Source organism: Lygodium microphyllum, chromosome 23 (genome assembly GCF_053477565.2).
Source record: "Lygodium microphyllum isolate KBCC chromosome 23, Lygodium_microphyllum_v1.1.10, whole genome shotgun sequence".
In the NCBI taxonomy this organism is placed as follows: domain Eukaryota; kingdom Viridiplantae; phylum Streptophyta; class Polypodiopsida; order Schizaeales; family Lygodiaceae; genus Lygodium; species Lygodium microphyllum.
This window is the reverse complement of record NC_141157.1, coordinates 127,999,142-128,287,499: the sequence shown is the minus strand read 5'-3', so window position 1 is coordinate 128,287,499 and position 288,358 is coordinate 127,999,142. Positions and strand designations below refer to the sequence as shown.

The 288,358-nt window shown below is 42.5% G+C and overlaps 3 protein-coding genes and 1 pseudogene across 8 annotated transcripts; 1 reads left to right on the top strand and 3 right to left on the bottom strand.

Moving 5' to 3' along the window:
* Window positions 1-37,348: 37,348 nt before the first annotated feature.
* On the bottom strand, window positions 37,349-38,945 carry LOC148016735 (uncharacterized). Its single transcript, XM_087664533.1, has one exon. It carries the CDS (start codon window positions 38,585-38,587, stop codon window positions 37,973-37,975), a length of 615 nt encoding a protein of 204 aa, XP_087520659.1. The 5' UTR covers window positions 38,588-38,945; the 3' UTR covers window positions 37,349-37,972.
* A 37,178-nt stretch (window positions 38,946-76,123) lies between these two features.
* LOC148016733 (uncharacterized) lies at window positions 76,124-220,642 on the bottom strand. 6 transcript variants are annotated; one of them, XM_087663702.1, is made up of 8 exons: window positions 220,032-220,626; window positions 158,739-158,794; window positions 158,568-158,629; window positions 158,226-158,285; window positions 157,050-157,115; window positions 94,541-94,659; window positions 83,589-83,704; window positions 76,124-76,841 (listed from the first exon to the last, which is right to left on the bottom strand). In XM_087663702.1, the coding sequence occupies exons 1-8, from the start codon at window positions 220,535-220,537 to the stop codon at window positions 76,687-76,689; spliced, it is 1,140 nt and encodes a 379-aa protein (XP_087519828.1). In that variant the 5' UTR covers window positions 220,538-220,626; the 3' UTR covers window positions 76,124-76,686. The 6 variants fall into 6 exon arrangements, 4 of the variants coding, with proteins under 4 accessions (XP_087519828.1, XP_087519830.1, XP_087519829.1 ...); XR_015688037.1 differs by lacking the exon at window positions 94,541-94,659 and adding an exon at window positions 148,882-148,987 and having other exon boundaries at window positions 76,706-76,841; window positions 220,032-220,642; XR_015688036.1 differs by having other exon boundaries at window positions 76,706-76,841; window positions 94,545-94,659; window positions 220,032-220,633.
* LOC148016734 (uncharacterized) lies at window positions 209,415-211,218 on the top strand (annotated as a pseudogene).
* A 47,385-nt stretch (window positions 220,643-268,027) lies between the features above and the next one.
* On the bottom strand, window positions 268,028-288,068 carry LOC148016732 (uncharacterized). Its single transcript, XM_087664354.1, has 5 exons — window positions 287,233-288,068; window positions 286,556-286,759; window positions 270,053-270,238; window positions 269,200-269,496; window positions 268,028-268,906 (listed from the first exon to the last, which is right to left on the bottom strand). The coding sequence occupies exons 1-5, from the start codon at window positions 288,010-288,012 to the stop codon at window positions 268,061-268,063; spliced, it is 2,313 nt and encodes a 770-aa protein (XP_087520480.1). The 5' UTR covers window positions 288,013-288,068; the 3' UTR covers window positions 268,028-268,060.
* Between the last annotated feature and the right edge of the window lie 290 nt (window positions 288,069-288,358).

Sequence of the window (288,358 nt, the reverse complement as noted above, 5' to 3'; positions counted from 1 at the left end):
CTCTGGGCATGGGACATACCTGGTCCAGGGCCCGTAGGGCTTCTTGGCCTGAGTATTGCCCTTGAGCATAGTAGAGATGGCATCTAAGTCAACAGATGAGGTCTTCCAGGTGTCCATCTCTACTCTCACGGAGTCCGTCCTATTGCCAAGGAAGATTAAGCCGTTCCCCCAATCTTCGACCCTAGCATTGCGCATCCAGGGGCGGCCTAATAGGATGTCATAGTCCACTCCCTTCATGACTATAAAGTCAATGGAGAACTAGACACCTGCGATCTTCACTGGCCAATTCTTAAGCACCCCAAATGGCTTAACTCTCGTACCATTTGCTACTGTGACATTAAACCTAGCAGTCTCAACAGGTGGGTTTCCCCAAGTCTGAAGCACTGCATAGCTAACCACGCTAACCTCGATCCCCGTGTCTACGATTCCCTTCCTCGTTGTGTTTCCTAGGGCTAAAACTAGCAAGACTGCAAGCATCTCCGAGCCTTTCCAAAAGGCATTGATATGCAAGGACTTAGGTGCAGTGTGCAATGTCAAACTTGGTATTTGTGTTTCTGCCTCATGGTCCTGAGGGTCTGTTGTGACCTGCTCTTGTGTCCCTTCAACCCACTGCTTAAGGTCCTGCCATAGGGTGGGGTACTGGCTAAGCAGATCTCCCAGACTGAGTGTTACCGGGGTAGTCACTAGTGTGGTTAGGAGATCATTGGGTGTTCGTCTCTCTCTTAACCTGGATTGTCTTGACCACTAGCCGTGACTGGACCACGGCCTTGTAGCAGCGTCGAGGCTTGGCCTTAACGGCACCTCTTGTGGTGCACTTACTTCCATTGACTTGGGCTGTGGGAGTGAGGTCAGCGTACTTATACTGGAGAGGTCATCGATCCCATCCTCCATGATGGGCTCAGTGTCCTTTAGGTGTTCTTGGGCTTCCTTCACCCATTCCCTCACCTTCTCTATGGCCTCTAATTGTCGCTTCGGTTGCGGGTACTCCCCTACCTTAGCGCTCCCCTTTTCGGCTGTCTTAGGGGCTGACGTCTCTGCTTCTGCGTCAGAGACCTTTTTTCCAGTGGGCAGAGTTGTAACACTCTCAGTCTTTAGTGCGATTTTAGCTTCCGACTTCCTCTTCCGCCGTCTACGGCTTTTCTTTCCTATCGAGGCTGCATCCAGATTGCTAGGTCCTGGTAGAAAGATGCCAGCCTACTTCATTTCGGCATGGGTCATGACCCGCAATGGGATAGACGTGGCCTCCCCGTCGTGATTCTTGACATCAAACAGCCCCAATGGGACAAACGGCTCATTGGCTAACCCAGGTGATGGCTTCCTCCTTGGGCAATCGACGAAAAGATGAGTGATTCCACACTCACCGCACCTTTGGTTGGCCTTATCTCTGTTTTGTTGCTCCCTCTCAAGGCAGCGCAATGAGACATGACCTGGGTGGCCACAGGTCCAACAGGTAATTGGGTCATGTGCCTGCCCTCCTAGGCCCTTACCTCGTCCTCTTCCCAGCGCCATCACCGGGGCTAGTTGATAGTCCATGAGGACAGCGTTGCCCTCGTCGTCCTGCGAAACATAAGGGCATATGTAAGCTTCCTCCTCGTTTGGTTCTTCCACATAGTGGACAGGAGCGTCACTCGGTGGGTGGGACCAGGCGGCCTAGGAATGCATGTAGGATTTATTTCCATCCTTGGAACGGCCGGCTTAATGTCATTGGGCACGGGAAGGGCCAATGGGGCTCCCCTTCCGAAGAATGGATGCGGCCTGCTCATGAGGTAAGGTTGGCCGTATGGTTGTGAGTACGGAAGTCTCCTTGGTAGCCTACAATGCACGACATCATGTCCGAACCTATCGCAGTTAGTGCAAGGTCGTGACCTAGGGTCTTGACACTCGGCTCTAGTAAGTGGTTTTCACCACAGTACAAGCATTGGATGTGTGGACGCGTTGGTCGTCTCAACATTTCTTGCAACTTGGCTAGTTCCATTCTAACATCAGCCAAGTCTTGATTTGTTTTGATGGCTTTTCCCTTATCGTGGGCTAGTGGTGCTGATCGCTCATTCGAGGCTGACAACCTCTCCGAGCTTCGCAAAACAGTCTCTTCTACGTTCGTGCTCCTGGAGCTGATCGCGTCCACTCGGATGGCCTCCTCAAAGACCCTGGCTAGCAAATCCCATTGCAAGCTCAAGTTGCCTGCCAAAGCCTTGTATAGCTCCTCGTTCTAAATCCCACTGATGAATACAATCGATACTGCTCTTTCAGTCGGTTGCTCTCCAATAGGGATTCTCTTAAAGAGACTCCGTACGTGGGTCACGTAGTCACGAATGTCCTCCTTCTCTTTCTGTTTGACGTTCATCAAGCGTACGAGTAGGTTATTGGAGTATCCGGGCTTGGCAAATCTCTTGACGAAGAGATCCTTGAGGCCATCGAAGTTGGCTCGCTCCGCGTTATCTAAGCTCGTATACCACGTCCTACCCTTGTCGCCCAAGCAAATCCCAGATGCTTGCGAGCGTTGAGTTAGGTCATGGAGGCCATTGGCTTCGTAGACTTGCTCGAACTATTTGACAAAGCTGTAGGGATCATCATGAGGCTGGTACTTATCGAGTTGCTTGGCAACAATAGGGATTTTAGCCTGGCTCTTTGAGCCTTGGTTTGCTTCTAGCCCTGCGAGCAGCGATGTCGATAGAGCTGTAGCACTTTGCTCTGCAGAGCTGTGTTATCGAGCAGTCGCTTCATTAGAAGCTCACTCAGCGTTAAGTCTCCCTCTAGTGCCCTCTCGTGGTCCATTCGATTCCTGCCAGCCAAGTTCAGTACCCGTTGCACCTCTAACAACTCCATGCTTTGCCTGTGGTTCCTAGCCTGCTGATCCCTATTGTACTCAGCCATGCTTTGTAATGCCTTGTGGGCCATCTTTCTCTCCTCTTCTAGATCTGCAATGATAGCCTCCACCATTCTATCGCAGTGCTCGTACTGCGCATGAGCGTCGTAACTACTGACCAGGTGCTGAACTGCATCTGGAAAGGCTCCCAAGTAGAATTCCTCGTTGTATCTTTGGTCTGAACTTTCCTCTGCCATTGTCAAGTTGTCATGCTCCACCAAGCTATCGATTAGGTTCAGTAGGCTCAGCAGATCCACTTCGTCGGCATCCCTTGCTTGGTCCTACCTCTGATCGTTGATGGTTTGTCTCTGTATTGGGTTTTCTCCTATTGGTGGGTTCCTTGAGTGGTGTATATGGGTGAGTTCCTTCAGTTTTTTTAATACAATCCTCAATTTATGGCCACTCAATGTGTCTTTCCTCGTGCACTCGTGCTCAGTCAGGCTTTCAACTTTCTTATGTATACTTCAAGTGCGAAAATTCAGGATGAGTGCAGCAACTACTTCCTAGTCTTCTTACACACTCTCACATTGTTTTGGGCCGAATAGGCTTGTTGGTCACTTCCTAGCTGTCTTGTTAGGGTTTAGGGTTTCCCTGAAATGCTGCCTTGTCTGGTTCTGGTCAGATCAGGCCTTACAGCTCAGCGGGTCCCGTCTAGCCTCTAGGTCTCGCAACTGCCTACTCCTAGCTGCTAAGCAATAGCGCCCTCCTACTTTGCCTATTCCGCATGCCAAAATCAAGTTCTGAGTGCCCTACGGGCTTCCGACAGCCTGAGCTGCCGAGTCCTAGCCGGGTCAGGCCAATTTTCTGAAGATCTGGCAAAAATCTACACTCGGCCCAACTGGTTTGAATTGCAGGGTCCAAATGGGTTACTAGGACGGGGCCGAGGCACATGGGCCGAGGGTCGAACTCAGGGACTGGGACGGGGTCACTCAGACAGAGTCACTCAGACGGGCCAAGCGGTTGACTCGAACAATGTTATTCAGACGGGCCGAGGCAAGTGGGCCGAGGATCGAGTTTGTTCACGGTCCGAATTATAGACTTGGACGGGCCGATTAGGGTTTTTGTCGGATGGGCCAAATTCAACACGTGGCCGAGGGCCGATTCTGGGACTCGGCTCAAGAGTGGTCACTCAGACGGGCCGAGCGCGGCACACGTAAACAACGAAAAATCGATTTCAATCGTCTCTTGTGCTTCACTCAATCATACCAGGCATAACCTTCCAGATCCGACCTAGGGGAGCAAGAGAAGGGATTCATATACTTGGATGGAGTGACAGGCTTGTCGTTGGTGCGATCGAGTCGAATCGGTCGGTAGCTCTCTCTCTCTCTAGAGGATACTCAGCATTGGCTCTTATGGAGCGACAGTGTCATCATGCACATTTCCAAGAGCCCCGCACCAAGGGGATCTCTCTAGAGGATACTCAGCATTGGCTCTTATGGAGCGACAGTGTCATCAGGCACATTTCTAAGAGCCCCGCACCAAGGGGTGGCTCTTTGATACTCTACTACTCCAGCACTGATGTATGGAGCAGCTATATGGGGGCCCAGGCCTTGCCGATTATGTATGGACATTGATGGAGAGACCTCAGGTGATCATGATATCTAGATTGATTCGCAGCAAGGCCTCAGTCCCACATGACATTGTGCGAGCAGAGCTTGCCACACCGCCCATGCTAGTCGAGGCATTATTTCAGACAGTCTGCTTCCTACACAGATTTCAGGATATGGACAGAGATCGCATTGCATACAGAGCATATATGGCATCTCAGGAGATGGCTCGAGCGGGGGATACCACATCATGGTATGCACAGACTAGAGCTTGGTTTGACAGACATGGGCTGGACATTGATAGACTCCCACCTCTTCTATATGATACTCAGGCTCCCACTTACACCCTCTCTCTCTCTGAGAGGAATAGGGTCATCAGGCAGGAAATATGGCATATTTATATACAGAGGACATGGGTCAGCCCTGCATAGCCATTGCCATCGAAGATGGCACATTATTATACACAGTTCTTGAGCATATCAGAGCAGGGATTCATAGAGATCCCAAGATATATGCAGATCTATATGCCACATTGATTGAGAGTTCTTATTGGACAACTCAGGGTATCATCACATCAGCTTATGATTGAGAGTGGTAGACCCAGTGGCATCCCACGGGAGGAGAAGATATGCCCCCTTTGCAGATCAGAGGTGGAGAGTGAGGAGCATTTTGTTCTCAGATGCCCGGCATACTCAGAGTTGAGATCTAGATACACATTGAGCAGCTCACTTCAGGGATGTATGACTGATATGGATCAGAGATCATTTGGCCATTTTCTGGGAGAGGCATGGCACATCAGAGAGCAAAGCACACAGCGGGTCCCAGTCAGAGAGGGGCCCACCTAGACGACTATTACACAGTTCTTTCAGACAGACAGAGTGAGAGCTACTGTACCAGCCTCCAGCCAGACCTCCAGGCTCACACTACAGCAGGCTGAGGACCAACGTACCCGACGCCGCACGAGGATCCGTGGGTTTCGGACCCCACAGCCATACCAACACGAGATCCGGAGGATTCTTGATCTACATCAACAGCAGACTGAGATCCGACGACACTCGACACATTGGATCTCAGATCTCCAGTTTGCTCTTTCTCCACCGCCGATGTACCACATCCTGCATCCAAGAGGGATCACCTGCTATTAGCGACTTCGACGACTGCTACTACATCCCATGATAGTATATCTCCCTACATCTGTTACATATACACATCGCACCACTTTATCACAGCCGACAGTTGTTCCCCTATCACAGCCGACATTTGTTCCCCTTTTGTAGCCATTATCTAGAGTACCAAAGCTACATACGCACATACACATACACGACACTTATCACACTCACAGCACCCTATTTTTAGTTTTCAGTTTTTAGCTTTTCATTCAACACTTTTATTTTGGATAGTTGGACCTCATCAGTTGTATCACAGTTTGTCTCATAGGCCAGTTTTGGTCTTTAGAAGACGATAATATAACTTTATTTCTCTCTCTCTCTCTCTCTCTCTCTCTCTCTCTTTCACTGAACTATTGCAAATGAATATTTCCTTGGCCTTTTAGCTCTTATACCCCTTCCTAGGTATGGTGTTGACACCCCCAATCACTCACTTACCATTCTTAAGCATCACAAGCAAGATTTTTTCTCTTTTTGCATGATTTTTTGCCATGTTTGCCCTGTTTTGCAACAGGGAACCCTACCCTTCCCCAGTGCAATTTCCTAATCCTATCCTACTCTAAATGAAACATGAATCGAAGGCAAAATACTGAACTGATTTCTCCATGTTTCCTAATCATCAAACAACCAAATAACCCAAAATACTTACTTGTTTTGAAGATCAAAAATACCCAAACTTCCTACCTATCTCAAGCTCCGGTTCGAGGATGAATCCCTTACTTCGATGCTCGATATAAGGTGCGCAAGTGCTCAAGCTTGAATCCATTTGTCCCGGCAACGGAACCAAAATATGGGAGCATTTGCTCAACCGCCAAGACCCACGGACCGCTTATTGTTTCAAGCGTTCCAAGCGAGCTCTAATGGATATCTCTCACCTAGCCGATGCGCCGTTGATCCTATGAGTGTAGTGAGCTTACCTTAGTGCCGATATGAGTTGCCTCCTCTCTTCTACACACTGGTAGCTCCACGATCCTAGATGCTAGCTCAAGCATCCTCAAGCCTTCTCCACCTCCAAGCTCCATCCTCCATAGCCGCGCGCGCAAGAAGAGAGAAGGGAAGAGAAGAAGAAGAAGAGGAGATGGTGAAGAGCTTCACCCTCTTGATCCCTCACTCTCACACACACTCACTCCCTCACACTCTCACACTCCCTCTCTCAAGAGCACACTCAAGCAAGAAGGTGAGAAGGAGAGAAGAGGAAGAAGACTCCTTTTGCCACACACCAAAGAATGATCTCTTATTCACTTTTTGAACTTTATATATACAAACCCTAAAATCCCATGGGCACCTACCCCTTTTTTACATGACCGGCCATTGTGGCAAGGTCCTTTTTCCATTTTCATCTTTTAGCCCCGTGCCTCTAGCCTACACCCGTCTAATATTTTACAATGGGCACAGGAGGAAGCCTAGCGCTCTTTTACAAATATTTTTCAAGTTTTTGAGGCGCCTTTTCTTTTATGGTTGCTCTTTTTGCCCCGGTCCATCTTTAGGGGCCGCTTGCGTGTCTTCGCTCTTTTTCTTCATGCTCCTTTGCTTTTTCTCCATTTTTTGCCATCTTGGCTTCGTCATCTTAACTTGAGTTAACACCTAATTGGGCTTTGATACCATGTGAAAACATGGATCTAGGACATGGCTATGATAGAAGCTATGGAGGTTGAAAGAGGAAGAATGAACTCATGAAGACATTGATACTAACAAGACAAATTTTCACACAAGTGAATTAGGTTCCAAGATTGAGACTTGGACTCATAAATCCAATCTTGTGTGTGGACAATGACACAGACACTTTACTAGAAATAAAAGAGTACTATCATTGTATTAGAAAAGAGAGCAAGTACAATGCTTTATAGGAAACTGGATGATAGCACTTCTCCTACTGTGTATATGGAATTCTAGTCCTGAGCTCTCACTGCTCCTTACAAAGAGATTGAAGTAGGTGTGATTGCAAACATCTCAACATGAGCTAGCCAAGATTTGCCAAAGGAAATTACAGGCCCAAGACTATAACAAATATAATGTTGTTACCTTAAAACTTGTGCCACATGTCACTGACCTTTCCAGACGTTATGGCACTTTTATGGCATTATGGTTCGGGTGAAATGAAAGATTATTGGGTCTTTCTTTTTTAGTTTAAATATAGCCTTTTTGAATTAGTGTATGGTACCTTTTGAGCAAGGTGACCATTGATAAATAAATACATATTTCCAAGTCAGGCTAGTGTTTTCACAAACTTTTCTTCTATGCATTTGTTTCTCTCTCCCACAACCACATACTTTGCACATCACAAGCTGAGAATATGTGTGCTCTTGACCAAACCCATTCATGCTCAGAAAGCAATACATTTCTAAGGTAACAAACTTCTATTTGTCATTTTTTTGTGCACATACATTAATAAATTACTGAATCAACTATTTTAAGGCTTTGAGAAATTATTGAATCTGTTATTTTTATTGTGCATAAGCATTGAGAATCAATTGAATTAGTCAATTTTTTTCAGATGAAATGCAATAATGCTCCACAAAGCTCCTCTGACCTCCATTATCACATTTCATAAGTTAAGTCATGAATCACAAATGCCCGATGAAACACAAATGATGATGCCACTATTCACTGCCTGAAGACTCAACTCACATTTCATAAGTCATTTTGAAGTCATTTTGAAGGCAATCTCTTTTGATTCCTTATTCTAACTAATTTTACTGAGTTTCTTTTTCTTTTATTGCATTCAAAGAGCACAATAGTATATACCATTGGAATAAATTTATAGGTATAAAGTTAAGGAATTTTTTATGAGTGGTCATGAGGGGCCTTATCCTAATAACAATCCACCAAGGGTTGTGGCTGTCAAAGTGTAAATTGTTAGTGATAAAATATTTAGAAAAAGACAATTAGTTTTTCTTCCCAAAATAATAGTACCCTTCATCCATGAGGGTTCCATGCTCTTTCTTCTTCTCTTTGATCCAACAATCTCTTTTCTAATATGCCTTTATATGATAGTAATTGGATCTACATTTGGCATAGAGGATCCATTTCCTCTAACATGAATATGTCCATCTCTTGTGTTAACCCTTTTGCCACGAAGTTCAAAGAAAAAATCAAAAGCAGCTATCAAAAGTACACTAGTCACATCAAAATGGTAAACTTCAAAACCAAGAGTGAGTGCTTCACAAAATACCAAAAAGAAAAAAATTGGAATGCAGGCATTGATGGGATTTTTCTAGCAATCTTTCTTTGATCTTTTACATATGTAAAATGATGTGGTTATGATGTTCTATGTGCACCGACTTACACAAATTTAAATTGCTTATTTGGATGTAAGAAAACGTGAATTGGTACTTTGTATTCCTAAACTTGTCTTGTTGTTTCAAAATTTAGTTCTGTGAGTAATCATGATGACTAAAAGAAAGATTTCTCTAGAGGATACGTATGATGAGAAGCTCTTTGATTTCCTCTATGCAACTAGAAATTCATCCCAGATTCAAAGATATGCTCAATGTTTTCTTTGATTTGCAAGAGCTCTTAAAGGATCTTGAAGACAAACTGAAGGATTATATGGAATGTTGTGATAGATGTGTGCATGGCCTAGAGATTGAGGGATTTTTTTATTACAATGATGTAGTGGAAGCTACCAAACTTTGCAAACAAGGTTTAGCCTCTTTGATGAGGAACTCAACAAGTGGGAAGCATATTGCCATTTTCATCAGAATCAACATCAATGTCTTCTTGTCCACAAGGATGTTGGATTTATTGTATATCTTCTAGTATAGTGCAGGGATTTGATGTTGCTTTATTTAAAAGTGAGAACATTACAAAAGTGAAAAAAAAGGAGATAGAGTTGAGTGAAAAGATTGACAAAGGTCCTCTTGATTGTGTCCCAACATTTTCCAATTACCCCATCAACAAAAAGAGATATGTATTGATAAATGATATTCAGTACCTTTTTTATCTCAAAGAATATTATTGCTTAGCAATCCTTGCATGACGGGGTCAAAATGATAGAAATTTTATAGGTTATGAATAGGAATTGCTAGCAAGTCTTGATGTTAAGGGATAGAATTTTCAAGAAAAATTTATGGCCTTGCATTCATGTATTCATCAAATCATGGAATATGAAAAGGAGGGGCTATCTACAGAGGAAGAGTTCTCACAAGTTCATCAGAGACTTGGTATCGATGACATGGGGCATGAAGAGAAAGTGACGTCTCCATCACAAGAGAAATCAAAAAGTTCAATATATATTTATAATGATAGTCTTCTTGAAGATGAAAACCTTAAGGTATGGAAGATAATTTTAAGATATCCATTGAGGTTTATATTAAAGTTTGTTATGCATTATAAACAAATATTATAGGATATTTATATATTGACATCTTACACTATTGTGGTTTATTGTGCAGATAGAAATTGAAGATCCAAACAACTTTCTTGGAAGAGCCAAGGGCTCAAAGCCATTAAAGCTTGCCAAAAGTCAAGGCCTTGTTCATTATATTAGAAGCTTAAATAATCAAACAATTGCAATTTATCATAGTAGGTTATCAAGCTCTCCAAGCCTACCAATGATAGATTTGAGAGTTATCTCCAAGGTGATTGGATCCCAAGTTTTCAATAGAGGATCATATAAGATCATTTTGGCAGAAAATGAATAAACTGTAAGAGTTTTTGGCTTTATGCCTAGATATAGTGTTCTAGGCTATAGGAAACAAGAGTTCTTGAAATGTAGAGGTCTTATTGAGTGGGATGAAATAAAAGATTCATCTAGAGGTCCTAGTAAGTTCCTTGAAACTAGAGACTCTTTTGCAAATAGAGTCAGACTAAAAGATATCAAGGGTCTCTTGAAACCCATCTTTTTCCCTTGTTCTGCCTAGAGGGATCTCTATTCCAATTACTTAGGTTCAACTCTATGGTCTTTAAGTCACCAGCTATATGCCACTCAATCTTATAGTTCCCAAATCCTTAAACAAATAGCTCTTTTTCTACATGTTTTCTCTTAATAACATTAGGTATTTGTGTTTGATGAAAAACCCAATACAATATATCAAAATCCTTGTGTATAGATTGAATACTAAATGACATTGAGTGATTGCAATGACCTGATAAAAGTGCTCTATTCATCAAGTTAATAGAGACTCTCTCTAATTTTGTGCATTTCAAAGTCTCAGTTTCATCAAGTTTAGCCACAAATCTAGCCACTCCTTATGCCTCTTCTAGTAACAAGTCATAGAACCTAATCATTGAACATTGTAGGGTGGGCAAGTCAAGGAAAATATTGTTAAATTCATTGAATACAACTTCATTTTCTTACCCTTGAAGCTATCCTTGATATAAAAAGGCACACCTAGAATCTCCATCACTTTATTATTCACTCTGTGTCATCTAATAGTTCTAATCACAGATGGCCTTGCAAGTATACAATTGCGCACATGTCCTTACTTCATATTTGATTGTAAAAGCTTAAAATTTTACATATAAGCATCTTGATTGATACCAATACTATATAATGTCTTCTGCACTAACTCAGTATCCAAAGAATAATCCTTTATAAATGACTCCAAGCATTGTTTCTTTACCTTTTTAAATGTCTTCTTCTCTAAAATATCTTTTGAAACTACTGAAGGAAGAATATGATAATAAAATTGATATTCTTTTAAAGAATCTCTTTCACTTGCATTCGATTGAAAAAGAGACCTAAAGAAAATTAACATCACAAATCAATATAATTAATTATAAAAAAGCTATATTTAATATTTTTAATGTAAAAATAATGTACTTTGATACTTGGATTCTTTTACTACAACCACCTCCTCCTTGTTTGAGACTCTCAATATTTTTAAGAGCCCTTTGTCAATTTTGAAGGCCTAAAATAGTTTGCTTTCATTGACAAGATTTAATGTATTTCTCCAATGAATGAATCCTTTGTTGACAGCCCTCTAGCTTCTCCAATAACTCATTATTATGTTTTGGTAAAAGATGGTTCTCCAATATGAGGATATCATTTTTTGACTAAGTTAAGTATATAACATAAAAACCCATTATAACCATCACCAATGAACCTCATCAAAATGAAGAGCTATTATAGAAAGGCATATTGCTATTTTTGCTAGGATCTTTGGGATATAGCGTGCCATCTAACAAAGATCAGGATTCTTTTTTCCTTCAAACCTGAGTATATGTTTCATAAACTCTGTAATAGTAATGGGTTTTGTTCTCTTCCTTATTGGTTCATACTCACTATCCAACTCAATATGAAGATAATAGAGAGGTCTTTTACTAGAGCTACAAAGATAATTGAATGACTAATCCTTTGCTAAGGATATGATTAGAATATTGGATCGAAAAACTTTGTGAATTAGAAATAAGAAGAAAAATGAAGAAAAAACTAGTAAGGAGGGGAAAGAAAAAAGAGAGTGAGAATGGAGGGAAATAATAAAATGTTAAATAAAATTTAAATTGAATATTAGTTTCCATTTTAATGAGAATGAGTAAGATCCTCATTATGATAACCTTTGTCACCTTTACAACGGCCTAGACCTCTAAGTTTGATGTGACCACACGAGAATATCATGACAATGACTTATTGATTATTTTTTAGATATTTACTTATCAAAATATTAAAAAAATTTAAAATTTAAAAAAATTATTTCTTAAAATATTTTCTCTCTAAGATCACTTACAAGGCATTTTCAAGACCTCAAAACTCCCCTAATGGCACATTAACCAAGATTTTATTTGTAGCTTATGCTTGACCATTGACTTGAGGATAGTATGGTGATGATTTTCTATGGATGACCAAAAAGGTGGACAACAGGTACTCAATTTCTTCATTGATGAAATGGGTGCCTTGGTTGCTAACCAACTCAATGGGGCAACCAAACCTAGAGATGACCTTATCTCAAAGGAACTTGGTAGTGGTTCTTGCATTGTTTTTTCTTGTTTTCCTAGCCTCTACCCACTTCGTAAGGTAATTTTTGTGCTACTATGATGTATTTTGCTTGTGAGTACTAAGCAGTAAGACTGACTGTTCCAATGAAGTCGAGGCTCCACTTTTTAAATGGTTGGCATGCTATCACTAGCATCAGCTCCATCTTGTCCTTACATTCCATCTTCTTTCTGTTTTTTCATTCGTCCTTCCGCCTTCTCGGCTTGGGATTAACATTACCCCCCTCCGAGCATGTGCATCCAATCTCGATGATCCTCTGGATAGGGTATATACTTGGTTAATGGACCATGGTTGGGGTTGCTTTGTGATCCTCATGGAGCATGGTTGAGATGGCATCAAGGTCAATGGGTGAGGTCTTCCAAGTGTCCATCTTCACTTGCACTGCTTCCTTTCTATTTCCAAAGAATATTAGTCGATTACCCTAGTCCTCTACTAAATGAGCAATTTCTCATCCAAGGTCTTTCCAACAAGATATTGTAGTCCATGCCCATCATCACAATGAAATTCACAAAAAATTGCACTTCGACTATCTTGATTTCCCAATCCTTAAAAGCACTTCAAATGGGTGAACTTTCGTATTGTTATCCAAGGTCACATTGAATCTAGAGATTTCCAATTAACTTCCCCAAGCTTATAGTACATTGTGGCTTTGCTATGAATGATCACTCCTGCTCCTATGTCTACTATGCATTTTCATGTTATATCCCACAATGCCATCACAGGTAGGACAACATGCATCTCGGTTCCTTCCCAAAAGGCATTTATTTGTAGTGATTATGCCACTAGAGATAGTGTCACACTAGGTATGTGGGTGTTGCTATCGGCTCCATTTGGTGGCATGGTTTTCTCTAGTCTCTCAACCCACACCTTAAAGGCATTCCACAACCCCCAAATTTTGCCGCATTAGTTGCCCCAAGGTCAACAACACTTTTGTCGACACAAGGGATAATAATAGTTTTGCATCAATCTCGTTGGTTGTTCATCATCTAGAAGGTTGAGTTCCCATCCCTAGGTTGGAGGTAGTTTTCTCGAGTTTAGGGTGAGGTTCTTGCCCATGGCTAATCACTCCTCTCAAGTAGGTTGGCAAGGAGGGTAGCTCTATGCTAGATATATCGTGGTCCTCATGATTTGGTAAGAAATCTCCCATATGAGCATAAGCCTCTTCTACACATCCTCTCACTTTCTCTATAATTTGCATCTGATGCTTAGAGTCGGGATACTTTCTTACTTTAGCACTCCCCTTCTTCTCAATCTTTAGTGTAGATGTCTTAGATTCTGCATCAGACACTTGCCTTCATGATGTCAACGTCGTTACACTATCTCTTTTTAAATTGATTTTTCCTTTTGCTCTCTTATTCTTCTCATTATTATTCTTGTCGATGGAAGATACATCTATGTTAGTTCCAGCACAATCACGCCAGTTTGCTTCACTTGTGCCCGAGTCATCACATTAAGTGGTATGGGCGTTGCATCATCATCAAGAGTCTCTATATCCCAAAAGTCCCAAGGGAAATGATGGAATGCTAGAGCCACTTGTTGATGTCTTTCTTCTTGGGCAATCAATTTTCTAAATGGGTTGTGTTGTACTCAAGGCATCGCAACTCAACCTTTCCTTTGTTCATTTGTTTCTTTTTCAAGTATCAAAAGGAAATGTATCTAGGGTGACCACAATTCTAGCATGTCATGGTTCCTATGTGACTGTATTCCTATGGATCCACATCCTCTTCCTCTACCCAATGTCATCAACGAGATGGATTTGTAGTCCATAAGGACCGAGTTTTCCTCTTCATCATATGAGATATAGGGGTTGACATATGGCTCCTCATCGAGGGGTTCTTTTATATAATGCACAAGAGAGTTTCTTTGAGGCAAGGTGATGATTGGTGCTAGGGGTCTAGGTATTCTTGTTGGATTGATGTCTGCCCCTAGTGTAGCTAGTGTTTGCTCATTGGGAGCTAGTAGAGCTAATGGAGCTCCTTGACCAAACTAGAAGGGGTGATTCATTGGATATTGTGGCTGATAGGGTTGCTGGTATGGCAAGCATGGAGGCAATCTTTAGTGTATAGCTTCATGCTTGTACCTGTCACAATTGGCACAAGTCCTAGGTCTCAACTCTGGACATTTTGCTAGCAAATGATTACCACCGCAGTAATGCACACATTGAATGTTTGTCCTTGTAGGTCTTTGTAGAGCATCTTAAAGCTTCATCACTTAAGAGCTTGAGATTAGACATCTCATGGGAGAAATCCACAGTCTTGCCTTTCTCTTGAGCTTTAGAGGTCATCTTCTTACTACTATGAATGGTGGATCTTTTGCTATGGATAGTAATGAGTCATGTCATTGTGAGGTTTTGATGCTTCTTTCCTTTAGTAGATTGTCCATCCTTATGGCCTCATCAAACACATTAGCCAAGACATCTCACCACAAACTTGAATTGCTTACCAAGGCCTTATACAACCCTTTGTTCTTTATCCTGATGATAAATACTATTGACATTGGCTTGGCCGTAGGTCTCTCAAGTTCAAGGATTCTTTTATAGAGTCTCCTCACATGGTAACGTAGTCTTGAATCTCCTCCTTGTCTTTCTGGCTCACATTCATGAACTTGATAATCAAGTTATCAAAGTACCCTAACTCTGAGAAGCACTTGATGAACAAGTTCTTGAGCGTATCTAAGTTGTTTTTCTCAATGTCATCGAGGCTTGTGAACCAAGTCTGGCCTTTTTCCCCAAGGGACAACCCGAAAGCTTGCACCTCTTATCTGCATCCATGAGGTTGTTTGCATCATACTTGTTCAAACTACTCAACAAAGCTATAAGGGCCATCTCTTGCCCTGTACTTGTCCATTTTTTTTGTGACTATCGGGTTTTTTTTTGTCACTCCTATTCTCGAGTGCTGCCCCTAAGCTGGTCAGAAGTGTAGCAACTAGTGCACAACACTACCCTTTTCTATTGACATGCAACCTCGCAATCTCTTGACCAAGAGCTCGAATGGGCTAAGGTCTGCCTCAGGTGTTCCTACTTCTCATGCCTCTTCTCCAGCGATGGTTCCTTCCACTAGATCCAAGATGTGCTGGATTTATCCTAGTTCAGCCTCCTTCCTTCACTTGTCTACATGTTGGTTGCGTGTGAATCTTGCAACTCACCTAATGAGGTCCTTCCAATTTTCCTTTCCGCCTCTATGTCTACTATGATTTCTTCTACATCTCTTTCTCTATGTTTGACACAAGTATGTTGGTCAAAGTGATGCTAATTGTGCTGAATATCGACTAGAAACTCCATTGCAATGAACTCCAAGGAGTCATTGTTTGAGCTTGTTCCTGCCATGGTTTCTAGGTGTTCTTGTGTGCCATGCATTTCAATGACGCTAATGAGCCCAGATAAGGTGCTAGGAGTTCCTACAAGGATTCTTTGCAAGCTCAAAATAATATCTGCTTTCGATCAATGACATGTAGCATTAGCACATGCAAGTGCTTTCACCTTGTTGCCTTGCAGCCCTCAATGGCTAGGATGGCACTCTTAGCCTCTCTTTTTTTTTGGTAGTCCGCTTCAAGGTTTGGATGTGTACACTGACCTTCTCTCTTTCAACACTCCCATCACTCAAGTCCCTTGTTTCTGTTACACTTTGTTACCCATGTTAGTTGCAAGGTCCAAGTCAAGGACATGCACCCTCTCAATAGCTTTATGATCTTTTAAGCCCTAGGAAGTCCTTGGTGCCTCTTCTAGTGTTTTTTCCTGTGAAGGTAAACTTTCCTATCCCCTTCTCACTTCTCAAGTTGTGGATTCTTTAGTTTCTTGACCTAATCAATATTCTTTTCTTCCGCATGACTGTACTTCCTTTCTTTTCTCAAGGTCACAAGATTTTAGACTGTCCCCATTGCTTACTCCGATGTGTGTGGGTATCATTGATTCAATGTTGTTCAAAGTTTTGTTTAGCTCGCAACTTCCTTACTACTCACTCAAGTTGGTCTCACACTCTAACCTCTCTCTATGGTGTCCTTTGCAAGATTCCCATGGTTGCAATGAATGTGAATCTTTCAACCAAACTTACTCCAAGGTGGTTATGATAGTGATACCGATATCCTTCTCACAATGTCAGTATTGGGCTCCAATGAAATGTGTTCAATTTCTCCCTTCCAAGCAACAAAAGTATCCTCAAATTGATGTTACACTACCCGAGCACAATGAATGAGGCTCTACTTTTATGGTTCTTTCCCTATCCAAGCTACTTCTAATACTCCTGAAGGTGTAAACTAGTCTCTAGGGTGTTGTGGTAGTTATTTTCAATTGCCAAGCCCCTCTAAACACAACTGCCCTTTGTTCAGAAAGTCACCTGTCGCATGGCTCTGAATCAATCCTAGACTTTACTTATGGATTAGTCCTTAGTGGTGTGTGAAGTCCTATCAAACTTCAAATCAATTTGACCTAATCCCTAGCTTAGCACTTAAGTGGTTTTAACATTCCAGTAGTGTGGTTTGCAAATCTTGAGGTGTTGGCAATGTCAGTTGAATGGTTTGAGTTGCCGCCACGCACACTGATGTTGCAGGTCCCAACTAAGTTCAATGATGATCAATGTGGTGTCGATGTCCTTGTCCTTCCTAAGACTTCTTAGAAGTCGCACTTGTGAGGCACCATAAGAGGTGTTCAAGGTAAGAAACCAAGGTCTAAATTACAACTTGAGTCACTTCTCACACCTAAGAGACTCACAATGAGATGTTTTAATGTTTATTCCCCAACACGGTTAACTTGTTTTGAAAAAAAGAAAATCTCTCTAATTAAGTGGAGAGGGAGATATTTTAGAAATGTAAGTGTGATTACCTTAGCCCTGAGTCACGACTCTTGATTCACCCCACCAATTTTGCAGTTGCGGTTGCTTCTCTCGACACTCACAATTTCCTCCCCAACATTGCAATTTGATTCAAGCACTTGGTCTTATAAGGTGTTGTTCCCAAATTTTGCATTTGCATTCCAATGCCTTTGGGGTAAATGTGAAAGCTCCCTTAGTGTGCTTTTACAAAGCACAAGCCTTTAATTTTGGCTCTAAAAGTGCATGAACTTGCTTTTGGTCACAACCTTCTAGAAACTTCCTTGCAAAGAAGTACTTTTGTGTGACACTGCTTGAACCAATGGATTAAATCTAGGCACACTCTCGAGCCATTGAGTCAATGCTACACTCGGATCATTGCATGATTACTCAAGGCACTGAGCGCTATCAATTGGAGCATTGGATGGTTGGCTCATCGTGTTATTACTAAAAGCATTGGCTTATCATTCCCACTTACTCAGATGATTTGGATCATTGCACTCTCATATCAACTCACTCAGATCATGACTCGGAGTGATGGACAATTGTGCTTTTAGTCAGAGTGTTGGATGATTACATTATTACTCCGAGTGATGATTACGATCATGACTTGGAGCAATGATTTATTTAGATCAATGATTACTCGAAGCATTGGCTATCATTACTCTTATGACTTGGAGTGATGGATAATGAATCTTTTGGCTCAATCCTTGATGATTGCAGGTCAACGAGTTGATGTGTTGAAGAAATATCATTTGATGGCACTCGGAGTGATACAGATTACTAATCGTTCGAGCTTAATGATCATGCTAAGATCATAACTATTGTACATACGGAGAGATGATATTCCCGCTCTTCGGGGTAATTAGCCGATGTTGACCTTAGACCAATGAATTGATCTCCAAGCTTGGATCATTGAGTTGATGTGTTCACACGACACTTGGAGCAATATAATTTGACTGTGTGGGATATTAGTGCTCAAACCAATGAATTGATCTTGTAGACTTGGAACAATAGTGGTATTACACTCGGATCACAAGTTGATGCAAGTTTAGATCACCAGTCGATGTGCTTAGATCAACCCGTCGACATGCTATGTGACACTTGACTCGATGTTAATGATTGTGCCCTCACTGCTCTTGAAACATTAATTAGACGATGTTTTTTCCTACACTTGGGTAATAAATTGATGTCTTTACCCACCCTCAAATCTATGAGCTATCCTTTAGGTCGACTCATCACACCAAGGTGGGCCACGACATTCGTGCACTCAAAAGAGTTACTTTTTTCCTACACTAGGCTTCTTGTTGGGTCATCATGACATTGGAACTTGGGACAATGCGTGATTTGTATGGCTAGGGTTAATCTCAAGGTTAGATATAGTGTTTGAGGTACCTCTACTAGGGGCGGTAGTTCCTTTCCACTAGAGGCTATGATATGTGCATCAAGAATTCCACTCATTCTTGGCTTACAATGGGCTTCTCAATGTTGATATGAGATTGCAAGGATCTCAAGGTGGGATGGGCTTGCTCCACAAGCATTGAGGGTCGAAGTTGGATCTATGAGATTTTGATTCTCTTTGAGAGGATGACATGCATTAATCTTCTTGGAAGAAGCATTGCGGTGATGTACCATCCATTGCACTTGAGTCAACTCTTGTTCATACTTGGAGCAATTCATGGTGCTCCAATTCAAATCATTGTGCTCATTAGGAACATGTGATGGCTTGGTAGCTCAAGTTAGTGTAATGATGATTTCTTAGGTCACTAGGGGTATTTGCCACATGCACTCTACTCTTGTTTAGGCCTTGATGGATCTTAAGGGTCCAACCAAGATGCTTATGTCATAGGGACTCCCTATGTTGGCTGAGCATATAGTTATGAAGCTCTTGAGTTAATGGGGTTTCAAATATTATTTCACCATGACGATGGTATTGGTAGTGGCTTTAGGCCATTGCTAGTGCCTATGGTGTCCCTACACAAGTCAAATATACACTTTCACTAAGGATGGCAGTGTCAAGGGCAACGATGGTAGTATCAATGGTAATTGGATCAAGCTTTCTAGCCGAGGTTCTTTGGCAACACTTTGTGCCACTAAGTCCAACTTGGCATGTATTGGGTTTTCAAGGTTCTCTGCATGGAAGCGCTTAATGTTGAACCCTAGACTCCCCCACACACCTCAAGTGGATGTCTCTTGGACAACATGAGCTTCAAATCCTAAGTCTCAAGGTGTTGGAAGTCATGAGTTGAGTGATAGCCTCTCCAAGCTTCAATTTTAATTAGAAGGTCACAACTCGTATGTGACTCGAGAAGATGGGATAAGTGGATGTCGAAGGCACTTGGATCTTGCTCTCAAGTTTCTTAACCTATTTCATGCAGTTGGTCGGTCCTCAAGGAGGTCTCCCAATTACCCATAATGGTCCACAATGTGTTGTCATTAGAGGTCGCAGTCCCGCATATGATTCCGCAAGGTCATAAGCTACCCCCTTTGACTTTAGAGCGGATTCCTTGCCAATGACCTGGTAATCTTCAACACAAGAAGGTAGACCACCAAACCATGAGTAAGTCGTCCCCTTAATCCCAAAAAGGCAAGCTCACTATTAGGGAATGACTAATTGACCACTTTCCATCAATCAACCTATCCACAATGAATGACCAAGTGTGTAAGGCTCTTGCTGGTGGAAAACCCATAATTCAACCCATAACCCTACAATTCCATAATGGGGAATGGTACAAAAGCCCACGATTACAGTTTGGTTGAAAGTATGTCCCCGAGAGTCCCCAAACTAGCTGTCCTGTTAAACTCTAATAATAGCCTTTTCTACTACAGCCAACTCAATGCACCTCTTGGGTTGGTAATAGCAATAAAATTCTTGAACTAAACATGGGTGTGAAGAACTTTCTTACCTCGTTTTATACCTCTCCAAATTGTGCACCCTCGAGTCCTATTAAGAGGAGTTAGTCGATACTACAGAAAACTAACTCACTGCAATAGGGTAGTGTCTATGATACCCATGGTCAATGCTCAATGATTATCAAAGAAATTGCAATTTTTTTGCCTACTTTGGCTGAATACCATGAGAGTTTTGATGGCTTCCATAGTTTGGCTTAAACTTTCACTATGGCATCACCACAACTTCTTTACTCCCTTATTGGGTCAAGTGGTTTGCCTAACCTATGCCTCAAGTTCCAATCAAATATCAATGATTTTTTTTGCTTCTCTCACACATTAAATAATAGCAATGCCCTATTTGATCATTCAATCAACAATATGACCAAGAACAAGTTCCTTGCAAGCCCCATAAACTAGTTAGTCAAACCTTATCTAGCTCATGCACTTATACTTCTTTCTAGGAGTTCAAATAGTAATTTTCAATAATCAACTCATCTAGTTGCTTGGGCAAAACACTTTCAATCACAATCTTGATAACGGCACTGTGTCCACAACAATCAAGCATTGACAAGTGTTTGATAAAACACCAAGCAGCAAGTCATAGATTGTTGATTGTTCATTATGATACGACACTCGGTGGGATGTATAGGATTGGAGCGTGATGATATCGATGCCCCACAACTCAGCCTTTGCAACAAGCTGTAAACCGATATGGTTGCCGTGACCATCCAAGACCAATCAATGATACACTATTTAGCACTACTTGCCTAGAATGATCCATCCATGCCGAGAACAATTGCATTGTCATCCATGCCTTGCTTTACAAGGACATTGTGGCCCGCTCCTCACATTGGTTGAGATAGTTGTGCAACATGGGTCTCTTCCCCTTGAATATGTAGTATCCTAGCAATGAGAGGCCTTCAGCATTCACACAGCTAAGAATGGTCAATCATTCTTGAGAGTTTGGTATCATACCATACACTACCCGAGTGCCCTTCATGGCTAAAACCTTCATGCCCCCATCCCTGAACCCTTAGCAACCAATTTCATCCACATTCCAAATCTTGAAAGAGGACACTTGTGATGGCTATAGAAGCTCCAAATTGTCATACAATGACTTGACTACATCATGCCTCAAATTTGCAGCATGTTACCACTCCAAAGGTTCAATAAACTTGAGCCTTAGCTCAAGATACCGCTTCTTAAACCCATCCAACAAATTGCGGTCAGAAGTGCCATCAGTGAAAGGGTTCATTCATGTTTGGCAAATTTCAACCACATTCAAACTAAGATCCTAAGTTGTGGCTAGATGAGCAGTATCTTGCTTCTTGAAGCGCCACGGCTTCCTTCTCCTCTCCTGACATAAATTGGCTCATTCCATAGTGACAAGTAGTAGCTCTTTGAGACATGCCACTCTCCATGGCCTTGATTGCAGCACCCATGTTTGTCTCCATCCAAGGCCTAACTCTCCTCTTGGGTCTTTGGACAACAATGGCCACCTCAGGTTGCCCATTTTGTTGTGAAGGAGCATGCACCTCTTTCGCAACCTCAGTTGTGACCACAATGTTTATTGCCTCTGACTGCCGAATCCTTGACCCTACAACTTGCAATGGCAATGGGCTTGGTATAGTGCATCACTGAGTTGGGATGAAGTTGTCTTTGGGCACCTCTCCTAGATATACTTGTTGTTCTAAGGTTCATAGTTGGGAATATGAATCAATGTTAAGAAACACAATCAGAAATAAGAATTTTGTGTTGAGACACACAACTAAATGATGTAGAGGGGAAATGTCGGAATCGCAAGGATGAAGTGTGCACAACCTTGAACCACAAGGAATCCAATGTGGCAAGGTTAATAGTTGAAGCTAAAAGAGAACACAGACTATTATATACAGCTATAGTAACTCACCTTAGAGCTTTGACTAACATTTGAAAACTCAGAAATCCTTCAATAGTTCTGGTAATCTTTGACTCAAAACTTTGGTTTCTTTGGTTTAGACTAATCATTTGTTATAAGGGGAGAGACAATTGGGTGTGTTGGAAAGGGGATACAACATTGGTTGGTTGGCTCCTTTGCTTTTGTCTATTGGTTGCGGTAATGCCTGAGGAGGCCCTAGTCAAGCAACAGGCTTGAGGGTGCAAAGACTGTCGTGCTTCGCATGCACACCTCCACAATTGCACACTCTATACCCGTGCTTGTATAGTAGGAGATCATTGCACAATATGTTTTTTAGTTAGGGATGTCACAATAGCAAGTAGGCTACATAGTCATAGTACTTAGAAGTGGGGAGTGTAGACATGGTGATAGACTGACGCAAGGGCAAGTTGCATGGACAACCTGAGGGGAGAGAAGGCAAGAAATAGAAAGAGGTTGAGCCCAACTTGCAAGGGCTTGAGAGAGAGAGAGAGAGAAAGAGAGAGAGAGAGAGGGAGAGAGAGAGAGAGAGAGAGAGAGAGAGAGTGTGTGTGTGTGTGTGTGTGTGTAAATTTAAATGTGGAGAAGCTAAGCATTGGGTTGATTCTAGCCTTCCAGCTCTAGGGTAGAACGATCATCCTCCTTGATTTCCTATCCAAAGCCTATGATTGGTTAGGGCATGATAAACAAATCAACGAATGATGTTAACAATGGCAAGGCATATGCTTAAAGAGCACATCAAGGGATTGGTAGAGAACACTGTTTGATTTGATTTGATTTGTGATGATGTTGCGATTAGTTAGACAGATCGTAGAGGTGGAGCTCTGACATGCATTTTGTTTGATACTATATAAGTGATAGATAAGTATGAGATCATGACGTTCGAGGGCAAAGAGAGAACTTGGGTAAAGTGGTCACAATAGAGACAGACCAATCTCTTTTCTGGTACTCCATATTTGTGTTTAATACTCACATGTTTTTTTCCAAATGCCAACCGTGACCTTCGAAAATGACTCTTTTTTGGGCCCTACCCGCTTACTAACACTTTCACCCTATGCCATAATAGCCACTCATCCTAACATAGCATTTGCAGTGGGAGTTATGGCACACTATATAGCTACACTTGGCAAGTGACATTGGAATGCCACAAAGGGTATCATGAGGTATCTTAAGTGCATTATAAATATAAGGTGGTATAGTTTCTCTATTCCCTTGTCTCTAGCACCTGCCACTATTCCACTGTCCCTCCCTTCAATCTTGCAAAGGTGGTATAGTTGGCTTTGACAAATGGTGTTGATGCTAGCTCTAATAGATCTGCAACAAGTCTCTAATTTTAGCATTGCAGGTTACGACTCATTATGAGGCTTTGGGAAAAAGCCTTCCACTTTTGCATCTTTGGGTGCAATGCTTATGTCCATGTGGATAAGAAAAAACAAGATAACACACTTCACTCAAAGTCAAAGAAGCTTATCTTCATGGGCTACAACATGGTTACTGCACATACTAGTAATGGAATTGAAACGGGAACAAGAGGTCCTAAGGGAATGGAAATGAGGCCCCAAGGGAAATGGGAACATAAGGGGAATGACGTATACTATACACATGATTTATATATTTCAAACTATTCGCGTATATGTTCTATAAAAGCTCTTTGAAAAATGCATGTACAATTCGCAAAACACAATAATTCTTTTCATAGATGAAAGGTTGCTTAAATTGTACGTAAGATTCAAAATAGATGAAAATCTAAGATTACACTACATAAAAGTGTCAACAAGCATCAAGTAACAACTATAGTGGATAATATATAGCAACTTGGAATTTAAAAGTCTCTCAAAGCAACCATTGGATCATACATGATTGCCACTAGTAGCAAGACTATTTGGAAGACTATCATCCATATTATGAAAGGCATATCATCATCAAAACCAAATTTTGCAAGTCCCAAATCATCTTGATCATTAGCCATATTTGTAGGCATAGGTGCCTCCCCATTCTCCATGGGATACACTCTCATTATGTAGGACATATAAACAAAAAAAAAATCCACCTCTACCTGTGTCTTCACCTTTGCTAAAAGTATTGTTTCTTGGATGTCCAAGGTGCAGAAATGCATGGCCCTATCTACTTCAAAGGCAAAGTATATTGTAACCATCATTGAAACTTGCAAGGAGGCTCTCTAGTTAGGCCATCTAGTTGTAGAACTTGGTATTACTATTGATGCAATCACTACACTACATTCAGATTCTATGAGTGCCATTCAATTGGCCAAGACTTTAAGCTTCTATGCAAAGATAAAGCACATTGAGGTGCGCTATCACTTCATTTGGGAGATTGTAGAGGACAACTGTATTGAGTTTGTGTCAAGATATTGACTAACAAGAATCCTATAAATCTACTTACTAAAAGTCTCCTAGTGGAATGTTTTGCCTTTCTTAGAAAGATGATGGCCATAGGATGAGATAACATCTACTCCTCATCCTATTGTGCTTTATGTACATTTATACTTTGACACTTTTTTCTTGTTCTCTCCTCATTAGGGACACATTTAGCTTTAAGTGGGAGGTTGTTAGGGGTAAAGGCACCTCTATATAACCGCACATGTATTCATTACATTGACAATACCTGCACACCTGTACAGTACAAGTGATGGGTACCCATCATTGTCACTTCATTTTTTATTCTTGTAGTGTCATTTGAATAATAAAAGGTCGATCACACATTGTGACTGTTGGAGTTCCCACATATGGTGTCTCTCTCTCTTGCTCTCTTGCTCCATTCACCATAGCTCTTACTTTGCTCTTTTGATTGTGTGCTTTCACTTGAGCTCTACCTTTCAATTCCATGGTACATAAACTTCACTATTGAGAGCTTTAAGCTCCACAACAAACTCCCTTGCTACCTAGTCACCTTGCTTTTTCTCAGACTACTAATAGTTGGTAGAGGATTTTAGGCATCTCTTCAACATGGTCCTCCCCCCCTTCTTTTCCCAATGCAATAGCAAGTGTAGGGGTTCCAAAATTATGAGTAGTAATTGAAGATACAATTATAGAATATCAAAGTTCTAGAGATTGAGATGGATTGCCACACCTTTAGACAACAATTCATTATAACAAGGCAACCTAGTCAGTGCCTACAATGTCATGGCTTTGGACACCAATCTATAGAGTATACTCTCTTATGTGCAAGGGAAACTCACCAAGCGGCTCGAGTGGATAATGAGGGATTCATGAGGATCCAACAACATCATAGGGGAAGGAGACAAGATGGGCCATAGCCAATAGCACAACCCTTGCCACACCATACTAGCAGATCATGGTCAATACCACAACCCTAGCCTCACCATACTAGAGAACCATGGCTATGAGTCAGATCCTTGCCAAGGTCCCCACCAAAGGATCCCCCTCAATAGCCACCACGTCCCTCCCATAAGAGAGCAAGGCTCCCCCTACCTCCCTACTCAAGTGACACAGCCCATGGTACCACCCACAACAAAGTCCTCTCCACCCCTCCCCCACCCCCTCTGAATGACTCTCCACCCTTCTCCCCCTCCTACACAAGTTGACCACCTCCCCCTCCCCCACCCTCACCACAATATGCTTCCCATCCCCCTCAATCCTTGGCACCCCTCCCCCCCCCCACACACACACCTCCTTCACCTAGGCCCTCACCAGCCTCACTACCCCCTAACCACGCACAACCTCCCCCCATAGGGGGCAATGACCCTTCCCTGCTAGCTCGCCTCATCCACAATCTACCTTCCCTCCATACACTACCACTAGTTCTATAGCAATGTGGGTTCCTCGTACTTTTCCCTACCAAGCACAGCTTAGGACACATGAATTTTTCCGTTGTAGGCTATGATCATACATGAGAATGGCAAGACAAACAAATTTTCAACTTCCCTTAGATGTGGGGATCTCTGTGGTCCATAAATTAAGGGGTAAATTGAGGGGTGGCAAAGCCCACCCACTTAGACCACCAAATGGACCAAACTAGGCCTTCTTCCTTCATTCTTCTCACTCACGAGCCTAGTCAACAACTTCAATGGATGAGGTCATAAGGGACCAAGTAGCAAACTATGTGTCTCAATGGTGGTTGGGATGTTGAGAAATGACAAATGATGTGTGCTCCAAGAAGAGATGTCCTGAATCTCACATGCATAGTAAGAAGAGTGGAGAAAGGTCAGAGACTATATAATGATGTCCTGAATCTCACATGCATAGTAAGAAGAGTGGAGAAAGGTCAGAGACTATATAATGATGTACTTGGTTTACTTTTCAATGCAATGTCACAATACTTTTGTCCTTCAATAGGACTTCCACTTCTAACACAACAATGACCAAGATGTCGCATGGGCATCGACTTGTGGTGCAGGGCTAAAGTGGCCAAGATGTTGGGTGGACATCAGCTAGTGACACAAGATTGAAGTCCCACACCTTAGCATTATCTTTCAAGTACTCCTACCCCCCCAAGTGGATCTTACTAATGGATATTGAGTGGCCATTTGCCCAAGCTACACAATCCTATCAAATGGCAGTCTCATCTCTCAACCTGGCTCATGGATGCCTAGTTGTGCAACCGAGAGTATCTATTACTCCCCTCATACATCATAGGTCTACCAAGGAAATGGAGTTCATCCTGTAGACCTACAATAAAGAAAATACACAAGCCCCGCAATTCCTCTTCCTTAATTTTATCCATGCCAAATAGGAGCTTATTTAGCAACTATTAGCCCTATCCACGAGTCTACGTCTTACATTCGAGAACACAAACAACCTCTACTATAGTGGGATGCATGGTCCCAAGAAGTTGATTGTTCGACGAGCTACAACCTCCCTCAATAGACAAATTAATATCTTACTTCTTCAAGAGCACAATTTTTCCCCCATCCAAGTCAATAGGGTGAAGAAGGTACTACTAAGGAGATCACACACCTATTGGGAGCACATCGGTACCCATGGTAGAAGTGGAGTCATTTGCAATTCTATTAGTTTAAGTTTGTTAGTCTATGTGCAAGACCATGGGATGATTGTGGCAAGAAGGGTTCTATGGGTTTGGGCTTGATGTGGGGGACTCGTGTCTTGGGGTCCTCAATATCTATGCTCCCACAAAGATTCACACACTACTTTTGGATGGAGGTTTGTAACAAGGCTTCTCATGGTCAACTCTTGGATTGTTGAAGGTGATGTCAACAACCTAGAGACCCCATAGGATCAACATAGCTATGAGAGAGAGTTATAGGGCAAAATTAACCACAAGAGGCATGAGAAGTCCTATACAAGGTGCGCAAGATGCTTTAAGGGACCTCACCTTCCACAAGTGAGACGAATTATTTGAGTTTTCATGGGGTTACAAGCAACTAGGTGACACCCTTTTGGAGTGGCTAGACAAGTTTTATGTTGGGGAGCAAGGGTGCTCCAAAGGAGGGTAGGTCAAGGGGCAGCAGTTGGGACCACCCTCTTGGATCATATCTAATGCTACTCACACTGGAGGCACCTGCCTCTACACTGGACACTCGCTCATGCCACATCCTAGATTTGACCTATGGAATGCAAGGTGAGGAGGTGAATTGAGCAGTTCTAGACTAGGAATTGGGCAAAGGATAACTAGATCACAGAGACAGAAGGAGAGGCTCTAAGGGAGTCCAGCAAGATTTGCCAAGAGGTATCTCTCTAAGCTCAATAACAATGCTAGGAGGAGAGTGCACTTAGGTGAGACCTTGCAGCCATCCAAAGATTACTCCAACAAGCACCTTGAGATCCCACTGGGCACACATAGGAGCTTAAAGCACGAGTGGCCCTCACAAGCCTAGAGAATAGACACCCAAAGTTCTCATTTTATACCTTGGCAACATTTTGGGTGCGAAAGAGGAACACAATGTGCAAAGAATTCTTCCAAGCCCATTAGTCATGCACCTCAAGAGATTAGATCCGACACCTCCTTACCGAGAGGAGGTGATGGAGATTGCTATGATTTTCTATAGAGAACTTTTCAATAGGAGATAGAATCAAACAAGTACTCTAATGTAGACAGCAAGAGTGGGAGTGTGTCCTACCCCTTGTGACCGAGGTAAGCATTCCACACAAAGGATGGGCAAAAATTCCTTGGAGAGGATGGGCTATCTAGAGCCTTCTTCTCCGCTTTTTGGAAGGTGGTGAAGGGCCCCATGCTTTAGACTTTTCAAGAGATATTCAAATCAAGGCAAATGCTAGGTAGCCCAATAGCAAGACTAGTCAATCTCCTCCCTGAAGGGAAAGACCGCTCAAAGTTGTCCCAATGGTGGCCAATCACCTTGTTGTCAATGGCTTATAAGGCATTGGCCAAGATGATTGGCAATAGGCTTCGTACCATACCTTAGACATTATCTATGACACACAGATAGGGTTTCATCTACGATTAGAGCATCCTCAAAAAGGTTTCTTAACTTTTTCGAAGCCACTAAGTGGATGCAACATAATGACTAGAGGATGGCAATGCTTCTATTGGAATTCGAGAAGGCCTATGAAAAGCTCAATTGGGACTTCTTAAACGAAATCATGGCACAATTTGGCTTTCCTCATGAGTGGATTGCAAGAGTTTCTACCATGTACAAGTCAATCATCAATAGGGTACTCATAAGAGGTAGGAGGAAGAAGTTCTACTTGGAGAGGTCAATCCAACAAGGCTACCCTCTAACCCCCTACCTCTTTCTACTCTTGGCAAAGGCAATGCACTACTTTCTTCACTCGAGGGTGAGCATCCTTCATGGCCTTGAGCTTCTAGTGAGAGAGGATAGAGCTAGTGGACTCTAAGCATGCAAATGACTCGACCCTCTATGTGGAGGACGATGGGGTGACGCAGATCTATTGCCTTGATTTCCAAGTGGGCTTCAACATTACCCCAACCCAATAATTTCTCCCAATACTTGATTCCATTAAAAGGAAGCTCACCTATTAAAGCACAACCCAAATCTTCCTAGCAAGCAAGGCCCTAGTGTCCTCTTAGTGACAACCTAGCACACTGCTTCCTACTGGTGTTTCTCATCATCTTGTGTGGCCTAACTTCGACACCACACAATTGTGCAAAAATTTCTTTGGGCTAGCTTAGATGGGTCCAAGGACTTGGGCCAAGGTGACCTAAGTGACTATTATCTGGCGTCACTCAAAGGGGGGATTGGAGATCATCAAACGGATTGATGTCACCCTTGGATACCACCAACTCCTTGCTCATTTGTTAGAGGAGCACAACCCAACACCTTCATCAATGCCATCAATGGCTAAATCCACAATAAGACTAGGATTCCAAAATTAGTCTCTAATCATGTGACCTAAGGTTTTATGCTCCTACCTTCCATCTAAATATGGAATTTCTCTTCCTTATGCTTGCTTTTTAGACATACAAACTTTAGCCTTGATTTATATTTCAAACCTCCCATGGTGATGCTTTTCACCTCATGAAACTTTCAAAATTTTAAAGTTCAAATTTAAATATGCGCAACATGCTACCCCTTTCTTCAAGCTCAACTTGATCGTGTGGAGGATTCTATTGTGTGAGAGAAGAATATTTATTGTGTGTTTTACTCACCTCCCAACCAAATATACCCTCTTCCCACCTTCTAATTGGGTCTCTAGGGCATGTTTTCATGGTGCACCCGACCGATGTTCCCAAATAGACAAGTCCTACCAATTTAGTAAGAAATCTGAGGGTATCCCTCGAGCTTCGAACCTTGGCACTTCTTGCCCTTGTGCGAGACACACTAATTAATGGCCGTCTTGGGCTACTTGCCGGGCCAAAGGTTATTATGTCTGACATTCTCTCCCCCTTTCAAAAATCATTGTCCTCAATGATTAGTGATGGAAAGTGTCGTCGAATCAGAGCTTCTGATTCCCATGTAGCATCAGTAACTGTTAGACCCTTCGAGGCAACTAGATACTCATGGAGAGTACGATTACACAATCGTTTCTCTCTCTGATCTAGTATCTTGTCTGGTCCATGGTCAACAGTTGAATCATGTTCCTGCAAAGGTACCATACCATCAATTAGATTATCATCACATGAGATATACTTTCTTAATTTGCTAGCATGAAACACTGGATGAACACGGCATCCAAGAGGAAGTTCCAATCGGTAAGCTACATCACTTAACTTCTAAATAATTTTCCACGGTCCACAATATCTTGGAGATAACTTTGGACATTTGCCAGTCGATAAACTAGACGACTTGGTTGGTACTTGGAGAAAAACTTTTTCTCCTAATTCAAAGATCCGACTTGACCTTTTCTTATTTGCAAAATGCTTAGCCCTATTAGCAACTTGTTGTAGCTTGGCTTGAGCAATTTTAATATTAGCTTATATGTCAGTAAGAAATTCTGCTGCAGCTGGGTATTTCTCATTTGACCTTACTGTACTAGGAAAACTTGGATTCATTCCATAATTTATCTCAAAAGGAGACAAACATGTCGCCTTATGAGGTCTGTTGTTATACGAAAATTCTAACAAGGACAAATGCGTATCCCAATCTATTTGTTTATCAAATGCATATGCTCTCAGCATGTCTTCTAGTATCTGATTGACTCTTTCTGTTTGACCATCTGTTTCTGGGTGATCACCACTTGGCATGTTTAAAGACACTTTTAAACGACCAAAGACATGATGCCAAAAATGACCAGTAAACCTGACATCCCTATCAGACAAAATGGACATAGGTAGACCATGCAACCTAAACACATGATCAATAAACAAATCTATGACTTGTGGAGCTTCCACACTTTCACGAGTGGCTATAAAATGAGCCATTTTACTGAAGCGATCCACTATCACTAGGATAGTGTCTTTTTGTCTCTGGGTTCTAGGTAAGCCGACAATGAAATCCATGGAAATACGTTTCCAATTAAATTCTGGAATTTGTAATGGCATTAGCAGAGCTGGTGGCTTCACCCTTTCCGCTTTATTAACTTGACATTGAAAACATTGTTAGACATATTGGCAGACACCCTTGGCCAACTTTGGCCACCAAAATGTCCTTCTAACAAGCTGTATGGTCTTATCAATACCAAGATGTCCTGCACAAGGCACATCATGGTTATCAAATAAAACTTTCTTTCGTAGTTCCCGTGCATTAGAAACACAGATCTTGCCTTTTCGTTTAAGAAACCCATTCTCAATTGAAAAGTTCTTAAATGAACTTGCCTTATCAAAAATAACAATAGGTAATGAAACAAAAGTATCCGGTCCATCCCTAATCAAAGAGTCTCGTTCTATGGCCTAATAGATTTTTGCCATATAAGAGTTCTCTAACTGTGCTTCCTTTATTTCTTGAAGCAATGAGCTTTCTAAAATTGTAAAACTCATTTGATACATTATACGAGATAATGCATCAGCAACATTATCCTTACCCTTCTTATATAGAATTTCCATATGAAATTCTTACATCATTTCAGCCCATCGAGCTTGGCGCCCCCAAAGATCTGGTTGACTACAAAAATACTTGAGGGTATGGTGATTTGCATAAACTTTAAAATCTACACCATATAAATAGTACCGCCAAACTTTAAGGCAATGAACAATAGCATAAAGCTCTTGTTCATGAACTGGCCAATTCTGTTGGCTTGGGGAAAGCTTCTTGCCTTCAAAAGCTACGGCATGCCTTCTTGGCTAAGGACTGCACCTATCGCAATGCTACTTGCATCTGTTTCTAAAACAAATGGTTTCTCAAGATCAACTATCTTGAGAATAGGAGCAGTAGAAACTACTTGTTTCATAACCTCAAAACTTTCTTGTTGCACTGATATCCACACATAGGGCACCATATCTTGCAATAAATCTGTCTTAAGAGCAGCTATATACGAGTATGCATATACAAATCTCCTATAGAAACCTGACAATCCCAAAAAGGAACGAAGAGCTATTTCATTTTGGGGTGTCAACCAGCTACGTATCACAACAACCTTCTTGGGGTCCATCTTGATCCCATCGACAAATACAATATGACCTAAATACTCTGTTTTTGCTAAACATAGAATCGTCTTGTTTGGGTTACATAGAGTTTTGCTTCTCGCAAAGTTTCAAAGATTGTCACCAAATGTGACTCATGTTCATGGATACTCTTACTATACACAAGAACATCGTCAATAAAATATACAACGAACTTGCCCATGTATGGTCTTAGTAAATCATTCATTAACATCATAAAAGTAGCATGAGCATTTGTTAAACCAAAAGGCATAATCAAATACTCATATTGAGCAAATCTTGTTCTAAAAGCAATTTTAGAAATATCTTCATCTCTTACTCTAATCTGGTGATAACCACTTTTTAAATCAATCTTACTAAAGATAGAAGCACCACCTAGAGCATCCAAGAGATCATCAATACGAGGCATAGGATATCTATGCTTGACAGCTATTTTATTTAAAGCCCTGTAATCTACACACATTCAAAAAGAACCATCTTTCTTTTTTACAAGTAAAACAGGGGCTACAAAGGGTGAAAAGCTACGTCTAATCGATCCTTTGCTTAAGTACTCATCCACCACCTTAAGAACTTCATTCTCCTCCTGTAGACTCATCCTAAACGGGGATCTAGCAATTGGATTAGCTCTTAGGACGAGCTCAATCCTATGCTCCACGTTCCTACGAGGAGTTAAACCAAGAGGTAGATCGGATTTAAATACATCAAAAAATTGGGCTCTTATTTTACTTGATAAGGCCGAAGGGATACTTGTGGAACTTCCACCTTTGTCCGTGTCATCCTTGGACACACATTTAGGAATATTTAAAATGTAACAAAAGTAAAGAGACTTACAATCAATCTTGAGCGCCTTGGTCATCGAGAGAATCTTCGCTTCTTGGAGATCTGGTTCTCCGCGAATCAACAATCATCAGCCCTCATGCTCAAATTGATAAATATGAGAAGAGAAGTCAATGATAGGTCTCTTCTTTGCATGCCACTGCTTCCTCAACACTAGGTCAAATCTTACAAGCCGTGTAATTTCAAAATCCAATCTGTCCTTATAGGACTAGATCTGTATAGGGAGACCAACAACTCGCTAATCCCATGTCTCTGTACCCATCCCGTCAGCTAGCTCTACCAAATAACTATATTCTGAAGGGGTAGTCTTGAGCTTCAGCTTCTTGACGAGATTAGAGAGCTAATAACATTATGTGAAGAGCCCATATCAAATAAAATACACACAGGGCATCTTGCCACTATGCCTTTCATTACAATGAGCTCAGTATCAGCAAACTGGTACCCCTTTTGTGCCTCAGGCAATAACACTGCATCTGGCACAGTTGGTACTTTCTTTATTACAGTGACGGCTAGGATCCGTTCATGATAACCAGATACATGTGGAGGTGACTCATCTAGGTCATCTCTCGCCTTATCCACATCTTGCATTGGATTAAGCACCATTTGAGCACTGACTCTTGCCTTCTTGGGAAAAGCCTTAAATTTATGCTGCCTTAGCATCCATAACAGAGTCCTCTCATTGCTTTCTCCCTTTACTCTGGAGTGAGCATGGATTTATTGTAGGCCCCCTCAGCCATAGCAAATACCTTCCTCTTAGTACCTGTCACAGTCTTGATCATATGCACTTCTCTAGTGTCCTTCGCACGAGAAGCACTAGGTGCAACTGCAAGAGTAAAGATAGGGTGTGCACCTCTAGTCTAAGAAAATCTCTAGGCCTTACCATCTTCAAGGACTAATGCAAGCTTCACAGCCTCATTCAAGGTTTTATATCTCTCCTTCCTGGCAAGTGGCCTTAAGGTTTCTTTTAAGCCCATGACAAATTTATGCACTTGCAAAAAGTCAAGAATATGTTCAAGGACCCACATCTAGAGCCCTTGTTCGCTCATCTGGAGGGACAAAATTATTATAAAACAATGTCTTAAATGCAATCCAAGTAGATGGCTCTGCATGATCCTGCTCAATTTTCCGCCACCAACAATGAGCAGCATCCATGAGATTATATATAGCTTTATCTTTAAAGCATCCTCATGAATATGGCATAACTTAAAACACTGCTCCCATTTAGAGAGCCACTGTTCCACCACATCTGCAGTCCTTAGTACTACCGTGCCATTGAACTTAGGCGGCTTAAGGTCTTTGAGCTGCCACTTAGCTTCTGGCAACGGAGGAATGACTACAGAAAAGTCATGTACAACTTGTGTGTCAGGCAAACATGCATCAGGTAAACTCTCATCTAAAGGTCTCTTGCCTTTATCCAAAGCATTTCGAGTTAGAATTTGCATTTGTTCAAGCAAAACTTGCATAGTACCTTCCAAACTAGAAAGATGATTACACATATCATTAGATGAAGAGGATAACTCATCATCATGCATAAGAGGTTCTTCCTCTACATCAATGTCATTCAAAGGCATATCTTCAATGCCTAACATGATTGATAAATTGAGTTTTTTTTTTTAAGATTGATAATTCAAACCAACAAAAGCAAGGCAAGCGTAAATACAATGTACTTTCAAAAAATTGCTATATTTACGCACAAGTACTATCCACAAGAAGCATACATGTCAAAAGCAAGCCTCTTTGTACATTTCAAACAAAAGTGCAAAGCTGAATAAGTCACCAAATCCTCTTTGAAACCATGCATAAACATCCAAATGTACAAAATCCTCTCTCCCATAGATGCACTCAAAGTATTGAATTTTAAGCCCCAAAAGGTAGAGATAATGCGTATCTAGCACCACGAAGGCAATTTGAAATGTCCTCGCCAATCAAAACCAGAAGTCAAATATGCTTATATTCAATATACATCGATGCAAAAAAGCCACAAGAACTAACAACACTTGAATCGGAGTCCGCTGGAGCCCAAAAATCCCAATTTTTGCCCGCCTTAAGAGATCACTTTGGCGCAAAATTAAAGAAGTGCTCCCAAGCTCAATTGGCTATGATAATACTTCAAAATCTTGTCTTCAAATCATTCTTGAAGCTTGTGAAATCAATTTGCAATTTGGGTGTCGTACCAAAAACTTATAAATCTCAAAAAATGTGCTCAAAAAGAGGAGAAAAACACCCTTTTTTTTCAAGGGGATGGAGGGCTCACAAGCTTGGTAAAAATGGGATTCTATCCCACATACAGAGTGCCAAAAGAAATTTACCAAGGATAAAAGGTAAAAGGGAGATAGTCATTCTTTCAAGTAAAAGAGAAAGAGCTCTCTTGTGTGATGAAGTGTGCCTTAGCCTTGGTGGTGCTATTGGCATGATTTTGGGCCGCCGCTCGGCCTTGTGGTGGGTACCGCCAAAAAGAAGTGTTGCGCTATCTTTTGTGGCGTGTTGCAAAGATGCCTTCATGTTGCCCACTCTTGTGCGCTCTCGCGACTGCCGCACGATCTCACCTGTGCCATAAAAAAACCCCAAATCTTTTTTTTTTTGAAACACGCATACTCTGATACCAAATGTGAGAGAGAAGATTTCTTGTCTTACTCACCTCCCAACCAAATATACCCTCTTCCCACCTTCTAATTGGGTCTCTAGGGCTTGTTTTCATGGTGCACCTAACCGATGTTCCCAAATGGACAAGTCCTACCAATTTAGTAAGAAATCTAAGGATACCCCTCGAGCTTCGAACCTTGGCACTTCTTGCCCTTTTCCAAGACACTAATTAATGGTCGTCTTGGGCTACTTGTCAAGCCAAAGATTATTATGTCTGACATCTATAATCTACCTAGTGGAGATAGAATGAAGATTTCAAACGCTTCTTCCTTATCTCCCCTTAAGGAGATGAGACAAAGCAACTATGTACAATTATTCAAGGGTGAGATGCTACAATGCTGGAAGGAAGCTTTTATTTCGAGACAAGCAACATGAATGGCGAATCTTCCAAAACTTGAACACTTATGATAGACCCTTCTCTAAACCTATCTCCACCAAGCCCAAGGTTCACAACCAATTTGAGCTTTGGTTCAAAGCCCACAACAACCAATCCACACATGCAAAACGTTTCTATGATTTTGAGAACACCAAATGCTTCAATGGCCAATAGAAAACTAGAAAACTCTACGTGCGAAGTTCGGACCGAACCTTTTCAAATAATGCCTTCATTGTTGGCTCACAAGGGTTCACAATTCGTAGTCTGATGGCAAACCCAAAGCATGCAAGCCTACAAATTCAACAAGGTGGCATCTTTATGGCAATCTCAAGTGGCCAATGTGACTTTGCAAGAATGTGGTTGGATTCAAATAGAGACAACAATGCAAATCTAACTAGCCTTCCAACACTTCAATGTGAATGGGAAAGCTAAATGCAAAGTGTGTTGTAAGAAGGAAAGAGTTTTTCCTAAATGTAAGGGCTCTTTCGAGGGACGAGGGGAGGGCTCTTTTGAGGGGGTAAGGGTCAATAGAAAGACAATGGGTCCAAAGGAAAGAGGAGGAGGTCTCAACCACTTGGGCATTCCCCATCAAAAGCACACCCCTATTGTGTATCTTTGCCACCCTTGGTTTCAACCCGAATTGAAGTACTTTATGAGATAAGAGAATAAGATGAGTGTATTTTCTAATGTCACACTTAAATGACATATGTTCTGTTCGTGGATTGATGAGAAAGAAGAGTACGTCCTTTGAAATAGTAAGAAAGCTACTTGTAAAGCTAAACTCATCTCTTTAGAGATGCCATACATGATACAATACCGCGTTATGGTTATTTCTTTATTTTAAGATAAGAAATAACTAGTACGGCTAATCTATGTCATCTCAGAAAAATAGTTCACAATTCACTTTTTCCTTTGTAATGCGGTCTACTCCACATCAGTAACCGGAGAACCCATCCACCTTCGAGTGACACCACAAAGCACGCTTTTTTATTCGTCATGTGACGGGAGTTCCTGTCCCATGTTGGAGCCCTTTGGTTGTATTGCTTTAGCTTTCTCCCGGATGCCTTCGCAGCTGGAATCCACATATGCACTGTAGTATGTATCATTACTCTGCCGCGGCCAGAGGACAATAATTCATTAAACATTCAGCCATCCATGGTGTTGCATACAGACAAAAGAATTCCGTCCACCTCGTCTGCAGAGTGCCTTTGAAAGTGCTCGTCTGCACAAGGCCCTGAAAAGGGCCCAGGGGCACACTCAGGCACAGATTAATGACATGATGATGATGATTACAACTAATACAAAGCCAACCATCCCAAGAAATCCCCTACTTTCCACAAAATGTTGCGAACATAACCAGTGAATCACTGCCTCAGCTCAGACTGCAAACAAAGCATTTAGCTTAGAAAACGCCCATTCTAATCACCACTGTTGTGCATTCCGTTTAGAGCGATAAACGTTCCTCTGCCTTACCTAGTATACAATTCAAGCTGCTCTTGCCATGACAGCAAAGCCAGGGTTCCTTTCATTAAGAGGCAAGGAAACAGGGCACCCTGCTGAGCCGCACAAACAAGGCAACTTGAAGAAGGCTGAGAAGAAACAGGGCAGGACTCAAAAGGGTGGGCAACACGCCTCCAAAACCTTGAGAAAACGATGACTGAGCGGTTGAGCCTAAAAGGAACAAGTAGCAGGCAAGGGAGAGGGAAGCTAGCATTCAGAATGCAATTGCACAGAGAGAGAGAGAGAGCAGTTCTCCCTGTTCCTAAGTTTAAATGCAAACGAAGTCTCCCTAGTCTTCACAGCAAACCCAGGCCTCCATCGATGAAAAGGTCAGGTAACAAGGTACCCTGCTAATCTACCGAAAGAAGGTTAACTCGCTGGAGGCTGAGCAGGAGGATGGGCAACAAGTCCAAAACCGAGAGAGAGAGAGAGAGAGAGATTCCACCTCCCCGTTCCCCTGAGGTTACACACATTGCTTAGGTGAGGATCGAGAAGAAAGCATCTGCTTGTAAGAGACTGGATACAGCAGTGCTGCTGCTCTTAAGGATCGAGAGGGAAGCTCCTCTGACACATGAAGGAGACGATGCCGCGGGAGGAGAGGGAGACATTGACGTTGCACTTGGAGATGACGAGGGAACGGTGGGAGAATATGCGGAGGGTGGTTACCTTGCCGACGACGGTGACGGAGGTGCTGACCTGGAGGATGCCGGAGGAGGCGTCGCCGGCGAGGGGGGGCCCCTGGAGCGGGGCGGATCCCTGGACGGACAGGCCGACCGACATGGTCGTGGAGGCCTGAGCCGGGATGGGCCCCACTCCAGGCAGCGGCGCGAACCCCACCTGCTGGCCGTAGTAGTACAGGCACGCGGTGCTGCCGTCCTCCACGTGGAACGCCGCCCGGTTGGGGTTGTACACCCACACCTGCAGGTTCAGCGACAGATTCGCCGACGTCGCCGTCGGCGGGTAGCCCGCCGGGTACAGCGACAGCAGCTGCATAGTGGGCACCTGCACCCTGGGGTCCTTGGGCTTGAACAGCGAGAAGTAGAGCACCGCCAGGACGATGATCACCGCCACCAATGCCACCGTGCACGCAATGCACGCCAACTTCCTCTGCTTGTCCCGCCCGGCGCGCGAGCCGCCCTTCTGGCCCTTACCCATCTTTCGGAAGGAGAGGCAGAGAGAAAGAGAGAGAGAGAGAGAGGAGTGTGTGATTGAAACACACAGAGACCGGGGAAGGCTGGAGGGAGGCTAGTATACCTGCAGAAATGACAATTTTGAGAGAGAGAGAGAGAGAAACACAGACGGGGGGAAGGCTAGTAGACACAAAGGCTGGTGTCGCTGTGTCAGGAAGCCAAGAAGGAAATGAGAGAGATTGAAATGGAAAGAGAGAGAGAGAGAGCGCGCGAGAGCGCTGGTGTCAGGAAGGCAATACTGAAATCAGACTCGCGCATACAACACCCCGGGACTTGAGCACAGAATCGGAGTAAGTAAAAGAACGGCGTGGTGCGTGCGAGCTCAAACCCACACATGAATGAGTGAAAACCTTGGGAGAAATTTAAAAAATTTTACTATTATTTATTTAAACATTGATTTGCACCAAAATTTATTATCTATCTGGTCATCATGCGTTGATGAGTATATCAGGGTCCTGTAGGATCTATAATAAATTTCATCCATCCATTGAATAAAAGAAAATAATAGATTTTCATACCTCCTTGACACAAAAATATGTAAAGAAAGTTACCAAACCAAGTGGTCCTCATGAGTCATAGACTTCACAGATGATTATGGATTGCGCAAGGGAATAGGGTCGGTCCTTGCACAAGAAGGGAACTTTTGAAACCCAAACTCAGCACACATGTCACCATAGCTATCATAAAGTGGACTAGCATTCCATGCTCATAAGGATTAATGTTCTACAAGCATATGAAATGCTAAGCCACTTTGCAGCAGCTTCACACAGCCTAGCTCAACAATCCATTTCTTCTCTTTCTATCTCCTCTTTTCCTTCTTTGTTTCTAATCTCTCTCTCTCTCTCTCTCTCTCTCTCTCTCTCTCTCTCTCTCTCTCATTTTATATTTCCACTCTATAATTCTCTCTTCTTCTTCTTCTCTCTCTGTCTCTTATTTTCTTCTCCCCCTTCTCTTCTATCTTTTTTTTCTCTCTCTCTCTCCTCTTTTTTCTCTTTTCATCTCTCTTTTAAATTTTATTTTTTCTCTCTATAATTCTCTATATTCCTCTCTCTCTCTCTCTCTCTCTCTCTCTCTCTCTCTCTCTCTCTCTCTCTCTCTCTCTCTCAATCTTTGATTATGGATCGCAAAGAGGAATTGCGATGACCAATCATGATGTTGCAGCTTCTCAAGGCAAATAGTGCTTCTTCCATGGCATTGGGGATCTTCCTCAACTTCTTTATTCTTCTTCCATACATTCTACAAGCTGCATTCAGTGCATATACATATCTTCCAGAGTAGTGGATATTCCCAACACACTTTTTGGATGGAGGTGCAGCCAAACATTCGGCTTCATGAGATCGATGCATGCAACAAGCTATTCCGTAGGTGTGGTAGGATGCAGCATGCAACATTTTAGCATCTACTTCAACTAATGGCGCCCTTTTGACCTAGAGAAGGTGATGGCAACCAAGTGCACCCCTCGATTGAACCTAAAAGAGTATTGAGTTGCACACTTCTACACCTTGCTCATAATGGCTCCATATATAATATAGCCAATATGCGATCGATGAGTCCACTGTATCAAAGTACTACCATGTGGTTGCAGAAATCCTTGCTAGAAAGATGTGCTCTAGCTTCATCTCTTTATTCCATCTAGTAAGTATCTTAGAAACATGATTGCCAACTTTTGGGCATTAACTCTCTTCCCTAATGTATGTGGGCCAATCAATGGTAGCCATATTTAGCTTGCAAGGAAGTCTCACATTGAGGATATACCTGCCCAATATTGGTGTAGATACCATTTTCACTCAGTTCTCCTTCAAGCAGTATGTAGTGTGCATAAATACATATGGGATGTATGTATCATGGTGCCATGAGGTGCCAATTGATGCAAGCCATTAGAAAGCTTCATCCATTTACAAACATTTCAAGGAGTAGTAGATCTTACATAAGCTTGTTCTTCATATTTGAGGAGTGTACACCACGGCTTACTTATTGCTTGCAGACTCATGATATGGAGCTTGCCTGCAGACACCTCATCACTTCGTCCTATAGATCTTCTCATTAAAAGTCTCCCCTTCCTTGGGAAGATGATGGGCATAGGATGTGATGACATCTTTTCTCATCATGTTGTAGTCTATATACATGTATTTTTTTCTTTTTTCTTTTACTCCTCACAAAGGTACATTCCCCTTTATTGGGGATTAAAGGCTACATGTGCATTGATGCTTACATTTACTTATATATAGACCCCCACACATGTACACTATAGAGGTGAGCACCAATCAGTGTCACTTTATTTTTTATTCTTTTAGTAACAAATAGAATAAGGGAAGGTGGGTCACACATTGTGACTGTTGAAGTTCCCACACATTGGTCTTTCTCTTCTTGCTTGAACCTCCATATCTCTTGCTCCCTTCTTGCTTCTGCTTGTGCTTCCACTTCCAACTCACCTTTCAAGAGTGAGGTCCTAATGGTCACATCATTTCTCTTCCCCTACATGCAAGCATGCACAAGGGGAGGACAACACACAACAATATAGGAAAAAGCTTTCTAACCAAATATTTAGTTTCATTATCTTTCCTAGAGTGATTCACTCACCCATTCATAAGCTACTACTTCTCTTTGATATCCTTCACACATGAATCACTTTTTTTGCCAAAATTGAAATGTGATAGACCCTTTCATGATGTGGCAAGTCTACCACAATTAAACCCCTCCTCCCCCCATTACCATATGAAGAAAGTGTGTTAATGGGTGAAACCTCCCAATTTCACTATGGAGGTTACCATGTGTTTGTTGGGGATAAAGATGCTTGTGTATTCACTATGCTTACAGTATCCCCACACCTATATATTGCAGGTGACGAGGACCCATTACTATCACTTCATTACTTGTTCTTTTAGTGACTAATGAATAAGGGAAGGCTAGTCACACATTGTGATCACTAGAGTTTCCACATCTTGAGTCTTTCTCTCTCTTGCTCTCTTACTCCATCCTCTATAGCTTGCACCTCCTTCTTTCCTTTTCTCTCTTCCTCTCCCTCTCTCATTTCCTCTCCCCCCTCTCCCTCTCTTTCTCCCTTTCCCTATTATGTTTAATGTTTTTTCCTTCTCTCTCTCATTCCTTCTTTCCTTTTCTCTCTTGCTCTCCCTCTCTCATTTCCTCTCCCTTCCTCTCCCTCTCCCTGTCTTTCTCTCTTTTCCTATTATGTTTAATGTTTCCCTCTCGTTCCTCTCCCTCTCTCTCCTCTCCCTCCCTCTCCCTCTCTCATTTCCTCTCCCTCCCTCACCCTCTCTCTCTCTTTCTCTCTTTTCCTATTATACTTAATGTTTTTTCTCTCTCCTCTCCCTCTCTCATTTCCTTTTCTCTCTTCCTCTCCCTCTCTCATTTCCTCTCCCTCCCTCTCCCTCTCCCTCTCTTTCTCCCTTTCTCTATTATATTTAATGTTTTTTCCCTCTCTCCCTCGTTCCTTCTTTCCTTTTCTCTCTTTCTCTTCCTCTCCCTCTCTCATTTCCTCTCCCTCTTTTTCTCTCTTTCCCTATTATGTTTAATGTTTTTTCTCTCTTCCTCTCCCTCTCTCATTTCCTCTCCCTCTCTCTCTCTTTCTCTCTTTCCCTACTATGTTTAATGTTTTTTCCCTCTCTCTCATTTCTTCTTTCCTTTTCTCTCTTCCTCTGCCTCTTTCATTTTCTCTCCCTCCTTCTCCCTCTCCCTCTCCCTCTCCCATTTCCTCTCCCTCCCTCTCCCTCTCCCTCTCCCTCTCCCTCTCCCTCTCTCAATACACATACCATAAAACTAATTGTGGAGATCTTGGTTTCTTTCTTTCAATTTCAAATAAAGTTCATGCACCCTGGCATCTACACTAGCCACTCATGGCCATGACTTATTCAACAAAGCCACATTCTTGAGTCGACCCCATTATCCTATCATTGTTTTCTAACTTTGTCTAGGTTGCTCAAGAGATGGAATTTTAAATCTCCCATGTTCCAAAGCTATAATTGGAGGTTCAAATCCTCTTGTTGTTTCTCAGTGAAGGCAATTTTATCTTAGTTCTTGGTATACTTGATGTATTTACTACTTGGGTTGGTGCTTTTCTAGCCATCTACACAAGGAAAAAATAATTCAAGGTGAAGAATTTCCTAATTGGGTGGCATTTTTTCAGATTAATAATGATATGTTAACAATCACAACTGGCATGTACAAGAAACTAGTCTTAAATGGTTGTATCAACATTTTGATTTCCCAAATTAACCCCCCCATGAACAATAATGCACAACTTCTTGTTGTAGACCAATGTTTGATGGAGCTTCAAGGGTGTATCAATGGAGAGAGAGAGAGAGAGAGAGAGAGAGAGTTTTCTTGGGTACTATCATATACCACTTATTCATTCAGATAGGTATATAGTACAATGACAGTAAAGGGACATTCACACCTAGTGTGGGTGCAGGCACATCAGCCCTTTATTCCCAACAACCTCCCACCTAAAGGCAATGTGATTGAAGATAGTGAAAGAATTAACTAAGTTTAAGTATGTACAAAGCTGAAAACCTATACCTATCCAACTCCCATAATGTGGTGGCAATGAGCAAACCGCTTTGCTAGAAGACCCTTCGAGAGAAGGTCTGCAAGGTTATCATATGTGTGTACCTTGACAAACTTAATGCTTTTGTTGTCAAGTATCTCTCTGATGAAATGACACTTCACTTGTATGTGTTTTGTCTTTGCGTGAAAGGCATGATTTTGTGCTAACATGATAGCACTTTGACTATCACAATGGAGGACAAGGACCTTTGTAATGCCAAGCTCTCCCACCAGCGTGAGAGCCATAAAGCCTCCTTGCATGCCTCAATGGCAACCACATACTCTGCCTCTAAAGTAGACAATGCAACACACTTCTATAGCATGGATATCCACGAGAGTGCTCCTCCTGTGAAGATGAATACATACCATGAAGTAGACTTCTTGTAGTCTAAATGACTAGTATAGTCTGCATCTATAAAGTTAACCATAAATGCCTTCTGCTTCCCAAAGTGGATGCACAAATCCTTTGTGCCCTTAAGGTATCTCATGATACCTTGTGCCTAGGTACCTCATGATACCCTTCACTGCTTCCCAATGCTTGTTGCTAGGGTGTGCCATGTAGTTGCTAACCACTCCTACTGCAAATGCAATGCTAGGACATGTAGTAACCTTATCACACATCAAGCTGCCAATAGTTGAAGCATATGGAATCTTGGCCATTTTAGTCTTTTCATCATCAAATGTAGGGTTGTTCTTTGCACCAAGTTTCACATATGGAGGCAATGGAACACCAATCACTTTTTCCCCCTCCATATTGAAATTGCAAAATCTTGGATACATAAACGCTGCAAAATCTTGGATACATACTCTTGTTGTGACAGATAGAGAAGACCCTTCCACCTGTCCCTAAGTATCTGCATCCCAATAATATGATTTGCCTCACCAAGATTCATCATGTCAAAACTGCTATGTAGGCTTTGCTTTAGGGTGTCCAAGGCATGAACACCCTTCCCTACAATTAGATGTCATCCATATACAAAACCAAGAGTTTAAGCAACAATTTCTTGCCTTCTTGATGTACAAGTAGTGATCCACTTGACTCCTATTGTAGCCTTTAGATTTCATGAATGTATCAAACTTATAATACCACTCTCTCGAGGTGCTTGTTTAAGCCCATACAAACTTTTTTTGAGTTTACATACCATTTGCTCTTTCCCCTTTGCCACAAAACCCCCTGGCTACTACATAATGTCCTAAAGAAATCTCTACAAGTCTTGCTAAATCTCTGAATCTAGAAGAGATCAAATCATACCTCATTGATGGGTTGCCATTGTTGTCAAGCTACAAGCCTTACCTATTGACTGCTTCTTAAGTGAAATGTTTGAAGCCCCTTCTCCAAAATGCTTGGCTTTGATACCAATTTGTTGTAGACCAATGCTTGATGGAGCTTCAAGGGTGTATCAATGGAGATCAATGGATATATATATATATATTCTTGGATACTACCATGTACCACTTATTCATTCAGATAGGCATATAATGCAATGATAGTAAAGGGACATTCACACCTAGTGTGGGTGCGAGCACAATGGCACTTTATTCCCAACACTTACTAGCTAGGAGTTATGGTGATGTGGCCCTTGAGGTGTATGGATTGCAATTGAGAAGAGATTTATTTAGATATAGAGAAAAGATGAGTGGTTCTATTTATGTACAAGATTATTTTTTGCTTTTTTGGGAAGCCAGCTAATGTAAAATTGTGGATTGTATTGTAACTTTACAAGAGCATCTAGATTGAACATTTGGCAGGCTAGCATGAAAAGATAGGTGACAATATCAATAGAGATCATCCTTCAAAACTACTAGCAACATGTAATTCTTCCTCTAAGAGAAGCTTATCTAAGATATGGTGATGCTTTAACTCTGGAGGGCTAGTCAAGTTCCATAAAAGAATGATGGACCAAAGTGAGACATTGTCACAATGTGTGGGATGTAGTGTTTTGATGGCACTTCGTTACTTTGTATTGGTCATGAGTTGACTATCATTGCAAGCAATGTTAGCTTGATGAGCATACCAATGCTTTAGGAACTAGTGCAAAGGGTTACACTTTTGTTTGAGCTCAATCACCTTTGATTAATCTTGAATTTTTGTGATTGAAGCCCAACTAAATGAACCTTAGTGCTTTGCCATTCTTTTTAGGCAATGTTCCAAGCAAGCCCTTTTGAATTGTCATGCTTTTATAGAAGACATATTGTGATTTTCCCATTTACTCGGCTAGTGGGAAACGATTTCAAGCATTTTCTCTTCTATGATTCCCAAGACAATCATCTCAGAAGCTCTTGTGAGCATTTCAAATGTGGTTTCTAAGTGGGAAAGAAGTTAGTAGTTGAAAGATTAGTATCTCTAGTTAAGGCTCTTGCCATTTGATAGATTGATCGACATATTGTCTTAGGCTTCAAGGTTGTTGGCAAACACAGCTTTCTTGCACTGGTTTTGCATTGGCTAAGTTTGTGGGCTTTATAGTTTTTGGTCCTGCATTAGTAGGTTGTTCCTCTCGCATTAGCTTAATAGACTTGTTAACGTTGTGGCTTCCATTAGAGTAAAGGTCATAGAACTAGTGCCAATTGTTTTGGAATTAGACCTATCAATTTCGTTCGAGGACTTAATAATAATGAATTGGGAATGCTTGGCTTATGCACTAGTGTTGTGGTGGGTGATTGACCCTTAAGAAGAGTTTTGTGTTTTTTGGTCAATATTCCCACAAAAGTCGTGGATAGTGAGATTTTTTTGTCAAGATCTTGGACCTTATAGATTTGATAGCACTTTTTGTCGACAATTGTATTGTTTCTTAGATTGATGCCCAGAGGGTTGACTTGAGTGTGAACATTTGGGAATCCATATTAGACAATCACCTTGTAATATCCCTATGCTGTAAGCAAGACTTAAGGCACCCATTGCAGTGAAGAAAACGTCCTTCTATGGTTCCTTCTATGTTTCTTAAGTTGTGGACATATTTTGGTTGGTTTAGTTGGTCTTTTAGTGGACACATTTTGTTTCTTTGGCCACCACTACAAGTGATATTGTCTCTTGGTGGGTTGCATATGTCTACATTTAAAAGAACCTAGATGGCATGATTTGCTTCTCATTGGTCAAATGCACGATGACTGAGCTTTGCATTGTCTCTTTGGGGAAACTGAATAGTAAGCACAACTTTCTTTCATTTGAAAGTGTTGGTCCAAAAACAAGTGTGGTCTCCTTCTTCTCCTTTCTTTCTATCTAGATCCTAAATAAGTTTTGACTTTGCATTTGCAATATATGCTTATTCATAGACAAGATGCTATAATATTTCCTTAATTAATACCATATTTTGCTTCTTGTCCATCCTTCCAATGGGTTGAAAGAAAAGTTAATCAAGAAGCCTCCATGACCATCCCATGGTGGTTCTAGTTGCACCTTAAGGACACTAATTCTATGTCTTTATTAGATTTGAATGCGATTCTCCATATCTCACAATAGCTAAAGTAAAATGTCAATACGAGGAGAAAGCACAAAAGCAAATAGAAAAATACCACCATCTTGAACCAATATCATCCCTCCCATAATTGTCTTACATATATGTGAAAATAGAGACATATTTAGTTAAAAATTGTTAATAGGGTTTAATTGAGTACTCTTTGCAGTATATTTCTTATTTTAGCTAATAACTTACAATCGTTTCAAAAGAAGACATTTTATTCAAAAGAGAAGGGGTCATGATATGACCTATTGGTAGCTATCAATCTAAGGAAAACAACATGGAGTGACATTAAAGCGCCATATACCTCCTATTTATTTGTGGTAGCCTTTTGTTTGTAGGAGCAAACAAATATCCAAAGGTTTAGTGTTACCTCGCCCTCTTATTTATTTGTAGTAGCCTTTTGTTTGACCTTCTCTTACCCAACTTAAAAATGGATACCTTCTAGAGGTGCCTTCATAACAACCTTAAACACATCAAGAACATTAGGAATTTAATTTTATCCTAACCCATGTGGGACAATTGTTTTTTTTTTTTGGGTACTTGACGACACCTTGAGATGAGGTGAAAACCTAAAATAGCCTCGCATGTGGCTTCATACGAGTCACAATTGAGGAAATGTACTACTTGATTGTACCTTGAGATGAAGCCATAATGCAAAACACCTTCCCATGTACCTTTATAGAAGTTCAATGTCTTCATCAAGTCAATCATCAAGGAGATCCAAGAATGTAACCCAAAGAGTGCATTCACATAGGACCATATCTATAAGAACCAAATCTCTAGACCAGATAAATATGTAAACATGATCTTGTTTGTACCCAACCAAATCCTCTCAAGAGAGGAGCTAACTGATGCAAAATAGAAGCCTTTACCAACAAATCTACATTGATGAAGGGGAGATTTTATATGGCACATATTGTAAAACCAACTCTCTAACTCCTCTCCTCTTGGAACCATATAGCACCTTAATAGGGAGAAGCTTGCATAACACTATTTGAACAAAAAAGTTGTAGGATAGTCCTTGAAGTTTATTTTTCCATTGTTTATAAGTCAAGCTCACTTCCCATAATTGTATATCCTAAGATCATCCCACACCGAATTTTCTAGTATCTTCATATCTTCAATACCAACCTTGACAACAACAACACAATGCATCTCCATAGCCTCATTAGAGGTGTGCTATGTTTGTTCATACCCCTCATTAGCCTATTAGACTCCCATGAAATCTCCTTAGAATGGTGCTTTCACAACGTAGGATCTTTGCATGCACCATAGGTTGATGGTGCTAATTAAATGAATTTAATTTTATGGGATAGCTACTTATACCATTTTCACCTTCCATATCTCTACACTAGTCTCCTATTTTTCTCACATCTAGACCACTTCTAAGCTTTCTTCTAAGTATAAATATAATCTTATCTTATTTTTTTCAATATTATAAAGAAGAGGTAGAAAAATTGTGCACAATTTTTAGCGAGCAAGAATTTTCTTCCCCACCCCCCAAAAATGCTAACAAATAAGGGATTTTAGAAAGGGCAATTGCCATCCTTACTATTGCACATTATTGGATTTTCTTTATCAACCATGCCATGTACAATGCTCAAGAACATGAGTTTGTAGTAATCAAGGTACTACCTCTTCTTAGACCAAGTTTTCAAGCCTCTCATTTGCATTAGTGTAAATATACCAACTAAAAATTTCTAAATACTACACCTGATTATCAATATTGTTCATTAATCAAACTAGTCTCATCCCTTTGTTATAGGTCCTATAATGATCGTGGTGGTGCAAACTTTTGAAGACTTTAACTGACAATAAAGTCAATGATTTACATGACTTTAGTGACAAGTATTGTGATAAAATAAGACTTATGACATGAAAAAATATGTTGACTCATTGTGTTGTGATTCACACACACAACATATAGGGCTTAGGATGGTGGACTCTTAATTTTTTTCAAGAGATTTCACTCACTATTGTCATATGCCTACCTCTCACATAACCACAAATAATTGTCCTCTCGAATGGATCTATAAGTTACTATCCCCATGCAAAAAAAAAAGATACAAACTAATATTTAAGTTGCATTAAACAAGAATTTACCTCTTTGTTGTAGTTGTCTTCCAAGGCTTGTTGCTTGCTCCATGATCCACATGATGCTACTTGGTTTAATCCACGTACTCACCATCCACTTCAAATGCAATATGGAGAGGAGAAGATGGAGAAGAAGGGGAGAAAAAGAGCAATCAGAGCTTCATAATCCATTCCCCACTCTCTCAACTCAAACTCATGCGCACACCTTCAACTTTATCTCTCACCATGAAGGGATACATAGGAAGAAAGTAGAATGGAAAGAGCTTCTCTCACCAAGTTCCTCACCCTCATGCTCACTCTCTCCCTTTCCTTCACTCTCACATAAGCATGCAAAAAGAGAGGCAAGAACAACCAGTCCCAAAGTCTACACACACCTAAAGGGCTTGCTCTATTATTCTTCATCCCTTTTAAACATGAGCTTTAAGGTTTCCACACCTCTTAGGAATCCAACCCACATTATGTCCTCATGACTAGTCTTCCTCCAATTGCATGGTTCCCTAAGGTTCAAGAGACATTCTAAGATGAATTAAATAGAGTACCTTGCTTCATCCTTGGGAGTCTAGTGATACTAATGCGATTTGCATGGGAATGAGCCGAGCCCCATTCAAGTCAAACTCTCATATATTGATTTGCTAATATATCTTCTTTTTGTAATAGACATATACGATGAAATGATTTGACAGGACTATAATTGTTTTTTAGTGAAGGTTTTGAATAATTATTCTTGAACATGGATGCTTTTGGGGAAGAGATGCTCATTATCATATGAAGATAGATGCCATTTTAAAGCATGTTGTATTATATCCTTGTTAGTAAGGCTCATACCAATCATTGCATATACCCTAGCAAATGTGCCAAAGCTTGAATCAAATTGGAGGAAGCAATCTTGTTCTCACTAACCTTTCTACTTAGCCATATCCTTGGCCATTTTACAAATACCACATCAATTGCACATAGATTTTTAGCTAGTAGGTGGCAATGGCTTTAGCATGCTAACTTGCTAATGAGTTTGAGCAACCCCATCAAGATTCTCCTATAGTTTAGCCTAACTAGCTTGGTTTAATAGTGGGTCGGTTGAGAAATATCTTCCACAGGTGAGCTTATGGTTATTTAGGCTTATTGCTATTTTCTCATTTATTCTTGCTAGAAGAGGTTTTAAGTGCATCTCTCCACTTTGTGTCATTGGGTGGGGATGCGAGTTGTCCAATAGTGGAAGCACAAGACAAATTAAGTTCTATGTCAACCAGTCAACTAGCTAGTCAACCATTTAAAGAAGTTAGAATTATTTTAGAATGATACATAGTCATCAATTACTTGTGGGACTTTGGTGAGATAAGAAACCTAGGAACGCATATCAAGTAGCATGCTTCCTTGTCCAAACCTACTAGCCACACATATCTCTTCTTCCATGAGGAGTTTGTCTAATAAGGGGTGGCATTCGACTAATTCATGTAGTTTGACATTTCACATGACTATGGGTACCCAAAGGGAACTAGGAGCTACATATATTGGATCATTGTTAGAATTCCATCCTCAAGGAGACTCATTAGTCGACCTCTAAGTCTTGCAACTAAAGCCCGCATGGTGTACCATTTCTGATCAAACTCACTTGGCCCTTCTACTTTTGGTTCCAATGCTTAGCCTTCCTTTAGGCATCTTTCATAGTGCTCAGTGTGGAAAGAGGGAATTAAACAAAGCTCCTCTAGGTTGTCTTTAGACATATGCTACAAGAGTATGGAAACCAATTTTGGATATTGCTAACCCTTGCTCTTCTCACTCAATCGCTAAACTGAGAAACTCTTCATATTTTGTGGGTAGACTCTCCAAATCCACATAAATAGCACACATACAAATATTTTCATATTTGTGAGTTCCTTATATTGGCACTTACTTACCAATTGATTCTCTTTAAGTGCCCTTTCCTCTTCCATTTCCATGATGGATCTTGTTGTTTGTTTAGGCTTTAAGTTTAATAGAGGTTTTGGTAGAGTAGAGCATGTCTTGTGAACCACTAAATAAATTGCTTACTCTCCTTGTTCTAGAGCTTGCATCCCTCTTGATTATTGAAACACTTGGGACTTGTTTCCTTGGTTGAGATGATAGATTTGGTCATAATTTGAGGATATGCTCCAAATCTGGAAATAGTAGCTATGAGATAAGTAAATTTGGTTATGGTGGTAGTTGAGGAAAACTACTTGATTGGATCCTCGAATAGTTTGGGAACTCTTGGGCTCACTAGCTTTGGATGTGCGTTTGTCAACACTTTTAGTTCCTTTCTATTTTACATCGCCCTATAGTTATTTTTCTTTAAAATCCATTTTAATGGCCTAAGAAATGGCACCATGCTATTGCTATTGTGTTTCTAGTCTATGTCAAGGTAGCAACAAAGGTGTCTTCAAGTTAAGAGACTTTGGACCCTTGTGAATCATCATACTACCTTGGGTTGTTGCCTATCTTCCTTGGATCTCTATCTTCTCCTACTTTTTAAAGCTTTTCTTCTTAGCTTCAGCACTATTAGGAGGATGTGGTTTCACCTCCTCCTTTGAGGTTGATGGCTCATCAGACAGTGTTAATTCTTTTAGATTGGCAATTGCCTCAAGTAGTTGCATCTCAATCATCACAAATGAGCTTGAATATGAGAGAGCTACTATCATATCCATTTTAGGTCTTAATTGATACTAGATTTTTTGGGAGTCCATTAGCATTTCCATTTGACCTAGAATATATTCTTGTGTGTATGCCTCTTTGCTCAAAATTGGAAAGAGTTTTACTTAGATAAGAGCAATACAAAAATTAGAGATCTCTCATATTTAGTGAGAGGAGAATGAGGAATGAAATTTAGACAACACTTATATTCAATGAGAGGAGCATGAATAACAAAAACTAGAGATATCTTATATTCACTGAGAGAAGCAATAATGAAAGCTAGAGATCTCTTGTACTTAGTGAGAGCAGCATGAAGAATGATTGAGGAGACAAGCGGAGATCTTTTGCAAGTACTTGCTTAATCATAATACTCCCATTTCACTTAAAGCTAAGGGTCTTACAAACCCTAGTGTTAAGAAAAGTCCGATTGCTTGTATAGTGGGAGTTTACTCCTCTCGTGAGTAGCAAGACATATTACACCTCCTAGGTCTAATCATAGTGGTAGATTACCTTGACCTACTAGCAACATTTTAGGTTCCATTCAATATAGTGTATCATGTATGGAAAAACTACCACTATTAATACCTACACAAGTAATTTAAATCCCAATAGGGATGCATGCTCTACCTTCTTTAGGATATCCACTTTCAATATTTAATGGTGAACCAAATGAGGATGCTGAATTGCATATCAAAGATTTCCAAAAGTTGATGTTTAGCTACCAAATAAATGAGGAAACACATCACACAATGTTTTTTAGCATGATACTTAAAGGGATGCACATTAGTGGTATTATTATCACCTTGCAATTAATTCAATTATCACTATGCAAGGGTTTTATGCCTCTATTCATGGGGAATTCTTCCCTGAAATCAACTTGCACTTAATTCAATTATCACTATGAAAGAGTTTTATACCTCTTTTCATAGGCAATTCTTTCGTGAAAAGGTAGGCAATACTTATAGTGAGACTCATCAAGATTCTAATGAAAGTGTAAAAGCCTATGCGTAAAAGCTACATGAGGTGTTTTGTTGTCTAGATATAACCATTTCATTAGCTCTTGCTACGAAATTACACTTTCTCTTAAGGGGATTAGACTATATAATCAAACTTTACTTGAGTAACACTATGTTTAATGACTTAGAAGTAGCTATAACTATAGCAAAGGGGGTGGAATTGAGGATCCAAGCAACTTACGTAGTGAGGGGGAAAACCTCTTGATCCCTAGTGTAATGCCAAATGTAGTGAGGGGCAACCCTCTCGATCCCTAGTGTAATTCCGAATGTAGTTAGGGGGAAACCCTATTGATCCCTAGTGTAATGCCAAATGTAGTGCTAATAGGTTATAACCTATTGGCCACATTACCTCGTAGTTCTATGGCTTAGACTCAAGGACCCTTAAATTGAGGATTTTTGTAATTTCCTAAATTTAGGATACCTAATGCAATTCAATCAATGCCTATGATGTCCATGAGTAGTGGATAGGCTCTCATGGTGAATCAAGGAATTGCATAGTCAACCAAACCTTTACAAATAGTGAAACCTAATGTATGGGCAATTGCTAAAGCTATTGGATATGAATCTTCTATATCTAATATCCTAGAAGAGGTGAAAGACATTATAAAACACTATACTAACATGATCATAGAGCAATACCATCATATCCTAGTGGACATAAACTTTCTTAAGGGGCAATAGAACTTGATGGGAACTAGAAAGCTTGATGAAGGGGGTCCTATCGAGATTCAATTATAAGTGGTGTGGTAGTCAACACCTTCCATGTAATTTCCCACATGTAAGATGTGATATATATGAAAAGTTAGGTCATATGATGATCACATGTTGGAGTTGAATAAGCTCGCTTCAACAAGGTAGTTGACAACCTATGTTGATTAATCATCATGCAAATGATGGAAACACTAGAGGGGAGGGCCCTAAACAAATTTGCAAAGGGGAAGAGCCACACTTGAGGAGATACCTAATGGGCTTAGTCTAGTTGAGATACTTTGCATAAATGGGAATGATGCCTCTAATGAAATTAGGGCAATTACTATGGGTCAAAAAGTGAAAAGAAGATCAAAAGGCTAATCCTAGTACAAGTAAACCTAACCCAAAATCAAGTATAATTGATAAGAAATTCATAGATGCAAACTTAGGTAGGTCCCCTAAAATCTAATGGTGATTTGGAGGAGCTTGTGGTTAAGAGTAAGAAAAGTTCAAAGCCAATGAGGGTACTAAGGCCCGTACGAGACCAAAGAAAAGAATGGTATGGAAGAAATAGAAGGTGGTAACTAACATTTGGAAGTTGGACTTAGAGAATGCCCTATGTGAAGTCAAACCGGATGTCAATTTACTTCAATTAATCTAGTTGTCACAAATGTTCATAAGAAATTCAAGAAAATACTACAAACTGGTTATATTGTGGAACCTATAGAGGTTAATTGAGTAGGTAGTGAATGGTGAGAAGATGTTGAGAAATGTTGCCCTAGGATTCAAGCTTATGTGGATGGCAACTTGATAGAAAGTGTAGTGGTAGATCTAGGCTCATCCCATGAATACGATAACCATGGACTTATTAGAGAGGTTAGCTTTGCCCATTTAGAAATATGTCACTACGATCTTGAAGATGGCAGATCAAAGTTTATGATAACTAGAGGAGATCGTGTCCCAAGTGCATGTGATGGTAGTTCATATTGACTATATTTTTGACTTCTACGCATTTCAATTCACTAGGAGGCCAAGCTATCAACTCTTGCTTGAATGATCATGGGTCTTACATTTCTATTGCTTGGTTAATATTCTAGCTGGTGGATTGATCTTTAGGCATGGTTTGAAGAGAATAATTCTAGATGCTTATCATAAGCACCCATTGAATGAGAGAGCTTTACCTCCCATTACAAAATGGGAGACATTTGAAGGGACTTCTACAACTAGAACTTCTAGTTCTAGCAAATTTGATCATGGTTCTACCATGGAGAAGTCTATTAGGTGCATCTAAATAAGACAATTAGGACAAAAGATCGCATTCACAATGTTGATGTGATAGAATTAGATCTTAGGATTCCCAATGACCCTCACCCAATTAAAGTTGCTACTATATTATTTGAAGTTGAGTGAAAGGATTATGTGAAACTCCTACTAGAGTTTAGGGACATTTTCGGCTTCCACTCATGCTTTCACTTCCACTCCACCTTTCAATTGGTATTAGAGTGGGCATTCAAGGAGCTTTTTCATCATTTGTTTTAGCTCAGGAAGAAGAGCTTGCTTCAAGCTTTCATGATAGCCCACCCTTCATTCTTCTAAAGCATGCATTGAGTCTACCCTTGTTCTCAACTTGTTGAAGCTTGTTCTAGGGACTCTTGAGGCTCCATTGTGGCCTATACAACCAATAGCCCTTCAAAACAACAACGAATGGTTTGCGCCATTTTTTTACAGTCCATGCATTTGACCTGCAACTCATCTTTAATCATTGCTTTAGCTACACTTGGCCACCATAACTTGGCATTTCTCCTAAGGTCTTTAGTTCGCATTTGGGCACTCTTTTGGAGAGTATACCTTCAAACATTTCTTTAGATTTGGAGTAGACTTGCTGGTTATTGAGTAGGATATCTTATACTGGGTTACATATTACTTCTCTGGTGCCTTTGGCATGCTCTTAATATACTTGAATGCTATGTGGATGCTTTGACTTACATTGTTGATTGATTTCAAATCAAATATCTTAGTTATTGCAGGATTCTTTGCTTTATATAGTTTGGACAACAAGCTTAGATGTTATTGAGCTTTATTATAACATGTCTAAGTGCTATTTGGGTCTTTCAAATGCTTATGTTGATGCTCAACATTGATATTTATATTTGGATATGTTGATGGTGACCTTTCAAGCTTGGATTTGAGCTTTGTTGGATGTATTTGGGTGGCACGTTGAAGACATTGGATGTATACATTCCCAAATGTACTTATCATGTATCTTGGCTGCCCGGATGTTATGAGCATTATATATTGATCTTTGTTTGGCTCTTGGACATCTCTAATTCTCTTCTAGATTGATATGAAATGCTCCAATAGAAGAAGAACCATTATCATCCCATAATATGTCTCACATGTCTATTCAACTTGGATAAGTTGAAGCATTGAGATACGGATGCTTGATGGCATGCCAATACTATTGTGGATTCTCTAGTGGTGCCTCAAGTGGGGATGCAAAATAGCAAACTGTGGGCATCATCATTTGCATCTCTCAATGGGTCTGTCTATAATGGCTCCATTGGTGGAACCAAATGTTGCTTTGGAGTGCTTTAAAGTGTCAAATTTAGCTGTAACTCTCAAAAACTAGCATGGATGTATTGCCATCTATCCCAAGGTACCTCCTCCATGACTATGAGAGATGATTTCCATGTCAATACAACTCCAAGAGAGAAAATACAAGTCACCATTGATTTGGAAACTCCACAAAGAGAGAAAGAAAGAAAGAAAGAAAGTTATATTAACGTCTTCTAAAGACCAAAACTGGCCTATGAGACAAACTGTGATACAATTGATGAGGTCCAGCTATCCAAAATGAAAGTGCTGAATGAAAAGCTAAAAACTGGAAACTGAAAATACGGTGCTGTGAGTGTGATAAGTGTCGTGTATGTGTATGTGCGTATGTAGCTCTGGTACTCCAGATAATGGCTACAAAAGGGGAACAAATGTCAGCTGTGATAGGGAAACAACTATCGACTGTGATAAAGTGGTGCGATGTGTATATGTAACAGATGCAGGGAGATATACTATCCTGGGATGTAGTAGCAGTCGTCGAAGTCGCTAATAGCAGGTGATCCCTCCTAGATGCAGGATGTGGTACATCGGCGGTGGAGAGAGAGAGAGAGAGAGAGAGAGAGAGAGAGAGAGAGAGAGAGAGAGAGAGAGAGAGAGAGAGAGAGAGAGAGAGAGATGTGTGTGTGTGTGTGTGAGTGAGAGAGAGAGAGTCTATGATCATGTGCCATTATAGATACAACACATGTCACAATCGAGCTAGTTGCTCACAGGCCATGCATAGCTTCATAGAGATACATTCTCCAATGGTCTACTTTGTTGTCAAATGTCAAAGAAAAACCTTGACTTTAACCAATCAAACAATTGAGCACTACAATCATACATCTTCAATAGAGTTCATACTCCATCATGGATCAAATAATGGAAATCAAGAAGCAACTCTTATATATCCAGCAATTAAGAATGGAAAGCCCTTATTTATATCTTAGGAGTGTGGAACATCAACAATAACTTCCAAAAAAAGATCAAGTATACACTGCACATAGAGTGAAAAACCAGGCTGCTCTCAGAAACCCTAATCCTTCCTCCATAGCCAAATATTCTTCAAGCTCAAAACCACCTCATTTTCTCTCTTTCACCACTCAAGCCAAGGCATTATCATTTAAATCCAATTGAAGATTCAAGCAAAGTTCACACATCAAATCATTGAGGAGGGGAGATCATGGTGACTTCTTGCAAGATTGAAGCATAGTATCATAGTGTCTCTTGACACTTATTCAGTGACTCTTGTCACTTGTATAATCTAGGTCTGGGATTTTTTGGGCTACTCCAGCATCAAATCAAGGAGGGAAATACAACATTGAAGATCCTAGAAGTTCTTTGAAGATATATTGAAGATTTTCCAAGCATCTGGCTCCACAAGTATATCTCGATACTAGTCACTTAGTGCTTTTTGGGCACTTGTGCTTGTTAGCATTTTCAAGATCTTCTCCTACTGAAATCTGAGAATTTTGGAGTTGATTTGTTGTTGTTTCTGCAACTCCAACATGGGCAAGGACTCTTTGACAGTTCACTTTAAGGAGGTTGGGTTTTACACTTGCTCCTAATGAAGAAGGGTCTTTGGGCCATCACAAGTGGCAAAGAAAAGAAGCCTCATGATGCAGACCTGGTAGTCACTTGGCAAAAGAATGATGATAAGGCTTAGGCCATTATCAAACTGGAGCTAGACCACAACTATATCCACCACCGTGGATAACTGTGATACTTCACATGATACATGGAAGAGACTTGACACTTTGGTGCATAGTCTAAGTCATCAAAGCATGGTCTCTTGATTGAATTTTTCAGGCTTGACATGAAGTCCAGCACATCACTTGCCACAAATCTAAATTACATGGAAGGACTTCTAACCCAACTTACAGGAATCAACATTAAAATGGAAGATGATGTTTGCATTGGTGTTCTGCTTAAAGTTTGCCTCTTGAATATAATAATGTATCAACAACCTTAATCAATATGCCAAACCCTAATCTTGTCGATATCCAGGCATCACTATTAGAGGAGGAAAAGAAGCTAAAAACTAAGGAAGAACCAAGCACCTCTAGAGATGAACAAGCGTTATATGTTGGCAACATGTACAAAGGAAAGAAGGACCATCTTTTCTACGATTTTTGCAAAAGGACTAGACACACCGAGAAGTTTTGCAACGCCAAAAAAAGGTCCCAAAAAGGCCTACCTTATTGCAATTAAAAAAGAAGAAGAACACGGAGCAAAGGAAGAAGAAGAAGACCACCAAGAGAAGGACAAGCCTCATCAATCCTTCTACGCTACTCAGATAGATTGTTTTAGCCTTGTAATGTCTAAAGGCCAAATGCTTCTATCATAAGCTTGTAAACTCCTCATGTAGCCTTGTTCTACAGCCTATGTATACTTTGTGAGGCCCCTGCTACAGCCTTTGGATGTCCACCATGTTTGTGGTACCCACACTTAGCCTTTTCTGCGATAGCCTCTAGTGTTTTGCCATGTTTATGGTGTGCCCACACTTTGCAGGTGTTGCTTTCACTAAAGCCTCTACACACTTTGTACTTCTGGTTGTGATTAAGGAGGGGTGTTGAGATTTGCAATCACATCCATGCTGCCTCTTTGTAAGAGCAGATGGGCTGAGGACATGTAGGGTGCAGGAATCCCATAGGCATAGAGAGAAAGACTGGCACCTACCCATCTCTATATAACATTGTATTTGGTTGTCACTTTCATAAGAGATGAATGCAATGTCATTGTCATTTTTCTTTTTAGTTTAGTGTACCTGCTGCTTTGTTTGTGTCTTTCAGTCAAGTCACTTTGTCTCTGTCATGTCCAAGTACATATGAGTTTGGCCTATGTCTATGAGCCTCCATAGTTGCTATGCTCTAGATCCTATGTTTTCACATAGAAAAGGCATGATTGAGGCGACTCATTCTCAAAATCCAACCCTATCAGTTAATAACAGGCTAACTCCATCGGCTAGGGCAATATGGATTGCTAGCGGAGATGCATGTGTGAACACGAAATGCACTAGTTGAGATGCACATCGGAATTGCAAGAGGACACTTTAGTAGAGATATGATAGCACGCAAGGTGCTGCAATCTCAATTGTGGTTGCCCACGCTTTTCCAAGATGTATCACAATTTGTGAAACACCGTGACGAGTGCCAACAGACTAAGGTGCTAGTTCACAAGGACCCCACCATTATAAGATAACTATTTGAGAAATGGGAGATTGACTTCATTGGGCCTATCAGTCGCACGGCTCAATATTTGCAAGTTTAGTACATCATCGTTGCCATCTATTATCTAATAAAGTGGATAGAAGCTCGAGCCACTAGGAAGAATGACAAACAAAACATTGCTAAGTTTTTATGGGAGCATGTAATCTCTCGATTTGGTTGCCCTATCAAACTTGTCAGTGATCAAGACATGCACTTCATCAATGAGGTAATTACTCATCTCATGTCCACCTTTCTGATCACCCATCGAAAATCCTCACCCTACTACCCTCAAGAAAATGGCTAGGTGAAATCAATAAATAAGATTTTGGGAAATGTCCTAACCAGGGTAGTCTCTACTTTTCGCAGTGATTGGGATAACAAGCTAATGGTAGCCTTATGGGCCTATTGGACAGCCTATAAAATAGCTGTGATACAAATTCCCTTTAGGTTGGCCTATGGAACTGAGGCAATTCTACATGTAGAAATCTTTTTCATAGCTTGAGAGTCACTATTCAAGATGGGAAGGAAAGGAAGCATGGACAGAACTCTAGTTGAGCTAGAATGCTTATTGGAAACTCAACTTCTAGCCATCCATGCAGCACTGATTTGTAAAAAGACACGATGCAAGAGTTGGTTTGACAAGCACGTTAAGCAACAAGATTTCAAACAGGGTGACTTAGTACTATTGTACTCGGTCAAGGGACAAGGGCAAAAAATGAAGTTTAGGAGGTTAGGACCTTTCAGAGTTTACACCATAAGACGAACCAGTAATGTACAACTCGAAGCCCTGGAGGGTGAGGGCACATGCTTCTTTAATGGCAGCTGTGTAAAGAAGTACTACCCTCCCACACATTCACTGCACCAACCCCTGATGCTAGAAGCCCCTATCAATGTACGAGTAGCCACCATTACAGAGATTGAAGATGAGGATGAGGAAGTCATAGCTCCAGCTTATCTCCACATGACCATTACAACCCAGCAGACACATGCCATTGATGCATTGATCAATGAGGGCACTGACTTTAATGTCTTGACTCATGATCATTGGAATCAAATTGGCAAATCATAGTTACAACCCACTAATGCCAAACTTAGCTCATTTGGGGGCCAATCATATGCACTTTTGGAAAAGTGCAAAGTTGCAATCTCTATTGAGTCTGAAATCTTGCCCATGATCTTTTATGTGTTGCCAAACATGAAAGATGCAGGCACGGAATCACTGTTAGGACAAACCTTTAAAAAGTAGGCCAAATGTAATGCTGACTACCACTCATAGTGTATTCACCTGACTATTGGCAATGTATAAATCATCACATCTTTTAGCAAGGGCTGCGCTACTCCATCACAACCCGCAAAGCCACCGGGGTAGAGAAACCCACCATTAAGCCTAAGGAGGGGGGTCGTGATTCGTCACGACCCGCCAAACCTTAGCATTAACAAAAAGCCGACCACAAAGCTAAAACCCTTGAAGACCAATTCAAATGGGTACCAAAACATCCAAGACCGCTGCCTAGGAGCACCCAACCACCACAAGCTCGTAAGGCTAGGAACCTTCTCTCGAAACCTAGGAGGCCTAGAAGAAACTATAGGCATCGACGAACGGTCAAGCTGCGATGGGTCCCCAATAACTTATTGCAAGTGCAAGGCTATTACGAGGGCAATACCTAGATTTGGATGCCTAAAGCCAAGATGGCCAAGGACACTACTCAAACATCACCCTCAAGCTTGACCACATGAAGCATCAAGACGAATTAAGCATCAATGCCACAAAAGCCTCTAAATATAGGGTCCATTGCCCTTCCAAAACCTAAACCCATCAACACTCAACAAGTCTATCGACCCAAATTGCATCCCGCTACTTCTAAACTGCCTCAACCTTGCCCTACTAGTACCCCAACCATCACCTAAGCATCTAGTAGTGTGCCACCCACCGCACTGGCTACACCTAGTGTACCAAGGCTACAACCCTATCCAAAACTGCAACCTGAGCTACACTCATCACATTTGCCGAACTGTCAAGCCCAAACCTTAGCCACCTACCAGCCTTAGATCCTCTTACCAGCAGAGATCCTTGGCCGCAGACTTAGCTCAGAATACAGGTGATGACTTAGTTTCTTACCTCAGACTCTTGGATGCTATGTTTACCATGATTGCTAAAAGCTACGATTGACTGGACTTAGGTCTTTTGGACGAGCCTTTAACAATGGAAGTGCGAACACTACCTTGCTCATGGGAGGAATCTGAAATTGTATTTGCCAAAGCTTCCAAGGCAGCCGAGGAACTCATTGCCATTGAGCTTTCCATTGGACAAGCACGCAAACGCCTTATCACATCTTATGACAAGAGCAAAGTCCTTGCCATAGACCAAGAAATTGAGGAATTGAAGCAACTCATTGACAACGACTCCTCTTTCTTACGCAAATGGTATGCTCTTCGACTTCAATGGGAACTAGAAGGATGCCAAGTCATGAAAAATGTTGAACAGAGATGCGCAATCAATACCTCCGAGTATGACCCAACATATGTAGCTCCAACTTTCTATAGGGTGTTGACCACCATTCATAATCGACACCTTGAGGACCACAATAGAAGGCATCCCTATTTAGATTGAATCCTCATAGAAGAGGAGCTCCATATTGCTAGCAAAGTCACCTCTGGTGATTTCTTGCTCGATGTCCTCACTTACATCACACATGTAGGCACATGAACCTGCAACATGGACCACTATGCTCAAATGGAATAAATACAACCCCAATTTTTATCCTTGGCTCATGCAAAAGTTTCATGACATGCACCCAGCATGGTAGGCCAAGAGAAAGCTAGCAAGTTGCCATTTTCAGAAGAAGAGCATGCAAAATATGGCCTTTTCGTGGAAACAAGGGCACTTAACCAGTTCAAGTTCATGCATGTCTTGAACTTGGAGGATGTTGCCATGGAGGAACAAGCAACGAAGTAGATTGTTGAACAATGCCATCTGCAAAAGTACATGGAGATAGTTGGTCAAGAACTGGACTATAGCCAGTGTCTGGAGTTCCTCCGGACCTTTGGTAGGAACCGCGGCACCATGACAGTGCGAGAAAGAGAAGAAACCTGCCAAGTCCAAATTAAGTTGACTCTAGAGTTGGTGGAGAAAGTATTGGGCCTAGCCAACAAGGTGGAAAGGTAGCCGAAGAGAGATGTGTATGCCATGTTAGGAATGGACAAGGTGATGGTCTACACAAATGATGGCATCTGCTTGGCAGATACCCCCGATCCTGAAATCCAGCTCCAGGCCAAAATGATGCATGCATTGTTCTCTAGCCAACGGTACAACTCAATAACGCATGGAATCAATGTGCCTATGCTGGAGAGCATTGTCACAAGATCTCTTGACAAAGTGAATCTAAATGGCTTTGTGCAGAAGACCATTGAGTCTTCAACAAAAGCATTGGCAACACGAGGAAGACCTGCAAGAGGAGAGTCCCCCACTACCAAGGCAAAAAGAAAAGCGTCATCATCAAAGGCCTCTACCATCGAACTCAATGGGATTTTGATAGCTGTAATAAGGGAAGCATTGGGGGAAGGATAGGGTGAAGGAGAAGGAGTCAAAGAAACACCAGAGAGGTCACATCCTCACCAAGAACAATAGCCATACTCTAGTGAAAGGATGGTGAGTGATGATGAGGAAGGAGAACAAGAAATGCCAAGTAGCCAACGAAAGCCCAAAAAGCTAAAGAAGAAGGATTCACAAGAGAAGGCCAAGGAGGAAAGCAAGAAAAAAGAAAAACAAGACTTACAAAAAGCTAAAAAAGAGACTAAGGAAGAGGAAGAGAGGAAGAAGAAAGAAAAGTAGGAGTTGAAGAGGTTGAAAGAACAATTAAGAAAATCTGAGGAGGAGAGAAAAAAGAAGGCAGCTGAAGAAGAGGAAGAGTTGAAAAGGAAGGAAGATGAAGACATGGCTTTGGCAACACATCTATTTATAGAGCAGTAGTGCAGATAGGACAAGTTGGGTGCCATGAGTCTACCTAGAGATGAAGGCCCAAGCTCAAGTGCACAGGCACCAATAGAGATTATGCCACCCGTAGTGAAAGAACTCAAGGGAAAGGCCCCAATTGATCCCATCACTACTCTCCTAGTGCCCACCACCCCCACAACCATATCCACACTAAGCTCCACGGCCAAAGTGGATGCTAGCAACCTCATGGCTTGGGTACAGTACTTTGTTAATAAGGAAATGGCCCAAGGAATGGGGGAAGGTACCCCCATATTAGGAACTAAAAGATCGATAGCAAAGCAGATACCAAGTCTAGGCAAGATTCCAAGAGATAGAAGGTGGAACCTCCACAACCTCCATTCCCATGACAAAGCTGCCACCTGCAAACTATGACAAATACGTCAAGGAGCTTCTCTTGCAGCTAGAGAAGGCAAAGAAGGATAAGAAGATAGCAGTGGATGAACTAGAGGCAGAAAAGGAGGCAATGGCTGAATTCGAATTAGAGAAAACTAGTCAAATAGCTATGGGCCAAAGGGAGATAAGTGAGATGAAGGAGTAGCTGCAAGCCGAGGACGAAGCAGAAACCGATTGGCACAAAAAGTTGGATGAAGAGACTCAAGCCCTAGTGAGCCTGCGATGCCATAATGACGACCTTGTAGAGCTCTACGAAGACCTGCAAGGGGAGATGAAAAAGGTCCATAAAGCCACAAAAGATTTAGAGGTGGTAACAGAGAAAAGGGCACATAGGTATCGAGAAGAGATAGAGAATTTGAAAAAAGAGGCAACCTCAGAGCATGAGGAGCAATAAAGACTAAAAAGAGAGATTGAAGATCAAGAGCAAAGGTGATCATACTGGCTCAAAGGCAAGGAGAAAGCCTTGAGGAAATGAAGAAGAGAGCACAAGACTGGACGAACCATAATGAGAGAAGAGTCAAAGCTTTGGTGCACCATCTGGCTTAGGTGGAAAGGGACAAAGTGCTAGCTGAGAGTAGGGGAGAGGTTGCATAAGTGAGTTTCAAAGCCTAGCAATGCACCTTCCTAAACACACTGTTGGATGTCACTCAAACGGAGGAAGGGGAGGCTGTTGAATCCATAACGAACAAGCTAGGGATTTCACACAGGGCCTTGAGAGCTTGTAGATGCCAACACAACTCGTGGGTCGGCCTTGGCCTTGAGGAGCAACGAAACTATCTATTGCAAGTAGGCTTGACCCCACAAGAAATTGATGCACTAGGGTTCGTTGAGGGGGCACAATAGGAAGACCAGCAAAGAGAAGAGACTAGGACAAGTTTTAACATGGGACCTCACGAAGAATAACTTGTCCCATAGTCTCCTTTCCCACGCCCAGAAGAACAGTAGTAGACAATAGGTGGACACCTTTGCTGAAAGAAAAGTGGAGCTTAAGAGAAAGAGACAACATATGGTGGAGCAAGCAAAGAGAAGATTGAATGCCTAGCCAGTAGTGGTGCCAACCGCGCCTATCCCATCAAGCCAAGATGACTTCCCAATAAGCTTTAATGCTAAACTTGTGATTTGGGAGCAATAGGAGACTACTAGGGAGCCCTTCGACTTTAATATCAGAATCCCCACCAACTTGCACAGAGTATTGCTAGTCAAGGTGATGGAAGAGGTGATTAATGTTGGAAACAGACTATGAGACAAATGGACCTTAGAGAGCATAATTCCACCTATGGGGGATCGAGGATACATATTTTTGGCAGGATAAAGTTTTTGAAGTGCCCAAGGCTGTGAAGGGCTATGAGTGCCAACCCACATGGAGGAGACACATTTTTAATGTAAATATGGATGCCTGGATGGCTTTTGTAACACCCTATCCTCCGAGAGGAATAACCCAACCTTCATGCCATATTTGAGAAGGGTAGGAGTGGATTTTAACCCAAGCATCCATGGCCGGTATGACTTTCCATGGATATGGCTTCTTGTGTTGGGGTAGTTGTGGCAGCCATGTCTAAGGGTATTGTGTTCATGGGGGTCTTCCCCTTGCTTTCCACCATTGGCCTTTGTTCGGCCTCCATGCTAGAGATAGGGATGCTGACACAACAAGAGGCCTTCTTGAACACAATGCTGCATGTCACTCAGGTTGAAGGAGAAGATACAATTGAAGGACTTAGATGAAAATTAAAACTCGCAAGGAGAGCGTTGAGATATGGCCTATATGAAAAGACATCCAAAGCCAGCACTAGCCTAAGCATAACAGAGCAAAGGGAATATTTGGTCAAGGTAAGGTTATCTAGGCAAGAGCTTGACTTGCTAGGTTTTGAAGAACAAGAGTAACAAGCACAACCCCCCATTGAGGAACCTATAAAGCCAAACCTAGAAGAAAGGCCCGATTGAGTAGCAAGATGATGAGGAAGAGTAGCCTAACGTGCCAAGCCCACCTCCATAACCTGAATCATAAGTAGAAGTGCATGACAAAGATCTCATTGCCTTATAGAGGATTGTGAAAATGAGGTACATGAGAAGGGAGTCGGCAAAACTGTCACAAAGGAAGCTTACTGCCTAAAGCCCTCTATCCCTCAACACGAAGACTGCTTACTTGTCACTTGGGCATGAGAATTGTCCCTATGGGAGCAGTATGAAAGCCGTTGCAATCGTTTCAAGTTTACCTTCTCCTACACCCGATCACTTGATCGAGTGTTATCACCAAGGGTGGTGGAGGAGGTGATCAAGCTCTTGATGCGGTTAGGAAAAAGGTGGTTGGAGTGTTATCACCAAGGGTGGTGGAGGAGGTGATCAAGCTCTTGATGCGGTTAGGAAAAAGGTGGTTGGAGAAAAGAGCAAGACACCCAATGCGCTGTGGTAGAGGGAGCCCACCAGATATTGGGAGGACAAAGTGATGGAAGGGCCTAGAACAATAAAGGGCAATGAATCTTAGCCAAAATGGAGAAGGAATATATGGGATGGTAGTATGGATACATGGATGGCCTTTTGCAATACTTTACCATATGAAAGGGATAATCGTACCTACATGCCCTATTCAAGAAGACATGAGATAGATTTTGATCCGAAGGTGCATGGGAGGTACGATTTTCCTTGAATCTACAATGTTAATGCCAGGACCCCTGAGGAGTGCATGATCTTCATAGAAAAAAACCTTCGACAATCTATCGCACACTTTCTCCAAGAACAAGGAAACTTAGAGTCCTCTCTAAAACCCAAGTGGTAGAATGTATCGAAGAAAATCGGTATTGTCAACATTGTTAGAAGGATGGCCACATCGATGATGAGTGTTGATCCAAGGCAAGAGACATAAAACCAAAATCTAGGACTAATCCCTTCACCTCTCAATTGGCCAACCCTCAATAGGGGAGGCAAGGAGGTGACAACCCTCAGCAAGGATAGTGGCAAGGCCAAAGACCCATGCTATCCACTGATTAGCCATCATAGTTGACACCGTTCTCAATGCCAGAGGGCTTGTTTGAGTGGTTTACTAAGGCTTGCATAATCTACACAGAGACATTTGAGGATATGAGTTTCATCCATATCTTTGAGTTGCCTCTTAATGAGGTGGTTGCAGAGGCCCACTTGTCAAGGTCGAGAACTTCAACTACTCCTTAGATTGTGGATAGTGGAGCTACCTACTATATGACCCCCATCAAGGAAATTTTAATTTTTTGATCCCCTGTAGTCGGGTACGTCCAAGTTGAAATGTCAAGAATCGCATGCTATGGGGACTTGCCTGAGATGCTATGCCAAATACACACATTATACACAAGAGGAAGCTCACTCAAAAACATATGAAGAGAGAAAAAGGCCAAAACATTTTCTTGCTAGTTTCTTCTTCTTCTTTTATACACAATACAATGTATACAAAGTATAGATAAGATACAACTTAAAGGAAAGTGGCCTACTAAGTCAAACAATGTAATGAATTGGCCTATGTAATGAATTGGCACTATAACTATGCCAGTGGTAGGTAGGTACAATAAACTAAATATAATAAGTGATAAGTCAGTGGCCATGTGAGGATCATAATGATCACCAACGTGCTAAGTGTAGACATGCAAACCCATCTAGCTAGGCGGTCCATTATCAATGTCCACATATGTTGAGCTTGCCATCTCAACACTTTCCCTCAAGCTCAATTGTATCTTTGCAACTCCACGTAAGCATCGAAACTTTCGAAGCTTCTCTGCATCTAATGCCTTTGTGAAAATGTCGTCTATTTAGTCATGTGTGTTGATATATACCATCTCTCTTGCAAGTACCTTCTCTCTCACAAAGTGGTAATGCACCTCAATGTGTTTTATCCTAGCATGGAACGATGGGTTCCTAGGTAGCTGTATACTACTCATGTTGTCACAGTGAATGACAATGGAGTGTCTTCGTGTACATCCAAATCACCCAATAACTTTTACAGCCATACCACCTTACATGTTGCTATAGCAACACCTCTATACTCAGCCTTTGTACTTGATAAAGCAAATGTGGGTTGCTTTTTGCTACTCCACGTAACTGTTGCACTACCAAGGAAAAGCATGAATCTGTTTGGTAGATCTTCTGTTATACATACTACCAACCCAATCTATATTTGTGTATCCAAACACTTGTATATCCTTAGGCATCTCATAAAAAAGTCCATAATACAAAGTGGACTTCAAATACCTCAATATGCGTATAATTGTATCTAGGTGAGGCTTTCTAGGCATCTGCATAAACTAATTGATAAGGCTAATATCATAGGAACATAGATTGTTGTAAAAAGAAGGAAAAAATTCTAGCCTTGTAATAGTTATGTAAATCAAACTTCCTACTATTCTCCTAAACACAGTAGAGATTCTATTTTATTCCCAACATCAGCAGTCAACTTTGTATTTTGCTCCAATGGCACTGGAAGAGGCTTACATACTATTATACCATACTTGGATAAGATATCCAAGCTATATTGTCTTTGTGATAGCCATATACTATCGTCACATTTGATCATCTTAATACCAAGAAAGTACGTTAGTTCACCCAAATCCTTCATCTCAAACTTCTTTTTTAAAAAGTCCTTAACTTTAGCAATCCCATTGTCACTGTCACCTATAATAATCAAGTCATCCACATAGATAACTATGATGACCAAGCATGCATATCCCTTTCTCATATAAAGTGAGTGGTTAGCATTGGAAACATAAAACCCAAGGTTGACAATATACTCTCCAATCTTGTTAGACCATGCTTCAGGTGCTTGCTTTAGTCCATAGAGCGCTTTCTTAGCACACATATGTGGAACACTCTAAATCCTCAAAACCTGATGGTTACTCCATATACACATCTTCTTGCAATTCATTATACAAAAAGACATTCTTGATATCCATTTTTTGTAGTCTTTAACCTTTGGCTACTACCAAAGCAATTACGCATCTAATAGTTGCCATCCTAGCAACTAGATTGAATATCTTTTCATAATCTGTGCCATATGTTTGAACATAGCCTTTTGCAATCAACCTAGCATTATACTTGCTAACAGAACCATTTACAGTATGCTTGATTTTGTAAATATGCTTACAACCATCTTCTCATTCATTGCTGCATTTGAATAAGCATGACCAATAGTATCTTCAAAGCTTTGTATCTCATCTAGCACATGAACATATGCAATACAACCAAACATTTTTAAGTGTGACATATCGAGCTTCTTATATGTAAAGCATTCTTCAAGGACCATTCTATGAACTGCAACCGTGGGAGTTCTACTCATAATATAAACAATAGTATAAAATACCTTAGATAAAAAATATTTTGGCATATTCTTTTCAACCATCAATGCCCGTGCAACTTTTGCAATATGTCTATTTTTTCTTTCTGCAATCCCATTTTACTATGGGATATACATGTAACTAAACTGTCTCTTTATTCCATGGGATCTAAAAAAGTCACTAAACTCATTACAGAAGTACTCTCTCTCTCCATTAGACCTTAAGTGTATAACTTTCAAGTATATTTTTGTTTCAACAATAGCCTTGAAAGTTTTGAAGTGCTCGAATACATCACTCTTTTTCTTCATAAAATATACAATCTTCAATAAACGTGACAAAATATTTATTACTACTAAGAGATATGTTTTGTGTAGAAGGTTGACAAACATTTGTATGCACAACATCAAGTATATTCCTGTTGACATCTTTGTCATGTAAAAAAATATTGTCTTGTTTGCTTACCAAACTGATGTGTTTCACATTTTATGAAATTTTAAAAGCAGGTAATCTTGTAACCAATCCTTTGGACTACATTAATTTTAACATTTGCACATTTGCGTATCCAATATGCTTATGCCATATCTCAATATCTTTAACCACTTCTTTTTCTTTAGCATACAAAGTAACATTCATAGCAAGAATTCTAACATCTAAAGTGAATATGCATCCAACTCTACTTTCTTTTATAACTAACTTGCACTTATTATTAAAGTCTTCTAGAAAATAACATTTTCCATTAAATCAAACCTACAATCTTTACTCTACCATTCGGTCAATAGGTAGTAAATTCTTTGTAATTAATGTCACATGTAATACATCTGATAGACTCTTTGTTTGGCCATCATACAAGGACAATGAAATCTTTCTAATGTGTAATATTTGATGACATGTCTGCACAATTTGGATTTCGTAAGTCTTATCCCTCTCCAAACCATTCAGCATGACTGGTCATATGATTAGATACATTTGAATCGATATACCATACATAATCATGTGTTCCCTTTTCTATAACAGCATAATATTATCATCATCTTTTCCAAACTAGTATTATCAATGACTATAGATAGTTAATATATCACATTTTTATCCTTTACATTTCATTTTTTTTACACCTTTAATTCATTTGCAATCGTAGGATTATTCAACTCTAGCTCATTTTTTTCACCTGAAACGAACTTATAAAGGTATTTTTCAATAAGGAAGTTTATCACACGGGACTTCCATGACATGTAATTCTTATCCAATTTCTCAATAGAGGAAATTTCACTATTCTCTGCCATTATTACAAAAATGATACAAAATAACAACCAAGTCTTCTACAACCTTTCATAATAAGTGCACGTCAATATACCAGGCATTCTTTTTCATTGATAGCTCAATAATACATGTTATTTGCAACCTGTTTGTAGATAAAACTTATGATTGCTTCTTGGCGAATATCCCAAAACTTACAGATTTCAAATTTATAATATGTGCATTCAATTTTGATTGACACAGTCGAAATTGCAGTATGCCTTGAAACTACTATCCGCAACCTTGTGTGTTTAAAATGAGGCCCAAAACGGTCTCAAATGCCCATGAAAGCAGCACAAAATTCCTTATGGACTCATTTGTAGAATATACAGTACTTTGTTTACACACCAAATTTTATATAATCTGAGATTTTTGTTCTACCCTGCTTTCGATGCCTCCATAGGCACTATCCAAGAGAACGAGTGAAAGAATCAAAGAGCTTATTACTAGTTGCTTGCTTGTTTGAATCCTTGTTTTTCCTTCACTTCAATCTTCAAAACCAACCTCTCTCAATGACGCTACTCTAATACCATGTCAAGAATCGCATGGTGGAGGGACTTGCTTGAGCTATTATATCAAACACACACCATACGCACAAGAGGAAGCTCACTCAAGAACACATGAAAAGAGATGGAAGCCAATACATTTTCTTGCTAGTTTTTTCTTCTTCCACATACAATAAAATATACACAAAGTATAGATAAGATACACCATAAAGGAAAGTGGCCTACTAAGTCAAACAATCATAATTGACTAGTACTATAACTGTGCCAGCTATAAGTAGGCGCAACAAACTACATGTAATAAGTCAGTGGCCATATGAGGATCATAATGACCACTGATGTACTAAGTGTAGACATGCAAACCTATCTAGCTAGGCAGTTTATCATCAATATTTACATGTGTTGAGCTTGCCATCTCAACAAAAAACAACTCCTTGGTCATGATTCAAGCTCATGGTTGCATTAATATTACCACTAACCTGTTGAGTGATAGACATGTGAATCCTATGTATGCAAGGGTGGATAAGGGTAGCTAGGTGTGAATGAATCAAAGGGCAAGGAGAAACCCTAACCCTAGCCATCCATAGGCTATTTAAATACCCTAGAGGTCACTCTCAATGTAGAGGAGAGTGCACCAGTTGTACTTGTAAACAACTCATTAAGCAAGATCTTCTTCTTGCACTTGAGCTCTCTCTCCCTCTTGTGCACAATTTCTCTTGCTCTCACTTTGATATTCCAACATGGTGTTAGAGTCATCTCTCATCCAAAAATCTTCCTTCAACTCCATTTCCCACTAAGTGCACATGAGCATGTCATCTTCTCACCATATCTCTTTACCTCCATAGCTACCTACCATACCCACCTTTGTGGGAGGGCCTGGGGAGAACAAAAGAGAGCATATTTTGCCTTGCTTTCTCCTCGAGATTGCTCTCTAACCTAGAGCGGTTCAAGACATCACATAAAATCTCAACGTTGGGCAATGAGGAGCATGATATAGCGGTTCTTCCCAAAACAAGTGTAGACTGGGCAGGGTGAAGTTTGGTAGCCTAGCACGATCTATAGACAGTGCAATGTTGGAGACTGTCCTAAGGCTTTGATAGATCCCCAAGTGGACCTTCTAACCCTAAAAGGGCTTGGACTAATTCTATCTCTATTGCTCGCAAAGAGCAAAACCCTAATTGTGTACCCTATTGGCAGCTATAGCCCAAGCTTGAAAGCTTGGTTTTTGAAAATTTTCACTCATTGAAATCATCGACAGTGATTTTAATAACCAATTTTAAGTCCTGTGGAGTCTGTTGTAGAACTGAGGTCCAAATATACCTTGTGGATATCAACAAAGCTCATAAGAAAGCCGGCTTGTGAACATATACTATGAGATGAGTGCTTGTAAGCACTAATGCTATAATTCCTAGTCATGATATTAAAACTGAGTCTTGAGAAATTGCATACTATGTCTCCCAACCAGAGATGAATTTATTATCCGTTAAACAACTTTGCTAGTTGGGTCAAGTAACCTTCTTCACAACAACCATAGTTAAGTTCCTTGACTCTGATTAGTTTAGTGAGTGCTTGTGGTGAAGCATAGCCTAGTAGTTTGTACCTTGACATAGTTCTTTTTGAGCCAACAACCAAGGGCTCTAAGTTCCACTACTTCCAGGCTTTAGCCACGATAGGGATTCTAGGAGCAATGAGCATCTTTGGCATTTTCGCTTTGGACATCTCGGATACTACTCTCTTTATGAGTTGTCATGTCGACACATGGTTGATGGTCATGTTGACAGATGGTTGATGTCCTTGGATCCCTGTAGCCGCTAAAGCCCAGAAGTAGTACTATAACCCATTCCCTCAACAATTTACACATAAAGTTGAGGTGCATCTTATATTAATTCATGTTGATCTTTGTGGGCCAATATCCATTGCCACCTTGAATGGCGCATTGTACTTTTTTAAACTATGGATGATCATTCTCATTACATGTGGGCATACTTTCTCAAGCATAAGTCCAATGCCTTCACATATTTTTCTTCTTCGGTGCTGTTGGAATAGTCATCATGTAGGATATATGAGGAGTAACAACGAGGGCGAGTTCATCTCCCACGAGTTTTTAAAGTTTCTACAAGAGCATGGTATTTCACGCTAGCTTACCTCTATCAACTCCCCTTCATAGAATGGAGTTGTAGAGCATATGAATTGGATCATCATGGACATGGAATGCTCTATGATGTTCGTAGAAAAGCTCCTTGAGAGGCTTTGGATCGAGGTTGTTAACACTTTTGTGTACATCCTCAACAGGTACCCCAACTATGGTTATCCCTTAGAGGACTTCGTAGGAGGTATTCTTTAGGTCTTGGCTTGTAGTTTTCCACTTTAGAGTCTTGGAGACTTGTGCTTACATGCATACCCCTAATGATAAGATAGACAACCTCACTTCTTGAGTTGATCTCCTGACCTTTGTAGGATACTCTACCGAAGCAAAAGTCTATAGTCTCTTTGATTCTCCGACAAACAAGGTGATTGTCAGGAGAGACGTAGTGCTCGATGAGAGGAACTTTGTATAGTCTTCTGTATCGGATTTCATGCCCTTTCCTCACATTGTTCCTTCATAGATAGTGCTGGTTGATCCATGTCTACTCTTCGCTCCTAACCCACACTTAAGTTCCCAGGTCCCCTTTGCAAAACCCATTACCTCACTGATACCAATCAACCATGTGGGATTCAAGGATCCTTCCACATTGGATTCCACTTTGTAGGGCGTTAGATATACCTAGCTTGCACCTAAGGCTTCATTTGCATTGTTGTTGACAGCTGATTACATAGTGCATTTGGAGTCAGATAGTTGACAGGAGGTTCTTTAGCACCCCCAATGGCGAGAGGCCATGGAAAAGGAGCTAGAGAGTATTGACCAAAATGAGACTTTAACCATGCTGGATCATGCGAGCCACAAGAAAGTCATTGGGATCAAGTGGAATTTTAAGACTAAGCTAAAGGCTGATGGAACTTTAGATAAGTACAAGGCTCCCCTTGTGGCACAAGGGTTTCGATAGAAGCAAGGTGTTGACTATGATGAGACTTTCGCTTCTACTACATGGTTGATTTCCTTACGTTTGTTGATTGCATTTATTGCTCACTATGATTGGCTAATCTAGATATGACGAATGTGAATTTTTGAATGGTTATTTGAAGGAGAAAGTCTATGTGGAGCAACCGCTCGGATTTACTTTTGTTGACCGAAAAGATAAGATCTTTTGCTTGTGGAAAGCTCTTTATGGATTGAAGTAAGCATCACAATAATGGTTCTAGAGGATGAATAAGCTTCTTAGAACTCATGGATACCATTCTATCCCTTGTGACAAACTTATATGTCCGTACTAATTCAGAAGGGGTTAGCTATATCCTGCTATACGTAGAAAATTTGCTTATTAGTGGCTTTGATTTTGCAACCATAGTAAAAATTAAGGTCCATCTTTGTTTAACTTTGAGATGACAGACCTTTGTTTGTTGTCTTAGTTTTTAGAGATCGGAGGTAGTTCGATCTGAAGATAGTATTTTTGTGACACAATAGAAATACACTCTTCAATGGACCAATATTACACGGATTAGACATGGCATGTGCCCATGCCTCTTGTTGCCATTGTCCATGTTTATAAGGATACCCTAGGTCAACACATGTATAGATTTGTGGTAGGAAAACTTCTTTGGTTGATTTATACTAGATTAGATTTAGCTTACTCACAGTTAGTTTGCTTAGTCAGTATTTCAATGCACCTAAGATGTCACATCGAATTGTATAACTTGGTGGTTTGAGATATTTGTAGTGTATTTATTCTTATGCCTTAACTTAGCGTTTTGGTTTATGTTTGGAGGGGTACATTGACTCTCACTGAGTATAAGATCTTGACACTCGATATTCCCATGGAGGCTATCTCTTATACCTTGGGCACAACATCTATCTCTTGGGCGAGTTGTAAACAAGAGACAGTGGCAACTTGGAAGTACCAAGCTCTTTTTGATGGTATCATGGAGGCTATCTATTTGAGAAGCTTACTGACGACACTTCAATTTTCATGCGACTCTTCTATTGTTGTCTACTACAACAATTAGTGTGCCATTATCCTTGTAGCTAATTGAATCATTATACCATGAACACACCTTGGATTAAAAACACATAAAAACAAAAACACTCAAAACTTTGGGTTGGCCTTCCTTTCTAACTCAAGTTTTGGGCTTAAGAGGGGTGTTGAGCTAAAATAAACATTACATGTTGAATTAGCTACTTAAACAACAAAAAAATGCGTAATTAATAAAACTCTAAAATTGTGCGTGATTTGAGCGAGTTTTAAAACAATGCATGATACGAGGTTTCAAAAACTTCTATAAATAGGTTATTCTCCATTCAACTCAATTTCATTTTTATAAGTTTTAGGCCCTCTAACTTCGTTGTCCACACCCTATTCGTAGAGGATGTCTTGAGGTTGTCCTCCATTCAGCTCAATCTCATTTTTATAAGTTTTAGGCCCTCTAACTGTCCATACCCTGTTCGTAGAGGATGTCTTAATCGCAGCTGCCTGTTGTAATTAGTCATCTATTTCCAACCTCCTATGCAAGTTTTCTACCCAGTTTGTTGCAACTAGCTATCATCTCTTTTCCAAACCAGGCCGTATTCAATTTGGTGGCCTGATCGCAAGCTACAGTTGCTATCTTCACCCCTAAGTACTTTGCGTTAGGATAGTCTGATTGCCGCCCTGCATGTTGATGTCATAATTATTGCTACATTTGGTCTTCTCAGCTACCACATGACAATCCACATTATCAACAAATTTGCAATTGTTTTCTCTCCTACTTGTTCAAACAATTGATGTGACATTGCTTATTATTGCATTTGTTGTTGTCTAATATTTGAAGACTATCTTGCTATGTTTCGAAACCTGCTAAATGTATGACACTCTCTTGCTTAGCAATTCTACATCGATCATTGAAACATGAGTTCGAGGTATATTTTTCATTCTTGCATAGTTTGTTCGCTAAATGGGCATTATATATTCAATATTCAATCATTCATTCAAATTTCATTGTATTTGTTGTCTCTTAGTTACCCTAACCCTATCTGTGTGCCCTTGAGTTTGTGCTTTATTGTATACTTTCATTTATGTTTCTATGTTAGGGTATTTCTTCACAATGTAGAGAACCCCTGATCGTTGGAAACTAGTTTGTCCTATTGCTTGTAATCTCCCTCTTCTTGTGCATGCACTGAGTTTTGCCTCTAACATTGCTCCATATATTTTTGCCAATGTGTGGCCAACCATCATGATTTTGTAGTTAGTTGGATCTAGGGGGTTTCCAAACTTGTGGATGGGCACGATGGTATACATGGTGGAATCCTCTAGAAGCCCTCTGCTAGAGCCCTACTAAACATAAATGCGAGAGAGAGAGAGAGAGAGAGAGAGAGAGAGAGAGAGAGAGAGAGAGTACAAAAACAAAGAGATCAAAATTTTCCCGCCTCTCCAATGGGTGAGTGATTAGGCAAAGGCCTCAAATGAACATTTTTTTGGGGAGGGGATGCCACATGGCACAACCAAGATGAATTGCAAGGGGCTTGTACGACCACCATGTGGCATGCCCCCCAAAAATTGTGTTCAACAATTAAGTAATAGATTTAAGGGCACATAGTAGACTTATAGCAAGGTATACAACAAGAAGATTATTCCTTAGGAAAGACCTTGTGATCACCATCATCTACAGTATGCGTTCCAACGAATCGGAAAAATATGCAAACATGAGAGCTTCTTAGTAAGTTTGCTTTGTCACGTTGCATCCTTAATGTTATAAATATATAACGCTGACAATAAAAGCCCACATGAGAAGGTTCTATCATCCTGGGAATTGTGTATCCTTGTCTACTGTCATTTCAGACATTTGTCCTTCCCCCTTAGATATAAGCATCCCAGTACGTAGCTTGTAGACAAGCCTTATCCTATTATGCTTGTAGACAAGCCTCGCCCAATATCACAGAAAAGAACGAGGTTAGAAAAAAGAGTCATGGGTGTGCAGGATACTCCACAAAAAGCAACACAGCAGTTGCAAGATTGTGCAGATACTGAGAGCTAACAAGAGCCTGCTATCAAGGCACAGATATCACAGAAAAGAACGAGGAAAGAAAAAAGAGCCATGGGCGTGCAGGATACTCCACAAAGCAACGCAGCAGTTGCAAGATTGTGCAGATACTGAGGGCTAACAAGAGCCTGCTATCAAGGCACAGTTTCCACACACCGTCGTATTGGAGGCATCTCTCAGCTGGCTTCAGTAACCAGTTTTATCCCACAATGATTTACTTCAGGACAACACCAATTGCTGTTAACTGTGCTTCAATTTTCTTTGACCAGTCTTTGTTTGCATGTGGGTTGGCTGGACTTGGGTGCATAATGTCACCTACTTTAATTCCCATTATGCTGCATTCATGAATCTTACTAGCCGCATATTTACCTGCAAAAGACCACAAAGTCATCACATCATTAGAGCAAATTGCAATGAAGCATCAAGTTGCTAAATCATCTCTCAGCTACCATGATTAAAAGTTCCATGATGTCTTGTTTGAATTGCCATGAGTGGACTGACTTGGGACCTTAATGCAATGGATTCAGTTCTCCAGAGAAAAAAAAGGCCTGCAACAGCAGACAAGTGCATCCCCGAACCAACATGTGATATTATACACACAACACTTACTGAGCATCACTTTTCCACAAATGACTCATAGGATGGAACTTGGTGAGAGATTAGCTATTCCCCAAGGGAGTTGTTTCCATCACATTGCTTTGTAATGCTGCCAAATTTATTTTGGACCATTTCTGTCGCATATACCATAAATATGGATGTGGCTACTTAGCATGCCAATGCATGAAGGTATTAAAAGAGTGGACTAAGCATGGGTTGGGTTCAGGGTGGGCCTCAGTGGGACAGGTCTTCTGGCAGGCAGCACTGCAGGCAGAAGATTAGCAAGCAGGATCCAAATATAGCATTGCTTTGGTCTAGGAAAAGCTATGGCCGGGTGGAAAAATCATTGCTCTGCATCATTGGTTGCCACACTAGGATCAGAGCAGTTGCACGTTTGAAGCTAGGCCATGATTGCATGCAAGCCATTTTGGGCAAAGATTTGGCTGAACGTAATAGGTGTAGATGCCATCAAAACTTTTATCTTACACTGGTTACACACCAGGCGAAGATCCCTGCCAGCAAAACAGTCTGTGATTTTGTTTACATATGCAAGGTGCATACTGTCTTTAAAAAATGAGTCTGGCCCACTGGTAAGAGCTTATGATTCTCTAACAATTGGTCTGCGGCTCAAACCCTGTCAGGCTCATGCTACTTTTAATAAAAATGGTGATTTTATTTTTCCCACTTGGGTGGGGGATTTCCCCCATCCACATGTGTCAGTCATGCACATTTTGCGGATCCAAGGAAATGTTGACACATCAGCTCAAGGCCCCTACATTTTGTATGCTCATTTGGCCGTCCAAGCCTGTGTGTAACTGGCCTTAAAATGGAAGGATTTGCATCATTTAAAAGGCCACACATCTCAATTGCATGTCACGGAAGTTAACATCTCATTTGATAGCAACACTTACAAGTGATGAATGTCTCATTACACAAGTCTGTTCTGCACACTTCGGTTAAGTTTCGATAGACCCAACTAACCCTAGACAACATCTCATTTGATAGCAACACTTACAAGTGGTGAATGTCTTCATTACACAGGTCTGTTCTGCACACTTTGGTTAAGTTTCGGTAGACCCAACTATCCCTAGACTTGGGTTGGGTCTATTATTTCACGACTGAAAGATTTCTTATCTTTAAATGAACGTTCGGCTGTACCCATAGTATACAAGATGTGGGCACATATATACATTCATAATATAGCATGCTCTAAACGAACAGAGCCATGAGAGAAATGATCAGATGAACATACTATTCATTTGCATGAACTAGGGGTGTCATTAAATAGGCATAGTCACAACTCATATGGCTCTTCACCTTTCCTATTAATGGGGATGCATCCTTATACTCTCTCCACCTCCTTTGAGTCACCATTGTATGTATCACTACTCACATCAGTCACTAGGAGTGCTAGTTTATATGTCTAACAACTACCCTTGCTTCTCAAGAACCCCGAAGCACACACATTTGCATGGATAGGAGTAGCAGCCCCCCGCCCCACCACCCCTTTTGATTTTACACACGACTCTGTAACTCTTGACTAGTGTTCGGGACTCAAAAATGAACCAGATGGCCCAGAAATAGGGATAGTGACCAAAGTAGTCAAAGCTCATAATGTCCCCACTGTCCAGTATAGGGCTAACAAGCAGGAGACGACCATGACCACTAACAAGGCCAAATGGCAAGCATTTCCAATTACTGGTTGACAATCATTGACTGCCTGAATTGGCTAACAAGAAACCTGCAGTTCCCCTTCACACCCATTTAAAGAGTCTCCACCCACCTACAATCTAACCTTCATTACGACTCCCTTCCTCCCCCCCAATTGGCTTATTCACATGGCTCCTTCCCACTTCTCGTCTCTCTTTAAATGACTTACAGATAGGCTCCCCACATTCTCTCATCACTCTTTAAATGAATGCATGTGTTGTGTCTTGTTAGACAGAATGGCAAACTCCTTACATTCCCTTCGCGCGCATTTAAGAGGTGTCCAACACATCAAAATCTATCCTCCGTTATAACCTTTGCCCCAACACTTATTCACATGGGCTCCTTCCCACACTTCTCTTGTCTTTTCTTAAGTGAACCCTTCTGTAGTCCCACGGTAGACTAAAGTAGCTAACTCCACACATTTTTCGAAGCCCATCGCCCTTGTATATGATTTTTCCTTTGATGCTGTCTTCTAGGCATTTTCTCTGGTGCACACTGCTATAATCTGCTGCATAATGTGAGTATGTTAAATCTATACTTTCAATATATTTTCAGACATTGATTACAGTTTTGTAAAAAGGAAGGGAGTTAGGACTACTGGAGGTATCAAAAGACAAAATACATATTCTTGTTAGCCGCCATAATGCCACCCAGCATTGGGCTGTGTAAACTTGAAATAGTGTGTGTTTTAAACCGTATGAACCATCTCTTAAATCAGTTTTTTTTAAAGAAATAATGTTTCCTCACAAACTCACAGAGGTACTTAGACTTTTGTACTCTATTCTTCCACTTTTTCGCTAGGGCAAACAAAAGGCCCCCACTAGAGAGAGAGAGAGAGAGACATGAGCTGAAACTCCATGAAAAGCCGAGTATTGAGCATAGGAAGTTATTTATCTTTCAAAGAAATAAAGCTTGGCTTGGACCAGTGGGGTTTCCCATAATCAGGCCGTTATTGTGGTGTGATACTGTTAAAAAATGGATTTTTCCTTCGTTCTATTTGCTAAGTTTTAGAGTCTCCATTGGTTATGATAACTAGCAAGATTGAATGCATCATCAGCAGCCAGAGGCCCAAACATTAGCATCACTGCTATCCTATTGTTTTGTAGCTGCTGTAAAGTTCAGTTGCAACGGCAGTAGAGGAGAATGATAAAACTCAAATAATTTCCAACTCATTTTTATGGGTCTCCTTAATTGAGTTATGAATGCTGAATAGCCACATATTGGAGAGGATAAGTTAACACATAGTTGTTAGGTACAATATGGTACGGTACGATAAAATACGATACTAAATGGTACCTTAAGATTTTATAAGGTACGGTACAATATTAGTACAACAAAAAAAATAACTTGATTATTTTGGACAAAAGATAATAGAATAGATATTTCAAGTCTAAATAGCAATGCTATTAGAGTATACAAGATGAGTACTTGAGGGTAACATGCCAAAACCTAATGCGGAATGCGCAACATGCGCTACTACTACCTACAACTTATAACTACATAGATGGGAGTGGATACATCATACATACATGATCATACAAATAAGAGAAGTGTGGGCTTGAGGGAGAGAAGGTTGAGAGAAATTGTTTGAATCTCAAATAACCTAATCTCATGGGAGAATCATATTAATATAAGGAGCATTTAGCTCATCCCAAAGTGCAGTTCAAATGGGATAGATGCATCCATTAAGTTGGTACCTTATGGTACTAATATATAAGGTACGGTACCTAAAGTATGGTATAGTATCAAACCTTTCGTATGTGGTACTAGTGCAATTAGAGAGAGGAAGAGGCTAGAGAGAGAGAGAGAGAGAGAGGCTTGAGAGAAAAAGAGGGTGTGAGAAGCGAGAGAGAGAGAGAGAGAGAGAGAGAGAGAGGCTTGGGGGAGAAATAAGAAAGAAAGAAGAAAAATAAAAGAAAGGAGAAAGAAAAAAAGAAAGTTGTAGACTTAAAGTAGAGTGGCCAAAAAGTACCCATTTTTTTTGTACTAAATCGTACGGACACGTACCGTACCGTACGGATAAGCCCGTACTACGTACGGAGACAACCCTGAGTTAACAAAAGAAGAGAATCGTTTAGAGCACTTATACACTATCTTAGCTGTCTACGAAAGAGATCACAAATGGCCCAATTGTGACTTCTTGTCCAAGCAAACTTTGTTTTCTAGGTTTTGATTCAATGGTGCTTGGATAGTGTATGATGGCTAGATGTTTCCAAGATTTCACGCTCTGCAGTACCTTTGGCAGCAACCTTGTGTCTTGTTCTTCCTCCACGAAAGTATCCCATCAAACTAAGAAACTCTTAAGAAAATCCTTTACACAAGCGGTTGAGTCACATCAAATGGAAAGGTCTAGTTGCATTTCCTCTGATGGTTTGAGCTCATGTGCTCCTCCATAATGATGTAGGCCCATTCAGTGGTAAGCCAGTCTTTTTATAGTCTTTGATGTGTAAGTTAAAGGCCCAAAAGGAGTTTGTGCTAATGGATCACCTGAGCTTTAGCATTGGTGATTGAAGTTCTATGGAGAGGGCATCATCCTGGTAATCTTGAATCTGCAGCAAGGATATTCTTTTTGAGTGCATTTGCTGTCCATTCAGCATCTTAGGCTTCCAATAGCCTAACATACTGAAAGTGTGCCTGGATGACAAGCTGTGGCTGACAATTTCGTCCTCGCGCATGTATATGGCCATACGCCATAACTTGTCTAGGTGATTCCTTGGGCTAAGAATCTACTGGACTGTATTTTCACAATCTGAGTGATGTACAAAAAGTTCAAAATAATAAATGCCTCTCGAAGATCCATGCATATGAGGGAAAGAATGCAATGTAAAGAGTCGATTGGTATGCTTCACAAGTGAGATGTGAATATGTTGAAAAAAATTGTCAAGCAAACACAGGTCTGCTTCTTTATTGGAGCTCAGCGAGACTCTCACTGGCAAGGACAGTAGTGGGTCAGCCAGGTCCTTGCGACTATGCAGTACATCACTACTTGTTGGGCATACTGCAAGTCATGCATTGGCAAGGTGAAGTGCCTTATCAAGAACTTCCATTGGTCTGGATCAGACAAGACTCTGGCCAGAGCAAAGGTTGCTAGGGACGTCATCATACAGCCTAGATCCAACGGAGGGTTAAGGATCATAGACCCAGACAGCAAGAGCAAAGCCTTGAGGGCTACACCCGTTGTTAGGGGTTTTCTTCCAAGCATCTGCTGGATTTTTCAAGAGATCAGGACCAAGGACTTAGGAAGGAGCTTCGAGGTCAGATTTGCAGTTCCATAGTTAGAGCATGGAGATCTGTATTATGAGGGCTTCACCAATCACCTATGACTTGTAGCTCACAGGAGCCTAGTAGTTGGCACATGGCTTGAATGCAGAGACCTAGTACGCAAGATGTGATGAGCTAGTGAAGACATAGAGACATTGCCTATGGGACTGCCCTAGAGCCCATGAGGTTGGAGGAGAGAGCCCTCAGGATGATAATTCATGGCACTACAGAGACCATAGTGGTGACTTGGGGTGCTGTAGCATGGGTCATAGATAGAGGCCCAATGTGTGGCTATGAGGATGTTCATGGGAACTATTCTTTTCTCATCATTGGACAGCATCTTAGTAGGGTCCCCAATCCAGATTACTTGCAGGCATGGTGGACCCAAGGACATTGCCACAGACTGGAGTTGATTGCCAGAATCATAGCCTGGTATATTTGAATTGCAAGATGCAGCCATGCTATTGACCTTCTGGATGTATCCAAAGTGGAGACTCTATCAAGGATCTGAATAGAGATCATTCATACTCTTCATGGGAGATGGGAGAGGATGCAGGGCAGCTCTGAGAGGATGAAGAAGAGAAGAGAGGCTTTTCTATGGACATGGAATTCAGGCACTTTCTTCCATACTACCCCTCCTATGGTTTGGCATTACAGCACATTGGATTGGTTGTTCACACAACCATTGTATTTGTGATGTACTTAGCTACTCTTCACAAAGTTCCTTGTACTTTGTATTTACCTCGGGCTTTTTGCCAATGTGTCATTAATAGAAATTTCTTTTCTTGGGAAAAAAAAGGGTTATCAGTTCAGTTGATTCTCAATAAAACAGTCAGATGCGACCCAGTGTTCCAGAATGAGTATGCCCACAATACAAGTAGTGGTTGGCAATAGCATCCTGGCACATTTGCCGTCTTTCCATAATCAGACATCCCTTTTCTCCTCACAAAGATGGTCTTACAGAAAGGGTCATTGCAGATGCATGGCATCAAGCACATTGGTGCAAAATAAGATAGGGAAGAGTAACAAAAAGTTAAGCTGTTTGTGTGGATGCAGAACATGAAAGTTTTCAAATCAAGATGACTTGGAGCTACAAGCAGAATGTAAGCAGTTAAAATTTTAGCCACTCAATCGATGAAAGCTTACAAGATGTTTGGCTCATTATTAATACTTTCAGGCACTATGCCATGCAAGTACAAAGAAATTGTCATTCTTGTGGAATAATCTTTCTTTCAAAGGTCCAAAAATCAAAAGCAGTTTCAACAAAGAGAAAAGACCTCAGATAAAGGCATATCAAAGAAACTTCCTTTTGTCTCAATGTTAATCAATAGATGTACGCTAACCTCTTAATACAGCTATGCTGTTGTTCCACAATAAGTGATGATTGGCACAGGAACAGACAGATCAAATACCACATCCTATTATTTTGATTTTCAATTTGGACAGGGAAAGAAAACTCTGACTAATCTCAATTGGACCTTTGTGAAAGTTGCTCAGGTGTAAACAAACATATGATCATTGACTCATCATAGAGATAGAAACCATTACCAATGCCCACAACAATGGATGGCTGCAAAATGGAGATTGTATTTTCCAAGGCCTTATTACAGATGACTTCTAATTCTCTGCGCTCTGCTGGATGAAGCTTATCTGGTGTGCGGTTTCTGAAAAAGCATGACAAACGTGATTAATCACTGTGTCCACTGAAGGAGTGGCATGTGCCAGAATAAGAACCCCTCTCTAGATATTTCCTGCCTGAGACATACTTCACAAATTTGTTGAACACAGAATTCTTTGCAACTAAGAAAACCTTTGATAATCTGAAAATGTCATGATCATCACCCATGATTTCAGCTTTCAAATTCATGATGGGTTGCCTGCGAGAAGTCTCTTAACTCAAATGCAACGAATATACCTTCACATGTACCATGAGGATTCAAAGATCATTTCAAAATGTACCATAAAGATCCAAAAAGAGCAGTCAAATCCAAAATCACCGCCACATTGTCTATCACATTAAACTGCATTGTATTGAACCACAATTTTGAGTATCACGTCTCATATGATTAAACTTACAACATCCCATGTTGTAAGATGAATTGCTCTTGCGACACATTTGCAACCTTGCCCTTAGGCCAATCGTAACATGTTTGGTATAAAGTGCGCACACGAACACCCCTTCCCACACATACACACACATATAAAAGATGGGTAGAAAGAAAGAAAGAAAGATATATTCATGTTTGGAAAAGGCCAATGTGGCAAACAAAGGATGTGTATGTGCATGTGTACACGTAGAGCTCGTAGAGCTCATGTGTGAGAGAGAGTGTGTGTATGTGTTGGGGGGGGGTGGGGTGGGGTGGGGTGTGTGGCAGGGTGGTGTGTACATGCATGTGTATACATCTGCATGTGAGAGAGATTCTGATTGACAATGTAAATGGAGCAACATTCCATGAAAAACATGTCTTTGTATGGGTTTTTTTTTTTCGAGTCGGAAGGGGGGGGGGGGGGGGGTGTTGTTGTACATGCATGTTACATCTGCTTGTAAGAGAGATTTTGATTGACAATGTAAATGGAGCAACATTCCATGAAAAACATGTATTTGTACATTAAAGAGAGATCTATATTAGTTAAATATAAGAATGTGAGAAGATGTAGAAGGGGAAAGAAAGTGGAGAGATAATGCACAAACAAAAGTGTGATCAGATATTCTTATATTGATAAAAATCTTGTTTTAGCAGAGTTTATGAATGGGCCAGGGAATGGGAATGGCCATTGCAGGGTGAAGGGTCCTGGAACATATTCCAGGCATTCCTAAGGGCTGGAATGGGCTTTCCCTATTTCTATGGTATAAAGACATGAAGCCAATTGGACTTGAGTCCCTTGAGCTGTTGTGATACTGATCCAGCTCCATTTTGGGCACATCCATATTTGTTCCAAGGAGCCCCACTGTTTTACACACTTTCCCATGTTTGACACACATTTTTTTTTCGTAATAGGTAATTCTATTAATTACGAAAAAAGTACAAGATTATATTATTACAAGATGCAGTATGGCTCTAGGCTGTCATGCATAAACTCGCTTTACGGAAGACCAAATAACTCAAAGAGTACAAAAGTCACAGCAAGAAGCAGCAGAGATTGCCATATGCCAAGGAGCTAAATCCTCCCTAGGCAGAAGACTTTGAGTGCTGTCCTATCATTGTCTTTTAGGTCACGTGTTATGGCCACATGATAGAGGATGATTTCATTTTAGCAAATGGTTATTGAGGAATTTCTTAGCCACATGCATGAGAATGTTGCTCAATTTGTGACAATGTTTCTTTCAGGAATGATTTGTTGAGCACAGATAGCACAAAATTTGTAGCTTCAGAGGGGGACAGAAAGGAGGATATTTTACAGGACACTTTAAGGGATCCTGCAAGTTTACAGAATTCTACAAAGGACCGTTTGAAGGAGGACACTTCACTCTCACAGGGAGACATTTCAGTTGTAAAGGAGGTCATTTCCTTTCCAAAGTATCCTCCTGTAGGTTCCAACATAGCTAAGGCAGACATTTCAGAGATACAGAGAACCACTAGTTCATCTTTCCAAAGGAGTTACCAGAGATTCAAGGACAGTTCCAGGCCCAAGCAATGAGTTGGCATTAACAATACCTACCACACCTTCTGACAGGGGACCCGCTTACCCTTTATGCTCCTTTTTCTGGAAACTTTTATGGTGGATCTCTCTGCAGTAATAGCCTTCACAATGGGCTACTTATTTCACCCCCTCATTTGTATTTGCCGATATGTCTTTCCTACTTCATTTGCTTTTCTGTGTATACATTTTGCTCTCAAAATGTTGCTAAGACAAAGTGCCTGATTACCCCTCATTCACATTCATATCTTCAGACATATCCCTCCTCCATTTGTGTTTCCCCTTAATCATTTTTCTCTGAAAATGTTGTTGAGACAAGGTGTTGCAGCTATTAAGCTAAAAAAGGTGAATTACACATTAAACCTTCCTTAGCTCATTAAACAACCTCAAAACTCAAGCACACTCAGTTCAGCGTGTTTTTTTTTTTTCGTAAAAGGTAATTGTATTAATTACGAAGAAGGTACAAGATAGTTCAGCGTGTTTCGATGTCCTACTGGAAAACTCTCCTGCTTTTGATTGGTTCTATCTCTATAAATAGAGAATATGCAAGGTCACTTGAATTCCTTGTCATCTCTTCTACCTCAGTTGCATCCCTTGACCAATCTTCATCATCACCACATGGCTGCCAGCTCCATAGCCTACTGCTACCCATTGTTCTCCAACTGCTGCTATGGACATCCTTCAGCTGCTCTTCTATCTCCAATGAACTGGATTTGTTCCCAGCCAGCTGTCACCAATTTCCAGCTCCTGCAGTGGCCATTCTCAGTTGTCACCTCCCATTCTGGAGGTGTCTATTGGCTGCATTTTGCCCCACCTACTATTGTCAAGAGTTCCAACATCATCATGACCACTTTCAGCCTACATTTCAGCTGTTCCAGCTGATGCATGACTGCTGGTTACCCTCTGCATCCATCAGACAGCCTTCTGGACATTTTCTGCACCTGATCTGATTATCATTCTTGAGTTTTGGGTTTTTGCATTAGGTGTTTGAATTCAGTGTTTCAGCCGTAGTTGTACACTCAATGTTTCCTTTTACAAACCCTAGCCTATCTACATAGCGACAATGTCCAGCTCCAGTTTGGACACTTCCGTATTTTCACACATGCACATTTGATGCACCTCAAGTGTTGTCCTATCACTGTCTACTTTTGTCACTTCATTGTGCACACTTCAGCTGCACAATTCGGTTAGAGACTAGTGACACCTCATTGTACATATTCATTTCTCCCTCCATCTTTGCAACAACCTATGTTGTATTTATATAAGCTCCATTTCAATCACATGGACACATTCACCAAAGTCTAACTCTGCTGAAGAATCCAAAACCCTCAGGTTATCTCCATGAAGCATTCCATCTTTGCAACAACCCATGTTGTATTTATATAAGCTCCACTTCAATCACATGGACACATTGGCCAAAGACTAACTCCATGACTGAAGAATCCAAAACCCTCAGGTTATCTCCATGAAGTAACACAGCATCAATAAAAACAACAATATTTACTTCACACACACACACACACACACTCACTCACTCATTCACTCTCTTTTTTTTTCATGAAGGGTAATTGTATTAATTACCAAAACAGTAAATCACAAAACTCGAGTGCAGCACAAGTACAAGTATAAAAGGTCTATATGACCGACAAGGGAACCGAAGAAATAGTAGCATGCCACGAAAGCAAATCCTATTGAGGAAGAACATCTGCTAGCTCAATGATGTCCAGCTGCCAATGAAGAAGGCCTCTGAAGTGGCTCAAGTGGCCATGGTAACCTGGCACTCTAGAAGCGGAATAAAAGATGAATGCATTCTGCATAGTCCAGATGTGCAAACTACCCCAGAAGTGCAAGAAATGGAAAAAGAAATTCATATCAGGCTGCATAGGATTTGAGAAGTTGGGCTGTCCAAAAAACCAAGCATTTGGAGACATTGATTGGCCTACCACTCAAGATCAGATAGCAAACAGTAGAGACCAAACATTCCTCGCTACTGGACAAGACAGAAACTGATGACAAGAAGTTCCTTTGCATGTTGTACAAAAGAAGCAGCATCCAATTGAAACACCACATCTTGAGAATGCAGATGGAAGGGATAAAGCACCAACCAACAGTCGCCAGAGAAAGGCTTTGCATTTAAAGGGAGTTTTGTCTTGCCAAGCCAACCCACCGTCACCGCAGATAACCACCAAGTGTTGCCTGTTTGAAGAGAGCAATTGCCCTTGCAAGCCAGCCAGTCCTCTCATATAAGCAAGTGGTATATCTAATTTACCAAGGTGCTGTCCAGATGCAGCCAACCATTAAGCATCCAATCTTCCAAAGGGGCATCCTGATTCAAAGGAGGAAAACATTGCAAATCCCATAGGGAGATTGAAATGGTATCCCATAAATGATGATAGCCTTTGGGAACATAATAGACCCATTGAATTGTCTAGAAAGGCATGACAATATCACTTGTAGGATGCATAGTGCATTGAGAATAGTAGTGCTTCTTGTAGAGTTCAAGAAAGCTTATGACAAGGGTTGATTGAGACTTCTTAGAGGATACCACTGCCAGACAGATGTAGAGCAATAGAAGCAAAGGAATGAATTTTTTGTATACACAAAGATCTGAATAAAAGAGTAAGAAACCATGAACTTAGTTAGAAGTAATGAACTTGCGGAACAGATACCCTATACCAAAACTCAAGAGGAGTGCACAACCACATTGGCTGTGAGCAATTGGCAAGGCTTTGAGACTCTTTTTCTTCGTAATTTCTTCGAAACTCTTGTTAAGAAGATTGCTAGGGTTTGCACTGAGGACACACAGAGTGTACGACCACGATAGAAACACAAAGACACAGACACAGACACAGAGGGCAAAACTCAAACCCTAAACACAACACTCAAAACTCAAACCCTAAACGCAAAACTCAAAACTCAAAACTCAAACACAAACAGAAGAAGGGAGAGAGAGAACACAACTCTGAAGTGAATGAATGTTGTAAATAAATGTAAGAGTGCATAGTGTGCTCAAGGGCAGAGCAATGTCGGAGTGTGACGTCCACCAAAGATGGATCCCAAGTCTGTGACCACCAGTTGGAGTGTAGGAGTGCTGAATAGTGAATGGCAGCAGGCTGGTCACCAAAACGCAGCAGTCTCAAGGCTGGAAACTGATAAACGCAGCAGTGTACCACCGATCGAGGGCTGGAAACCGTGCACAGTCTACTGTAAATAGTAGGCTGAAACAGTGTCTGAGAGTGTCACGGCCTGCAATGCTGAAAACGCAGGCTGGCTGACCCTGGAGATGATGGACAGCAGGCTGAACAGCAGCCTGGGACAGTCGCCAGCAGCTGAGAGTTGTCGCCTATTAGGTTGAAGATGATGTGGCTGCAGTCGATGATGGTTGGATAGCAGATGGAGGCGGTGGGCTGCAGGCTGGAAACTGGGTGCCAACAGCAGTAGAGGGTGTGTGGGCTGGTGTAACCTGCAAAACAAGGATGATGGCTGAATGGGGGCAGCCTGTCTATTTATAGATGTGAAAGGGCGCCCCAAAAATTAGGGTTTCCACTAAACTTTCTCGAACCACTTCCCGTTTTAGGGTTTCCACTGAACTCTCTCGAACCGCTCCACATTTTAGGGTTTTACTTTAAAAGAGCATTTTTAGTGTGTTTTGCGCCTGTTTAAGAGGCTAATCAGCAAGTAATGCATATTTTAGCTCAACACCCCCTCTCAGGCCCAAAACTGAGCCAAAAGGTTAGGCCAGCCATTGTGATGTTGATGTACCCCAAGGCGTCCCATCCCAAAGCAGCCAAGGCATCGGACAAAGAGTGTACGTCGGCTGCCCAGTGATCTACCAAGACTACAGAGGCGATGATTATCTTACCAAGGGAATCCAAGTAGTCACTCCAGAGAAGACAGGGCATGGAACAAAGGGTGCACATCGGCTACCTAGTGGCCTACCAAGCCCTACAAAGGCGGATGGAACTACATGGAACTTTTTTGTGTTTTTTTTTTTTGAATAAGTGTGGTAAATTTAATGGGATGCGGCCGATTGAGGAATAGTGACCCAGAAGACGGGAGTAGGGAGAATACACCCAACACATCACAAAATAGTACAAGCTAACCCATCCACTCAGGGTGTTGATGACGAGGAAAAGTAGGTGATGAGGTATCCATGTAATAAAGAAGGATGGTGGTGTGGTGACAACAACCGCCGGTGGAAATAGCTTAGGATTCGCTCAAGTGGTCCTCTGCACAATGAGATGCAAAGTATGCTACATGCTAAAGAATGCTCATGCAGCAAGTGCCACTTGGACAGTGTTCCTCATGGGAAAATTGTTCACTTGCCCAAGCGCCTTAGTACAAAGATGATGAAATTATGCAATGCAAAGGGTAAGGTACAACAGGGGGGAGAAGCCGATGTCGAAGACAAAGTGCTGAAGCCTGTAGAATACCAAGAAGAGTAGGAACCCCCTCTCAACTTGGATGTAGATGCCGAAGAAGGAAGGGGAGCCTGATGTCGGTCTTTTGTGGTGCCAAGAACCATAAGGAATGAAGAGGAGGAGAAAGCATCCCAGCTGGAAGAGCTAGATAGAAGTCACCACCATGATAGCATCAAGAGAGATGCTGCACGATCCGCCTCAGGAGGGGAAGCCTCTATGCTGGTAGAAGAGCAAAACTCCAAGGATGATGAAACCATGAAGGAACGTCGCGCATCCCAAGTCTCCAGCCCAGGTAGGACTGGGCAAACCTGCATGTTAGCCCTACACTGAAAACAAAATCTGCAAATGAGATCAATTTCTGCAATCACAGAGATCAGTAGTGAGATGCTCCAAAAACAAAATAAAACTAAAATGAAAAGCTAACTGAAGGAATAAGTGCAAAGATGCAAATGTGTATGTGTGTGTGAGTAAATGCAATGGAAGACTTAAAATGTAGAGACAAAAATCCTATGGGCCCGACTCTAAGAGTGCGAAAAATGAATGCTAGAGTGACCTAGGGTATCCGAAAGGACCTAGAGACATGCTAGTCTAAGAAGGTGGCCATCATCGCGTACGTCTAGTAGAGGGCTCTGCCAAGGGAACGCCTGACGAGGTGGGGAGGAAGGTGAGATAGATGCATGAAGTGCAACGGGATCGGAACTTGCAGACCAATAAACCAATCCTTCAGGAGTAGAGAACGATGGCCACTGAGGCTGTCCGGGTGCCACATGTCCAGCAGTCGCTGTGGGGGCTGAAGGAGTAGATGGGGCAGCAGCGGAAGGCGTAGCCCCACTAGACTGTGAAGTCTTAGTGGTCAACTGAGGCTTTTTAGGTGGAAGAACTTAGCCCTTGGAGCGACACTCCTCGTCCACATGGCCTGCTCTCTGGTAGTGTGTGCAAAACTGGTTTTTCTTAGGGAGTTGCTCCAGATAGGTCTTGATTCTTTGGTTCCATCGGAGGAAGAGGAGTCACCCCTTTGACAAAAAGATAGGGAAAACTGAGGCTAAACCTCATGCTCCACCACAACCATACATTCACAAACACTCATATTTTTCCTTATTTTTATGAAGCGTATTTCTATTTGCTTATTTTTTCTTATTTTTTAAGTATTTATCTGACAATAAACACTATGATTTTCTTATTTTTTCATGCCAACCATTCCAGCATACTAAAATTCAATTTTATTTTTCATTTTTTTCCATAGGAACATATTTCATCCACACGAAATGACAAAACCATTATTTTACCCTTATAAACCGCATTTCAAATTTGGGAGATTTAAATAGTATATGTAAATCATTATGAAATCAAAATTTTCTAATAGACAACAATTAAACATGATGCAACTAGCACTCAAACACTTTTTCATCACATGAGAACATCATTTTCATCATAAAATAAAATGTCAAAAAAACTTTATTTCCTTCATAAAAATAGTCATACAGTGTTTCTACGAAACCCGAGATGCACTGAATGACTGCATGACCAATGCACGGAGCCTCCATTGCTCTCAATTCCATGATGCATATCAAGCTTTAGCATCTCCATTAATCTCCATCATCATTTGCTTCAATCTTCTTCTCGATTCCTCCTTCAAGATAATGTGCATGAACAGCCCATAGAGGGGAGAGAGAGAGAGGAGAGAGAAAGACTAGATCTGGTTCTCTTCATCCAGGCAGCCATTGAACGCGCAAGAGGTGGTGATGGAGAGCGTGGGAAGACACAAGATTATGTATGCAACTGCCGGGGAGGTTGTTCTTCAGCCCCCATAGCCCCTGCTCCCTCAAACTTCGCATCTAGCGAGTTCTTGCCATTGGTGGTTTTCCCTCCCGAAGAAGAAGCAACCAACCCCCTCTGCTCTGAATAAGGCTGTGATGAGGATTTCTTGTGGACTTGATCATGCAGCCTTGCGTAACGCAAGAACTAGCACTCAAACTCGTAGAAGGTTGGCAATCGAGGTTGGGAGATGATGTGTTGAATGAAATTGAAGTATTTTGCGGGCAACTTATTCAAGAAGAATGTAATCTGATCGTCATCTGACTTTGGAGATCCAGTACTGGTGAACTCGGTAAGTAACTACCTATAGTCAGCCAGCTTGACTTTCAGATCATCCCCTTCTTTAAGAGAGAACTCTTGAAGCTCAAAGTTGACGCCTTTGGATCTAGGAGGGCAAACCCTTGATGAGCTAGAGTGGGATCCAAGAGAGTGGCTATGGACGGCCACTGCGGTCGCCAAGAAGCCATCCAAGTTTCTAGAGTACACTGCCAGGATTGGCAGACACGTACTGATGCAGGAGGATATGAATTGGGCGCCGTCACGTAGCAAGCACTGAGCGGAGCGCAGCATCACGGAGCCTTTTCGGCGGACCTTCTGGCATTGCCTATGGGATAGCTAGAGACCGAGGAGGGTGTTGTATTTCTTATGACTAGTGGCACATGGAGGCTTGGCAGTGGGAAGCTGGCTTGCCCAAATGTAGGAGGAAGGTTGTAAGAGCTGCATACAACAGTCTCTAAAAACCCCAAAGCACTGCCTTTGGTCATGGAGGAGGCGCAGCTCATGTGGAGAGGAGCATGCCGCATCCTTCGCCGTATAGCACCCAGCCTTGGATGTATCTCATGGGGAGCTTTCTGTTGGCAAGCAATCAGCCAGGGCCATCACCTTCTGTATGAGGCTGGGATGCAGGACACGATATTCATTATCGAGGTAGGATCGTGCACAGTGGTTGGTTTGGAGGCTCTACCCATCCGCCAAGTACTGGAGCCCACAACAGACCGCTCGAAGGTATGGGAGATCATAGGGAGTCTTACTAGATGGCATATCTGGAAGGCGCGGTGTCAAGAGGCTTTCGGCCAAGAGAGACTTTCAGTATAGGCGACCTTAGCAAAGCTCTGGACCTCCATCATCCACTCCCTCCGCGGCCGATGGGATCAGGTGCAGGGCGAGTCCAAGGCTCGTCAGAAGCTCTGTTGTCATTTCATGCGCACTTAGGGGGCCAAGATCTGTTTTTCGTGATGTAGGCAAGCAGCCCCAGTTGGCGATACAAATTTCAGTTGAAATGAAGATGATAAAGCTGAACGTCAAAGAGGATGCTGTCAATATGTGTTGAAAATACTCCCAGGCCCCAAAATGTCGCTTAGAATGCAGAATCAAGCCTCAATTTTGATGAATTCCAGCAAATTTTACAAAAGCACCAAAGTTTCATTGAAAAATTTCGGTCAAAATTGAAAAGCCCCAACTTTATTGAGGAAATCTCAAGAAATTTTGGTGCAGAATTGAAAAGAGCCATTTTGAGCTCACCAATGTATGTAACTGTTAATGTCTGCTATTTCTTGCCTGGGCAGGTGGTGGTGCAGCTAGTGGTAATATTGCTCAAGGCATGGTTGCTTGTTGTACAACAACAGGCTGCACTAGCACAACTTCCAGAGATGGAGGTAGCTTGACAGTGTTGGGTGTGCTAGAGTAGCAAAGGTGGCATGAGCTGGCAGAGGAGATGGGGTAAGCTAAGGAGCTGCTATTTATAGCTAGTGGTAGTTGGTAGCCATGGTTGAGAAGAGAGGGGCGAGCTATAGCTCAATGGCAAAGAGGGACAAGCTTGTAGCTCAATGGCAAAGAAGAGAGAGAAAATCTTGTAGCTCAATGGCAGCATCTGCCACTAACAGCTAGATAGCAGCCAACCAGTGGCTCTCATACTACTGCTAGGTCAATGCTCAGCTGCGCGCACATGCACACACACACACACAAGGAACAATGAATAGCAAGAGAGAGAGAGAGAAAGATTGCTTCACATCCACTAATGTGAGAATCATAATGAATTTACAATCATCAATTGGCCAAACTGATTGAAGTTGCCCCTCTGACAGAACAATGCACAAGGTTGTAGACTCGGTTCCAACAAAAGGTTACTCCAGCATTGGACCAAAGGTTTCCATTGCATGCACTGGAGATATAATCCCATTCTTAGAGCCAATGACTAAGAGGCTTGGGACAGGCCACTAGAAGGAAAGGGAGCAGTGAAGAAGGGACCACTATAAGGTAGGAGAGCTTGCATGAGAAGGCGAAAATGCTAATTTATGTTTGGATGGAATTGTATATGTGCAGTAAGGTGGTGTTTGCATTTGAGAAAATGGTATGTCAAGCTTGATTATCTCAATAACCATCATGAAATGTCATTTTTTACAGAAAATCCAGACAGGAAAATGTTCTCTCCTTCTCTCCATATAGTCCAATAACACAAAAAGAATTATGATTCAAGTAAGTATTTTGAACGGTTTGAGAAAAACTAGTTTGGATCCATCAAGCTTGAAATCACTTACATTAAGAATTAAAATATTACTCACGTGTTTCTTGATACTCAGCATTTGATTCTGTTTACTGTGAGCCTAAAAGGGGACGACTGCTTACTTGCCTGAGGCCTCCATAAAAACAAGTGGGCAATAGTTGTAAACCCAGAATTGTTTAAAAAATGCAGTGGCAGATCCAAAGCGTTCACGTGCCCATCCCCATAGACGTTGGCCACTTACCTAATCACAAAACAATGCAGAACTCAAAATCACCAAAGGACTCAATGAGGTGAGAATCCAAAAAGGTAAGGAGATTCCAAATCAACCAAAAAGTGGATGTAATGATACAGATCATAATAAAATGCAGCCCGACACAACTCACGGCCTGTGACTAGTAATAATAAAGGTTGCAAATGCCAAACATCTTATCGTAAACAATGCGTATCAATTTTGAAAACAAACAATGCATGCATTTCCTCACAATAAACATGTAAGCAAGCATTTACTTGATGTCATTTGGATGTGCGGGGACTGACAAATACTACACCAAGGACTGAATGTAAGCATTATGTAACCTTTGTTGATGATCAAATAAGGTATGGGTGTATTTCATGGAGAAAAGTGAGGTGTTTTCTCACTTTCACGATTTTAAAAATCTGGTTGAGAAACAAACACTTGTGCAAATTAAGTGATTGAGGTCAAATGGAGGGGGATAGTACCCCTCCAATAATTTCACTAATTTTTTGAAATAGCATGGATCTCAACGCAGTTTACCTACATTTTGCATGGTATCAATAAAGTGCCCAGCCCCTCCAATAGTGCCCCCCCCCCCAAGGGTACCCAAAATGAGAATGAACAATGAAAGTGGAAGAATCATAACTATTGAACATTGAGAAGAATAAACAATGAAAGAGATAACACAAGTTTGTTAACCCCAATGCAAAGAAAGCAAAAAGAAAATTAAAAAGACACGGAGCAAAGCGGAAAAAGACAGCCCGACTGAAAAAATAGGAGAAAAAAAGACCAAAACGTAAGGACAACCTTAAAAGTTTAGGGCAAGCATAAAAGAGGAAAGGCACATTTTAAATATAAAAGCACACTCTAAATCCTTATAAAAGAGTGTCAAGCTCCCTCTTGTGCAATTTGTAAATATAGACGGAGATGGGTAAAGGCACAATGCAAATAGGAAGGGGATAAGAAAAGAGGACCAAGGCTAAAATGGCCAGTCATGTAAAAAAAGGATGGGTGTCTAAGGGGGATTAGGGTTATGTATAAAAAGGCAAAAAGTGAATGAAGAAGCTCATTTTTGTGTGTGGCCAAAATTAACTCTCTTCTTTTCTTCTTCTTCTTGTTCTTGCTTGCTTGAGCTAGTCTTAAGAGAGGGAGTCTAAGGCAGTGAGGGATGAGTGTGTGAGGGTGAGGGACCGCGGTGGAGAAGCTCTCCATCTTCTCCTCCCTTCTTCTTATCTTCTCTTGTCTCATGCGCAGCAATGAAACATGGAGCTTGGAGCTTGAGGATTAAGCTTGCTTGAGCTTGCACCTTGGATCGTGGAACTATCGGAGTGCTTGTGGGAGGAGGCAACTCAATCGAGCATGGAGGTAAACTCACTGCACTCATAGGTGTGAGAGCGTATACGACTATGTGAGAGGTAGCCACTTCACTTGGCTTGAAATGCTTGAAACAATAAGCGGTTCATGGGTTTTAATAGTCCAATGAGAAGCTCCCACATTTTGGTTCCATCGCTCGGACCAATGGATTCAAGCTTTGAGTGCTTGTGCGCTCCGAATCAAGCATTGAAGTAAGGTTTGCCCCGAACCAGTGCTTGAGATAGGTAGAAAGTGAGGGAGTTGAAGAGGTATTCGATCTCCTTGGCAAGTAAGTTTTTCTAGTTTTTTGGATTCAAGTAAGTAGGTGGGATTAGTGTAAACGGTTGCTTGTGATTTGGATGCATTTAGGTAAGGAAAAATCAGGAAAAACAGAGAAACAAACAAGGAGTTGATTGCTCTTCTAATTTCTAAGGAGCAGAGAAATGGTGGTGCATCTTCTTCAAGTGCACCAGAAAAGCTAAAAGCCTGATTTCTCACTACGCACATTAAGGAGCACCCCACTAGCATCTGAGTGCACGTAACATTGAGAAATTTTTTAAATAACAAGAAATTCACGCAAAATAAGATAAGTTGAAAGAACTCACAAGTAGGAGGAGACCCCCAAACATTGAATAGTGGCCAAGAATTCCAATCACCGAATACTGAGAGACTTGAATCGTCGAGCCGCTTAGGGAGCAACAATAATAGGCACGATTAGGAACACAATTCTTACTCGGCTTGATCAATCTGATCGATGTCCTAGTTGCTCAAGAAGTCAACAATATGTTATGAGCCAACACCAACTCGGAAAATGATGAGCTTGACTTAGAAGAATTCCCAATCAACATCTAGCAATTGATAACCTAGTATGATCTGCAAACCAAAATGGAGCATCACAGTAGACCAACCAAGGACATCATAGAGCTGATCTAGAGAAAGAGAGAAGGTTGACAAGGAAAGCGCTCCTAAGCATAGCTGCCTATCACCAAGAGCAATGATGCGTGAAGTCCAACGTGTCTTAGCACTTGCCAATCGAGGACAAGACCAAACGCTGAGAGGAAGAGAGCCTCAAAGGCTGATCTTACGCTAAGCGAGTTTCTCACAAATCGACTCTTAGACACCATAGTTGTGGAGCATAGCAGAGTAGCTATTAGAAAGACAGATCTGGAGTATGGCAAGAGCTATGGGGGTTGGAAGATGAATACAAGACTCATGATGACATAGACAATGGACTGACTGTTACACAAGTGAATTAGGTTCCAAGATGGAAGCTTGGACTCATACACACAATCTTGTGTAAGAGATTGATAATGGCACTAAATGAAAGAAGAAAGCATCATGATATATTGCATTCAACTCCGTGAAAGTGATAGTCAAGTACAATGCTTTATAGTAGTTGGATAGTAGCATTCTGCCTCACTGTGCATATGGGATTTAGGATTGGTTATATGTCTCTTGCCTTATAACTTCATACAAAGAGGCATACAAACGGGTGTGCTTGCCAAACTCTCAACACCCCTTCTCAATCACAATCGTGAAAAGGTACTAAGTGTACAGAGGCTGTCATGAGTGGAAGCTTGCTAAGTGTAGGTACGCCATAAACATGGTAATCATCCAAAGGCTATCGTAGAAAAGGCTAAGTGTAGATACCAAAAACATGGCTGACATCCAGGGGTTGTTACAAGGCCTCACTAAGTGTGTAGAGGCTATTATGCATAGGTTACATGAGGAGTTTTTCATGGCTTATGAAAGGAGAATTAGAGGCAAGTATATACAACAAAAAAGTCTAGTAAAAATTTGGGTCAAGGACCGGCAAGCCCTTGTGGTTTTCAGCATTTTTAGATATGTCATTATGAGCATAACAAATCTTCTTTTCTTTGTCTGCTTCTTTAATGAAGTCCACTTTGCTTTCTTTGATGCTCTTTTTGTCCTCACTGTCTTCTTTTTCTTGGTTTTCTTCTCTATGGTCTTTCTAGTCTTCTTTTTCTTGGTCTTCTTCTTTATGATCTCTCTGGTCTTCTTCTTCATTGACTTTACTTGTGTTAGTCTTCATGTTCCCCTCAAGCAAAGATATCACCATCTTTGAGGTAGTAAAAATGTCTTCAAATAAAATCATTGATTGCATTTTAGTATGGACAGCTACATTTCTTCCTAGAAGTAGGTCAAACAAGTCTCCCATGTAGTTGAAATGAGCAACAATAATTATGTTATTTTTCATGAGAAGCATCCTCAAAAAAGACTTGATTTTGGTCATTCCCATGATGGAAATCAGCTTCAAATAACTGAGAATATCCAACAAAAAGAGTTATACTTCAATGTGTCAAGAGACAAGAAAAATAGTATCAAAAGATACTAGCTTGATTTCAAGCTTGATGTTGCCTGATTTCATGTGGTCTTCTTGATCTTCAGGTGGATTGCTTGAATTCAAGTGGGTTGCTCCAAATCTTCAACCTGAGGTTTGACTTGTTGGAAACTTAGTAATTCTCAATAGCAGAGACTTGAGTACACCAAGGTTGAGCACCACAAAATGAAAAATGAAGTATTGTGAAGAACTTTGTGCTGATGCTTGCGCTTGAGGTCTTCAAATCTTCACAAATCTTCTTCGTGCTAACTTGGAGGGCAAATTTTTACTGGAACCTTCACTGAATCAGTAAATCAGAGTGGCGGTAGGTCCAATGTGATGTAATTAGTGAGAAAATGAAGTGGAAAAAGAGCTTAGAGATAAAGAAGCTATGGTGGATTAGAGTTGCAGGAACATGGGCCTAGTTTTTTACTCTATGCAGCTACCACAATGAACCATTTGGCTTGAGATTTGAGCTAGGAGTAGGTTAAGTAATGTCCTTCCATTGCCCTATGGTTGTGAGGAGGATTGCGTTGCGTGGAGACTGCGGGAGTAGTACGATAGGAACAAACGCAAAATTGGCAGCGACTTCTGAAAACGCAATGTTGATCTAGGGAGGCACTAATGTCAGGGTTTTACATAACATAGAGAGAAGCGCCTTCGGCAAAGGAAGATATCTCCAGAAGGAATCATGACGAGATGTTGCGTGGTTGAGGAGATCCAGCTGCTCCAAGTGAGGTAGGTATGGTTGGTCCACTTTGGCTATGGCAAACAAGAAGGTAAAGTGGAGATGGAGTGGAGATGGAGGTGAGAAATGAAACCATGAGCTAACAATGAATTGACTAGAGGTAAAGAGAGACTGCAGGAGCGAATTAGAGCTAAGCCATGCTCAACTGAGCTCTGATACCATATTAGAAAGACGGTTCTTGAGCATGGCAGGAGCTATGGAGGTTGGAAAATGAATACAAGACTCATGATGACATAGACAATGGACTGACTGTTACACAAGTGAATTAGGTTCCAAGATGGAAGCTTGGACTTATAAACACAATCTTGTGTAAGAGACTAACAATAATACTAATTGAAAGAAGAAAGCATCATGATATATTGCATTCAACTCTATGAAAGTGATAGCCAAGTACAATGCTTTATAGTAGTTGGATAGTAGCATTCTACCTCACTGTGCATATGGAATTCAGGACTGATTACATGTCTCTTGCCTTATAGCTCCATACAAAGAGGCATACAAACGGGTGTGATTGTCAAACTCTCACCAGTAGCCCTAGCGACTACCTTGCTGGCAGGACTGCAAATCACCCCAAATTCTAAGAGCCACACCAAGATACCTGTGGTTGCTAAGAAACTTGACAAGTATCAGCCCAAAAATGACCCATATAGCTTTGTGGAGCAGTTTGAGCACATATGCGAGGCTAATGACCTCACGGACCTTGCTCAACATGCACAAGCTTTCGGACTTTGCCTAGAAGACAAAGGACGGACGTGGTACACTAGTCTAGATAGTGCCAAACACAATGACTTCAATAACCTCAAGAGTCTCTTTATCAAGAGATTCTCTAAGGAGAGATACTCTAACAACCCCATCGTTAGGTTGATGAACATTAGACAAAAGGACAAGGAGGATATCCGAGACTACATTACCCACGTGCAGGGTTTCTTTAAGAGAATCCCAACTGCAGAGTGACCAAGCGAACAAGTGGTCTCCAGTGTGTTCATAAGTGGGATCCGAAGTGAAGAAATTTACAAGGCCTTGGTGAGGAGAGAAGCCTAAGACCCACAACTCGAGATAGCACGATCTCTAGAAACTCAGATAAGGCTACGACCATTCGTGAAAGATCTAACCAAAGCACCCAAGACAAGGGAAAGAGTGTCAACCAGAGCCAAGAGTTGGCAAACGTGAAGCTAGAGTTGGCTAGGCTACAAGAGATGATGAGAAGACACCCACGACTTCACGTGCGATGCGTGCATTGCGGAGGAAACCATCTTCCAGCCAAGTGCATGGATCCTAGATCCAAACCTTATACCAATTGTAGTAGGTTTGGCCATAATGCAGTGCATTGCCGATTATGAGATGGTTGCCATACCCACAATCATACAATCAATCTTGCTAGCTACGGAATAGACTGCCATATTACGGAAGGGGAGCTTCACTAGCTCTCTCAACACCCAATGATTCAAAGCCAGCTATCTCCAAGATGGATATCAACCCCATAGGGATACCTAGACTACCTAGACCCATTGCGACCCATCTATCGAGTGACACTCCTATACATTACGTAGAGAATCTGAACAAGGACGAAGCATACATAAACCCTTATGTCTCGTATGACGAAGAGGGCGATCCCATCTTGATGGATTTCAAACCAGTATCAGTGATGGCATTGGGCAAGGGAAGGGATAGAGGTCTAGGAGGACAGAACCAAGAATCCATCACATGCTAGACTTGTGGTCACCCAAGACACATCTCATCATGATGCCCCAAAAGAGAGCAAGTCAATTGAGAGAAGGCCAACCAGAGATGCCGTGAGTGTGGGATCACACACTTGTACACTGAGTGCCCTAGACGGAAATCTTCCACTAGTTTAGCTATCGTGCCATCCATACCATTAGGACTATTTGGTGTTGAGACACTCGATGGTGAAGCCACACCAATCCTGCTGAATGTCATGACCCGAACATAGACCAAGCAAGCCGATATTTCATTACTCAAACCTAGCAACCTCGACACAGCTTCAATAGGAAAGAAAAGCCATAGAAGAAGGAAAAAGAGAACTAAGACGAAGATTACACTTAAGACAAATAGTGCCACCATGTTACCAAAGGGGAAGCAAGTCACGAACACACAAGCAGAGACATCTGCTCCTAAGACAACAGAAAAGGAAAGTGCCAAGGTTGGAGAATATCGCGATCCGAGGCACCAATTAGAAGTGGTTGACAAGGTCAAGGAGTAGGTGAGAGAAGCCCAAGAGCACCTAAAAGATATGGAACCTGTTACCGAAGACGAAGTTGGTGAGCTCTCTAGTGTAAGCACACCGGTCTCGCCTACTCAATTCAAATCAAGAGACGCATCTGCATCCCACGTAGCATTGCATAGACAGAGACTAGATGCCACAAGTAGGCAGATTGCCCAAGATCATTGGCACAAGAGTATAGAGCCTAACGAACAGCAAACAAGACAACTTACGCGCGACGTTGATATCAATCCATCCTTGTAACTCTGCCTTTGGAAAAACTGCTTAGGTAGAATCCAACCTTATAGCAAGGGTTGAAGCAGTGGGTAAAATGACATGACGAGCTTGGATAGACCGACTTGCCTAACCACAATATAGTGACACTCATACTAAGCTTAACCTTGAACTCAGTGCCTAAGTCTTTGTACGTAAATGCCTTTTGGGAAGGCACAGAGATACACGCAGTTTTGCCTATCAACACATTAGGAGATGCTACAAGGAAGGGAATTGTAGATATGGGAGCTAGAGTCAGTGTGCTCAACCATGCAGTTCTCCAGGCTTGGGATAACCCACCCACGGAGACCGCAAGGTTTAATGTCACACTAACTAACAGAATGAAGGTCAAACCGTTTGGAGTGCTGAAAGACTAGCCCTTGAAGATAGCGGGAGTCCTGAACTTCATAGTCATGAAGGGAGTGGACTACGACATCCTGCTAGGCCAACCTTGGATGCGAAACGTACAAGTGATAGAACATTGGGGCAATGGTCTCCTATTCTTAGGCAGCAGATTGGAGGCTGTAAGTATCGAGATGAATACCTAAAAGACCACTCCGGTCGATCTAGATGCCATCTTCGCTATTTTGAAAGAAGACTCACAAGTTAGGAATTCTTACGGGACACTAACAAAGTATATCCCTTGTCTTGAGGATGAGCGGGATTGGATACATGTGCTAGCCACCATCAACCTACCATTCTCAAATAATAAAGAGGACTATAAGCAAGCTGCAAGGACAGCTAGTGAGTTCCATGAAGCCACAACATCTTAGCTACCAAAGGGTAAGACCTCGCTATTAGTATAACTTTGCATGATGACCAAGAGCTCTAGTAGACAACCAACACATGTCTCTTTTCACATTCCGTCTGACAAACTTGAACTCTAGGGGACCCTTGAATACTTCATAAGAGAGCTAGCAGGTAACCTAGCTCTGCCAATCTCAAACCCCTCAAGGATCTCATGGATGAGCCGATGTGGCAGTGGACCAAAGTGCAGGACCTGAATCTGATGTACAATTGGGCACTGATCACGGATAAGAAAAATGTTGAGAATAGGAACCTAGGAGACGATGACCAGTCAAAAGATAATGATTTGGACGATGAGTATGAAGACTACTACTCTACAAATGAGGCAAGTGAGGAAGAGACTGAGACAATAGAGTATGACACGGACGGCCAAGTGATTAAATAGATATGAGTAGACTCCAAGCCACGAAAAGCCCATATTCTTAGGATCGAAAAGGAGTCTTCAGAACAGAATTCGACCGTACTTGGTTGAACCACCTAGGGGTAATAGACCATGAGCAAGCGGGATTAGTTCAACCCTAAACTGCATCACTCCTTAGAACAAAATTGACCTCAGAGCTGCAACAACCAGGGGAAATTCCTTCTACCAAAAGTACTGAGTTTGACTCCGAGTCAGAAGTGAGATCTGAAAGCAACCCGACCACCTAAGGCCAAATGCACCAAAGGGGACCTCCCAGTCCACTTAGGGCGCAAGCGGTTGAAGGAGGACAAGAGAAAGCAGCCAAGGTGACTAGTATACTAAGTAGTGACTGACCTCATGGCAAATATACTCTTAGCGCAATACCTTGGATGCATGTTGAATACATCCGAGATCCACTACATACGAGAGCTGTCCATAACTGAAGGAGTGGAAGTGCTACCTTTCCCTTAAGCATCAAGCAATACTCCGAACCCTTGCTCTACTGAACCTGACGGAGCCCGAACTAAAGTCGGCTCTAACTGAGGCAAAGCTGCAACAACTGAGGATGGTCTGCCAAGTCATCCTCTTCCATCCATTTGGCATCCATTAGTGCATAATTTTGAAATTTCATCAAGTATCTCCTAGAAACTTTGCCTTTGATTTTTTTTTCCTTATGTACCAAAATCTGCTCGGATACCAAAATCCCATCCAGCTCCTCAACCTCAAGTTGAATTTCACCAAACATATCCTCTAGGACATCACCATGAAAAGGCCTCAACAAACTGACATGAAAGGCATTGTGTATCTGTTAACCTCAAACACGACAAGAGCGAAAGAAAGCGGAGAAGACGCAGGGCAAAGGCGAAAAGAAGGTAGCCCGACGGAAGGAAAAGAAGGAGAAAAGCCCAAAAAGCGCAAGGACAACCGTCAAAGACCAAGGCAACCATAAAAAGAGAAAGGCGCATAAAAAGCGCACTCTAAAATCTTGTAAAAGAGTGCCGGGCTCTCACCCGTGCTATTTGTAAAGATAAAAGGGTAGTGAAAAGAAAGCAAGGAAGAGAAAAGAACAATGGGAAACACGGCCTGGGCTATGACCGGCCATGTAAAAAAGGGAAAAAGGGAATGATTGCCCAAAAGGGAAATAGGGTTTTGTATAAAAAGCTGAAAAGTGAATGAAGAGCTCATTCTTTGGTGTGGCAAACTAGTTTTCTCCTTCCTCTCTTCTTCTCTTCTTCTTCTTGCTTGTGTGTGTGCTCTTGAGAGAGGGAGTGTGAGAGATTGAGGGAGTGAGCACGTGAGAGAGTGAGGAATCAAGAGGGTGAAGCTCTCCACCATCTCCTCCCCCCTTCTCCTCTTCTCCTTCCTTCTCTTCTCTTGCGCGCGCGGCTATGGAGGATGAGGGTTGGAGAAGGAGGAGGCTTGAGGATGCTTGAGCTAGCATCAAGAATCGTGGAGCTACCTAAGTGTGAGAGAGAGGAGGGCACTCGATCGAGCATCAAGGTAAGTTCACTGCATTCATAGGATCGGCGGCGTGACGGCTAGGTGAGAGATAGCCATGAGAGCTCGCTTGGAACGCTTGAACAATAAGCGGTCCGTGGGTCTTGGCGGTTGAGTGAAAGCTCCCACATTTTGGTTCCGTTGCTGGGACAGACGGATTCAAGCTCGAGCACTCGCGCGCCCCATATCGAGCACCGAAGTAGGGCATTCACCCTGAAACGGAGCTTGAGATAGGTAGGAAGTCTGGTGTTTTTGATCTTCAGAACAAGTAAGTGTTTTTGAACAATCTGGTTGATAATGACTGGACAACATGGAGAAATTGGTTCAGTTTTTTGTTTTCGATTCAGGATGTGTTTAGGATAGATTAGCAGTAGGAAATCACACACGAAGAGGCAGAGGGCTGCTGCTGTGAAACCAGGGAGAGATCACTGGAACAAAAGGAAAAAATGGAGTAGATGCAAGGTAACGGCATAAGGAACACCAGGGACAGAACCTGGAGGGTGTAGGGCAGAACTAGCAGAGTATAAAACTCTGAGGGGGGGGGGCAGGAGGACCCCATTTTCAACCAACAGAGAGCGAAAGAGACAGAGAGGGAGAGAGTGAGCGAGCTGGGCAGCTGTCCGATCGTCTGGAGCTAGGAGGACATTGCATTCGGCGACTTCAGGTAATCGATCTTGTCCACCCCACTCCAACTCTGTCGCGGGGTAATCGCACGACCAATAGGATAATACACCTAGTGAAAATCAAGCAAGTCGGTGTGCGCGACCCATCGGACCGGCAGAATCGGACGGCCGGCCCAGTGTCCGATTCCTAGAATCGGACACTCGGACAATCGTCCGATCGGACCTCCCACTCAATCACTAGCTCGTACTAACTGGTCCGATCGGACGTGCCACGTGGCACTCGGACCGACCAGTCCCTTTTGTTAAAATCGGACGCTCGGACCACTCGGACGCCCCGACTCGGACCCACCGGTCCGATCGGACGGAGTTCTACACGCCTAGAATCGGACCGCCTAGAATCGGACCGATTCCTCGCACACCCGTCCGTCCGATTCTTGAGAATCGGACACGCGGACCCTAAGACCCCCACTTCGCCCTGACATACCTGGTCCGATCCCCACTGGTAAATCGGACCACTGGTAAATCGGACCACTGGTAAATCGGATGTCCGATTCCCAGAGTCAACCTAGAACAAAACCTGACCCATTTAGGAGCACACTAGGGCACTCCCCCAGTGGTCCCCCTCCCACGTGCGCAACAGGAAGCAGCATGGGGCCCTGCTACCCATGAGGCGGCCAGGAAGAGAGTAGTAAAGCCTGTTAGGCCCAAAACGAACAGGAGTGGGCAAGACACAGGGAGAGCACTCACAGCACTTGATCGAATTTCCGCACTTGAAGAACACTTAGGAAAGTCGAAAGCCTGTTTGAGCACGAGTGCACAAGGATAACACAATTACGAGTGGCCCTAAGTTGAGCGCTGCATTCAAAAAGTAAAAAAGAACTCACTCAGATAAATTGCCAAAATTTTACGAGTGGCCCTACGACAGACGCACAGAGCGCAGGGTAGGATCAAGCGAGGAGTAACAACGACAAGGAGTGGACGGACAGCCAGGCGTAAGGATTTCACCATGACAGAGGGAGTTCCAGATCATCGGTTTGCAGGGGAGCTAGATGTTAGCACGTTTTCGGAAGCCATACAGCAAATGGTGAGCAGTTACGATGCGCACGCCCAGTACGAACACCATGGCAGGACAGCGGAGGCAATTATTGCAGACCTAGAGGTGGAGAGGAGGCTAGCCCGCAAGGCATTGTAGGGCATAGCAGACTATAATAGGGACCAACAAGCCAGGAGCCTAAGGCAAAGCATGGAGCTGCATGAGGTGCAGCGAGTACTGAACCTGGCTGGCCGAACCCGAACAGACCAGGAGAGAGCACTCGAGGGAGACCTGACGCTAGGCGAGCTCCTCATGAAACGGCTGTTCGATAATACCGCGGCGGAGCAAAATGCCGCTGCGCTAGCAACCTCGCTACTTGCAGGACTAGGGGCAACCCAGGGCTCAAAGAGCCAGGCCAAAATACCTATTGTCGCTAAGCAACTCGACAAGTACCAACCACCGGACGACCCATACAGCTTCGTCGAGCAGTTCGAGCAGGTCTGCGAAGCAAATGGCCTCAATGACCAAACCCAGCGTTCGCAAGCGTTCGGACTTTACTTAAGCGATAAGGGTAGGACGTGGTATACAAGTCTAGATAATGTAGAACGGGCCAATTTCAATAACCTCAAGGATCTCTTCGTTAAGAGATTTGCCGAACCCGGGTACTCTGACAACCTGCTAGTGCGTCTGATGAACGTCAAGTAGAAGGAGAAGGAGGGCATCCGCGACTACGTCACCCACGTTAGAAGCCTCCTTAAGAGAATCCCCTTGGGCGAAAGACCGACCGACAGGGCGGTGTCAACCGTGTTCATCAGCGGGATTCGGGATGAAGAATTGTACAAAGCACTAGCGGGCAACTCGAGCTTGCAAAGGGACGTGGTGGCTAGAGTTTTCGAGGAGGCCATTAGGGTCGATGACCAGCTGAGGGAGCGGAGCTCCAGGAGCTCGAACCCGGAAGAACTCAACCCACGGAGTTTAGAACGAACTCCAACCTCTAGCGAACGACCCAACACGTCATCCCACGATAAAGGGAAGTCCGCCGAGGCAGACCATGGCTTGGCCGAGGTGAAGACAGAACTGGCCAAAATACAGGACATGTTACGGCGACCTGCGCGTCAGCATACCCAGTGCGTGTACTGTGGAGGAAACCACCTGCCAGCAGAATGTCAGGACCCTAAGTCGAGACCCTGCACTAACTGCGGAAGGTTCGGCCATGATGCCGCACACTGCAGATTACCACGACGACTGCCGTACACGCAGCCCTACGGCCAACTCTATCCGGCTAACAGGCCACAGCCATTCTACGGAAGGGGAGCTCCTCTTGCCCTACCAGCACCTAACGATGCGAAGCCAGCGGTCCCTAGGATGGACATCAACCCTACCGGTATCCCTAGGCCGCCTAGTCCCTATGTGACCCACCCGGCGAGTGATGCACCTGTGCATTACGTAGAGGAGCCCAGTGACGAAGAAACCTACATGTACCCGTACATCTCGCACGACGACGAGGGCAATGCAATCCTCATGGATTATCGACCAGTACCGGTGATGGCACTAGGACGAGGACGGGGTAGAGGCCTGGGAGGGCAGCCACTGGATCCAGTCACTTGTTGGACATGTGGGCATCCCGGCCACGTCTCGTCAAGGTGCCCAGAGAGAGAGCAGCAAAATAGGGACAAAGCCGACCAAAGGTGTGCGGAGTGCGGAATCACTCATCTTTTTATAGATTGCCCAAAGCGGAAGCCGCCTTCTGGGACGGCCAATTTGCCGTCCGTCCCTCTGGGACTGTTTGGGGTTGAAAACCCCGATGGGGAGGCCACACCTATCCCTCTACGAGTGATGACCCGAGCACAAACGAGGCAGGCCGGCGTCTCTCTGCCAGGACCTAGCAATCTCGACGCTGTCTCTGTAGGAAAGAAAAGCCGTAGGCGGAAAAAGAAGAGGTCAGAGGCTAAGGTCGCACTAAAAACCGACAGCATCACGACCTTGCCCCCCGGCAAGAAGGTCTCAGACGCAGAGGCAGAAACTTCAGCCCCTAGAACTGCGCAACCGGAGAGCGCTAAGGTGGGGGAATACCCACACCCCAGGCGGCAGTTGGAAGCCATAGAAAAGGTAAAGGAATGGGTGAGGGAGGCTCAACAGCACCTCAAGGACGTCGAGCCTATCACGGAGGATGAGATTGAGGACCTCTCCAGCATGAGTGCACCATCATCGCTACCCCACCCTAAGTCTGCCGAGACGGCTACGCCACTAGCAGTACCGACAAGGGCAAGGCTAGGCCTAGACGTAACAGAACCACAGGACAGCCCTGGCCGTTGGCCCGGACAGTCTGAACATAGACCAGGACAGGGGGTTAGCAATCTCCTAACCACATTAGTAACCGCCCCTGTAACGGTTGCGCTGGGAGAGCTGCTCAGGCAACACTCGACCCTATGGCAGGATCTCAAGCGGTGGATCGACAGACCGCACGAGCAAGCGCCAGGAAATGCTCAAGACCAGGATGCAGAAACGCATTTGCCAAGCTCGACGCTACACTCAAGCCCCAAGTCCTTGCACATCAACGCCTTCTGGGAGGGCTCAGAAATGCACGCAGTCCTGCCAATCCTAGCCCTAGGGGACACAACGAGAAGGGGGATCGTGGACACAGGCGCAGGGGTCAGTGTGCTCAACCATGCAGTGCTACAGAAGTGGGGAAACCCACCCGTCGAAACTGCCCGGTTTAATGTCACACTAGCAAATGGCATACAAGTGAGACCATTCGGGGTCTTGAAGAATTGGCCAGTGAAGATTGCAGGAATTCAGTTCTCTGTCGACTTCATCGTCATGAAGGGAGTAGACTATGACATCTTATTGGGTCGACCCTGGATGCGCAATGCCAGAGTTATCGAAGACTGGGGTAACAACCTGATCTTCTTGGGCAACCGAGCTGACGCTGTGAGAATAGAGATGGACACTTGGAAGACCTCACCAGTCGACCTAGATACCATCTCCACTCTACTCAAAGGAACCGACCAGAACAAGGAATCCCGCGGGTCCTTGACGAGGTATATCCCTTGCCCGGAGGACGAGCGGGATTGGATGCACGTTCTCGCTACGCTCGATTTGCCATTCTCGGATCAGGAAGCGTACGAGCAGGCTGTCCAAACAGTTGGCAAGCCAAGAGAAACACAGCCCGCGCCTGTCTACATGATGGCAGCAAGCCTCCATGACGGACCTAAACCTGTCGCCTTCCAAGTGCCAACCAATAGGAGACAACTTCAAGGGATACTGGGACACCTAACGAACCGACTGGAGCTCAACGCAGCCGCCAATCTCAAGCCGCTCCAAGACCTCTTGGAACAACCCGAATGGAAGTGGACCAGAGTGCACGAACTAAATCTCAGATACAACTGGGCATTGGTCTCCGACCAACAAAATGAGGCAAAACAGGCCCTGGAGATCGACGCGCAGTCCAGCGAGGCGGATTCCAACAACGAATACGAAGATTGCCAACCCTTCGATGAAGAAAGTGAGGGTGAGATGGACATGGTAGAATATGATACCGAAGGGCGAGAGATTGAACAAATCCGACCGGATGCAAAACCACAGCCGAGGCCGGCCATTTGGATGGACCAAGGGGTCATGTGTGCGAAATGCGATCGTGCGTGGTTGGAACAAATGGGAGCTGTGGATTTTAAGCAGGCCGGCCTGACCCAACCAAGAGCGGTAGCCCTGCTTAGAACCGAGTCGCCCTCCGAACTGAGGCCGCCAGGAGAGACCACCTCCCCTAGTGAAAATGAGGAATTCGACTCTGAATCTGAAGTTACTTCGGAGGATGACCCGGAAATCCCCAGGCCACCCAAGGCCAGACGCACCAGGGGAGATCTGCCCATCCACCTGAGGCGCCGACGACTCCGATAGAATAAAACAGAGCGCTCCAACGGCGTGCGATCGGAAGAACAACGAAAGCCGCGGGACCTCCCTAAGCGCTTTTCGAAATTCAAAAAAGGGGATAGGGTGGTGGTTCTGCTAAGCGCCAAACGCCAAGGGAAAATCCGCGAACCCATCGAAGGGCCAGCCAAGGTCAAGGAGATAAACCTTGCCCTGGAACGGGAAACACCCCGACCGGTGTTCATTGCCGAGGACCTGACCACGAAGGAGGAATCCAACCTCATCACTCTTTTGCGGGAGTATCGGGATGTGTTTGCTTGGTCCCTAGACGAGCTACGAGGAGTGGACCCGAGTGTTGTGACTCACAACATACCCATGACGACGGATGCAATGCCGGTCAAGCAGCGACCATATCCCATGAATCCCAAGCACGCCCATGCTGTCAAGGAGGAAATTGACAAGTTAATGCGAGCTGGGTTCATTTACGAAATTGAGCACACGGACTGGGTATGACCCATAGTCATTGTGATGAAGAAAAACGGCAAGATTCGAGTGTGCGTCAATTATAAGAAAGTAAACGCAGCGACAAAGAGAGACAACTACCCCTTACCATACACTGAGCACATGCTGGAGAGGGTGGCAGGTGAGGAAGCCTACAGTTTCCTGGATGGCTTCTCGGGATACAATCAGGTGCAAGTGCACCCTGCAGATAGGCACAAGACCGCCTTCGCCACTGAGTGGGGCGTCTTCGCCTATGTAGTCATGCCATTCGGGCTAACCAATGCCCCCGCCACCTTTCAGCGCCTCATGTGCACCATATTCAAGGATATGCTTCGCAAGGAGTTGGAGGTCTTCGTCGATGACCTGTGTGTCCATTCAGCTTGGAACCAGCATCTCGAAAAACTCCGCACGGTCTTTGAACGGTGCCGTTTATACCGTCTCTCCCTCAACCCCCTGAAATGTCAATTTTGGGTAAAGCACGGTTGCATCCTGGGACACGTGGTGTCCAAGAACGGCATTGCCACGGACTTCTCAAAGGTCAAGGTTATCGTGGACCTCCCACCCCCAAGCAATTATAGGGGGGTTCAATGCTTCTTAGGTCACACAGGATACTACAGGCGGTTTGTACTAAACTACGCGCTCATCGCTAGGCCATTGTACAAACTGCTAGTTGCCTTCGAGTGGACCGAGGCCTGCCAGCAAGCCTACGAGAAACTGAAAAAAGCCCTAACGACAGCACCTATCCTACGACCCCCAGATTGGACCATGCCATTCCATGTACACATCGACGCTTCTAAGTTCGCCGTGGGGGCGGTGCTGTGCCAACCAGGCGAGCATAACTTAGATTACCCAGTAAGTTTTGCAAGTAGACAGCTTACTGAAACAGAGATGAACTATTCAACAACGGAAAGAGAAGGACTAGCTATGGTGTTCGCCGTGAAGAAGTTCCGGCATTACCTGCTTGCCACCCCCTTCACCTTCTTTGTCGACCATCAAGCCCTGCTCTACCTAGTCAACAAACCTTGCGCTACCGGGCGTATAGCACGATGGCTTCTCCTGCTCCTAGAGTTCAACTTCTCAGTGGTAGTACAGAAGGGAAAACAACACTATATGGCTAACCATCTGTCCCGAATACCCACAGGAGAAGCTGCTGGACAAGGCATAGTGGACGAATTACCAGACAACCACTTATTCCGCATGTCCAGCGAAAAAGACCTATTCAGGACCGACCTAAAACCATATTGAGCGGACGACATAGTCCAAGTACTCGAGCATGGGCTGCCCGAACGACCAATGGAACGGGCACGACTCAGGCGATTAATCCTGAAGATCCAGCCTTATCAGTTGATTGCAGACCAGCTCTATAGGCTGGGGCAAGACGGTCTGCTACGTAGATGCGTATGTGAGCATGAGATGCACGATGTGCTCTCAGAGGCGCACAGCGGCATTGCAGGAGGATACTTTAGCGGGGATACGACAGCTCGGAAGGTGTTGCAGTCCCAGCTATGGTGGCACACGCTCTTCCGGGATGCCTCACAATTTGTCAAACACTGCGATGCGTGCCAACGAACGAGGGTCCCAATCCGTAAAGATCAGATGGAGTTAACCCCGGTCATCGCTCGCCAACCTTTCGAAAAGTGGGGTATTGACTTCATAGGACCCATCAGCCCTGCGGCACAATATTCACAGGCTAGATATATAGTGGTAGCCACCGACTACCTCACCAAATGGGCGGAGGCGAGAGCCACGCGGAAAAACGACGCTAGGACAACTGCCAAGTTTTTATGGGAACAAGTGATCTCACGTTTTGGGTGCCCCATCGAATTGGTCAGCGACCAGGGAACGCACTTCATCAACAAAGTGATAGCCCATCTCGTATCCACATTCCTCATCATCCATCGCAAATCCTCACCATACTACCCTCAAGCTAACGGCCACGCTGAGTCAACCAACAAAATTCTCATCACCGTCCTGACCAAAGTTGTCTCAACCTCACGAAGTGACTGGGATAACAAGTTGATGGCGGCCCTGTGGGCCTACCGAACAGCTTATAAGACGGCCGTCGGGCAAACGCCTTTCAGGCTAACCTATGGGACTGAAGCTATTCTCCCCCTAGAATTCTTTGTCCTCAACCTGCGGATAGCACTACAAGAACGATGGGAGGGGAGGGAGGCATGGACGCAACGCTTAGTCAAGCTAGAACGCCTGTCGGAGGTACGTCTGCTAGCCACCCATGCGCTTATTTGTGAGAAAGCTAGACGCAAAACCTGGTTTGACAGGCACGTCAAGCAACGAGAGTTTGAGCAGGGCGACCTAGTACTCCTCTATTCAGTTAAAGGACACAAACAAAAGATGAAATTCAGAGGTCTTGGGCCCTTTAAGGTCCGCGCAATCAGTCGTACTGGTAATGTCGAGCTGGAAACCCTGGATGGAGAGGGCATCGGCTTCTTTAACGGCAGTCGAATCAAAAAGTATTACCCGCCCACGCACCCACTGCATGAACAACCAATGGTGGAACCGCTTGTTAAAATACGAGTAGCCACACTTACAGAAATCGAAGAAGATGAGAACGAGCTTGTCGAACCCGCCTACCTCCGCATCACAATCACGGCCAAGCAAACGTGCTCCATCAACGCCCTGATCGACGAGGGGGCGGATTTTAACATCTTAGCACACGAGCATTGGACCCAACTGGGCGCTCCAACACTTCACCCCACAGCAGCCAGATTGAACCCATATGGGGCCCAATCCTACCCTCTCCTTGGCACGTGCAGGGTTGCAGTTTCTATCGAGACTGAAACTATCCCCATGTTGTTCTATGTCCTACCCGATGCCAGGGAGGCAAGCGCAGAGTCACTGCTCGGGCGAACTTTTAAAAAGCAGACCCGCTGCAATGTTATTATGCGTTACAACGCATCCACCTAACAATCGGGAATGTGACAATTACCACGACCTCCAACCAGCGCCTCGTAACGCCAACCATGCTCAACGAACCACCATTAGAAATAGTTGCACAAAGGACCAAGAAAGAAGGCCGTACATATCTACTACCCCCAGATCCCCATGCACCGCAACCCGCCAGACCTAAGGCAAAACCCCAACAGACTCGCTTGCACTGGGTGCCGAAAAAGCCGCGGGATCAGTCTACAACTAGACGTGCGGATCCGAGAAACACATACAAACCTAAACCTAGAAGACCAAGATGCCATCATCACAAGCGCCGCGTGGTCAAGAAAATATGGGTCCCTAAAACCCTGCTGCATGCACAAGGCTACTATGAAGGGAATGCCTTGCTATGGATCCCCAAGGTCCCCACTGACACAGGTCCAGCTCCTATGTCAATCGCAACGTCCGGTCCTCGGACACTTCAAGACCACGAACCGCGCAATCCATCCCAGTCATCCGACTTCCTTGATAGGCATTCCACAGGCATCATACACGCCCAACTGCCCAAGCACTGGCCACTACTGCCGGCGGTCTCACCCAACCACCCTGGCCCGCAACCCAGCAGCCCTACCGACCGCCCGAGCACGGTCCCTCAGACCAACCTCGACCCGTCCCTTCAACCGTTGGCCGAGCCGCTGACTCAAACAGGCCCCCACCGGCAGCCCTGTGCCGACCGAACTTCTAGCCCCAACAAATCTCAACCACCCGGCGGCCTTAAGCCTTCCTATGAACGGAAGTCATTCCTAACGCTGGCCGCGGACCTCGCTGAGGACACAGGGATTGACGTTGTGGACTGCATCAAACAACTCGACGCCACTTTTGTGGCACTGGCCCTTAGCTATGACCGCCTAGACTTGGGACTGTTAGCAGAACCCCTTGCAACGGACGTACGCACTATGCCTTGCTCTTGGGAGACTTTCGAATTCGCCTTCGCACAAGCTTCACGCTCTGCCGCTGAGCTACTCGCTCGCGAGGTCTCCGAAGAGCAAGCCATTAGGCAACGCCTCATCCCATCGTTTGACCCGCGCACGGTGTCCAGCCTCACCAACCAAGAAACAGCAAGGTTGTCCCACCTCGCGGACACCGAATCTCCCTTCTTGAAGCAATGGTACACTCTTCGATTAAAGTGGGCAACAGAAGGATGCCGCACAATGACCAACGCCGAACAACGCCGAGCCATCAAGATGGCCGAGTATGATCCCACATACGTCGCGCCCACCTCGTATCGAGTGTTAACCACTCTTCGAGGTCGAACCATGGACGATCATATCTTAGGACACCCCTATCTCGATCGTATCCTGACCGAGGAAGAGCTCCATATCGCAAGTCGGACCAACTCCGGAGATTTCCTTACCGATGTCCTCACATACATCACCCACGTAGGCATCCGACCCTGTGACCTGGACCACACTGCACACCTCGAATATAACCCCAACTTCTACGATTGGCTCCTCCTTAAAACAACCTGACCACCTGCAGCCCACACCCCAATCCTGGGACGGATTTTTCTTTTCCTCCAGGGAAAGGGCAGGAAATAGTGGGGCAGTAAATCAGTATAAATAGTGGGGCAGTAAATCAGTAAATCTAAACAGTGGGGCAGTAAATCTAAAAAACAAACCAAGCATGAAAGTTAAAAAAGTGAACCACGCATGAAAAAGCTCCAAATTAAAATGCCATGCAGGAACAGGTGATAGAAGTTGAAAAAATAATAATAATTTTTTATTATAAATGATGAAATCTGTTATGGTTGTCCCACAAATTGGTTGCCAAAATACTAAGGAGCGAGTTGACTGGATGTACAGGTAGTGACCATGGCAGGCCAAGACAAGGTGAGCAAACTCCCTTTTTCGGAGGAGGAACAGGCGCGGTACGGCCTCACGGTGGAAACCAGAGCATTCAATCAGCTGAAGTTCCGCCATATACTCAATTTGGAGGATGTAGTTATTGAGGAGCCAGCAGTGCGACGAATCATGGAGCAATGCCACTTGCAACGGTACCTGGAAGCAGTAGGCCGGAGAATAGACTATGCCCTGTGCGCAGAGTTCCTACGCACCTTCAACAAAAACAGAGGCACCATCACAGTACGGGACGCAGGAGCCACCGAACAGGTGCAGGTTGAGCTAACCCCGGAACTGGTAGAACGAGCTCTGGAACTTCCAAACAAGGTGGAGAAGAAGCCGAAAAGGGACGTCTACGCCATGTTGGGAATGGACAAGGTGAAAGTCCACACCAACGACGGAGTCAACTTGGCAGACATCCCTGATCCAGAGATCCAGCTGCAGGCAAAAATGATGCATGCCCTATTTTCTAGTCAACGGTACAATAGCATCATGTCCAGGATAAATGTACCTTTACTCGAAAGCATCGCGGCTCAGGCACTGGATGAGGTAAACCTCAATGGCTTCGTGAGAAGGACGATCGAGGCCTCAGCAAAGGCCCTGGCAACGGCAGGAAGGGCCGGGGCAGGAGAATCCCTCTCGCCTCGATCGACCCGCAAGGCCTCATCCTCCAAGGCCTCCACCGTAGGGTTTGGAGGTGTCCTCACTGCAATCCTCCACGAGGCAATAGGGCAGGGACGTGCTGAAGAGGACAAACAGGGAGGCGGCGGAAAAGCAGGCGAATCGCCGTCGCAGTCCCAGTCCCGGCCGGACGAACAGTCGGATGAAACAGAGACGAACACCGACAAGGAGGAGGAGCGCCAGGCGGCACCAGAAAGGGAAGCCGAGCAACGAACCAAAGCCCTGCATGGAAAGAGAGAGGAGGAGCGAAGGAGGAAAGAGCGGGAGGAGCTCGAATGGGCCCGAAGAGAGTTGGTGAGAGAAGAAGAGGAAAGAAGAAAAAGAGCTGAGGAAGAGCTGAGGAGGAGAGAAGAAGAAGAATTGGAGTTGGCAACGCGTCGCTCCATCGAGGAACAGCGTAGGAAAGAAATAGAGGGAGCGGGCAGGGCATACCAACCCGAATCTGAAGCGCCCGGCCCCAGCACTAGTGCACCAGAACCCGTGCCGCCGCCTCCTACAGAAGGGAAGGGAAAAGAACCGATCAGACCCTCCTCCCCTTCCCCCGCACCAGCCGCACAAGCCACTCCCCTCAAGATGACGCCCCCTGACACGGCCACCCTGGTGCACACCGCAAAGGTAGATGAAAGCAATATAGTTACCTGGCTACAATTCTTAGTGGAACGAGAATTGGCAAGGGACGCAGCCAAGGCCACCCCAGTCTCAGGGGCCAAAAGGGCAGCGACGACCGAGCTAGAGCAGGAGCCAGACGAGAAAAGACAAAAGGTGGAGGAGACCGCCACTACTACGATCCGGCCCCACTCTCCATCCCCAGCAGGCCACTATGATGACTATGTAAAGGAGCTGCTCGCGCAGTTGCAAACAGCCAGGCAGGAAAGGCGGGTGGCGGTGGAAGAGCTGGCAGCGGAGCATGAATCGCAAGTGGTCCTCCAACTAGACAGAGTAAGACAAATAACAGAATATCAAAAAGAAATAGCTGCGCTTAAGGAGGAAGCCGGCACCAAGGAGGTGGAGGAGCTGAAAGCCCTGAAGAAGCGCGATGCTACTTGGGAAGGACGAAGAAAAATTCTGATGGAGCGTCTCACCAGGGAAAGGGAGACAAATGCCCACCTTCAGCGCAGAAATGACCAGCTATCTGCAACTAACTTGGAAGCACAGAGCCAACTCGAAAAAATCAGAGAAGACGTTGCAGAGCTGGATCAATTGCGGGCAAAACAGGTGCGCCGGTTACAGGCGACGCGGGACCAACTCAACGAGCAGATTGCAGAACAACAACGAGAGCAGTCCCGTTTGCACCAGGAGCTCGAAGCCCAACAACAGCAACTCAGGGCAATGACCCTCCGACAAGGAGAGAGCCTGGAGGACATGGAGAAGCGGGCAAAGGAGTGGGCAATTCACAACGAGCAGAGAGTGCGAGACCTAGCGCGCCGGCTGGCCAAGGCTGAGGGTGACAAAGTGATGGCGGAAAACCAAGCAGAGGCAGCTCAACTTGCTATGATGGCTCAGCAACACACTTTCATCAACACGCTACTCCACACCACCCACTCAGAAACAAGAGAGACCAATGATCAGTTGCAGAAAAAGCTAACCACTGCGTGCCAGGCCCTTATGGCAGGCCTGCACGTACCACTGCAACTGGGAGGTCCTCCGCAGAGCCTGGAGGAACAAAGGAAATGTCTGGCACAAGCAGGACTCACAACACAGGAAATGGATGATCTGGGGTTCACTGAAGAAAAAACACAGGAGGAGGAGCAAGCGGAAGGGGGTGAGCACGAGCTTGAATTAGGGCCTCAGGACGAGGAATATGCCCCGCCACCCCCTCAACCCCCACAAACCGAAGTGCCACCCCATGATGCACCCGCCGAACGAAGAGCGGCCCACACCACTCGAAGGAAGGAACTAGTGGAGAAGGCAAGAAGAAAACTCACGGCCAGACCCGCCCTGAAACAGCCCGTCCCGTTCCCGCTGCGCACCCAAGACTCACCCGCTGAGTACCGTGCTGAGATGATCATCTGGGAGCAGCAGGAGTATAGCCGGGTCCCCTTCGACCTACGCTTCGAATTGCCCACCGCTCTGAATAGGGTGCTGCCCATTCAGTTGGTGGAGGATGTCATCGCCATGGGGGCCCGGCTCAAAGCTAGATGGTTAGAAGAGCGTGAGGCCCACCCAACTGCTTGGGGGACCGAGGACCGCGAATTTTGGCAGGACAAAGTCCTCCAGGTACCCCGCACCGTGGAAGGATATAGTTCCCAACCTACCTGGAGGCAGCGCATTTTTTACGTCAACCTGGAGGCGTGGATGGCGTTTTGCAACACCCTCCCTTCGGAAAGGAACGACCCCACCTATATGCCGTTTCCTCGAAGGGTAGGCGTGGATTTTAACCCATCCATCCACGGCAGGTTTGACTTTCCCATTATTTACAATGTCAACTCCACGTCCCATAGGAGCGCCCTTCTCTTCACCCTACCCGATTTGTACAGCTCCATAAATAAATTCCTTACTGAATTCTCTTCTTGTCCTGACCCAGCCTTCATCACCACCTGTAACTACCTCAGATTAATTAGAATACTAGTACACCACGAACCTGCGCCCCAAGAGCGCCATCTTCCGCCCCTTTATTTTGATCCCAACGCCATAGATAGCACCACTATGACCCGTTTCATGATGCGCGCTGCCCTTTTGCCATCCTTTTGTGTTGCACTACTGGAGGACATGAATGACAGCAAGTTCACACAGTGCAATCACCCCTTTCTCTCCACCACCACCCTTAAAACCCGCCTCCATACTAAAGGCTACTTGCTAAGCCGGAAGTTCCTCAACAAGGCCCCCCGGCCTCCACCCACACTCCCCCATAATTCGGATGATGAGGGGTAGAACTCCCATTATCCCTTGTATTGCTGCTCCCATGTAACCATGGCAAAAAAAAAAAAAAAAAAAAAAAAAAAAAAAAAAAACTGAGGTGTACTTTATCTCCCCATTACCACCCTCCTGCTCCACGCAGCCCCCGTCGCCCGGTCTCCTAACTACGTAATACTTAACTATGCACACGCACGACACTCCTATAATACCTACACAGAACTAATTCACAGTTTGGGTCCTCAAGTGCAGGACAACACTCTCAGCTTGCTCAGAGTTCGACCTGTCTCCCAAACTAAGTCTTGCGCACAATACAGAGACTAGCACCCCCCCTAGGGAGAGACCACCTGACAGGTTTTTCAATTGTAGGTATCGACAACCACGATCCAAGTGGCATGCATTCTTCATCAACCTCCCATGCTAATTGCCCACCCGGCATCCAGCGAGCTGACAAACTCAACCAACCCGGCACCCCCAACCAACCCCCGCATACCCAGTCGCCACTGCAAACCCCAAGCCCCGGTCACCCCGAAGTCCTCAACGCCTACCACCACTTGCTCCCTCCGCCAGTAAGTGCCATGGGACTGGCACTCGTCTAGGAGGGGGGCAATGTTAACCTCAAACACGACGAGCGAAAGAAGGCGGAGAAGACGCAGGGCAAAGGCGAAAAGAAGGTAGGCCGACGGAAGGAAAAGAAGGAGAAAAGCCCAAAAAGCGCAAGGACAACCGTCAAAGACCAAGGCAACCATAAAAAGGGAAAGGCGCATAAAAAGCGCACTCTAAAATCTTGTAAAAGAGTGCCGGGCTCTCACCCGTGCTATTTGTAAAGATAAAAGGGTAGTGAAAAGAAAGCAAGGAAGAGAAAAGAACAATGGGAAACACGGCCTGGGCTATGACCGGCCATGTAAAAAAGGGAAAAAGGGAATGACCGCCCAAAAGGGAAGTAGGGTTTTGTATAAAAAGCTGAAAAGTGAATGAAGAGCTCATTCTTTGGTGTGGCAAACTAGTTTTCTCCTTCCTCTCTTCTTCTCTTCTTCTTCTTGCTTGTGTGTGTGCTCTTGAGAGGAAGTGTGAGAGATTGAGGGAGTGAGCACGTGAGAGAGTGAGGAATCAAGAGGGTGAAGCTCTCCACCATCTCCTCCCCCCTTCTCCTCTTCTCCTTCCTTCTCTTCTCTTGCGCGCGCGGCTATGGAGGATGAGGCTTGGAGAAGGAGGAGGCTTGAGGATGCTTGAGCTAGCATCAAGAATCGTGGAGCTACCTAAGTGTGAGAGAGAGGAGGGCACTCGATCGAGCATCAAGGTAAGTTCACTGCATTCATAGGATCGGCGGCGTGACGGCTAGGTGAGAGATAGCCATGAGAGCTCGCTTGGAACGCTTGAACAATAAGCGGTCCGTGGGTCTTGGCGGTTGAGCGAAAGCTCCCACAGTATCCACAAATGTAGAGGTAATTTCAACCGATATGCCACATTGCTCATCTTCTCCAACACCTAGGCAGCAATACATAATCACCCTCTACAAACTACAATGCACATCTGTGGCAATCAACTGCCCTCTTTTGCTTTTCTTGCGATCTCTGAAGTGCATATTTTATCCTTGCATAGGCTACATCCAAGTTTTCCACATAATGATCAGCCTCAAAGATCTTATCCTTAGTTTGCAAAATAGGTGGTACCTTCTTGCCACCCTCAATCACCTCAAATGGAGCTTTGCCCGTAGAACTATGCATTGTGTTGTTATAAGAAAACTCAACCAAGGCCAAATATTACTCCCACTGTGTCTTGTGGTCTGAAACATAGCACCTCAAAAGATCTAACACTCTGAAATTTGCTTCTTCAGACTAACCATTTGTCTGCGGATGGAAGGATGATGAGAATTTTAGCATCGTATCCATATTCTCAAACAAGATCTTCCAAAATAAACTGATCATCCACGTGTCTCAATTACTAATGATTGACTCTGGCATACCATGATACCTAAAGATGTGTTGCAAAAACAATCGTGCCATATGATCAACCTTCATTTTCTTCCTCACCGAAATGAAATGGGCTTGTTTGCTAAACTTGCAAATGATAGTCCGTATCCCATCATTCCCTCTAGGTGTCTTAGGAAGCTAAAAAATAAATTCCATTGCAATGCTCTGCCAAGGCCTATCTGGAATAGGCAAGGGTTGCAACAAACCTGTATCTATTTCCTATCATACTTTACCTTCTACCATATGATGCATGTCTTAACAAACTGTTCAACATCATGCCACAAAGGTGGCCAATAAAAGAAATGCTCCACTGCCTTGACTGTGCCATCAATACCTCTGAGGAGCATGACTTTCAATGATAACTCTAGGCCTTAACTGCTTTGTGACACACAGTTGTCCATGCATCATCAGAAATCCATCTCTTAGCATAAAGTGTCCATGCCTTTGGCCATTGCAAAGCTGATCATAAACATTAGCGAAGTCCAAATCAACAACATATTGCTCTTTCATGGCATCCAACTCAGTGTGATAAACCATGCTGACAGCTGAAATTTGTGGCTTACGTGACCATGCATCAACCACAACATTCTTACATTCCTTAGCATCCAACTTATTCCAAGCTATCATGATGTCCACCACAAAGGTGCTTGTCAACCAATTCGATGCAAACATTTGCTTGAATTGTACCCACATTGACGGTGCTCTACCTTGCATCATTAGAGTGGACCACCACTGTAATGCATTTCCTTTCAAGAAAGTGACTACCTTTCGAATCTTTGAGAACTCCGTGAAGTTCCCCCCTAAATAGGCTGCATTAAACTGCTGAATGAAAGTCAAATCTTTCAACGTATCTTGTACACCGCTGAAGGATTCAAACTTCACTACTTTTCCACCCTCGCCATAGTCTTTTGCTGCCCCTTTGGGTGTCAAGTTGCCATACACTGGCTACTGCAAAAAGGGTGCATTTGCTGAATTTACATCAAAACCAATGCCAAACAGAGCATTTGCATGACCAACATTCATTCCTTGAGCCCCATAAGCATTCGAGGGTGCAAACGTAGTACCAAACATGCTACTTTGTGCCCCAAGCATCAAGCCAATGCTGCCATACATAGTGTTTTTCATATTTCCAGCCATACCCGAATACATTGGGCCTTGCACACCATGCATTGGTTGCTGCAAACCATAGGGATTTGTGCCATACATTCCCAACTCCCCTTGCTGTTCAAAATGACCAACAAGTCTTTAATCTGATTTGCCCCTTCATTCAGCAATCAATTGGCATCACCCGCTTTGATGGAGATGAAAAATGCCCCAAATTCAATTATTTGCCGGTCCCTCCACTTGAATAGGCTGAAAACAACTCCAGCCCTGTTGAATCCAAGAGTTGGAGCTTCCAAGTTCTGGCACGCTTTCCGAGGCTGCTGCTAAACCCTAATTTCTGCTACAAATTAGGGTTTACAGCAGAGAGATCTGAAATTTCTCAGCCTCTAGTGATCACAATGCTGCAATCTTTGGAGCAAGTCTATAGAAAGGCTAGGAGATGAGAAAGAATGCTAAGGAGAGAGACTATTCAGACTTTCTTTGCGAAGAACTAAAGAAAATCTGTCATTTACTGCTACTGCCCTGTCTCAACAACTTGTAGATACAAAGAGCTAAAGAAAATCAATCATTTACTGCTGTTGCCCTATCTCAACAACTTGCAGATGTTATCACCTGCTGTTGATCGATCTTGTCCTGCTCCTGGCTGCCTCGGAAGGTCCTCCAAGGGCTGCAAATCAGACCAGCAGCATCTCCTCCCTCTCTTGCAGGCTGAGTACATAAAAATGCCTCTCTCCAACCTCTAAAGACATTTTTTAGTCTTGCATGGGCATTTTTGGCAAGTGGCAACCTTTCCAAATGGTTTTCCCAACATTATCCATAATTAAATATTAATTTTCAGTCTTTAAATACCGAACATTAATCTAATAATTATTTTTGTGCCTTGAAAAAATATCTGACTGGCCAATAATTAAATTGGCTAGGCAACTTCCATTCTCGAGTGTCTCTGCACCATCTTTGACCATCAGGTTGGCATTAGGTATCATTAAACGCCACTTCTCTAGTGTCACCAACTAACACTTATGGCCAAATGAATGACCTAGGCCAACAATTGGCACCAAATACCACCAAGTACCTGTGCGGTATAACTTATAGCAACTTTTGCCTTGGACATCCCATGATTTCCTCGGGTCCCAGGCTCGTAAATTTACTTTAACCCCAGTTACATCTAACATATGCAATATTCACTTAACCATGTGATTAAAAATTAATCCACATGTTAAGCGAGGTTTCAAAAATACATGTCCTCATGATACTCCATTATTCATTGTGTTCACTGTCTTTGAGTTACTCTAACCCTAACCGTGTTTTGTGTTTATTTATTTGTGTTTTGTCATACAATTGATTTTGTGTTTTTTGCGTTTAGAGCATTTCTTCACATATCAGAGCTAAGTACTCTCTAAGAAACCTTGGCCTTTGATTGGGAAGCTCATCCGCAAAAGCAAGAACAACAAAGGGGTCAAATGAATTCAACGCATTCACACCATCGCTCTAGTCTCCACAACCAAACATGGATAGAAAAAATCAGGAGAGGCTTTCGAGCTTGCTACTACCTGATCTAACATGGATGGAGAACCATCACTACCACGGAGTCCACAGACTATATCAGATTTCTACCATTGTATGATCTCATCCTTATGCATAGGGCTTAGCAGAAGGTTAAAGAAAAACCTAAGTTATCTCCTTTAGATTCATTGCATAGAACTAATGATCTTGTAGGACCTTCGGAATCTCCACTACAAACTCACCATTTGCAAGTGGAACCTGGCTCTAGTTACACATCGCTTCCATAATACATCTTACAATCAAGTTACCTTGTTCCTTAATAAGCTGCCAAGAAAATATTTCCATTTTGTGTAGCAAGTGATTTCACAGGCTCAAATGCCACATTTTATGAGTTTGAGTGTAAGTTATTGCATTATGCACAGTTGTTCAATCAATTTCATAACATGTCCTCGATAGAGGGGGCTCTAGTTGCATCTTCTCAGAGAGGGTAACAGAGCAAGGGTAAACAAAACTCGAATCCCAATAAAAATCAAACCAAGGCTAGTGAATCCCAAGGAACCACTCAATCTCCTCTTAAAGGTGGATAGCAAAATATACCTAAGAAGAATAGGTATTGTCAACATTGTCAAAAGGTTGGCCATTATGACGACGAATGTTGATTTAAGGCATGAGACACACACGAAAAATCCACAAATTAGACCCCCACCACCCCATTCAAATAAACCCCAGCAAGGGAAGCAGGGTGGTAGAAACCCCTAGCAAGGGCACTAGGGAGGCCAAACCTACACTGCCACCAATAAGCCATCACAGTCGGTAAACTACTCAACTCCAAAGGGTTTATCTGACTAGTCTACAAAGGCCCACATCGTCTCCTTAGAGACATCGAATGTGAGTCTCGTTCACATATGTGAGTTGCCTCCTGATGAGGTGCTTGCGAAGGCCCACTCATCACAATGAAACATCTTGGCTTATGGATAGTGAAGCTACCCATCACACGACTCCTTTTGTGGACATTTTCATTTCCCGAGCCCTACGACCGAGAGTCTCCACATAGGAAATAACTCTTCTGTCAAGACTCAGGCCCAAGGTCATGTCAATTTTCCCATTGACCAGGGTCCGAATCTCGCTTCATTGAATGATGTCTATCTATCCCCTAGCTCGAGGTGAACTTGTTGTCCATTCAGCAACGTTTCCAATTGGGGCGAGCAGTTTTCTTCACTGCAACCACAGTCAAGGTCCTAGACTCTCACACTTGTTTAATGATTGCTCAAGGCAAGGCACAGCCTAACGGTCTTTACCGCATGACATATTCTCTTACCGAGTCGGCTGCCGATGATTCGTAGTTCCATCACTTCCAAGCCTTGGCCACCACACAGGAGGCCACAAACTCTAAGTATCTTTGGCCTTTTCGCTAGGACATCTGGGCTACGACTCTCTTTATGAGTTGTCACATCAAGGGATGATTGAGGACCTTTCATGCATGAAACTATCTTGAGAGGTCTCTAAAGCATGTCAGCTAGGCAAGCAGCATCGTACACTCTTTCCTCAGTAGTCTATTACTCATGCTAATGCACCCCTTAGACCCATTCATGTAGATCTTTGTAGTCCCATATCCATGGCCACCTTAAATGACGCATTGTACTTCTTTTTTGTGCATGATTTCTCTCGGTACATGTAGGTGTACTTCCTCAAGCATAAGTTAGATGCCTTCACTTATTTCACTGCTTGGGTGCTGGTGTAGCTATTATGAGGAGTGATCGTGGTGGCGAGTTGATCTTCCACAAGTTTTCTGAGTTCGTATAGGAGTAGAGCATTACACGCCAACTCACCTCTACCAACTCCTCCGTACAGAATGGAGTCGTAGAGCATAGGAACCGGACACAGTCATAAATACGGCACGCTCTATGATGATCGCAATAGAGCTCCCTGAGCACCTTTGGATTGCGGCTATTAACACTTCTATGTACATCATAAGCCGATGTCCAACTACGGTAGTCCCAAACAGTTGGACAAGCCCTAAAAGACTCCGTACAAGGGCTTTTTCTGGCTCTTGGCCTATTATTTCTCACTTCAAAGTTTTCGGTAGTTGTGCTTATACACACTCTTGATGATAAGATAGAAAAGCTCACCCCTCGAGCAAATCTCTTAATCTTTGTGAGCTATTCTTCCGAAGCAAAAGCCTACCATTTGTTTAATCCTCAAACAAACAAGATGATCATTAGCAGCGATGTCGTCTTCAATGAGGGACATAGTGCAGTCTTTTGCACCAGAGTCCATCCTCCCCTCCATTCACATCATTTGAGATCACGTCTATTGAGCCAAGTCTACTGCCTACTCCTAACCTTCCTGCAGATACTTCAACTCCTAGGCCTTCTCCACGAGACCCGTTACCTTGCCGATACCAGCAAAACATATGGGATTCAAGGATCCTTTCATCAAATTCCACTCCAGAGGCCCTAGAAGGTTTGCCTAGCTCGCCTCTTAGGCTTCATATGCATCGCTATTTACAATGATTACATTGCACATTCTGAGCCGAACAATTGGCAAAAGGCTCTCCAAAACTCGCTATGGTGTGAGGCCATAGAGAAGGAATTGGATAGTATTGATTGAAATGGGACTTGGACATTGGTAGACTATCCTAATCACAAGCTGGTCATCGAGAGAACGTGGATTTTTTGGAAAGGCTGATGGTACTTTAGACAAATACAAGACTCGCCTTGTAGTGCAAGGTTTCATGTAAAAGCATAGCATTGACTATGAGGAAACCTTTGCACCTACTAGTTGATTGACATCATTTCGTTTGTTGATTGCGCTCGCCGCTCGCCACAATTGGCCAATCACAAATACAAGGCTCTCCTTGTAGCGCAACGTATCAAGCAAAAGCACGGCATTGACTATGAGGAAACCTTTGCACCTACCACTTGCTTGATATCATTTTGTCTATTGGTTGTAAGTGTTGCTCACCACGGTTGACCGATCTATCAGATAAATGTGAAAAGTGCCTTTTGGAACAATTATTTGGAGAAGGTCTATATGGAGCAACCTCTCGGCTTTTCTTTTGCTAACCGGAATGACAAGGTATTTCGCTTATGGAAAGCTCTTTATGGGCTGAAGCAAGCACGGAGGTCTTGGTACCACAAGATGGATAAGCTCTTACAAACTCATGGATACCATTCTACCCCCTATGATCCAAATCTCTATGCACATATCACTAGCGCGGAGTCAGTTTTATCTTGTTGTGCATTGATGATATATTACTACTGGCTCAGATTCTACAACTATAGCAGATATCAAGGCAAAACTTTGCTCTACATTCAAGATAAAAAACTTAGGTTTTTTGTCCTGTCTTATTTCTTAGGGATGGAGATTCTTAGATCCGAGGGAAGTGTCTTTCCATCACAACAGAAGTACACCCTACAATTGGTGGAACAATATTGCACTTATCAGACAAGGCCAAAAGACACACCTCTTGATCCTACTGTCCATCTTTATAAGGATATCTCAATCAGCCTTTTGATGCTCATACCTATCATTCTATTGAAGGGAAATTACTTTGGTTTATTCATACTAGACTAGATTTTGCATACTCAGTTAGTCTGCTTAGTTTGTATTTTGATACACCTAGAATGTCTAGCTGGATTGCTTGTCTTCGTGTGTTAAGATATTTAAGGTGTACCTATAATTATGGACTAACTTATGGTCATGGTTTATGCTTGTAGGGGTACATTGATTCTGACTATGCAAGAGATCCTGATACCCAGCATTTCCATGGTGGCTACCTCTACATCTTGGACATGGTACCCAACTCTTGGGCTAGCCGTAAGCAGGAGACAGTGGTAGCTTCCACGGCCAAGGCGGCAGAGTATTAAGCTCTCTTCGATGTGGCCATTCATTTTCATTTCACTAGAGAGCAGGTTGAGCTAGCCACTATTGGCCTAGCGTTTGTGCCTTCCAATGACAATTTTGTAGATGTTTTAACCAAGGCAGTTAACAAGCCAGTTTTACAATACATTCTACCATGGATCAACTTGGATACACCCTCCTCTACTTCTTCCAAGAGATGGGGAGAGGGTGCTTCCCTCTTACTTCTTCTTCCAGTTTGAGAGGGAGCAATATTCTTCTCTTGATAGTGACAACGATGATACTTACAAGTTTTCACTTTGACATTTATTTTGTATTGTACCTTATGGACATTTGTAACTTCATCCATACTATCAAGATGACATGATTGTAAAAGGGCACTTGGACCAGTAAACAATTCCCCTGCAAGGGCACTGTCCAAGTGGAACGTTTATATCGTATTCTGCATGAGCATGCAAACCTACCTCTCTCTTTGCATCACCCATACATTGGCATTCTATTCATGTAAACATGCATTTGTGTGCATTTTTCCCTTTTCAATCATGCTTGGAGTGATTGACTCGAGATCCACTATACTCGTGGGCTCATCACAATCTCTAAAGGCAAATTTTCCTAAGCTTGCATGCTGGCTTTGCTCGTCTTACTTGCTCACTAAGTCGCCGTGCTTGTCTCTTCTTATATTCTCCATATGATTTGCACGCACACTCACTACCTTTAGTAGTGTGTAGAATTGCTTTCATAGTTACTTGGAACGGGAAACGGAAACGGGAGCGGGACCCCTTGAAACAGAAGGAACGTCCAAGGTGGGGGAACGAGAACGGGGAGGGAACGGCACATATCTTAAGTGCCCCAAATATGCCCTGCATGACCAAGTTGCCCCAAAGAATGTCCCTCTAATTGCCCCAATACCCCTCAATGCTCCAAATTGACCCGAATGTCCCAAAATTGACTCGATTACCCCCATAGCTCCAAATTGCTCATGAATTGCCCCAATTATTCTAGTTTCCCTTGAAATTAGACAATATAAATGGATGATTACCTTGGAATTGAGAATAGGCTGAAATTTGATTGTGATTTGCAAGAGTTCATAATGCATCAAATTTGAGCTTTGCATGGACTCCTAATTGGCTTGTGGGTTGTCTTGACACTTTGGATATTCAATAGAGAGAGAGAGAGAGAGAAAGAGAGAGAGAGAGAGAGAGAGAGAGAGAGAGAGAGAGAGAGAGAGATTAGTGTATGCACATTAGGCAATGGAGATAGGTGAACATGTGGTAGAAGGAGTGTGATACAAGCAAAAAGAAAAAACGTGGAAAAATGTAAATTTTTGGTCAACAGGCCTGGAACGGCTGTTCCAAACAGGGAGCGGCAGGGAACGGCAGGGAACGGTAGGGAACGGCCCAGGGAATGGCAGGGAACGTTCCCTGGCCGTTTCACCTCCTCCAAGGATCTGGAACGCGTTAAACCGTTCCTATAGGCCGGAACGGCCGTTCCCTGTTTCTATGATTGTTTTGCTTGTTTTTTGAAGCTAGTGGAGCTATCCATCATTATTTCCCGTGCTTCGGGGCACAAGGACTCAATGGGACGAACACTAATTTAAACCCTCAATGCTAAATCTTGTGAACAAATTAACACAAAGCCCTTTTTTAAATAACAAACAAAGTTCATTGTTCATTCCATCTGCCTTTACAGGACTTCGTAGGCCCTTGAACCGATAAGCACCTTGATCTGATGTCGTGGCCTCTCTGGGGTGATCACTTGGGCTCCCTTGGTAAGATAACCATCACCTATGTTGTCTTGGTAGGTCATTGAGCAGCCGACGTGCACCCTTTGCCCGATGCCCTGACTGCTTTGGGATGGGACGCCTTGGGATAAAAGAAAAATAAACACAATGGCTTATTTCTTATGGCTCAATTTTAAACTTGAGGGGGGATGTTGAGCTGAAAATGCATTAACCTAACTTAAATAGCCCCAAATCACACTTAATTAATAAAAAAGCCTTCTTATTTTAAGAAGAAATGTAATCCTAGAGAGTTATTGTGTCCCACATGCAAAACCCTAATTTGGGTGCCCCAACCTTTCTATAAATAAGCATGTAATCCACCACTCTCTCAATCTCATTTTTGCAAGTTTCAAGAGCCGCATCTCTACTGCCCATACCGCGTTCGCAGAGAACATCGCAGTCAGAGCCTTCCCTCACAATCAGCTATCATTTGGTGCCAAATTCCAACCTCTGTACCTATCGCCTACCTTCTGAGCTAGCACTATCATCAAGGAACGTGTATTTGTTGCTGCTAAGGCCAGTCACCATCATCTGCATCTAGTCATCATCAGTAGAAGCTATCACCGTCATTATCTAGCTTGTGTTGCAATCAATCTCTCTCCTCTGGCTATCGCCATCAACATTTGCACCATCGCCATCAGTTTCTACCTATCGCCCAATATAGTCTACTTGTGTTTACCTATTTTGCACAGTTGCCAGTTTTCTCTCTCCTTAGGTACCTGCGTTTTTTATTTTTCTCTCTCTTACATTGCTTGTCTGCATCAGATCCATCCTCTTTGGCTCATTTGTAGGTGTTTGACACACAAAGGCTGCCTTGCTACGTTTTCAAGATCCGTTTCGGAGTACGATACACTTTCCAGCTCATAACCTCTGGCTTGATCCCAGAGATATAAGAGTTCGAGGTTCAATATTCACTGCATAATGTGTTTGCTACATGAGCATTGTATATTCAGTAGTCATTCACTTCACTATTCATTGTGTTCACTATCTCTAAGTTATCCTAACCCTAACTATGTTTTGTGTTTATCAGTCTGCATTTTGGTGTTTTGTCATATGATTGGCTTTGTGTTTTCTACGTTTAGAAAATTCCTTCAAAAGTGGAACCTAGGTATTGGCAATCCCATGGAGTGATGACTCTACCAGTAGATCTACTGCCCTGCAGAAGGCAGGGGCGTATTTTGGTCCTTATCCATGGGCTGATTTGCAAAGGTAGTCTTTTTGTCTGGGCATTCTGTCAGAGTGTAGCAATGTGGAAGCGTAGGACAAAGACTTAAGAGAGAGTGAACACGAGGAGAGAGAGAGAGAGAGAGAGAGAGAGAGAAGGAGACAGTGAAACACAGAAAATCTGCAATGCAGTATGCTGTATAGGAGTGCAGAAATATACATGGGTGCAGAGAAAATATCTGTGTGTGTCTCTGCCTTGAGAACCTTGATCTCCGTCAGCCCGCGCGCTGTCAATCTCAGCAGGCCGTCTCTGTCAGATGTCAGATGAGGAGGTGTCCAACTGTTAGACCAGTCTCCTATAAATAGCAGAAAATATCACAAAAAATAGGCAGAAAACAGGTCGGCTGCGATTAATGCAGCCGACTGCCTAAAAAACAGTCCGACTGCTGTTGTGCCACGTGGCAACTGTCCGACTCTGCTGACGTGGCAACTGTCCGTCCGACTGTGCTGGCGTAGCTCCTTTGTGCTGTCCGTACCGCTGACGTGGTCTGGGAATGACTATCTAACACCCCCTCTCAAATCTTGGACAAGGCAGAAGACTAAGGGATCTGGCATGTTGCCGAAGAAGAGCCTGGGGAAGGGCCTTCGTGAACAAATCGGCAAGATTATCCTCCCTCTTGCAGTACTCCACATAAATGGTCCCATCCAAAAGCTTCTTCCGAATGAAGTGATATTGGATCTCAATGTGCTTCGTTCGGGCATGGAATACACGATTCTGAACCAAGGCAATGCAACTCTCATTGTCACACCACAGAAGATTAGGACAAGGCTAGGGGCAGCCAAGCGCCTCCAACAATCTCCGAAGCCAATAGGCCAATGTCATCCTGCTGTAGTCATCTACGATCAACATGAAGTACAAGCTCCCCTTCAGGGACTCGTTCCTCATCAGGCCACAAAGATCCGTAGATAGAAGCTCCATAGGTGAAGTAGACCACCTCGAGGCTTTGTTGGGAATCACATCCCGATACAGTTTCCCACGAATGCAAGAGACACATGGCTGATGGGTCACCACTATGTCCGCCCTCGAACAAACGATCCTCATGACACCTTCCAAAGATACTCATAGTTCAGGTGGCCAAACCGAGCATGCCATAGCTCGGACTGTGTCTGAGAGGCAAGAAGAAGAGAGGTAAGAGCTGTAGAAGACTTCAATTTGTAGATGCCATTCTCCTCATACCCTGCAGAGAGAACCTTCCTTGATCCACGATCAAGGACTCAAACAACATCACTATCAAACTTCATCAAGAGGCCAAGAGAACAAATCTTATGGACCGAAAGCAAATGATACCCTAAGTCTAGCACATGCAACACATTGGAAGTGTGGGTACCACGGTCCACCATGTCCATCTGGAATCAACTTCATCTCACCCTGCGTAGCAATGACACAGAAGACCTGTCTCCAATGAGAATCTACCCACGAGAAGGTCGCAAATGGGTAATACCAACAGGAGAAGGAGTCATGTGCCGTGAGGCACCACTGTCCACGATCCACTCTCAAGTCTAGGGAGCTGTCATCGCAGCATCATAAGTCTTCGGTGAAGAGTCCTAAATGATTGCTAAGTGTAGAAAAGCAATTGATGAGGGTGCAACCACTGCTCCAAAGTCCTTCATGTCCTTCTTCTTGGCGTCCTTTCTTGTCTTTGTCGAGGCAATCCTTCTTCCAATGACCGGTCTTACCACAAATATGGCAAGTCGATTCCTTCTCCTTGTCCTTCTTGGATTTGTTGTCCTCCTTCTTTTGATCCTTTCCCTTCTTCTAAGAGGCTTGACTAACCAAAGCCTCCGATTTGGAAGCATTCTATCCCTTCAACTGTTTCTCTCGGTCCAAGACTATAGGAACCAACTCTTCCCACCAAAGAGTCAACTCCCGCCTTGATGCAATAAGAGAAGAATAAAAGATACCGAATCGTGGCAGTAACGAGGACAACAAAGTGATCGCCATGTCTTTGGAGGAAATAGGCTTCCCCGCATTTTGAACCTGCATCTGAAGCTGCTGAAGCTTGTTGATGTGTTCCCGAACAGCGAAGAAGACTTATTCATGGGCAAGGTCCACATCTGCACCTCCAAAGAAACCCTCTTCATCAGGGTCATCTGGTTATACATCTGGTCGAGCTCCAGCTATATCTCTCGAGCCACCGTCAAGTGCTCGATGTGAGCTATCACGGCTATAGTACAAGATAGAAAAAGAAAAGAACGAATCCTGGCATTCAGTTTGTCCCAATGAGACTAGACCTTGGTCAACTCTGCATGAGCAATGGAAGAGAGTTTGGACTCCTCTCTTGCCGAGGGCCTGTTAATCTCCTCCATCACAAGCTCCGCCAAATCATAAGACTCCAGAATGGCCAACATCATCACCCGCAAGATGCGGTAATTGTCACCATCAAGCTTCTGATCCGATGGAAGAGCCGGTAGAACAGACACCTTCTTGTCCATGATTGCCTAGAACTCTAAATTAGTCTCTGTAGACATGTTTACCTGCAATGCCTGTACAAACGCAAAATCAGTCCTGTTAGAGATCATAGCCTGTTTAGGCAGCTGCACAGTCAGCAGCAGCAGTCGGACCAGCAGCTGCAGTCGGACTGTGCAGTCCGACTGCCACGTGGCAGTCCGACTGCCTGCAGCCGTTTTTACCAGGCTGCGCCCTATTTCTGGCGCCCCGTTCTAGGTGATTTTTCGCCTATTTATTGCTGACGTTTTCAGCAGTCTGGCCACTATTCTCTGTCGCAGATTACAGACTGGTGCCGTGCAGATCTCTGTCTCTGTTCACAGATTTCAGACGGCAGACAGTGCAGACTGCAGCAGACTTCGAGGTGGACAGCAAGTCGCATCGTCGAGGTGGAGACACACAGTCCAGCGCACTGCGCCCGTGTATATCTTTGTATTCAGCATTCTTTATACAGCAGATCTTCAGTGTACACTGTCTCTTTCTCTCCCTTCTCTCTCTGCGTTCTCTCTCTCTCAGTCCTACGCTTCCGCACCGCTGCACTCTGACATGGTATCAGAGCAGTGTTTGAGGGCTGACTGAGCGCAGAATCAACCTGAAGAGGAGTTTCCATCGCGACACAAATTTGCGTTTTTTGCGTTTAAGGGCAGACAGGAGGGCTGCGCCTTGGAACAAGGCTGAAACGAGTGTGGGCGCACAGGAAAGGAGTACAGGTGGTGGATTTGCTGCTGTTTACTGCTGTTTGTCGCGGAGAAAGTTTGAGTTTTCAACCTAAAAGTGCAGGTTTTGCTTTTTCATCGCCTCCGGCGGGTGAAGAAGCTTCGGGACGCGGAAGAGCCTTAGCAGGCTGAGTTTACTCAGTCAGAGGGGGCTGCTTTTGCGTTTGAGAAGGCATTGCAGGTGAAGATGTCTACAGAGATGGACTTGGAGTTCCAGGCGATTATGGACCGGAAGGTGCCTGTCCTACCGGCTCTTCCTACAGATCAGAAGCTCGACGGCGACAACTACCGCATTTGGCGCGTTATGATGTTGGCCATTCTGGAGTCCTATGATTTGGCGGAGTTGGTACAGGAAGATATTGACCGGCCTTCGGTAAGAGATGAGTCCAAACTCTCTTCCGATGCTCGTGCGGAGTTGTCCAGGGCCCAGTCTCATTGGGACAAACTGAATGCCAGGATTCGATCCTTTCTCTTTCTATCATGCACTACAGCCGTGATCGCTCACATCGAGCACTTGACGGTGGCTCGTGAGATATGGCTGGAGCTTGATCAAATGTACAATCGGATGACCCTGATGAAGAGGGTTTCTTTGGAGGTACAGATGCGGACCTTGTCCGTCAATAAGTCTTCTTCGCTAAGGGAACACATTAACAAGCTAAGGCAGCTACAGATGCAGGTTCAGAATGCGGGGAAGCCCATTTCCTCCGAAGACATGGCGATTACACTCTTGTCCCAGTTACCGCCACGATTCGGTACATTTTACTCTGCCCTTATTGCTTCGGGGCGAGAGTCTACTCTTCGGTGGGAAGAGTTGGTTCCTATGGTCTTGGACCAAGAGGAACAGTTAAAGGGACAGAATGCTTCCAAGACGGAGGCGTTGACAGGTCAAGCCTCTCAGAAGAAGGGGAAGGACCAAAAGAAGAAGAAGGGGGATAACAAGTCCAAGAAGGACAAGGAGAAGGACAAGGACAAAGACTCCACATGCCATATTTGTGGAAAGACTGGCCATTGGAAGAAGGATTGCCTTGACAAAGACTCGAAGGACACCAAGAAGAAGGAAACCAAGGATTCTGGAGCGGTGGCTGCACCCTCATCAGCTGCATTTCTACATTTAGTTGTCATTGAGGACGCTTCACCGAATGCTTCTGATGCTGCGATGGCGGCTTCCCAATCTCGAGAGTGGATTATTGATAGTGGTGCCTCACGGCACATGACTCCTTCATCAGATGGTGTTGCCCAGCTGCGACCTTCGCGTGGGCAGGTTCTCATTGGAGACAGCTCTTCAGTTTCTATTGCAGGTCGGGGTAAGATGCAGCTTATTCCGGATGGACGAGGTGGCACCCATACCTCAGAGGTTTTGCATGTACCAGGATTGGGGTACCATCTCCTTTCAGTCCATAAGATTTGCTCCCTTGGTCTTCTGGTGGAGTTTGACAGTTCTACAGTGCGAGTCCTTGATCGTGAATCAAGGAAGGTTCTATCATCTGGATATGAGGAGAACGGCATTTACAAACTGAAGTCTTCCACTGCCCTCTCTACTCTTCTTCTTACCTCACAGTCACAGTCTGAATTATGGCATGCTAGGTTTGGTCACCTGAACTATGACTATCTTCGGAAGGCGTCACGGGGACAGCTTGTTCAAGGGTTGCCGGATATAGTGGTGAGCCAGCAGCCATGTGTCTCCTGCATAAGGGGGAAGCAGCATAGGGATGCCATTCCCCACACCGCTTCGCGGCGGTCTACTTCACCGATGGAGTTAGTATCTACGGATCTATGTGGCCCTATGAGGAATGAGTCCCTACGTGGGAGCTCGTACTTCATGCTGATCGTGGATGACTACAGCAGGATGACATGGGCCTATTTTTTGGCACTAAAGTCAGAAGCTTTCTCGCACTTCAAGGATTGGCTTCTCTTTGAGGAGAACCGATCAGGCCGGAAGTTGAAGACCTTGCGATCCGACAAGGGAGGTGAATTTGTGTCTAATGAATTTGCTCGGTTTTGTGCAGATAGAGGCATTCACCAGGAGTTTGCCAATACCAATACTCCTCAAGAAAATGAGATTCTAGAACGGAAGAACCGCAGTGTGATCGAGATGGCGCGCACCATGATGGAGCACCGACAGACCCCTCAGGTTCTGTGGGCCGAGGCTGTGGCTACTGCAGTCCACATCCTTAATCGATCCCCTACTTCGGCCGTGGAAGGGATGACTCCATTTGAGGCTTATTTTGGGACGAAGCCAGATGTTTCTTACTTTCGGGTCTTTGGGTGTGATGCCTATGTTCACATTCCCAAAGCTCACCGTGACAAATTCGAAGCGGCTTCCCGCAAACAGGTATTTGTTGGCTACAGCTCCCAGTCCCAAGGCTACCGACTGTATGATCCCGTCAAGCGGGATGTATATACTAGCCGTGATGTGCGGTTTGTGGAGGTTCCGGCTTCTTCAACGGGTGAGGAGCATCCCGTTCTTGGAGATCCAGGGGAGAGTTTGGCTCCTTCTACAGTTCCACTGGAGCCTGTGCCGTTTGATTATGATTCTGTTTCTGACACAGAGTCTACTATTCCACCGGATCCTTCTGAGGAGTTACCATCGGTGGACATTCCAGAGTCTTCTACTGATGGAGAACGACGAGGGGAGGTTCGGCCTCCTCCTCGCTGGGCCCGTGACACACTCCGTGATTCAGGGATCGAGGGGTTTCCTGAGGAGTGGGGACCGCAGGATGGTCCGCGGCGGTCACGGAGACACCAGGCGCATTCTTCGGAGCTTGTTTGCTCCAATTATTGTTTGATGTCCCGAGTTATGCAGGATCGAGAGCCCACCTCCGTGCAGGAGGCTTTACAGTCCGCCCCATGGAAGAAAGCTATGGAAGCTGAGTTGGAGGCTATTGAGAGGAATGGCACTTGGTCACTTGTGCCACGCCCCCCGAAGAAGAAGGTGATTGGAGTCAAGTGGGTCTTCAAGACCAAATATCTCAGTGATGGTACTTTGGATAAGCACAAGGCTCGCCTTGTTGCTAAGGGTTTTGCCCAGCGCCCAGGGATTGACTGTCATGACACCTTTGCCCCTACAGCTCGTATGGCAACCATTAGAGCTGTTCTTGCTTTGGCTGGCCATAGGAGATGGCCTGTTTATCAGCTGGATGTGAAGTCGGCCTTCCTGAATGGTGATTTGAAGGAGGAGATCTACGTTGAGCAGCCTCCTGGCTTTGGTTCTTCGGACGGGAAAGTCTACAGGTTGAAGAAGGCCCTGTATGGTCTCAAGCAGGCCCCGCGAGCGTGGAACGAGAAGATTGATTCGTTCCTCCAGACTCAGTTGGGATATCGGCGGTCCAAGGCCGATCCGCAGCTGTATGTTCACACTTCCGAGGATGGTTGTGTGCTGTTTGTATTATATGTTGATGATTTGATTGTCACAGGTGATGATGCACAGCAGGTCCAGGAGACAAAGTCAGCTTTACATCGGACGTTCGAGATGACGGATTTGGGGCTACTCCATTTCTTTTTAGGACATGAGATTTTTCAGTCTCCGAGGGGGATCTTTCTCTCCCAACAGAGATATGTACAGGAGCTCTTGGTGTCTTTTGAGCTGGAAGATTGTCGGGCCCTCTCTACTCCTATGGATCCGAACTGGAAGGCCACTTCCCACTCAGCTTCTCCTTTGGCGGATGCTTCCCGCTATCGACAGTTGATAGGGTCTTTGATTTGGCTTCTCAACACCAGGGTTGATCTATGTTTTGCTGTTGGGCTCTTGGCAGGGTTCATGAGTGAACCTAAGACGGTACATTGGCAGGCTGCTCAGAGGATACTTCGGTATCTGAGGGGGACGTCTGATTTGGGGATTCATTACCCCGCAGGGACAGATGGGTCAGATCTTGTACTTGCAGGTTGGAGCGACTCGGATTGGGCCGGTGACGTGGACCACAGGCGGTCTACAACAGGTTACTGCTTTACTTTGGGTGCAGGTGTTATTTCATGGAGTAGCAAGAAGCAGCCCACGGTAGCCCTTTCGTCTACTGAGGCGGAGTATCGGGCCGCGTCTTCCACCACATGCGAGGTTGTGTGGCTTCGGAGACTGTTGGAGGAGCTTGGGTGCCCCCAGACTCGTCCTACATTGCTGCGATGTGACAATGAGAGTTGCATTGCCTTGGCAAGGAATCCTGTTTTTCATGCCCGGACGAAGCACATTGAGATCCAGTACCACTTCATCCGAGAAAAGCTTTTGGATGAGACCATCACTGTGGAGTATTGCAAGACGGAGGACAATCTTGCGGATTTGTTTACGAAGGCGCTTCCTCAGGCTCTACTTCGGCAACATTCCAGATCCCTCAGGCTTCTGCCCTGTCCAGGCTCTGAGAGGGGGTGTTAGAGATCATAGCCTGTTTAGGCAGCTGCACAGTCAGCAGCAGCAGTCGGACCAGCAGCTGCAGTCGGACTGTGCAGTCGGACTGCCACGTGGCAGTCCGACTGCCTGCAGCCGTTTTTACCAGGCTGCGCCCTATTTCTGGCGCCCCGTTCTAGGTGATTTTTCGCCTATTTATTGCTGACGTTTTCAGCAGTCTGGCCACTATTCTCTGTCGCAGATTACAGACTGGTGCCGTGCAGATCTCTGTCTCTGTTCACAGATTTCAGACAGCAGACAGTGCAGACTGCAGCAGACTTCGAGGTGGACAGCAGGTCGCATCGTCGAGGTGGAGACACACAGTCCAGCGCACTGCGCCCGTGTATATCTTTGTATTCAGCATTCTTTATACAGCAGATCTTCAGTGTACACTGTCTCTTTCTCTCCCTTCTCTCTCTGCGTTCTCTCTCTCTCAGTCCTACGCTTCCGCACCGCTGCACTCTGACAAGTCCCCCTCTGACTCTGTAAATGCAGCCGATTAGGGCTCTTTCCTCCGCTTCTCGAACCTTCTTCGACTCTGCTGAAGGCGATGAAAAGGTAAAGATCTGCAGTGGAAGGCCTAAAACACAACCTTCCTTCCCTTCAAACAGCAATAACCTGCAGCAAATTCACCAGCTGGACTCCTTTCCCACACGCCCACACTCGCTTCAGTCTTGTTCCGATGCGCAACCCTCCTACTCACCCTCGAATGCTGAAAACGCAGCCTTGTGTGGCGCTGAAATCTCCTCTTCATGTAGGTTCTTCAATCAATCGGTCCGATTTCACCACTCTAATACCATGTCAGAGTGCAGCGATGCGGAAGCATAGAACAAAGACTGAGAGAGAGTGAACACAGAGAGAGAGAGGAGGCAGAGAAACACAAAAAAAAAGAGAGAGGAGGTAGATTTTTTGTGTTTCTCTGCCTCGAGGAGGCAGAGAAACACAAAAAATCTATAGAGTAGTATGCTGTATAGGAGTGCAGAAATATACACGGGTGCAGAGAAAATATCTGCGTGTGTCTCCGCCTTGAGAACCTCGCCCGTGCACTGTCAGTCTCAGCAGGCCGTCTCTGTCAAATGTCAGATCAGAAGATGTCCAAGTGCTGGACCAGTCCGCTATAAATAGCAGAAAATATCACAAAAAATAGGCAAAAAACATGTGCAAAAACCTGTCTAACTGCTGTTGTGCCACGTGGCAACTGTCGGACTGTGCTGACATGGCACCTGCGCCTGCTGATGTGGCTCCTCTGCGCTGTCCGTACTGCTGACGTGGCCTAGGAATGACTCTCTAACACATTTGGCAATGAAGTGACTCAATTGGCCACAAGAGAAGCAGTGGCCCGCAAAGGTACCCAACTTGAGCCAAAACCAAAGAGATCGCATACTGGTGCAATGTAAGCATAACCAGTTGGGTCCCTTTTAGGCAATGCTCCAAAGCATACACAATCTATTCCAAATTTATGCCTGCAAACTTGGGGCCACCAACACGAGACCCATTGTGACCATTGCATTCTTTCCACCCATACTAGACAGGCGTGCTTGAGTGGACATTGGAAGTCCGCCATTGGACGCCATGTACAACATGTACCAACTATTAATCAAAGGCAAGAGGTTGCTGATGGAGAAGAAAATCCTGTGTAGAAGTAAAGAGAAGCACAACCTTATAGAAACCACGTGGGTCAACAAATATCTCCTCGATACAATCAACCTGAAGAAGAGATCTCAACCACTGATGGATGTGCTGTCTTCTCTCTCTCTCTCTCTCTCTCTCTCTCGCTCTTTTTTCGTAAAAGGTAATTGTATTAATTACGAAAAAAGGTACAAGTTTACATGATTACAAGATACACGATGGCTGTAAACCATCGTGTGTCAACTGTCAGTACAAAACCCGGACAACGGTACACAAGTCATGGCAAAGACACAGTGGAAATTGCCAAATGCCAAGGAAGTAAGTCTTCCCAAGGGAGCAAGTCAGAGTGCCGAAGGAGATCTATCTGCCAAAGCAAAAGGCCTTTAAGCCTGGCAATGTGTCTGGGAACATTAGATGCCGAATCAAAAAGAAAGGCATTCCGAGTGGTCCAGTTGTGCCAGCATCCCCAGTATCTAAGAAAATGGAACAAGATCTTCATATGAAATTGTGCCGGTGTGGGGTATTTTGGGCGTATAAAAACCCAATCGAAAGGGCTCATCGAGAAACCAACCACAACTCGCCAAACCGCTGACAAAAACGATCAGATTTTCTTCGCAATAGGGCAAGAGATAAATCGATGACGGGCCGATTCCACAGTAGTGGTGCAGAAGAAACAATTGCCATTAGAGATTCGACGCTTGGAAAGGGCCGAGGCAAGAGGAAGACCACCAATCATTATCCTCCAAAGAAAGACCTTGCATTTGAAAGGAGTCTTGTTCACCCAGCCCTCCATCACAGTTGCCTTCCACCATGATTGAGATTTCCGTAGCCCCCATACCGTATTGGCTTTAGTGACCAGCCATTGATGATCTTTAATCAGAAGATGGTACACCTGGTTAGCCGAGGCCTTTTCCAAATTCAACCGGCTTGCCAGGACCCACTCCTGCCAAGGGCAATCCACAGCAAGGGCAGGAAAGGGTTCCCTGCTCTGGAGGACTAACAAAAGCTGTTCCCACAGATTGTGGTATCCCCGAGGGATTCGGAAAAGTCGCCTGGCAGTACGAAAGGATATGAAGACATTACGACTGGCAAGGGTGGCATCTGCAACAGAAGTCAATCCCAAACGGGCCATGCGGTTAAATTTTGGCCGGAGCTCCTGTTTGCCTTCCCATGAAAGTAATCTCGAGGCTGCCAACAATTCCACTTGAAAAGAGTTAGTATGTAAGCGGGCCTCCGCTGGATGCCAACTAGCCTTCTGGAGAACCATTTGCCAGGAGCCAACCAAGTGAACAAGCAGGGATGAACAAGGACTCGAAAATCGAGAGTCTGCATTAAGAACATGCCACCAGGAGCTTCTAATCTGTGTATTACCATGCAGAAGCCCACGATCCTCAAGAAAATAACGGGCTATCACGGCCCACGGGTGATGCTCCACACACATGGCACGAAAAAGGGACCAACGAAGAGCCAGCATATGAGTTTCCGCATCCAAAATGGCCCCCCCGCCCAGACGCTTGGGAGTACATGTATGCGACCATGAAATCCACGAAATACCTGCCTGCAATGAATCCTTCTTCCATAACATGAAACGAATGGGCCACGTGAGAGCATTCAAAGTGGTAGGAGTCCAGGGCAGCAATGGCAAGAAATATGTAAGCATTGGCAGCATAATTATCTGAGCCACTTTGAGGCGAACATGGAAGGGCCAAGCTTGCGACTTCCAATAAAGAAACTTCGCTGCCAATTTCTGTGAAATCCACTGTAGCAGTTGTTTTGGCCGAACATCAACCCCCAAAGGATACCCAAGATGCCTGACAATGGAACCACGGGGAATAACCTGGCCCTGCCAGCCCAGTGACTGTAAATCGGGCTCCGTGCAACTGAGAATAGCTGATTTGGAAGTATTGATGCGCAGACCAGACGCCTGACCAAAGAGCGTCCAAACATCTAATGCTTTGCGAATATTGTCCTTGTCCGCATGTAGAATCATAAAGCTGTCATCAGCCAACGATTGACTAATGAAGTGCTGACCAAAAGGAAGAGACAATCCGGCCAATTGAGCAGAAGCTACCATGGAGGATAACATCGAAAGAACCGGATGAGTCGCCAAGGCAAAGAAGAGAGGGCTCAGAGGACAACCCTGTCTCACAGAGCGTGCAAGGACAAAGGGTGCTGTAACACCACCATTTAGCATAGCTCGCGAAGAAGCCGCAGCACTAATGGTGTAGATCAAGCGGGACATCCGAGTGCCAAAGCCCATGGTAGACATGAGTTCTGCAAACGAAGGACCAGTCTAAGTAGTCAAAAGCCTTTTCCAGGTCCAATTGGACCAATACCACTTCCTAATTAGAGTGCCTTGCATAGTCAATCGCCATTTGTACATTTAAGATATTATGCAGAATGTTACGACCCTTAATGAAACCATATTGGAGAGGATGCACAATGGCTGGAAGATGCTTGTGGAGCCGATTCGCCAGTACTTTGGAAAAGATTTTATACATCGAGCCCATCAACGAGATTGGTCTCCAATGTTGCAACAGTGACGGCCAAGGAACCTTTGGAAGCAATTTGATAAGCCCATTTTTCCATGAGGAAGGCATGAACCCTGTTTCCCAAACCTGCTGAAACATAGCCGTCAATGGCTTCACCAGTTGGGTAGCGGAACTCTCAAAGAATTCATTGGTGAGGCCATCCCAACCGGGACTCTTATCCTTAGGCAGGTGCAACAAAACATCCATAACCTCCTCCTCACAAATATCTGTCTCCAAAGTAGTTTGCAGCTCATGTGGAACCTGATCGCGGACCATATCATAGAAGACTGAACGTGCATGCGCAACCTGCTCAGAAGGCGGCTGAGAAGAACCAAGAAGACAATGGTCTGAGGGTCAGTGACCATTTGACCTTCTGAATTCTGGAGCCTAGTCATATTTTCTCGAGCAGGAGAGGCATGCAGGGCGCGAAAGAACTTATGAGTTTGACAAGCACTATCTTGTAAATTCTCAATCAAATTGTGCAACTTGGCCTTCTGATAGGATTTCAACTGAAACTCTTTAATCAGGTTAGTCAAACGCATTGCTAGTGACAGCAGAAATTCATCATCTGGAGTGTCCACCAGCAGCGAGCGAACCAAAGCCAGTAAGTCCTCCGCTGCATGTCGACGCCGCCGGCAAAGAAAGGCATGGTGGATCCCGTATTGTCGAGCAATTCGCTGCACATTTGAGAGCAATCGTTCAAAGGAAGCAGTGCCCTCCAAGGCGAAATCCAATAAGAATCTATCGATCACTTGCTGCATATAACCTTGAAAGAGTGGATGCTTCAAATAAGAGGAGTTAAAACGTAAAGGGAGTCTATCCAGCAATTTCATAAAAGGAGCAATGGGTTGTGCAAGCATCTCCAGCTGGAGAGGGAAATGGTCCGACAAGGCATATTGCTGCAAGACTGTCATTTCCAGCATCTCAAGAAGAAAATCATCATCCTGCATAATGTACATGCGATCCAATCGCGACCATGTAGTTGCATACTGCGCCGAGTGAAAGGTAAACCCCGTAGCAGAAGGGTGTAGCCAGGACCACAGGTCTTGCTTAAGTACAGCAAGAGCAAAGTCATGCCATACCCGACTTTCTGGAGCGTCCATCACCGAATGCCGTGAAGTGGACTGTGAAGAATCAACACACATATTAAAATCTCCCATCAAAAAACCTCGCCTGCCAAGTGACAAGGAGGTCTTCAAGGTATTCCAAAGATCCCGACGGGGTAAAGGGTCATTCGGAGCGTATAGGCCCAGCAACCAGAAGATCTCTCCTTCAAATAAAACTTCAACCACCACAAAGCGGCCATGTACATCATTTTTAATAAGAACCGGTTGATATTTCTCATGCACAATCATAAGCACACCAGAATAATGCCCGGCGTGTGTCCCCGCATAAAACAGACGAAAACCATGGCAATCCACCACTTTTCTAGCTTCACTATGACTCTTGTGCTCTACTGCACACAAGACATCCCGCTGATTCTCATGTAATATAGTCCACATGGCATGTTGTTTATGGCGAGAACAAATACCTCGCACATTCCACGTGGCTATCTTCATGTATATGCAAAGAGAAGATCAGGAACGAGGCACCACTTGCCTCGATTTAACCTTTTCTGTAAGAATATCAAGGACACCCTCATCCAAAAAATCTGCTAACACAGCAAAAGAGTTCTGACGGCCAGCTTTAGAGGTAGACGGAATATCCACTGTCTTGGGGATGGAACGGGGATAACGATGATCCCATGGTGTAATCACATTCCCTCGCGAATCAAAAGCCAACTTAGCAGGTGGACCCTTTGGCCCGGCGGTATAGACTGTCCTGGTAGACTGGTTACGGGGAGCAGAAGAAACCATAGTACGCGCAGCGTGCTCAGAATACGACATTTCTTTCCTGCGCATATACGTGCGCATGGAATCTTGTGAAACATTAGGCCTAGGAGCGGTCAGGCCAGCATCAACCTTTTTACCTTTTTTGGAACGTGCCTCTACCCAGTCAGTGCCATGGGAATCCAAACCCGAAACTGGATATTTACCTTTATCTAGAACTTTAGGAGGATGGGTTGCGTCCTGTGATGGAGCATCAAGGACCATGTCTTCCATAGGCAGCATAGCATGCTCAGCATCTGACGCCGGTTGCTTCTCTGGGCATTCAGCCATAAAATGCCCCAATTGTCTACATGAAAAACAGTGTCCTGCAAAGTTTGCCCATTTCAAACGAAAGTGCAAAGGATGCATACCAGAGCAATTAATACGAAGCCAAGCAGGCCTTTTCCTAGCAGTGTCCCATAACATACATAAACAGTTGCGATTCATGGTCCTTAAGCTTGGGGGCACTAGCACAGTTCCCACAGCGGCCATGGCATCCTTTAACAAAGGCCAATAGACAGCCGGGCAATTTTCCACTTCAACCCACACCGGGCATTCATGTTGGAGCAAGCGCTGAAAGTCTGCCATTGGGCGCCATGGCACAACATGGACCAAACGGCGATCAAAGAACAAAGGTAGTTTAGACAGCAGATCAGCTCGATGCGTTTCAGATTTCAACAGCACCTCATAGAAGCCTCGAGGCCCAACAAAAATTTCCTCAACACACTCTCCCTGTAGTAAATGGTGCAGCCACTGGCGAATATGGGAAAGCACTGGAATCCTGCCAGTGAAGAAGAGAATAACCGCCCGTTCATAAAACACCGAAAAAGAACGCAAAACAGTTTTCGGGTCCACCGTGGCTTCCAGAACAACTTCAGTTCCAGAATCCGAAAAAGCTTCATGATTATGCTGGACATACTCGCCAAGCAGAGTGTTGGCAAACTCCAGCAAATGTTCCCAGTCAATGTCCTGAGAATCCACAGAGTCAGAGGCAACCTGAGCATACGAACGTTCCTGATGACCCATTGTCTCTCCGGGCATATGCTTGGAAAGCTTGCCCGCAGGCTCAAAGTCAGGAGCCGGAGGCATCTCCTCTATACAAGGAACCATATCCTCCGGTTCCTCTGTATTCGAATCCGGACCAAGGGCTGCCACCGTTTGGTCGATAAAAGCCATATCCAGACCAGCCATGCTTCTCTCTTCTGTTACAAACCACTAATTCGCGCCGAGGCGAAGAAGAAATCTACGTACCTTGCTCTGTCACACTTGATCTGTTACCTGAGCTGAGACGGGATGACAACAAAGGTGAAGGGGCAGGTCACATAGCCACCATCAAGCAGGGCCCAGAGAGGACGGCAACTGCTCTGCAGATTCCGATGTCGGCTGATGGGAGTAGGCCAGGCCGTGGCGAAAGCGCGAACAGCAAGGCGCTACAGGCGCGGGCAGCGAGGCGAAATCTTGGGCACGGCAGACGGGCGTAGGTGGGCTGCAACCACGACGGGACAGACAACTGGGCGAAACCCTAGTCGCAGCAGGCGGCGTGGGCAGAGAAAGCACAGGGCGTCGAAGGCCCCAGCCGTAAGCGGGGAAGAACACGCAGAAGAACACGCAGCCTGTCCCGCACGCTCCTGTGGCGAGCGGAACGGCTAGTGGCGGACAGCGGGGCCCAGGTCAGGCGGCGTCTCTCTCTCTCTCTCTCTCTCTCTCTCTCTCTCTCTCTCTCTCTCTCTCTCTCTCTCTCTCTCCCCGTGATGGGCTGTTTATGTTAATTACAAAAAAAATTACAAGAAAACAAGATTACAAAGTGGCTCTAGGCCATCATATATAAACCAGTTACAATGGATTCAACAAATAGAAAAGGAGAGTGTACAAGAGGTAGCCCGGGACTGAACGACACACAAGATCAAGAGTGTGGACGAGATTTGGTGGCATGGATCTGGGCCATCGAGGATTAGCCTCTCAAGAGGAAGGCCCATCTACGGGATGAGAAGTAGAACTTGGGTACTTGCAATCCCATGGACTAATTCCTAACGTCAAAGAACGGCAGTACAGCTTTAGGGTGAACACGACAATAGAGAGTGTATGGTCATAGCTCGACACTTGGTAGATAGAAAAGTAAGATACCAAGAAGAAAGTAGAACCCTTAGGTTTTAGGGTTGTGTAAGTGACTTAAAGTGCATTTACACACAGATGTGTGTAATGTGCGGCAAGTGACCAAAATGTGTAACATAAATAAGTGCGTTCACACGCAGATATTTGTAATGTGTGGTAAGTGACCAAAATGAGAAACATAAAAACACAAATGAAAAATAATGTGACTGGGGAAAAAAACCTTTCTTATGGAGACTAAAAAGATCCCCAGTACCCTACGTGTGGATCATTGACACTCTTGTGTGAGTGTAGGCGTGACCAAAACCCAACAAACCCCCTTGGAGTGATAAGTGATCAGCATATAAAGATCATTCACCAAAGGAGAGAAAATTTAAAGCATTGCGAAATGCTTCAAATTTGTCACAAGCAAGAGCTTTGGTGAAGATGTCTACCACACTGTTGTTGGTAGGACAATAGATAAGGCTCATATCCCCTGCATATAGCCTCTCTCTGACAAAGTGATAATGTATCTCAATGTGTTTCATGCATGTATGAAACACTGGGTTCCGTGTCACTGCAATGGCACTCTGACTGTCAGTAAACAAAGGAGTAGGCTCCATGGCAGATACATCAAGATCAGCCAACAAACGTCTCAGCTATACACATTCAACAGTAGCAGTGAAAGCTGCCTTGTATTTAGTGACAAGAATCAAAATCTCCAACCCAATCAAAATCACTGTAAGCATGTAACTGCAACAAATCCCCCCTCCCCCCCCCCCCCGGCATAAAGCAATCCAAGAGACTAGTGCCTTGTAAGTAATGGAAAACGCACTTCACAACTTGCGACTATGACATGCATGGACTGTGCATATATTTGCTCAAGGCTGAAACTACAAATTGAATATCTGGCCTTGTGTTGCATAAATAAATAAGGCATCCAACTGCTAGAGCATATGTATGAATGTCAAACATATCACTATCATCATGCAAAGACACCTTAAGTTCATTCTCCATCAATGTGCTTACTAGCTTGCAATCTTGGAAGCCAAATCTCTCAAGAAGTTTACCAATATATCTGGACTGTGACAATCCAATCCCTCTAGTATCATGAATAAATTGAATGCCCAAATAGTAATACAAAGATCCCAAATCTGACATATCAAAATTTTGCTAAATTTTTTTCTTAAATGCTTATATTTGACCAGCATGTGGCCCTGTGAGCAGACAAACATCCACATACAGACAAATGACCAGCAAGGATCCCCCCTCTTTGCATACGTAAAGAGTAGACTCTGATGGGCTGTTAATGAGCCCTTGGTTGAGTAAGAAGGCATCAATTTTGGCATACCAAGCTCGTGGAGCTTGTTTCAAACCATACAAAGCCTTTATCAGCTTGCATACCAAGTGTTAAGATCTAACTGCAAACCCCATGGACTGCTGAACATACACTTGTTCCTCAAGTTCCCCATGTAAAAATGCAATTTTAATGTCAAGCTAGTGCACAATCCAACCATAATAGGCAGCCAATGCAACCATACACCTGATCATAGTCATGCAAGATGTAGGAGCAAATGTTTATTCCCATAATCAATACCTTTATTTTGTGCATAGCCTTTTGCCACAAGCCTGGTCTTGTACTTATCAATGGATCCATCTACTTTTTATTTCAGCTTATGAACCCATTTCGTACCAATGGCTTTCTTTCCAGCAACGATGTAACTAAATCCCATGTTTGATTCTTCATGATAGAATCATATTCAGCTTGCATTGTTGTCATCCAATGCACACTCTGTTGTGCATCCTCAAAAAAAAAACAGGCTCATCATCATCAAGTGTGTTTGCTGCCATAACAAATTCCATAGTATTAGCATGATCATGCAAACGTGTTTATCTTGGAGTACGACTAGCAAGAGGAGCATCCAAATGACTATCTTGTAGAGTCTGCAAGTACCATCTAGGTATACGTCTAGCCTCCTAATTATGTACATGCTCTTGATGAGCCAATTATTCAACATCTTCTTGAATATTCAGATCAGCCATAGGCTGAATTTCTGCATTGTTTAATGGAGCAATTGGCTGAACATTTTGTTCATTTAATGAAGCTCAAGCTATATCACCAAAAGTAGGCAACAACCCTTCAAACACATCTTTTGCAACCTGATATGTGCCATAACCAGCAAGAAATAATTCTGATTTTTTATCAAAAATCACATCTCTATTGTTGAAAACTTTCTTGGAAACAAGATCGTACAATCTGTACCCTTGGCTTTCACTACTGAACCCCACAAATATGCATTTGACAACCTTATTGTCCAACTTTTTCTCAATGCTTTGGGAATATGAGCACATGCAAGATACCCAAAAGTACAAAAGTGACCAATTGAAGGTTTACAGCTGTTCCAAGCCTCAAAAGGCGTTATATTTTTCAATGCTTTAGTAAGGCACCTATTCAAAATGTGACAAGCACACATAACTGCTTCCATCCAAAATACATGTGGCAATTTCTTAGCCTTCAACGTATATCTAGCCATCTCCATGAGTGACCGGATTTTCCTTTCTGAACCCCATTCTACTATGGAGTATATGCAGTAGAAAATTGATGTGCAATGCCTTTTTGCTTCAAAAAAGCATTCAGCAAGGAAGACGTATATTCCCCTCTCAGTCCAAATAGAGTGTCTTAATTTGACAGCAATATTGATTTTCCACAAGTGCAGTAAAGGCCAAAAATGCATCATACACTTCTGACTTTTTAAACAATGAATAAACCCAATAAAAACATGTAAAGTAATCAATGAAGGTGACAAAGTAATAACATCCATCCAATGACTTTGTCTGCATCGGTCCACATACATCTGAATGAACAATCTACAACCTGGCCATAGCTCTAAAAGCAACATCACAAGGTCACAAATGTGCTCAAGAGGTCTCTCCAAGAGAGGGAAGCCTTACAGCACCTGATTACACCGCATAAACATCAAACTGCTATAATTCACATGCCCCATACGAGAATGTCATAACTTTGCCTATGACATAGCAGGAGTAAGAGTAGATGCCAAATAAACTGACTAATCAACTGAGTGATCATCTAACTCATAAAGTCCATAACATAATGTGCTAGTGAGTACCAAAGTTAAGAATTCCTTACCCCTGACCATGCATTTATCATCATCAAAGTTGACTTGCATTCCACATTTTGCTAAAGAAAAAATGAACAGCAAATTCTTCTTTATCCCTGGCACATATAAAGCATCCTGCAAACAAAGAGTAGAGCCATCAAGGGCTTTCAAAATAATCTCTCCAACACCACCAATAGGATAAGATGCATTGTTGGCACATTGCACTAATTTGTCAACAAGAGCTGCAACAATAAAAGTAAACAAATCATTGCGGAATGTGCTTAGAAGCACCACTGTCAAAAAACCAAGTGCTAACATCCTCTATAGAGCTAAATACTCTATTTTCCCAAGAAGAATCATAATTGCAAATATAAAAACGATAGTCACGGTCACCGAACGATGCGGACTCTGTAGTAGTAGCAGTAGAAGGTGCATTTAAAACTGACATCCCAGACTCCTTTTTCTCCTTGGCAATGCATTTCTTGTATTCTGTGATATAATGACCTGGCTTTTTAAAGTAATGGCACTTGCCCTTCTTGGCTTATGTGTCCCCTTGCTTCTTATTATATTGTGGACTTCCAAAACTTCCAGAACTCTGCAGAGCATAGTTTTTATCAGGCGCATCTGATTGCCCAATTACGTTTACATCAATGAATCTCCAAGTTCTTCACCTCCAATGGTTGAAATGGCTGCGATTTTTTTAGAGAACTTGAGAGATTGCTGGAGAGAGAGAGAGAGAGAAAAAAAAAATCAATAACCAGCATTAATTTTGGGGTAGAATTTATTTTCGAAGGAGAAAAATTAAAGGCCAATCCCCAAGCAAACTAAGGGGAAAATTGCTTTGAAAGCTTGTTGGTTGCAATGGACAAGAAGATGCATTGAAGTTTCAAGGAGATCAAGTTGGATCTCCAAGTACTTCAATCTTTAGCAATACAAGTTAAAGAAATGTTGCAGGTGCCAATTTTGGTGCCAATAAGGTATCCATTGTCCAAGAGTAAATTGTAATATTTGCATTGGCATTTTTGTGAATTTTATGCATGCTATAATTAGTGCTTAGTTAGGTTATTAACCACCCTTTCAAAGAATGAAGGTTGGTTTCACATATAGCCCACATGGACCTCACCTTGACAGCCGCTCCCTACAAAGATATGCTTTTACAAAGACCATTATTTGAGGACTACAACACACAACTTCATTGCGAGACCAAAATATTTGGATATATACACATCACATGAGATGTGGGTAACCATTGGCCAGTTTAGGGTCATATCTCATGTGCTTGAGATCAAGACAAGGAGAGCAGCTCATATGCCCCATGCAGAGTAGATCTATAGATTGTGTCAAATGGAGATAGAGAGCAAGGAGCACTATGTATACAACTATAGGGCCTACAATATGGTTCCTCGCAAATACCCCCCACTTTTCATGAATGACATTTCTCTCAAATTTTTCATGGAGTCACCAAATCAACGTTGATTAGCCCAGTACTTCATCAAGATTCAAAGGCTTCGTACATCACTATTACACGATAGAACGACACATAGGGGAGACAAGCCATCATAGCTTACTAGCTTCTTCCAGACGATGACCACACACAGTATCGGCACAAAGGGGGGTGACAATCCAAAGAGCTGAGGAGATCAAAGCAACACGCCGACCACAAAAACTGAAGTTCTAGACACAGAGACTAACGTAGATAAAAATGAGAGAGATTCTGTCACGAGGATGTGAAAATTTGATGCTTTGCTTATGTTTAATTGACATTTGATTAAAGGATTAATCAAATGTGCAATTAAAAGATGCACATGTGAGGTGCAAGCTACTTTTTCACAGTTGAAGGCCGAAGGACCCTGTGAAAAAGATGGGTGCCAAAGGCAAAAGTTGTAACAAGTTACACTTGTTAGATTCTAGGTGAATTTTGGTGTCAATTTGCCCCTAGGACCATTAATTGGCTATTAAGTGCCAGTGGTAACACTAGGGACTAGGCATTAATGAATGGATTAATGCTTGTCCAAGGGTCAATTAATGCATGGGACTACTTTGGGTTGCAAATGGCCTAGCCAATTAATTTTTGGATGGGCAAGGTCAATTTTCTAGGCATGGATTAAGGGCTGAATTAATTAAATGACTGGAAATTGCTAAAAATGGATTAAGAAAGCTGCCACTTGGCAAAACTTTCCCATGCAAGTGGGGGAAAGGCTAAATAGGGCTGAAGGAAGAGGGAAATCTCGTTTTTTCATTTTGGAGCTGTTGCTGCCAGCTTTTGGGGCCATTTCCCAGCCATTGGAGACCATTTTGGTGATGGAGATTGCATATCCTTGACCTTGGGAAGCTGGCAATTGCTGTTGATGCACTTTCTCCTGAAGATCACAATCTCTGATGCTCCTATTGTTGTTGGAGCATCCGTTTGGGGCTGGTACAACAGAGCAGTAAGTGATTTTGATCAGTTCTTTGCGACAAATTTCAGAATTTTCTCTCTCTACAGCATTCTCTCATCTCCTTCAACCTATGCTTAGCCATTCTCAGCAATTCTCAGCCATTTGGAGGAGATTTCAGCCATTTTTGGTGGGCTGATCTGTAATTTCTGCAGTAAACCCTAATTTACAGCAGAAATTAGGGTTTAGCAGCCACCTTGGGATCTGTGCCAGAGATTGAAGGCTCAAAGGACTGAAATCAACAGGTGATAATTGAAGATTATCAAGGGAATTCAGGAGCCAGCCCATCCCGAATTGATTTGGGGCAGCATTTAGCCAGCCAAGGGTCAAATTGGAGAAAAAGTCCTGGGTGAATCAAGGGGCAAATGACCCAAAAGGCTTGCTGGTCATTTATGACAGCAAGAGCAATTGGTTAGCAAGAGGAGATTGAAGAATCTCGAGTTGTACTCCTTCCAATTGAATGAAAGCTAAAGAAATACCGCAAGGGCCGCCAATTTTGGGGCCAACAGGGTGTCTACTGTCCAAGAATGTTATGGTAAAGTGTGTATTTCATTTTATGTGCATTTATTTAATGCTGTAATTAACTCTTAAATCAGGTTATCACCACCCATTCCAAGAAGGAAGGCTGGTTTCAGATTCCCCTACACCATGGCCAGTACTTGGTAGAGTTGGGAGATCGCACCAGATACTACCACTACACCATCTCCTCAAGGATGTATGGCATACTCTACCCCCTTGATCCCCACTAGATGGAGTTAGCAAATTCATGGATTCCCCCACTATCTCTCCACTATATTAGCATTATGCTATATTGTATACCTTTGTAGTTTATCTAGACATTGTATATCAGCATCACAGATCACATCTTGCCATGCCAGATGATATATTGAAATGTCACACTTTGATACTCAATGATAATCATAATTGTACATGGTTATGTCTCATAGGCCGATTTTGGCCTCAATAGACGTTAATCTCTCTCTTTTTTTTGTAAAAGGCAATTGTATTAATTACAAAAAAAGTACAAGATTACAACTTACAAGATGGCTCTAGGCCATTGTGCATAAAATCAGAGACATCACGGTGAAGGTACAAGGGAAGTAGAGAGACTAAAGGGGGGCACAAGAAAAGTGCAGTATGCCAAGTAAGCAAATCCTATCTAGGGAGGATATTAATTAACTCAATCAAGTCTAGCTACCAATGAAGAAGCCCTTTCAAGCGGGCTACATGACTCTACAAGCCCAATGAAGCATCAAAGATGAATCCATTTATCATCATCCATATATGCCAACAACCCCAAAAGCGCAAGAAAGAAAAGAGCACTTTCATATCCAACTACACAAGGTCTGCAAACTTGGGATATCCAAAGACCCAGACCTTTGAGAGCATCAATAGACCAACCACTCATAACCAAATGACCGATAGTAGTAACCAAACCTTCCTCACGACCAAGCAAGTAAGAAACCGACGGTAGGAGGTTTCAACCAACATCTGACAAAAAAAACACCAACTATTTGAAATCCTTCGCTTGAAGAGTGTAGAGTCAAGGGGAAGTGCACCAATCAACATTCGCCAAATGAAAACCTTGGATCGAAAATGCATTTTGTTAAGTTATCTTGTCATCACCACAAATTTCCACCATGCTTGGTCACCGACTACTACAGGCGCCTTTTCCAGCAGGAGACAGCCTCAGCTAGAGGACAGCGATGTAGGCAGCTGGTTTGGGACCATATCCCGTCCCTAGTCATAGAGGAGATAGGATGCTCCCTCCTAGCTCTCTTCACAGAAAAGGAACTAGAGGAGGCTTTCCATACACAGGACGAGCAGAAATGCCCAGGAGAGGATGGCTTCTCTAAGGATTTCTTCACTACCTACTGGGAGGTGGTGAAGGACCCCCTATTGATGGCCTTCCAGGAGATTTTCACTTCAGGACAAATGCCAGGGAGTCTTTCAGCGGGCCTCATCAGTCTTCTCCCCGAAGGGGAAGACCGGCTAGAGCTTTCCCAATGGAGATCGATCACCTTATTGTCAGTGGCCTATAAGGCACTGGCCGCCTTGTACTTCCAGACATCATTCATGACACACAGACAAGCTTTGTCTAGGATAGGAGCATCCTAGACAATGTATTCACCTTCTTTAAGGCGACAAAGTGGGCTCAACACAGTGGACACGGACTGGCTATACTACTCTTGGATTTCGAGAAAACTGTGGTAGCCTTGGAGGACATGAAAGTAGCATCGACCAATCTAAAGGACATAACAGCCCACTAACAAATAGAAGAGCATCAGCAACAATGACAAGTCCCAAGCATGCTATCCTATTCAACATCGGAATTTGTTCCTCTTTGCCTTATCAAGAGAGCAATTTCGAAATTGCCAGCACTTCCCCTCTCAGGAGTTAGCCACCCCCCGATCCGAAGGTGGATGCCAAGAAGATTTAGCAAGGACCGATCCCCAAAATTGAACCAAATGATTCAACAATATAGAAGACTTTAGAGCCTAGAGTTTCCATACTTAATACCTTGACTCTCAAGGAAACAACTGGCAATCAAGGACCAAGGTTGCCTCCCCTCAGACAAGGTTTGGAACTGTGACCAAGGAAGCACAATCATACGTGTCGCCAAATCCAAAACACCCCCACCACACATTCTTTTGGGAGTGCAAACATGGTGCCAGGAGATCCTAGAGATACCCATCCAAGTAGTATCTTTCTTCCAAAGCAAAAACCGGATGGGTTTAATGATTTTTTGTAAATAAGACTTTGGCCAAGGAAGCAAGGGAAGGTAATATAAAATCATCGGTATCATGATATTAATGCTTTGGGCAAAACCTCCACTCCCAAAGGATAGCCCAAGTGCCTGAAAATAGAGTCTTTAAGCACCACCTCGTTTGCCAGCCCAAGGCCTAGAGATCACTCTTCGTGCAACTTATAAGGACTGCCATAGATGCATTAATGTGTAGTCTTGAGGCAAGGGTGAATAAGTCCCGTGTGGCCATCGATGTTTGTATGTTATCCACATCAGCCTTAAGAAACATGAAGGTGTCGTCCACCAAGGCCTGACCCACCAACTGTTCCTACGAAGGGAGAGAGAGTCCAACCACCTTACCATTGGTCTGTAGACAAGACAACATCATCAGAATGAGGTGAGTGGCGAAGGAAAAGAAGAAAGGACTCAACAGGCAACCCTACCTAACCGATCCATAAAGGGGGAAGGATGTCGTAGCACCACCATCGATTAGAACTCTTCATGAGGAATCCATGCTGATAGTATTGATAAGTGTAGACATTCTCAGACCAAAACCCATGCCTTGCATCAACTAACCCAAGAAAGACCATTCCAAATGATCAAAGGCTTTTTCCAAGTCTAACTGAATGAGCACCATTTCTTGCTTCATGTATCGAGCATAATCTATTCCCATCTGGACATTCAAGATGTTGTGCAGAATATTGCGCCCTTTGATAAATCCATATTGGGCAAGGTGAATAATATCCAAAAGATATTCATGCAGTCTGTTAGCCAGGACTTTGGTAAAGATCTTATATACAAAGCCCATCAAGGAAATTAGTCACCAATACTTCAAGACCAAGGGGGACAGGACTTTAGGAATCAATTTAATCAAACCCTCCTTCCAAGAGGGCAACATGTGTCCAATTGTCCAAATTTGCTGGTATAATGCTATCAAAAGTGCAGCCAAGTAAGTGGCATAGGTCTCAAAACACTCATTGGTGATACCATCCCACCCAGGGCTCTTGTCTTTAGGCGAATGCAAGAGGACATCCATGACCTCATCTTGTGTAATGTCCATATCCAAAGTGTTGGCAACCTCTGATGTAACTTGATCTTTAACCAAATCACAAAATAATGAATGGGCCGCACTAATTGCATGAGAAACAAAGTACTGCGAACCAAGCAATCTCATGCAATAGATTCTCCACATTTGCACAATTCCTCGCAGGTCTGTGATCACTTCACCATCAGAAGTGCTCAAACCGACCACATTCTCTCTAACATTGGAGGCATGAAGACCAGTATCAACAAGCTATGCCAACCTTGTGGAGAAGAAAAAGGGGACCTTGAGACGAATCCATCAAAACACAATGTGTCAAATCCAGAAGTTGCTTGGCAGCTTGCAACCTTTGCTTGCGTAAGGTAGCATGATGTATTCCATATTGCCTGGTGACCATTTGCACATTGCATATCAACTGATCGAGAGAAGCTACCCCTTGGGGTGGAAGGTCTAGTAAAAATTGATATAGCAAGTGTTGCATAATAGCCATCAAATATCTCATGGCGAAGGAAGGAGATTTTGAAAAATGGGAGCTTGCTCAGAAGGGCTCAAAAAGGACCCACTAGATGCATATGCATCTCAAATACCACGGGGAAGTGATCAGAGAGAACATAGCCCTGCAATACCCTCATTTCCAAAACCCCCAGTTCATCATGCATAATGCATGGCCGATCCAAGCAGCTCCAGGTTTCCAGGTGTTGAGCCGAATCGAAAGTGTAGTTGTGGTCTAGGGGAAATAGCCAGGACCAGAGATCCTGTTTCAAAACAACTGCAACAAAGGTATTCCAGTCTTGGCATTCCAAGCCATCCAGTCCATGTCTTGAAGTTGAATGCAATGGATCCACACAATTATTAAAATCTCCCATGATGAATCCAGGCCTTTCAAGGAAGAGGCATGCTGTCAACTGGTGCCATAAGTTACGATGACCAAGCACATCATTAAGAGTATAGAGACCCACCAGCCATAACACTTCCCCTTCATACATGATTTCAGTTTGCCACATCAGTTTGCAGGCCGTCTTCTCTTTTGTCACACCAATCTGCAGTGTAAAGGACGAAATGTCTCTGTCACGTCACTTTGCAGGTCCCCAGGTTGCAGGTCTCTCTTCCCCATTAGTTTGCAGGACATCCATTACAGAGGAAGTGTGCTGATACAGCAGCCTGGCAATGAAGCAGAAACCATAGTACAGTCATCAATGAAATGTACAAAACACACACATGATATGGTAAACCACAGTACAGTCATCAATGAAATGTACAAAACACACACATGATATATCAGTGTTGATATATCATGTGTGTGTTTTGTACATTTCATTGATGACTGTACTGTGGTTTACCATATCATGTGTGTGTTTTGTACATTTCATTGACAGCACATGATATATCATGTGTGTGTTTTGTACATTTCATTGATGACTGTACTGTGGTTTACCATATCATGTGTGTGTTTTGTACATTTCATTGATGACTGTACTATGGTTTACCACATGATATATATATATATATGTATGTCACACACACACCCTAACGCCTTACACAAGCACATCCTTTTTCCTGGTTAAAGCAATCTGAACTAGGTAAATTCCTAGTTCAGATTGATGCTACCAGGGATGGTCAGTAAAAAAGACCAAGAACATTAGGAAGACACCGAGTATGAAACCATCAACGTCACCAAGTGGAACATAATCATAGAATGATTGTTGTGAAGAACCATGAAAAAGAAAGAGAGGCTGAAAAGATGAAAACTCAAAGTTGGCATGGTTGCATCCTGCCCATATTTTCTGCACAGCAAAAAATCTGGTCCATGCAAACAAGTAATGCCCTGAACACAGGCACAAATGCATAGGGAGAGACACATGTACAAAAGTATGCAGGGATGTACACACACAGAGTAATGGCAAGACATAGACTTGTATTAAGAAAAAATCAAATGACAATGTTCAATACGGAAGTAGCAGTTGAAAGTATTACCTCAGGCCTTGGACACTTTAGCCCATATATGGGCCTCTTTGGATGAGAGGGAAAGGGTGAGTCCACCTGGAGTGACTCACATATTAGTGGATGTAATAATTATCAGTTTTAAACTAGCAAAACTTTAAATTGGCAATACATATTGGTCTGTTTACAAAAAGCTAAATGGCCATTGCCTGTATCACTAAGCCAGATGATTTCGACATCATATTCACAACCTTTCAGGCATAGTAGCTTAAGAATATAGATCAAACATAAACATAATGTGCATCATAAAACATATTTTTTCTATTATATGCATCATAAAGCATACACTTTTCATGTCTCCTTATTTGTCTAGGCTTCATTTTTACATGTAGACATCCAATATAAACATAATTACACACCAAAGTGATGGACCCCCAAGCCCTCCCCAAAGTGTGGCATGCACTTTTTGAAACTAGGCACAAACATGGGCTGCGGGCACAATACTTTTACATACCAAAAGGACACACTTTGGGAAAAAGTGAAGAACAATAAACATATAGTTTTTTGACTGCCTACACATGCAAAAAATGCACCCTTTGTCCATCACTTTATAAGGTGCACAGAAGAGACTCCTTGTCCAAAAATGTGGAGAGTTCACCAATTTAGCAGGTAAACAACAGGTCATGTCCTCTCTGGTGTTTAAAGAAGAGCGGATGTCCAACCCCAAAACAAATACTTTGATTGGTTAACAACTTGCAAAGTGGGTGTCCATCATTTGGTGTGTAACCGGCTAATTTAGCATGTGAATATAAAAGATTGTAGAAAACATCAAAAACCCATGGCATCTGATCATTAAGTTCAAATAGACACACATACAAGAGGACATCTACACTTGGGGATATACAACCCTTGCAAAAAAACATTGTTATGCTTTTTTGATGGATATGTTCACGTTTTCAAGGACCTGTATTTTGGACCAAGTTCTAGTACGCAATGATTAAAATAGAAAATCTTGAAACATCTTCCATGAATCTTCATTTCCCCCAAAATCCACATGGTTTAAGATCCACATTTTGCAAAATATAATTTACTCCCATATCATACACAATAATCAACATGCCTGTATGATTCAACGAACCATTACAAGTATGATTCCAGCTATGATCCAATAAGCTGGATAAGCATTGGAAATAGGATCAAAATGCTCACCTCTCCAAGGATACCATGAAAGTCGCAAACCATGCTTCTGTCACCAAAAGGCACTCCAGTCTGCCAGCAAGACCATCACAATTATGATATAAAAACATGATCAGCAATAAGTAAACATATTTTTTCGATGGAGGGCATTGCATTAATTACACGTATGAAAAGTGGCTCAATATGCAAAGTGAGTGCAGCCCCAAAACCCAAAACTATGGAATTATTGAGCATTGATCAACTTGGATAAAACGCAGCTATGGCCCACTTAATACACCTACTAAATGCTGTACAGCATTTAGGCAGCAAGTAGGTAGAACAGAAACATCCAGTTTTTTATGAGATAAATCACACCTGTGCCATCCCAAATGGCCCAGGATTCATTCCAACGAGTAAAACTTCAATCCTCCGTCCACCTGCAACATTATGGGAGCTGATTCTTTCATGCATTGCAGATAAATGCACACCAAAAATTACTTAGCATAGAAGCTCGTTTGGAATTTTAAAAAGCTAACGTTAACATACCATGCTTTCTTACGTACTGTTCATACAAGTTTATCGCATAGACTAGTGGATTGTACCTGTGTCATCAAAATAAAAAGATCAAGCAAAATATCCCTCTCTCTCTCTCTCTTTCATTGGGTCTTTCCTAGGCCCAAATACCCTACTCTGGCACAACCAGATATGAAGATTCTATTTCCAGTCCTCTGTTTTGGGGTTGTTGGCACAACTGGACAACTCAAAATGCTTTTGTTTTTTATTCCACACCTAGGGTGCAAAAACATCTTGCTAAGTTGAAAGGTCTCCTACATTGGTAGTTGGACGTTATTCAACACATTGATCTCCTTTCCAAGGAGGACTTGGTCACTTTGCATATGGCAATCTCTATTGCTTCTTTGCCCTGACTTTTGTACTCTTTTACTCATTTGCCCTTCTATCAAAGAAAGCTGGGTTTATGCATGAAGGCCTAGAGCCATCCTGCATCTTGTAATCTCATAATCTTGTACATCTTTTGTAATTAATACAATTATTGATTACAGAAAAAAAATACACTTAAGAGAGAGAGAGACCAAAGTCGGGAGAGAGAGAGAGAGAGAGGAACCTTTTACGAAAAAAAAAAGAGAGAGAAGATGTCGAACGTGACGAGGATTGCACATTTGCACCTGGCATTACTTACATGACCTGTGTGCCCTGCGTTCCTGTGGGCCTGGGGCCTCTGCACCACCCGCCTACTCTTTAACCTGCCTATGGCCTGTTCCTGCAGCATGTAGGGTAGGCTGTGTGAAACACACACACACAGAGTCCTTGCAACCTGATCTGCACCCCTTCGTTGAATTTTTCCTGCCCATCAGCTGGTCGCCCTGCCCTCGTGCATGCCTGGGCTGCCATAGTGACCAACAGTAACACAGAGCGAGAGAGACAAACAGACAAACAGAGCTGTTGTGATTTTCGCTTGCCTGTAGCCTGTTGCTGCAACGTGCAGATCAGATAGTGCCACAGCAGCCAAGCAACAAGGGACAAAAGCCTGCGTGCAGCCTCAGTGCTGCAGTCCTGACTGTCTGCAGCCCCACTGTGACCTGCAGCTTCTGTGCGCTGCTCCTCTGCTTGCCAAACTCTGCAAGAGCCAGGGGCATCTTCCTGTCATTATTTCTGAGCTCAATACGGCTTTCATGGACCAAGTGGTTGATTTTGGGCCAAGATTCAGAGGGCAAAGATGAAATGGTCCTGTGTACCGAGGAGTTGGCTAAGGAAATGGCTCCACGCACTGATGCACTGCCTATAGTGAAACACAGTCATGGTAACCATGAAACGCGTATCACTGGGGCTGAAACACGAAACACTTCAAACGGCTGAAATGTTTCACTAAAGTGTGAAACACCATGAGTGAAACAGTTGACTGAAACATGATTTTTAAATGGAAAAAAATGATTTTTTCTTACTTTCTTTAGGGTTTTTCCACTCTCTTAATAGGATACCATTCTTATTGATGTTCTGTACCCGAAAAAAGACATCATTCGTTGGCATAAGAGGATATGCATGGTATAAATGTGAGAGTGTGAGACAAAAGAAGAAACACGAGCACAGAGAGAGAAAGAGAGGGAGAGAGAGAAGGAAGTAGAAGATGAAGGAAGAAATACTGCACTGACTGAAGAAGAATGCTGAATACAAGGATGAGGACTAATCAATGCCTGCATGCAGCCTGGAGCATCAGTGAGGCACCAGATCAGGCTGAGATGATGAAGCCAGCACCAATGACAGAGAGTGTCGGAGAGGAGTGTGTTGAAGATAACCTGTAGAAGTGAGAGAGTGATCAATGAGATGGCTATAAATAGCCCCCACCCTCCAAATCTGGCCAACTCTAGTAAATACATGAAAATGACTGCATTAAATACAGTCCGACTGCTGAAAAAAATGGGAAAAATGATGACAAAAATAACCAGCAGTTGTGGAGCAGTCTGACAATGACCAGAGGTGGAAACCTCCTAATAGGCTAGGCAAAATGCACAACCTAACAGTGGGAGAAATGCACACTAAACTGCCATAGCTCCCATGTCTCCATCAGACTCTGACAAGAGCTCACAACCAGGAGATGACAGATTGACATGACTAAAGCAAGCAAGCTAACACCCCCTCTCAAATCCTAGGAGTGTTTGAAGACCCAACATCCTCTTATGATGAAGCAAGGAAGCCTACGGCAAAGGCTTCGTGAAGAGATCTGTAGCATTGTCCTCCATGGGACAATAGGCTACCGCTAACTTGGAATCCACGATCCACTCCCGAACATAATGATACTAAACCTCAATGTGCTTCATGTGAGCATGAAACACTGGGTTCTTCGCCAAGGCAAGGGTACTCTGGTTGTGCACGCACACCTCCGTAGGTCCTATCCGAGGAAAGCCAATCTCCGCCGTCATACAACGAAGCTCAACTACCTCCATGGCACTAGAACAAAGAGCACAATACTCAACCTCGGTAGAAGAAAGAGCCACAGTAGGCCGCTTCTTACTACAAGAGATAGATCCTGATCCAAGGGAGAAAGCATAACTTGTAGTGGCCCATCTTAAATCCACATCACCTGCCCAATTAGGGTCAACCCAACATCCAGAAAAGTTGCCGCCACCTCACCAAATGATGTCGCCTCCTCCTATATGGCTGTCAACTCCTCCTAGACAGCTGCATTTGCAGTAAAATGCAAATTTTTCCACCAAAAAATTTGACACCGCCTCCACAGAATGCTGCGTTTGCAGCAAACACAAGGGGTAAAGGTTGTGTTTGATGGTCTAGACTCCTCCTCTGCAAAAGATCTCATCTCTGTGCTCTCAATTAGGCTCTGATACCATGTGAGACTGCACGATGGAAGAAGAAACATGAGCATAGAAAGAAAAGAAAGAAAGAAAGATATATTAACGTCTACATAAGGCCAATGTGGCCTATGAGACAAAATCCAGAGTACATCCATGTGAAATGTCACCTCATCAGTAAGGTAAAGATAACATTACACATAAGTGGGTGGCCTATGAAACAATACTGAAAATAACTATACAATGGGACTATACTAGGGCTGAACCATATGTAGTGTTGTTCCATTGATAGAAAAGAAAAAGGAAAGGAAAGGAGAACCAGATCTGATAGAACCATGTGCAAAAGTGTGGTGGAGACTATGGGCTGTAGCCGATCTCAAGATCTGCACATGATCTCAACTATGATGCGGTCCCTAGCTACTTCACTGATATGCCTGGTGGTGAGTCTTCGGTGTCTCATGATAATGGCTCTAATCCAACTGTGGTGTGGCCTCCTCAGACGTGGTCCTAGTAGACGAAGTCGTTGTGCTCGACGAAGGGAAATGGCTCTATCCAATGTGACTCCACGGTGTGGCCTGTAAGGTGTCTAGCGGGGTGGCTCTGTCTTTGCTAGGCTAGTAGTGTTAATAGGATCGGCTCTATAGAAGAAGTCTGTCACTGCTCTCTGTGTGTATCCCTCTAAGTGAACTGGCCTCCTGTCTCGCAATAGTGCAGTTCGGTCTCTCGAGCTCTAGGAGGAAAATACCTAGATATCTCTAGTCCTCGTACTCCATGATGCGACGAAGGGGTCTAAATCCATCACGGAAGAGGCAATGGTACCGTCCTCATATGTCATAGTATATTGTGCATCTGCATATGTAGTGCTCCTCCATCTCAGGCTCTCGACCACAAAGCTGGCAAGTCCTATCCTCTGCCAGGGTACTTGTCCATCTGCCTGTCTCCATCTGAAGCCTATGTGAGGAGGTGTGAATCTGTCCGATAGCAAACCGTACGCTATGGGAGAGATGGATGTCCATATATGCTGGCCGAATAGTGAAACCATCATCAGAGAGACACAATAAATGACTCCTGTAGAACTCCATCCTCGATCCTAGGGGAAGTGGTGGATAAATCCATGTCCTTGCTGTCTCAGTCCTCAAGATATCAGCTCTGATCACCTGGTTCAACTCTAATCGGCTGAGAGAAAGTGTAGGGCAATCAAGGCTATAATCCAAAGGTGGAAGACGGTCAATATCCAAACCATGTAGGCTCATCCAAATAGCCATCTATGAAAACCAACAGTTCTTCTCGCCTCCTGCTGCTAGTTTTCTAGATGAGGTTAGTACCAATCTAGAGTATTTATGGCATGGAAGTTCCCATAGTCTGTGCCAAAAGGTCACTGCCCTAAAGAGTGCCTCCATAACTCTAGATGTTGCCCCTAGCTCTGCTCTGACAATGGGATGTGGGGTGGAGGGCTTACTCCTAATCATGTGTGCTATCATCATGATCAATGGCCTTTCCATGCTATCCCAACCATCATAATAATCCCTCTCTCCAATCTGATCAGTGAGTGGGCTAAGACGCCTGTGGTACAAGCTACAACCCCATAGCTCTACTCTATATAGTAATGTAGATGTGACTAGGGTGTCAAACAACCAAAGTTTGGTGCGCGGCTCCTGGAACTGTATGTGAGCACATTGACTCTCAAGTGCCCCTAGTGCTGCGTATCCACGTGTCAGATGTGCCTCTGATGCCCCTCTCAACGAAAAACGTGGGCCAAAGAAGGTGACTCCCAAATAGACATATTCCCTCACATGCTCCAGTATGTCTCCCCCAAATGTGAACTGATACATAGATCTAGTCACCCATGCTGCTGAAGTATTGAAAACCATGGTTTTGGTCTTCCCAAGGTTCACTATGAGGTCTTTATCTCTACAGAAGATATGTAAAGCATCTAGATGGCACTGCAATCCCTCCGGTGAATCTGAAATGAGAACAATATCATCTGTATACAGTAATATCGGTATCAGCACCCCTGCCAAGCTGGCTTCAACTCCTCCTCGGTCTATGTAATCAGACACTTCATCTATGTATAGACCAAACAATGTGGGTGAAAGTGGACATCCTTGTTTCACTCCTATGGTACTACCAATCCTCTCTGATATCCCCCCAGGAGCTCATACATGACCTGTCACTGCTTCATATAATGCATAGACACCCCATCATAAACCTTCTGGTACTCCAATGTCCTGCAATCTCTGCATGATGCGTGTACAAGGCACTACATCAAAAGCTTTGTGAAAGTCTACAAAGCAACAATCGATCCTCTTGTCTCGAGCTCGACCCTCCTCAATAATGGCTCTAAGTGTGAGAATATGGTCCAGCGTGGTATATCCTCGTCTGAAACATGCCTGTCCTTGTGCTCTCTTGCCTTGCATTTCAGCCTACTCACTAAGTTCATGCTCCAATATAGATCCATATATCTTGGCCAAAGTATGACCGATCATGATAGTCTTGTAGTTGCTAGGAATTAGGGGATCACCACTTTTAAATAGCGGAATTATAGTATTGTCTGACCAACTCATAGGGAAACCTTCACATACAGCTCTATTGAACATATGTGCTAATATGGGTGCCAATATGTCACAAGCATGTGAGAAATGTTCTGCTACAAGTCCATCCTCATCCTGTGCCCTCCCATTTTGTAATCTATAAATTGCATCCCTAACCATTTTCCATGTGAAGAAAGCCCACTGTATTGGCCTACAAGCTTGTGGGGGCTGCATAGGTGGTTGTCCTGGCAGGTCATACAGCTGTCTCCCATAGTCAAGCCAAGCATCTGGTGATGTAATCTATATGGGGGGCTATCTTTCATGAAACATCTTCCATGCGCTCTTGCTATCCCACCCCAAAAATAGCTTATATATCTCTGATCATGCTTTCGCTAAGTACTCTCGTTTCTTCTTCCACACAAGGCGTTTGAAGAACGCCTTTGCTTGGCGATGTCTCTGAGTGCCTAGCTCCACTCCTCTCTGTAAGAGAGCTCGGGTGACTACACACTCATCATCATACCAGCTATTTTGGGAAGAGCAGTAGATCGTGTGGGTCTACATTGGGGCAAGGTGTGTGGGAATGCATACATGGCTGATCCATGTATGGCCTCTGCTAAATCCCTTGTACATTCTTCCAACGATCTACTCAAGTCCAATGTATGTAAACCGGTCTGCAGAGAACCACTGTAGATGTGTGAGGTGTCTTCTGTAAAGTAATATTTGGGATGTTTAGGGAGGCATGGCGTTTCATGTTTCATATGTACACAAGAGAGCATGAATGTCAAAATAGTATGATCTGCTGCTATGCCAATTGGTCTCTTAGATATCTTAAAGTTTTGAATGTCTAGTATCAATGCTGATGAGCCTATCAAGTAGTCCACAATACTTGCCCCTTCTTTGTGATTCCAACATGTCAAATTATCAGATCCTGGCCATTGTGGCAAACCATTAAAGACGGCTAGTCTATGTGCACTTCCCAAAGTCAATAGGTGTGTCCCATACGTACCACTTCTTTATCCTGGTTTCTCCTACGTAGGCCTATTTCATCTATGTCGATCTCTTTGAACATGGCATTATCATGCATATAAAAGTCACTCTGTCTATCTCCAGTGCGTGCATTGAGATCTCCTACTAATAATATGTCCCCAATGCTAGCATATCTCATGATATCCTCATAAAGTACATCAAAGGGAGATCCATCTCGTGGGGCATAGGTAGAATTTGCAGGAGGAAAGTAGCATATTGCGATGAATATATCCCGTGGTCTTCCTGCATGTATCCTAATCCATAAATATTGTGCATCATCATCTCTTTTCATTACTTGCACTATCCCTTTGAGGTCTTCCCGGTATAGTATGGCCACACGTCTAAAACCCCTAGTACTTCTTGGTTTTCTATCTGCTGGACGAAATGCACTTTCCCACCTGTATCCCTCTACGTCTGGTAGTCGGCTACCTTTACATTGGTGTGTTTCTATGTACGTTGCTATATCTATGTTTCAGAAGCTATCTTCAAAGTAACCAACATCCAAGCGTAGGGCTCCATTACAATTCCATATTGACATCCAAAGTGTCTCATAGGCCTCGTACCATCATGAAGTCCTTTTGTCAGTGATGATGAATCGTCCATCCCTATAAACAGCCCACTTTCCCTCTTTGCGAGCCTCCAATACCTTGGGCATGTGTTCTCTGCGATGTGCTATTTGTGTTGGGGTAAGGTCCTCATCCAAATAAATCTTCTCACCCTTGAGGGCTCTCCTCTTGGAGAGGAAGGCCTTTTTTTTCTCTATGTCCCCAAAGCAAAGAATTAGAGCCTTGGACTTAGAGTCATCTTCCCCCACTCTCCAAGCACTGACAATAGGTACATCTGAAGCCCCAATTTTGTCAGCAAGTGTCTTAGCATCTTCCTGTGGGCTGCTCTTCTCCTCCCATCCTACTACTCGTATGTGTAAAACCCTAGCCCGTCTCCTAGCCTCTTCTCCCAAGGTAGCATTCGTTACTTCAGTCTTGTTCACTGATGTTCCCTTGTTCTTTTTTACTACCTCAATCCATGGGCTGGCTTCTTCTATCTGCTTTTGTGTTGTCTTTGCCACTTCTGCCCACTTCTTCTATCACAGAGAGAGAGAGAGAGAGAGAGAGAGAGAGAGAGAGAGAGAAGAAAATAGAAGATGAAGGAAGAAATACTACACTAACTAAAGAAGAATGCTGAATACAATGATGAGGATTGATCAATCCCTGCACACAGCCCAAAGCGTCAGTGAGGCACCAGATCAGGCTGAGATGATGAAGGCAGCACCAATGACAAAGAGTGCCAAAGAGGAGTGTGCTGAAGATAACCTGCAAAAGTGTGAGAGTGATCAATGAGATGGCTATAAATAGCCAATGACCTCCAAATCTGGCCAACTACTGCAAAAGTCCCTAAATCTGGCCAACTGTAGTAAATACATGAAAATGACTGAATTAAATGCAATCCGACTTCTCAAAAAAATGGGAAAAATGATGACAAAAATAACCAGCAGTCGTGGAGCAATCTGACACTAACCAAAGGTGGAAACCTCCTAACAGACTAGGGAAATGCACAAGAAATGTGCCTAACAATGGGAGAAATGCACACTAAACTGCCATACCTCCCATGTCTCCGTCAAACTTTGACAAGAGCTCACAACCAGGAAATGACAGACTGACATGACTAAAGCAGGCAGGCTAACAATAAATGCATAAGTTGGAGCTCATTGCTTATAAAGAAACCTATCTCACGTGTATTATTCAACCATTTCACTTGGAACTTACCCAAAGGTTAAACGTTTTGGGGTGAAATGTTTTGAGGGTGAAACATTTCGCAGTTACCTTGTAAACATGATGTGGATGCTTCTACGATGATTGCTGAGAGTCCTGCCCCTTTAGAATCCCAGTCGCGTTCGTATGCACAAGCTGCTTATCATTCCAATGATTCCCATGAATTGAATTGGGAGCCTTTGTTAGAATTTGCCAACTCTTTACTGGAGGAATATTTTCAACACAATCATAGCAACCATCCAAATTGCGATGAAGAAGACATTGTGGATGTGCATGTTAACACACAAAAATTACTTCGATTTTTCTTTGCTTTTTATGGATGTGGAGTCATAATTTTTTTCACAGGCAGCATCCCGATAATACTTTGGATCCATCATGGTTTTCTTCCACTTTATGGTATGATTGTATTGAAGAGGTTTTTGTGGGCCCCAAGGGTTTTATGGGGTCATGCTTACATTGGCCACGAATGGAGATGATCTTTTGGGTAGACTACCCCTCTTCTTTGATCAACAGTTGGTGCATGTGGCACCATGGAGACCCATGGCTGATTTTCAACATTTGCTTAAATGAGAATGTCTAGTGTGGATTGAAGGAGAAGGCTGCCCTACGGTTTATTAGCCTCTGCCAAGGGATGCAGTGGCAAGCACTGGTACTGTGTTGGTGCCTCCTTGTATGCGGGCAGGCAACAAGAATCGATTGTGCATGTTGTGAGACACCTCAAGAAAAAGGCCGAATTGGTTGTGCCTTACTTGCATTGGTATGCATCCACTATGGTTTAGGCTTAACTGGGCCACCAATACAAATAGGGGACAGCCGTCTCGAGCCCTCAGAATGCCGAAATGCCGTCCCAAAATGTGCTGCCACGTCGGAATGGGAAACGGAACGAGGGACGTCCCCAATAGGGGGAAGCCGTCCTACCCATCCCGAGGACACATTGGCTATAGGGGACGGACTGCAATGACGAAAGATTACCCATTTAGACCAGGTTGGGTCGGCACATCTCTCTCGCTTCTTCCTAACCCCTTTACTTGTCTATGCCCTGTGTCCTAGTCCCCCGTCTTGTCACACAATCCTATCCCTTGTTGCCTGACGTGATCCTGCCCCTAGGCCCTACCTGCTCTTCCGCCTCTTCCTCCTTCAACATTTCCCTCCTTCCACCTATTCCTTCCGTCTTCCTCCTTCTCTCTTACTCCATCCCTCTTCCTCCTTCCACCTCTTTCAACTCCAACTTTCACCTCTTTTGTCTACTCTCTCGCCTAGGCCTTGCAAGCTACAGCAACCTGCCCTACGCATATCCCTAGGCCTACTCAGCCACTTTGTCCATTCCAATTTCGACCCAATTGTCAGCACTTCAATGGCTTTTTCACAACCAGCTCATCATGTCGAAGGGAGAGGCAGAACACATGGTCATGGTGGGATGAAGTAAATGTTGAACGCCCATAAACCGGAGGCAAATCATGTACTTGGTCATGCAAGCTATGTCTATTGAGAAACCCACTTCTTCAATTCACACACTTCATTTAGGATTTCGCATTGATAGCCCCAAAAAGGACTTGTGTCCACATTTTGGCCACTTTTTCAGTGGGCGCCACACAGTGATGCACTACCCCGAATAGCTTATGCCTATAAATAGGCAGTCACTTCATTCATTCTTCACCACTCTCTCTTCAGTCATTCTTCACCACCAATTCCCTTCTCTCATCAACCCCTTCCACCACCCTCACACCCCTTCAAGAGGACATTGCAGTTCATGGCTCGTGGCTCGTGGTTGCCTTCACCCTTCTTCTGCTTCAAGCGCCTTGTTCCATCATCAAACCTTGTGTTTGGAGCATCTTCCACAAAGTGTCACCATCATCTGCTTGGCGTTAGCATCCTTCTCCTTCAAGATCCACCTTCACCCACATTTTTCAATCTAGAGGTCTTCTCCTTACCTAGCGTCGTCATCTCCAACATGGCATCAACATCCTAGCTTCTGATAGTAGTCTACACCACCTAGCGTCAATGATTTCATCATTCGTCTATCACAAGGGATGATAGGACCTGCGTTTTTGCAGATTGGCTTCTCCTCTATCACTTGGCATCACTCGTCTATCACAGAGATTGCTCAGACCTGCGTTTTTGCAGCCCGGCTCATCCACCATCATCTAGCATCATCATTATCCACTTGGCGTCAACATCTGGGCTGCTCTGCCTAGGTTACTCGCCGGCACTAGAGGATTGCAATTCACTCCCTCAACAGCTAGTGATCATCTTCCACATCTCCGACAACATCAGAGGATTGTAGTCCACTCCCTCAACACCTATCTTTCACCTTCCAGTGATTACTTTGATAGCCCACTGCCCAGAGGACTGCGTTTCGCTCCCTTCACTGTGTAGATTTTCCACACGTGCTACCACCTAATTCAGACAAGAAAATGCAATTATCTTTTGAGCTTCGGCTCCATTGTATCACCTTTTCTTCTCATAGCATGATTTAGTGCATCATCACCGTGTTCTTCTTGTGTTTCTAAGTTTCTCTTCTCTCTCAATGTTTACCGTAGACACTTTGTGTTGCTCCTCGCAAATCCTATTATCTCTCTGCACTCACTTATTTTGATATGGTATTAGAGCATACTTGTTATTTTGACAGTGTCCTCACCAGCATATGAACAGTGCAAATAAAGTAAGAGCTCTTTATTGCACAAGCCGAGATTGGAGGTGCAATTTTGCCCCACTGTCACACCGAAGAAGAGAATGAAGCTTCTAGAGCGTGTGGCTAGTCAAGAGGCTCTATTTGCATCGAGACATGCTCAAGTGGCAATAGATCCAACTATGCTTGCAGTGGCAGTAGTAGCAGCTGTTGTTGATGGGTCTAGACCTTCATCTATAGCAACGAGTGTGACATCCACACCACGTGGATTTAGTTCATCTATGCCATTAATGCCTTCGTTCTCCACCACCAAACGCCAAAGTACTCTTGAGGGAAGTTGAGACTCAACAAAAAAATAGAAGACATATTCAACCGTGGCTCGTTATTTCTACCACGACTACATTGCCTTTCATATAGCCAGGTTTTGAAAAATTGATAAATTGACATGCTCTCGAGTCTTTATTATTTACACTTTTCCCATTAAATAACTTAGACTTTTAACTTGGTTATTAGAACTTATAACTTAAAAGTTCATTTGATTCTTAAATCATAAGTTAATTTAATTCTTAAATCATAAGTTAATTTACATTCTAAAGTCATGTCCTCATGACACTTATCATCATATATTTCATTTTATGTGCATAAGTCCGAGAACTTTAGGGCAATGTTAAAAGGTTAGCGAGTATGGGCCTAACTACGTGTCACCCTCTTTTGAGAAATACCATCCCATGCTTATTAAGAATGATGTTCATGGATGCTTTCTAGTGATTGAAATTGTTTTTGAAGGGTAGTGGAGCCATCTTCAGAATTTTCAGAACCTTGGGAAGACCAAGTTTGTTTATGGGTGATTTTACATGTGTGTTGACCCATCCCAATCTACTTCGGAACATTCTCTAAGGGATACTCTAGAAAGCAAGGCTCGGAATGCTTTTGTGATAGATAATCTCAAGTAGGATCTTTGGTCTTGGCTTTCTCCATCAGCTTCATGATTTATGTTTCACTCAGACCAATATTTAGCCACGTGATCTCAATTAGACCATATCTGTACTATGTATGGGAATTCCTTTTTACCAAAAATTTTGAAAATGCGGGTCTTGCAACAATATGTTCATTTTGTTTTCATAGGATACATGGCCCAACTCTGCTAGATAGATTTTTATGTGACTTTTCACTAGTAGGTAGCGTTTGCATGTTGTGGAAGACACATTGGCCTTGGTTCGTCTACTCTTGCTTGATTTGCCACAAGAAGATTTTCTAGTCGCATTATTGGCACGACTAGGTGAACTTATTCAATGTTTTCAACTATGGTCCTGCCAACAAGCTAAGGTCAGGATTCTGACCAAAGGTCTTTGAGATAGTTCTGGTCACGCTCATAAATTCTTTCGAGCTTGCATGCATCCCAGCCACGGGAAAATATGGTGAGATTGCAAAACGAAGATAGTCACATGGTCACAGACCCCAAATCTATTGTATCTATGTGTCAAGACTACTTTACAAATCTTTTTGGTTCACGACAAGAATGTTCTTCTCAAGTTGTTGATATCATTTTGTTGGGCAAGCACTGGCTGATGATACTTTTATATTTCTAAAAGCAAATGCGTCTAATCCTCAAAAAGCCTTGGATATTTAGGAATTATTTGGGCATGAGTTAAAGCGCTGAATCAATGCTGCCAAATCTTCCCTTACTGCTTGCACGGGCTCCAAGTTGCCAAATTTAGGTTGGCAAGGTGTGCTTGTTCAAGAAGGCGACATTATAAGGCATCTTGGTTATCCTTTGGATGTTGATGTGTAGCTAAGACTTTTGTTGAAATGAATATTGTAGCCAGCCTTCCTTCCGTGGATGGGTGGTAATTCCCTAATTACAACTTAGTTATTGCAGTAAGATTTATTATAAAACTGAGAAATGCAAATTAACTTACAATCTTAGACAATGTACACCTTGTTGGCCCCAAAACTCGCGTCCCTTTTTGTATTTATTTAACTTAATTGAAGAAGAAGTTGATATACAATGAGCAAGGCTGTAGAAAGGCTAGGAGATAAGAGAAAATGTTGAGGAGAGAGAAAATTCGGACTTTCTTATTGAAGAACTAAAGAAAATCAATCATTTATTGTTGTAGCCCTATCTCAACAGCCTGTAGATGCTGTCACCTACTGTTGTTGATAGGTCTTCTCCTGCCCCTGGCTGCCTCAAAAGGTCCTTCAATGGCTGCAAATCAAACCAGCAGCATCTCCTCCCTCTCTCTTGCAAACTGAATACACTAAAATGCCTCTCTCTAGCATCTAAAGACGTTTTTTAGTCTTGCATGGGCATTTTTGACAAGTGGCAGTCTTCCCAAATGGTTTTTCCAACATTATCCATAATTAAATATTAATTTTCTGTCTTTAAATATCGAACATTAATCTAATAATTATTTTGATGCCTTGAAAAAATATCTAACTGGCCAATTGGCTAGGCAACTTCCATTCCCGAGTGTCTCTGCACCATCTTTGACCATCACATTGGCATTAGGTACCATTAAACGCCACTTTTCTAGTGTCACCAATTGACACATATGGCCAAATGAATGACCTAGGCCAACAACTAGCACCAGATACCACCAAGTATCTGTGCGGCCTTTGCCATCCCGTGATTTCCTCGAGTCTCGGGCTCGTAAATTTACTCTAACCCCAATTACACCTCACATATGTAACATTTACTTAACCATGTGATTAAAAATTAATCCACATGTTAAGTGAGGTTTCAAAAATACATGTCCTCATGACAGCCCTCCCCCTTAAAATCCTTGTAATAATCCTCATTTGCATTGCCAGTTTGCCAAATGCATCAAAAGCAAAATAGTGGATTAGAATTTCCACAAGGCATCATAGTTAACACAACATTGTGCATTATTGCTCAACCATTCCATATGCCCAACACATGCTGAAAATTACCAACCAATCATAGCATAACATAAGACTCACAAAGAATTTAAAAAACATTGTCAGATTATCATGTGACATGTGGCCATAAACAGTTCTCAAGCTGATCAAAAACTGAATTGAAACTGATCAGAATTTTGTCTCAAAATTTATGCAAATTTCATGCCAAACTGATCATCAGCTGATGCAGAAATATAGTTACAATGCCCAAGTGAAACTCATACTCATCTGCATACATCTCATAGTGACTAGTATACTAAGTAGTGACCTCATGGCAAACATACTGCCAACGCAGTATGTTGGATGCACGTTGAATACATCCGAGATCCACTACATACGAGAGTTTTCCATAGCTGGAGTGGAAGTGCTACCTTCCCCTTGAGCATCAAGCAATATTGCCGACCCTTGCTCTGCTGAACTTGAAGGAGCCCAAACTAAAGTTGGTTTTAACTGAAAGGCATCTAGGTAGAGCTGCAACAACTAAGGATGGTCTGCCAAGTCATCCTCTTCCATCCATTTGGCATCCATTGGTGAATAATTTTGAAATTTCACCAAGTATCTCCCGAAACCTTTACCTTTGACCTTTCTTTCCTTATGTGCCAAAATCTACTCGGGTACCAAAATCTCATCCAGCTCCTCAACCTCATGCTGAATTTCAACAAACATGTCTTCTAGCACATCACCATGGAAAGGCCTCAACAAACTAACACGAAATGCATTGTGTATCTGCCAATGTGGAGGTAATTTCAGCCAATATGCCACATCGTTGATCTTCTCCAACACCTAGATGGGCCCAAAGTATCTCATAACTTTGAATACAATCTTTCTCTTCCTTAGCATCGAGCTTATTTCAAGCTGTCATGATGTCCACCTCAAAGATTTGCTTGAATTGTACCCACATTGACGGCACTCTACCATGCATCAAAAGAGTGGACCACCACTATAATGCGTTCCCTTTCAAGAAAGTGGCTGCCTTTCGGATCTTTGAGGACTCAATGAAGTTCCCTCCTCTGAATGTGTTGTATCAAACTAATGAATGAAAGTTAAAGCTTTCAGCCTATCTTATGCACCACTCAAGGACTCAAACTTCACTGCTTTTCCACCCTCATCATAGTCTTTTTCTGCCCCTTTGGGTCAAGTTGTCATACACCGACTACTGCAAAAAGGGTACACTTGCTGAATTTACATCAAAACCAACGCCAAATGGAGCATTTACATGACCAGCATTCATTCCTTGAGCCCCACCATCATTCGGAGGTGCAGATGCAGTACCAAACATGCTACTTCGTGCTCCAAGCATCAAGCCAATCCTGCCATACATAGGATTTTGCATATTTCCAGCCATACCCGAATACATTGGGCCTTGCACACCATGCATTGGTTGCTGCATACCATAGGGATTTGTGCCATACATTCCTGTACACGGTCCTTGTCCAACCATAGTATGAAAATTTGTGCTTCCACCAAAATATCCGGGCTACCCCATCATAGCATGCATGCCCGGCTATCCAAAATCCATTGGATTGGCAATTCCGTGATGACCTTGCATTTACATTCCTTGCCTTGTAGGTACCAACTATTTTATTTCATTACCATCTTTGGAAGCTTCAAATCTTGTTGTCCCGAAGGTGTAAAAGACATCTTCTTCTTCTTGCCTTTGTTGTCCCTCTTTGAAGCATTCAAAAATCGTGTAAATTAAGAATCCTTTGCCAATTCAACAAAGAGATTTGCTGCTATCCTCATCCGATTCTTAAACTGGTCATCAAATTCCTCTTCACTTTGCTGGCCATCAACCTCCTTATGCTCTGAAGGCCGTGCATCTTGCCCAACATCAATATTTTCAGCTTGTTGTCCATGGTCTAAGCCTTGTCCAAGGTTAGACATTGCATTTCGTTTATTCCCATGCGAATGTTCATATTGAGAGGCATCATCGTTGCTTGAGTCCATCTCACTCTATGAAGACATATTGTTGTAATTTCTCAGTTGAGAGTAAAAATCAGCACTAGAACAAAGCTTTGGCTTGCAATCAGGTGCCTTGGGCCCACCAAATCAAGGGATTAAGTGGTAATCCCAACAATGGAACCATGAAACCAACCTTCCTTTCATGGATGGGTGGTAATTCCCTAATTACAACTTAGTTACCGCAGTAACATTTATTACAAAACTAAGAAATCCAAATTAACTTATAATCTTGGACAATAGACATCTTGTTGGCTCCAAAATTGGCGCACCCTTCAATATTTATTTAACTTAATTGAAGAAGAAGTTGATGTACAATGGGATTCTCCCAATCCCTTTCAGTATTCCAACTCCCCTTGCTTTCCAAAATGACCAACAAGTCTTCAATCTGATTTGCCTCTTGATTCGGCAGTCAATTGGCCTTCACCCACTTTGATGGAGTTGGAAAATGCCCCAATTTTATTGATTTGTTGGTCCCTCCACTTGAATTTGACTAAAAAAAGCTTCAGCCTTGTTGAATCCAAGTCTTGGAGCTTCCAATTTTTGGCATGCTTCTTGAGGCTACTACTAAATCCTAATTTCTCCTCTGCAAATTAGGATTTATAGCAAAGAAATCTGAAATTTCTCGGCCTCTGGTGATCTCAATGATGTGATCTTTGGAACAAGGTTGTAGAAAGGCTAGGAGATGAGAGAGAATGCTGAGGAGAGAGAAAATTCAGACTTTCCTCGCGAAGAACTAAAGAAAATCTATCATTTACTGCTCTGCCCTGTCTCAACAACTTGTAGATGCAAATAACTAAAGAAAATCGGTCATTTACTACTGCTGCCCTGTTTCAACAGCCTGTAGATGATATCACCTGTTGCTGTTGATTGGTCTTCTCTTGTTCTTGGCTGCCTCATAAGGTCCTCTAATGGCTGCAAATCAGACCAGCAGCATCTCCTCCCTCTCTCTTGCAAGATGAATACACTAAAATGCCTCTCTAGCCTCTAAAGACGTTTTTCAGTCTTGCATAGGTATTTTTGACAAGTGGCAGCCTTCCCAAATGGTTTTTTCAGCATTATTTAAATATGAATTTTCAGTCTTTCAATACTGAAAATTAATCTAATAATTATTTAGGTGCCATAAAAAATAATATGATTGGCCAATAATTAAATTGGCTATGTAACTTTCATTCTCGAGTGTCTCTGCACCATGTTCGAGTGTCTCTGCACCATGTTTGACCATCATATTTGTGTTAGGTAACATTAAACGCCACTTCTCTAGTGTCACCACAACTTACACTTATGGCCAAATAAATGACCTAGGCCAACAACTAACACCAGATACCACCAAATACCTGTGTGGCATAACTTATAGCAACTTTTATCTTTAATATCCCATGATTTCCTCGGGTTCCGAACTTGCCAATTTACTCTAATCCCAGTTACATCTCACATTTGCAACATTTACTTAACCATGTGATTAAAAATTAATCCACATTATAAGTGAGGTTTCAACAATACATTTTCTTGTGACAGATTCCACATAAATTGGCAGCCAAGTTTGTTTATTGAAAATCTCAAGCTTAGCCATTTCATATGCACCTGAAAGTGACACAAATTATCATGCTCCCCATGCTAACTTACTTCTTGACATTGCTGCCTTTGACCAATGTTGCTTTTAAGGAATCTCTCTTGCCACTTCTGTTTTATGATATAAAAGAAAAATTATGTGCAAAAAGACTCTTGGTGGCATGTGCTTAATGCTGAAGTGCATTTTTCTACATCTGCCTCTGTTCTTCTTAGTCACTTCGTGTGCTTGTGGAAAATGCTGCTTTCCAAGGTCCAATGGCATCCAGTAGAGGAGAGACACACGGCCAATTCATTATAGACGAAAATTCTAGCGGTATCTCATCTATTTTCTTGGGAGGGAAAATTGGAGGAGAGATCTAAGTTTAATTGACCTCAGTGTTGCTTGATGCCACTCTCTTGCCACAAGGCACATTGATGTCATTTTGCACTATCAAACGGATCTTTTGGGTCCCTTATGGCTATATTGATCTTGTTAGTAGTCATGTTTGTCATGCTTGGTGATCTCCTACCTATGAGCCTCAATCTAAGTCAAATGAGAACATTAGGAGTGTGGAGAAAATACCCGAACACAAAAACATAAATAACACCATACGACAAAGCACAAACTAATAGAATAATATGATTAGGGTTAGAGTAACTCAGAGACAATGAACACAGAGAATGAATGAAATTATATAACTATTGAATATACAATACTCATGTAACAAACACACTATGTAGTGAATGAATATTGTACCTCGAACTCCTGTATCTCAAGGATCAAGGCAGGGATAATGAGCTGGAAAGTGTGTCATACTCCGAACAGATCTTGAATTGCAACAAGGCAGCCTTCGGATGTCGAACACCAACAAACACACCCAAGAAAGGCTAGATAATGTAAATGGCAGTGCATAAGAGAGAAAGACAAAAAACACAAGTGAGGAGAGAGAAATAGAAAACGCAAGCGCAAGAGAGAAAACAATGAACGATAGGCTAAGAAAATATAGCAACAGCTAGAGAAGAGATAAAATCTACAAGGCGGCAACTGGGGCTTGCAAACACAACAGTATGCTATTGTGGCAGGCTGCATGACAACTGGATGACAGACAACAGCAGTTGCCTTGCTGGAACCAATAGCAAACTGATGACAAAGGGCTGGAAATAAACACCAAATGAGTGAAGACTGCAATGGATAGCCTTGGACTTCGATATCGGTGTGGGCAGCAAGCTGAAAACACTTGAGATCTACAAAAACGAGATTAGGGCTGAATAGAGGGCAGCATATCTATTTATAGAAAGTTTGGGCCCTCCCAAGTGGGTTTGTGCTTATGGGATACAAACACTCTCTAGGAACGCATTTCTTTTAAATAAACAAGGTTTCTTCCTTAATTAAGCATGTTTTTGAGATGTTTAAGTGAAGCTAATGCATTTTTAGCTCGACAAGCAGCTCTAACATGTCTATTATGTGTTAGGAGGCAACTCATTCTAAAGCATGCATTTCTTCTTCCAATCAAGTTTTGTGTGCATTTATTGCATTTCCAATCAGTTTCCAGCCCCTACCAGTGCCTACTGCTCCTAGGATGCCATATCATAATTTTCTGGATTTTTCTATGCAGTCGGACTGCATTTATTGCAGTCCCAATCTATTTTCAACAGGTCGGCAGCCAGATTTGGAGACATTCAACTATTTATAGCTGACCCTCCTCACTTGGAAGTTGGCACTATCGTCTTCTTATGTTCATTGGCAAGTGTTCCATCAGTTGTTGTAGTCTTCTCCATCTCCAATGTGAACAGCAGGCTGGATATTCTCCATCGCCATCTCCATCATAGTCACTGTCGATGCTATTGTCATCATTTCCACCTGGTATGCCTTGGGCTGCGTGCAAGGACTGATCAGTCGTCTCCTTTGTATCCAGCATTCTTTTCAATCAGTGCAGATCTCTCTCTCTCTCTCTCTCTCTCTCTCTCTCTCTCTCTCTCTCTCCATGTTCATGGTTCTCTTCCGTTGCACACTCTCACGTAGTATCATCGCCAAAGTGAGTACATAAAATTACTCCTTTGAGAGGAGACCCCTCAGGCTGAAAACACAGATTTTCAGCCATTTGACCCTTGCTAGAAACACAGATTTTCTCTATTCTGCTGCTCCATACGACATAGGTGCAGTCCTCCTATCATGAAAATGTAGCTGATTTCCACCATTCGGAACCATTTACAACAAAACGCAGATTCTTGTGGGCGTCTACAAGTGTTGAAGATGTCTTATCAGCGGTTCAATAGCTTTGACAACTCTGACAAGGAGATCTCTCATCACTCCACTAAAAGGGGTATGATAATCGCGAAGATCAAAGATCCTAGCCCCGTTCTAAACCGGAACCTTCTCCTAACATGTCACATGGATTGGAGCAGCCATCTCCTCCCCCCTCTCTCCATGTCTCCCACAGGGCCCGCCCTTCTAGCCCTAGGATGCCTATGGTCAGTGTAGGTGCTTGTTCTTCCTTCTCTTCCCAAAGAAGACCGTTTGGACAGATCAAATTATTCACTTTGATCATGTAAGGTGGAATGTATCCTTGAAACATTTGATCGTTGGGAGTTTGTTACCCACCCTATTCTCAATCCCGTGGAGGATCCTAGAGTGGGATCTATGATGGATCGTGCAGCCCTATGGGATCGGCTCAATTATAGAGCTCAATCTATCCTCTTTATGAGCTTACATGATTCTGTCCTAGTACATGTGTGCAGGTTGCTACTAGAAGCAAAAGTGTGGGCAAAACTTGCTTCTTTGTACCATCAAAAGACATTTGCCCACCAGATTACTCTTGAGAAGAAATTGTGGATGCTCGCTATTGATGACTCTCCTTCAATGAAGGATCGCTTCAACAGGTGGAAGGACATGAAGGACGAGTTTTCTTCCCTCAATAGGATCATCTCTTCGAAGGATATGGCCATGATTCTCTTGACTCAGCTGCCATCTCCAAAATGTGATTTCTACACCAACCTTCTTACATTGAGGACTCATGAGACTCTTCTATGGGAGGAGCTTGCCCTGCTTGTCTTGGATTATGATGAGCATTTGAAAGAGGTAGCCATGGATCCGGCTCCACAAAAGCTTTTGCTACAAGTAAGGGAGGGGGGAAGAAGAAAAATGAGAAAACTAAGGCCAAGCCCAAGAAGGAAACATTGGAGCATTCTTCATGCTCTGACACAAATATAGAGAAGCCTCGATGCCCACACTGTGTGAAGGGGACACATCCTGAGGAGAAGTGTTGGAAAAAGTACCCTCACCTTCGCTCTTGACTACATCATCTGGGTCTTCCTCTACCTCTACACCCATTGTTACCCATGAGTCTATATTCATTTATATCCATGTTTTGGAGAAGCCTTCTTCAGTGGTTGACTTGTCTCGGCAAAGCACCCTTGGCTCATTGACAGTGGTGCTTTGAGTTATACGACTCCATGATGGAATATGCTACAAGATCTTTGTCCATCTGAGAATCTTATCACTATTGGTGACATTTGTTCAGTGCCTATTAGTAGTGTTGGCACTTTGCGTTATTGCCAAATTGTTCCTCTGGCTCCATTACGAAAGTCCTACATGTTCCAAACTTGGGATTTCCACCCCTCTCAGTTTATGGCCTTATTAGACTTGGTACCCCAGTTATCTTTCCTGAGGAGGCCGTGCCTATTGAGGATTCTTCTTCAGGAGTGGTTTTAGTGACAAGTTGGCGAGAGAGTGGGCTCTATAAGTTCTATTCCCCTTCTCTTATGCAAGGTCCTCCACCGTAGTTGTCTATTGCTACACTTGTTCCTACTTGTGTACTATCTATTCCACACGTTCCTTCCTGTCCCCCACCCTCCCCTTCGACGGTTCTCTCTGTTGAGCAAAAAATGCATTAGCTTCACTTAAACAGCCCCAAAATATGATTAATTAAGGAAGAAACCTTGTTTATTTTAAAGAAATGTGTTCCTAGAAAGTGTCAGTATCCCATAAGCACAAACCCACTTGGGAGAGGCCAAACTTTCTATAAATAGGTATATTGCCCACACCCCGTTCGCGGATGACATCACACTCCAAGCTGTCCATTGCAATCTTCACTCATTTGGCACCTATTTCCAGCCTTCGTCATCAATTTGCTGTTGTTTCCAGCCAAGCGACTGTTGTTGTCCGTCATCCAGCTATCGTATAGCCTGCCATGTCAGCATACTGCTGCATTTGCAAGCCCCGGCTGCCACCTTGCAGATTTTCTCTCTCTTCCAGCTGTCACCGTCATCTCCTCAACCTGTCGCTATTGTTTTCTCTCTCTTGTAGCCTACGTTTGCTATTTTCTCTCTTACAACCTGCGTTTGCTGTTTTCTCTCTCCTCACCTACGTTTTTAGTCTCTCTCCTCACCTACATGTTGTAGTCTTTGTCTCTCCTACACTGCCATCTGCATTAGATTCAACCTTGGCTACTTTTGCTAGTGTTCAACATCCACAGAATACCTTGATGTGATTCAAGATCCGTTCGGAGTACAACACACTCTCCAACTCATTACCCCTGCCCTAATCCTTGAGATACAAGAGTTCAAGATACAGTATTCATTCACTGCATAGTGTGTTTGTTGCATGAGCATTGTATATTCAATAATCATATCATTTCATTCATTCTCTATGTTCACTGTCTCTGAGTTACCCTAACCCTATCCGTGTTCTTCTATCAGTCTATGCTTTTTCATATAGTGTTATTTGTGTTTTTGTGTTAGGGTATTTTCTTCACATGGTATGAGAGCTGAGTTCTCTGAAGAAACCTAGGCCTTGATCTGAAAGCTCTACACAAGCAGGAATAACAAAAGGGCAGATGACTTTGAACACTACTTCCGCACCACTTCTCATATCCAAACTAAATCCATCGAGAAACAAGTCGGAGTGGGCCTCACAGCTTCCTTCACAAGCTCCTAACATTTTGTTTTCAAATGTCAAAATGAAGTAGGTGCATCTTCATCATCATCATTTCAATTTAATGAATTTAATGGACAAAAGAAACCCACATTATTTCCCACATCTACACCTATCACAAATCCATTTAATCTCCCTTCCATCCCGCCCTCTTATTCCGCTACCACATACTTTCAGCCTCCATTAAGTGCAGCACATGTTGCATCTCATATAGGATCACATGTTTTTTCATTCACCACACTGAGGGGTCCTTCAAACTTAGGCACAGTCATAAGAACCTCATCTCTTCCTTAGTTGGGTGGTATTCCACCTTTTCCTCACACACTTTCAGGATCATTGCAACTTGGGTATTCCCCCCAATCTCTCCTGAGTGTGGATCAGCTGGTGCCACAATTTACCTCCATGGCATTATCTAGTGGACGCTCTAGTCATTATGTTGTGTCCCGACCGATATTCAAACAGGGCTTACGTGTCCTTGTGCCTCCACCTCCACCGGCACCTTATGGAAACATTCATGTTCTGGTGCCTTTGTATCAATCAATATTCATTGGATACTCACAGCCTATTTCTGCCTATCCACCTCTCCCCTCTCCTCCTTCTTATCAGACACCACCATCTTATCCTCCACATCCATCCTACCTCACATTGCGACACCTCATGGTTCTACCTCATATTTCGCCAAGCATGCATTCAATGATAAGAATTGTTTTAACGGGTCAAACTTTACAACTTGGTCGAACTTAATGAGACATGTCCTTGACCCACAAAACCTATGGGATCTTGTGCAGGAGTTGAAACCCTAACCCAATCGCACACTTGTTCCATACAAGGTCGTCCGCTCATGGAAGGCTAGGAATGCCTCCGGTATTGTCAAGCTGATGCAAGGCTTATTGCCTGAGTTTCATTCTCAACTTCAGCATTTTAACTTAGCGTCAAAGCGATGGGCACATTTAACTGACTGCTATGCGGCTCGAGATAGGACCCATCGAATAAATCTTAACCATGAGCATAGAAACAGGGAACGGCCGTTCCGGTACTTAGGAACGGATTAACGCGTTCTGGGAGGTCCAAGCCCAGGAAACGCTAGCGGAACGTTCCAGCCTGTTCCCTGTCCCGTTCCCGCCCGTTCCAAGCCGTTCCCTGACAATTCCCTGGCCGTTCCCTGTTTGGAACGTCCGTTCCAGCAACGGGGCATTAAATTTTTTTTAAAAAACATTGATCGTGTCCTGTCCCGCCTCGCACCAGTTGGCGTGACTCCCGCCTTTCGCCTACCTAACCTGCCTCCCGCCTCTCGTGCCTCTCTCGACTGCCTGGCCTCATTGCTTGGCGCCCGACTGCCAGGCCTACCTCTCGCGACTCCCATCTCTCTCACCTGCCTGGCACCTCTCCCGCCTGCACATGTGCATGATATATATCTCTAGATGAATCTAGGCTTAAGTGTTGAAACTTGACTCTCTCTCTCTCTCTCTCTCTCTCTCTCTCTCTCTCTCTCTCTCTCTCTCTCTCTCTCTCTCTCTCTCTATATATATATATATATATATATATATATATATATATATATATATATATATATATAATGCCGGTCCCTCCGTTCTCGTTCCCTAACTTTGCGCGTTCCCCCCGTTCCGGGGGGTCCCGTTCCCATTCCCATTCCCTGTTCCTCGTAACTATGACCATGAGCTTCAGAACTTCAAAATCTCTGACCGAGATGACTTGAAAGTCAAGTTAGCTGAGTATTGGAGTCTCTTCACGAATTCTCCACTATAGGGACTCTTAAGTCCTCTAACGATCAGGTCACATTGTTCCTTAACGAGCTAGTGCATAAATACTTCAATTTTAGGCAGCAAGTGGTTTCTCTGCCCAATTTACCCACATTCTATAAATTTAAGTGTCAGCTATTGCATTATGCACAGCTGTTCGATCAGTTTCATAATCCCTCGGAGGAAACTCTTGTTACTCGTTCTCAAAAGGAGTAGCAAGGAAAGGGTAAACAAAATCAAACTTCAAATCAACATCCAAATCAAAAACAAAAACAAAATCAAGTAGGGGAATCACAAGAAAACCCCCAGTCTCAATTCAAACATGGGAGGTAGAATGTATCTAAGAATAATAGATATTGTCAACATTGTCAAAAGGCTAGCCATTTTGACGATACGTGTCAATCAAAGATAAGAGACATAGCACGAAAACCCAAGTCATAGACCCCTGCCACTCAATCGAGCAACCCCTATCACGGAAGGTAGGGTAATGGCAAGGGATAGTAAAACGATCAGACTTACACTACCACCGGTCAACCATCTCAGTCTGATAACATTCTCAACTCTAGAGGGCTTATCTGTCTTGTCTACAGAGGCCCACATCGTCTCCATAGAGACATCTGATGCGACTCTCGTCAACATTTGTGAGTTACCTCACGAGGTTACCGCAAAGGCCCACTCGTCACAACTGAGCACATCAGCACCTATTTGGATTGTTGATAGCGGAGCCACACATCACATGACTCCTATAGAGGACATTTTCCATAACCGAGCCCCTGCAACCAGGAGGGTCCGTGTAGGAAACAACTCCTTGGTCAAGATCTAGGCTGAAGGTTGCGCCAGTTTTCCCATTGACAAGGGTCCAGATCCGGCTTCGTTGAACAATGTATATCATGTCCCTCAACTTGAGGTGAACTTATTATCTATTCTGCAGCTTTGCCAATTGAGACGAGCAGTTTTCTTTACAGCAACCATAGTCAAGGTCCTTGACTCTCAAACCGGTTTAGTGATTACTCGCGGTGAGGCACAGCCTAATGACCGATACCACATGACCCATTTTCTTACCGAGCAGACAACCAAGGGCTCCGTGTTCTATAGCTTTCAAGCATTAGCCACATCTCAAGAGCCTATGAACAATGAGCATCTTTGGTATTTCCGCCTAGGGCATCTTAGCTATGACTCTCTTTATGAGTTGTCTCGCCATGAGATGGTTGAGGGCCTTTCTCGCCTAAAGCTAGCTCGAGATGTCTATAAAGGATATCAGCTCGAGAAGCAGTATCGTATCCCATTCCCTCAGCAGTCTATTCATAAAGCTGAGGTGCCTCTTAGATTGATTCACGTTGATCTTTGCGGGCCCACATCCACCACTGCCGCCTTGAACGGCACGTTGTACTTCTTTTTTATAGTGGATGATCATTCGAGATACATGTGGGTGTACTTCCTCAAGCATAAGTTCAATGCTTTCACATATTTCTCTACTTGGGTGCTCCTGGTTCATAACTAAATGGGTTGTCCTTTTGGTAGCATGAGGAGTGATAGTGGTGGTGAGTTCATCTCCCACGAGTTTTTTCAGTTTCTACAAAAGCATGGCATCTCTCGCCAACTCATCTCTACCAACTCCCCCTCTCAAAATGGAGTCATAGAGCATAGCAACCGAACAATCATGGAAATGGCATGCTCTATGCTGTTCGAAGAAGAGTTTCCTAAGCGCCTTTGGGTTGAGACTGCTAATATTGCGGTGTACATCCTCAACCAGTGTTGGGAATAAAGGACCCTTGTGCCTTTTATATGTGCACGAGTGTGAACACACCCTTAGCACATTTGTACTTTTATATATATATATCTATCTAAAAACCTAAAGAGGTACACTCGTCATTGTACCCAAGAACATCGTGCTCACTCTTCTCTCTACTCTGCACTCTCTCTGTCTCTCTGCTATGAGAAAGCATTGCGTGTCTTGATCCTCGAGCTCTCTGTCTTAACAAACTAGTATCAAAGCTCACAGTTCTTGCACGCTTTCCGAAGTCATTAACAGTCGCCAGGCTGAGTGTCGCAAGCGAGCAGGAGTTCCAAGTCGCGAAGTGGAGACGTCACACCAGCAGGCGACGGTAGCAACTGGGCACGATAGGGCAGCATCGTGGCATAAGGACATAGCCGACTGAGTCGACCGGTTGTAGGCGTTAAACTGGACAGACGACACACGACGGGCTAGTGATGACAGTCAACAGGCGACAGCTTGTAGGCGCTGACGGGCACGTCGGGACCTGCACAGCGGGTCAACGGACGCCCCCCCCCCCCCCCAAGTCACTTTTTTTTCTCGAAAAAAAACAATTTTTACCCTTTCCTTTGCAGGGGTTCGTGTGCGTAAGCATAGTTCATCAAGATTTTGAGCAAATTTGTACTTGAAATTTGGGGATTTATCCAGATTTGATGCAAGCAAGACAAGCAGTGATATTTGTCTCAAAAATTGCAGGAATTTGTGACATTTTGCCTCTGACATTTAGGGCTTTTCATGTATATGCAAGAATTGGGCTGAAATCTATCCAATTTCTTGACATTGATGTGTCAGAGTGCAGCGGTGCGGAAGCGTAGGACTGAGAGAGAGAGAACGCAGAGAGAGAGAAGAGAGAGAGAGACAGTGGAAGATGAAGATCTGCTGTATAAAGTGTGCTGTATACAAGGATATGCAAATATATACACGGGCGCATTGTAAAGTCCGACTGGACTATGCAGTCTAACCAGGCAATGATCTCTAACACCCCCTCTCAGAGCCTGGGCGGGGCAGAAGCTTGAGGGATCTGGAATGTCTCCGAAGTAGAGCCTGGGGAAGTGCCTTCGTAAACAAATCTGCAAGATTATCCTCCGTCTTGCAGTACTCCACGGTGATGGTCTCATCCAGAAGCTTCTCTCTGATGAAGTGGTACTGGATCTCTATGTGCTTCGTCCGGGCATGAAAAACAGGATTCGGTGCCAAGGCAATGCAACTCTCATTGTCACATTGCAGCAAAGTAGGACGAGTCTGGGGGCAGCCAAGCTCCTCCAACAATCTCCGAAGCCACACAGCCTCACATGTGGTGGAAGACGCGGCCAGATACTCGGCCTCAGTAGACGAAAGGGCTACCGTGGGCTGCTTCTTGCTACTCCATGAGATAACACCTGCATCCAAGGTAAAACAGTAACCTAAGTTAGACCGCCTGTGGTCCACATCATCGGCCCAATCGGAGTCGCTCCAACCTGCAAGAACAAGATCTGAACCACCTTTGCCTGCGGGATAATGAATCCCTAAATCAGACGTCCCCCTCAAATACCGAAGTATCCTCTGAGCAGCCTGCCAATGCACCGTCTGAGGTTCACTCATAAACCCTGCCAAGAGCCCAACAGCAAAACAAAGATCAACACGAGTGTTGAGGAGCCAAATCAATGATCCAATCAACTGACGATAGCGGGAAGCATCTGCCATGGGAGAAGCTGAATGGGAAGTGGCCTTCCAGTTCGGATCCATAGGAGTAGAAAGGATCCGACAATCCTCCATCGCAAAAGAAACCAAGAGCTCCTATACATATCTCTGCTGAGAGATGAAGATCCCCCTCTTAGACTGATAAATCTCATGGCCCAAAAAGAAATGGAGTAGACACAAGTCCGTCATCTCGAACGTCCGATGTAAAGCTGCCTTCATCTCTTGGACCTTCTGTGCATGATCACCTGTGACAATCAAATCATCAACATACAACACAAAAAGCACACACCCAGCCTCCGAAGTGTGTACATAAAGCTGCGGATCGGCCTTAGAGCACCGATATCCCAACTGTGACTGAAGGAACGAATCAATCTTCTCGTTCCATGCATGCGGAGCCTGCTTGAGGCCATACAAGGCCTTCTTCAACCTGTAAACTTTCCCATCTAAAGATCCAAAGCCAGGAGGCTATTCGACATAGATCTCCTCCTTCAAATCACCATTGAGGAAGGCCGACTTCACATCCAACTGGTAGACAGGCCATCTCCTATGGCCAGCCAAGGCAAGAACAGCTCGAATAGTCGCCATACAAGTAGTGGGGGCAAAAGTATCATGACAATCAATCCCTGGGCGCTGTGCAAAACCTTTAGCAACAAGGCAAGCCTTGTGCTTGTCCAAAGAACCATCGCTAAGGTACTTGGTCTTGAAGACCCATTTGACGCCAATCACCTTCTTATTCGGGGGGCGTGGCACGAGTGACCAAGTGCCATTTCTCTCAATAGCCTCCAACTCGGCTTCCATAGCTTTCTTCCATGGTGCGGACTGTAAAGCCTCCTTCACGGAGGTGGGCTCTCAATCCTGCATAACACGGGTCATCAAACAATAGTTAGAGCAAACAAGCTCCGTAGAATGTGCCTGGTGCCTCCGTGACCGCCGTGGACCATCCTGCGGTCCCCACTCCTCAAGGACCCCCTCGATCCCTGAACCACGGAGTGTGTCACGGGCCCAACAAGGAGGAGGCCGGACCTCCCCTCGTCTCTTTCCATCAACTGAAGACTCTAGGATATCCACCGGTGGTAACTCCTCGAGGGTGACCGGTGGAACAGTAGACTCTGTGTCAGAAATAGAATCTGAATCAAAAGACGCGGGCTCCAAAGGAACTGTCGCGGGAGTCCAACTCTCCCCGAGATCTCCAAGAATGGGATGTTCCTCACCCGCTGGTATGGCCGCGGAACCTCCACAAACCGCACATCTCGACTGGTGTACACATCCCGCTTGGCGAGATCATACAAACGATAGCCTTGGGACTGGGAGCTGTAGCCAACAGATACCTATCTTCGAGAAGCTGCTTTAAATTTATCACGATGAGCCTTGGGAATGTGAACATAGGCATCACACCCAAAGACCCTAAAATAAGAAACATCGGGCTTAGTCCCAAAGTAAGCCTCAAAAGGTGTCATCCCATCAACGGCCGAAGTGGGAGATCGGTTAAGGATGTGGACAACAGTAGCCACAGCCTCGGCCCACAGAAACTGAGGTGTCTGTCGGTGCTCCATCATGGTGCGCGCCATCTCAATCACACTTCGGTTCTTCCGTTCAAGAATGCCATTTTCTTTAGGAGTGTTGGTATTAGCAAACTCCTGGTGAATACCTTTATCTGCACAAAAACGAGCAAACTCATTAGAAACAAATTCACCACCCTTGTCGGATCGCAAGGTCTTCAATCTCCGGCCTGATCGAATCTCCTCAAAGAGAAGCCAATCCTTGAAGTGGGAGAAAGCTTCTGACTTCAATGCCAAGAAATAGGCCCATGTCATCCTGCTGTAGTCATCTACGATCAGCATGAAGTACGAGCTCCCTCGTAAGGACTCGTTCCTCATAGGGCCACAAAGATCCATAGATACAAGCTCCATCGGTGAAGTAGACCGCCGCGAAGCTCTGTGGGGAATGGCATCCCTATGCTGTTTCCCACGAATGCAGGAGACACATGGCTGCTGGCTCACCACTATGTCCGGCAACCCTCGAACAAGCTATCCACTTGACGCCCTCCGAAGATAATCATAGTTGAGGTGACCAAACTGAGCATGCCATAACTCTGAGTGTGTCTGAGAGATAAGAAGAAGAGTAGAGAGGGTGGTGGAAGACTTCAATTTGTAGATGCCGTTCTCCTCATATCCAGATGAGAGAACCTTCCGAGATGCACGATCAAGGACTCGCACCGAATCACTATCAAACTCCACCAAAAGTCCAAGGGAGCAAATCTTATGAACTGACAGAAGATGATATCCTAAACCTGGTACATGCAAGACCTCTGAGGTATGGATACCGCCGCGTCCATCTGGAATAAGCTGCATCTCACCCCGTCCTGCAATCGACACTGAAGAGCTATCTCCAATGAGAATCTGCCCACGCGAGGGTCGCAACTGGGCAACACCATCTGATGAAGGAGTCATATGCCGGGAGGCACCACTGTCAACGATCCACTCTCGAGCCTGAGAAGCTGTCATCGTAGCATCAGAAGCATTCAGTGTAGAGTCCTCAATGACAGCTAGATGAAGAAACGCAGCTGATGAGGGTGCAGCCACCGCTCCAGAATCCTTCGTGTCCTTCTTGTTGGTGTCCTTCTTGTCTTTGTCAAGGCAATCCTTCTTCCAATGGCTAGTCTTTCCACAAATATGGCATGTGGATTCTTTGTCCTTGTCCTTGTCCTTCTTTGACTTGTTATCCCCCTTCTTCTTCTTTTGGTCCTTCCCCTTCTTCTGAGAGGCTTGACCTGTTAGTGCCTCCGACTTGGAAGCATTCTGTCCCTTTAGTTGTTCCTCTTGGTCCAAGACCATAGGAACCAACTCTTCCCACCGAAGAGTGGACTCCCGCCCCGAAGCAATGAGGGCGGAGTAGAAAGCACCGAATCGTGGCGGCAACTGGGACAAGAGTCTGATCGCCATGTCTTCGGAGAAAATCGGCTTCCCCACATTCTGAACCTGCATCTGAAGCTGTCTAAGCTTGTTGATATGCTCCCGCAACGAAGAAGACTTGTTCACGGACAAGGTCCGCATCTGAACCTCCAAAGAAACCCGCTTCATAAGGGTCATCCGGTTATACATCTGATCAAGCTCCAGCCATATCTCCCAAGCCACCATCAAGTACTCGATGTGTGCTATCACGACTGTAGTACAAGACAGAAAAAGAAAGGAACGAATCCTTGCATTCAGTTTGTCCCAGTGAGACTGTGCCTTGGCCAACTCCGCACGAGCATCGGAAGAGAGTTTGGACTCATCTCTCACCGAGGGCCGGTTGATCTCCTCCTGTACAAGCTCCGCCAAATCATAGGACTCTAGGATGGCCAACATCATTACGCGCCAGATGCGGTAGTTGTCGCCATCGAGCTTCTGATCTGCGGGAAGAGCCGGTAAGACAGGCACCTTCCGGTCCATAATCGTCTGGAACTCCAAGTCAATCTCGGTAGACATCTTTACCTGTAATGCCTTCATAAACGCAAAAGCAGCCCCCTCTGACTGTGAAAACTCAGCCTGCTAGAGCTCTTCCGCGTCCCAAAACTTCTTCACCCGCCGGAGGCGATGAAAAAGCAAAACCTGCACTTGAAAGCTGAAAACTCAACTTCCTCCTCGTCAAACAGCAGTAAACAGCAGCAAATCCACCACCTGGACTCCTTTCCGGCGCGCCTACGCTCGCTTCAGCCTTGTTCCGAGGCGCAGCCCTCCTGCCTACCCTCAAACGCTGAAAACACAACCTTGTGTCACGATAGAAACTCCTCTTCAAGTTGGTTTTGCACTCAATCAGCCCTCAAACACTGCTCTGACACCATGTCAGAGTGCAGCGGTGCGGAAGCGTAGGACTGAGAGAGAGATAACGCTGAGAGAGAGAAGAGAGAGAGAGACAGTGGAAGATGAAGATCTGCTGTATAAAGTGTGTTGTATACAAGGATATGCAGATATATACATGGGCGCAGTGCGCTGGACTTCGTGTCTCCACCTCGACGATGCAACCTGCTGTTCACCTCGAAGTCCGCTGCAGTCTGCACTGTCTCCTGTCAGAAATCTGCGAACAGAGACGGAATCTACGCAAGCCACCAGCCTGTAATCTGCGAGCAGAAGAATGTGGGCAGAAGACTGAAAACTCGGCTATAAATAGCCAAAAATCTGGGCGCCAGAAAATGCAAGTCGGCAATGCAGCCGACTGTACTGCAGCAAGTCGGACTGCCACGTGGCAGTCCGACTATACAGTCCGACTGGACTGTGCAGTCCGACCAGGCAATGATCTCTAACATGATGCACATTGAACCCCGTGCAATTTGGGGCTTTTGCTGTTTGGGCAAAATTTGTGCGCCATTTGATCATTTAATGTACATACAAGTTTCATTCCATGCAATTTGGACACCTAGCACTTGGAAAAATTTGGAGGTTTTGCTGAAATTGCTCTATTTTGGCAAAATTGGCCTATTCTATGCATGTCAGAGACAGTGCAGATGTATGGTTGATGCTTCGAGCACAAAAATTTTGGGGCTTTTGACCGTGTGTGTCAAATTTCATGCCCATGGGTGCATGTACAACAGAAATTGCAGCAAAAAATTTGGGCATTCTCATGTAATGTGATGTATTTGTCCTTGGAACAGCTGTAATCAATTGTGGGGTGCTGTAGCATAAGGTTTAATGCTTCTGAAAATTTATTTGCAGACATGAAATTTCTGCTTTTACGTGGTTATTTATTGCTGGTTGGTACTTGCTTGTACCTTGGTCACTTGTGTGCAGTTTGGGCCTGCATTTGCTGAATTTTTTGGTCACATTTGGGCTAAAAATCATGGCTGGCAGCAGTGACAGCAGTAATCGTATGCACATTAAGAAGCTTGAAGGAGCACATAACTTTGCAGTCTGGCAAAAACAATGCTATAATATCCTGTTGCAGGAGAAACAAGCAAAGCCGATTAAGACCAAAGGGGCAAAGCCCGCAGACATAGAACAGGAAGATTAGGATGAGTTAAATGAGCTTGCACGCTCAACTATCAAGCTCTCGATTTCTGATGCCTTGTTGTTTAACATTGAAGGTTTGATTTCTGCCTTTGCTATTTGGACTTGACTAGAAGAACTGTATGCCCAGAAGAGTGCTGCAAGCAAAGTTTATTGGCTGAAAAAGCTTATGGATTTGCGTATGAAAGAGGGTACGGCAATGTCTACTCACTTGAGTGAGTTTAACTCCATTTTCAGCCAACTGGTTGCCTTGAAGTTCTTGATTGATGAAGAATTTAAGTCTACGTTCTTGCTTTGAACCCTGCGAGAGAGTTGGGATACATTCAGGACTGCTATGAGCAATTCTAATGCGATCCTTCTGTATGCTGATGTAGAGAGTGCTCTACTCATGAAAGAAATGAATCAGCAGAACAATGCATCGAGTAAGTCTTCAAGTGCTTTGCATACTAGGGGCAGATCACAGCAGAAAGGGAAATCTGATGGCAAGGGACGCAGTAAATCACGTGGTAAGGATGTTGAATGCTATCATTGTGGCAAGAAGGGTCACTTTAAACGTGACTGCTACAAATGGAAGAAAGAGAAAGGAAAGGGCAAGAAGACAGATGATAGCAAGGAAGAGAAGAAAGAGAGTCAGCCTAAGAAAAGCAGTGTCAAAATTAAAGAGGTGAATGTAGTCACTCATGACAATGACAATGGAAATAACATACTCTTTGTCTCTTCACACTTTAGCACACATGCTTTACTTGCAGATACGAATGATGACATGCATACTTGGATTCTAGATTCAGGTGTTTCTTTTCATGTCACCCCTCATCGTGAGTGGTTTTCTAACTATATAGGGGGTCAACATAGTGTTGTCCATCTTGGGGACAACTATGCATGTGACACTGCAGGTCTTGACAATGTGCAGTTGCAGTTTTAGCATGGTTCTATCTTTACACTTCAGCATGTACGGCATGTACCTCAGCTCAAGAAGAGCTTGATCAGCGCAGGGCAGTTAGATATACTGATGGATTTCATACCACCTTTGGTAATGGGAAATGGAAGATCTATAAGGGATCTAGAGTGATTGCCAGAGGTTGTAAAAGTGATACCTTGTATCCTCTCTATGTATCTAGTGTGAGTGATCATGTTGTTGTCGTGACTAAGCAACCAAGTGTTTCTTTGTGGCATAGCCGATTGGGACACATGAGTCAAACTGGAATGAAAGTGCTTTCTCGTTTGGGTTACTTGCCTTGTCTTGGTTATGCTAATTTTGAGCATTGTGATCATTGTGTTTATGGTAAACATGCACAGACGTCTCATAAGAAGTCTCTTTCGGTGAAATCTTCTACTCTAGAGTTAGTACATTCCGATGTATGTTACATGCCAGGGTTATCTTTAGGGGGAAAGAAATACTTTATCACCTTTGTCGATGATGCTACACGGAAGATATGGGTTTACCCTATTCGTAGCAAGGACGAAGTACTTGACAAGTTTCAAAAATTCATGGCATTGGTTGAGAATCAGACTAATAAGACACTTAAGTGTCTTCGCTCTGACAATGGTAGAGAATATGTATCCAAAGCCTTTCAGGCATTTTGTGATAGCAAAGGGATAAAGAGGGAGCTCACTACCCCTCATAATCCACCCCAAAATGGAGTTGCAGAGCGTATGAATCGGATCATACAGGATAAGGTCCGTATGATGGTGTCTCATGCTGCTTTACCTCATGGTTTTGGAGCAGAGGCTGTTATGACAGCCGTACACTTGATTAATCGGTCACCAAACAGGTCTTGGGGGGGGGGGGGGGGGAGAGGGGGGGGGCGCGGAGTTCCCCAAGAAGCATGGTCGGGCAAGCCACCTTCGTATGCACACTTGAAAGTGTTTGGCTGTGAAGCATTTGTGCACATCCATAAGGAAAAACATAGCAAACTTGACCCAAAGTCCTATAAATGTATTTTCCCAGGATATGGTGATGAAGGTGAAATGGAATATAGATTATGGGATCCCGAGAAAAGGAAAGTAGTGCATAGCAATGATGTTATCTTCTGGGAAGAAATACCTTTTGGACAACAAAATGTGCCCATTGTACAGCAGCAAATACCTGCTGTAAATGAACTTGCAAATGCAGAAAATAATTCTGAAAATGATCGGCCAGCTATTGCCCATAATGATGAGCCACTGGATGTGCAGGAACAACAAGGACAACAAGCGGTTAATGCTGATTTGCAGGCTGAAATGCCAAGACAGCAAGCTGAAAATGGAAATTTGCAAAAATAGCTAGCAAACAATGATCATTGGGTTAGGAGATCATCTAGGGCTACTAGACAACCAAATAGATTCGTTCCTGGTGAAAACAACGTGGCTGATTATGTCATGTTGACAGACTGTGGTGAACCATCTTGCTTCAAGGAAGCAATGGACAAACAGGACAGCAAGAAATGGTATAAAGCCATGTTGTCAGAGATGGAATCTCTTGAGAAAAATGACACTTGGGACTTAGTGCAGTTGCCTAAAGGGCAGAAAACCCTTCCATGCAAATGGTTTTACAAAATGAAGGTCACTTCTAGTTCCTCGCCAAAGTACAAAGCAAGATTGGTTGTGAAGGGGTACAAGTAAGAACACGGGGTTGACTTTGATGAGATCTTCTCTCTTGTAGTCAAGATGACTACATTGAGAACTATTTTGGGCTGCAAAGGCTTGGTTGCAGCTGAAGATATGGAGCTCATATAGATGGATGTAAAGACTGCATTCTTACATGGTGATCTACATGAAGACATATATATGCAGTAGCCAGAAGGGTTTGTGGAAAAAGGGAAAGAGAAGATGGTATGTAAACTCAAAAGGAGTTCGTATGGGCTGAAACAAGCACCAAGAGAATGATATCATAAGTTTGATACATTTATGCAGTCTCAAGGTTTTCATAGAAGCCAAGTGAATCACTGCTTGTATACCAAGAAGGGAACAGATGGCAGCCTGATTATCTTGGTTCTGTATGTTGATGACATGCTGATTGCTAGCAGGGATACTCATGCCTTGGACTCACTGAAGCAAGTCTTCATGGCAGCTTTAACATGAAGGATCTTGGTGATGCAAATCGCATTCTTGGCATGCGAATACTCAGAGATAGGTCAAAAGGATTACTCTATGTATCTCAGCAGGAGTATATCTCCAAGGTTTTGCAGTGTTTCAATATGGAGGGGGGGAAAACAATTGGGGTTTCATTGCCTCCATATGTGAAACTCAGTGCAGAGGATAGCCCTACATCTAATGATGAGAAGGTTGAAATGGCCAAGATACCATACGCTTTATTTGTTGGCAATTTGATGTATGCTATGGTTGCTACACGTCCTGACATTGCCTTTGCAGTGGGAGTGGTTAGCAGATACATGGCAAACCCTGGTAAAAAGCACTGGGAAGCAGTGAAAGGTATTACAAGATACCTCAAAGGCACAAAGGATTTGTGCATTTGCTTTGGAAAGCAAAAGGCATCTGTTGTTGGCTTTACGGATGCAAACTATCCTAGTCATGCGGACTGCAGAAAGTCCACTTCTGGGTATGTGTTTATCTTCACAGGAGGAGAAGTCTCTTGGATCTCTAGGCTACAAAAGTGTGTTGCATTGTCTACTACAAAGGCAGAGTATGTGGTTGCCATTGAGGCATGCAAGGAGGCTTTATGGCTTTCACATCTGGTGGGAGAGCTTGGTTTTACAAAGTTACCTGTTCTCCATTGTGATAGTCAAAGTGCTATCTTGCTAGTACAGAATCCCATCTTTCATGCAAAGATGAAGCACATACATATGAAGTATCACTTCATTAGAGATATACTTGACAGCAAGAGCATTGAGCTTGTCAAAGTGCATACAGATGATAATCCTGCAGATCTTCTCACAAAGGGTCTTCCAGCAGAACGGTTTGCTCATTGCCGACAGATGATGGGAGTTGGATAGATATATGTATTTCAGCTTTGTACATACCTAGACTTATCTTATTCTTTTCTCCCCTTAAGGCACATTGCCTTTAGGTGGGAGGTTGTTGGGAATAAAGGGCCATCGTGCCTTTTATATGTGCACGGGTGTGAACGCACCCTTCGCACATTTGTACTTTCATATATATATATATATATCTAAAAACCTAAAGAGGTATACTCGTCATTGTACCCAAGAACGTCGTGCTCACTCTCTCTCTGTGTCTCTCTGTTGTGAGAAAGCATTGCGTGTCTCAATCCTCGCGCTCTCTATCTTAACAACCAATGCCCGACTGCAGCTCTTCCTCAATATCTATGCGCATTTATCCATTTTTAGTCTTTTGGAGTGGTCAACTCTAGATCCACCAAATTCGAAGCATTGCACATGGCAATCTCCAAGGCAATTCTCCCTAGCTTGCTTGCTTGCTTTGCTTGTCTTGCTTGGTTCAAATCTTTGCCATATTTGTGTCATCCCCACCTTTGCCATTTTCCTTCTTCATCGACACCTAGTAATGATAGGGGTAGTATGCTTGTTTTGTGAAGGTCTTAGGTCTAACCATCCCTTATCACTCTTCCATTTGGGACACGGATACTCAATAGGACGAAAACTGATTTGAAACCCTCACTTAATGTTAAATCTATCAAAACTACAAAGCCCTCAAAAAAAATTCCATAGCTGATTCCATCCGCCTTTGCAGGACGGATACTCAATGGGATGAAAATTGATTTAAAACCCTCACTTAATATTAAATCTATCAAAACTACAAAGCCCTCAAAAGAAAAAAAAAAAGTCCACAGCTGATTCCATCCGCCTTTGCAAGACTTGGTAGGCCACTGGGCAACCGACGTGCACCCTTTGTCCAATGCCTTGGCCTCTTTGGGGTGATCACTTGGGCTCCCTTGATAAGATAACCATTGCCTCTGTAGTCTTAGTAGGCCACTAGGCGGCCAATGCGTACCCTTTGTCCGATGCTCTAGATGCTTTGGGGTAAAACGCCTTGGGGTAAAAGATAAAGAAAAGAAAGAGCTTGGTTGGCCTACCTCTCACGGCACTGTTTTTGGGCCTAAGAGGGAGTGTTAAGCTAAAAATGCATTAGCTTCACTTAAACAGCCCCAAAATATGCTTAATTAAGAAAGAAACCTTGTTTATTTAAAAGAAATGCGTTCCTAGAGAGTGTCTATATCCCATAAGCACAAACCCACTTGGGAGGGCCCAAACATTCTATAAATAGGTATGCTGCCCTCCATTCAACCCTAATCTCATTTTTGCAAGTTTCAGATGTTTTCAGCTTGCTACCCACACCCCGTTTCGCAAAGGACATCGCGGTCCAAGCTGTCCATTGCAAACTTCACTCATGTGGTGCCTATTTCCAGCCCTCCATTAGTATGTTGTTGTTTCTAGCCAAGTGACTACTGCTATCTGTCATCCATCATACAACTTACCACGTCAGCATACTGCTGCGTTGCAAGCCCCAGCTGCTGCCCTGCAGATTTTCTCTCTCGTCCAATTCGTCATCATCTCCTCAACCTATCACTGTTGTTTTCTCTCTCCTACAGCCTATGTTTGTTGTTTTCTCTCTCCTTACCTGCGTTTTTAGTCTTTCTCTCTCCTCACATGCGTTTTTAGTATTTTTCTCTCCTCACCTACGTTTTTACTCTCTCTCTCTCTCTTTCGTAATGGATGTTATATTTATAAAGTACTAAATGACAAAAGAGTTACAAAAGTCATGGCAAAGACGCAAAGGAAATTGTCATATGCCAGGGAAGTAAGTCCTCCTGAGGGAGTAAGTCAGAGTGCCGAATGAGATCTATCTGCCAATGCAAGAGACCTTTAAGCCTAGCAATATGTCCCTGAACATTAGAGGCTGAATCAAAAAAAAAAGCATTCCGAATGGTCCAATTGTGCCAATAGCCCCAGTATCTAAGAAAGTGAAACAAGATCTTCATATGCGACTGTGCCGGTGTGGGGTATTTGGGCTGCACAAAAACCCAATCAAAAGGACTTAGCGAGAAACCAACCACTGCTCGCCAAACCGCTAACAAGAGTGACCAGATTTTCTTAGCGAGAGGGCAAGAAATAAATCGATGACGGGTCGATTCCACAGTGGTTCAACAGTGGTGGTGCAAAAGAAACAATTGCCGTTGGAGATTCGACGTTTGGAAAGGGCTGAAGCAAGAGGAAAACCACCAATCATCACCCTCCAAAGAAAGACCTTGCATTTGAAAGGTGTCTTGTTCAACCAGCCCTCCATCACAGTTACCTTCCACCATGACTGAGATTTACGCAACCCCCATACAATATTAGCTTTAGTAACCAGCCATTGATGATCTTCAATCAGAAGATGATACACCTGGTTAGCTGAGGCCTTTTCCAAATTCAGCCGGCCTGCAAGGTCCCAGTCCTGCCAGGGACAATCCGAAGCAAGGGCAGGAAAGGGTTGTCTGCTCTGGAGCACCATCAAAAGCTGTCCCTATAAATCATGGTATCCACGAGGGATCCTGAAAAGCCTCCTAGCTGTACGAAACGATATCAACACATTGCGACTGGCTACTGAAGTCAAGCCCAAACGTGCCATGCGGTTAAATTTTGGTCTGAGCTCATGTTTGCCTTCCCAAGAAAGTAATCACGAGGCTGCCAACAATTCCAGTTGAAAAGAGTTAGTAGCTAAGCGGTCCTCCATTGGATGCCACTAAGCCTTCTGGAGAACCAATTTCCAGGAACATACCAAATGAGCAAGCAGGGATGATGAAGGACTAGAAAACCGAGCGTCTGCATTAAGAACATGCCACCAGGAACTCCGAATTTGGGTATTACCATGCACAAGCCCGTGATCCTCAAGAAAATAACAGGCTATCTTTAAAGACCCACGGGTGATGATCCACGCACATGGCACGAAAAAGAGACCAACGGAGTGCACATATATGAGTTTTGACATCCAAAATAGCCCCACCACCCATGCGTTTGGGGGTACATACATGTGACCAAGAAATCCATGAAATGCCTGCATGCAAGGAGTCCTTCTTCCATAACATGAAACGAATGTACTGAGTAAGAGCATTCAATGTAGTAGTAGTCCAAGGCAGCAATGGCAAGAAATATGTGAGCATTGGCAACATAATTGTCTGAGCCACTTTGAGGCGAACATGGAAGGGTCAAGCCTGCGACTTCCAATACAGAAACTTAGCTGCCAGTTTCTGTGAAATCCACTCTAGTACACCCAAAGGGTACCCAAGATGCCTGACAATGGAACCACAGGGAACAACCATTCCCTGCCAGTCCAATGACTGCAAATCTGACTCCGTGCAACTGAGAATGGCTGATTTCAAAGCATTAATACGAAGACCAAAAGCATGACCAAAGAGAGTCCAAACATCTAATGCTTTGCCAAGATTATCCTTGTCCGCACTCAAAATCATAAAGCTGTCATCAGCCAAGGATTGACTAATGAAGTGCTGTCCAAAAGAAAGAGACAATCCAGCCAATTGAGTAGAAGCTGCCATATGAGATAACATCGAAAGAACTGGATGAGTCACAAGGGCAAAAAAGAGAGGACTCAAAGGACAACCCTGTCTCACAGAGCGTGCAAGGACAAATGGCTCGGTAACACCACCATTCAGCATAACTCGCGAAGAAGCCGCAGCACTAATGGTGTAGATCAAACGAGACATCCAAGAACCAAAGCCCATAGTAGACATAAGTTCTGCAAAGAAAGACCAGTCTAAATAATCAAAAGCCTTTTCCAGGTCCAATTGAATCAATACCACCTCCTGATTAGAGTGCCTTGCACAGTCAATAGCCATTTGCACATTTAAGACATTATGCAGAATGTTTCGGCCCTTAATGAAACCATATTGAAAAGAATGCACAATGGCAGGAAGATGCTTATGGAGCCGATTCGCCATCACTTTGGAAAAGATTTTATACATAGAACCCATCAAAGAAATCGGTCGCCAATGTTTCAACACAGACGGCGAAGGAACTTTTGGAAGCAGTTTAATAAGTCCTTCTTTCCATGAGGAAGGCATGAACCCCGTTTCCCAAACCTGCTGAAACATAGCTGTCAATGGTTTCACCAGTCGAGTAGCAAAAACCTCAAAGAATTCATTGGTGAGACCATCCCAACCGAGACTTTTATCCTTGGGCAAGTGTAACAAAACATCCATAACCTCCGCCTCACGAATATCTGTCTCCAAAGTAGTTTGCATGTCATGTGGAACCTAATTGCGGACCAAATCATAGAAAACTGAGTGGGCATGAGTAATTTGGTCAGAAGATGAAGGAGTAAAACCAAGAAGGTCTAGAAAATAATTCCTACACATATTCACAATAGTCTGAGGATCAATGACCATTTGACCTTCTGCATCCTGGAGTCTAGTCATATTCTCTCGAGCAGGAGATGCATGGAGAGCTCGAAAGAACTTATGAGTCTGACAAGCACTATCTTACAAATTCTCAGTCAAATTTTGCAATTTGGCCTGCTGATAAGATTTCAACTAAAACTCTTTAATAAGATCAGCCAAACGCATAGCCAATGGCAGCATAAATACATCATCTGGAGTCTCCACTAGTAGAGAACGAACCAAAGCCAGTAATTCCTCCGCTGCTTGTCAACGCCACCGACAAAGAGAAACATGATGGATCCCATACTGCCGAACAACCCACTGCACATTAGAGAGCAATCGTTCAAAAGAAGCATTGCCCTCAGAGGGGAAGTCCAATAAAAATCTATCAATCAATTGCTGCATATAACCCTGAAAGATTGAATGCTTCAAATAAGACGAGTTGAAACGCAAAGGGAGTCTATCCAAAAATTGTTTAAAAGGTGCAATGGGTTGTACAAGCATCTCAAGCTGTAGAGGAAAATGGTCCGACAAGGCATATTGCTACAACACTTTCATTTCCAGCATCTCAAGAAGAAAAGCATCATCCTGTGAGAGTGCGCAACGGAAGAAGAACACGAACACAGAGGAGAGGAGAGAGAAAGCAGAGAATGAAGGAAGAAAGTCTGCACTGACTGAGATGAATGCTGAATACACTGAAATGGACAGAGCAGTCCCTGCACGCAGCCCGGAGCGTCAGTGAGGGGACCAGGACAGACTGGAAGCAATGGCAGCACCAATGCCGGAGACGGAGATGACGGAGGCAGTGCTGAACCTGCAGAGCACAATGCTGGAATGACTGGGGGGGCTGCTATATATAGCCCCCAGGCCAGAAAACTGGCCGACCTGCCAAATCTGACCTGGCCAGATTTGGCCGACCAGCCAGATCTGGCCGACTTTGGCCAGATCTGGCCGACCTGCCCAGAAAATGGGCCGACTGCAGAAAAACAGCCCAGTTTGGGCTGTATGACACCCACAGGCTGCTGACTAACCAGGACAGCCACTAAAATGACTGACAGAGCTCCTCTGTCTCCTGTCAGACTCTGACAGGAGCTCACAACCAGGAGATGACAGACAGAGAATGATAAAGAGCAGGCTAACACCCCCTCTCAGATCCTGGGAGAGTCTGAAGACCCAAGAACCGCAAGTGATGAAGCAAAGAAGCCTGAGGCAAAGGCTTCGTAAAGAGATCAGATGCATTGTCCGCCGTAGGACAATAGACCACCACCAGCTCCGAATCCACGATCCGCTCTCGAACATAGTGATACTGAACCTCAATGTGCTTCGTGCAAGCATGAAACACCGGGTTCTTGGCCAGAGCAAGAGCACTCTGGTTATCCACGCGCAGCTCCGTAGGTCCGGTCTGGGAAAAGCCAATCTCCGCGAGTAAGCGACGGAGCCAAACTGCCTCCATAGCGGTCGAACATAGGGCCCGATACTCAGCCATATCAAACTCCGAAAGAAGCTCGGAGATGTACCTGTGCTGCGAGATAAAAATGCCCTGTGCCATCTGATAGATCTCCAGGCCTAGAAAGAAGTGAAGGATCCCTAGATCCGTCATGTCAAACTCCTGCTGAAGAATGGACCGTGTATGCTCCACCTGTTGAGTGTCGCTCCCTGTAATGATAAGATCATCCACATACAAGATAAGGAACACTGAAAGAGAATCCACAACCCGTAAGTAGAGGTTGGGATCATAAGCGGAGCGCGCAAAGCCACTCTGTAAAAAGAAGCGGTCAATCCGCTGGTACCAAGCACGAGGAGCCTGCTTCAAGCCATAAAGAGCCTTCCGCAGCCTGTAGACATGATCCTCCTTCCCCTGCACAAGAAAACCAGGAGGCTGTGAAACATAAATCTCCTCCTCAAGAACGCCATTCAGAAAAGCAGACTTGACGTCCATCTGATAGACAGGCCAACGGTGGTGAGCAGCAAAAGCCAAAAGAACTCGTATGGTGGACATCCTGGCTGTAGGAGCAAAAGTCTCGAAGAAGTCCAAGCCTGCACGCTGTGCAAAACCCTTGGCAACAAGCCTAGCCTTATGCTTGTCCAAGGAGCCATCTGCAAGATACTTGGTCTTAAAGACCCATTTCACACCAATCACCTTCCGTTTCGCGGGACGCGGAACAAGCTCCCACGTATGGTTTCGCTCGATGGAATCGAGCTCGGCCTGCATAGCCTGTCTCCAAATATCCTGTGCAAGAGCCTCCTCCACAGTGGAAGGCTCGGAATCCTGAAGAATCTGTGACATAAGAGCATAGTTCACACATAGTGAACTGTCCCGCTGGGCATGTAAACGTGCTAATCGACGTGGACCTGTAGAAGAAGTAGGAAAGTGAGTAACACCTAAATCCTGCATGAGCCGGCGATACCATAAAGGAATCCTGAGAGACTCCTGCTGCTGTGAGGGAGACCGAGGGTTCTCCGGAACCTGCAAAGCACCCAAATCGGAGAGGGACTCCCCCTCACCGTGTGAAGGTAGATCCTCCGCATCTGAAGAAGGCTGTGTATCCCCTGAAGATCCCGAAGTGGCGGTAGAAGAGCTCGTAGAAGACGGAGTCACATCCACCAAAGGGGAAAGGGAAGCCGAAGGAGGAGGAATAGGGGGGGTGCTAAGGGGCATCCTGGAAGGAAGTGAAGGGAGAGAAGGTGGGGGCGGGGGGGGCGGGTCCGTCGATGACAAAGAAACATCTGTAATGGAACCATCAATCGGATCCTCAGAGGCCGAAGCCTCATCAAAGATCACATCCCTGCTCACCTCAACCTTCCGCGTCGTCGGGTCGTAGAGCCGATATCCCTTCGTGGTCATACTATAACCAACGAAGATAAGCTTTCTCGACTTAGAGTCGAACTTCGTCTGCCTCTTCTTCTTGTCCACATGGACAAAAGCATCGCACCCAAAGATGCGAAAATGGGACATGGAAGGCTTCTTCCCAAAGAAAGCCTCATACAGAGTCATGTCCTGTAACGCCGAAGTCGGAGAGCGGTTGCGAATATGCACCGCTGTAGCCACCGCCTCACCCCAAAGGAATACTCCACCCGAATACCATGATCCCTGCAAAACTGAGAGAAAATGTGAGAAGTGAACTCGCCACCGTGATCAGCTCGAACGCCACGAACCTTGAAAGTTGTTTGGGTCTCCACAAACACCTGCCACTCACAGAAACGGGAGTACGCCTCGCTCTTGTAATCCAAGAAATAAGGCCACACATAACGACTAAAGTCGTCCACAATCAGCATCAAATACTTGGCCTTCCCAAGGGAGGCCGTGCCCATAGGTCCGCAAAGGTCGGTGTGAACCAACTCAAGCGGAGAAGTAGCCCTCCTAGAAGCAACCTGCGGGTGAGGCTGCCGGTGCTGCTTGCCCCTCAAGCAGCTAGGGCACAAAGTGTGAAGAGGAGGGAAATCAGGAAGTCCCTCCACCATCTTCCTCCTAGAAGCCCGGCGAAGAGAATCGAGGTTCAAATGACCATAACGAGCATGCCAAAGCAGCCCAAGCTCATGGGAAGTCCGCGCAGCCAAGGCTGTGAGCGTATAAAGCCCACCCTCCTGTGTACCTGTCCAAAGAGCATCACCTGTAGAAGCATCCTCCACTGTGACTGCATCCTGTGTAAAAATGACTCAGGTACCTAACTGAGTAAGGCCATGCACAGATAATAGGTTAAAACCCAAATCAGGGACATAGAGAACTTTGGCGGAGAAAGACCGCCTGTCTGAAAACATAGGTAAAGTCCCCACGCCTCGAACAGGGACTGTAGAATTGTCACCAATGGTGACTGTACCCCCTCTGGAACGAAGATCCTGAAGCCAATCCTGACGGAAGGTCATATGTGAAGATGCTCCACTGTCGATGAGCCAAGGCTTCTCCTGTGTGGTAGAAGCTAGGGCTGTGTCCTCCTCAACAAAGACATGCACAAACGCAGATTCTGTTGTGGCTGGGGCCACCTTCAAGTCCTTCTCCTTAGGCTTCAAATGGGGATACTTCTGCCAACACTTCTCCTCGGGATGAGTGCCCTTCCTACAATGGGGACACTTGGGCTTCTTCTCCTTCGCATCCTTCTTGTCCTCCTCCTTCTTGTCCTTGGCCTTCTCCTTCTTTTGTTTCTTCTTCTTGCCGCCACATGTGCCGGCCGTAAATGCCTTGGTGGAGCCACTGGCTCCCACCTCTTTGAGTCGCTCGTCATGCTCCAAGACAAGCGGGGAAAGCTCCTCCCATAGGAGTGTCTCGCGGGTCCTCGAAGTGATGAGGCTGGTATAGAAGACATCATAACGGGGTGATGGCAGCTGAGTCAACAGAATCATCGCCATATCCTCAGACGATATCAGACGACCAAGAGAGGCTAGCTCGCCTCGCATATCCTCCATCTTTGCTCCTTCATGGAAGGAGAACCATCAAGACTGAGCATCCGCAACTTCTTCTCCAAGGAAATCTTGTGGGCAAATGTCTTGTGCTGATACAAAGACGCAAGCTTCGTCCATACTTCCGCCGCGGTCTGCAACCTGTGAACATGTACAAGAACAGAATCATGAAGACTCATAAAAAGAAAGGAACGAGCTCGAGAGTTGAGCCGATCCCATAAGGCTACACGGTCAAGAGAGGTGCCACCGGACGAATCCACGGGGGGACGGTCGATGGGTGAAGAAACAAGCTCCCAAAGGTCAAATGTATCGAGGATGCAGGCCACCTTGCATGACCAGAGGGAGTAGTTGGAACCATTCAACTTATCTTCCTTCGAAAAGGAAGGGAGAATCGGCACCTGAATAGAGGGAATCAAGGAAGGCATCCGCACATCTGAAGCAGTCTTCACGGAAGAAACCTTCGCGGTAGATGGAACCCTCTGAGATGCATGGACTGAAGAAGGACGAGTGCGAGGAGGTTCTTCCCGACGTCGAACCTCACGATAATCCCACCTCCGCTCAGAGGAATGATGAGAAAGAAGTTCATCCTCTGAGTCATCAAAGCCTGAAAACTGGTAAGACATCTTCCAATCTGCAAAATACCAAAGAAAGTTGTGCCGATGTCGAAATATGACCAGCAATGTGGTCACCAACCACCAAGACGCAGGCAGAGAATGCCTACAAACACCTGGATCTGCAAAACGCAAAGATAATTGATGTCGAGCACCAGAGAAGAGACCACCAGCACCAGGAAACAGCCCGGACAGAAGTCGCCAGCAGGAAATGTGCCGCCTGGAGTGGTAGCGACCAGCAGAACAGCAAAACGCAGCCTGTAGGGAGGTCGCCCAGCAGAAGGAGGGACAGCCTGGTGGAAAACGCAGGGTTTCTGCGTCGCTGGATGACGTGGCAGCCTCTGCAGTCAGCGTGGGCAGTAAAACGCAGGCTGAAAGGCCTCTTGTAGAAGTCGCCTGGCAGTTTTTGATCAGTTGGCAGCAGCAGTAGGGTATCTCACTCCTGAGGGTATGTCCTCCGTGCTCTCAATCAGGCGATGATACCATGTGAGAGTGCGCAACGGAAGAACACGAACACAGAGGAGAGGAGAGAGAAAGCAGAGAATGAAGGAAGAAAGTCTGCACTGACTGAGATGAATGCTGAATACACTGAAATGGACAGAGCAGTCCCTGCACGCAGCCCGGAGCGTCAGTGAGGGGACCAGGACAGACTGGAAGCAATGGCAGCACCAATGCCGGAGACGGAGATGACGGAGGCAGTGCTGAACCTGCAGAGCACAATGCTGGAATGACTGGGGGGGCTGCTATATATAGCCCCCAGGCCAGAAAACTGGCCGACCTGCCAAATCTGACCTGGCCAGATTTGGCCGACCAGCCAGATCTGGCCGACTTTGGCCAGATCTGGCCGACCTGCCCAGAAAATGGGCCGACTGCAGAAAAACAGCCCAGTTTGGGCTGTATGACACCCACAGGCTGCTGACTAACCAGGACAGCCACTAAAATGACTGACAGAGCTCCTCTGTCTCCTGTCAGACTCTGACAGGAGCTCACAACCAGGAGATGACAGACTGAGAATGATAAAGAGCAGGCTAACACATCCTGCATGATGTACATGTGGTCCAACCGCGACCATGTAGCTGTATACTGCGCAGAATGAAAGTAAACCCTGTAGAAAAAGGGTATAGCCATGACCAGAGATCTTGCTTAAGTACGGCAAGAGCAAACGCATTCCACACACGGCTTTCCGGAGCGTCCATCACCGAATGCTTTGATCTGGACTATGAAGAATCAACACACATATTAAAATCCCCCATCAAAAAACCCCGTCTGCCAAGTAACAAGGAGGTCTGCAAAGTATTCCAAAGATCCCGGCGGGATAAAGGGTCATTTGGAGCATAGAGCCCAAGTAACCATAAGATCTCTCCTTCAAATAAAACTTCAATCACCACAAAACGACCATGTACATCATTTTTAATAAGAACAAGCTGATATTTCTCATGTACAATCATAAGCACACCAGAATAATGCATGGCATGTGTCCCTGCATAAAACAAGCGAAACCCATGGCAATCCATAACTTTTTCTGTTTCACCGTGACTCTTGTGCTCAAAATCTCTCTCTCTCTCTCTCTCTCTCTCTCTCTCTCTCTCTCTCTCTCTCTCTCTCTCTCTCTCTCTCTCTCTCTCTCGCGTCTATATCAGATCCAGCCTTCCTTGGCTACATTTGTTGGTGTTCGACATCTGGAGGCTGCCTTGCTACGATTTGAGATCCGTTCGGAGTGCGACACACTACTGATTGATTCATTGCATAGTGTGTTTGCTACATGAGCATTGTATATTTAATAATCATATCATTTCATTCATTCTCTATGTTCATTGTCTCCGAATTACCCCTAACCCTAACTGTGTTCTTCTATCAGTTTGTGCTTTGTCATACACTGTTATTTGGGTTTTTGTATTAGGGTATTTCTTCACACCCTCATACCCCCATTCCTTTCAGAGGGTGACGATCTCGATGATACGACTGTGGATTTCTTGGCCCCTAGTGTTTTAGAGGGAGCTTCTCAAGATCTTGAGGAGATTCTTCATTAGCGGTCTACATCGATAGACTTCATCAACATTGACATTCTTCTTGTCACCCCAGGATCCGTTTCTTCTTTGGCCTTCAGCCCCATCTAGGATCTGAGAGGGGGTGTTAGCGGTCATGTTTGTCATGCTTGGTCATCTTCTACCTATGAGCCTCAGTCTAAGTCAAATGGGGACATTAGGAGCTCTGGCATGTCTATCATGTGCTTTGACAAAGGAGGCATCTCATTCTAGAGCATGCATTTCTTCGTCCAATTGAGTCTTGTGTGCATTTCTAGCATTTCTCGTTAGTTTTTAGCCCTTGCCAATGCTTGCTTACCCAGGATACCACATCATCATTTTTTGGATTTTTTTGTGCATACAGACTACATTTATTGCAGTCCCAATCTATTTTCAGTACGTCAGTCAGATTTAGAGGCCATTTTGACAGGTCAACCAGATTTGGAGACATTCTGCTATTTATAGCTGACCCTCCTCAATTAGCACTATCATCTTCTTTTGTTCTTTGGTAGGTGCTCCATTGGTTGCTACAATCCTTTGTCTCCGGCATGGACAGCAAGCTGGATATTCTCCATCACCATCACTGTTGGTGCTCCTATCATCATTTCAGCCTGATCTGGTGCCCTCACTAATGCCTCAAGCTGCGTGCAAGGACTGATCGGTCCTCTCCTTTGTATTCAGCATTGTTTTCAATCACTGCAAATCTCTCTCTCTCTCTCTCTCTCTCTCTCTCTCTCTCTCTCTCTCTCACATGCACCTACAACAACCATAATCAATGACACATTGGAGGAACAAAAAAGGAAAATGGGAGCACTCCATGTCTGGGTGACGGGGCTGAAGATACATGAAAAAGTGGATGAGGACACCAAGGTGCTATACATGTTAATGAATATTAAGAAAGATACGCATGTCTCTGCTTGGAGAGTGGGCAAGAAAAGCACAGAAGGGAAGAGCTCAAAAGAGCGTGCACTCATTCTCCGCTTCCCCACCATGGAGGCTAGGAGAGACTTCCTAGCTCAACGCCGTACATTGAAGGGGACCGGTGTGTTTCTGGGTGACAATCTCACACCAACCCAACTAGCCCATATGAGGGAGTGCATGCCAAAAATTAAGGCAGCCATGTCGCCTTCTACAAAGGAGGGAGAGTGGTAGTCATGGAGAGGCGCCACAAATGACGGTGTGAGACCTATGGGACCAGCCTTGCAGTGGCAGTTTGGAACTGTAATGGAGCCCTCCGATTGGATGTGGGAGCTTTTGAGGAGACATTCAGAGGGAGAGATATAGTGTTCTACTCAAAGACACATGAAGGACCACATACTACACTTCCATTGGTGACAGGCTATAGGTGGGAGTCAGCTTGCAAGAAGGAGACACGCATAGACCACAGTAATCGTGGGTCGGGAGGAGTGGCAGTGTTATTCAGGGAGGAGCTATAGCAGATGATCCAAGTAGTTTGTAGAGATGAGCAAGCCAAATACATGTGGGTGGGAGGGCGTGGTGAGGAACGCACTTTGTATGTTGCCATATGCTATTTCCCCCCTATGATGTCCCGATACGCCGCACCCAAGGGGCAATCACCATATGTGGCTTTGGACAAGGATATTTGGGAATTCTCGAAGGAGGGAGAGGTTATCCTACTAGGAGACTTTAATGCCAGGACAGCCTCCCATCAGGTGTCTTTCTTTGATGCATCTGAGGATATGCTACAGGAGCAGGATGTGTCAAAGCTACAGCTGGAGAGGACATCTCAGGATATGGGGGAAGTCACCGAATATGGGAGATACCTTGTGGAGATGGGCACAGCACATAGGTTGACCATTCTCAATGGCCTGGCTAGATACCTCCTATCCGGCGCCTTCACATGTTATCCTCACCGACACAGTGCCAGCACAATAAACTATGTTCTTGCCCCATCGATGCTGATATCTCACATCCAAGACCTCTCAGTATGCCCACGCCTTCTCGGAGTTGCAGTGGATCATGCCTTTCTATCATTCACCATCGACCTCCAATTCACTGACATGTAGATCCATCATGCAGCTCCCTGACACCCAAGATACCTCTTTTCCAGAGAGAGAGAGAGGATATCTATGAGGCGGAGATCCTTAGATAGTTACATGATGCAGACCCGGACGTTCCATTACAGGAGTTGACTCAGCAGTTCAGTGAGGCCCTACACATCACTACAGGTGTAGCCTTCCCACACTCACAACCCACACAGAGAGCCTCCACTGAGGTGACACCTTGGAACAACTGGTATAATGATGAGTGCCGTGAAACCAGAGCACGGCTACAGAGAGAGATAGCACCGGGGTCCACTACCCACAGACACGCACAAATACTCTTTAGACGCCTCACACAATGGAAGAAGAGAACATTCTTGGCCTAGTTGGAGCCAAACCTATATTAGTTATTTTTGAGCCAGGACTCTAGAGAGGCTTAGAGGCTTTTCAGACAGCATTGCCCAACCACACCTATTACGTCCACCGCTGTATGGGAGAAGTATGTAGCTAGTCTTTCTACTATGGAGGGTCAACCACCTCTTCCTAACCCACTTGAGCCTTGTCGAGAGACCACCACTTTCTTACAGAAAGTAGGGTCCGAGAGGCCATTGACAAACTTACCAGAGGAAAGGCACAAGATCATGATGGATTAGTAGCCGAGCACTTGATCCATGCTAGAGATTTGGTGGCAGGATTCCTAGCTTACATGTTTAACAAAGCCATATGTGAAGGCCTACCAGAAAGCTGGAGCACGAACACTATTGTGCCTATCCTCAAGTCAGGGGACCCCACTCTACCCAGTAATTATCGGACTATCATGGTTGGGCATACATTGGCTAAGTCATATGCTTCCATCCTTGAGCATGAGTTAAGCAGGTGGGCAGAGAGGTGGGGTCTTAGAGCACAGGGGCAGGCTGGCTTTAGGAGAGGTTTCTCCACATTGGATCACCCCGTCACACTCAAAGCAATCATTGAGGGAACGGCCCACGGTCGACGGACCTACTGCTGCTTTGTGGACTTCCGCAAAGCCTTTGACGACACAGTACCGAGAGACAGGTTGATACATAGATTGCATGCCATGGGAGTACCGAAAGAGCTCAGTTGGGGTATTTTGGCACTGTATGAGAGAGTTGTGGGTAGAGTTCGGACACCTGAGGGCCTTTCAGCACCTATTTACTCCACCATTGGGGTGAAGCAAGGATGCCCCCTCTCTCCGACATTATTTGGCTTGTACATTGATGGGATTGCTGATTATATTTCACACGAAGGAGATAGAGGAGCTCCACTAGCTAGCACTTGGATACCTCTCCTATTGTATGCAGATGACATTGTATCAATAGCTAACTCTCCAGAAGGTCTATAGAGACACTTGGATGCATTACACTCCTATACTTTGGACAGTGGGCTTTCAATGAACCTTGGTAAAACCAAGGTGATGCTATTTAATACTACACCACCTTGGGTCAAGAGATCAGCACCTAAATTCACATATGGATCTGAGGAGCTAGAGTATGTGGATTCTTATGCATACCTGGGAGTCTTATTCACAAGGCCCACCTTTTCTATGTGAGAGCCAGCAAACACTAGACTAACTCGCGGATACATAGCACTAGGTGGTTTGGAGAGGATGTGCTCACAGGTGCAATTCCAAGAACCCCACACCAAGCTATGGCTCTTCGATACATTGGTCACATCCACACTACTTTATGGAGTACAGATATGGAGGCCCAATCTTGACCACCGTAGCAGATCAGGGCACACTTATGACGGATGGAGCTCGATGGAGAAACCCCTAGTGTCCATGATATCCAGGATGATCAGATGTAAGGCCTCAGTGCCACATGAGATCATCAGAGCCGAGCTAGCAGCTACACCGATTGTGGTAGAGGCCCTCACCCGATCGGTCGCATACATACATAGCCTATGGGACTTACCCAGACATAGATATGCACGGTTGGCCCTGGAGTCCTCCAGGCAGCTTGCTAGAGAGGGTGATACTTCATGTTGGTATGCACAGATATCGGCCTGGTTTGAGCTGCATGGCTTTAGCATGGACAAGTTACCCCCCCATCTAGTACTCCCTTGATGCACCATCTCTTGATCTAAGCAGGTTAGAGATTCGCAAGATCATCAGGATGGATCTTACCCAATTGGATATCAAGCGGATATGGTTGATGCCAGGGCACGAGCTCAGGACAAAGATGCCTTTCTACCGCAAGCATTTCCTTCATACTACAAATTATGGATTTATTATTCGCCCGAGATACATGGACACCCACCTTTCCCATGGGATCAGATATACTATTGGCCAATTGCGCACCTCCTCACATCAACAAGAGATTGAGACTTGCAGATATAGATCCATCCCACCAAAGGAGCACATATGCCAAATATGCCAATTAGAGCCAGAGACAGAGGAGCATTATATCTGCCACTGCCCAACATATTATGAGGTCCGTGGTCGTTTCCACAGTCTCTTTAGAAACGGATTTGGGCCACTATCCAAAGTCATGGATTTTACCAATCAGCGATGCCTTGGCCTCTTTCTTCTTGAGATACGACGGCTTCATGACATGCGCCTCAGGAGTACGGCTGCTCCAGGACACCGAGGACCTTCACAGAGGCAACTCACAGACTTCTTTGCAAAGGAGACTCAAAAGACTTCAATACAGTTACAACCACACTCCACACGAGAGGCTCTCTCACCGCCAAAGTCCACACACAGACAAGGAGTACTGATTGATCAAGCCATTCAGCTTAGCTGATCCAGACGTCCTAGGCCTCGACACAAACACCGACAACACCTTCATAGGCAGATACAGGGGATTATTGCTCGGGCTAGAGCTGGGCCGTCCATACCCACATGAGATTGTACCATTTGGAGCTCATTGTTACTAGATAGAGCTCTATGTTTTACACATAGCCATAGTTAGTTTCCGTTCCTATTTTGCTTTATGCTACATATTTTGCACAGACAGTTTGTACTATCATACACATGATCGTAACTCATGGTCTCATTGGTCATTTTGGCCTTTTGTAGACGTTAATATATCATTTCATCTCTCTCTCGCTCTTTTTTTTCGTAAAAGGTAATTGTATTAATTACGAAAAAAGGTACAAGGTTACATGATTACAAGATACACAATGGCTCTAAGCCACCATGTGTGAACTTGTCAATACAAAACATGAACTGAGATACACAAGTCATGGCAAAGACACAGAGGAAATTGCATCTCTCTCTCTCTCTCTCTCTCTCTCTCTCTCTCTCTCTCTCTCTCTCTCTCTCTCTCTCTCTCTCAACATAGCATAAATGTTAGCTTCACTGGGACTTTTGAAATCTCCCAGACATTTGTATGCAACATTTTGGTCTCATAGGCCAACTTGGCCTGTTGTAGACGTTAATATAACTTTCTTTCTTTCTTTCTTTCTTTCTCCTCGTGGTTCTCTTCTCTTCCGCACTCTCACAAATCTTTGGAGCAAAGTCTCCAAACTTTTGCATGACTGGCAATCCATTCCTGTCCTCGATTCTAATTGTCCCTAGTAGGATTGGGATCTTGCAAGGCATTTGACCTATCAATCTTCTTTAGGTAACTAGATTTATCATTTCATGATCCAAGATTGCACATGGTTGGCCACCAAAGACAATTCACTTTGAGGATTGCACAAATCTAAAGCCTAGTGGAAAGTGACAACAATGGAGGGATGAATCAACAAGACACAATTCAAATGTAAGGTGTTCATTTGGAGAATGTTGGTGGGGAGGCCTTCCCCTTGCATTGGCTCTTCACCGCAAGAGTATTTCTAATGGCAATTGTTTCTTCTTTACCACTATGGTTGAATCCCCATCAAAAATTCATATATTGTCCTTTTATTGGAAGATTTGGGCAAAGATCTTCCCTAGGAAAAGGTAGTGTCTAATCCCATACAAACAATTCTAATGGGAGAAAGATATTTATAATTGGATCTAGCTCAAGAACTTAAGGTTGGGCATGATTCAAAGGTGCATCTAAATAGCTTAGAGGCTGATCACCAGAGGCCAATATGGCTTAAAGGTACAATGCACATAAGTAGGGGCCCAAAATCCAAATATGGCTCTTGGACTCAATTTAGAGGCCATGAGAACTGGTTATAAACCCTCGAAAAATACAACTCCTTGGAGAATCAAAAAGAGAGCACTACAAGAAGTACAAATCATTTTGGATTTAGGATCTACGCAGAGTACCCCACATTGTTATAAATGTAATGGAAAGCTCTTAGCATATGCATATGCAAAGCCAATGTCTAGTTTTAATTATATTTCCATTTTGATTCTTGTTTTTATATTTATACTTTAAAGGCCATAGTCGTACTTTTCTCACCATTGTCAAGAGACAATGATTTAACAATGACTATGATTGCCTTATCTACAATTGATGAAAGCTCATCCTCGTCGCTACCAATGTAAGAAGTAGCAACTACAAAGTTTGCATGTTGTTTTCTTGTTGCTTCCCTTTCTTCTTGTAGTATTGCTTGCAATAGCTGCACTTGGGCAGCTTGTTCTTACAGTAAAAAATGAATCCTTCATTTGTTCGATCTAGGTCCCAACCTTGGTTTCAATTTTGGGATCCTCACCCACTGAACTAAGTAGACTTTACTTATTTGAGCAAAAATTTCTTTTCCTACTAGTTAGACAAATTGATTGGAGATTGGGCCACCAAGAGGGGGGGCGGCTGACTTAAACAGCCCCAAAACATTCTTAATTAATGAAGTGAACCTTTTATTTTAAAAAGAAACGTGATCCTAGACAGTTATTATGTCCCACATACAAAACCCTAATTTGGGTGCCCCAAACTTTCTATAAACAAGCATGCAGCCCACTACACTCCCTAATCTCGTTTTGGTAGATTTCAAGTCTTTCAGGTTGCTGCCCACACCCCCGACTCAGAGAACATCACGGTCCAAGCTGGCCATTTCTGTCTACAATAGTCTGATGCTTGTTTCCAGCCTACCACACACTGTTCAGAGCTACCACACACTACACCAAGGGGTCCTCCATTAGGCACAGCCTTTAGGACTCTTTCTTTCTTCTATTCGAGCGGTGTGTATCTGTGATGGAAGATTATCCTTCCACACACACACTTTCAAGTTTTCCCTTTCCAAGGCATTCTTTGAGTATGGATCATTTGGTACCACAGTTTGCCTCTATGGCTTTACCCAATGGATTACTTGGTCATTCTGTTGTGCCCCATCCGAGGGCTACGTGTCCCAATGCCTCCATCTCCACCTTCAGCACCTTATGGAAACTCTTTTATTCCAGTGCCTCCATAGCAATCGATACTCATTGGACATCAATAGTCTATTTTAGCCTACCCTATTTCTTATCCCCCTCCTTACCCTCCACCATCGTATCCACCACCACAACACACTTATCCACCTCCATCGACACCTCATGGTTCTAGCTCCTCATCTACCAAGAACTCATTCAATGACAAGTCTTGTTTCAATGGGTCTAACTGCACCACTTGGTCTAATTTAATGACACATGTCTTAGACTCCCAAAACCTATGGGATCTTGTGCAGGGGTTGGAACCCCAGCCCGATCCCACACTTGTTCCATATGAGGTCATCCACTCATGGAAGGCTCGTAATGATTTCGCTATAGTTGAGTTGATGCAGGGCTTACTACCTGAGTTTCATTCTTAGCTTCAGCATGTCGACTTAGCGTTTGAGCACTCGGCACACTTGACCGACCGATATGTGGCTCGAGATAGGACCCGTCGCATTAATCTTAACCATGAGCTTCAAATTTTAACCACTAATGATAAGGATGACCTTAAGGTCAAATTTTCTGAGTATCAGCGACTCCTCGCTAAGTTCTCTACGACCGGGCTCCTAAGTCACCTAATGACCAGGTCACACTGTTCCTAAATAAGCTGCTAATAAAATACTTTAACTTTGTGCAACAGGTTATCTCACAACCCACTATGCCCACATTCTATCATGGGGCATCTCTTGTAGTAAGGGATCTTATTGCCACTTGTCAAAAGGGACAGTAAGGGAAGGGTAGGAAACCTCAAAATTCCGCTCAAACCTCATCTAGTGAGACCCAAGGAAATAGCCAATCCTCTCTTAAACCAAGGTGGAAAAATGTACCTACGAAAAATAGATATTGTCAACATTGTCAAAAGGTTGGCCATTTTGACAATGGGTGTTAATCAAAGGCAAGAGACACACAACCAAAATCCAAGTCTCAAACCCACGCACCCTAGCAAGGTAATCCCCACCAAGGGAAGTAGGGTGGTGGCAACCAATCTTAGCGGCCATGGAAAGCTCAATCTCACGCTGCCACCGGTCAGCCATCATAGTCGACAATGTTCTCAATGCTAGAGAGCTTGTTTGATTGGTCTACAAGGGCCCACATCATCTCTTTAGAGGCACCATATGTAAATCTCATCCATATCTATGAGTTGTCTTCCAAGAAGACGGTCGCAAAGGTCCACTTGTCACAACCGAGCACTTCTGCTACTTGGATTGTGGACAATGGAGCCACTCATCACATGACTCCTATACATGACATTTTTCTCACCAGACATCCTACAACTAGAAGAGTCAGAGTAGGAAACAACTCCTTAGTCAAGATCCAAGCTTGTGGTCGCATCAGTTTTGCCAATGATGAGGGCCAAGATCACACTACGCTGGACTATGTTTATCATGTCCCCCAACCTAGGGTGAACTCATTGTCTGTTCAGCAACTTTGTCAGTTGGGGCGTGCAGTCTTCTTTACATCGACCGCAATCAAAGTCATTGATGACAAGACTAGTTTAGTCCTTTGCTAGTGGCAAGGCACTCCCACACTATGAAATAATTGACTTGCACCTCACATGTGCAAGTCATATTAGCACATTTGATTAATTTTTAATCGAATGCTATGCGAAGCAATAAAATTTCACATCTTCATGCAAACAATGTGTCCAGGAAGTGGAAGCCTATCTATAAATAGCCAAAGATCTAGATCAAGTTGGCCAACATCTCGAGAGCCAAGAAATGCAGTCCGCCAATTAGAAAATGACCAGCCACCCATAAAACACGGCAAAATAACTAGCACCCATTGATCCACTCACACATGGACTAACTAAGCTGCCAAGACTTCTAATCGGCTACTGAAAACACTGATCAGGGTAGATGCTATCCGAATCAGGCTGATGGAAAAGGGTGGCAGCAAGGCAGCATACTGGCTGCAAAAACGCAGGTGAAGCAGTCCGGAAATGACATCAGACTGCAAAACACATGGCTGGCTAACCAGGCAACAGCTGTTGGTGATGAACAGAGGTCTGGACGGCAACTGGCAGCAGAAAATGCAGCCAGATCTGATGTGGGCAAGCAGTCCAAACCTCTGAGCACATAGGCAGTGTGAGAATGCATAACAGAAGAGCATGAACATGGAGAGAAGGGAAGAGAGAGACTCATATAAACACATAAAATAGAAGGAAAGAATTCTACTGATCTGAATAGAATGCTGAATATGAAGTGGACCAATCTTTCTCTGCATGCAGCCCAAAGAATAAGTGAGGGCATCGGATCAAGCTGATGACAAAGAATGCACCAAATGATGGAGAGTGTCCACCAAATGACAGAGATGGTGCTGAACCCTGCAAAGTGCTGAGGAGAATGTAACGATAATCAGCCAAGTGAGATAGGGGCTGCCTTAAATAGGCAGTGTATCCCCAAACTGACCCACTGCTGTCTCAACATGCACTAAAACTCTCAAACTGTCCTAAAAATGGACCGACTGCAACAAAAGTAGCTGCCATGCAACACCTGATCACCTAGCCTTGGGTAGTGTGAATGCAGGTGGGGCACCATAAAAACTGTAATGCACCAGTTGGAGATGATGGACAACCAGTGCAAAGCCACTTTCTAAACAGTCTTAAACTGAAATGTACTCAAATACAAGGCTGGAAACAATCAAAGCTTCTCCACCTCCATCAAACTCTGACGAAGCTCACAACCAAGTGATGACAACATGAAACAAAAGAGATTGACACCCCCTCTCAGATGTTGAGGAGTGTCTCAAGACCCAACAACCTCATATGATGAAGCAAAGAACCCTAAGGGCAAAGGCTTTGTGAAGAGATCTATTGCATTGTCCTCCGTGAGACACTAGGCCACTACTAGCTCAGAATCCACGATGTGCTCCCAAACATAATGGTATTTAACCTTGATGGGCATCTTGCTAGATTGAAGGGTCTCCTACATTGGCAGCTAGATATTATTCAACACATAGATCTTCTTTCCAAGGAGGACTTGGTTCCTTGGCATACAGCAATTTTTGTTGCTTCTTTGCCATGACTTTTGTACCCTTTTAGTCATGTGACTTTTGTACTCTTCTAGACATTTGATACAATATAATTACTCATTACGAAAAAGACAGAAAGAGAACGCACGTGAGATAAGGAACGATTTGACAACAATGGCAGAAAGGTACAAGGCTACAATACCCAACCCCAACACATAGCTCTACACATCAATGTGGGTGCCAAATGGTAGCAAGGGGATGAGAGAATGAGGAGGGTTGGCTAATCACAAAGAATCAATGATAGATAATGAGTGAGAGGGCAAGCTGCCTATATATAGACAAATCGGGGCCACAACTAGTAATAAAGTGGCCATGCCCATAATGTCATCGTTCAGGACAACGTACTATTGAGGTAAAAACTCATTACCCACTAATTAGCTCTTTAAAACAGCCCCAAAACATTACATTACCAAAAGTTTCATTAAATGGAGAGCGGTTCTAGAGACTTTTTGTGTTTCACGTGCAAAATCCTAATTTGGGAGGATCCTTCCACGTCTATAAATAGACCAAGCTGCCCATCATTCAGCCCCATCCTTGTCTTGCAAGTTTTAGCCCTCAACCCTCTTCCACTAGTTGTCCATCCCCCAACGACTGCTGCTACATGGTCTACAACAATCGCTCAACCTCCCATTGCTGCCAATGATCAGCTTCCATCATCTACAGCAGGTCGTTTTTGTGTTTTCAGCGCTTTTCTTCATCAACCTCTACTTTGACTAGTGGTTACTACACTCGAGATCCATCTCCAATGGACGACACACATCAACATCTCCCTTAGCTCACTTCCACAAGAGCCACCGGCTATTAGACAGCTTTGTCCTTGAGCATCTTGTATATTCAATCCTTCATTTACAAGATTCATTCATTCACTTCAAAGTTCTCCCTCTTCTCTATTTGTGTTTGTGTATTTTGTGTTTTATGTTTTGCATTTTGCATCCCTCAAGACTCTCCTCTGCCAGAAAGGGAGTCTGAGAGGACAATGGCAGTGGAGCATCCAAGCCTTATCCATATACCAGTATTGATAGACTTGGGTGCAACTTTCCATAGCATCGACTGAGTTTAGTGAATTCAAATCCTAACGTTGGTTCACCTTTTAGGTTCATAATGGGATGTTTGACAAAGAGTGATCTTTGCTCCTAGTCTGATTTGACATGAGGGGACACTTTAGCTGTCTAGTCAAAGGCAAGGAATCCATGATCATGACATGCTTTCCAAGAGCTAGTTCCAAGAGACATCAAGATTCAAGTATTTCTACTCTCTATGGTCACGGATTATTAAGATCAGCCTCGATATTAGAATCTTTCCGAGGCATCTTGATCATAGCTTGATCACCCACTGCTTGGGTAACCATGGTCCTGTTTGATTATCATTTGTTGTATATACTACAATGAGTCCTTAATCATTGTATATTTTACTGATCACCCATGATCTGCAAGAGGGTGTTAGCAAAGTACATTTCATTGGTGCTAATACCACCTGTCAAAGTGCATTTCATTTCTAAGTCAAGTACATTAAAATGTTGGCTGACTGGTATTTCAGGCTACATTTATTGCTGACCAACTGATCATTATTCTTTGCCTATTTATAGGCACTCTCTTTTTCACTGTCATTATCACTGAACTACTCAACACATTGCTTTTGTTGGAGAAAGGGAGACTGTAACACTCTGCTGGTTGTTCTCAGCTCATACCATTGTACACACTCTTAAGCCTTGGTATATGGATTCCATTTCCCAAGTCTATTATTATTAAGTTATTGTGTTCTTGTTGTTCTCTTGTATTCTTTGTGTTTACAGCACATCAATCAGCACCATCTCTTTGCCTCCATTGCTCCACAATTTTCTAATAACTGCGACACCATCAACACTGCTGTGTTTTGCTTTTTCTACATTGCTATGCAGCAGGGCAGCAAAGTCTCAGCATCACACAAGTGGAGAGCTGCTGCATTGGAGATCATCTTAGGTATGACACACTCTCAGACCTGTTCTCAAGTCTCCAACACCTCTCTCAGCTTACCTTGGCCAGGATCCTCAAGGCACAGCGACTTGAGGCCCCATGTATCATTCTTGCTTCTATACATCCTCTTCTTCATTGAGCACTCATTAGATTGCATTTTTTTGCATTGTACACTGTGTTTCCCTCCGTTGCACTAGCATTTCCTCATAGTGTGTTGAAGTTAGTGGATGCCATGCTGCAAACTACCATTTCAACTAATGTGGAGGCGCGCGAATCACCTATTTTGGAGTGTGCAATGCAGCTTGCAACAAGTTACAAGAAAAGTATTAAGTGACAGAAGGGCAAAACTCAGCGGAAGAAAGCAAGGTTGTGAGGAGATACAACAGTTGGGTGAGGGGGAAAAAATGTATGTGGAAACCATTATGCAGGGCCCAACAGGCCAAATTACACCAATCAGAAATTTTTTGACCAAACATATTGGTTCAAAACAGCCCCAAAAATGGTGATTGAACTGGAGTCTAGGTAGGAAAAGTGCCCTGCCAAACTCCCAAAAAGGGTGAGATTGAACTGGAGTCTTGGTAGGACAAGTGCCCTGCCAAATTCCCAAGGCAGCTACACTCCAACGCCATCGTTGTTGGGCATGAACACTATCTTGATCTCTCTTGATCAACAACCAACCTCTACATCACTCCTGTTGCCCACACTAGTGTTCTCAACCTGCCACATCAATCTTCCACCTCCCAGGGCTACCCCAAACCTGTCATGCTACTGTTCCAACCCCAAAACACAGCTGCTACATCACCACAACTGCTGCTGCAATATCTTTTAGTCTCCCAAGTTGTCCCAGCCTGAAACACCATGTGTCTACACCACACCCAAGTCCATGTTCTGGGCACGATACCACTTTGAGACCACCCGGAGTTATTGGAGTTAGCAAAATAGGGATAAGCTAGAAATGCTGGGTCGCACAGATGTGTATTAAAACCCTATTCTTTGAATTCATGGTCACTTGCTTGGCCAACTATCAATGCCATTGCATGGCATGAAAAGCAGAATCCAACACACGGGTGTAGTTGCTTGGCCAACTACCAGTGCCGTTGTATGACACGAAAAACAGAATTTTTTCATGGTATAAACTACTTCTTAGCATGCCATAATCCGCAGAGCAGATTATGACGTTCAGGATTTTTTTAGTCAAAGAGGAATTGGGCAAATGCCTGCTTGAAGCTTTGCTCTTTTACTCATGACAGAGCATCTTGAGACGTGCAGCCTTCATTGTCCTGAGGACTGAAACAGTAAATTACTTCCTTAAAAACTGTACCAACACTACTCGTCTCTAACCAGATTTCATGGAGCTGGTCTGCTGCCTTGGCCGCATGTTTGGGGCACTTACACACAAGTTACAGGAAGCTTGAACTTCAAGCCTTTGAGAGCATCAACCAGCTGATGGGCAGTTTCGAGCAGCGCATCGCAAGCGCCCGGGATGACTTGGCCAAGCTCTACACAGAGGGCTGCATTCTGCATCGTGCTACCGGTACCATCGTCCTCATCAGTATCATTGCACGAGGGCACAGAAGCATCAAGCTGTCCAAACTCCACAATCCGACTTGCTTCAAGTGCCTCTGAATGAGCTCCATGATACGGTGAAATCTGCACAATGGAACGGTCTCGGTGATGCCGCACGCTGCTCGTCGTTATGGTGGTGGACAATGGAGAGCCGGAGAAAGCGCAGGTTTCAAGCGTGTGGCATGCGTGTGCCTTCTGGACGGAAACTTGCATCAGACTGAGACGGTCCTTGGAAGCTGGCACTTGCACTCGGTCTGGCGTTGCTGGTGATGGATTGCCTGCACTTCTTCTTGCTCTTTTGAGGCGTCTGGTATCATCTTCGGGAGAAGCCATGCGGGGTCCGACGTTTTCCGTCCTCGGAGAGTAACAAGCTGAACAACTAAGAGGCTACTAGTCCCAACGGAGAGTACCTACAGCAAACTAAGAGCCGCGCCACACGCAGGTTTATTGACAGGACGAAGTTCGTTGAGTTGTCAACCTGTCGCATGTGTTGTCGACGCCATGGACTCAACTAGGTTGACATGTGCAGCTCAATAAAGGAGTTTGAAGTTGTATATGCAGTTCTTACATGTTCGTTATCTAGCAATTTTACTGATGATGTTTAGACATGTGTCGTGTTTCAAAGCAAAGTACGTTTGTAGATGAGTTTTTGCATTGTTTGAATACATGAAGGATGTCAAAAGAAGAATATGTATCCATGTGTAGTTCGAATCACTAATCGTGATTTTGAACATTCACATTTCTTTTGATCGTAGGCGTCATGGCCAAGTGGGAATAAAAATAGAAACATTGCATTTTCCAAGGTGATATCTAGGCAAGGTAAGGTACTTGCAAGCAAGCCGTCCGTCCTGAACGTTGTTGTTCTTTCAACGAGACAGTTATTATTCATAATATGATGCATGCGAGCTCGTGCTGATCAACTCTTTGGAATACATATTGTTGGCTTGGCTTGACTACATTTTCGAGCAAACTATAGCATCTTTCATTCTCGTGATCTGCTTGGAGCATTAAGTCAAATGGAGAGCTTGCACAATGGAGCTCTATAATCCTTTCAATGGATTGCCTATTGAGGATGCAAAGCTCTGTACTTGGATGTGGATGTTCTACTATGGCAATGTATTTTTTGATCAATAGATAATGTGGCACATTGAAAGCAAACACATTCGCTCAGTTAAGTCAATTCTAGTAGATGGCTACGAAAGTGATCCATCATTCCAAGAGACTAGAGGGTTATCGAGAATAGATCGATAATCCAAGGTTCCATTCACAATCACTCTTGTCGTTTTGCAAACCGAGATGGATGTATCAATGATGTTCAATAGTTAAAGCTGTAACAGCTTTGCATTGAGAATTGGTAAGAGTGACACCACGTTTTTGTTTCTCTCTTTTTTCGTAAGAAATGGTTGGCATTTAGTTATCATCATGTTGACTCTGTGTTGTTGAATGCAAGGATGAGAATAGTGCAAGGATTGTTCTTTTGTGAGTTGACAGCGTGATGTTGCATTGTGACTATACCATAGGATGCACACATTGTTAGTCTCCAATGATGCTTTCACATTCTATCGCCCAAGATGATTTGTTTTTTTTCTATGTTGTACCAAGTTGCAACAAGTGATGTTTTTCTAGAAGCCATAATTTTCTAAAGGATGCCTTGTGCCTTTGTTTCTTTGTACAGTCCATCGATGCTGATGAGAACAATATGTTTTTATCATAAAACTATAGTACACTTATTTACAGAAAAAACATACTATATTTCGTAAATTTTTTTTTTAAAGATAGTTTATTTTCTCAATGTGTAAGGATGATGATTTTTTTTCTTCTTTAATACTTCAAAAACTTAAAAAAATTAAATGAAATGAGAAAGCATGTTAATAGCATGCCCAAGAGTAGACACAAATCTCTTCATAATTAAATAATTATGAGAGAATATGCCATTCCCCCATCCATTCAAAATATTCAATTTGTTGAAGTTTAACGTTTTCGTTTTTTTTCAGTACGTTCAAAAGTTCGTTATGCTTTCGTTTTTGCAATACGTTCAAAAGATCGTTTTCTTTCATTTTTGTTTCACTACTATTTACTAACCCTAAAAAGAACGAATGACAAAGATTTGAATCTAACCTCAATAAACTAAAAAGACAAAGGAAAAATTTGTTTAAACTAATCCTAAAATGAATGAACAACAAAGATTTGAATCTAACCTTTTAGCTTGCAAATGTGATGATCGAGGAACTGACATACGCATCTCCAAACACTTGTGTAGACATTCCTCTCTTCTCAAATAAAAGATGAAATTTGTAATGAAGACGATGGCCCATACTATTTAACTCTCCCCCCTTTATATTGGCTTAAGGCTTCCCAACTTTCAAAGCTCTCCTTTAAGCTTTTTAAAGCTTTTGTAGTTTACAAACTTGAAAAGCCTAAAAGCTTTCAAACGTTTAAGCTTTTCTTCAATTTTGGGTGTACGCTTATGTTTTCCTTTTTTAACCCAAAAAATAACAAAAAAGATAATTACAAAAGGTCACATAGCTACACTTGTAAATAATTACCAAACATCACATAGCTACACTTGTCTTTAACCCAAAAAAATAACAAAAAATATAATTACAAAATGTCACATAGCTACACTTGTAAAGAGCTGTGAATGCCCACAGTCGTTTCGACGGGTTTTTTAGGAGTGCATTTAGTTGATGAAGGATCTCTAAAATTAGAGGTACTCCACCGACTTGGTAGGGTTGCCAATCATGGCACTCGTCTGTTGAATAATGCCACATTGATTTCTCTTTCTCTTTCCATATTGATTCCTATTGTTCACTTCTCTCTCTTCACATTTATTCCTCTCCCCTCATTGGACCGAGGTTCCACTCTAGCTATGAACTTGTGTGTGGCTAGAATACTTGAACTTGATGGAAGAGCACATGCAAGTCCATTTATTTGTGTATACCTTAGCGTTACTAGTAGATAGACGACACGTCTACCCAATGAAGTTATCAAGCAACTTTGAATTAAGTGATGATAGATTATAGCAATTTACTATGAATGATGATAGATGAAAAATTATGCAGCCATGAATTAACTATGATCAGCATCGTGCAAAGTGTACATTGCTTTTTCCATAGTGCCCTAATGGGTCACATGTTCTTTATGTGTTATGTTAATCATCAACCATGCAAGTATCTCACATAAGAAAAAACATATCAAAGTTAAGTGAAATGCTCAAGATAACAATGATAACACAATATTCTTATAAGGGGTATATAGCACTATGACACCATTGCATGTATATGCAACATAAAGCCACACTATGTGCAGAACATGGTGGAGAGTTGACACAAGGACTCTCAAAGATTTCATAATTATGGGGGACAATGCCTTTCTACTAGGAGCATTAATGTGAGAAGTAAAAGATGGCAAACTTACCAAGCACATAGGCCATGAGCACCATGTCTCTTTGTTGAACATTCAAGATTACTTGAGTTTTCAATTTTGAGTACTTCTTATATTGATCTTTATTGAAACCCAAACTTGTTTATTTACAATAGTTTAAAAAAATATGTCAACTGGAAAGACACATGGAAACGTAGCATAAGAATTTCATTACATGTGCAAGTCAATAGCATCAACACACACACACACACACACAATTCCAACGTGCACAGGAGCTCATGAGAGATCCAAGGTACGAGAGCTCCCACACTACCCAAGTAAAACCTCTTCTTACCAACTATTACAATATGCATTCTTTTCTTTGCCTCCATAGTTCTTAGTTTGCATATATAGTCTTTTTAAAGCCTTGTAGTTTCTACTCAAGATTTTTTGTTCTTGCCCGCTACTTCTGTGCAATTTTCATGTAGATCACATTTATAAGCCACAGTTGATTTGCATCATAAATTATATATAAGTGTGCCTATGGCACATAAGCATGCTATCTACGAAAACTCTGTCGTAAACCTATCTATTTTGCTATTAAGAAAATATGTTTAGTAAGTATACTCTTTTCATAGATGCTTGTATGAATTTATAAGCATAAAAGAAGAAAAATATTGTACGTGCATTGCCACACACCGATTCATATAAAATTTTATCGTGCACGATCATAATCCACATCACTACACAATGTAGAAAAATGCAAAGTGCATTGCAATCATTTTCATTATGACTAAGTTCATGAGGTTTTCCAAGCCATAGACATAAGCATAGGTTTTCTCTTGGGGCTTTGAGAGGTTGAGAGAACATTTGTGTTTTGATTTTGTGCCTATTGAGATGGTGCAAAATGTGGCTATCCCACAATAATAAGTCATGACAAGCGAACCACAAAGTGTAATTCCCTTTATGGTTTACTAATTTGTGCTTACTTGTTGGACTTTAGGCTAGGACCTTTCTTTGTGGCCTATACTTGACAATGTTAAGTGTAAATGTAGACGTAGGTGTATACTAGACATAAGCTAGACTAGACATAGGCTAGCTTAGGTTAGATATCATGTACTCGTAGGTGTAGCCACAGATCTAACTCCAACTAAGCATAGGCTAAGCATAGTTGTAGTAGAGGTGTAGCCGTGGGCTAAGCATTGGTATGAACATAATTGTAGGTCCATGCACAAGGTATAGATGTAGGCCAAGCATAGGTGTAGGCATAATATAATATAGGTGTATGCTATGCTAGGCATGGCATAGACAAAGGGCAAGCATAGGCCTATGCCTAGCATACACTTATGTATATGCCTAGCATGCCATATGTGCTATGCATAGCATGTGTCTAGTCTATACATGTGCCTTGCCTATGCCTAGCCCATGCCATTTGTAGACTCGGCTAGGTATGGCATAGACTAAGAACAAGCACAAGCTTATGCCTAGCATACATCATTACCAAGGAACCACACAACAAAAGAAGGCAAAAAAAAGGAAGCAAAATGACAAGAGAAGCGAAAATGGAGTAAATGTTTAGCACATGCAATTTTTTAACAAGATAATTATTTGAAATTATTTTTGTGAAAGAGCATCAAGCTCCATTCCATGCATAGTAAAGCTGAGGTGAGACATAAGCTTAACGGATTTTGGCTAAGCAAGTAAAAAATAGTTGTATGTAAATGGTGTGAGCAAGGTAAGAAAAGGTTGGTCTATACTAATGCAATTGAAGGGTGCCCAAAAAATTGAGGCAATATTTTTTTAAACAAAAGAATGGATAAGCTCATACTTGTGGTGTGCAACCTTGAGAGTTCTCTTCTTACTTCTTGCTTGAGAGAGAGAGAGAGAGAGAGAGAGAGAGAGAGAGAGAGAGAGAGAGAGAGAGGGAGGGAGGGAGGGAGGGAGGGAGGGAGGGAGGGAGGGAGGGAGAGAGAGTGTGTGAAGTAAAGTGAGGGACATGTGTGGAGAAGCTCTTGCTTTCTCTTCTTCTTCTTCTTCTTCTTCTTCTTCTTCTTCTTAGAGCTTGTGCGATGATCAAAGCAAAGCAGGTGGAGCTTGCTTGAGGCATGTTGCAAGGATGGTGGAGCCATCAATAAGCCTTTTGCAAATATGTTACAACAAGAAGGTAAATTGGTGAGCTCATTACATTTGTTTGGAGAGGTTGTAATGGTCATGTGGGAGGTAGCCATAGTCATATTGCTCAAAATGCCTGAAATAATAGGTGTTCTGTTAAGTCTGACATGCATGGCTAATGAAAGTGATGACATTTTGGTCATGTTGTCAAGACTGACAGAATCAAGCAACTAGGTGCATGCTCTCAATGCCAAGCGATAGAATAGAAGCTTGCATTCCAAAACATCACAAGGGTTAGCCTAGGATGAGTGAATCAACATGCATCTATTTGTCGATTGTGTGTTTGGATTTTCATGGAGTTGTAGGTAGATTCAAATTGTTGTAGGAAGGTAGATACATAAAAGATTAAGGTTCAAAGGCCTTGAAAATAATATATGTATATATAAAATCATCGATCTATAGTGTCGATAGGCAACAAACTCAGAAGTAAGAGGTTTATAAGCAAGGCTCTCGAGGAAAATCTATGTTTGGCTTCTCTTTTGGCTTTCATGTTTGAATTCTTGCTTCACACTTTTGCTTTTGGTCTTCACTTTTGTGAGCGCCTCTTTCTTTTGTGTTTTGGGGGCAAGGGGCACTTGAAGGGATTGTAGCAGAAGAAATAAAATCACAAGGGAGAAGAAGAAGAAGGGATCACAATCAAAGTTTCACATCAAGAAGGAGAGCAAAGCAGAGAAAGAGAATTGGATTTCCATTAAGGTTGGCTTCACTCTGTCCCTCACAAAGAGCTCGGGGGGGGGGGGGGGGGGGGGGGTGGTGGTGTCGGGGGAGGGTCCACTAGGGTTTACCGTATGGTACCATGTTAGTGTAAGGGAGGGGGGTTATTTAAGGGAAGGAAGGTACATTTTATAAGGTAAGGTCCCATAAATAGGGGGTAAATAAGGGGTATTTTCATATATTTCTTACACGCAGGTGATGTCTCCTTATTACTACTAGTGAATCCCCCGTATCGCAAGTATGGCTCTCGTATTCCCACCTTGCGTTAATTATATATGTATTTGAATCCTTGATGTTTGTCACTCTTTGTCCTTCATTTCTCTCCATAACACTCATCAAGAGGTTTCAGCCTAAGGCCCCTAAGGCTTTTCCTTTTAGTCTAAATGGCTGCATTTACAAAGCCTTTTAGACTTTTACATTTGGATTGACATTTGTTTAATGTGCAACTGAATTGGCAGATGAAAAGCCTTTTTAGGCTTGAGTATTTTATTATTTAAAAATATTTTTCATTTGTCTTACACAAATTCGACCAATGAACCTCATTAAAGCCTTATAAGGCTTCTTCAACTTGTAATTTGATCATTGAGCCTTGATTAGGTAGATTCGGTTGTCGACTCCAGGGCTTATGCCTTGTGCCATCGATGTGTTGGTTTTCAATTTTAAGAAATTTTTTAAAAAAAGGAAGTCTTTCCAACTTTCAAGCCTCTCTTTAAAAAAGAAAAAAAGACCAAGGGCCATGCTAAGGCCGAGGACCTTCGCCCACCATAAGAGAAGTTAGGAGGCTGACAATAAGGCCCATTAAGGCCATAAGAGTTCGGTCAAGCAAGAGCAGAATTCAGATGAGTAGTGGTTGATGAAAATTTAAATGGACATCAATGATTACTTGGCATGAAGATGTGGACAATTTCTTTTTTACTTGATTTTGAGTTTGCTTTAACCCCCCTTCCCTCCCCCCCCCCCCCCACAAAAAAAAAAAAACAACCAAGTGTGGCCTTTAAGACCCATTGGCTAATGATTTTATCAAGTGGGCCAAGGAAATTTCGTCAAGTGGGCTCGATAATCCATTTATGATCTTTCTCTCTTCTCCTTTTCCTCTCTGTTTCTAATTTGTTTATTCTTTTCTCTATCTTTGCCTCTTGTTTTATTTTATTTTTTCTCATCTCTCTCTCTCTCTCTCTCTCTCTCTCTCTCTCTCTCTCTCTCTCTCTCTCTCGCATCAAACTTAAAACTAAAAGTAATCTATGAAATTTGTAAAAGAGAGTGTCAGCTATACATACAATCTCTTTTATACATCCAACTTATAAACTTTCATCCATACACGATTGTAAGAAAACACGTGCTTGCTTTGCGTAATATCTAGAAACTATTCCCTCTCTAATTTACAATATCTGTAATACAGAATTCCATATATACAAAACAATCTCTTTTATACATCAAACTCATAAACTTTCATCTATATGACTATAAGAAAACACATCCTTGCTTCGCATGATATTTAGAAACAACAACAATGTTATATTGAAATAGATTATATATATATATATATATATATATATATATATGTATATATATATATATATATGTATATATATATATATATGTATATATATATATATATATATGTATATATATATATATGTATATATATATATATATATGTATATATATATATATATGTATATATATATATATATATGTATATATATATATATATGTATATATATATATATATATGTATATATATATATATATGTATATATATATATATATGTATATGACCAAGCATTACAAAAAGGCTTTCTCTAGGAGACCTACTCAAAATGAAGTTGTCTCCTTGTTTGAGGAATCATTTTGATCTTCAAGTAGAATATTCATAGGTGAAATAGAGCCTACTAATGCTAATAACTTTGGCCTCTTTCTAATGTTCATGCCACGGAGGGAAGGTATAAGACATCCTACTTTCCATTAGCAAGCCATGAAGGCTAGGTTTAAGACATCTTGCTTTTTGTCTACACATTCTTAATTGTTTCCAAGAGGTACAAAAATGGCCCAATGCCAACAAAAGAAAAAAGACAATCTCCAAGAAACCTAACAAAAACAAAGTTTGCTCTTCTTTGAGGAATCATTAGCAAAATCTTCATCCTCCAATAAAACATGTGAAAGTGAAGCGAGGGCTGATTCCACAGTTTCTACTAATAATGGCATGGGGGATGCGTTAGTCTTACCTCTCTTTTGGGTACTTAGATTTAAATAAATTCACAATATAAGTACATAAAAGAACTAATAAAGACCATTTCATTACAACTCTCTTTTCTCGAAAACCTCGCTCCACCCAATCCCAAAAAAACCCACTCTCCCACGACATGGCACACCTCCTCCCTCTTCCCAAAAACCCCGCTTCACCCAACACCAAAAGCCCTACATCGCGCCATGACATGGCACACCATCCCCCCTCCTTTCCAAAAACCCCGCTCCACCCAACCACAAGAAACCCCACTCCCCCACCACTACATGTCACGTCATCCCACCTCTCCCCTTAAAAAAACCCCACTTCACCCAACTCCTAAAAAACCCACTGCCCCAAGATGTAGCGCACGCACCCTCTCTCCCAAAAATGCATTGGTATCTTATTAGTATGAGAGCATTGAAGCTTCTTCTTGTGGTCAACCTCATACATATGCACCCGAAAACTTTGAGTGTATCCACAATCTACACATCATTATGCAAATGCTTAATAACTTTTACAAGTGTTCTTCTTATGATATTATCTGTCATTATTGCATGCAAGGTGCATTGTAATGTGCATTGTAGCTTCTTTTGATACTCAAAAGTTAGATAATAGTCCCACCTTGGGGTAGGCATCTACAAAAGTCAAATAAATATTGAAACATTGAAAATAATCCACCTTCAAAAGAGTATATGCCAACCAAATAGGGGATGGAGAGTAATTCATACATATGCTTGAACAGTGACCCTACAGGGTTGTTAACAGGTACAGCTCTATAAGAAAGAATACACATCATTGCAACTTCCAAAGTATATCCTTGTATATAATGTTTGTGGTCATATCTCCATCCTTTTCATCGAGCAATACTTTCACACCATGCGAGGATTTTACCCCTTAAAATGCAATATACAAATGACCATGTGTAAATAGTGACACTTTTAAATAAAGCCCAACAACGGATAAAGTATGTCCTATGACTTGTTGATAATCATAGAGAATGCCAATTGAATGGGAAACTACCTTTGTTTCATAGTAAATGGTATTTGTGAAGCATTGGAAATAAAAGTAACCCTAGGAATAAAAATTCATTCACTTACATTTTCCCTTGTTATTATCTCATCGTCTATCAGTTTTTATCGAAAGCCTTACATATGAACTGTGCACCATTACATAGACCTTTTCATAGGTTTAGTTTTCTATGGAGACTAATATGTGCATTTATATTTAGGAACAATAAATAAGGAGGAAATGCATCTCCAAGTTCTAATGTATTTAATACTCCACTGAATACAAAAATGAGTTATATGTCTTTGCAATTGAATCCACACTATAAGATTACCTAACCTCTCCTAATATCAACTACAATGCACGATCATTCAGAGTAGCCACCTCTATATTTTGCAATTCAAGTATGCCTGCTCACTAAAATATGATGTATAGTCACCTATTGGACACATTGTTGTAGACACCATTAATCAAGCTTTCGATAGAGTACCCTTTTAAACAGCATGCTAAGTGGAACACGTAACTTACCACAATTTTCAATAGTGCCTACTCCATTCTCTATACCTTGAATTCAACAAATGAACCCATTGTTCATCATATTATCAATTATTAACACTCACATATTCCTAGATATTCTTAATGCCCTCACATAATACCACAAATAAGAGCAACACAATGCAATATTAACAATATCCTCATGTGTTCTATTTATCACAACTGGAAAGACCTATCGATGGCCATAGGAGCCTCATTTCACAAAATAAGGCTCTATTTTCTCAATAATTGAGTAAGATCACTTTGAGCAGGAATATTACAAGTAGATCGATTATTCAATTCTATTAGGATTTTAGATCTCAAGTGAGTTGTATAAACACCCAATAGAAGCAAGGCAGTAATGCCACATGATGCTATTGTCAATGCTATACGACCACCATTGCACAACTTTGCAAGTAAGCACTTATACAAAAATTTATTCCCATACCCATCATCGAGACTATCTAAAAAGAATATATCCCCAGAATTTGCATCAATAGTATCCCCATAACTGCACTAAAGGTAATTCTCTATCCCTCATTCAACGTTGCCTCCACATATTTAGAAACCCTATGTTGCTCCAATGTGTTGTATGCATATTTATCTTGCGAATGGGGTTAGCACACAGTTGAGAGTTTGGTTGATGAGGTTCTAGCAACCCATCAAAAATCAGAGAGTCTTCACCTATATGACATAGAAGGTCCTAAAGATGTAACAAAGCCATGTTAGATTCCTCTTGCTATAGAGCACTAGGAGAGACATGCATGTGCTATAGTTGCAATTTGTATAGGATACCCTCTAGTGTTGGCACCAAAAACCTTTTCCACAATTGACCAAGCCCAGTAGGCTCACAAAAGACCAAAATTGCAACAAATAAAGTATGAATTTGAGCACTAGCTTGCACAAGGTTAGCTCCTTCCAAGCACATAGCATACTCATCACTACTCTCCAATATACCTCTTACAATGCAAGCATCCTTAAAAGTATCATAGATCACATTATCAATAGTACGCAAATCCCCAAAAGAAGTACATCCCCAACACTTCATTAAAAGCATCTGTAAGTAGTAAAGCTCACCATAGGTGGGTGCCATAAAATATATCGAACCACCTACATTCCCACACTTTTTCTTTGTCCACATCTTTTGCCATGCATTCCACACACGGTTCATTGAAAAGTCTTGATAGTGAAGAGTTATAGCCATTGGATGAATGCACTTATACATAAACTATTTAGCAAGAGTAGTTTTCTAGAGGTCTTCATTCTGCACAACATCTGGTATATTATCTGTATCTTGAAATACCATATAATTCTCTCTAGGCAAGTGTATCTACAACCGCTGTATATTAAGCTTTTCATTGTGTAATGTATAATCATAGATTCGCTAAAATCCCTCAAAAGCTAAAAGATATCGTGCATCCAAATAACTCTAGATCTTGCCCACTTCATGAACATTGCCACCATTCTATGATGAATGAACCCTCGCAAAAAATTTGATGGTTGCATGGCTATGCCCCTTATACACATACTTATACAAATACTTAACAACCACTATTGTCGATAACACCTCCACATTTATGTGTACATTGAATTTCTTACTCAAGTAAGGATTATAATGGAACAACCCATTGATTTTCAAATACATTACCATTTATGATCATCGAATTTTCATAATTTCACCTTTGATAAATGGGATAGCCAGAACTATCAACCATTGTCATGCCCACCAAATTTTTAGGGTAGTCTTTAGTACATTCACCCTTTTCCATGCAAGAAATCTTGGGGTTTAATTCTTTGCAAGGGTCATGACTCTTACATTTTGAAATTGTCTCAAATAAATGTGGAAACTTGACTCTATCAGGCAACTTAGCACAAACCATTCTATTGTAGTGACACTATTTGGAACGTTTAAAGATTGTTCTAAAATTAGCAAAGTATGAGAATATGGTAGCCCCATATTTTGGAATTCAATCATACTAACATAGCCTACAACCTTTCCAAATAAATAGAGCCATGCACTCTAAACATGTAACCATTCTTAACAATAGGTATCTCTCAATATTAGCTCTGAGTGATGCAAATGCAAAAGCACTATTGTATGTTTATATGTTATTCTTCAATATCCTACTCTAAGGGTGCATACCATGCAACAAATCATGCAATTGTCTATTGCAATGGTGTAACATTACTTTTCCATTCTAACAACAATGCTTTCCAAATGAAATCGACCCTTGTTCTTGAGCCTCATATGTCCATAATTTAGCAAAACACCTCTCACATATTTCAAAAAGACTCCTTATGGAATGCACATTTAACTCTTGAAAGAGCAATATCATTGTTGTAGGATGAAAATCTGTTGCAAGCAAAGTATGCAAAATGGAGTATAATCCACCATTTTAGGATCAAAAGTTGGAATATTATTAATATGTGACTCATTAACCACTGGATTTTTCACATTGTAGTGATTCCTAACATCACAACCATTGGTTGATGTTAAAATAATCACCACAACATGATCAACATGCATCATAGTCAAATTTGTATTAACACGTTGTTCAATTGGCTCACTATCCCCATTTGCAATTTCAACATGGAGAGGCACATTTTCATGAATCGATCCATTAACATGTGACTCATTAATCACATGGTTTTCCACATTTTTGTGTTTCTAGCCATTGCAACCACTCATTGATGGTAAAGCATTAGTCAAATCCATACCAAACTATCATTGAGTTAGGTCATTATTGCCACTTGCAGTCTCAACAAGAAAATGCATTTTTTGAATATCATGTATCCTTTGGTACATCCCCTAACGGATCTATCATGACCTAAAACCCTCTTTGGGAGTTAAATGTCAAAACATTATTAACATGTGACTCATTAATCACATGATTTTTTAAATCCATGTGATCTTGGACATTGCAACCAACTATTGATGGTAAAATATTAGTTGGGCTAGTTCACTATAACCATTTGAAATCTCTTGATCACAAGGCATGTTTTAAATGTCCCTATGAACACCCCATATTGATTGGATACATTACATTGCAGGAATTAGTAAAGTTTTCTCTCTAGATTGCAAGTGATAATAATTCTTTCTAGAGATCAAACCTAAAAAAAGAGATATCACATTATACGTACCCAATACATTTTACTCAATTTAGGTTTGTTACATCAAAATCATTGCATATCTTAGCACATTTGATGCAAGCTTCACAAAAAAGAAGCATATATTGTCACAAAAAGGTGCTAGCCCAAGCACTTTAGAATATGTGACATAATAACACCTTATAAGTTTCATCTCAAGCAAGTCTTCCTCCTTACTTGTGATTGTTCATCTGATGACTCAATTATTGTAGCAAGGTATCAAACCTACTAATATTCATTTGCAATTGTAAGAATGACAGTCAACAACCCCTTTGGAAAATCATAGGGTTGTGGTTATCTCTAAGGCCCCAAAACGATGTCCATATATCATTCACTATGGGTGTGCTTTGTCTCACACACAATACCATACAAACCTTTAGCCTGTATGCTCAGTACATGGCAAGTGCATGATCAACAAGCGCATACAATTCCATCAACTCATTCATCTTGGTCTCAAGATATTTAAAGTCCGAATAACTTGAAGCAATCATCATGTTTCTTCAAACCCTTGTAGTTCTTGTACATTTAGCAATACATGTTCCTTGTCCCCTTACCACTTCTTTCATTTTTCACACATTCATTCTATTCTCACACACACACACACACACACACACACACACACACACACACACACACACACACACACACACACACACACACACAACACTTTGATGCAAGCACAATTAAAACAACTATCTTTCATATGCATGCAAACAACTCCAAGTAGGCAAGCGCTGAAGAGATGATGTCTTAGCCATTTTGTTTAATTCCACTAAATCCAGTGTTTTCGAAGGCACTATGTTTGGAATATCCCACATGGCTTCACTTCATTCCATGACTACATGAAACCTTTAAGAGAATATAAGAGTCTCAAAAAGAAAATCTCAAAGCTATTCAAGATATAAGCGATAAACACATTTGTAATTGCAAACCCTAAATCAAATGTATCCTTGACTCAAAGGCAAAAGAATAGTCATGCATGAGCACATGCATACGTGGTGCTCCCCAAAGTCCACGCAAGTATTATATAAACCTAGAGGTATTCTAAACTTGAAAGCATCACTCCTAAACTTGAAGGTGTCCCCTAGGCTTGAAGATGTCCTAGACTTGAAAGTGAAAGAATAAAGGTGCACTAGTTCCAGCATGCATGAGCAAATACGTATATAGCCATGCATGAGGACATGCATGCATAGTGCTCACTAAAGGCTAGCCAACCATTGTCTAATCCCTCTCTCTCTCTCTCTCTCTCTCTCTCTCTCTCTCTCTCTCTCTCTCTCTCTCTCTCTCTCTCTCTCTCTCTCTCTCTCTCTCTCTCTCTCTCTCTCTCTCTCTCTCTCTTTAAAGGCCATGTTAATGGATATTCATTCGTCTACATTTGTACACTCACTTTTCTTGAGAGAAAAGAAGGTGTTGTAGATGAGAAGAAGTCTGAGACTTGAAAATGAAAGAATAGTGATACATTAGTTCTAGCATAGCCATGCATGCCCAATAGTATAAAAGAAGGTTATTCAACACTCGATAAATAGTTCAATGATTCATGTTCTACTGTTGATGAGCATATCCTATAATAAGGATATCCCATAGGACTATATTTTGAGATGAAAGCACATCAAACACTTCTTACTACTATTGTTAATGATGCTCTTATCTATTTTACTATACATCTTTACTTAACCATTCAATGACCCAGGATTCTAGCACATTATACATGTGAAGCTTTAAGATGGCAAAAGCATCACCATCTAAAAAAGCTTTAGCCAATTAACAAAACAAGATAAACAAAAGGTACAATAGCCATTGAAAGTTAACAAACTCAATGGCAACAACTTCAATAACCAATCCTAGAATTGAACGTGCCTAAGACAAAATTGAAAAAGAATAGCCACACATGAGCACATTCGTACATGATGCTTGTTCCTAAACTCAAAGCTATCCTAAACATGAATGTGAAATATTTGTTTTTATCTAATATGCACACATGCACACACACACAGAGGTTGTAAAATCAAATTATATAAAGCATCTACTTGAAAGCAAAAGCTTAACCTAAATACTATCATTGTGAGGTAACTTAAGATGAGAGATTCCATCATCATCATTTATGTTGCACTTGACATGCTAGCTAATCTTGGTTGCAAATAGAATGCTAGCTAATCATGAGGTCACTTAAGGTGAGAGCTTGCAACATTTGGTTTTTGTCTTATTGGATTATAGTAAAACATGTTATCAAGTCGTTTTTGTATCTCAATACCTTTAAGCTTCAACTATTTTATGTATTTAATCTACATTTTAAAAGCATTATAGTCAAATTGTATCCATCATGATTGACTTAGTGAAACTCTTTATTACTATAGGCCTCAAAGTGTGAATGTTACAAGCTCACGAGTATATCATTACCTATCTCTAGAACACCTAAAGACTTATATTTAAACTCTTTTTCCTTTATAGCATTTTATGAATACCTTGCAAAAGAAATGAGCATGAGTATACCATTACCTATTTCTAGAACACCTAAAGACTTGTATGTAAGCTCTTTTCCCTTTATAGCATTTTATGACCCTTGCAAAAGAAATGAGCATGAGTGACACATCAATACATTATTCGAGAATGCAATGGTATAGTTTAAGAATATGACTTTTCAACAACAAATTCAACTGTAAAATTTGACTTCACTTTTTGAGTGTGACGTCATTTTGCCTCTTAATTCCTTTTTTGTCTCATTGGATTATAGTAAAATACATTATCAAATCCTTTTTATGTCTCAACACCTTTGAGCTTCAACCATTTTATGTATTTAATCTAAGTAATGAGAGCACTTTAGTCAAATTGTATCCATCATGATTGAATTAATGAAACTATTTATTATTATATAAGCTTTAAAGTGGGAATGTTACAAACTCATGAATGCTATTGTGTAGGTTCCATAGTTAAAAGGAACTATGGAATATTTAATGTGCCAATTTTCAATGAGAAAAATGTTTTAAAATTTAGCATTAGTACATGAAATAACTTTTAGGTTAGGTCACAATAATAGCAATGGAGAGAGAGAGATAGGGGAAAAAAGGGAAAACTACAAGTCTTCACTTCACTTCACTTCAAATTGGACCACCTCAATTGGTACCCATCCAATGACACCATGCTTCTTCATACACTTCCACATTTAAATTCAAATCTCATTTTGAACTTTTTCTTCACACCAACATTTCAAAAAATCTTTCACTTTGACTTTAAAAGAGCACAAGGCAAAACACCATCCAAAGGAACACAAGCATGCCCACAATCTTTGAAAAGAAAGTCATGTGAACCGCCAACTTGAAGCACATTGTCCATGGATCCATGGGAAAGACCATGGATTAATCTCCTCGCAAAAAAATGATCTTGTAGCACACCCTCTCAGAAGATTAAAATAGTTTTTAAATTTGCAAGAGATAGACAATGTATTTCAAAATGAAGATTTTTATCAAATAACTTATTTAATTAGTCTTGTAGAGATTACATATATTAAGCATACTTTGGATTCGAGGATGAGCTTATGCGAGAATTCACTTAGGTTAACATTGCCAAAAATGAAAGAAGTAAGTTGCGCATGAGCCTACATGGTGATACATTAGGGTTAACATTGCCAAAAACCTAAGAAGTAAGTTGTACATCAAGAGTAATATTCTATGGTGCAACTAAGCTCTCATTTTTGTGAGCAGTTAACTCACACACTCTATCCTCTATATGACCTATACTATTAATAAGGTCTTTCAACTTCTCTTCTTAATCATCTAAAGATCCAACATGTGGCCACCAATATTTTTAGATATGTTCATATATGTCTCCCATATAACCCCTAATTTCTTCTAACTCACCCCTTGCATCATTACTCCATCAGCAAGGCTCTCTTCATATTTCTCTTTCAATATTCGATCGGTCCTCTGTAGACACACACCAATGTTCTCACTAAGAGAAATCAAAGCTTTTTGACATCAAAATAGTTTCTTCACTTACTTTTCAATCCCATTTAAGAAACAAATGATCCTTAAGAAACCAATAGAACTATCATGCCCTCCAATATACTTGAGTGCATGATGAACTATCTTCTTCCTTGTGATCTCTTTCATTTTGTGTACATTCATTTGCATATTAGGAGTGTACTATACAACATTAGCTACAGACACATTCTTGTTTTTGTAGAAGCCTCCAGAGTGCGCAAAAAACATGCGTTAACATTAAGGGGTATATAAACTATTCTCAAAGTTTAATAATAGTGAAAAATCCTAATGAATTAAGTCTAATTTCAACAAATATTTAAAGTTTTGAGAGGCTAGATTTTCAAGTGATTTTCTAAGCGAATCTCCAAAGCACCTTACTTAGCTCATATAGTGAAAGTTTTTGACATTGTATTAACATCAAATGATAAGTTTTTGATCACATGAAACATTGTATCATTGATGTGAATAATGATCGATGTGAATATCTGATATTGATTGGATTTCCACCATTTTGGCTCGAAGGTGAAAGAGTTCTAGCATAACCATCCACACCTACCAAGCTAAAAGAAAGTTATCAAGCACTCAATAGAGGTTGAGAGGTCGAGAGAGAGAGAGATGCATCTAATCTAAACTAATAAATGAACGATGCATCTCTCCAAACTAATAAAATAACAAATAATATATTTCTCTCTCTCTCTCTCTCTCAAACTTATTGACAAAACTAATAACAAGAAACATAAACTTATTAATATGCATACATAATTTTACTCATCTCATAAACTTATCAATAATAATAATAAATGCATAAACTAATAATAAACAAATCTCTCTCTCTTTCTCTCTAACTAGTAACACTAACAAAACCAATACAAATGAATAAAATTGTGTGTGTGTGTGTGTGTGTGTGTGTGTGTGTATTCTCTCTCTAAACCTTCTAGCATTAACTTGCACACATAAACAGTAACAAACAACTAATTAACAATCCAAGCTAAACTAATAACTAATAAATAATTAAATTAAACTAACAATTTAAGCTTAACTAACCCTAAACCACTTAACAAAAAATTAAATGAAATTTAAACTAAATAAAAAAGTAACAATAACATAAACTTAATCACTAATAACATAATAAACTAAATAAAAATTAATAAATTTACTAATAAAACTCTCTCTCTCTCTCTCTCTCACCAAAATTACCAACATTAACTTGCACACATGAACTAATAACAAATAATAAACTAATAGCCAAGTAACATATCAAAATAAATAAATCAACAAACTAAAGATTAACATATAAACTAATAAAGAAAAAATAAACTAATAACTAAGATAATATAAAAATTAAACTAATTAACCTTAAAATATATAAAATAAATCAATAAATTGAACCAAATTTATTATTCTCCCATCACATCTCTCTTTATCTCTCTAACTAACCTACCTAACTAACTAACTAACCTATCATCTCTCTCTCTCTCTCTCTCTCTCTCTCTCTCTCTCTCTCATAACTAGCATGTGGAACTAACAAAACTAATTACTGACCTACTAACAAAACTAACCACTAACATAAATAAAACTCCCCCTCTCTCTCTAACTCACCAACTAACCTACCTACACAAACTTACTAACTAATAACACATGAACTAAATTATTATTAATAAAATTACTAACAAAACTCTCTCTCTTTCTCTCTCTCTCTCTCCCTCTCTCTCTCTCTCTCTCTCTCTCTCTCTCTCTCTCTCTCTCTCTCTCTCTCTCTCTCTCTCTCTCTCTCTCTCTCTCTCTCAAATAACTAAGTAACATAAACAAAACTAATAACTAACCTACCAAAAAAACTACACAACTAACCTATTAACAAAACTAACATTAACATAAACAAAACTCTCTCTTTCTCTAAAAAACCAACTAACTAAATTATATAAACTCACTCTCGCTTACTCTCTCTCTCTCTCTCTCTCTCTCTCTCTCTCTCTCTCTCTCTCTCTCTCTCACCAATTAACTAACTAACCTACTCAAACTCACTAACTAACAACATCACAAACTAAGTTATTATCAATAAAATTACTAACAAAAGTCTCTCTCTCTCTCTCTCCCCTCTAATTAACCTAGCTAACTAACAAACCAACTATTAAATTATTAAATTAATTTAATATTCTCTCACCATCTCTCTCTCTCTCTATGGTGGTAGGTTTGGTGGTGGAAGATGGTTGCGGTGGCTACTACAAGTTGGTAGGCGGATATGGCGAAGGTGAGTTGGCAGTAGCAAGCTTGATGAGGCTATTGGGTTGTTGATGATAGGTATGGTAGCAAGTTTAGTAGGGCTATTGGGCTATTGGTAGCCAACGCGTTATGGCAATGGGCTTGACGAGGCTATCGGGCTCTACTAATGACATGGCTATCAGGGTGACTATGAGGGGGCTACTAGCAGCAAGCTACTAGCTTGATTGCAAGGAGCTCTAGGATTGGCGGTGGGGCTATTAGCCTAAATACGAGTAGCGAGAGGGATGTTGGTAGTGGCTTGATTGTGATGAGCTCCAAGAGTAGCTCTAAGAGTGGTCAGAGGAGGGATGTGGGCTCTAGAACTAGGGGCCATGCTACTCTAGGACTAATGACAAGCTCTAGGACAAGCGATGATTTCCAAGATTGGCAAAGAGCAAGTTGATGGCATGCAAAAATCCACGAGAGAGAGAGAGAGAGAGAGAGAGAGAGAGAGAGAGAGAGAGAGAGAGAGAGAGAGAGAGAGAGAGAGAGAGAGAGAGAGAGAGAGAGAGAGAGAGAGAGAGAGAGAGAGAGAGAGAGAGAGAGAGAGAGAGAGAGAGAGAGGGGGGGGAGAGAGGGAGGGAGGGAGGGAGGGTGTTAGTAGACATGTCAGCTCATGTGTGGTTTGAGCTGAAGAGGCCTGGGCACATTATTTAGGTTATTTAGGCATTTTTTATTGTGTCATTTTATGGTCATATTTGGCATTCATTGCTGGCTGACTAGCATTAAATGCTAGCCAACCTGACATATTTTATGGCATTATTTGTGCCTATTTATTCTGGGCTCCTCCTCGCTTAGTTTAGTTCACAACCTGGAGGTCTTGTGGAGAGAGGAGCCGATGCCGCTACCCACACAACTAGTGACTCACTGTTGAATGTGACTGATATATGGATTCCATTTCCCAAGCATACATATGAGTTCTCATCTAAAATGTGTTCTTTCTTTCCCTTTCTCTTTTGTCTTGTGTTTTAGCACTTTATTACAGCTTATGTTTATGTTGCAATTGCTGCACCACTTCTAACATGGTATCAAATTTCAGGATTTGTGTTCTTGTTGTGTTTTCTTGCTGATTTCAGGACTGTTTTCACCCTTGCTGATTAGGTGACTGCTGCTCCATATAGGTGATCTGTTTTACCTACGTTTTTTGCAAATTTGCCATTGCTTGCTGTTTACATCCCCTTTGCTGCCGGTGTTTTCAGTTTTCAGGCTGTTGCGACAGTTTTCTAGCCTATTTGTGGTAGTAATTAGCTTATATTTTGGTGTTCCTGACTTCTTCCTAGCTGGGCAATTGTGCCTTCAAGTTGTTTTTGCTATTTTTGGCAGTTTTTGATTGATTTTTTGTTTTTTTACAGTAGCTTTTTTCTTCTTTTGGTCAGATTTTGGATTATACTGTATGTGAACTCTTGGTTTTTGTAGTCAGTGCTCGTGTTTTGGCTGTGTTCCCTCTTCAAATACCTTCTTTTCTCTACTTCTCTTCTAAAACCTGTATAGATGGTTTCTCCATGCACATCGACTGATGACAAGCTCCATGGACCTGATTATTACACATGGGGTGTGGTGATGAAGTCCTGGTTTATCCAGAAGCAGTTATGGTACATGGTTGGCGGAGCTCTTGCACGCCCTCAACAGCCTTCTTCTATTCCAACTGATTTTGATGAAGGCAACCATGAGGAAGTAGTGCTTGCATTGGATTCGGATGATGCCCGTGCTTATTTGGCCTTATTTTGGTGTATTTCCAAAGAAATCCTACCAACAGTCACCTCTGTAGGATAGCTTTAGACATATGGTTGAAGTTACAGTTGATGTACGAGGTTCCTTCCACCATGAGGGCCGTTACTCTCTATGGTTAGCTCCAGCAACAACTGAAGTTTGAAACCAAAGATACAATCCAATCATTCCTACTTCGAATTACCTAAATCCAAGACCATCTTCACACAATGCAGTCTGCCTTATCAAAGGCACATCTTGTTGGTACGGTACCCTACAAGCTTCCTTGGGAGTTTGATGGAGTGGCGAATGCTTTACAGGTGTAGACATCTACGACTCCTATCAGTTTTCTTCGTATGTCCTTGATGCTGCTTGAGCATGAGGCGACTTTGAGACTATAGGGGCGACTTCCGTCACATTATGGAGGTTTAGGTGAGGCTTTTACAGCTTCAAAGAGGGGTTCGAAGATGAAGACGTCAAAGTCCTAGTGTTACTAATGTGGCAAGAAGGGCCATTTACGAAAGGATTGCAAAGAGTTAGTGGCTTCCAGGAAGAAAAAGGAGCAGAAGACGAAGTAGGATGCGGACTCCTTCGATGAGTCATCATCTGCCTTAGATTCTGACTCAAATCCTCCGGCCAATGTGAAGCCCAAGGTGTAGAAGGGATCCTCTTCTTTGGATTGTGGGAAGGGCTTGGTGGCCCCTTCCTCAGCTACTTTTTAGTGGTGCTGATGATGTCATCCTCACGACTCTCCAGTGCCATAGAGGGAGTGTGAGAGGGTGGTGAGATGGGGTAGCCGCGCCTTATTTATATTTCTATATAGATGCACAGGATCCAAAGAGGGACATCCCTGACGCATTGACCGAAGTCTGGTAGGTTCAAATCCTAGAGCTAGGATTGACATCTAGGTTCATGATGGGTTGGATACTTGATAGAGAGTGGGTGGCTTTCGTCTGGAGCTCACATGAGGGGACCGTTTGGCAGTTTGGTCAAAGGAGGGGGATTCATGGTCATTTATGCGTTATGGTATTGGTGACATGATGATCACGTATGCTACATCACAGGCATTGTCGATAGACATTGAGAGCTACTATAATATTCTCTATCTTCATGTGCTGGTATGATCGACATCAACATCAGGTTCTCTCCGAGGCATCTTGGTGGTGGCTTGATCACCCATTACTTGGGTATCCATGGTTCTACTTGGCAGTTCTATTTTGTATGGTTTGTGATTCATTTTCATTGTACCATTGTATTGTATCATATCACCCATGATCTGAGAGAGGGTGTTAGCAGATATGTCAACTCATGTGTGAGTCCGAGCTGCAGAGGCTTGGGCACATGATTTAGGTTATTTAGGCATTTTTTATTGTGTCATTTTATGGCCATATTTGGCATTCATTACTAGCCAACTTGACATATTTTATGGCATTATTTGAGCCATTTTATTGCGGGCTCCTCTTCACTCAATTCAGTTCACTACCTGGAGGTCCCGTGGAGAGAGGAGTCGGTGCTGGTGCCCACATAGCTAGTGACTCATTATTGTATGTGACCGTCTCATGTCTTCTATATGGATTCCATTTCCCGAGCATACATCTGAGTTCTCATTTGTATTGTGTTCTTTCTTTCCCTTTCCCTTTTGTCTTGTGTTTCAACAATTTATTACAAATGTTTATGTCGTCATTGCTACACCAGTTCTAACAAAGGGAGGGAGGGAGGGAGGGAGGGAGGAGACATACCTTTCCATCACTTTTCAAATCATCACCAATCATTAACTTTTCTATCAATGAGGACTATTGGGCCAATTTAAAATTTTCATTAACTTTTCTAGGTTTGGGAGGTCTTTGGTGTTTCGGTGTATCTCCAACCTGTAGCTCAAATAATAAAGTAGTATAAATGAGGCCTAATAAAGCCTTATCATTAGATTGTCATATGGCCAATAAGCTATTAATTAGCCTACAAGACCGTGTGATATTTATGTTTTGACTGCCTAGACCATTTTTTGACCACATCATCATTGAGTTTGTTTATTATTTTTATAATAATAATATTTTTTATTTTTTAAAAACTAGAAAAAACACATCGGCCATGCGGCTTCATAGGGCCATAGGGCTTCATAGGTTGGTTGCCCATCGATTTGATTCGGTTGATTTGGTCCATAGGCCATAAGGCCTAATAAATTGACCTTTTACGATGGAAAAGAACTTATTTTGGAGATAATGTGGTAGAAACTGCTTCTTCCCAATGTTCTTTGTCAAGTCAGGCCACTAATAGCATAGCTCTTGCAGGGGTCAAGATGTAATTGAATGAGATTTAGAATAAGGAAGGTGTGTGGCTTTGCTTAGAGCATAAGCTTGACAAAGTGGAAGTTGAGAGAGAGAGGATGGGATGCCCAAGAGAAGTTTCTTGTGGATAAGTTGATGGAGGACATGTTGAGAGACACAAGCAAGTCAAAAGTGCCACAGAAGAGAGTCTTGAGGTGAGCTTGAGAGTGAGGTGGAATGAGCAAAAGCTTTAGGAGGAGGTATAAGAATTGAATAACCAAGAATGTAAAGCTTGCCTAATTTCGGGCAAGTGAGTTTGAGAGAAAGTGAAAGTAGCTATAGGATAGAGTGGTCCTGAAAGAAGTGAGTAGTAAGTGAGGCTTGAGAAGTGAGCTCACTGATGCTGAGAGAAGGTGAAAGTAGTTGTAGGATATAGTGGTCCTGAAAGAAGTAGTAGTGAGTGAGGCTTGAGAAGTGAGCTCACTGATGCTGAGAAGATTTTTCTTGAGATTTGGAACATGATGTGGTTGGATGGAAGCTCCACTTGCATGGTACCATAGCCTTTGGCTTTTTGGATGTTGTTGTCCCCCATGGCTACACTGTGTGGAGTAGACATCTCTTTAAAATTTACCAATCATTCTTCGTGGAAAGTCATATGATGAGTAGCTATAGAGTCCATGAACCAAGTGTATTCTTATTTGGAATCTTGATGAGGTACCTGGGCACTTGTAGCTAAGCTGATGCTGTGTCTAATTGACCTTCTCTGTCATAGTTTCTAATGCTAACAAAGTAAGTTTTCCCTCTTGAGTAGTTTTTGTTAAATCTATCTTTTTGTTGACAATCCTTTTCTATATGACCTTGTCTTTTACAAACATTCCATATGAGATGGTAGTGAGGATTTCTAGAAATGGATAAGGATTAAAATGGCTAATGAAAATTGGGTTTGTGATGAGGATTGCCAAAGGATTCCTTTGAAGTTAAACTGAGGAGAGAACGTAGGCTTTGAGTGAGCTCTTTCGTGAAGAAGTTTTGGGTTGTAGGCAGTTACAGCTAGGCTTTGGTCTCTTGAGTAGAAAAAGTGGAGAGAGTATCCATTATAACTTGTTTTTGCTTGATTTTATTGATGAGAGGTTGAAACTTGAGTTTATTAGTGGAGGTTTGAGTGGTGATAAAGGCTCTCTAGGATAGAGGTAAGGAGCAGAGAAGAAACATAGCTTGTAGTTCTTCAGAGATGACTAATCTAGATATTATGGTTTCATCTAGCATAGACTGCCATGGCTCTAAGAACTTAGTGGCAAATTGGTCTTCATGCATAGTGGAAATGGTTAACTATCTTAACATAGTCATTTGATGTACAATATATGTGTGTTCATAGGTATTGTTGAAGAAATCCCAAATACCTTTTGCAATGGATATTTTTCTTACTAGTTGCACCTATTGATCTCCACAATGGATTAGAATCTCCATCCTTACAGCTGTAATTCTTTGCATCCAATCTTCTTTGTATACATTCTTCTTTGTCATTGATGACATTCTAGAGGTTAGCTTAGGATAGGTATAGTTCCATCCCCTGCTTTTTCAAACTTGATAATTGCTACCATTGAGTTTGTCGATCTTGATGTGGTGGTTGTAAGAGGTAATGGATTGATGAGAGCCATTAGAGTGATGAGAGTAAAAGGAGATAAGTGGCTTGTGATTTTGGAGATAGTAGAGAAGATACAATGGGTTAGAGAGTTAGAACTTGGGTCTCTAATAGCATGTGGTGAATAGCATGGGCTAGAGGATAAGTAGATGAGAAGACACTATGCACAATGTATGAAAGAAAGAGATAGAGAATGTATGGAAAGTAGAGCAACATGTAGTTGTTGATTTCATTGCTTTTAGATGTATATAAACATGGTACATTAAATGAGGTAGGTAAGCTCCTATTCTAAATATCTGGGATATTTACAATGAGAATCATTATGGGTTCCTTTTATCCACATGTTGCATATTCTTATTTCTACATATCTTATCTAGATTTTATCCTAATATTCCCTTTAATATTCAAGGTCAATGCAAAGGGAATGCAAATAGGCCAAAAGATAGCTTTAAGTTCTAAGAGAAGGACTTGATTCCTTCTTTCAAAGGGGGTTCGTGGAGGATTTCTTAGCCTATCCAAATCCCACTTTCATTTACCACATGTAATTATGTAAGGTTGCTTCTCCAACTACTCAATCAAAATAAGGTAGTAGAAGGGGGCGGTGGGGATCTATACCCATTATTCTTTGATGTGATGTAGAAATGTATAGATATGCCATGGTAAGGTTACTCCTTCGTACTACACTACTACCAATGTACTGCTAGAGGATATGAATGTCAACTAATTCACCAATTTTAGCCAATCCTTCCCCCCATTAACACCCTTCATAGCAAGATTCATGTTGAAAACTTGCATGATGAGCAAAGCATACTTAGAAATATCATTATAATGAGAAACCAAAGTGAGCCATAATGAAGTCCTCATCATTTATCTGTACACTATCTTATTTCACATGAAAAAAGAGAACAAAGAAAGGGAGAAAAGAAAAAGAAAATGAGAAAAGAGAGTACCACACACAATCACAACACTTAGGGGGGCTTAATCCCTAGCCCTTTCCTCACTTTATAGACTCAAGGCACCTCAAGGGCACAACATCTCAAGAACATCAGTAGACTTGTCACCTTGAGCTTTACACCACACCTCCCCTAGCACCAACAAGATGCTCAAGTGTGGGACAACACTCCAAGATTCCATGGGGCCCAACCCATCTCCCAACTGCACCTACATGTGCACAACAATCATAGCATGATAAGGTAGACATCCCCTTATGAAGTGCACGCATTCTTCTATGGTGAGAACTTAGTTTGCTTGACTAAACTAGCCACATCTATAGCCCATATCACCTTGATCTCTATCTTCTTTACCTTGATAGCAAGCCAACCTTCACTAACCCCCCACAACTAATCCCATTCCCACCAAGAGTGGCATAAATCACAATGATACTAGTGGTGGTTACCCTCTACACCTCCTATTGGTATCAACTACACATAGATCTCAACAAACTATAGAGTGCCATGGGACAAACACAACTTTAGGAGGGGGTAATATTAAACCCTTCTAAGAAGGAACAACCAAGAAAGTATGCAAAAGAATGCATTTTTTAAAAAATACAAAAGGACAAGAGAAGCAAAAATGGAGCAATTGTTTAGTGCATGTAATTTTTGAATAAGAGAATAATTTGGAATTATCTTTGTAGAAGAGAGTTAGGCTCCCTCCCATGCAAATTCTCAAGCCCAAGTGAGGCATAAGCTTAATCAATTTTGATTGAGAAAATAAAAAATGGTTGTAAAATGTAAAATGGTGTGAGTAAGGTGAGTGGTTTAGGCTAATGCAATGGGAGGATGCCTAAAATTTTGAGGCCATGTATAAAAATTGGAAAGTGAATGGATAAGCTCACTCTTGTGGTGTGCAATCTTGAGAACTCTCTTCTTGCTTCTTGCTTCTTGCTTCTTGCATGCTTCTTTGTGAGAGAGAAAGAGAGGGAGATTGCTCAATAGAGTGAGGGATTGATGTGGAGAAGCATTTGCTCCCTCTTTTTCTTCTTCTTCTTTTTCTTCATAGAGCTTGTGCAATGATCAAAGTAAAGGAGATGGAGCTTGCTTGAGGTGTGTTGCAAGGATCGTGGAGTCACTGAAAGCCCTTTGTAGATAGACTACAATGAGAAGGTAAATTGGTGGGTTCACTATATTTGCTTTGAGAGGTTGCAATGGTCATGTGAGAGGTAGCCATAGCCGTATTGCTTGAAACGCTTGAAGCAATAGGTGCACCATTAAGTCTGACATTCATGGCTTGTGAAAGTGATGGCATCTAAGCATAGGCATATATGTAGGCTAGGGTAGGCATGTTGTAGAGCAAGGTGAAGTGAAAGCATATGCCTGACATAGACCTTTGCCTATGCCGTGCCTAGCTTGGCCTATGCTAATGTCTAGTCTATGCCATGCATAGAATAGGATAGGCATGGCATAGGCTAAGGAAAAGCACTATTTTATGCCTATCAAACACATGCCTATGTCATCCCTAGCTTGGCTTGTGCCTATGCTAGCATGTGCCAAGCCTATACTTATGCCAAATTTATGCCATGCATAGGCTAGGCTTGAATAGGCATAGATGTAAGCTAGGTGGGGCATGGCATAGACTAAGGGCAAGTACAAGCATATGCCTAGCATACACCCATGCCTATGCCATGTGTAGCTAGCCTGCCTACACCTATGCCTAGCCTATGTCTTCTTTACGACATATGTAGGCTAGGCTAGGCATAGGTGTGGGCTAAGCTAAGGCATGAAGTAGACTAAGCACAAGCGTAGGTGTAGGCTAGATGCATGCATAGATTGTTGCATGTTATGTTGTTAGTTAGATTATGATATATTGTATGTTGCTAGTCAGGTTGTGATATGGCCAATATCTTCATCTTAGAATCCTGACTCCAATATTGAAAGTGATAAGGCAATACACAAGAAGTTTATGGCTCATTTCAATGCATTCTTTGGGCATCCCCCTACCATGATGAGCTATGGGAATACATGATTAACCCTTGCCCTTCCTTGAGGGAGTACACCTATAAGAAACCATGCATACCACGTGCATTCAAAGGCTCTTGAAAGATATCATTTAGTTACATGTCATAAGGTAATAAAATGACCTCTAATTTTTCCTAGGAAACTTGCGGGTTTTTTCCAATATGCAATAAAAATATCATTTTGTAAATTTAATCATGTAAAATTATCTATAATTTGTCAGATAAAATATCCCTTCTATTGATCACATGTGATACACTTACATTTTTGGAGGTGCACCCCCCGAGCACTCTTTTCAAATGCACATGGCGACACGGACTCCACTAACATGCCCTTCTACATCATAGAGTCTATAGGTCGATCCTTATGTGTCCTTCACATAGAGCATAGTACCACCATCCTTTCTACTAGCATTGCTTCCCCCTTGTGCATTGGCTTCATTTCCCCCCATTAGTGTGGCCATCCTAGGAGGGTGGTAGTAGTCATGGACACCACAAGGGTAGGGAGAGAGATCAAGGTAGAGCATGCCTCAAAGGCTATTTTGGCCATGGGGATTTGGCTATCAAGGCATCACCTCTAGGTGATTGGTATAGCCCTAGAGTGCCACCAATAGTAGCATGTTATAGGTTGAATAAAGGGGATGTCATCTTCCAAGACAATGATATGATATTTTCTAATCCTGGGCACATTAGATTCACGAAGTAGTGGGTGTGAAAAAAGATTAGAATAATCTTGGGAAACAAGAGGTCCTTGCTAAAAAAGAAAGTGTTGGATAGTAAGATGATGGAAGAGAAATAACTAACTCTAGTACTAATGTCTATGCATGTTCATTTAGGCAAGTAGACCAAAGCATTAAGAAAGGTGGTAGCAAGGGTCATAACCCACAACATAAGGAGGCATGATGAATCCAAATGGAGTGATATGCATTGTTGCTCATGGCCGTCATCAAGGAAGTGTATTCCTCAACTCAAGAAGCATCAACACTAAGTCATGTATATTGTATAATAGTGTCTAAAGTCAAATGACTACCAATAAAGGTTGTTACAGTCTTATGCATCCTCTATAAGAACATATCACTATGGTGATTAACAATTAGAAAACATTTAGATGTGTTATATGTTTCACGAAAATTTTTATCATTTATTATGATAATTGACCTTGACCATGATGTGAAATTCACTGCAAAAAGTACATAAGATCTCAATGATATTGGCAAGCTTGTTGGCAAAGAAGAAACTTTAAGGAAAAACAATGTATATGAGCTAAATGCTCTTATAGCCACCATTGTAGTTAGTGGCGTAAGTGACCTTTAGCATGAAAGATTTGGTCACATTGGAATTGCAATATTGAAGGAGATGAAAAGCAAGGTATAGTTGCTCATCTACTTTTAATATTAAATATTGTTGAGCACGTGTACATCTTAGGCAAAGGTATGTATGCACATAGCAATACTGAATGGATAAGAGACCTTATTGTAGCCTCAAGCTTGTCTATTTTAGTCTAGCCTTTGTAAAGCATGCATTATTATGCAAGAATATTTCGATATTGATGTGTGTGAACACACTTAGGACCACCAAGCTACTTTTTTCTCTCTTTAGGAGGTTCTTCCCCTAGTCTTGTATCTATCTTATTCACTTTAGGACATATTTAGTCCTGTAAATCTCTCCTATTGAGATCACAATACACTTTGTGTTGTGCTCTCTCAAGATTTTTCTTATCCAAGTTGTGTGGATGCATTCTTGCAATCCTAAATCCAATAATTGATGTCAAGGTGGGCTTTGACCTCTTAACCATGGTTGTCAACACCTTTGCTTGATTCCTTTGATTGGGATAAGATTGCACTACTACTAGTACTATGTAAGCTATTTTGACTAGAATTTTTGACAAGGGTGAATTTTCAAATAAGAACCCTTTCAAATCTACTTTGTGTTATGCTATACATAGCATAGGTTGGCTTTGTGCATATTTTCTTCTATACAAGAAGATTTTGCATTAAGTACAAACAATGGCCATGGCTACCAACAACAATGACATAGTTTGTATATTAGTTATTGAGGACAAGTTGGATGGAACCAAGTGTTTGCTATTGGCTTATATGATGCACCATGCATTGGTTGTAAAAGGGCTTTAAAACACTGTGTATGGAATTGACATACATCTTGCTAGTGTTTTGTAAGTGCAATAAAAAGTGTTTCTAAGGATGTTAGAAGTTCTAATTTTGCTCCAAAATTAATACTAGAGTATCACTATCACCTACTCATTAATACTAGAGTATCAATTAAGCACCTTCATTGGGATGGTAGAGATGCATAGGCTCATGCCTTGATCACATTAATATTAAGCATACTATGATCCCAAAAATTCAGTCATATAAAACAATTAAAGTTGCTTGGGATATATTTGCATGTATTTTATCAAGAAAGAAATGAGGCCCATGTTGCTTACTTGAGTAAGCAATCAGAGGGTGCACATACATATGAAGGTGATTGTATAGAAACTTTTTTGATATAGATCAAAGATCTTGAAAAGTAATTGATTGCTGTAGATGAGATTTAGCCAGACAATTCACTTGTATAAACTCTTCTCAATGGACTTCCTAATTCTTATCAAATTTTTATATCTATTAATGGAAAGAAAATTCAAATTCTTTGTCATTTGATGAGTTGGTTTTTGTATTGTTAAAAGATGAATGATCTCAACAAAACAAGTCCCTTGTGCATGTTGGAGATCAAGCTTTTGTGGGTAGTTAGAATTATAAAATAAAAGCTACATTTTTTGCTAATAAGTAAAAATTGTTACATGTTTTTAGACAAAAAAGGATGATAAGGATTAGAAGAAAGATAAGAGTGAAATTTGTTGTAGGTATTATAAGGCAAAAGCTCATGTTACTAAGGACTTCCTAAACTAGCTACAAAAGAGGCTAAGAAGAAATAGGCTAGTGTGGCTATTATAAATGCTTCTCTTTTAAATCGAAGTCTATAAATGTTGTACAAGATATAGAATTGACATTTAGTGTACAATGAGATTATGGCCCTTCTTTACATGATTCTTGTATGTCTATTGTGGATTCAAATGTATGGGTACTTTAACAATGGTGCCATTGAGCATATTACTTCTCAATCTAGCATGTTCACTTCTCTTGATTCTACCCTAAAAGCAATACTATCACATGGGGTACTAACTCCTCTTATCTTATTAAAAGAGTTGGCAAAATTATGTTGATATTGCTAATTGCAGTACTTTCACACTTGCAATTGCTTCATATGTGCTAGAGATTGATGAATAATTTCTTGTCAGTTATTGCACTTTTCAAGCTTGGCTTGATTGTTAACTTTATGAATCACAAATATAGTTTCGTGATCTCTCATGTGGTGATACAATTATTGTATTTTGTTTAATATATCATGGGTTATAAAAGCTCAATAATTATTGTAAATATATGGAAGATATGGCATATGCAATTGTTGCATGTTCATAGGCCATTTCAATTGCAAAGCTTTGACATACATGTTTTGGTTATCTAAAGTTTGCTAGTTTGTTGCACCTACACAAATATAAGTTAGTGTATTCTTTGCCTACTTTTGAGGCACTTATAAAACACATTTGTGAATGGCATATTGGAAAAAATGCAGTGTGCTTCCTTTTCAAACCATAGTTCAGGGAGAAATTGTAGCTTGTATATAGTGATGTTTGTAGTTTGATGCAAACACCCTTGTGACATATATGGAAGATCACTCTAAGCATACATGGGTATACCATTTGAAATCTAAGCTCAGAGAATTTTTGTGCTTCAAACAATTTGTATGTAGACTACTTGTTAAGATCTAAAATGGGCACCCTTTGTTCTGTGGCAGTGGATGTGGGGGGGGGGGGGGGGTTATGTTTAAGAAGTTTAATGCATATTTGATTGAATATAGAATAAAACACCAATGTAGTATATTGTATACACCGTAACAAAATGGTGTAGTTGAGAAAAAGACCATATCTCTCATGGAAATGGCACAATACATGAATAAATATGAAGCTTCACCACATAATTTTTGGGTTGAGGTTGTTTTATTTGTAGCTTATGTGCTTAACAAGTATGCCAATAAGCAATTGCAATCTATCACTCCATACGAGGCTTTGTATGTTGAAAGGCCATTTGCTTTCCACTAGCTTTGTATATTTTGGTTGCCTAGCTTATACATTGGTACTAGTATGATAATGTAAAAAATTGGTGACAAGGTTGTGAAAATGCATTTTTATCTAGACTAATACTAGAGTAATATGGAAATCAAAGGTTGCAAATTATAGTATCCACAAGCTAAGTGTACTTTGGTCAATTGTGATATTGCATTTGTGGAAGATATTGTTCATCCTTTACTTTCATGTACGAAAGAAACAAATGTATGCTCACAATATATATGTGCCACTTTGTTGCCTCTTTTTAGTGGTGGGCAATGAAATGTTGCACCAAATGAGGCTACTTCTCATGATTCCAAAAATTCATCTATTTCTAATGCAAATGTGAATGATGTATGAGAAAGTTGAGATTGAGGAATCCATGACTATGCTAAAGTGGTTAGTGCAAACATTACGTGATAGTGAACTACATATAATTTTGTCTAGTTGCACTCATTCTAACTCTGTCTAAAAATGGTTGACATGCTTCTGAGATGAAAATTAGTGGTTGATACAGAGAATTTACTATCATAAAGTTAATGGATTGAACTTTTCTTGCTTCAATAGTGATTTATTTATGCAACTTGAATGAAGGTTTTGGGACTCCCATGTCTACACCATGTTTAGATGAGCTAAACTAAACTGATTGTCTAATTGTTATGCATGTGATGATTTTATTAAGTGTAACTAGAATGGGGCCTTTTTTTTTTGAAGAGGCATGAATATGTATATGATGTTATTGTCAAAAATGATACTTGGTTCTTATGTGACTTGCCCCCTAACAAAAAGGCCATTAGTAATAAGTGTAATAAGTGCATTTACAAGTTGAAACATAAGACAAATAATAGTGTAGGTTTTTAGAAGGCTAGACTTGTGGTAAAGGGTTATGCTCAGTAGAAGGGCATTGACTTTGATGTTACCTTTGTCCCCACTTATCATATGACAACTACTTGTAGCATTCATGCATCAATAGCTCATATGGTTGAAATATACATTAGTTGAATATCAAAATTGCATGTTTGAATGATGACTTATACATGGAAATGTATGCTTTTCACTCTCATAGTTTTGTTCAAAAGGGCCAAGAAATCAAAGTATGTACATTGAAAAAATCATTGTATGGTATAAGGCAAACACCTCATGCTTGGTATGAAAAGATCCATGTATACTTGACTCCACATCATTTTTAGAATAGCCTAATTGAGAGCACCTTATATAGTAGCCATGAGAGTGATGTGTCTTTAATCATTGTGGTTTATGTCAATATCATATTGTTCACTAGTCCTAATGAGACACATATTGTTGATTTTAAGGCTAAGTTGAATTCAACTTTTGACATGTCAGATTTGGGCCTATTGCATCATTACTTGGGCATTTAGTTCAAATTGTGTAATGGAGGAATTTCTTTGTGTCTAATAAAGTCCATTGATATATTATTATATAAATTTGGTCTTGAAGATTGCAAGCCTATTTCTACAATATTCAAGTATGCTTTGATATCTTTCTCTATAAGTAGGTTGTTGAATGCTTGATTTATGTATGCATTACGAGGCTTGATATTTAGTTTGGAGTCTCATAGATAAGCAAGCCTATGTACAGCCCTAGTACAAAGCATTGGCAAGTAGTGAAACATATATTTTGGTACTTGAGTGGTAGTCACCACTTTGGGTTGTTTTAACCTAAGGAGGGATCATTAACTACCAAATTTACATGCTTTTTTGGATTTTAGCTAGGCTTGTTGTTACAATACTTGTATATCTAAAAGTGGTTTTTGCTTCATGATTGGCATATTATGCATTTCATACTTGAGCAAGAAGTAGACCATTGTGGTTACTTCTAGTTATGAAGTTGAGTATAAGGCTCTCACAACTATAGTTGCATGTAATTGGCTCAAATGCCTTTTGGTTGATTTGGATGTTGGGAAGGACAGATATTTGCTACCACTATCTTCATTGATAGTTAGAGTGTATTGGTAGTTGTACACAACTTATTGTTTCATGCTCATACTAAGACATTGAGATGCATTATCATTCTTTTAGGGAGAGACTTTTTGTAGGAGAGATTAGCTTGGCCTATATATCAACATATGATAGCCTTGTAGATCTTTCCACAAAGGCTTTACTTTGTGAGAAGTTCAAAGCTTTTCAACAAAGCTTTGGGCTTACTCCCCTTTTTGCATTGACTATAGTCCAAACAACTTAGCACTTCCCAATATATGAGTGCTAACTCTTCTTATTCATTACATTACTCTTAGGGGGGATTTGTTACCATAATTGATAATGATGTGTATATGAACACACTTAAGAGCGCTAAGGCACATTTTTCCCTCATTAGGAGGTGTTTTTGCCTCGGTCTTGTATATACCTATTCACTTTAGGGCATATTCAATATTGTAAATATCCTCTATTGAATCATTTAATACGCTTTGTGTTATGCTCTCTCAAGCTTCTTCTCTAAGTCTCCTCCCAATCCATTATTGTCTCCTTGACCCTCTAATCTATTTCATAAATAGAGAAAGAGAAATAGAGAAGTAAGAGGAAGATAGAGCAATGAAAAACGATGCAAAAAAGATGTACTTGCTGCAATTTTCTACTTGGGATGTCAAGGGACATAACATAAAATTTTCATCAAATGACTAAAGTGACTCGATAAACAAATGCTAGAGAATTCATAATATCAGTAATGCATGTGTAGCAACGTTTATTCACAAGATGAGTGTCACATGTCAAACATTCGATCAAATAGACCACAACTCACATGTCAAACAATCAATCAAATAGACCATAATAGTGTACATGTATTATCATCTCTAGGGTGCCATGTGTCACCTTGACAGTCAAGCCAAATGAATGGATGCAATGTGGCAACATTGTGACATTGTTGGCATGTGTGGTGGCCAATGTATAAAAATCAAATCTTATTTCTAATATCTTACTTTTAACTTGTCAACCTCCAACTTCTTCTTCCTTCAATCAACTTTCCACCTTCCTCCAAAAAATGTTACATCAACTCCACATTCCAAAACCACCATTCATTTGAAGTTCTATGCTCACAAAAACAAGGTATGACATCATTTCTTGTTGAAATATGTCTATTTGGTTGAACATTGAAGCTAGACCCTACAACATATTGGATAGAAATCCAGAAATCCAACATTGTTAGATTTCATCCCCAACACATTGTCGGGTCCGACCCCTACTTTAAGTCTTTTGATCCATATTTCTTTACTTTTCCTTGTTCAACCTTAATTTTATTCTCTTTTTTACATAATGTGAGTAATTTTCAAATCCACAAGTCTATTTGGATATAAGAAGTAGAAAATGGTGAGAGATACAACAAGGAAAGCTCCAAAGGTCCAAATGGACACAATATAGTCCCAAAGCATAAGTACCCAAGATAAAAATCTTTAAGAGGGTGCAAGACTTAGAGAAGACATACAACAGGCCCAAAGTATGCCTGTCCATCAAGAGAAAAATCCTCATACATTCTAGTCTGCAAATCTCGATAAGGATGTCAAGAATGCCATCTTACAGTATTTTGTTAAGTCATAAGACTTCAAAAATTTTGCATGCTTTTCTTGTAAGAAAATGGCTTGAAACTTATTTTTTATTTGCTTTTGTAGCTTAAATCTTGTAAATCTTCCATTTAATCAACAAGATAAGGTTTTCATCATAGACTCTCTCACATATACAATGTTGATAGAGAGGATGTCCCTTGTGAATGTGTGCTCATGGTATAGAGATTGTAATTTAGATCTCATATAGTATCTTTGATAGCATACCATGAAAGGTAATAAACTCTTCAGTATGTTTCTTCTAGAATATCTCAAATCTATTTTTTGGTAATTTTGTTGTCCTTCTTACCTTGTAGATCTCATTGGAGCTTGATAGCCTAGTAGTGTTTGACATTGCCACAAGCAAATGCTTTCTTGCCAATTCGACATATGTGTACCGTGATAATACATGTACCATAATAATGTGAAGGACCAAGTCCCTTAAGCCCATGAGAGGAAAAGGGGGAGAAAGAGAGAGAGAGACACTAACATTGTTTTTTACCAAAGTAGATGTGTTGAAAAACTTATCAAAGGCTTTGAGGCTATTAGTTAAGACTAGAAATATCAAAGAATACACACACAGTGATTGTTGAATGCTAGAGCAAGGTGATGGCCACAATTGTAGATTGAGAGCACTAGTGCAATGCCAAAGTGCTTCTAGAGCATTTACTCGAGCTCTGACCAAGCTATGTAAGTTTAGTTTTTCTTAAACCAACCCAGCATAGTGTTAATGACTTTATACTTAGCATCATTTATACAATTTTATGTAGAGTAATCACTTGAAAAACTACAAACTTGACAACTTTCTTCTGTTTAGAGCATAGAAGGCTAATCAACTATGCAACACACAAAAACATTTTGATACCACCTACCTATGTGCCTCTTCCACCATGCCCAATGTGCAAAGAAGTCAAAAGGTTAGAACCCCATATGAAAGCCATATACTTGGATGATGTTGAGTTGGCTGGTACAATAGAGGACACCACCGATGGACTTCAAATACAGAGAGAATTCAAAGATTGTAAATATGCCAAAATTTTATATTCAAATAAGAAATTATCCTCTTGTATATAAAACATAGACTTGTAATCAAACTATAACCATTGGCAGTAGAATTAAAATTATTTTTGTGTTACATTTTGTCATTTTTACAAAGTTTATTGTATTTGTATTTCTATCAGATAGGTTGTGGCAAGATGAAAACTTGTTTCGTGATAATGTCCCTACATAAAGTATTTCTTTCTTTTCTTTGGGACACATGCACATAAGGTTCACCATGATTAACTTTATTAACAAAAAAAAACATATATCTTAGACAATGCAGCACAGTTTTGGATTACATATTATAGTTTTGTAGGAACCATTGCACTTGAACAAATAAGCACCAAGGATACTTAGGTCTTCATTTGCTAGGTCCATTCATACTTGACATAAAGAGACATTCTCCCTTACACTGAGCATTATTAAGAGCTCATCCTCTAGTCAAACCTCTAATATCATCATACGATTATAAATGTCATTCTATAAGTCTTGATGAATTGCTACAATCTTTCTATCCACATAATACCATCTCATGTAATAGAATAAAAATATGTGATGCAATCATATATTTATAGACAATGGATTTGCATTGACTTTGAACGTAATCCCATACACTTCTTCTTTATCCCAACTTTGACCTAGAAAGTCCTTGCATTTCTCCAATTTGCATATGAATATTGATGATATTTTCTGAAATTCCTCATCATAAAAGAAGTCTACAAAAACATGTAATGCATGAAGATTGTGATCTTCATCTATTGACTCACTACATTAGGTCAAATATATCTTTGAATATCTGCATAAGTCTTTAATATAAAAGATTCCTAGAATTTGCTATTCTGCACTATCTAAAGCTAGGAGTGGAAGACACTCGATAGATCCATATCCTACCATGCTTGATGGTGCAATGTAAAATTTTTCATAAAAGAAAATCATATCCTCAACCAATGACTTGTTTGAGGTTGCTTTGTACACCCCACTAAATCCATGAAATGCATCAAAGATTCCATATATTTACATACATAAACTTTAACAACTTTTTAAAACATAAAACCCAGTTTCAAGTCTATAAAAATACTTTAAATTTATACGTTGGTTTACGGTGTGGCATGCTAATTGCTAGTTTTGTAAGCATAGCTTTGAGTGCATATGTGTATGTTGTATAAGCATCTCCTCGATTTTTTTTCTTAGTCCTTAGAGCTTAAAATCCTTAGCTCACCCCTTATAAGTGTCAATGAGTTCATTTCCACATCTTCTCCTTTTCTTTATCTACAACATAACCCAAGAACCAACAAAGATGGTATTAGGAATCCACCTATTATTGTCAAGATCAAAATCATTGTATATTGTGATTCTTTGATGGAAGAGGGGAATCATCAAGGATATGAAGCTTCCATTGAAATAGAAGATAAAGTAGAAGAAGACATTGAGAGAAAAGAGATAATAGTAAATCCTATGCAAAAATGAAGAGAGGGCATGCACGTTGTTAAACTATTTGAGATTTTTAAGAAAAATATACTACGATGAAGGAAAAATATTTGGGTATATTATTTGATAATTTTGATAAAACAACTAGGAGACTACAAGGTTATGCGGGACTGACAAAGCAATGTTATTGTCTAGTATATTTAGTTGTACCAATACCTCTTGTATTTTGTGCCTCCATGAATTTGTGCTCCAAAAATACCTAAAAAGTATTTATTTTAAAAATATTTGAATAGGAGATAAATTACTTAAAATTTAGAAATTTCCAATTTTGTCATAATGATAGCTCTTTTCCTATTGGTTGAGAGGCTTTCGCTCTCTAAAACTAAAAGGCCCAAACTTGAGTCCAAATCTCCCCTAATGCCAAAATGTTAAAAGTATAAGAGACCCATATATTACTAGTATTAAGAATTGCGGTGGGGGGGGGGGGGGGGGGGGGGAGACTTGCTTGAGTTGCTTCGCCAAGCACATACCATACACACAAGAGAAAGCTCACTCAAGAACATAAGAAGAGAGATGGAGGCCAAAACATTTTCTTGCTAGTTTCTTATTCATCTTCCACACACAATACAATGTACACAAAGTATAGATAAGATACAACATAAAGAAAAGTGGCCTATTAAGTCAAACAGTCCATAACTGACTATACTAATCGAGTGGCGCTATAACTATGCCAACTGTAGGTAGGTGCAATAAACTAAATATAATAAGTGATAAGTCATTGGCCATGTGAGGATCATAATGGCCACTTACATGCTAAGTATAGATGTGCGGACCCATCTAGCCAAGCAATCCATCATCAATGTCCACATGTGTTGAGCTTTCCATCTCAACACTCCACCTCAAGCTCAACTGTATCTCTACAACTCCAAGTAAGATTTGAAACTTTCAAAGTTTCTCTACACCCAATGTCTTTGTGAAAATATCAGCTATTTGATCCTGTGTGCTGACATATACCAAGTTAATCTCTCATGCGATTACCTTTTCTCTCACAAAGTGGTGGTGTATCTCAATGTATTTTGTCCTAGCATGAAACATAGGGTTCCTAGCTAGTTGTATGTTACTCATGTTGTCACAATGAATGACAATTAGACCATCTCCATGCACATCCAAATCACCCAATAACTTCTATAGCCATACCACCTCACATGTTGCCATAGCAGCATCTCTATACTCAACCTCTATACTCGATAAAGCAATTGTAGGTTGCTTTTTACTACTCCATGTAACTCTTGTACTTCCAAGGGAAAACATGAATCCTCTATAGATCTTCTGTCTGAGCCCAATCTGCATTTGTGTATCCAAACACATGTATATTTCTACATGCATCATAAAAAAGTCCATAATGCAAAGTGGACTTCACATACCTCAATATGCGTCTAACTGCATCCAAGTAAGGCTCACTGGCCTTGTGATGGTTATGTAAATCAAACTTCCTACTATTCTCTTGATCATAGTAGGGTCTTCTATCTCATCCCCAATATCAATACTCAACTTTATATTTTACTCCAATGGCGCTTAAATGGGCTTGCACGTTGTTATACCATACTTGAATAACATATCCAAGCCATATTGCCTTTGGGATAGCCATATACCATCATCACCTCTAATCACCTCAATACCAAGAAAGTACCTCAACTCACCCAAATCCTTCATCTCAATTTTCTTCTTCAAAAAGTGAACTTCAACAATCCCACTATCATTGTCATATGTAATAATCAAGTCATCCACACAAATGACTATTATGACCAAACCTGCATCTTCCTTTCTCACATAAAGTGAGTGATCATCATCATAAATATAAAATCTAATGTTGACAAGATACTCTCTTATCTTGTCAGACCATGCACTAGGTGCTTGCTTCAGTCCATAGAGCGCTTTCTTTAACTTGCACATATACGTAGGATGCTCAAAATCCTCATAATCTACGAGCTACTCCATATACACCTCTTCTTGCAATTCACCTTGCAAGAACGCATTCTTCTTGCAATTCACCTTGCAAGAATGCATTCTTGACATCCATTTTTTTGTAAAATTCAACCTTTGGTTGCTGCCAAAGCAATCACACATCTAACAATTGCCATCCTAGCAACTGGATTGAATGTTTATTCATAAGCTATGCCATATGTTTGAGCACAGCCTTTTGCAACCAACCTAGCCATATACCTACTAATCAAACCATCTGCATTATGCTTGATTTTGTGAACCCATTTACAATCAATAGCTTTCTTGTCTTTAGGAAAGGGTACCAAATCCCAAGTCTTATTGGCTTCTAATGTAGCCATCTCTTCATCTATTGTGACATCCCAATGAGCATGGCCAACAGCATCCTAAAAATAAGTGGATTCAACATCCTCAACTACATTTACCATATAAGTATAATGGTGAACTGCATAACCTTCAAAACTAAATCTCTTAATAGGGTATTTGACCTTGCTAGACCTTTGTACCATTGGATCAATTAGTAGAGCCTTTACATTACCAATGTGCTCTCTGTACACTTGGTGTCTTGACTGAAGGAATACCAAGCTCATCATCCAAACTCTCTGAACCACTAGAATCTCCATTAAATCCCAAATGACTAGTAGATGAATCATTACCATCCAACACTTTCTTCTTTCTTTTGTCTTTATCTACAACACTTATAGATCCACTTGAAGATGTGGAGCTACTCATTAGTCTCCCCCCAGACCAAGGGCTGATTGTAGATATAGTACCAGATGATATTTCTAGTCCACTAAGGCTCCATGATTCTTACTTTTCTTTCTGCACATAACTATCATGATCATCATCATCATCTAATGCATCACCAGAAGATGCATACCAACTGCTCATCTCATCATAAATATCATCCCTACTCACTTTGAACTCACTTGTGGCAGGGTGATAACAACGACGCCCTTTTTCTCTAAAGAGTATCCAATTAAAATACATTTTTTGGCCTTTGGATCGAGCTTCTTTCACAGCTCATCTAGCATATGAACATATGTGATATAGCCAAACACTTTCAAGTGTGACACATCAAGCTTCTTGCTTGTACAGTATTCATCGGGGGTCATCTCATGAACTGCAGCTATGGGAGTTCTATTCATAACATAGATAGTAGTATGAATAGCTTCAAACCAAAAATGATTTGGCATATTCTTTTCAACCACATATCAATGCCCGTGAAACTTCTGCAATATGCCTTTTTTTTTTTAAACCCCATTTTGTTGTGGCGTATATCGGCAAGTAAACTATATCTTTATCCCATGAGACCTAAATAAGCCATTAAACTCATTAGAGAGGTACTCTTCCTCTCTTTCTGATCTCAAGCACTTAACTTTCAAGCCTGGTCTTTCAACAGCAGCCTTGAAAGTTTTAAAGTGCTCAAATACATCACTCTTTTTCTTCATGTTCACATGAGTCACGCTGCATATTGATCTCTTTGGTAATCATGAGAGAGACCAACTCATCAAAATCTGGAAATGGCTTCCGTATATAGACAGAAGTGACAAATGATTTCCAAGCCTTCTCATTATTAAGGCCACCCAAAGTAGATTAAACCAATTCATCATCATTAGGCATTGCATCAATTGTTGCCAAAGTATCTGCAATGCTCCTCATCTTCAATATACTTATTGACAGACATTTTTCATTCTTCAAAGTATTCAACTCTTGTTTGAGTTGAATCTTCCGTGCCTTTGTATTTGCTAAAAGCATCTTCTCAAAAATTGTTCAAGCTGCATGTGAAGATTCTACATTCCTGATATGTCTTAGCATAGTATTATCAATGGCTACAAATAGCCAATGCATCACATGTTTGTCCTTTGTATTCCATTCTTTCCATGCCTTTAATTCATCTGTAGTTGCAGGGTTATTGAACTTTGGCTCCTTTTCTTCACCTTAAATGAACTCATAAAGGTCTTTTCCAATAAGGAAGTTCATCATACAAAACTCTCATGATGGGTAGTTGTTATTGTCCATCTTCTCAATGATGGGGTTTCCACTGTTCTGTGCCATTATCATAAAAATGATACAAAATAGCAAGCAAGTCTTCTGCAACCTTTCACAACAAGTGCACAGCAATATACCAAGTAGTCTTTTTCACTGACAGTTCAACAATACATATAATCTGCAACTTGTTTGGCAGATAAAACTATGTTTTCTTCTTGGTAAACACCTCAAAACTTACATATTTGAAATATATAACCTATACTTCCACTTTTGGTCAACACAATCAAAATGGCAATATGCCCTGAAACGGTTGTCTACAACCTTATGACACTATCTAAAACGGATATTGAAACAGTCTCAGATGCCCAAAAAAGTAGCGGCAAGCCTTTAAACAACTTAACTACAGAATATACAGTGCTCTTCTCACACACCAAATCTCATAGTACTCTGAGATTTTTCTTTTGCCATGCTTATAGTAGTGCCTCCACAGGCACTATCCAAGAGAAAGAGTGGAAGAATAGGAGAGCTTCTTACCCATTGCTTGCTTGCTCGAATCCTTACTTCTTCTCCTTCACTTCATCCTTCAAAACTAGCCTCTCTCAGTGGTGTTGCTCTGATACCATGTCAAGAATCGCATGGGGAGGGGACTTGCTTGAGTTACTAAGCCAAATACACACCATACACACAATAGTTACTAACTCAAACAATGCATAACTAACTAGATTAGTCAATTTGTGCTATAACTATACCAGCTATAGGTAGGTGAAACAAACTAAATATAATAAGTGATAAGTCAGTGGCCATGTGAGGATCATAATGACCACCAACGTGATAAGTGCAGATGTGCAGACCTATCTAGCCATGTCGTCCATCATCAATGTCCGCACATGTTGAGCTTGCTATCTCAACAACTAGTGGGAGTATACATGATGCAAATGGAATATTAAAGATCCCATAATCTCATTGTGTAATGGACCTTTTAGAGGCCTTCGAGAAGCCTTTTGATTCCTCTTCTTATTGCCATTTAGATAGGCTTGTTCATAAGGGTAGTATCGTGGATTAGCATATAACGCACATATGCACTAAAGCATGGAGTAATAGAAAGGTGTAGATACAAGCTTAGTAAAAAGGGAACATACCCTTACTGGAAATGGAAATAGATCCAAGCCTAATGAAGATTGATATGCCCTGCATGGAAATAGATCTAAGCCTAAAGCATGGATACCAAAATCCTCACCTCTTCATATTCAAAAAGTGGCAATTGGACTCAAGAACAACTCTAGTGATTATGAAGCCAAGAATAGGCAATCTCTAAGTCAATGTCATGATGAGACTAGGTTAAGAGTTCAGTAAGAGGAATCTCAAACACGTTTGAGCTTTCAAAATACATATCAACAGGGACATTAATCCTAGGGTTTCTTTAGGGTGGCATTGTTGATGATAGTTTGTCTAGATCTATTACCTCTAATAAGAAATTAGATGTGAAACCTTTTGATGAAGCCTAATTGAGCACAGGAAAGAATGAGGCTTTAAATGAGGACCCTTCTTGTGGCTTAAGCCAATTATTTAGAGATAGTGTGATTTGTAGGGGTGACACTAATAGTAAGGAAGTGGCACTACTAAAGGATAAAAATGCAAAATTTTTGCTTTGCACTAATCATTAAGAATTATAATTTAGAGGAATTTAGGTAGATGTAGAGAGGCATAACCACATGAAGCCTATTATTCTTCACGTCCTCTCACCTTTTGAACAACAGTATTTAGCACCTTAGGTTCCTATCTCTAGTATGTCTTATGATATTTCGATTGGCCAAGGGGACCTTTTTTTAATCACTTGGGAATAGTGTTACTAATATGTTTGGTTGAGTTATTCATATGGATGATTCTTTTTTGTGCACTCAAAAGGCTTTGACTCTTCAATGATGATGCAAAAAGGCAATATTTTCTATGATCAAATGTATTCATCCCCCCTTCTATGTTTCTTGTTTGATATGCATGAGAAGAGAGAAATGGGTACTTTTTAAAATATATGATAAAAAACATCGAGCTCTTAGGATTAGAACCAATGTTGTGAGTAGGAATATGGCTACCACTTTCCTTGGGTTATGTATGCCTATGGTTACTAGAGAGTGCTCTACTAGGCTCTCCTTAATGGGGCCTTTGAGTCACTACTCTAATGATACAATGTCTAGATATGGTTGTGGATTCAACAAGCTAAGTCACCCTATCCCATAGATATGAATGAAGTAGCAAGCAAGAGGAATATTTTAGAGGCTTTGGCATCTATTTCAATGACATTCGAATATTTTTTAAACCTTATTTGAAGACTAAAGTGATAAGGAGCATAGGATGACCACTCATTTAAGTGGTAGTGGGGTGTATTCATGCTAAATTTAAAATTGAAAGAGATCAAGGCATTGTAGGTATTTCAAGAGGGGTAGCTAGTTGTATCTGTGTCATTACACACCGCATTATTTTCATGCAAAGAACTTGTAAAAAGATGGAAAGCATAGTGGGTGGCAAGAGAGTGTAAAAGAAATAAGATAAAAAATTAATTGCATCTCTCTTATTTATTTGTCCTCCCTCTTCTCTACTCTTAGCAGGTGTTTATGTGCTTCATCCTTGTAATGTTCTATAAGTAAATAGAGAGGAAAAGGGCTAAAATTAACTGAAATGGAGCATGTCCAAGCAATAGATGACATGTTAGCAACTATATAAGACGTAAAGAATATCTTACCTCTTCTTGCTTGGAGAATTCAAGTACAATATGTGTTTTTATCACATAAGCTTTCTTTTCTTGAATTGGTGAATTGTGCATAGTGTTTAATGTGTTCCTATGGCTTATTTGGCTTTTTATTGAACCAAAAAAAGATGGAATCTAATAGAAATTTCATGAATTTTAATTACAAAAAGACAGTTAAAGTGAAATTTTAAATCAACTAACAAAATAAATGAAGTTTTTTTACTCAGCTTCTTACTTATTAGAAAATATACAATGATTTCCATTTAATTTTACTTAAGCCTTGCATGGGAACAAAACCAAAGTAACCATTACGCTAGATGCCTTAGAAAGTGATGAAACAAAATGAATTCTTTTTTAAAAGATTGAACATCAAGAACTAGTTTTGTGGCTTAAAAATGTTTGCCAAAGCTTAAAGATTTATCCACAACAAGTGAAAAGTGGATGGACAAAAAACTCATAAAGGATTATCCTAATATTATTCAAACATATAAATAAGATATTGTATAGTTGCAACACAATAGAAAAAGAACTTGTATTCTTTTGAATTAATAGTATAATCAATTATTTATCAAAATTATTTTTATGATGATAAAATACATTAGAGCTGGCCATTAGTAAGTGGTTATAGATTATGGTGGACCTATGCAATGGAATAGAGAAAAAGATAGTCTATACTTCCATCTATATAACTCGATTCGACACACAATTGAAACGCGAGCATGTCAAGATCATGACTCACACACATAAAGAATTAAAGCCTTAAAAGTGTAGGCTAGATCCACCAAAATAGACAATCACAATTAGCAAGTTGGCATGATCATGAAAAGTGTGCATTACTAGTGCATATATAGAGTGAAAGTATAATATATATATATCTTTGCAAAAATGCTTATATAAGGATTCTAGATAGTTCTTGTAATATACTTAAAAAGACCTATTACATTATATCCATATTAGGGAATCCCTAAACTTTAGAAAATTTCTAAATTTTAGAAGAGTCCTAAAAGATACCCATATTGAAAAATCCCTAAATTATTTATTAACCCTCGATTTTAGATCCCTAAATTTGAGGAGCCTTGGATTGGTCTTAAAACACTAATCCAAAAGAAAAAGGAAGACATTTAAAATCTAAAAATAATAAATTTACATTCTAATGGTTCTTACTAACTTTAGTTAGTTGTTATTTCTTGACAATTCTCAATCCTAATGACTATAAAGAAGAGGCAAGTATCAAAACACTTCTCTCAAGCTTCCAAGTGTCCCACCACTTATTCACTTCACCATGTGACTATACACAATTTTTGCTACTCTAATTTTTTCCCTATACCCAATGGTGAACACTTTTATGTGCGACGTCATGAGGGTATAGTCCTAGGATATGCCTATGTTGTACCGTTTCTTTGGGTGAATAATACAACAGTATACCTTGCTCTCACATATCGTATTACCTTTTTGTGCCATGTTGAGTGAGTATTGAGTGCAGGTACATCACACTTGGTATCAGAGCAACTCTTGCTCGGAGTGAATGAGTGCTCACAAAAGCAAGAGAGAAGATCCAATGCCCCTTCCCCGCAGCATGACCACCACCCAAAAGGCGAAACGCGGCTTTCCCACATCGACACCACTGACCACATGAACGACAACAGAGAAAATGTACCCATCCCAACAATGGAAAAAAGAAAGAAGAGTAGAGGGCAAGAATAAAAAGTAGCCCAAGAGAAAAATGTAACATGATATGTGAAAGCAAGGTATACTCTTATATTATTCACTCAAAGAAATGGTATAACATAGACACATCCCAGGACTACACTCTCATGACGTCACACATAAGAAGATTCACCACTGGGTGTAGGAAATCACATGTAGAGCGAAAACCAAGCAAGGCTCAGAGTCACTACTACTCTCTACTACCAAGTCTACATGAACAGACACTGACCGACTTGCAAGAAAAAGTTGTGTTAAGATCCCCAAGTCCTAGTGTAGCAAACACTAACCAATCTAATAGTATAGTCTATGTTAAAACCCCACGATTGTCTCACAAAAAATCCTAGACCAACAAACACTAGCCACCTTGTTAGCAAAAGCTATGCTAAGACCTCGGATGAGTCCAATAAATGCTACCCTTAGGTTACTGAGAACAACAATCCAATAAGAGGGGGTGACTATAAGGGCTTTGTAGCTATACCATGGTGTTATCACCTAGTGACTCTAACCAACAGACACTAGCCAGCTTGTTAGCAAAAGCCGTGTTAAGACTCCGAATGAGTCCAATAAACGGTGCCCTTAGATTGTTGAGAACAACAATCCAATAAGAGGGGGTGAGTGTAAAGGCTATATAGCTATACCATGGCGTCATCACCTAGTGACTCTAAGCCCTACTTGGTTTCCACTCGACATGTGATTTCCTATACCCAATGGTGAACCCTCTTATATGTGACGTCATAAGGGTATAGCCCTAGGATGTGCCTATTTTGAATTGTTTCTAAGTGAATAATACAAGAGTATACCTTGCTCTCACATATTGGGGGGGTAATGGATGGGTGTAGCTTGGTTGGTTAAGTTGATCATGTGGTGACCAAAAGGTCTTGGGTTCAACTCCCACATTCTGCACTAAATTCATATCGGTGCAGAAAAAAAAGAAGATTTGAACCCAAGTTAGTGGGTTAATAAAATAAGTGGCTTAGCCACTAGGGTAGCCGCTCAATAATGGAGAGAGAGAGAGAGAGAGGCACACGCGCACACTGCAGAAGGCCCAATATATATCTGATTAATTTTTCATTACAACAGTGTATAATCTTTTAGTACAGCAATCATTGCCACGCACGCACACGCACAAAAATAAAACACCTGCAAGCAAATTATAAAAATGAGAAAAATAGGATCAACAACACTTTTCAAAAGACCATCTCAATATACTGAATTGTAGCCATTCCCAATTGCAGGAAGCTCGCAGGAAATTAACTTGACTATCAAGATGAGTTGGAAATTGAGTGATACAACTCAACAGCATCAGTAAGACTGCAAGCTTCCCTAAATGCACTCTCTGACATCCATTTAAGTACATCAGATGCAGTAGCTTCAAGCTTTTGAGTATCCTTTTCAGATTCTACAAAGGGAGAGTTAAGATATCCAAGCATAGACATCAGAGCACCTTTCAGAAACCTATTATCTCGAACCAGATGGGGTGTAAACTCATTCCCTGTTATTATTACCACCTTCCTACTGTTGATCACATCTTCACCAGCTGGTGCCTGCAAGCCATTAAACCAATCAAATAATGCAACTTTTGCCCCTCCCACAGATAGTCCCCTGACATCAAGAATCCATTCATCTTCATTCAACTGAGGTCGAGTATGATCTGCATACACATCCCTTGCCAAGTCTAGTATTTTTCTGGCTGTTCCTTTCAGACCTTTTTTCCAAAAACAATCCATAAATGCATTGTAAACGTGAGATTTTGCAACCTGGTCATCCACTGCATTCCATTCTTCAAAGTATGGACCCAATATATGGACAACTTCAGACTCTCTTTGAGGTCTTTCTGCGCTAAGGAAAAGCGCTGTCAGCAACTTGCAGACTCCATATGAGCTCTCTTGAACAGCTTTGGCCAAAGGTGTCAAGAAGCTTTCTAAAATTCCAAAAGAACGAATTAACGAGCCATGAGACATTGCATCCAGAACAACTCCCTTATTTTCCATTTCCTTTAGTATTGCAGCAGCATAATTGTACCAGTTCCCTTCCACATAGAGAACCAAAACAGTCTGGAATGCAGCATCCTTCATCTCAATCTGAGATTTCTTCATAGAATTATATATCTGAAGAAATTACACAGCATAAACTTATTAATACAGCTTTACATATTGCCACTAAAAAAGAGTTCTTTAAAGCATGTGTTATGCTTCATATCCAGCATCAGAGAAAATAATCACCTCACACACTGAAAGCTTATATATAGCAGTAACACCCAATCATATGATGTGCAACTTGATATCCAGCATCAAAGAAAACAAACACATTATACACTGAAAAATTAGATACAATAATAATATCCTATCATATGATGTGTCACCAGCTAAAATAACATGTTAGGTTGATGAAGCATATATACCTTATGTCCATATTTTGTCTGATTGTGCCTTGTATAGCTCTGGATTAGAGTCGTGTATGTGTGCAAATTTGGTTGTACATTATCCTTCAACATTCTCCGGTATAAACGATCAACTTGCTCTAACTGTCCCGCTCTCACCATGGTCGAGATAATACAGTTGTAACTTACAGTGGTAGGCATAATCCGAGCTATCCGCATTTCTGCAAACAACTGTAATGCTTCTTCATGAAGACTATGTTTCCCCAAACAATCTATCATCATGTTGTAGGCTATTATTGATGGTCTTACTCCCAGCACCTGACAGCAGAATATTACTTTCTTTCAAAATACAAATCATTATTGTAAACTGACTAAGACACAATATGTAAAAATGGAAATCATCATCTGTAAACTTCAGAGCAACAAAACACTCTAACATACAGAACAAATATTAACCCTGCCCACTTCCAGTGATACTTCATGCTTGTAATAAGCACTTTGTGTGCAGCCTACTCAAGACTTCAGCCACAGACTCAGAAATCAAGAAGCTTAATCTCATGTCTGTGTGCAAATTTTATCTCTTCTAAATCTACTATTTGTCATCTCACTATGCCAATCAACCCTCCATGCTTATTTCCTTAGGACAACACTATCTGGCTTTACAGCAGAAAATAGTGGTTCATATAAACACTGACAGGAGATTGATGTGAATTTCATTTTTGTAAAAGAACCGGTTTTCTTCTAAAAACTATGCAAAAGAGAGTGAACATAGTCCAAAAATTATTTCCAAAACATATAGTCAAAACAATGATCTAAGATATAATACTTAAGAGAACTAATTAATGTTTCTTAGCAACATCCTCATGGAACATACCGTTCTGTATTTTGAAAAAGTTTCTTTTGCTTTTTCTACTAAGCCTGCCTTGCAATATGCTTGGAGCAAACAGTCAAAAACACCACTGTTTGGTTTGATGCCAAGCTTAGTGACCAATTCTAAGAGTTCTAAGACCCTTTCATGGTTTCCTGCCCGCCCATGGAGTTGCATCAATTTGATGAATACCTGGAATATAAAATAACATAAAGAAAAATATGAGGCCACCTTGAGGTTTCCTGCACTGAACATACACATCCAGTAAACTAAAGAGGGTTCAGAATGAAAGACAGAAAACAGCATCTTGAAAAACATCAAACATTGCCCATTATCTTGTGGGCTGTGCAATGTCTAAAACTTCAATCTTGTTGATAGAAGGGAATATACTCAATAAACACACCCACATAGGTATTATGACTGGTCTAATTAGCGCAGTAAATCTCCAACAGCCTCCAGGAAAGAGAGATCGGAGGCGGTCGATCAGCTACCGCCTGCTCAGACTGACAGCTATCAACACACTCACATCCTACAAAAATAGCATGAAATATGACCCAGGATCTGTACACCACTGGGGTCTTTTACAGGCCATGCTCGCAAACCCAACCGACAAATTGTGCCAACCTGGTTGGGTGACTGGTCAGGGCCAGCCAGGTCAAACCAGCAAGCTAGCCACACCTAGAAAAATTACGTATGAGTCATTAGGAACTGCAACATCTGCCTCAAACCATTGAATTCCTAGAACAATGTAAAAATATAAAAGTGATGTCCAATGCAACTAATGAAATACAATGATTGCATTGATGTATGGGTCATTAGGAACTGCAATATCTGCCTCGAAAAGTTAAATTCCTAGAGTGATGTCAGCAAACAAGAGGGGTGCCCAATGCAACCAATGAAATACAATGATTGCAATGTTGTATGGGTCATAAGGAACTGCAATGTCTGCCTCAAACCATTAAATTCCCAGAGTGATGTCAGCACACGAGGGATGTCCAATGTAACCACATGAAACACAATGGTTACCCTGGACTCAAGTAAGATACCTGTATCATGCAGGAGGCATTTTATAACACAGCAGTGACGTGGTACCTGCTCTTATTCCAAACTTATCAAAGCTAGCAACTTCCGCTATCCCAAGCTTATCAAAGCTAGCATCTTCCTCTATGTCAAGTCAAGACCTCTGATTACTAACAAGGATGTTGCACAGCTGAGATGGTGGACTGTGGAATGCTGTGGACTCTCCTGCTTAGCTTCGAGCCACTCCAAACAGCTAGGTTCATTTTCGTAGCAGCAGCAGCAAGCTGCAAAACATGCCTTCAGAGGAAGGTAAGCCTTTCCCCCTTTGTCCACCCAATAATTAGTCCTCCCTTGGCTATTCTGTTTCATCAGATGAAGCAGAGCTTTGCTAATGTCAAGAGCAATACATGGAGAGCTCTGTTTTCAGCAGCTTCAGCAGACCTTGAATTAGTATTTGAAACTCTAGGACCATGGTTTCTGGATTCAGACTCTCACGAGCAGATGGACTTTGCCAAATACTTCTTTGCCCGTTCCTTCAATCACTGGAGATTGAGCCGGTTCTTCAGGATGCCATAGGAGTCCAGACAGCCATTTGGTAAATTTCTTGGGGCCACTTCAAGCTCCCTCAAAGAGTTCTGGGGTTTTCATAAATTTTTAACATAGGTTTCAAAGGACAGTGGACATGGATACTTCTTGATAGTTGAAGGGTTCCAAACTCAACACAAAGTATGGCCTATCTCTTCATCATCAATAGGCAAGAGTTCTCCACATTACCAAGTTATGGAGCCTTTGTGAGTCTAGCTCCTGATTCTAGCACTTCAATTGGAATCAAATGTTTAGCTAAAATTTGCAGTCTAAGCTCGATTAGCTCTTAATAACAGCCCCAGAACTCAAAATCACCAAGCTTTTAGTAAAAAGCAGCACAATCCTAGAGTGTATGTGTCCCATAAGCCAAACCCTAATTTGGGAGGACCCATCCATCTATAAATAGACACGCTACCCACCACTCGGCCTTAATCTCGTTTTTGCAATTTGCAAATGCCATATCTCTATTGTCCACAACCCCGTTCGTGGAGGTTATCTCAATTCAACCTGCTGCCCACTACTCTCCATCATTAGATGCTGAGCTAAAATAAGCTGTACATGCTGAATTAACCCTTAAACAGCCCCAAAAATGCTTAAATAATGAAACCCTAAAACAAGGAGCAGTTCAAGAGAGTTTAAAACAGAAGAGGTTCAAGGTCCCGAAACTTTCTATAAATAGGTAGGCTGCACTCCATTCAGCCCAATCTCGTTTTTGCAAATTTCAGGCCTTCTAACTTCACTACCCACACCCCATTTGCGGAGGACATCTCAACTGAGGCTGCCCAACCTTGTCTACACCCATCCAGGGCCTGTTTCCAGCCTTCATCACGCAGTCCCCACCTTCCACAGCTGCTGTTCAGAACCACTGTTGCTACTGTTCACTCCTCTGCTGTCAGCAGTGGCCACGTGGCATTCTACTACTGCATTTGTACCTGATGGCTGCCGGCCTCCCCCAATGACAACAGAATTTCTGCGTTTGCCTCAGCAGGCTGATACACAGGCTGCCATGTCACCATCTTCATCTGCGTTTACATTGCAGGCTGCCATACAAGCTGCCATGTCATCAACTGCTGTTGCATTGTTTGTTTTTCCCTTTGTGCATCCGACATTGATCCAACACATCATTAGCTATGTTTGCTGCTGTCCAACATCTTTAAGGCTGCCATGCTGTGTTTCAGGATCCATCAAGAGTACGACACACTCTCCCACTCATTACCTTTGCCTTGGTCCTCAAGACACAAGAGTTCAGAGTACAATTTTCATTCCTTGCATGGTTTGTTTGTTGCATGAGCATTGTATATTCAGAATTCATTTGTTCAATCGGATTTTCACTATGTTCATTGTCTCCGAGCTACCCTAACCCGACTCTGTTCTGTTGAGTTTATGCTTTGTCGGACACTTTCACTTATGTTTCTACGTTAGGCTATTTCTTCAAATTAGATGCCTACTATCCAACCTTCTCCATTAGGTGGCAACTATTTTCTATTGCTAATGACCTGGACGACTACTATCCACTCTATCCCCGGCCTATCACATGCTACCACATGGCTGTCTTGCCAGCGTTTTCTGATGTAAGACCATCTATAGCTTGCATTTACTGTTCTCAGCGGCCCACATGTACTTCAGCCCACTCTCTCTACCAAAACAAACTCTTGTTTACAATAGTGAATCTCTTGCACTTCAGCCCACTCTCTCTACCAAAACAAACTCTTGTTTACAATAGTGAATCTCTTCCAAAATCTCACAAATGCAAAATCTACTCCAAATTGGATACTCCTGTGCAAGCCCTTACAAGCAAAAGACACCTGTCAAGTGGTAGAATCACTTCACTCCACAAGATCTCTGCATAAGATAGCTCTCTTGATTGCCCACGCCTTCATACATCAATCTATGCATCTTATCTAGAAGTTCATTGCCTTGCTTTTTGCTTTTTTATGTTTTTGTTTTTGTCTTTGTATAGGGCCCTAAGCCTGACTGAACTTGTTTCAGCCATAACTTTGTCATACGAACTCCAAATGGGCATCGAGGTACTCAAATCAAACGGAGATCGAGCCAACGCAAGCAAAACTACGAAAATTCTCAAAAACGATCGAAATTACCGCTTTTTTGTAAAACACATCACTTTTTTATTATTTTGTCCTTGGACGACTTGTAGCACTCAAGATGAGTCCTTGTATGTATTTTAATCCACCCAAAGTTGTCATTATATGAGCAAAAGTACAATCTTATCCTTATGCATTGAGCTCAACAATCACTATGAGCTCCTACCAGAGTTTGACAAAAACATAGGAGCTTTGGCAGTTTTAGGTGCATTTTCTTCAATTTGTCAACTTCCTGTATGCATTCCTAGTCTAGTTTCTGCTTTCCACAATCTATCTCTACCTATTGAACATTGCCCTTGTCATCAAGGATTTTTCCATGGCCTTTCCCTATTATTCTAGCATTTTCTTCAAGGTGGTCAGCAATAAATGCTGATCAGCCAGCTTTTTGGGCACCCACTAGTGCATGACAACCAATTTTGGGCAATTATTACTATTTATAGCCAACCCCCTTAGCAAGCACACACACTCTTCAGTCTTTTGTTCTTAATTAGCAGGTGCACACTCCGACATTCCAACACTCCATGCTTGGTGCTACCATTGTCATCAACCTAATCTAGTGGCCTCACTAATGTTGTGAGGCTATGTGCAGATATTGATCGGTCAATCCCCAGTGTATTAGCATTCTCCTTCAATCAAGGCAATATTCTTCCTTCATCTCCTACTTCCTCTCTCTCTCTCTCTCTCTCTCTCTCTCTCTCTCTCCACGTTTCTCTTCCATTGTGCACTCTCACATGGTATCATTGCTTAAGTGAGGACATAACCTAGAGATTTCCTACAAAGGAGCAACTAATCTTCGTGGAGAAGCAACCAAATATCAAAACACATATTTCTAGCCTGCATTTGCTGCAAACACAGCCCCAACTAGAGGTCTTAAGCCCCATCAACCATCTTTGCAGCAAGGCAACATCCCCTACAAGCTAGGCGGCAACATATAGGGCAAGGTGACAACATCGAGACATCAAGCAACCCCTCCTTCCCTACATTTTGCTAAAAATACAAGCAAGCAGGTGATGGCAACAATCCTCTACAGTTGGCGATCTCCTTCAGCTGACAGGTGACAACTTTCGGAATGCAAGCAACACATCTAGTAACATTGTAGCCGACTTTCTTCTATTTACCGCGGTGTTTCTATCAAAACACAAATTTCTGGATGATTGCAAAATCGAGAATGTCTTACCAATTTACAAACTTCGATGATCACAAGAGGAGCTTCTCTCAGGACACTCCTCTGAGCGAAAACACAATTATCATCAGCGAGAGGAGTCTCCCATTCACACCCATCCCCCTTCTCTTGGTTGGACAATATCCTCTAAAGACATGGCTATGATCCTCTTGACTTAGCTACCACCTCCTCAATTCAATGTCTTCTACACCAACCTTATCACATCAAGGACCCACGAGACACTCTTATGGGAGGAGCTTTCACCGCTTGTCTTGCATGACGAGACTCAAAGAGGTTGGGGACAATTATTTTGGCTCCTCCAAGGCATTAGTTGTAGGTACAAGTGGAGGGAAGAAAAAGAAGGCGCAAGCCAAGGCCAAGAAGCACGAGGACAAGAAGGATGGGGGAAGGGCACTCACCCCAAGGATAAGTTTTGGCAAAAGTATCCCCACTTGAAGCCAAAGGAGAAGGATTTGAAGGATACAAAGGCCACCCCCACTACAATAGAGACTATCTTTGTGCATGTCCTTACTTAGGAGGATAACCTCTTGCTTCTTCCATTCAAGAGAAGCCTTGGTTCATGGACAATGGGGCCTTTCTCACATGACCTACAGACTGAATTGGCTTCAAGAAATGAGTGCCAAAGGGGGTATCACCATTGGTGAAAATTCTACAATTCCCGTTCAAGAGTGGCAACTATTCCTTTATTCTCGATCATGCAATCTTCTTCCACCAAAGTCCTCTATCTACCACATTTAATTTTTCGCTTCTTATTTGTTCATGGTCATATGCGACTTGGGACCCGCATGATCTTTACACGAGATGCAATGATAGTGGAGGATGCTTTCATAGGTGTCATCCTTTGGATAGGTTCTCATCAGGGTGGGCTTTACACCCTTACAACCTTAGCCACGAGGTCCTCATTATGGTCATGTGAACTTTGACACTATTTGAAGGGCTTCTCGAAAGAAGATAGTGGAGAGACTTCTTGATTTCCCTCCTATTCACACTTTATGCCCTAGTTATTTGAGGAGCAAGAGGCATCGGCAACCACATCCACAAGTTGCCACTAGGAGAGCTTCTACACCACTTGAAATAATACATACTGCCCTTTGCAGATCTATGGGCATGGCCTCCCTTGGGAAGGCAAAGTATTTGATGCTCATTATAGAGGCCTTCAGTCGTTATGTGTACTCTTATTTTCTAGAGTACGAGAGCGCGGCATATTTCTGTTTCTGTTAACGGAAGGTGTTTGTGGAGACACATACTACTTCCAAAGTTCGTGGTGTACAAGCAAAGCATGGTGGAGAGTTTACTCCTAGCCTCTTTCCTAAGTTTTATAGGGATCACAATATTCAGGTGGAGTATTTCCATCTGAGAATGGTGTGGTGGAGCATGCGAATCAAACCATGCTAGAGATGGCCCAATCGATGTTAGAGCATCGTGGTCTTTCTCATTTCCTCTGGGGTGAGGCAGTGGCTACTACGGTTCATATTCAGAACCACTCCTCAACTTTTGCATTATAGGGCATGACTCCATAGGAGGCTTTCTTTGGTCAAAAGCCTTCCATGTCTCACTTTTGCATCGCCCTTCCACAAACATGTGCATTGTAGGTACAAGAGACTACTCAATCTTCTTTGCAACAAGATGAGCCCATTCAAATTTCTCGTTGATATCAACGGCTCATGCACGATTCAAGTGTTTCTCACTTTCCTGCTTCTCCTACAAGCCCATGCAGATCAGCTCGCTTACAAGCCTAGCAAAATAGTTCACTCTATGTGAACTATGCCTTTGTGTCATAGCTTCTTTATGATAGCAAGCCTACTACAATTGAGGAGACTCTTGCACAAGATATTTGGTATAAGGCCATGCCAAAAAAGCTCAATTCTATCAAGCGAAATCAAACTTGGGAGTTAGTTCCACATCCGCTGAAGTGGAAGATGATAGGTGTAAAGTAGGTCTATACGACCAAGTACCTTGCAAATGGTTTCTTAAACAAACACAAAGCTAGGCTTGTTGCCAAGGGTTTTGCTCAAAGGGAAGGTTTGGACTATTTTGAGACTCTTGCACCTACGACTCAAATGTCTACTATTTGCACTATCTTGGCTCTTGCAACCCACCACACCACTGGTCTGTTTATCAAGTGGACGTAAAATCTACCTTTTTGAATGGTGCCCTTGAGGAGGAGATTTGTATTTCACAACCTCCACATTTTCTTGTGCACAGAAAGGGGGAGCATGTTTAGAGATTGTGGAAGGCCCTCTATTGCCTGAAGCAAGCTCCTAGAGCTTGGTACCCGATGATTGATCAATTCTTTCTACAGAGTGGCTTCCATCAATCAGCTCATGATTCCAATCTATGCTACAGGCTTGAGGGTGAAAGGTGTATTTTTCTCATATTGTATATGGATGATCTTATCATCACAAGGAGCTATACTCAAAAGGTTGATCAGACTTGGGAGATTTTGAGACGAGTTTGATACGACACATCTTGGGATCTTACACTTCTTCCTTGAATTGAAGATCTATCAGATGGCTAAGGGTATCTTTATTTCCCAACACAAGTACATTTTCGAGCTTCTTTCAAAGTTTGGTAAGGTTGATTGGTAGCCTATTTCATGCTCCATGGACCTAGAGTCCAAGCTTTTGGCAACAAGAGCTCCCCTTACAACTGCCACCTATTACAAATGTCTTGTTGGCTCCCTCATCTAGCTTATTAACACTCAGTCAAATATTTCTTTTGTTGTGGCTTTGGTGTCTTCTTTCATGAGGACTCCCACTCAAGAGCATGGGAGAGCAGCCTTGCACTTTCTTTGTTCTTTACAAGGGACTCAATCCTACAGGATCGTACATAGAGAGGAGGTCACTCTCTAGTTGGAGTGCTTCTGATTGGATAGGTGATGTGGATTTGAGACAATCCACATTAGGTAATGCCTTCTCCCTAGGATCGAGAGCTATCTCATGAAGCAATAAGAAGCAGCCTATTTTAGCCCTTTCTTTTACAGAGCTAGAGTATTGTGCATTGTGTTCTATAGCTACAAAGGCGGTTTGGCTTTACCACATATTGATAGAGATTGGCTTTTCCCAACCTAGATTTGCATATGGACAACCATGAAATTGTGAGATGCTTTAATCTTGCCGATAACATCTGATCAAGTTACTACTTAAATGTGCAAGGTTGTTTATTACATGTGATGCACATGGCAGTTATTTCATGGTAGCAAGCCAAGGACCTCAAGGATGTAGTGTATGTCAAAGACAAGGTTGTGATAAGTTATACTAACTACATTTTTATGGTCTCTTGGTGTCATTTTTGACCCTAGGACAATTGTTTGGCCATTAAGTGTCAATGATGACACTAGGGACTAGCATTAATTAATTAATTAATGCCAATCTGAGGATCAATAAAGGTTGGGGATCCCTCTTGATTGCAAATGGCCTAGCCAATTTAATTATGGTTGGGCACATTTAATTTTGGGCAAGGTCATGACTGAAATTAATTTTCAAGATTATGTAATTTTGAAAATTAATTAAATGGCTAGATAATGCTGAGAAAGGTGTTATCTCATGGAGTAGCAAGAAGCAGCCCACGGTCGCCCTTTCATCTATTGAGGCGGAGTATCGGGCCGTGTCTTCCACCACATGTGAGGCTGTGTGGCTTCAGAGATTGAATGCGACAATGAGAGTTGCATTGCCTTGGCAAGGAATCCTGTTTTCCATGCCCGGACGAAGCACATCAAAATCCAAAATCACTTCATCAGAGAGAAGCTTTTGGATGAGACCATCGCTGTGGAGTACTGCAAGACGGAGGACAATCTTGCAGATTTGTTTACGAAGGCATTTCCCCAGGCTCTACTTCGGAGACATGCCAGATCCCTCAGGCTTCTGCCCCGCCCAAGCTCTGAGAGGAGGTGTTAGCGATCAGAACACCTACCGCATGTGGTCCACATCACCAGCCCAATCTGAGTCACTCCAACCTGCAAGTACAAGATCTGAACCACCTGTGCCTGCTGGATAATGAATCCCTAAATCAGATGTCCCCCTCAAATACCGAAGTATCCTTTGGGCAGCCTGCCAATGCACCGTCTGAGGTTCACTCATGAACCCCGCCAAGAGCCCAACAGCAAAACAAAGATCAACACAAGTGTTGAGACGCCAAATCAATGATCCAATCAACTGACGATAGTGGGAAGCATCCGACATGGGAGAAGCTAAATGTGAAGTGGCCTTCCAGTTCATATCCATAGGAGTAGAAATGGTCCGACAATCCTCCATCGCAAAAGAAACCAAGAGCTCCTGGACATAGCTCTGCTGAGAGATGAAAATCCCCCTCTAAGACTGATAAATCTCATGGCCCAAGAAGAAATGGAGTAGACCCAAATCCGTCATCTCGAACGTCTAATGTAAAGCTGCCTTCGTCTCTTTGACCTTCTGTGCATGATCACCTGTGACAATCAAATCATCAACATAAAACACAAAAACCACACAACCAGCCTCGGAAGTGTGTATATAAAGCTGCGGATCGGCCTTGGAACGCCGATAACCCAATTGTGACTGAAGGAACGAATCAATCGTCTCATTCCATGCACGCGGAGCCTGCTTGAGGCCATACAAGGCCTTCAACCTGTAGACTTGCCCATCTGAAGATCCAAAACCAGGAGGCTACTCTACATAGATCTCCTCCTTCAAATCACCATTGAGGAAGGCCGACTTCACATCCAATTGGTAGACATGCCATCTCCTATAGCCAGCCAAGGCAAGAACAGCTCGAATAGTCGCCATACGAGCTGTGGGGGCAAAAGTATCATGACAATTCAATCGCTGGGCGCTGTGCAAAACCTTTAGCAACAAGGCGAGCCTTGTGCTTGTCCAAAGAACCATCGCTAAGGTACTTGGTCTTGAAGACCCATTTGACGCCAATCACCTTCTTATTCGGGGGGCGAGGCACGAGATACCAAGTGCCATTCCTCTCAATAGCCTCCAACTCAGCTTCCATAGCTTTCTGTTCACGGAGGTGGGCTCTCGATCCTGCATAACACGGGTCATCAAACAATAATTAGAGCAAACAAGCTCCGTAGAATGTGCATGGTGCCTCCGTGACCGCCGCGGACCATCCTGCGGTCCCCACTCCTCAGGCACCCCCTCAATCCCTGAATCTCGGAGTGTGTCACGAGCCCAACGAGGAGGAGGCCGAAACTTTCCTCGTCTCTCTCCATCAGCTGAAGACTCTGGGATATCCACCGGTGGTAACTCCTCGAGGGTGACCGGTGGAACAGTAGACTCTGTATCGAAAACAGAATCTGAATCAAAAGGCGCGTGCTCCAAAGGAACTGTCGCGGGAGCCCAACTCTCCCTTGGATCTCCAAGAACGGGATGCTCCTCACCCGCTGCTATGGCCGGAACCTCCACGAACCGCACATCTCGACTGGTGTACACATCCCGCTTGACGAGATCATACAAACGATACTTGGGACTGAGAGCTATAGCCAACAAACACCTGTCTTCGAGAAGCTGCTTCAAATGTATCACGATGAGCCTTGGGAATGTGAACATAGGCATCACACCCAAAAACCCTAAAATAAGAAACATCGGGCTTAGTCCCAAAGTAAGCCTCAAAAGGTGTCATCCCATCAACAGCCGAAATGGGGGATCGGTTAAGGATGAAGACTGCCACTTGGCAAAAATGCCCATGCAAACTGAGAAAACGTTTTTGGGGGCTAGATATCAGTCATTCAATCAGTTCACAACCTTATAGAGAGAGAGAGGGAGCTGCTAGCCCATTTTCTAATCAAAGAATAGCAATTTGCTACTAAAGACAACCATTTCAGGGCCTTAGCAAGCAAGGGACAACAAGGAGACACCTTTCAAAAGATCAAGTGGCAACGTTTTGGAGGTGCCTAGTAATAGATGACTACATTAAATGCAAGCTGGAGCAGGCAGCAGGCAGATTTTAGGATTTTCTAGAGAAGAAAATCAAATTTCCCTCTCATCTTGGTTTTCTCTCACCTTCTCCAACCCCTTCTCAAGAGATCTCAGCATTTCTTAGCCATTTTGAGCAGATCTCAACCAAATTTGGTAAACAACAAAGGGATCTCTATTGTAAACCTTAAATTTCTACAAAAATTAGGGTTTAGCAGCCACCTTGGACCCATACCAACAAGAGATGGCATCATTCACTAACATCAACACCTGAAATTCGTGAAATTGACAAGGATTTCAGAGACTAGGCCATCCACTGTGAATTGGCGCAACATTTGGCCAACTAGTGGTTTCATTTATGCAAGTCTTGGTGAAAATCAAGGGACAATTGGCCCAAACTGCTTGCTGATTGTTTGAATAGCAAGCGGCTTTGGATTAGAAAAAGAGATTATGAAATCTCAACTTGTATTCAATCCATCAGCAATTAAAGTTAAAGAAATACCGAAACCAGCGCTAGTTTTGGGGCCAACTGGGTGTCTATTGTCCAAGACTCATAACGTAACGTGTGCATTTCAATTTATGCTCATTTATTAATTGTTGTAATTAAATACTTGACTAAGTTTTACCACCCTCTTTGAGAAGAAAGGTTGGTTTCAACAGTGGCCTACCATCCCACAACAGACAATGTAGCAAATTTCTTCATAAACCTTTACCCAAGGCTTCTATATGTCATCACATGAGGTTGTTGAATCTTCAGCCACTGCCACGATTTGAGAGGGGATGTTAGCCTACCCATAGTTTTTCCATACGTGAATCAAACGTCAAACGCAAACGCATATGAAAGTATGAAACGAGTATGATTCAAACCCTAGACTTGAATCATACGTGACCCTAATTTTTTAACATATTCTTAACAAAATATGAGAAAAATACACAACCAAAAGCAAAACTGAAAACTGCATAATAGAGTCACATCATATATCATGATTCATGATTCATCTGTCATCAACTAATCTACTCGTCATCTTCATCATTCATTAAATTTACTCATCAACTAAGTACGTCAGGCAGCAGTATTTCCAAGTAGAGAGCTGTGTTTCCCACAGTTTGTGAAGTTCCTCAGGCTGAGTTCAGTCGTTTTCAATCACGATTCCTCAGGAGCGTGTGTTTCAGACTGCCTGGATCCAGGGAAAGAGTCGGCAGATAAAGGCGACCACATTCTGTATGCTTTTGTGTAAAGTCGTCAACATTTTTTAATTTAAAAAAACGTCAAGTCTGATATGGGGTTTTTAGATGTCTGTTTTTCAGACGTTTACAGACGTCTGAAATTCATTTCAGACGCGTCTGGAAACAACTATGAGCCTACCTATGTTAGTCATGTCAATCTATCATCTCCTACTTGAGAGCTCCTATCAAAGTCTAATGGAGACATAAGATCTCTAACAATTTTCAGTGCATTTTCTCCAGTTGTTGGCTTCATGTATGCATTCCTAGGCCAGTTTCTACTTTCCACAATATGCCTCTACCTGCCGGACAGAGTCCTTGTCATCACAAATTATTCCATGGCCTTCCCCTATTTTTCTAACAACTATTTTTAGAATGACCAGCATTAAATGCTCGTCAGCGAGCTTTTTTGGCACCTACTATTTCAAGTTGGCCAATTTTGGGCATAGTCAATCCCCCACTTGACAACACACACTTTTCAATCTTCAAACCTTCATTTGCAAGTGCACACTCCGTGCTTGGTGCTGCCATTGTCATCAGCTTGGTTTGGTGCAATCACTGATGCTGTGGGCTACGTACAAGGATTAGCATTCTTCTTCAATCTATGCACAATTCTTCCTTCATCTTCTGCTGTGTGTGTGTGTGTGTGTGTGTGTATGTGTTCATACTATCTTCCGTTGCACACTCACAAATTTGTTACCACTTCTCCCTCTAAAATCGAACATATATATCCAAACTCCTTAAGCTCCACACAATTGAGTGCCAATAAGCTGCCTTGAAGGCATTATGACACAGAGAGAGAGAAGGCTCAAGGGGACGACATGACAGAGGAAGAAGGCTAGTAACCATCTTATAAGGCTATATAAGCCTTAGCCTAAGGCTAAGAGGTCTAGGCTTTTTTTCCCGATTGTTGCACGCCGAGAGAGAGAGAGAGAAAGAGAGAGAGAGAGAGAGAGAGAGTGTGTGTGTGTGTGTGTGTGTGTGTGTGTGGTGCAAGGAGAAGAGGAGACAATGGAAAGAAGAGGAGAAGAAGAACAAGAGATAGTAGAGAAGAGGAGAAAAAGAGGAGATAGTAGAAAGGAGAAGGAAAAGAAGAAAAGATAGTAAAGAAGATAGAGGAGAAGAAGAGAAGAACACAGAGGAGATAGAGGAAAGAGAAGGGAATAGAGAAGAGAAAAAGAGGGAGGGAGAGAGAAAAAGAGATACAGATAGGATAGAGAACGAGACAGAGAGATAATAGGGATAGAGGAAAAGAGAGAGAGATTGAGGGAAAAGTATAAGGAGAGAGAAGAGAGGCAAGATTGAGAGAGAAGGATTGAGAGTGAGAGAGAGAGAGAGAGAGAACCTTCTATGACTTCTAGGCAACCATAAGGTGCCCTCCCTCATAGCGAAACCGGTGGAGTAAGCTGGACCACGACATTGGAGACTCAAAGTGAAACCCCTTAGTCCCCAAGCATTATCCAAGTACTATTGTATTAAATAAAAGAGATTAGTATAAAAGTAACTGATGTTTATATCATGGCTGCCCACGACTATTGCACGAAGAAACCACCACTCATTGAAAGAAAAGGTTGTCCATAAGGACTTGAATGAAGAAAGCTACACTTAAGTTGTGCAAAAAGTGTTGAATTAACCTAGGAGATAGCTGAGATGTAAAGAAAAAACTAGAGATGTATTATTTAGCATGTGACTTAAGTACTGGAAGAATAACATGTATCATTTTGTGACTGTACTTTGAGGAAAATTAAGTTGTGGATTGTATCTTCCTTTGCAAAGTATTCGAAAGACATTATTTTGAATCAATGAATTTGCCTTTTGAGAAAAGGCTGATTGTTTTGGGATGGAGATGGTCTCCCTAGCCAAGATAAATTGGTTGACTCTTATAGAATAATCAATGTGATTGTTGGATTGATCTTATGGAAAAGGAATGTTTACCTAGCAGATGATGATAGGCTGATTACTTGGTTGTGTATTGCTACAAACCACTGCATCAACCTCCAACTTGATACCCCAACCTCCTTCATTAGAAATAATGGTATTTGAGCAAGGTCTACTACCTACTCTTGACCCACTTGTAGAATGTAGAGTGTTCTGCACCCAAGCCTCCTCACAAGAATCCGTCACCTCTCTAGTGCCAGCGAACCATACACGTTTCGGGGATCCCAAAGGGCCTGAGAAGATCTTCCCAACTTGCACCTACTGCCTCATTTACGTTTGTCTTTATAGCACATTACACAGTGCACTCTAAGCCGAAGAGTTTGCAAGAAGGTCTAAAGCAATCTCAACAGCCCGTAAAAGAGGAGCTGAGCATTGACTAGAGTAAACGCTAGACCTTGGTGGATTGCTTGGGCCACAAAAAGGTCATTGAGACTAAGTAGATCTTTAAGACCAAAATGAAAGTTGATGGAACTTTGGATAAATAGAAGGTTTCCCTTGTAGTGCAAGGTCTTTAACAAAAGGATGGCATACATTATGAAGAGACTTTGCACCCACAATGCTGTTGACATCATTCTGACTATTACTCGTACTAGCCACTCACCATGATTGGCCAATCTATCAAATGGATGTCAAATATGCCACTATAAACAATTATCTAGAGGAGAAAGTCTACATAGAGCAACCTCCTAGATTTCTTGCAAACCATAAGGATAAGGTCTTTCATTTGACCCAAACTTGTATGTCTAATCTACTTCAAAGGGAGTCAGCTATATTTAACTCTATATTCATGGCTTGCTTATCACAAGCTATCACAAGGATGTGTATTTCTAATGCTTGTTGGCATTATTAAGTTGTGCGCATGTGAGGTGCAAATGTGAAGTGCAAAATCCCTTAAGTGACTATAAATACCTAAGGGACCCAAGTGATCTAAGGGGTAACATTGGCCCTTGACCTTGTTTTCAAATTCAAATTACAATAGGCTTTTAGCTCCTCTTGAAAAAAAATTATTTTTGGTAGAGCAGTTGAGAGTATAGTGAGACGACATTGTTTGGCTAAACCCATAAGCCACTAGACTAGTACAAAAATGTTTGAGACTAATCTCTTCAGTTCCCCCACCCTTCATGGAATTTGCCCTATCTTGAAATGAGAGACAAGAGACAACCTTTTTACAGCTGACATGGCTGTGTTAATTAAACTTGGTCAAAACTTGTGTAATCCAATGACAAAACTTGTTTGACCAGCCAACTGCTAGTCAGTCCAACTCTGCCACCATTATCTACCTTCACCAATTTCACATCCATGTTCACATCCTCATTGAGCAATTGCAGTGTCTAAACACTTCTGTGGAATCCACATAGCTGCGTCCAGTCTAGGTCTAACACAGTCGGATATATCCTTGCTCTAGCCACAGAAAAAATGAGATGAGAACAACTGTACAAAGTTCAAATTACCAAATGCAGCTGACAAAACTCAAAATGGAAGATGATTTCCTTTAACCTACCAGAAAAAAGTCAAGAAATGACATGACCAGCTATGCATTCCCATCATTTATGATTGGAAACTGCCATCAGCAAAGTGTTAACAACTTACAGCACCACATTGTATTTGTAGACAACTCCTCAACCAGTTTTTGATAAATTCAACTACTGTTGTAAAAAGACAGATTCACGTTTTAGAATCCTGCTGCCTGCCAAGTATCATTTCAGTATGCACTTGAAGACGTTGAATATGCACAGCAAGTTTGCCTGCAGACCTGAAACAGCTACAGCACTCATCCATCAAAACAACCTCTGCATGGCATGCAAATAGTTATACTGGCTGAATTACACTCAGCAGTTTGATCATTTGTCAAGCAGAGGCCATTTGGGGTTAGTCCAGCTGTGTTGAACAGTTGCCTTTATAAACCACCCCAAACAACAACTGTGCAAAACTCTGTAGCAAAAGCATTCATGCTGATGCAGGGATAACAGAACCATAAAGATATCAGGTGCCAAAGCAAAATGCGAATTCAGATCAAAGAGTTAAAGAAGTAAAAATATTTTATTGACTGAAGGCAAGCTGCAAGACTCCCTGTCAAACTGATAAGAGAAACATCTTGATTTTTTCAAAACAAACGTCTCATAGTTGTTAGGTACTAAGTTTTTTAAGAGCAGGGAAAACATAATCTTGTCATTCAAAATCTAGCCCCACCATTATTTAGTGACCTGGAAGATCTAACCCTCAAGTGCTACAAAACAAAGAAGGTTCTTAAACAGGTAGAAGAACTAAGAGAGTTCACATCTCAACATGGGCCTTTCTCACAATGTAGGATACATTCATGATTTGTATGGGAACTGTTGCATATTTGTCACACTAGCAAATAGTCAAACTGAGAAAATCAGTGACAATAGATGTATGAATGTTGATCTGAGTGTAGATGGACACAGCCTAGATCCCTATTCTTGCTCACAATAATTTGATTTACTCTACTCCTTGATCCAACTATTTTATGGTATCATATAACTAACTAAACACATTAAGAATGTAATGCACTCACTTCAGAAGGCATGAGTTAGCGTGCCTTCAAGTCCTGAGAGTGGCCTTGGAGTCGCATAGTTTCAAACACTTTTTCAGCTCCCTCTGTATCATTTGCTGACCAATAAGCAGTAACCAAATTCGTGAATACACTGGCACTAATGGGTGTCCCCTCTTTCACAAATTGCTCCATTATCTGTGTTGCCTTGCTTAAATCAAGATTTTCATCTTCCAAATATGCAAAAATTACCTGCAGAATGGAGCACTGCATTAGTTGTGAAATAGACTAGGTAGTTAGTTACTCAGAGCAGACCAACATTCGTTGAATATGTTGATGCAACAGCTTAGTGCAAGCAAGCATGTAGCATGCTTAACCTGTCGCTTATGGTTCACAAATGGATTGTCAACCAGAATATACCTGTCTACAACCATTCTATACAATCATCAAAATCCTTCCTAAATTTTGAACCCAACATTCAATTTCATTTGAACCATCTAAAATTTGTTGATGTAATAGCTTAATATATCACCTACGGTTTGCACTTTTAGATTGCCAACTAGAATAGACCTGTCCAGCCATTTTGTACTTTCATCAAAATCCTTCCAGCTGAATCGTATGCTTGGTATGCTCCTTAACCTTTACATCCCTTATTGGCGGAGTACCAGTCTTTCCAAATTTTAGAAATATCAAGCAGTCGGCGGTGCATGGATACATGTACGAACCTTTTGGTTAATGGCGGGATTGGCCTTCCGACCAACCTCATCCATCTGCAACAGGACTTCATAAGCCTTATCGACTGCCCCCATCAGCAAGTACGAGTCTAGCAGTATGCTGTAGAAATAAGCATCGGGTTTAATCCCTGCCTCCTCCATTTTTTCTTTCACGGCATCAACCTCTTCCTGCCTTCCATGCTTGGCCAGCACCCTTACGACATTACCGTAGACCTTCATTGGATCAACACTCTTCACGATTCTCTTCTTAACATCTGAAGTGACATCGGCGGCAGTCAAGGCATTGCCATCCGCAGTCAGACTGTCCTCCAGCGTCTTCTTGTCATTCATCTCATTGAGAGGTGGCTCGTTGGCTAGGACACTCTGGTCTTGGAGCATGGAAAACATCTGCCAAGCCAAGTTCCAATCCTTGCTACCGACTTCGAGAAGAAGAGCATTCCATTCATCAAGGCTGAGCTTTGCAGACCATGGGGCCAGGATGGAGGACACGTCTGCTCCGGAAGAGGAGAGCTCCAGGGCGAGGTCCTCCAAGTGCGAGAAGCGCCGCGCGAGGGAGGTCCGGACGGGGGCGGTGTCACTAACTGCTGTGGCGACCTGGATCTTGGTCTTCAGGGCCAAGCTGTGGGAGATGAGGACGGTATCGGAGGCGAGCCTGCAGGTGAGGGAGGCGAACTTGGAGGGGAAATGGAAGCAGGAGGGACTCGCCTGCGCGAACGGATGGGGGGTACGCAGGGAGCTCGCCATCGCTGCAAGTTCCAAGGACGTCGTCATAACAATAATATCTTATCCTGTCCTTCCAAGTTCCTCTCCCTCCACAAAGCAAAAATAAAAGTAAAGGGACCTCTATATATGTTTAAATAACAGCCTCATGAGTGGAGTTTCCTTCCTATGAAAAAAATGGAACAATTATTTTTATGAAAAAACTAGAATATTCCAAAACAAAAGGCATGAATGTTTGTGGAAGGTGCTCACACTCAACTGCCAAGACTCACGGACCGCTTACTATTTCAAGTGAGCTCTAATGGCTATCTCTCACTTAGCCAACGCGTCTTCCAACCTACGAGTGTAATGAGCTTATCCCAATGTCGAAATGAGTTGCCTCCTCCCTCGCACACAC

Coding starts and splice junctions, on each gene's coding strand:
- LOC148016735 (XM_087664533.1), bottom strand. CDS start 38,587: ATGGGTAAGGGCCAGAAGGGCGGCTCGCGCGCCGGGCGGGACAAGCAG.
- LOC148016733 (XM_087663702.1), bottom strand. CDS start 220,537: ATGGCTTCTCCCGAAGATGATACCAGACGCCTCAAAAGAGCAAGAAGA. Junction 158,795..220,031: donor AAGCTTCCTGTAACTTGTGT/GTAAGTGCCCCA, acceptor TTGATGACACAG/GTACAATCCACTAGTCTATG. Junction 158,630..158,738: donor ACAGTACGTAAGAAAGCATG/GTATGTTAACGT, acceptor ATAATGTTGCAG/GTGGACGGAGGATTGAAGTT.
- LOC148016732 (XM_087664354.1), bottom strand. CDS start 288,012: ATGACGACGTCCTTGGAACTTGCAGCGATGGCGAGCTCCCTGCGTACC. Junction 286,760..287,232: donor ATCCCGCCATTAACCAAAAG/GTTCGTACATGT, acceptor TCCATTCTGCAG/GTAATTTTTGCATATTTGGA. Junction 270,239..286,555: donor GCCACTCTCAGGACTTGAAG/GCACGCTAACTC, acceptor TTTATATTCCAG/GTATTCATCAAATTGATGCA.